The 288,358-nt window shown below is 37.8% G+C and overlaps 7 protein-coding genes and 1 long non-coding RNA gene across 10 annotated transcripts in view; 4 read left to right on the forward strand and 4 right to left on the reverse strand.

Moving 5' to 3' along the window:
* Window positions 1–26,359: 26,359 nt before the first annotated feature.
* Window positions 26,360–110,993, reverse strand: LOC114468638 (Na(+)/H(+) exchange regulatory cofactor NHE-RF2). The gene is made up of 6 exons (XM_028455655.1): window positions 110,407–110,993; window positions 106,301–106,561; window positions 50,925–51,140; window positions 33,513–33,666; window positions 29,806–29,924; window positions 26,360–29,709 (listed from the first exon to the last, which is right to left on the reverse strand). Exons 1-6 carry the CDS (start codon window positions 110,653–110,655, stop codon window positions 29,545–29,547), a joined length of 1,164 nt encoding a protein of 387 aa, XP_028311456.1. The 5' UTR covers window positions 110,656–110,993; the 3' UTR covers window positions 26,360–29,544.
* A 10,208-nt stretch (window positions 110,994–121,201) lies between these two features.
* On the reverse strand, window positions 121,202–127,701 carry LOC114468639 (somatostatin receptor type 5-like). The gene is made up of 4 exons (XM_028455656.1): window positions 127,491–127,701; window positions 123,411–124,117; window positions 122,993–123,337; window positions 121,202–122,599 (listed from the first exon to the last, which is right to left on the reverse strand). The coding sequence occupies exons 2-4, from the start codon at window positions 124,107–124,109 to the stop codon at window positions 122,525–122,527; spliced, it is 1,119 nt and encodes a 372-aa protein (XP_028311457.1). The 5' UTR covers window positions 124,110–124,117; window positions 127,491–127,701; the 3' UTR covers window positions 121,202–122,524.
* A 4,251-nt stretch (window positions 127,702–131,952) lies between these two features.
* LOC114468644 (myeloid-associated differentiation marker homolog) lies at window positions 131,953–133,858 on the reverse strand. Its single transcript, XM_028455662.1, has one exon. It carries the CDS (start codon window positions 133,707–133,709, stop codon window positions 132,858–132,860), a length of 852 nt encoding a protein of 283 aa, XP_028311463.1. The 5' UTR covers window positions 133,710–133,858; the 3' UTR covers window positions 131,953–132,857.
* A 3,928-nt stretch (window positions 133,859–137,786) lies between these two features.
* LOC114468643 (myeloid-associated differentiation marker homolog) lies at window positions 137,787–141,322 on the reverse strand. The gene is made up of 2 exons (XM_028455661.1): window positions 140,785–141,322; window positions 137,787–138,484 (listed from the first exon to the last, which is right to left on the reverse strand). The coding sequence occupies exons 1-2, from the start codon at window positions 141,049–141,051 to the stop codon at window positions 137,891–137,893; spliced, it is 861 nt and encodes a 286-aa protein (XP_028311462.1). The 5' UTR covers window positions 141,052–141,322; the 3' UTR covers window positions 137,787–137,890.
* Window positions 141,323–157,455: 16,133 nt separating this feature from the next.
* On the forward strand, window positions 157,456–166,087 carry LOC114468646 (cell death-inducing p53-target protein 1 homolog). Its single transcript, XM_028455667.1, has 5 exons — window positions 157,456–157,716; window positions 161,481–161,714; window positions 161,860–161,901; window positions 165,363–165,504; window positions 165,598–166,087. The coding sequence occupies exons 2-5, from the start codon at window positions 161,501–161,503 to the stop codon at window positions 165,701–165,703; spliced, it is 504 nt and encodes a 167-aa protein (XP_028311468.1). The 5' UTR covers window positions 157,456–157,716; window positions 161,481–161,500; the 3' UTR covers window positions 165,704–166,087.
* A 5,962-nt stretch (window positions 166,088–172,049) lies between these two features.
* LOC114468645 (lipopolysaccharide-induced tumor necrosis factor-alpha factor homolog) lies at window positions 172,050–180,625 on the forward strand. Of its 3 annotated transcripts, XM_028455663.1 has the most exons (7): window positions 172,050–172,252; window positions 175,575–175,734; window positions 175,899–175,970; window positions 176,581–176,652; window positions 178,022–178,054; window positions 178,929–179,058; window positions 179,137–180,625. In XM_028455663.1, the coding sequence occupies exons 2-7, from the start codon at window positions 175,590–175,592 to the stop codon at window positions 179,288–179,290; spliced, it is 606 nt and encodes a 201-aa protein (XP_028311464.1). In that variant the 5' UTR covers window positions 172,050–172,252; window positions 175,575–175,589; the 3' UTR covers window positions 179,291–180,625. The 3 variants fall into 3 exon arrangements, with proteins under 3 accessions (XP_028311464.1, XP_028311465.1, XP_028311467.1); XM_028455664.1 differs by lacking the exon at window positions 178,022–178,054; XM_028455666.1 differs by lacking the exon at window positions 176,581–176,652.
* Window positions 180,626–184,527: 3,902 nt separating this feature from the next.
* Window positions 184,528–241,995, forward strand: spag9a (sperm associated antigen 9a). The gene is given in 34 exon segments (XM_028455632.1): window positions 184,528–185,058; window positions 190,215–190,335; window positions 200,066–200,136; window positions 200,220–200,308; window positions 201,474–201,624; window positions 205,934–206,023; window positions 207,810–207,945; window positions 210,007–210,100; window positions 210,177–210,298; window positions 212,251–212,265; window positions 213,534–213,591; window positions 213,674–213,826; window positions 215,418–215,469; window positions 215,552–215,682; window positions 216,903–216,959; window positions 219,567–219,731; window positions 222,085–222,214; window positions 223,587–223,643; window positions 223,645–223,674; window positions 223,766–223,882; window positions 224,003–224,116; window positions 224,119–224,176; window positions 226,308–226,520; window positions 227,887–228,097; window positions 229,086–229,202; window positions 229,389–229,469; window positions 229,929–229,996; window positions 231,248–231,396; window positions 231,494–231,665; window positions 233,470–233,583; window positions 236,120–236,226; window positions 236,228–236,297; window positions 237,803–237,936; window positions 241,858–241,995. Coding segments are annotated over 33 exon segments (3,714 nt in total). The 5' UTR covers window positions 184,528–184,758; the 3' UTR covers window positions 237,904–237,936; window positions 241,858–241,995.
* Window positions 241,996–281,133: 39,138 nt separating this feature from the next.
* The window catches only part of LOC114468652 (uncharacterized), an 18,409-nt gene continuing 11,184 nt past the window's right edge, over window positions 281,134–288,358 (forward strand). The window contains exons 1-2 of the long non-coding RNA XR_003674660.1: window positions 281,134–281,252; window positions 283,385–283,387. This is a non-coding gene — a long non-coding RNA (uncharacterized LOC114468652). The remainder of the gene's footprint in view (window positions 281,253–283,384; window positions 283,388–288,358) is intronic.

Below are 288,358 nucleotides of genomic sequence, written 5' to 3' on the forward strand. Positions count from 1 at the left end.
TCAGTCATGTACCCCTTCAGACATTTAACCTAAAGCCATGTACCCTCTACTCCTGCACACTTAAAAACATAATAATGTAATGTCATATACAATGTAGCCCTACAGTGAATTTTACCTATCCTTTTGAGGAATAATAATAATAATAATAATAATAATAATAATAATAATAATAATAATAATAATAACTACAATATTTGCATTTCCTGAAGAAGATGCATGTTTTTGTCCCACCTTTTCATCTAAATATGAGGGCGCCGCAAATGGCGCCCTGGTGTGTTGATGAGTGTTCTTCAAATAAACTGTACCTGGCAAATAAAATCCTTTCTGATTCTGAGGTTGCAGGTGCATTAACCTAGCATCAGTATTGTTATTAGCATAGCAATAGTATTAGCGTAGCATTAACATTAGCCTAGTATTAGCATTAACCTAGCAATAGCAAAAACCTAGCAATTGCATTAACCTAGCATTAACATTATTGTTGCAATAGAATTAGCTTAGCATTAGCTTAACGTTAACATTGACCTAGCATTAGCCTAGCAATAACAATAACATAGCAGTAGCTTAACGTTAACATTGACCTAGCATTAGCCTAGCAATAACAATAACATTGCATTAGCATTAGCCTAGCATTAGCATTAGCATTAACTGCTGTATGTATCTTCTAGTTTCCAATTCATTGTTTTTTTTATTTTCATTCACGTACCCCCATGACAATTTGCGTACCCCACTTGCGTGAATGTACTTTAATGGTTGTTCACATACAAATTTGCCACACACACACACACACACACACACACACACACACACACACACACACACACACACACACACACACACACACACACACTATCACGAGTCTCTAAGAGAAGCTATTAAGAGCTTTACAACTTCCCCGCTCTTCTTCCCCTGCACCCTTTGGGTGTGTGTGTGTGTGTGTGTGTGTGTGTGTTTGTAACAAATTTGTATGTGAACAACCACGCCCCAGTATAAGCAGACGTCACACATACCACAAACGCTCACACACACACACACACAGACACACACACACACACTAATCTCCTAGCAACGCATACACTCCAGCTCGGTGTAATGACTGTGCCAGTAAGACACGTGACCACAGAACACGTCATTTTTCACCATTTACCTTTAGACAAACTGTGTTTTGTTGATGATGTGTTTCTATGTTGTCCTCACCAGGGTTTTTACGTGTTTGTTTAACAACTTGTGATTTGCAGTTTGATGTGGCACGCTTGACAACTGAACACAAAGAAAGATTCCGTAAATCTGTGTTTATATTATCACTGCTATGTAATTTGTGTTCGTGCACTGACCGACTCGTCATGTCATGTAAAGTTAAAATAACAGACTTTAAATATTGCATGAGGTGAAAGCAATGGATTACAAGTACTCACGTTACTGTAATTGAGTTGCTTCTATGTATTTTTTGAGTATATTTCTGAAGCAGTAATTTTACTTGTACTTAAGTGCATTGTAAAAGAAGTAAAGTGATTAATTACATTTCTACACCCAACCATTACTGAGCAAATCATATATTTTTAGTTTTAAAATGATCAACAGACATTGTGAAACTACAAAAAAAAAAAAAAAAAAAAACAGATAACAATCAAGTACATCACATATTAGATGACCACCCAGACGCCGCACCAAAACTGCTTTGAATGGAGGTTATTTTCTAAGTTTTAGAGTTCATACATTGAGCTATACGTAGAGCCTGGGCATTTTATTTTTTAAATTTTCTATTGAATTCATTGGTGGTGTTTTTATATTTATACAGATGCCTTTGTGGAAAATAAAATAGGTTCCAATTGTGCAAGATTTGGTCTCTTCCTTTTTAAGTTTATACATGAGATGTTTACTGTATGCAAGAGAACTGATTTATTACAACAACAACAAAAGATAATTGTAACTTTTACTCTGAGTACTATTTAATTGAGCTACTTTTTACTTGCACTTGAGTATTTTATGTATGACTTATTTGTACTTGTACAAGTAACAGTACTTCTACTTAAGTAGAACATATATATATATATATATATATATATATATATATATATATATATATATATATATATTCTATCTGGGTATTAGGGTGTGTGTGTGTATGTGTGTGTGTGTTTGTCATAGCGGACGATGAGCTGACTGATCATCTTTGACAGTCAGTCAGACGACTGTAAGTGACTTTAATCTGGGCCACACTGTCTGAGTAACAACAGTTTTGTTGTCATGGTGACTCTGATTTAATTATGCAACACTCAGTGGAAAAATGGTTTTGGAGAGAGAGAGAGAGAGATAGACAGAGAGAGAGAGACAGAGAGAGAGAGAGAGAGAGAGAGAGAGAGAGAGAGAGAGAGACAGAGAGAGAGAGCGAGAGAGACAGAGAGAGAGACAGAGAGAGAGAGACAGAGAGAGAGACAGAGAGAGAGAGATAGACAGAGAGAGAGAGACAGAGAGAGAGAGAGAGAGAGAGACAGAGAGAGAGAGCGAGAGAGACAGAGAGAGAGACAGAGAGAGAGAGAGAGAGAGAGAGACAGAGAGAGAGAGCGAGAGAGACAGAGAGAGAGAGAGAGAGAGAGAGAGAGAGAGAGAGAGAGAGAGAGATAGACAGAGAGAGAGAGAGGGGCTTGGATAAGCATCCTACTTGCAGTGCCAGCTGATCTGGAATTTATCTGTGCTGATCTTTTTTCATCTCATGAACCGGATATTTAACACTGACTGAAACTCATTGATACACACAGCAGCATGGCTTTTCTTCTCAAATGATAAATATTCTCATATGAAAGGCCTTTTCGGTAGATTAGTAAGTAAGTAAGAAATGTTGATGTATATAGCGCCTTTCACAGACAGATTCTGACACAATTCATGACATGATGATGTGTGCATGCATTCAAATAGGACAGAGGTGTAAACAGTACTAATATATTCTACACAAATTGTGGCACAATTCCTCAAAATGTATGAAGTTTAAAATCTAAAACAGCCAAAACATGAGAAATAGATGAGAAAAAGGCTTAAATCTGTGGTTAGTGTTGGACTCAACCCAGGAAAGCTTTCAGACGAGTCTGCTGACACAAATAAACAATGCATAATAAGGGGTATTCGTGATATGACAGAAGGGATGAGGGGTACATGGTGGGCCTGAGCAATATATCGAGATTCAAGATATATCGAGTTTACTATTTTGCTGATATGGAAAATTACAATATTGCCTATAATGATATATTTTAATTTTATAGCTTATTTTGTAATAAAATACTTGTTTAAGGAGTCGCTGCATTTACTGCTTCTCAGAACAGCATGAGTGTGTCCTAACCCAGACCTTCCTCTAAACAAGCAACACTACAGAACTTACTCACACATGCTGTCCCTTAGAGGCAGAGGTGTAAAGAGTACTGATATATAATATTCAAATAGAAAGTACTGTTACTTGATTGAAATTCTACTCAAGTAAAAGTAAAAGTACAAGTAAGTCATATATAAAATATTCAAGTACAAGTAAAAAGTATCTCAATTAGAAAATACTCAAAGTAAAAGTTAATAGTTTCCTTCACCCCCACATTTATTTTTGGTAATAAATCTTGCCACGGTTCCCTTGCATACAGTAAACATCTCATGTATAAACTTATAAAGGAAGAGACCAAATCTTGCACAATTGGAACTTCATTCATTTTCCACAAAGGCATCTGTAAAAAATAAAAGGTTAGCAAAAATGTACAATTATTAAAAACCGAATTGAATTCAGTGCCATGCCAAATGTACCATGTGAGAAACAACATTATACGTATTCAATAGAATTTTTTTAATATATTTTTGCACCATATCTTTCATTTGTACATTTTATTTCTGTAGTCTTGCTTCTTTTTTCTGCGTTTGTGTATAATTATTATTATTAGTGTTGTTTTTTAATAAGCTGGTCTTTGCCATTCTAATTACCCCGCTGTGATTATTAAAGTTTTTTCTGATTCTGATTCTGAACCAAACAAAGCAGCTGGGACTTGACAAAAATGGCCCGACTAAGAACATTTGGATTATGTTCAATGTGCCTTCATAAAGAGTTTATGAAGGGGCCATTAAACAGTAATAAAATAATTTGAATTTACTCAGTAACAGTTGGGTGTAGAAATGTAACAAATTACTTCACTTATTTTAAAACATACTTAGGTACAAGTAAAATTATTGATTTGGAAATATACTAATAAAAAAGTACAAGTACCCATAAAAGCAACTGTATTACAGTAACGTGAGTACTTTTGCCTCTAAAATAGAGTATGCACGTCTTTCCTCAACCAAAGAAACTAAAGTTTTGAGGCGTCTAATGGACACCAAGGCAAGAGAAAATGTGTTTCCATGCTTTCTACTAGTGTTTTGACCTTTTACAAATAGTGTTTGATGTCTATTCAATTGACGCTTTGACAAAATGGAAGCTGAGAAGTTTACCTTTCAGAGACTGGGGAATTTTTAGTCAACATAAAAGGCGTTTCCATTCAACCTGACAATTTCTAATCCCTCTCATCATGATGATCATCATCTCCACCCTAAATGTGCTGGGAATATTCCGCCCCTTCCTGGCCTTTTTTCCTCCTATCCATCCCCGATTCCATCCAGGGACATTTGAGGTCATAACTTCACTACACCTCATTCATGCTGGACCTTGTCCCTGGAAACCGCTCAAGAAGTCGCTCATAAGGACCAAGAACTTTCAGAGCTCAGATCTGCCAGTTAAGTCTCCCAATGAATCCACTTGACTTTGAGTGGCCGGCCCCTATTTTTTTTTTTTCCTACCCTCCCTCCCCCTCTCCCCGTCTCCATCTCCTCCACCTCTCTGGTATTTATGTGTTAGTGGTCGCCGTGGAGACAGCAGACACAAACACTGTGGCGGTAGACAGGAAGTGCAATGGAACCACAATGGCGTCACTGCGGCTCTGTGCTCGCTCTCCTCTCTCCCTTTTCCTTTCTGTCTGCTCCAGCCAGCTTAAACGCTATTATCCTTAGTGAGCTTTCTCTAGACCACACTGCTCTGCTTTTTCTTTCACATTTCTCCCAATATTAATAGCAGTGCTTTTTCAGCTCCATTTCCCTTCAACTTTTCTACCACATTAGCTGCTTTGGTGGAAAATGGCTGCGTTATTTGTAGCGTCTGGTATGCCGAGTGTTGGCTGATGTGACGAAAAGCTGTTCACCATCAACTTTTTTGAACGTTCGCCCTGACCTGTCTGCAGGGCGTCGACTGCCGAGAAGCTACACCCCTGCTTCAAAAGTGGGTCAAGAATGCAACTAAGTGAGTGTTTTTGAGTCACTGAGAGGCCCGACTTCAAACCTCCCCGTGATAGATTTGACGTTGTTCTGAAGGGGTTTAATCTGCATGCATGCTCCATTTGCACTTTGACAAATCTAAAGTGCATGAGCAAGAGCTTGATATAGCCAGGGCCGTGCCACAGGGAGAGGAGAGGAATGTGTGTGGTCCTATTGCAGACACTTACATCAGACAGGTATTAGACTACAGTGCACGGCCCTCCTGTTTTCCCCCCTCTGTCTTTTTACGCAACTCTAAATTTACTCCTCTGGAAAAACCCCTTAAGAACATACTGCCCTCTTTCACTCCAAATGCTAAAAATATCCCACCTTTTTCTTTCAATCCTCACTCTCCTGATTTGACTGCAGAGCTTCCCTTACGTGTTGCTGTCTGGGACTCAGCAACTGTCCCAAACACTTCTTAAACTTCCCTTTATGCTGCTTCTACAAGCTATTGACGGACATGCAGCTGATCATATCTCCACATACAGAGGAAGCCTGACAGGCCAGATTGACACAGGTTGAATGATTCAACCAAACAAAGACACGTAGCCGGCTATCTGCTAAAACAAATATATTTTCCTACATTTTGGCCTGTCATCTACATGAAAACGCAAAATAAGGTCATTAAAAACTGAGCTTTTGGAATACTCCGACCAAAATGAGGATTTGGTAAAACTCCGGTTTTGCGTTTGAGTGTGGGCACTGGTAACCAGAGTTTTGTGTTTCCAAACGTCACGGGAACTGTGCTGGAGGCATTGGTAGCGGTGCCCGGTTAAGGGTGCTTGGGTAGGCCTCTTCTCGGTCTGTGGTTGGCAGGGTGGCCCTGCTTGGGCAGTTGATGATGTCCTCTCTCGTTGTTGGGGCCGGGACCACCTCCCTGTGAACGTTGTTGTATCGTGGGGCAGTATCTGTTAGGTTGATTGGAGTCTCTAAATGGATCATAGGAGTGATTGTAAGTGGTTGTCTGTCTGTCTGTCTGTGTGTTGACCTGCAATGGACTGGCGCCCTGTCCAGACCCCCACGACCCTGAAAAAAAAGGAGCAAGCGGGTTCAAAAATGGATGGATGGATGGTAGGGGAGTCTAGAAGAGATCTGGTGATCTGTAAATTCTTTCTGTACAATTTGCACACAACTGGGCTTTCCATCCAGTATTTTTTAAAAAAAACTAAAATTAATGCCAACAAAACACAGCAACAACTTTTCCTCTGGTTCCTCAGTATGTGCATCAGTATTATGGGTATAAGGGGAACTCGTGAAATGAGAAAGGCTCCGTGCTGTTTGGAGTGCAATAAAAAAGCAATTAACTGCATTATTTTTTTTTTTGTGTGCAATATTATTCTGTAATTAATTAATCCCGAATAACACGATAAAGTCTGGGCCCTAAATTCAACACAAGACAAAAGTGAGACTGACTAAAGGCAGATCTTCTATCCATCGTTTTATCCATTCGTCAATAAGTGGCTATAAAACGTGATGGGAGGAGGATTGATGGTCCATCTGTGTGTTCGCCCTATGGTGGTCTGATAACTTGTCCAGTGTGTAACCTGCATTGGACCCTGTGAAAAATGGAATGGACTCAAGTTTCCTGTTATATAGGAGAGGAAAGCATGGACAGAATACAGATAGTTACACTGCATCCTGCCTTTTTGTACCTGTAACTCAAAATTTCAATTATTCAAAGATATAAATATGTCAAATTTTGTGAAACATAATAATAATAAGAATAATAAATCTTTATTTAAAATCCCCTGGGGTTTATATATCACCATAAAAAACAACACCGCAGTAAACAACGACAACAACAACAAAGAAAAAGATACAGAGCAATCCACAATGCACAGTGAATAACATACAGGCAAATTTGGCCTATGGTTCCACAGTCTGAAGGAAAATTTGAAAAAACTGCACACAGGGTTGGTTATAAACAGTAAATATGTCATTTTCTGACTTAGATGTTCTATAAATCTCTACATCTGGTTTCTTAAGACAGCAGAGCAGTTAGGTACCACAACTCTGACAAACTTATGGCTTGCACTGGAAGCTCTTGTAGCTTTCAGCAGCACATATTGCAGAGATTTAGAATTTTTTTTTTTCTTTGTCTGCACATGCTGTCAAAGGTCAACACTACAAGAAGACAGCAATGCATGTTTTGTTATTGTGACCATCACCAGCACTCCCTGAGGAAGGGTAAGAAATACTTTATTAAAGGAAGGGAAGGGAACAGGGAGGAGAGACTCAGGGAAGTAATTGTAAAGGGTGGGGAAGAGTTGATTATTTTAAAGTGAAAGTGAGAAGTGAAGGTGTAGTTGTCTATATTGTGTTGTGTAATCAAGCCAGTCTGGTGACAAGTGTAAAGCTTAGGTATAATGGTGGTGGCTGTGGACAGAGGAAAGGAGAGAGTGGTAGATCTATCCTGTCTCAGGGCGACGCCGAAAAGCTAGTCCATGCTTTTGTTTCCTCTCGACTGGATTATTGTAATTCTCTTTTAGCAGGCTGCCCGAGCAAGTCGCTTAAGACACTTCAGCTGGTTCAAAATGCTGCAGCACGTGTACTGACTACAACTAGGAGAAGAGATCACATTACTCCTGTATTAGCCTCTCTGCATTGGCTTCCCATAAAATATAGAATAGAATTCAAGATTCTTCTTCTCACTTATAAAGCCCTAAATGGACAGGCACCAGTCTATCTCAAGGAGCTTGTCGTGCCATACAATCCCCCCAGAACACTACGTTTACAAAATGCTGGACTACTCGTTGTTCCATTTGTCTCTAGAAGTAGTTTAGGAGGAAGAGCTTTCAGTTATCAGGCCCCACTTCTCTGGAACCATCTACCAACCACGGTTCAGGGGCAGACACCCTCTCTACCTTTAAGGTAAGGCTCAAAACATTCCTCTTTGGTAAAGCTTTTAGTTAGGAACCAGCTCATAGCTCATAGTTAAGATGCAATAGGCATAGACTGCCGGTGGGGGGGGTCTGGCATGCTCGGTTGGAGAGAGGTTGGAGAGGGCGTTAAGAGAGAGGTCATTTAGGTTAGAGAGAGACCGGAGAGGGTCCCATTCCTCTCTCTAACACTCCCTCTATGTCTGCTTCTTCCCTTGTGTGTTTGCTCCTGTACTCCTTCTGGCTTTTGTCTTGCAGGTCCGTGGGATCCTCAGTGTGGAGTTACAGAGTCTCAACAACTCTGTCTCCACCCTTTCCTCTGCACACACCCAACACAGCATAACGTGGATGGCTGTTCATCATAGGAATGGGATCCACACAAGGTTCCTGCTGCTTAACAGAAGGTTTTCCTTGCCGCCATGATGAATTCATGTTGGGTGTGGGATACATATGTATGTGTATATACGTATATATGCATATGTGTGTATCCATAAAATGAAGAGTCCGTCCTTAAGACTGCTCTACTGTAAAGTGTCTTGAGATACCATTGGTTATGATTTGGCGCTATACAAATAAAAGATTGATTGATTGATTGATTGATTGATTGATAGTATCTAAAACAGGTATTTGGGATCAACGTTTCTAAGGTTAAGCCCAGTACGACTTTTATCCCACAGCCCAAGGCGTGCCAGTGCATCCAAGACCAATGTATGAGCAAGAACCACCAATGTAAACCCAAGCGCCGCCCCGGGCATGAAGGTACAGCCAGGCCAGCAGAAAGAGCGGCCAACACCCCCCCCCTTAAACCAAGAGCCCTCCAGACGCCCCCCAAGCCAAGAGGCGGCCACAGGCCCCAACATACACACCCGAGAAAGCCCCACCGAGCCGAGGACCCAGCGCACCCCGCCACCAACCCCAACCCCCAACCCCAAGACCCCAGCAGAGGAGCCAAGGCCCACGCCCAGCAGAGATTTAGAATTTTGATTAAAGTATTGTGAAAAAGGATCCAAGAATTACAATGTGACTTTAAACTAATCTCCTCATAAAGCCTTTAAGTGAGATGATCTTTCACACCTTACAGTGGTGTAAAATGGACAAACTAGTTCTACTAAAGGCTTTTTGCAATTTCCATGGTCACTGAGTTTTGTCCTTAATGTTTGGAAGCAGAAAGAGGCACAAACTGCAAGATATCAGTAAATCTTTCTCTTTCTGATGTTAGTCAGGTATGAATACAGCAAAGTCTCTCAGATCTATGGACACAGGTCAGATAGTGGAGCCCAGAGTTCACAGTAAACATATGAATGCTGCTTTTAGTTGTTATGCTGCAAGGAAGTGGGACAAACTGCCAGCAGAGCTGAAGTCAGCATCACATGTGAACATTTTTAAATCAAAGTTAAAGCCCTTTGTTTCTCTACTGCGTATGATTGAGAGGGAGATTTTTGGTCATGTTGTTGATGTAATGTGTTTGTTGATGATTTTAATTGATTTTACTGATGATTTTAAATGTTCTTATTGATTTTAAACAGTTGAATGTTTTATCATGTAAAGCACATTGAGTTGCCTTGTGTATGAAATGCGCTATACAAATAAATTTGCCTTGCCTTGCCTTGCCTTTCTCTTTCACACACAAGCACGCACTCATTAAATCTCTTGTAACTGAAAGATTCCACCATTTATGGTAGAAAAAACCAAAACCAGAAAGGCTTTGCAGATGCAGTTTTTCCACGAAAACTTCATTTTACAAACAAAAATCTTAATGTGAACATCTATCCTATTTTTTTTAACCACAACATTTCAAAGCTCCAATAAAAAGTAGAGCAAGATGTGAGGCCACTCTGGCATGAGGACGAACCACTGGAAAAGCAAACACATAGTAGCATTACTATAAGTAAATTCAGTGTTGAGAAAATGCCATAGTACCAATTCTGCTTTTGGCAAAAACTGTGGAATATTTTAGTTAAACGACCTCAGTTGTTGGTTTTTACTGTAATGGAAGTTGGTCTGTCTACTGCACTTCTGTTACTAGTTTACAGTTTAAAGAAGGAGATGAAGCCACCAATCCTATATTCCTAACAGCAGAATTAAAGATGTTCTACTGTGACTTTAATGTTAGGCTGTAACCACAGCAGATTGCATGTTAATGAGGGTCCACAAATATGTAATTTTGGGAATGGGATTGAGGAGTTTTGATGATTAGCCACAGCATTCCTGATGTGGGTAATCACAGTATTCTCATCCTTCCATTGAGATTGTTATAAGATGTTCCCATGGTCAAAACCCAAATAATAATAATAATAATAATAATAATAATAATAATAAATTGTATTATTATGTTTGCCATATATTTTCCTTTGCATTTTAACTCATTCAAACCAATTTAAACATTCAAACTGCAAACTGTGCAGCTTCTCATTGATATAAATGCTTTGTACAGTAAAAAAAAAAAAGTTTGCTACTGCAATTTTTGAATTATGTTGATTGTTCGGCTAAAATAATTGTATTAATTTGTATTAGGAGAATATCAAAGGGCACATGCTTGTGTTTTGTTGCTAAGCCAATCCTGCTTAGAAATAATTTTGAAAACTAAGTTCAAGGATTGCAATGCAATTTCATGTGATGCCATGTTACGTGTCCGACGATCTCCACAATATAAATGAATGAATATAACTAGCATACGCATCCTTACATACGTTTTGTCTGGAAATCCATTTTTTATAGTTACTTATCATTAATTGTAGTTTCTCCATTTTTTTTGTTGCTACTTCTACTTTAGTTAAAGAAAACATGGAGAAGATGTTTGTCCATGAACTGATGAGACTAAAGCAGATCTTTAAGGGGGTATGCTACAAATCTACACGACCTCTTATCAAGCTAACTTTTGGGGTTTAATCAGTGTGTGCTGGACTACGAAGCTCGTTGGAGCTTCATCACTATGGCAATCAATGCTGAACAGCTAACCTGGTCGCGACCAGGTTTTGCTCTGGCTGGGATGTTAGCGTGTCCTTAAGCCCCGCCTCCTGACCAATCAGATCTCTTAGAAAACAACCTGCCCATTTTTAGACAATCCTGGTTGGTACAAATCTGACAGCTGAGTTTATATAGAAGATTATTAATTATAAATGCAATCCTTTCATTTACTGATGACATCCTTTAGGAAAGATATAGATTTATATCTGATGGACTGATATGTAGTCAGCTGATGAAGCCTGTGTGCGTGGACGGCTGAAGTCATTAATTCATTAACTAATTCATTCATTAATTCATTCATTCATTCATTCATTCATTCGCTGGGGCTGATATTATCAGCAGGAACATGCACAATGTGCTCTCATCTCAGTGTGTGTGATAGAGGTCTACCTGAATAGAAACACGTGTGTGCTGTAATAAAGTTTAACTGCAGAGCGCTGTCCGTTTACCATCCAATGGATTAATATAATAAATAATCTCACGTTTTTGTGCATTCACAGTCATCAGCTTCCTGCTTGTGTTCTCTCATTCCTGCCTTTTCTGTAATAACAGGTTGTCTTTGGTCTGAATTATGGATTTGAATTATTCATCATTTTAAACTTCAGCAACCTGGTCGGTACCAAGTTATGAAGTGGATCAGATCTGAGAAAGTATCAAAGCTCCGCCTCCTGCTGTGCGCTGCACTAACACTGTTACTCTTCACTGTCATTATAGATTTATATTAATTACATTTCTTTAAGATCATAAGCTGTTACTCCATTCATTGTAAAGACGCTCAGTCTGCCAGTTCTCTCCATTGATTGGTCAGACACTGCAATCTCCACCCCTTTCATGTGCACACACACGTAGCGAGGCTGTAATCACTTGGCTTAAATTAGTGTGTTGTGATCATAGGTGATCGACAGCTCCTGTCTGACAGGGAATGTTTGGTTAGTTGAAGCCAGCTAACGTAGATTAATCCCATCTAGATTGGTAACATAGGACCTAAAATATCTGAAAATGATGCAAATTCAATGATAAATTGATTCAGATATGCAAGAGTTTCTGTAATAGTGAAGTAACACTTCCATGACCACTGATCATTTAAAAAATGATTTCATGGCTTTCGTGTGCAACACATTTATCATGTAATAATAGTAGCAGAAATGTCAACATAACCGCTGCCCGTCTCAAACCAAGCCAATTCAGATTGATATTGAGAATAAATACTGTAACTAATGGAGATCTGACATGATTTTTCCTGGAAAGGATGAACCGTGGCGTACTACAGTAAACACGAAGTATTCCCCGTCCTAGTGTGGTTTTCAATGATGGAGAAAACCTCTGTGGCCAAATGTTGTTCCTCAGCTCAACTGCTGACATTATCTGGAGTGACACATTGCCAAGTGACTTCCTCCGTCTCATTATTATTGTGTAAACACACACACACACACACACACACACACACACACACACACACACACACACACACACACACACACACACACACACACACACACACACACACACACAATGCTTATTTGCTACATTACTCCCGATTCTGAACTTCTCCATCAAATTTCAATGCCTTTTCACTTTAAAGACATTTTCGACACTTATAAACCATTTTCACCACTTTTCCCATCTAATGTCACATATGTTGACCCATTATTGTCACTTTCAACCTCTTTTCACCATATTTCATGCTTATTTTTGCCAATTTAACCACATTCACAATTTGTCATTGCTCATTATTTGCCAGTTTAAACTATTGTTCCTACTTTTTAAAATACATTTCCCCAACTCTCCTCCCCCCATTTCTGCCACTTTTAAGCCAATATTGACACTTTGAACTCAGTTTTTGGCAATTCTAGTCAACAAATTTGATTCAATTTATGTGTTTTTAAAAATCTAATCTCACCACCTTTTCCACCATTTTTTTTAATCACTTTTAACCCATTTCATTTCTGATTAAAACAAGGATCTACATCTTTAAGATGACTTTGTAGCTTGGTGCAAATAATAATAAACTTCCTGCATAACAGTGGAGATTATTCAGATCAATAAATAAATGTGGTTATCACATATTCATAGAACAATGGACCATCATTTTGCTGACTTTATGGATGGACCCCAAAAATCTCTCCCCTTTATTCCCCCTTATAGATGACCCTGTCTCCACATGACTGTTCTTCAATGTTCATGTCTGTGTTCAACCACCTTCAGCTACAGTGGGGGTCCCTGGTCTCTGGAAGCTTTATTTTGAGGGTCGTGGGCTGAAAAGGTTGAGAACCTCTGCTATAAACTATACTGTATTGCCATTGCCATTGCCATGCAACTCATTTCTTTATCTCACGTGTTAACATCTTTTAGTGAAATAAGTTTGCAGGAAAACGGGTTTGGATTCCTGGGTAGAAACAAACTGGTAATTGATATAAAACAATGCCGGTTTAGTTTGCACTGACTTGTTGTGCCAACGCCTTGAATAAGGCATAAGCTAAATATACGCCTAATGACTCACGTCTTCGCAAGAATCATTATGACTCAGACAAACCGGACACAAAGTGTTTCAGTGCACTTTTAATAGATGAGAATACTTGGCCATTTGCGACACTAATTCAGTTATATTTGCATCAATGTGTAATGTGGGTGTGTTTGTGAGCACTTTAATACGTTTTGTATATTTATTTTATTCACTTTCCCAAATTCTTATTGCATGTCTTTTATTAATATTTATATTTATTACTAACTATGTGTTATGTAGATTTATTTTATATATTTGTGCTTACTTTCTAAAATATAGTTAATTTGCTGAAATTTAGTTGAAACCAATATGGTCCAATTTATAACCTTGGAAAGTCCTTTGTATAGATAATGTTTGTCAAACTCAAGGCCAGGGGGCCAAATCCAGCCCTTTGGATCATCCAATTTGGCCTGCAGGAGAAAGCAAAAATGACAGAAAAAACTCAACAATTATTGCAAGGGCTCACAGTTTTTCTGGTGCTTGTATTGTATGATGGCAGTCATTTATATATTTAAAAAACATAATAATAATCATTTTCCTCAAATTATGACATAACATTTCCCTTAATTAAATAGAATTTGGTCACAAAATCTAGCAAATTTAAAGTGAAGACCCTGTTGGGACTGATAATTGTCACTTACTGTCTGGATATTGTCGGTTTCTTACATATTATGTATTTTTTATACGTAAAAAAAATGTTGAATCTACTCGGTTTTCCCACAAAATTCTGTGGCGTTTTTGCTAATTTTTAGCCTTTTTCTGCAACTACACCAAACATGCAATATTTTAACCTTGTTTTTCCTTTTATAACACTCTTTTGCACGTCATATTTGTTGCTATTTATTTTTTAACATTTTTATTATTTTTGCACAATGTAAATTATGCAAATTTTTACCCTTGTTCTGCAAATACTCCAAACTTTTTCATATATATATTTTAACCTATGTTCATCACTTTTTCTTGCCATATTTTTGCTCCTTTTAATGCATTTTTTCTACATTACTCCCACTTCTACAACTTCTCCATCAAATTTCAATGCACATTTTTCAACTTTCAAAACATTTTCGGCACTTTTAAACCCTTTCCATCACTTTTCCCACCGAATGTTGCTTATGTTGACCCATTATTGTCACTTTTAACCTCTTTTCACCATATTTTATGCCTTTTTTTTCCCAATATAACCACATTTACAATTTGTCATGCCAATAATTACACTATATTGACACTTTGAACACTTTTTCTGCCAGTTTTTGGCCACTCTACTGTAATTTGCAACTTTTAACCAAAAAAAAAAAATCAAATTTCACCACCTTTTCCACCATTTTTGGTCATTTTTTAATCCATTTTTATTTCTGATTATGAGAATGTCCCTCATCTCCAATTAATCACTGTGGGAAAAAAAGCAGCCACATGCGAAAAAGGGTTTCTATAATTCAAAAACAGTTTGTCTTCAGATAATTGAGTTTTTATTGTTTTTTTATTCCTGAGAATATCCTGAAAGTGCATAAAAGACAGAAATGTCTCCCTATGTTTGATGCACATGGCCAGGTGAACTCCCAAACAATGTGGGCATCCAAAAATAAATATGTGGTAACATGTTAAGCTAAGGTGTGCCCAAACTGGGTGTGCCTCTGTGTGCTTCCATGACCCACAACCCATCCCCCCATCCATGTGAAGGGTGCTCATGGGAGAGAGTTTGTGCCAATGCCAACTTCCTTCTATTTGTAACTAAATTTCAGTTCTCCTCATTGTATTTCACATGCTATTTCTCTCTCCGTTTGTTTCTTTCTCAATTATGAAAGGATTCGAACAAATTATCCGATTTGTTCCCCTTCTCTTTTCCCCTGGCCGGCGCTCTTTGTTGCATATAGCTGTCCTTATTTGGCTTCTCTTTGACCGAGTGGGAGAGCCAGTATGAATGTGACTGTGTGTGTGTGTGTGTGTGTGTGTGTTTCCTCCTGACTGTGACTCACCACATGTCTGACTCAGAGCTCTAACAAAAACAAATGGTTGCCATGGCGACGCACCCCTCTCCCTCTCTCTGTCTGTTGTTCCTCTCTCCTCGCAGGCATCCCGGGCAGCCCTGGCACTGGGAAACACAAGTGAGTGACACGTTGGGTAGGATGGATGGTAGTGGTGAGTTGCATGTTGGATGCAAAACACTAAAACAGAGTAGAAGTACTGGTTGAAATGTGTGAAAATAAGTGTTATTAGGAGAGAAAAATGAACGTAGATGTCCAGCTGTTTGCAGGAGAGCAGAAAATCCATTTTGCAGGACAGACAATCATCTATAATCAGAGGTAGGTTGAAATGCCTCCATGGGCTGAGTCAGGCCCAACAGAAAGGGCCCACCTGGGGCTCTATTCTCAGCCAAAGTCCTCTCTTGCGTTTACCGCTCTGAAATTGCAGACTGCTTTGAAGCGCGCTCATCTTTTGATGTGCTGGCGTCAGTCCTGGGCTTCACAGTAACCTCCAGGGGAGGTTGATAATGTGCCCACGTGTGCCACAACATTTGGGAAAAGATCAAGTAGGCCACTGGATGCATCCTCATCTCCTGGCTAGGGTCCAATCCCCTCCTTCCTGGTGAGTGAGGGCTGAGTGTGTTGCCTCCTAGTGGACAGAAGATGTTGTGTTAACCTGTATTTATAAAGCACATTTAAAACAACCGGAGTTGACCAAAGTGCTGTACAGACTATAATGGTTAAGAACAATACAATGTACAGACACACAGAGACAATAGATTAAAACAAATTAAGATTTGCCATGTCTGTTTAACTCTGATTAAAAGCCATGTAAAATAGGTCAGTTTAAAAACCTCGGTTGATCCTGCAGAGTGGATATGCCAGGACAAGTTGTTCCAGAGCCCAGGTGCAGCCACCACAAGTGCTCAGTGTAACAGTCACTTCTGAGTGTATAACGCCATAAGGTGGCACCTCTTTTATTTAGTATGATCAATAAGTCACTCTTCTTCTTCATTTACTTCCTCTCTTACTTTTGGGCAATGGCTATCCGTACGGTTGCCGTATCAATATACCGACAATCTATCCGTACACAGGGCCTCTTTTTGGCCAGTTTAGGTCACGTGATAGGTCAGTCATTTAGTTTGTGTGACTAACCCTAACCCTAGCCCTAAAAAATGTTGCAATATTGGGTTATAACCTAACTCTAATCCTAAACTTAACCTTAACCCTAACCCTAAGACGCTATGCACTTGTACTTTGGTAACCATACCAATAGCACCGGGGGTTGTCCGTACTGTAATCGTACAAATAGACACTTCCTTACGTGGACATCGGCCGTGTGTACTCGGACCAATGTGCTTTTTTATTATCACAAGTGGTGAAGCTGGCATTTCTATTATGGAATAAATAATAACTGTGTGGAAATCTACAAGTCTTGCTCATTTTGCAATCCAGCAGCACATATCCACGGCAAGATCTATTTTGACATCTTCAACCCCAACAGACCCGCCGGCGGGGGCAGCTCCAGCTTCCGTGACTCTCACGGGTCGTAATGTTTTAAAGAATGAATGAAACCTCGCTGTAATCTTAAGAAACTCAGGTAAAACTATAGCCAACCCACATTCAGAACAAAAGACCACAGCACACACACACAAGGCCATTATGTTCAAAGAGGGAAAAGTCGATTACTCGCAAACTTAGCCTCAAACGTATATTTTATATATATGTACGAAAATGCATTTTAAACATTTTCAGATTATTTATATTGGGATGAGCAGGGCCCTCTGTGAAAATAAGAAGATTGTTAAGCACAGTTTTGCACTAAAACAAATATTCATGCTGCATCAGGCCTCAGCTACCACCCCTTTAAAACAGTGCTAATGGTACGACCCACATGTTTGCTGATGCACTGTGGATGTAACAAGGAGCGGGAGATACATAGCAGCAGCATGTTTTTCCTCAAGAAAGGAAAATTAGGCCAAAAACGCAAACAAAGAAAGGAGAGGGAGAGAAAGTGAAATCGGGGAAATCTGCTGCTTACTTAATTTTTCAGAGGTGAGCTTTAAAACACACATTTCTTTTCTTAGGCAATATATTATTTTGTTTTAAATAAACTATGTGCACTGTTGAAAATGTAAATGCTGGAACATTCCATTTGCATATCAAATCTTAATGGAAATACAATTATCAATATATAATAATAATAATAATAATTCTATATATATATATATATATACAGTATGTATATAAAAAAATTAATAAAAAATTATTAGAACAGATTTATAAAATGTAAGCAATGGATATTGGGCAGGGCTGAATCCCGGCTCATAGTGTTTGATATCACAAATTTCTACAGGCTCTGAACTTTAGAACGCAGTGTCAATCATTCTGCTTGGTCAAAGCTTTGCTGAACTAGACACATGCGAAATGGCACCAAAGAGTGGAACCAAAATTAAACAGGGCACCACGGAGTAATAAAAATCTGTTAGGGTTTATTTTGATCCTAATTGCAACATCTAGTGGTCAAACATAACTGATTGGAGTAAATTTGACTGACATTATTACAGATGTGGCAAAGTGGGCTTCTGCCTGAACCTTTTTGTACAAAAACGTGTATCTTTTGCCAAATGTTTATTATTATCACCAAACTTACTGCAGTCCGTTTATTAGTTCAATTATTTCTGCTTTTACAGCCTTCGATAATGATATTTGGCTTTATATTTGATGTAAATCACTAGTTTTGTTTTGGCGGGACTACAGATTTCTGTATTTAAAACATGATTTATTGTCACTCAGTATCAAATATTTCTAAAACTTCACACCATCTGTAACCACTAAGGGTCCTACTTCAATCTGAACAAATATTAGACATGTAGGTCATGTAGAAGCTTAGAAAAAAATTATTTGTTACGGGTATGTTCTGTCAGGTACTGGGGGGCTTAACCATTAAGAGTTTGAAAAAGAAATCTAAAATCTATTCTAAAAAAATCACTGAAAGCCATTGTCGTGAAGCCAGGACAGGGGAAATGTGGTCACATTTGCATGTGCCAGTGAGGAGACAGGCAGCTGTGTTCTTTATCAGCTGCAGGTGGTGCCAGAGCCTATGTTCCAAGCTGGAATAGAGTGAGTTACTTTAATCCAAACACTGTGTTAAAATGTTAATGTCTAAATGACTAAAAGGGGTAATACTGACTCTGAGGGGTTATACTGACTCTGAGGGGTTAGACTGACTCTGAGAGGTTATACTGACTCTGAGGGGTTATACTGACTCTGAGGGGGTTACTGACTCTGAGAGGTTATACTGACTCTGAGGGGTTATACTGACTCTGAGAGGTTATACTGACTCTGAGGGGTAATACTGACTCTGAGGGGTTATACTGACTCTGAGGGGTTATACTGACTCTGAGGGGTTAGACTGACTCTGAGAGGTTATACTGACTCTGAGGGGTTAGACTGACTCTGAGGGGTTATACTGACTCTGAGAGGTTATACTGACTCTGAGGGGTTAGACTGACTCTGAGAGGTTATACTGACTCTGAGGGGTTAGACTGACTCTGAGGGGTTATACTGACTCTGAGGGGTTATACTGACTCTGAGGGGGTTACTGACTCTGAGAGGTTATACTGACTCTGAGGGGTTATACTGACTCTGAGAGGTTATACTGACTCTGAGGGGTAATACTGACTCTGAGGGGTTATACTGACTCTGAGGGGTTATACTGACTCTGAGGGGTTAGACTGACTCTGAGAGGTTATACTGACTCTGAGGGGTTAGACTGACTCTGAGGGGTTATACTGACTCTGAGAGGTTATACTGACTCTGAGTGGTTATACTGACTCTGAGGGGTAATACTGACTCTGAGGGGTTATACTGACTCTGAGGGGTTATACTGACTCTGAGGGGTTATACTGACTCTGACTGACTTCCAATATACAAACCATACAAGACACAGTAATGACAATAACTACTTTGCCCGTACATCACATCACCAATTTAACCTATAGAGGCCCTCTGCTCTAAAATAGTTTACCATCCATATCCTCCTACTCAATCTTTAAAAAGCAGTTCAAAAACATCTTATCCATTCATGAATCCACCTACATCTTAAGTCTGTCACATTGCTAAACCAGAATAAAAACGTTCAGAAAAGATGACATTAAGTTTATAATAGGATACTCAGTAACAATCCAGGCTACTTGTTGGTGTCGTCGTTGTGGAGCATCTAGTGCAGAGTAGAAAACCATCATGTCCCTTATTTTAAATATGACTTTACAGGCAGACATAAATTATGTGTGTGGTTCTAGAAAGAAACATTAATAGAAAAAAAATGTGTATCTTGTGTTTACTTAAACGTTATGTGTTTTAAACAGCGGAGTGTCTATTTACACCTGACCCCCCATCCATTCTAATCCTGAAGGTCTTTAAAGGGGTCTATATCTCATTAAAATGGTTAAATAACACCTGTGTACATAATTATGTCTGATGAGTGCCTAATCTCTGAACAAAAAGCGGTGTGTTTAGGTTCTGTTCAAATGATTGTGCTTTCTTATATTAGTAACGTTAAGTGTTTTTGTAGGCTAATGTTAATGTGTATCCGTCATAAGCTATCTTAACTCCGCAAGCGTCTATTTATTTTTCTTAATATTATATCACAAATTGTGACAATATATGTGTTAATGTCCTTACGATAACAGCTGTTGGTGGTTCACGTTGATTTCATTTACTTCAGACAAATGGTCATTTTATGTGTGTTTATTGATCCGGTGGTTGAGCTAGCTACCGTCAGCGTTCACTTGTTGTCAGTAAACATCCTGTGCTTGTGGAAACAGGCTACGTTGAACGTGATACATTACATAGTGTAAGACGTGTTCATTTAAGATGTAGGTCTAGGATTTATGATATGGATTCTAATATTGTTTGTGTACATAAAGCCTATATTTATATAAATAGTGTTTCATTGAGATTTTGATATATATGAAAAAGAGAATGAAAAACATTTTTTTTTAATTATTTTTATGTTGTATTTTGTAGTATAGCCTACAAAATACATATTGTGTTTTTTTGTGATTCTGATATGAAATACATTATTATTATATTATTTGATCAAATATAATTTTGAGATTTAGTATTATTTATTTATATTGTTCCAATATATTTACATTATATTGTTGGCCGTTGACATTGAGTAACCTGAGTAAAACTGCCACGGAAGACCAACAAACTGATCGATTTTTCTAATTTATTCTTGCTGAATTTTTTGGCACAGTAGTGTATACGGTACAATCTCTGTATTTATCATATTTAAAGGAATTAATATGTCCAATCAAGATATTTTACATATTCTTAATTCATTATTTTTTCCCGATGTTTTTAGCTACACAGTATAGATATAATATGGCAGTATATATATGGTCAAAAGAGGAGAAAATATAAAAACAATATAAAATGATGTTAACAGTGTTTTCCACCCCAAGGTTAAATCTGAACATTGTTATCAACCTGTTTTTTTCTTCTATTTAGTCTGGGCTAGGAGTATAGTTTGGTATGCCCTCTGCTGGTCATATATTAAATTAAAATGTTTAATTGTTTCCAAATACAGATATTAATTGCAGTTATTGCCATAAAGATGTTTTAATGTTTTTAATGATGTTAAAATAAAGTTGGATGAATAGTGTTAAAGCTAGAATGCCCACTATAGTGGAGCAAAATGAGGCAATTTTATCTTGATAAAAATAATAACTAAAAAAAATAACACTATATATATAAATATAAATATATATATATATATATATATATATATATATATATATATATATATATATATATATATATATATATATATATATATATATATATATATATCTGCGCGTTAATTTCACGTATTTTTGACCTCGATGGCTTTCCATACTAGCAAAATGTGTTGCAAAACTCAAGCAGCGCAGATTCACACGAGAAAAGTAGTTTGTGCATCTGTAGCGGTAGATTCGAGAAGATGCAACCGGAGAGTTGTGGTTGCAAACGATCATTTACGCAAGTAATTAAAAAAAAAACATGTGAATAAATGTTGGATTACAAGTTTGCAGCTGTAACTTCTACAAGCTCTCACATCACATTTTACAACTTCACGTCACATTCTACAAGCTCTCAGATTTTGCAACATATCCACCTTCATATTTTTCTCCCCACATCAGTGATACCACTTGTAAAATTGTAGAACTGTAAAATGTCACTTCCATGAAGCTGTTGTGCTGGGGCTCTTTTGGTTTTGCTGCTGAAAATACATTTATGATCATGAACTGTGTCTTTCTTTATTTTGTCCACACATAATAAGCTAGTGGTCGTATATTGGTTTTTGTTGTTGTTGTTGTTGTTGTTGTTGTTGTTGTTGTGATATTGCCATATTCTTATCAGATTTAAGTAAATACTCGACTATGGATATGGAGATATTTATATTAATTGAATGATCCGAGATAAATAAAGGTTAATATAAGCTAGAGAGGCCGCACTGAGCATCTTTAATCCATCGTCTCCATAATACATCTCTCTGATGTAACTTCATTCATCGTGCCAACGTTGGTGAGATTTATATGTGCTATCATGGTCATATATGTTTTCATACGGCATTTAATTTGAACTAGATTTGTATTTGAGATTGTTTAGGATACAGTTATTTGATATTTATTTTGTGTGAATCTGTGCATTTGAATAAGAATAATCATTTAAAAAAATGTCAAAATATATACGTTTAAAAAAATAAACACAAATTTGACCAGTTACTAAACCAGGGGCATCAAATTCATTTTAAGGGCCACATACGACATAGTTTGACCTGAAGTGAGCCGGACCAGAAAAATACATGTTTTTGTGAAGGGAAAACTATAAATTTAAACAAAATCCTGAATGTTAATTCCTTGTCTTTGCAACAAATTTTTATCAAAATTTGCAATGTGATTTGCCAGAATTCTGTGGGACAATTTGCAAGAATTTTTCAAGTTTTTAAAAATATTTGCGATTTGATATGAATGTAAATGTAAACGATGTAGTAGCTACCGCAACCACCAACCGTATTTTATCTACAATTTATATGGTAATTTACAAAAAGTCCCTTTTTTGCAGTAAATTTTTACTTTGATCAAAATGTTCTTGTGGGCCGGACTAGACCAGGGGTCACCAACATTGTGCCCGCGGACACCAGGTAGCCCGCATAGACCATGTGAGGGCCCCTCAGCATTTACTTTCCAAGAAGGATTCCATCTCATAAAGATAAATACAGATGTAGTTGGTGCTTAATTAAGTATCTTTAAATCTTTATTTTCACTGAAACATTGTGACAAATGTTTGAAGTTTTTCAGATTTGGTGTATGGTCAGTGGCATGTTATGTATGATATGATATAAAATCAGTTTTTAGAAACACAAGGTAGATTTTTGTAAAATTGTTACATTTTACAGATGTGATGCCATCAGTTAAAAGTTAGTAGCAATAAAATAGGAAGATGATCATTTTCTATTAAATTTAATGAAACAATTGCATAAATTAAGTGTTTCATGTTGAAACTTAAACATTTCCCACCTTTTTAAGTTACTGCTAGCCTTCCTTATTATCATAGCCTCTAATTAAAATGAAAATGTGAACATTTAGTATTTAAGAAATTATTTAAACAACTGCTAGCCCTTCAGACTATGAAGTAGCTCACAGTTTCAGAAAGGTTGGTGACCCCTGGACTAGGTGCTATGGTGGGCCATGAGTTTGACATACGCGTACGAGCCATTTCAAGCGACCCCAAGGTTGAAAAACACTGCTTTACTGTGACAATGAAGCTCAGCGGCACAAACAGAGTGAGGCATGGAGAAGGCTTTAATCACAGGGAGAAGTTTAACATAAAGAACGGTAACACCGTCACACTTTATTGAAAAATGGAACCTGTGGTATATGCTGCGTGACTTTAGTGTAAATACAGACATGAGCCAAAAGGACAGAACATGTAGAGCAGGGGTGTCAAACTTATTTTAGTTCAGGGGCCAAATACAGACCAATTTCATCTCAAATGGGCCACAGATTATAGGTGGGAAAATGAGCATTTTTACCATTATTTTGCCCTAATTTGCACTTCCATATATACTAGTATTTAAAGTGTGTAAGGCACCTACAATATCAGAGCAAAAATAACTGATTTCGATCTTAACTTTCCTTGATTTTCTGACCAATTTTCATTTGGTTTGAGCAAATTTGGGGGGGAAATGTGAGGAAAATTGTAGGATTTTGCAAAATTTAGAGTACTTACTACTGCTGGGCAATATATTGAGATTAAAGATATATTATGTTTTCTATTTTGGCAATATTGAAAATTACAATAATGCCTATATCGATATTTTTTTAATTTTATATCTAATTTTGTTTAAAAAAAAGCCAAAACTGGCACATATTGTGCAGCTGTTTGTTAATAAATGTGCCTGAGTGGCATTTTGAATCAGCAAATTTAACCCAAATTGTCTTTCTGGTAAGACTTTATTTGAATTAAAAACGTATATTGCCATTTTAAGAAAAAAATATTAAGATATGAGTTTTGGTCCATATTGCCCAGCCCGAGGTGAAAAATGACTTCCATCATGTAATATAGGCGTGAGAAAACTGAGCCCTGTAAAAAGAATTGTACAGTTACATTAAATGTGTGTATTTGGAGGTACTAAGATATCTACAGCTGGATTAGTTGGTGATTTACACAGTGAGTCTGAAATTGTGAGCTTTAATGGGCCGGATTTGGTCCCCGGGCCTTGAGTTTGACACGTGATGTAGAGCGAACATTGCGTAAAAGCCAGACACTCATCCAGTCTCTCCAATGTAATACTTTACACTTACACACATGAACACACACTTCTTTTTTTGTGTGTGTTTGTACACACTAAGAGTTAGACAGGTGTCCCTGTGTGTGTGTGTGTGATAATCCACAGTGAGCTCCTTGGCTCCCACAGTCTCCTTCTCCATGATCCTCAGGAGCATCCCTGAGCTCACTGCATGGGTGGAGGAAGTGTTGGGGCGCGCCCTGCACCAGCTGCTGAGCTCAGCTTCACACAAACAGGAGAAAAACGAGGGGAAAAACATGTCCCGACCATTTTGTTTCAGTCTTGTGAATAAAAGACATGTTCTTTTTTGTTTAATATTCTTACTTGAGATTAAAAGTTGTGAAATAACTGTGCCTGATTGATAGCAGTTATGATAAACATAAACTAGAATAGATGATACAACAGCCAACAAGTAATTACAGTAATACTGACTTTTTAACAGCGTTAACAACAATTCCTTTCACAGTTGTACAGTCATCACCTAAACCAGGGGTCTGCAACCTTTACTCCCAAAGGAGCCATTTTGCCTAATCTCACCTGGATTAAAGTTCTTCCGGAGCCAAAAAAAAAAAAAAAAAACCTTCTTAATGAAGACAATTCACTGTATAAAATAATATACAGTTAAAATAATAATAAATAAATTTATGAATTCATGGATTTGAAGGGCTACAAAATATAACTTGAATTTGAGATCACATGATCATGTCGGTCAACACATGCTAATTTCCGGCAACATATCAAGCATGGATATAAAGTCGGCATGCTGACAGTTCAATAAATCTTTCCCTACACACATATAAAATCTGTATTTTCTTCCAGAATAGTCTTTTTGTTAGTTTAGTTATTTAGCAGGCATTTACAACTCAAGATTAGCCACAGGTACAAGGAAAGGTGAAGTAGGAAGGTGGACGACTTATTGCACAAATTGATTTATTTTTAGGTTATCAAATTGTTTTGTCATAATTTTATTTGAAGGTAATGTCATTAATCATCAATATCATCTGTAAGAAATAACAATGCATTATTGCGAAAGAGTCAAAGAGCCACATGAGGCTCCAGAGCCACAGGTTGCAGATCCCTGACCTATACTGTGTGCTCTCACATCAAAGAACATACAATTAGAGCTGGGCGATATATCGGGATTTAAGATGTATTGAGGTTTCTATTTTGGCGATATAGAGAATTACAATATCACCTGTATCAATATGTTTTTTAATTCTATAGCTTATTTTGTTTTAAAATAGTTGTTTTATGGCTTTCACTACTTCTCAGAACAGCAAGAAAAGCTCAGTTAGATGGTTTACTGAGTGTGTCCTAACACACTACAGAACTCACTCACATGTGCTGTCCCTTAGAGCAGTGTTTCTGCAATGGGAGTACATGTACCCCTAGAGAGAGAGAGAGAGAGTAATTTCATTTAATGCATTTATTTATTTCGATCATGTAAATGACAACTTAAAAACAGTTGAAAAACCAAATTAACATCAACAAATAACAACAAAAAGAGTATCTTGCATTTCCAAATTCTTAAGAAAGGAAAATTAACAAATGCATAAAAAAATATGAGGTTTTATATTGTTTTATTTTAAGTTAAAAATGATCATCATAACAATGATGATGATGGAAATGATGTTGATTAGAACATGAACTGATAATACAAGGATCAGTTTTGGTGCCACACCAGGCGGTAGATGACCGCAAATAATAAAAAATAGAAATAAATCTTTTTAGGATGCACTAAATACTGTTTCATTCCACTTATTTACAGAATTAGATTATTTATAATGTGTGTTATCACTAGTTTATTCCATCATTATGATCTATAGTTGTTTTGTCATAGTATTCTGAGCAAAATGTTGTAATTGCTTGGATTCAGGAATAAGAGAAAGGGGTACATTAGCCAAAAAATGTTTGAGAAACACTGTATTATAGCAGAAAAAGACAAAAGTGGCCCATATTGTGCAGCTGTTTGTTAATAAATGTGCATCAGCAAATTTAACCCAGAATTATTTTGCTGGTTAGACTTCATTTAAGATAAAATGATCAAGATTTATATGGTTTATCACCATTTTGAAAAAGAATATTTAGATATGAGTTTTGGTGCATATCGCCCAGCCCTACATATAAAACCATGAGTAAAGTGGCCTTCATACCACATCCGTTTCCATCATCAACCAGTAATACAGCAGCTCTCCATCACCACCACCACCATCTCCCTTATATTCAGGTGTGTTTCTGGGACATGAGGACATGATGACTGAAGGGATGCACACACAGAGCTCAGTTTGTGGGGAAACTTTGCCCTCTGCTGTACACTGTACACAGTGACACGTCTGTTCTTCAAACATCAAACTACACAAAACATCAGTGTTGGGGTCAATTACATTTTGATTACAGTGACTGGCATTTTTTCCCCAATTCCAATTAAATTTCCCCCCTGAAAGTCAACTACAATTACATTCTCAGTTATAAAAGTTCAATTACAAATGAACTAACTTTTATTTATATAGCGCTTAAAAACAGCCCACACGGGACCAAAGCGCTTCACTAATGATCTCATGTAGTTTGTATTTTACTGTACCGTGTATGATTGTCATTTATAGGCCTGTTGTGATGATTGTATGTGTACAATGTCGTTTTAGCATCTTTACGTTTACATTGTAGTGCATTGATTATAATATCTTATGTAAAAGCCCATTTAGAATTTAGCAATAGCTACTGTATAAACTCTAACCCACTAAAGCAAATTGACAATTTTTTAGTAAGTAAAGTAAATTATCTAAACAAAGACAACATATTTTTTCAATCATAATTACAATTCTAATTATACCATAATTGTAATTATTTATAATTTACACAATTACAATTATAATTGACCCCAATCCTGCTAAATATTAGCATTTCCTTCATTTGTGAAGCCTGAGAGAAAGATTAACGGCAAAGAGCAATTCACTTCTCACCAGGGTTGGGGCCAATTATAATTGTAATTGTGTAATTAGCAATTAATTACAATATGACATGGTTTTGATTGTAATTGTATTTGAAGACTATGTTGCTGTTGTAATTGAGTTCAGATATGACTTTGTAAATGTAAATGGCATTTTTTTTTTTTTTTTTTAAAAAACCCTGTAATTTACAATGTAATTAAACATAAACCTGTGGAACCCTGTTACAGTTCTAATAATTATTCAAATATATTTAATATCAACTTTTCCCACCACCTATCAGTTCTCTTGAGGATCAATTTACCGTTTAAATAGAAATCTAGGCGTATAGTGATAAAAAAGGCTCAGACGCCCAATCCAAAAATATTAATACCAATACTTTATTGGTTTATTGATTAGGAAGCCTAATAAGGTAACCAAGAGATGAAAAACTAATTAGAGGATAGATAATATCTTTTAGTGTATTTTAAAGCAGATTTACTGTAAGACATGGATCAAAACTGACCCGTTATCATAAGAGATGCTAACAGAAAGCTAATAAAAGTTGATGGTTACATTTTATAGGCATATTAATTATATAACAGAGGCTCAGTAATTGTGATTAATTGTAACTGAACTTTAGCAATTGAGAATGTAATTGTAATTGACTTACAGGGGAAAAATAAAAATAGTAATAAAATAAAATAGTTGTAATTTGAAAAAAGGCCGGTCAACGTAATCGTGATTGAGTTTAATTAACATGGATAATTGAAGACGTAATTGTAATTAAAAAATGTAATTGACCCCAACCCTGCTTCTCACTAAGTGTAACCTATCCCAGCTCCAATGTTGATAATCACTTCATTTCAATAGAACCACATGCACGCACACACGCATATGGGGGGTGGATCACTTCTAAATTCATGCACACTCGTCCATCACACGTGTACCTGCCTAACTTTCACTAAACTTACCTAATTTAAGTAGTGAGGTGTAGTGACAGGTGTGGCGTGAGTGAAGCTGCAGCGATTAGGTGCCCTTATCTATCGATCACCATCTGCGTGACATGTAAACACTTTACATGCATTTACACTTGCAGGCGTGTACATGCGTGCACGTCAGTAAGTGTGTGTGAGTGTTGACTGTTGTATCCTGTCCAATCACAGCGATGATCTGACTCAGAGCGTAACACTACAGTCACTACCACCCAATGGACGGGTGTCTTGACACAGACTGTAACAGAACTAAATGGTGGTCCGTTATACACTCAACACACACACACACACATACATACCTGCACACATGTACACGCCTGCACGTCGAAGCGCCTAATATTTTTTTCTGTGTTTACATGTCACATAAACGGTGATCGATATTGAAGGTCACCTGATCGCTATAGCTTCACTTACGCCACACCTGCATCTACGTGTGACTTTTTATGTTTATGCTTATTTATGTTTGTTAGGTGCACATCCAGGTGTGGCGTATGTGTGCATACACATTAAAGTGTATACACATTAAAAGTCTGCAAATGTGTTGACGCATCTACAAGCACACATGTGGGTGTGACTTGTGCATTGTGCCCGTGCACCCATTCTAAGTCTATGGAAATAGTAGATCAGAGGTGCAGGTGCTGGGTATGCGTTCGTATGCACATGAATTTAGAATGGATCCACTCCACACACATGCACACACGTCCTTTCTTCCACAGTGATGAACGGTAACAACTCTTTCACAGTGAACCACGGCCATCTTTGGCTTCCTTTGAACGTCAACGCTGTCAGTGTCCATTAAAATGCAGTCCATCCGATACTGTGTTTATAAAGTCCTTCATACATTTTAAATGTAACAATAGCTGCTGTGAGGTATCATTAGGGCGAAGCAGATCATAGTGGAGAATAACTCAGGGTTTGATTCTTGCAGATCGGCGATTTAAAGAAGTTTCAACAGTATTTAAGTGTGTAGAGACTTAAAAGTGACATAAATTGTAAAATATGTTCATCTTCTTTAGGTTTTTAGAAACATTCTTTCCCCCCCTAATGACTGGTCGTGTGTTGTTTGGGTGATTTTGTTTTACTCAGAAATCCTTCCCCAACACAATCTCCTCGACTCAGAGTCTCCTTCTTTGGTCTAAGCAAAGTTCTTGCAAAATGTCTCAAAAATTACTGAAGAGCTGGTATTTCTTAGTCCAGTCCATCTGTGGAGCCTTCCTCTTCTCTTTGGCGTTGACCTTCATCTTCTCCTCTGCGGCGGTAGCGCTCAGACTCAGGCCTATCTCAGTGAACGGGTCCATTCGTCCACAGCTATCGTCGTCTGCCAGCTGGGAACACACTGACACAGTGTTAGGATGAACACTGACTGCTGTGTAAAAGACCAAGAGGCAAACATAACAATGTGCATTTCTGAGCACGCCCACCTGTGTGCTGTTGCCCTGGCTGCTGATGTCAGAGCGTGTGGACCTGATGGACTGAGAACCAGAGCTGCCGTTGATCTGAGGGCTGGGAGAGCCGTTGGAAATGGATGGACCGTCATAATCTGTGTTAAAAAAACATAATCATTTTATTCCCATGTATGTTTCTAAAAATGGAAAATGCCAAAGCTGTATCCATGAAGAAAATTTTAAATAAAAGAAAAATATATATGGAGTGTGTTAAAGCTGCACTACCTGCTTTTTGAACCATGACAGAGAGGCATGGCTGAATTCCTGCCCCCCACTCTGATAATTCCTCCCAGTCTCCTCCTCTCACGGAAGTCCACGAGAGCTGAACGTGCACTACCGGTAAAACACGTCGCCACGCAAAAGGATGCACACAAAATATAGGACAATGGACGCGCAAGTGGCTGTTTTCCTTCTAGAAAGGTAATCTAATGTTCCAAAGTTAGTCCAAGACTGAAAACAAGTTTGCACCGTGCACACGCTTCACCAAATATCGCGGCAGCCAATGAGGAGGCTCCTTCGTGGGCTCTGCTCACCCCTCCTTTCTCTAAATCCTGTGATTGGAGCTGGAGGGGGTGACTGCCAAAACTTTGTCTTCCGGGGTTATATTAACTAAAATAAGGCACAAACAGCACGCAGACGTACATTTTTTCCCCAGAAATGATTACTTTAATGAAATACTATATGATGCTAATAAGAATTTTTTTTAAATTAAAAAAATAAATGGAGTACCCCAGCTTTAAGTCCCCTAGCTTCCAGGCTAGTTTTCCTGCCGAATCTGAACCAGTTTACCACTTGTTTGTTGATATTTGAAATACAGTTAGTTAACATTAACTGGTTCTCACAAGTTAAAAACATTAAATACATTGTATTTCACGTCATTTTGTACTTGTTATGATTACATTTTTAATTATTGATATTTAGAGATGTATCTTTATGTATATCCTATTGTTTAGTATCCGGATATATCGTATCGTGACATGTGAATCATGTCATCATTCCCATTCCTGACGGTTTCCCTCTTCCATTGCACACATCCCCATTTTAATCACAAGCAGTGATGTTCCAATACAAACATCAACCGGATAAAAACACTGCTAATTATATTAAACTTTGGACTCTGCCTTTTAATCAAAAATCACCTCACTCTCCTTTTATCGACACATCTGTTTCACTGACAATGACACTTTTTAATGTACGTTTAGTACATGATTTGATTTTAGACCACAAACTTGATGGTTTGTTTTTAACTGAAACCTGGCTGGGTACAGACGCACCAATTATTCTCACTGAAGCAACAACCTCGCCACCAAACCTGTTTTAGTCGATTCCTATTCTTCTTTTGAATTTCACGCTTTTATTTTTAACAGTCCTCCAATTTTATGTGTCACTGTTTATAGACCCCCAAAACCGTGCACTGTTTGTATTGATGAGTTTTTATAAATTATTAATAACATATTTGATAGGATTCTTTTAATCGGTGAATTTCATTTACATGTAGATAACCTTTTAGATTATTTTGCTAGGGAGTTTTTAAATATTCTTAATTTTATGGATTTAACCAAAATAATAACCAAGCACAACAATAATCCAAAAGTTTTCTTTATTAAACACTGATTTTAACATTTCACAGATCACCCTCTCTGAGTCTCTCTGTGAGCAGTTTGCAGACCACTTCAGAGCAAAGATTGACACAATCAGAATCGTAGCATGGTTTTTAACAGTGTCTATCTTTACCTGAGGAAACACTGGACAGTTTTGTCCTGGTTGATGCTGAGATGCTTGATAAAGTTTTCTCCACAGTCAAACCCACCACATGTCTTTTAGATCCAATCCTGACATCATTTTTTAAACCTTTTATGGATCTTCAAAGGAGGAACTTTGAAACATTGTAAACTGCTCTCTTCAGACGGGAACCTTCCCTTTAGCCTTTACAGCAGCAGTGGTGAGGCCCCTTCTGAAGATAAGCAATTTAGATTTTAAAGATTGGAATAATTACCGACCAATATCCAACTTACCATTTTTAACAACATTTTAGAAAAACTTGTTTTTATTCCATTGAACAACTTTTTAGCTGATTTTAATATTTTTGAGACGGCCCTCCTCAAGATTTTAAATGACATTAGGTATAACCTGGACTCAAAAGGACAGTATTGGTTCTACTGGACCTTAGTGCAGCTTTTGACACCGTAGACCACGCCATTCTTTCCATAAAATAACATGTGGTGTGCCTCAGGGATCAATTTTAGGCCCTGTTTTATTTCATCTATACTGTGTAAGCTCCCTCTTGGTGATGTCAGTGAACTTTCACAGTTATGCTGATGATATACAGCTGTATATATCTCCATGTTTCCTGATGACACCAGTCCAATGGATTCTCTTTTTAACTGTATTTTAAATATCAAATCCTGGATGGCAGAAAACTTTCTCCAGCTCAATCAGGACAAAATTGGTTTTAGTTCTCGGTCCTGAGGCCCAGAGAAAGAAACTTTTACCTAAACTTCAAACAGCATCTTAGATTACCTCTACACACGTTTAAAACCTGGGCATAATTTAAGACTCTGAGCTCACTTTTATTTCTCATATTAAAAATATAACTAAATTAGGTTTTTATCCTACATAGCCAGAGTCCGCCCCATTCTCTCTCAGGCCAACACGGAGACGCTAAGGCATGTTTTCACTAGTCGGATTGACTACTGTAATGCCCTGCTTTCTGGTCTTCCCAAAAAGAATATTTCAAGTTTACAAACTACTACAGAATTCAGGAACACACGTGTCCTGATGAAGACCAGGAGGCGGGAACACATTACACCCATTTTAAAATTGCTGCATTGGCTCCCCATGTGCTTCAGGATCGATTTTAAGGTTCTCTTATTGGTTTTTAAGTGTCTTAATGGTCTTGGCCCTTCTTATCTTTCAGAACTGCTTTTACCCTATGAGCCTTCTTGAACCCTGAAGTCCTTTGGTGCTGGCCTTTTAATAATCCCTATAGTCAGGACTCGCACACACGCTGAGGCGTTGTTCCAGTTTTACGGCCCCTGTCTGTGGAACAGTCAGCCTGACAACCTCAGGGCTACAAAGAACGTTCATGTTTTTAAGAACAGGATCAAGACCCACCTTTTCAAATTAGCTTTTAACTCTTATTTATTCATTTTAGGATTGTTATCTTTCATGTTTTTGATGTTTTTTTTTGTGGTTTTTGTAGTTTTAAGATTGTTATCTTTTATGTTGTTTGAGACTTCTATCCCAGTGTTTTCTTTGGGGCGAGCCCTCTGCACTGGGGGCTGTGATGGGCCGTGGCTGCAGTGGTGCTGTATTTCAGTGTTAGTGAACAGCTTTTGCTGTTTTGCGGGACTGGGGGCTCTTTTGTCAGCGCCCTGTTCCCACATTCTGTGTGGTGCAGATGGCTCCTTGTGATGTGTCCTTAACTGGATCTTCTGTGCCCAGACATGTGCCATTGTCCTTACTTTAACCTGTGTCTGTGTGCGGTGGACGGTGTTTGTGCAGGGTGGGTGTATTTTTTACTATGTAAAAGCGCTTTGAGTTTATACTTGTTGTATAAAAGGCACTTGTTTTGATAAATACAATTTTAAATATTGATTGATACTATATAGTGTCATCGATTCTGAATAATTCAGTTTTTTTCATTTCAAATAAGGTTGAGTTAGAAAACACATTGCTCTAACCTTTGACATGGCTCATAGAGGGGGACACTCCCGTCCTCTTGAAGTGCTCATCTGTTTCTGGATCCACCACCAACAGCCATGTCTCATCTCCTCCTTTCTTAATGAAGGCCACCACCTCTGCATGCCTCATGCCCTCAATGTTCACTCCATTTACCTATCAAACACACACACACACACACACAGGGTTTTCATTTTAGAGCTCACAATTATGTTTTTAGGTGATTTTGTTAAGCTTCTACAATAATCTCTCTGGAGCAGCGTTTCTCAACTTGTAATGTCCCATGTACTAGGGCTGGGTGATATGGACCAAAATTCATATTTCAATATCTTTTTTTCAAAATGGTGATATACAATATAATTTTTTCGATATTTTTTAACTGAAAGTCTGACCAGGAAGACAATTCTGGGTTAAATTTGCTGATGCAAAACGCCACATAGGCACATTATTAACAAACAGCTGCACAATATGTGCCACTTTAGGCTTTTTCTCCAATAAGCAGGGGTGAAAGTAATTCATAACAAGTACTTACGTTAATGTAATTGAGTTGGTTTTATGGGTTCTTGTACCTTTTTGAGTATATTTCTAAATCAGTAATTTTACTTGTACTTGGGAACATTTTAAAAATAATTAAAGTAATTAATTACATTTCTACATCCAACTGTTACTGAGTAAATTATAATAACATAATGTAGCTATACTTAGAACCTGAGAATTTTTAAATTTTGAATTCAATTCATTGGTGTTATTTTGTTGAAAAAATGTTTCTGGAAAATAAATGAAGTTCCAAATACTTTGAGTACTTTTTAATTGAGCTGCTTTTTACGTGTACTTGATTATTTTATGTATGAGTTTTATGTACTTGAGTACAATTTCAATCAAGTAACAGTACTTCTACTTAAGTAGGCTATAGCTGTACTTTTACACCACTGCCTCTAAGGGACAGCATGTGTGAGTAAGTTCTGTCGTGTGGCTTGTTTAGAGGAAGGTCTGGGTTAGGACACACTTAGAAAACTGAGCTTCCATATCAGCAAAATAGTAAACTCGATATATCTTGAATCTCGATATATTGCTCAGGCCCACCATGTACCCCTCATCATTTCTGTCATATCACGAATACCCCTTATTATGCATTGTTTATTTGTGTCAGCAGACTCGTCTGAAAGCTTTCCTGGGTTGAGTCCAACACTAACCACAGATTTAAGCCTTTTTCTCATGTATTTCTCATGTTTTGGCTGTTTTAGATTTTTAAACTTCATACATTTTGAGGAATTGTGCCATGATTTTGTTATCAATGGATGAGGACAATGTCTGTTTGCATTTAAGAAGTTGTCCTATAAAGTAATAAATTGGCAAGTAATAAAAATAAATATAACATATTATTACATTATATTTAAAAGTGCTTTTCAAGAGACTCAAAGACATTTTACAGGTTAAAAACAACAACAGTGAATACAGTGATGGAAACAAAGAAACATAAAACAGAAAGAAAGAACATCAGTAAAGAAAAGGCAGGAAACAGGCGTGTATGGTTCCCGTTGATCCCCTGGGATGTGTTCATGTAACCCTGAGGGTACACGTACCCCTGGTTGAGAACACCTGCTCTGGAGAGCCAGATTAACAGGTCGATAAACCCTCTGAATTCCCTGCATTGGTGCTAATAGTTAGCTCTGTTGCTAAAACACTAAGGCAGGGAGTTTTTTGGTTGTCAAGCAAGTGTTTTAGTGAAGTTTGATCCTTAAATAAAGTGTTTATAACAATCTGCCTCTGTAATGAATTAAATACATTTTCAGAGTAAACCATGCCTTGCTCTAAAGCACTAATGCTAATCTAAGCTAACTGAGACAGTTAGCTTAGATTAGCATCAGTGCTCCAGACACTAATAAAGATAAAATTAAAGAATAATGTATTATAATATTGTATTGGGTGTTTTAGGGACAGGCTGCTTGATAGTTGACACAATAAATACATGTACATTAAGTATTTTTAATACTTTTTATGTTTAAGTTACAGTATAGGCTATTAATGCATGCTAACCAGGGTTGGGGTCAATTGTTATTGACAATTAAATACAATTATGAATTATAATTGTATTTAATTGAGTTCAGATAATTGACTTAGTAATTGTAATTGGCATGGACATTCGATAAAAACTGTCAATAATAATTTATTTAAATGCAAAACTGGGGAACCATGTTACAGTTCTATGGCTTACACAAACAGTTAACAATTATTTAAAAAAAAAAAAATGTTTCTCACCATAATCGTAATTCAGTTGTAAATTAAAATGAATAATTAAAGATGCAATTGTAATTGCAATATGTAATTGACCCCAACTATGACGAACTATACTATAGCATTGCTAAATGTGTGCATTACATATTTTATCCAGCAGGAGGTGCCACACAACAACACACACAGACACACACATATATATATGTATATATATATATATATATATATACACACAGACATTCAACACTCACTATTGCATTGAATTATGAGATGAAAAAGTTTCATTTAGCTCTATGTTCACCTCTGAGTGTAGCAAGTTTTAATTTAAAATTAAACAATCTCTAAACATGTTTGCTTTTCAAAAGTCACTTTCCTGTAAAAACTAAATTAAAAAAAGAGAGAAAGAAAGGAAAAAGCTGGTTATTATGACATGTCTTTCTTTTTAAGGCTTTAGATGGACTTTCATGGCCTAATGATGCCGTCACACCAGGCCAGGTTAGTGTTGGGGCCCGATCAATTATGGATGGATCTCCTGGGCTCCGACTATACTGTGGGTGTCAGATGTCAAAGCCCTGAAAGAGAAAAAGTTGAAAAAAAACCCCCTCTGCCTTTGGTTAGGAGGTGCATTTAGAGGAGCAAATAGGTAGAAATAAAGCACATAATAATGTTTTCTTATGAGAGCAGAGATGGGCAACTTTGATATTAGTGGGGTCCACAAAAATGTGGTTGTTTGATCGAAAGGCCATGATATGATAATTCATGCTAACAGGAGGAAAAGTTTTTTTTGTGTACATTTTTACAGACATTTTGTGTGTTTTTAGTGCCATTTTGTGTATTCATTTCTACATTTGTTTGCTTTAGTTGTTGTTTTGTGTATTTTTGGTGTCGTTTTGTATATTCTTCTCCTATTTTGCGTGTTTTGTTGTCACTATTTTTGTTCTTGTTTGTGTCCTCTTGGTATTATTTTGTATATTTTTCAGTCATTTTGTGTGCTTTGAGTCATTTAGTGCAGTAGTTCTCATACTTTTTTGACCCAAGTACCCCCTTGCTCTTATTTCTGAATCCAAGTCCCCCCTTCGTCCGACGACAACATTTTGATCAGAATTCTATAAAAAAAGAAACCAAAAAAACAAAACAACAGTTTTATTTGTAATGCATTTTAGATTTGATGCCAAACCTCAAAGTGCTACAGGATTAAAACAATACAACACAACAAGACTGACAGTGTATTTTCTGTTCATGTTCTAATGAAGATCATTTTCATCATCATTATTATGATTATAATTTTTTGCTAAAAATAAGCATTAGAAAACCCCATATTTTTTATGTTTTCTTTGTTAATATTCCACTTTCTTTCTCTCTCAAGTACCCCCTGTAGTGCCATCGCACAACCCTAAGGATCAGTGACGTGCCGTGACCACTAGGGTTGGGTGGGCACGTTGCAAATCGAGACCACCAATGACAATTTCTTATGTTTCTGCTGGCAATTGGTAATTCAATTCAATTCAACTTTATTTGTATAAAACAATTTACAACAAAGTCATCTTGATGCGCTTATCAAAATATAAAATTCATAATAGGAAAGAAAAAACCCAACAAGATCCACATGAACAAGCATTTAGCCATCTAACAAAATCAACATCATAAACACCATTAAAGAAACAAAAACAATTATTATATATAGACCCCATACTCTCCCAACAAGATATACATCATGAAACGACAGCACATCTGTTGTTTGTGTTTCAAACACAGAAACACGGAGAAAATTACAACAACAACAACTCAGAACAGCCTCAGGGAGGAGCATCCACAGAGTCAATCCTTTACCATTCACTGTGAATAGTATGAAACACGTTCTGACCTTACCTTTGCTGAAGCTCTGGTAACTCAGGTGTTGGTCTTCAATCTTTTAAAAGCTGTTGTTTTTCCTCAAAACAAAGTTTCTCTATCGTCTCTAGCGCTGTCATCCTACCTGTAGTTTTATCCCGCCCACTAGCTAGAGAACGTAGCAGCAGCGGTCACGTGATATCAATTCACTAATGTACTGTGAACTTACGTATAGCATTTAGCATAGCACGGTTACGTCCAAAGGCAGCGTAGAGAGCTGCCTTTGTACGTAAATGGTTGTCATCTCGGGGAACTGACTGCACATGCGCAAACGCATTAAAACACGCTATGGGAACAGAGGCAGAGCAGCAATGTGCTTTTTGGAGGGGATGTGGCCTCCTCCTGCCTTACAGCGGAGTGAGACTGCAGCCGTTCCAGGAAATAGTGATGTTTAGTAATTTGGGCTATGAAAAGCACAAAATGCGGACACTTTCAGACTTATAGGGACTGTAAGCTATTGGAAATGGAAAAATGAATAATTTATAATTATATTATAATTAAAACAAATAATAATATAATAATATTCAATATTATTATATTAATATTATAATAAAAATCAAAATATCAATTCACCCTTGGGTAGGCACTGCCTACCTTGCCTACCCTGACTGCACGTCACTGCTAAGGATATACATAATAACATATGAGAAACACTGATTTAGTGCATATACTGTACATCGGGGCCGCACACAATTAGACTGAGGGCCACATGTGGCCCCCAGCCTGCGAGTTGCCTATGTCTGGAGTAGAGTGTAATGGAAGAAGTGAACATGTACTCCTTTTTACTTCCACAACAGCAATGATTGGTAAATCAACAGATTATCACAGTCTACACTCTGGGGGCCAATTAATAGCAACAAAGCGACTTCTTATTCCTCATGAGATAAATGCTCAGGGAAACCAATAAATAGTCCAACTCAAACAAGCCATTCAGATGAAAATATGAATTATAGCTTGTAAACATGCTTTCAGGGGAAAACACATGTTTGACCAACTGAGAGAATCTTTTTTTCTTTCCTAAAGATGAACACAAAAAGACATTTGTGAGCTAAGGGCAGCTCTCTTTCAATGCACAATATAAAACCCAGTGTAATAATAAAGCATTAGCTTTACATTAGAACTCCATTCACAGTGAATCAAAGCCTGTTGGAGTATATTAAAGAACTGTGTGTACTCTGAGAGCAGAGGTTTAGTTTTTATTTACAATAACATATTCATATGGCACCAACTAGGCCTCGACAATATTGAGTTTTCTATTTTAACGATATCGAAGATTACAATATCGTCTATATCGATTTATTTTATCGTTTGTTTTGTATTGAAATACTTGTTTTATGAGTTGCTGCTTTCACTGCTACTTTGAACAGCATGAAAAGCTGCAGAACTCACTCACACATGCTGTCCTTTATAGGAGATAAAGACAAAAGTGGCACATATTGTGCAGCTGTTTGTTAAAAAATGTGCCTGTGTGTCATTTTGCTTCAGGAAGTTCAACCTAGAATTGTCTTTCTAGTGAGACTTTATTGAGTTAAAAAAAAAAAAAAAAAATACACATATATATATATATATATATATATATATAGACTTCGGAATGTCACAATATTTTGCTGCAATTGATATAAAAAACGACTTCACATCTAAAGTAGGGATGTCCGATACAACTTTTTCACTAAAGATCCGATACCGATATTGCAACCTTGAGTATTGGCTGATACCGATATGGATCCGACACGATAACAGCACAAATCATACATACTTTTATTAATTATTTTGTAGTGTAGAATGTTAGAAAAGGCTCGATCAAGTGATGTTACTCAAACAGAGAACAATAGTCAACAACAAAACTGACCCATTTATTGTTAACCAATTGGTTACATACATTTAAACCTTCAACATAAAATCTGAACATGTCACAATAATTCCTGGAACTACACACAAGTGCTATCATGATGGAATAAACACTATTTTATTTTAAGGATATGCTTTTGTACAAAAACATTAACTGTGATAAACAACTGAACAAGCCATACTACACAGTTCATATACAGATTATTCTAAAAATAGAAAAAAAACAGCTGGACATATCACAGTGTGTTTTGATATGACACTAGTCTCTAACAATTACCAAATGTTTTTTTTATCACAGTTGACACAAAAAAAAAGAATTAGTGTTTAAATATGTTGTTGTTGAGCAGATAAGTAGTTATTAAAGTTAACAAAATTAAGTCGAGAGAACAAATAACATTACGTTTTACTATTAGTGGAGAAAAAAAGAGGTTAATACCGTACACCTGCCTGGTTAATGTTGGGTCACATGTGCATGGCAACAAGCAGATAGACAACACTGTGACACCTGTGATCCATCTGCCTGAGAGAGAACCTGGCATGTATGGGCTTGAACTACTGAAACCCAGAGGGAGCATTAGAGGAAGAGAGAGCCATAATTAAAAAAATAAATAAATAAACCAATCACAGGCAGGCACACATTAGTTTAGTTCTACATCTTGTTTAATTTGGGATACTCAAATCATTCAAGAATCATCTGGAAGCTGCATACAGTATGTAATAAAAAGCACTTTAAATGCACCCCTGTGGAGGACGCTACGTTTAACAAACTGTGATGTACAGTATGTGATAACTCAACGAAGTGCATCATTCAACTGGTTTGATGAAGTTAAAGGCATCTGATGGGACCATTTTTTATTCTAGTTTTAGATTTATTTGTGACAAGGGTGTTACGGCTGGTGCTTCCTGGCCTCTAAGCCTGCCCTGCCTCTTCTCTCCTAACACACCTGGCTCACATCAGTAATCAGGTAGGAGAGGGAGGAGGAGCTTATAAAGGGCTGAGAGGACCAGCAGCAGACATGTGGGGAGAGTTCTTCAGCTTCCTACTGGACATTTTTTGTAAGTTTGTTATTTGAGTTTGGACTGGAGATTTCTGGTAGTCCTGTTTTCGTGTTCCGTATGTTTTTGTAGTTTAGAGGGTGGACGCTGACACGACGGCCCTGTATAGGGTTGGCCCCATGTCCTCCCTACTTTTGTTTAGTTTGGCCAGGGTCTCCAGTCCTTTTTAGTTTGTTCTGTTGGTACTTTTATAATTTTGTTAATAAATACTTTTGATAATCGTTGTTTTCTGTGTGGCGTCTTGTTTATGTTGCGGCCCCTCAAGCCTTGACATGACATCCTAGAGGGGGTCGTAACAAGAGACAATGCACATTAATAGACCAATATGTAAATGTACCAGATAGTAGCCACGGACTAGTTTCTATCTGTAGTCCCTGGCATGTTCATGTAGTGCACAACAGAAATTACATTTAAAAAAACAAACCTACAAAAAAAAAAACAAACCTACATTTAAAAAAACAAAAAACCTCAAAAAAACAAACCTACATAAAAAACAAAAAAAAAACCTACATTAAAAAAACCCAAAAAAAACAAATCTACATAAAGAAACAAAAAACAAACCTACATTAAAAAAAAAACAAACCTACATTTAAAGGGGACATATCATGCTAAATCCACTTTTTTTGCCCTTAAATGCATTTTGATGTATATTTAGATTGTTTAGAAGCACAGAAAAGTTCAAATTAATCTCTTCAGGTGCTCCGTAGATATCTTTATATTCTGTTTTGGTCATATTTTTCAATCTGTTTCGATTTTTCGATTCTCTATTACGTTTTTTGAACAATAACGTCAGCGGAACTGCCAAATTAGGACATGGACTCCAGGCCCAACACTTAGAGCAATCCGCCATTTTTATTTCTCGCTTTTATTTTGTAGTCCAAGCTCAAGGATGCCGAAGTTACGAGAGGAGAAATCAAAATGTTGGGTTGTTGGATGTAGTAACCCACACGCTTCATTACACCGTCTCCCAGCATCAGAACCTTTTCAAAGTGCCTGGTTGAGTTTTATTTTCCACGGAAATGTACCCACATCTGTGGGTAAGGTCATTTTTGTGTGTGTGAAGCACTTCAAGGATGACTGCTTCTGCAACCTCCACCAGTATAAAGAAGGATTTGCCGAAAGACTTTGTCTGATTGAGGGTTCAATTCCTTCTATCTTTGGAGATGACAAACAGAGCACTTTGGTAAGCTGTAAATAACGCTAAAAAGTGTGATGATAAGACGTCCCTGTCATTGTTTTGTTAGCATTAGCAGTTCCACCATCTTCATATGTTAGCGCTGTGTGCTCGTTTTAGATCCTTGATGATATGGCCTACGTGATTTAATTTAAGTCTAAAGTTTTCATTAGTCATGTCATTTTGCCGTTTTTGTCTCAGAAAAGACTGTATTAAAATGCATTTCGTGACGTTAGCTTGGCGCTAGCGTTTGCGCGGCGCTTGTGTTAGCTCACTTGTTAGGGTTCTGCAGGTTCATCATCTTCATTTTCATCTCGCTCCGCTGGGTCCGACTCTGGCTCGAACATGTAAGGCTGGATGGACAAGTCTTCTGTTGTTGACATTTTGTAAATAACGTGTGAATAAACATTTTCTGCGTCGCTACATAGCCATATCTCTTCTATCAAACTACAAAAATGGCCGAGCAGGGTGGGGTTGAACCTGGAGAGGGGGCGGGGTATGAAGTGTCTCATTTGCATTTAAAGAGGCCACACCAAAACCAGTTGCTCTCAGAAGCACATCAGAAAAGGGTAGAAAAGGGGTCTGGGGAGCTACAATAATGAGGAATTCAGACCCAAGCATTGCAGTTCCACTTTATATAGACCATAACTGTATGATTTATATGTAAAAAGGAAGGATTTAAAACCATGATATGTCCCCTTTAAAAAAACAAAACAAACAAAAAAAAAAAACAGACAACACCAAAATCAGACAGCATGGACAATAAATTACAAAGGCTAGACCAGACATAAAGTGACCATTACAGCTTAAGTGCATAAGGCAGATGATAAAATGCTTTAGTGCTAAAGTTCAAACGTGCTAATATTTTGAAACTGCACTTCACCCTTAGCCTGGTTGGTTAATGCTAAAAATATTGCACATCACCCTTGGCCTGGTTAGATGTTAGTTTAAGTGCTACAGTAATATTATTGCACATAGCCCTATGGTTAGCATAATTAGATGTGTTAATGTATATTATTATTGCGTCGAGAGAGAGAAAAAACCTAAAAAAACCTATGTACAGTATGTAATATTGCACAAAATATGCATACATAGCTGTATGTAAGTATGTATGCATAGATATATTTATTTATGATAAGGCATGGTCACAAAGACTTTCCTGCTTTAAAGTTTAAAGTCTTCCTTGTTCAGCTGAAGGCATGTGTTGGTCTGTAGTTTGGGGCGACCATGGCTCAGTGGTAGAGTCCAATAAATGAAGGGTTGTGGGATCAAATCTCAAGTCATTGTCCTTGTGTCCTTACGCAAGGCACACCATGGCAGCCTCACCTATGTCAGTCTGCCCTTGGGCAGCTGTGGCTACAATAGTAGCTTACCACCAGTGAAAGAATAATGCACATCAATGTAAAGCCTTTGAGTGTTTATGAAAAAGTGTTATATATAATCCAAAGCATTATAATTATGTAGTAAGATGCTAATAGTAGCATCAAAAGGCTGTGCCCAACTGTATTTTCAATATTAATATATTTCCTGGTATGTGCAATGTCAAAATCCCTCCACTGAAATGTTACTGGTTTTCTAACAAATAACGTCATAATAAGAAATAATGTTGAGTCACCCTAATCAATCTCTATACACAACACAACATGCACAACAGTAGCATCACATTATACTTTCAGCACAACCAAAATAGTTGACTCCTGCTGACTCTCCCCCATTCCTTCTATTGTCCCACCCTAACTCCCTCTTCCCTGTTCCTTTCCCCTTCATCAAGGTATTAGTGACAACATTAAATTATTCAGCTTTAGACCTATCCTCTAAAGGGAAATCATGCAATGGGTTGCATATTGCTTTAACCAACATTCATTGAGGTGGATTCACTAAGAGCTGTAATAAAAGGTGGTAAACCAGTTGCGTCCCTAAATCCTTTGGTGACGCAGTTTCCTCTCTTGCTGCGAGGAATTCACTAAGACTGCAGCAAAGACTAGCACATGTGCAGAAGTGGTGGAGACCACCCTATTTAAGTGAGCGTTTTGCTCGTTCAATGTGGAGACGTGAGTGCACAGAAGCACAAAATGACATTTGAGGATACAGATGCACTTCTGTCTGCTGCACAAACATTTACTAATGTAAAAAAAATGTTTTTGTTTCCTATTGATCTGTTGAAGCCATTGATCTGAGTTACTACAGCAACACAGTCAGTCAACCAGTCAGCACCATTTGAAAATGATCTACTGACCATCACCCAGCAAATCTGACCTCCTGAGTAGCGCTGTGTCACCACACTCTCATATGTGAACATTGTGCCATTATCACTGCATAAATTACGCATCTAATCAGCTGATTCTGGCCTGATGCTCCTTCTATCAATGCGATGCCAGAGTTTGACGGTCAAAACATCACTGAAGCGGTGCGTCCATAGCGCACGCAGCATCCTCTCTCTACCGCAGCCACACCGGACTCCACACACGCACCGCCACAGGTGTGCAGATTTTTCTCTCCCTCACACACACTTTACTCTGCATTTTCTCATTCAGTGGGTGGTAATATTGACTATTGTTTTATTTAAATTCCTTTCTTATAATAGAAATATTAACTGGAGCATTTTTTTCCATCTCCACTGTGTTTTATGTCAACATTTGCTGAAACTCATCTCTGCGTGTGTGTTTGCACCTACTTGCCAGTCGTACTATTTTCCTCTACAAAAACAATCACCGCGAACAGTTCCAGATTTAATGAATTGCATTCCGCCCACTGCATTCATTTATTTGCATTTTCCTCTCCCATTTTTTTGTGCTCCTTATGATATCGACCTACTTTACATATTCATCAGAGGGAAACGCACTAAATGAGTTAAGGACGCATTATGACGCACAGAAGACGCGCAGTCCTGATTTCCTGGGGTTTGTACTCCTTATTAGCGTGACGTTATTAGTGACGTTTGCACATGTTTTAATATCCCTAAACCTTTAGTGAATCTGCCCCATTGAGTGATGGTTGGCAATACTCAATAATGGTTGAGTTAAAAAAAATAACTGTAAAAAAAAAAGCCCATTAGGAACATTGTTTGTGTTTCAGACACCAAGGGCCTGTACTATGTAGCTGGATAATTATATCCTGGATTTATCTCCGGTAACATGCTTCACCTAACCAAACATTCTCTGTCAGAGAGCACCTGTCCTACGAAGCAGGATATCAACACGTTCACTCAAGCGAAGGAATTTCAGACTGCAGACTGAAAGGGGGCAGGGATTGCAGTGTCAGACCAATCACAATTGCGGAGAGTATAGAGCAACTTACGTCACAATTGAGGAATAATTCTTTAGAAATATGAATAATTAAAATCCATCATTCAGACCAAAAACAACACTGTTGCTGCAGAAAAAGCAGAAAGGAAGAAACGCAGGAAGGAAGCTGCTGACACAGTTAATGCATAAAAGTGTAAGAATATACAATAATAATCCATGGGATGATAAACGAACAGCGCTCTGATCAGTTTCTCTTTATTACATCACAGACGTGTTTCTATTCAGTGTAGTATGTTCCTGCTGATGTGACTGTGTCACTATAGCGTATGAATGATTTACTTCATTAGTCCATAATACACAGAGTGTCTCTCCACAGGCTTCATCAGTGACTGTAGATCAGTCCATCAGATATAAATCTAGATCTTTCCTAAAATATGTCATCAGCAGTGTTGGAACGTTACTTTAAAAAAGTAATTAGTTATAGTTACTCACTACTTGTTCTAAAAACTAACTGAGTTATTAACTGAATTACTCTATAATAAAAGTAACTCATTACCAAGGAAAGTAACTATTTGTGTTACTGTTAAAAAAAAAGAAGATGCTACAGTATATGTTAAATAATTCAGATTTTTAGATGCGTGTGTTGTTGTGAGGTGCTTCATTAAATTTGAGTTGCTTACAACGGATGTGGACAAAGTCTTCTCTCCTGGATATAATGAACACTTCACAAGTACGTTCTTGTTTTTAACCACAATTAATTTAAAATAGTGTTTGTATCGTCACCTTAAAAATAACAACTTTTCATCAGACTGCTCCACACTCACCATCTCTGCTGCTTCATCAAATCTGTAGTGTGTGTGTGTGTGTGTGTGTGTGCTGGCACAGAGTAAAAATACTAGCTCTGATTGGCTACATGAAACATGACGCCGCCTTAGCCAATCATAATCTCTCACCTTGTTTCTAACCCACCTCCTCACTACAGCTGAGTAAGAAGCCGGGGATGCTTTCAGAAAACAGTTTATTCAATCACTGCATGTAACCCACCGCATTTAGCGTTGAGTAACGATAACGGCGTTGTAACGGCACAAAAAGTAATTAGTTAGATAACCTCGTTACTGAAAAAAAAAACACTGTTACATAACGCCGTTACTTTAAACGTCGTTATTCCAAACACTGGTCATCAGTAAATGAATGGATTTCATTTATCCATTAATAATCTTCCTTTCCTAAACACAACTGTCAGATCTGCACCAACCAGGATCTAATAACAATGGGCAGGTCGTTTTACAAGAGAACTGATTGGTCAGGAGGCGGGACTTTAGTACTCGCTCAGATCTGATCCACTTCCTAACCTGGTCTTGACCATAGATGTTCAGCCTAAGTTACCATGGTGATTTAGCATGAATGTAGTGTGTGAGTGAGTGTTGGTGGTGGTCGGAGGTCCCGATGGTTCAATATGGCAGCCTCGCTTCCGTCAGCCGGCCCCAGGGCAGCTGTGGCTACAATAGTAGCTTACCACTACTAAGTGTGGAGTGAAAGAATGATGCCTTCATTCTGTAAAGCGCTTTGAGTGTCTATGATAAAGTGTCATATAAAATCCAATGCATTATTATTAGCGCAGTAAGAAGTTAACCAGTGTCACAATACAGGACACACTGAATAAATCCAGGAAGTTAGTGCAATAAAAGGAAAACCAGCTTTGTAGTACAGGCCTTTAATGTTGAATATTTGTGATGCTAAGAGTTAATGATTTTATTTTGGTGTAAAAGTTTATCAAACCAAAGACATTTTGTCAAAAACCTAAAACTTCTTTTCTAGAACAGCGATTCTCAACTGGTGGGTCGGGACCCAAACGTGGGTCGCAGACCTGTACTGGGTGGGTCGCGGACAGCTGGTAAAAAACAATAAATGTATACTTAATATCTCTCATGTTGGACTTGTCTTTTATTTTGAAAGAAACTTTTCTTTTGACAGGCATGCTGTGAAATGCATGTTACACAGGAAAATATATGTGTTTTCAACAGCTATTTAAAAAAAAAAAAAAATTGGTTGGTAGAATTCTAAAAAAAAACTGGGTCACGATTTAATGACTGTGGTAAAATGTGGGTCCCAGGGTGAGACCAGTTGAGAACCCCTGTTCTAGAATATCTGACTCTTCGCCCAATCAAAAGAAGCTGGAATATAAAGTATATTGTTTGTATGTGTTGTGTATGGGGTTAAGTGCTTAACACACTTGTGTCTGATCCCGTTGACAAACTAACAAGTGAGTGTGAAGCACAGGCCTTTGAAGAGCACAGAGAGCCCTGCGTGTGGTTCTATTGAACGCAGCCTGACTGATGAAGCGTTCACTAGTGTCAGTGCTTCAGCCAAACATTAGCAGAAAGCTGAGCTCTCACCATGCTCTTTACAAGCTCTGCTGCTGATACACTGGAGCGTAATGGGGCGTAGTGGGAAAAAAAAAACAACGTAGGGAGACGGAAGGAGATCTGTCATGGTTGTTCACCTCTTACAAGCTGATGACAGATAGAACAAGTGCTGCCTAAATGCATGGCCTGAGATAGCCAGGAACACTCAACATTCACAAACATGACCAAGCTCACATTACTGAATGGAAGCACATTGAATTTATTAAACAGAGCAGTGTTTCTCAACTGATTGGACTTTGGGACGCAAAATCAAATGTAAGATTGAGCTGCTATCCAAATCAAGGAAAACAATTCAATTATCACAAACAGCACATTGTAAATATGGTGCACTCAGACAGTTCTATATTCAAGTACCTCCTTTTGTCGGACCAAAATTTTGCTCAGAATACTGTGAAAAAACTACTATACAGCAAAATGATGGAATTAATTCACATTTTAAAGGACCTCATTTTGTAAAAAAGTGGAAATAATAGTTTGTGTCATTTCATGAACATGAACTGTATTTTCAGTTCATGTTCAAATCAAGATAATTTCTATCATCATCTTCATCAGAATCAGAATCAGAATCAACTTTATTGGCCAGGGGTGAATGAATACACACGAGGAATGTCTTTTGGTGACCTGTGCTCTCTCAGGTAGTATAACATTAAATAATAACAATCAACTAGAATAAAGAAAAATAAATAAAATAAATAAAAAAAAATTAAAAAAAAGAAGTATAAACATGAATATAAGAGTAGTTAGACTAATATGTGCAAACTAAATAAAAATAACAAGATAATAATAATAGTAATAATAATAATAATAATGAAATAAAATAAAAATACAATAATAATAATAAGATAATAGTGCAGTAGTGCATTGATGAGTAGTGCAGGTGAACATTTAAATGAAAAAATTATGTCCATGAACATTTCGCAGTGACAGGTTGTTCCAGGGTTGATATGTTTAGTTCCAGGTTATTTCACAGTAACAGAAACAGGTCTAATATTCATTATTATGAATATAATCTTTAACTAAAAATCAATAATATAAAACCCCATATTTTTAATGCTTTCATTTGTTAATTTCTCTCTGAAGTACCCCCTAGCCGGGGTTGAGGCCATTTATAATTGTAATCACGTAATTGATCTTTAATTACAATCATGACATAATTATAACTGTAACTGTAACTGAAAACAATCTGTTGCTGTTGTAATCATAATCAAATTGTAATTGAGTCCTAATAATTGACTTCATAATTTTAATTGGCATGGAAATTCTATAAAAACTGTCAATTACAATGCAATTAAATCCAAATCTGGGGAACCATGTTACAGTTTGATGCCTTACACATACTTAGTTAATAATTATTAAAATATGTTTCATATATAGTTTCTCCACTACCTGTCACTTCTCTTAAGGATCATTTTACCATTGAAAACAAAATGTAAATCTTGGGGTACACTGACAGAAAAAAGGCTCAGACGCCTGCACCAAAAATATTTATACCAATATTTTAATTGATAAGGAAGCCAAACGAGTTAACGTAAAGATGAGAAACAAATTAGAGGATAGATATTTTTTTTAGTGTATTTTATGCTGATTTAAGACATGGGTCAAAACTGACCCGTTATCATTAGAGATGCTAACAGAAAGCTAACACAAAAGGAAGGTTACGTTTTATGGGCTTATTCATTAAAGGATCAGGAATTGTGATTAATTGTAACTAAACTTTAGTAATTGAGAATGTAATTGAAATTGACTTTCAAGGGAAAAATAATAATTGTAATTTAAATCATAATTGGAAAAAATGCCGGACATTGTAATTGTAATTGAGTTGTAATTGCACATTGATAATGAAAGATGTAATTGTAATTGAAAAATGTACTAACACTCACTCACTACATTCATACGAGGCAATGTGGGTAAAGTGCCTTGCCCAAGGACACAATGACTTGGCTAGAGTGGGATTCAAACCCCCAACCCTTCGGTTATTGGACGACCCACTCTACCACTGAGCCACAATCGCCCCTAATTGGCCCCTAATTGACCCCAACCCTGACCCCAGGCGTTATGACCCCATGTGGGGTCATTTGAAATGTCTAGTAATAATAAAATTTAAAAAAAAAAAAAAATAATTAAAATCATGCTTTTTAATTTAGATTTTTTTTTAAAAAACTGTATGTTCTTTTTTTTATTCATCTATGTTGCACAATTGAAAAATATCACAGAAGTAGAAGAGTATTTTTCTTTTTCAAATTAAAACACCACACACACTCTCAAACAACTGTATTCTATACTTTCACTTTCTCAAATATAAATCTAGTTAAAATAAAATGTAGTATAAAAATGAATATTGTCACTTTGTGCATTCATTCTGGCATCTCTGTATTTGTAACACATTTTAACAAACAGGGTCAAAAAACTAATTTTATAGGCAAAAAGTAATTTGTGATATAAAACAGAGGAGTCAGGACAAGAAAAAAAGTTGGGAACCACTGCTCTAGGGGTACACGTACCCCCATTTGAGAAATACTAGACAAGATATCATATGACAATATTAATATTTGGTTTGTTCGTCACAGAAGGACCAATAAAAACTGCACAGTAGGATCTATGATGTTTTTCTGTTTATTCTCCAGTGTGTGTGTGTGTGTGTGTGTGTGTGTGTGTGTGTGATCAACAGCCTGTGAAGTCAAAGGCCATGGGAATGAGACAAAAAACAGTTTTCTATGATGGTTATCTTTCCGCTACATTTATCATTATCATCAAAGGAGTTCATTACACTCCCATAATCCTTGTTACTGATTTCCCGATTCCTTTAAAGAGCTCAGTAAATCACATTTGACCTACAACATGGTTCATAACACTAGCTGTTTTTAATTGGTCTTATTCCATTTGTGAGATTGAGAGAAAAAAACATGAGGAAAAGCAGATACAACAGAAAAAGTCATTTGCCTTTAAAGCTTGTAAAGCTCTGATCACTGATCACAGATGGAAACACAGAGCCGAGCGCCACCTTTTGAACATTCATGTCAGCGTGTAAAATGATGACCAATGTGAACATTAATACAGGAATGGGAAATGTATCACAGTCTTTTCAAAGCAATAGGGAGAAATGTGTGTGGGCTCATTCCCTTTGGTTTAGAACGCTTCATCACCTATTAGCATTAAAAAAAAACGTAAAATGAATGTTTATTTTTTCTTAAATCCTTTCAGTGACAAAAACTACATTAATAAAAAAAAACCCTAGTTTCGTCACACGGGACGTCAAATAGTGCTGATGACTAAATTCTGACTAAAGGTAAGTTGCGTTTTAGTCAAAAGACTATGACTAAAACTAAAAAAATAAAAAATAACAATGCAAAAATAAAAACTCCAAAAGTCTTGCTATTGATTAGCTACAAGCTAACTGCTACTTCTGCTACAAAAGCTAGGACGTTTATCATATGCTGAGTCATGAAAACATGACTAGAAGTTCATTGGGCTGGACTTTGTTTCCAAACATCGTCATGAAAACCTCTACGCAGACATAGAAACAGAAAAATCTCGACCTACCTCAATGAGCCGGTCTTGTGGTCGGAGTCCAGCGTTATCTGCGGGCGATCCAGGGTCGAGGGAGCGGATGTACTGTCCGGGTCGGGACCGTTCACTGTGGAGGTTGAAGCCATAGCCGGTGTCAGATCTCACCAGGTGGCACAGACGTGGAACCAGCTCGGACGGGTCAACCTGTGGCCGGGACTGGCACTGTGCTTCAGCCTGAGCAAGAGCCTCCTGTGGGGGGTTGAAGTAATAATTATTTATATTAGGAAACTACATTTTATGAGTGGAAAGTTCAAGCACAGATAGTATTGATAACAACTTCAGGGTTGTTACCAGGAACATTTCACAGTGTAGGGGGGTGGGGGGCAAATTTTGTGAAATAAAGCTAAAGTTCTTTTTTTTTAATCTTTGTTACTGCTTTACTTTAAAGCAAACAGTTATTTGTTGAATTGGTGAAGGTGATGATAAATACAAACACTGAATAGACAAGAAATACAATTTTATTCAAAAGACTGATTCGAAGGCGCGCTTTTCAAATTTCCAGTCATTATTTTTTATATTTTTCTATTGTTTAGGGTTAGAAAGCAGAAGATGCACACAGTAGAGATTTAATCAGGCCCAAATCTGTCTGACCCGAACAAAGCCGATGTCTCTGTAAAGAGTAACTAAACCCCAAACCCACTCTTTTCTACTGAATACATATGGATTTGGGTATTAAGTAGTGCTGTTTATTAATCCTAGTCCCACTCTTCACATTTTAGTAAAAGTATTTTAATTTTACGTATTTAGTTGTAAAATGTCAGCGTTACTGGCCACTAAGGGTTGGAATAATTTGAGGAAAAGTTTTTTTCAACAATTTGAGATTAAAGTGACTGCTATATCACGTGATATAAGAACTGGAAAACAGAGCTCTGCAAATATTGTTGATTTCAATTCAATTTTTGCATTTGGAGGTGTAGCCCTGATAAATAAATATGTATATATGTGAATAATATCTAAAATATTATTATATATTGATGATCATATTTATATAGGATTGACAGTATTATTTATACTTATACAGATTTATATTTATTAAATATAATAATAAACAAGTTGTATAAAGTATGTAAGTTCTAAGTTCAGTTGGGTGGTTTGGACGAGGATTCTCCGTTGCTAAAACTAATTTTTTTAAGCGTGTGACGTCCCTTCCTCCACTCTACTCACGCGAGTTTACGTTCAGCCAATCACGTAGCTCGGTCACCTATTTGCAAGCAGCTGTGTTTGTTCCCTGTCAGAGAGTGAGGGACACACACACGAAGCTGCTGCAACAGCCTTCACCACCTCAGGGATAAGAGCCATTTAATCCTGCTGCGCTTGAGGTTTAAAAAGGAATTGGCCAGGTTTCCCTGGTATGGGTACCAACTGATGGTGAGCTTGAAAGATTACTGCCCAGAACTGAAGGATCCAGTCCACAACTCAAGTGATCTGGTAGGAGGTTGTTGCAGCCTTGTTCTTCCCCCCTCATTCACACTGCTTTCGGACATGTGGAAGCGTATTAGGAGCGAACTAAAAGCTGTTGGCTTTTATGGACTATGTTGAGACGGTAGAAACTCTCTATCTAGTGGTGAGATACCACTGGCTACTTGGATGAACTCGTGGAAGGTTCCAAACATTGGATGTGGAACCACATTGGCACCATACTCATAGGAAAAAAAACTCAAGCCTGAGTGCACTTAAATACTGCAGCTGTAAATATTGTGTGTAAATGTTGGTTTTGTTGGGTCTGTAAATATTGTCAATATATATATATTATGAACTAAACTACTGTGTAATATTGCCTTATTTATTGTCCATTCCCTCCTTGAGTTGAATTTATCTTCTGAAATCTAGTCCGATACTACTAAACGTCTAAAATAAAATTACTACTGGTAATTAAAATCACACCACATATTACGACGTAAATGTTACATAAATGTGGTGAGCTAGCTAGGAGGGGTTGGTACAGTATTTAACGCACAATAATTTTTTTTTCCAAACATTCAAACTCAACCAGTTTCACAATGGACGTTTTTGAATCCCTTGAGATTAAGATATCTAACGCTGTTCTCATTAGTGGTGTCTCTGATGCTGATGATGAGGAAGTAGCAGAGTTCTTAGAACGTTATGGTGCTGTTAAACGTGTAGTTACAATAGACTCACCGGGCTCCGAATACCATAATATGTGGGTTGCAGAGTATGCCTCTGGTGCAGCTATGATGGCGTTAAATCCATTATTGCCGTTTGTTTTATCCACGCGTGAAGGAAATATTGGCAACATTAAAAATTTATCTGAAATTTACATGATGGATGCAGGAAGTTTAACAACTAAAACTTATTTAGATGATCTTAAACACGTAGCTAAAATGAGTGGAAAGAATTATGCTGAGGTGTTGACTCAGGTGATGGCCCAAATCAGCGAGTCCCTTTCTGAGCTTCATCCTGGAAACCCTGAAAGAGTTGAAGAATCTGATAACAAAGGAAGTTCAGAGTTACCTGAAATGGCTGCTGCTTCAACATCATCACAATCCACTGAGCCCACTGTAAGACCAAAAGTGCAAAGGTTCTCCAATCCTATCACCACTGCTGATATAAATCCACCAGAAATCCAACGCTATGTGGTAGAACATATTGTCAAAAGTGAGGATGCAGCAATTCACCCACGTTCATCTCACCGTCTGCGCACCTTTTCTGGAAAACTTCCACGGTTGCTGCATGAAGTTGACTATGATACATGGCGCTGTGGGGTGGATCAGATTCTAACTGAGTCAAATCTTTCTGAAATTCAGCAGTCCCGACTTATCCTGGATAGTTTACTGCCCCCTGCTGCGGATATAGTAAGACACTTAGGTCTCAACCAGTCTGCCAAAAGTCTCGTTGAACAGCTAGATTCTGCATATGGTACAGTGCAGGATGGGGAGGAGCTGTATGTGAAATTTATGGACACCTATCAAGACAGAGATGAAAAACCATCAATCTATCTTCAGCGACTACAAGTAGCATTAAGCCTTGCACTGAAAAGGGGGGGAATTCTAGAACGTGATTTGTCCAAGCATTTGTTAAATCAATTTTGCCGGGGTTGCTGGGATAATACTTTAATTTCAGAACTCCAGCTTAAACAAAAGAAACACAATCCTCCAGTATTTGCTGAGCTGTTGTTACTTCTTAGAACCGAAGAAGATAGAGAAGCTGTCAAAAGTCAGCGAATGAAACAGCACTTGGGCTCCACAAAACAAAAAGTTACTGCTCAAGCTCAATGTGCATATGCAGAAAATGAGAAGGGGATGTGTGCGTCATTTTCTACGCTGACCAAACAGCTGACTCAGCAAATGGCTGCTATGCAGAAGCAGCTAGATGCTCTAACTGCCAGTCACTTATATGGTCAACCCTCCAATCCGCCAAGCATGACTCAAACCACGACTTCGCGTGGGAAATCAACGGCTATGAGCACTTCAAGTCCAAAATCTGGGTTTTGTTTTCGCTGTGGGGAAGATGGCCATATTAAACCACAATGTGACAATGAGCCAAACTCTGCATTAGTGAGTTTAAAACGCAAGCAATTCAATGAGAAGAAACAAAGATGGCAAAGACAAAATACTAAATTCAAACAGTTAAACTAACTTCAGTTCCTGTTGAGGGACAAACTGGAACTGCATCGGACCTACACAGTCCCGCTATATCAAAAGAGACTGTTTGCAATGCCGAGTTAGGCTACTCCAGGCCTGAGGTACCAGCCAAGTTGCCTCAAGGTTTGGTGGGGTCAAAATGCTCAGCTGAAGTTGAAATTTTGGGTTTTAACTGTCATTGCCTTTTAGACACTGGATCCCAAGTAACAACTATACCTGTGTCTTTTTATAATCATTATCTTCAAGACCAACCAATCCATCATCTGAATGATCTTTTACAAGTTGAGGGAGCTGCAGGTCACGCTGTCCCTTACCTAGGTTATATTGAAATTACAATAAAGTTTCCAAAAGATTTTGTAGGAAATGCTATTGATATTTCTACTTTGGCCCTGGTAGTTCCAGATTCACGCCCTGACTCGTCCTCTACTGTGCTGATTGGAATGAATACGCTTGAACCCTTGTATGAGCAATATCAGAGCAGTGATCATTCAACATTCCAGCCCTGCACACATGGTTATCGAGCTGTGTTAAAAACATTGCAACTGACACATCAACAGGAAGACACTGGCGAGGGTTGGGTGGTGAGACTACTTAGTAAAGTCCCTGTGCAACCCTTGAGGGTTCAACAAAAAATCTCCCACACACACTGAGTCAGTCTGTTGTGTTACACCATCCTGCTTCAGCACTACCGGGCGGATTATGTGTCAAGAGTTGCTTAATTACACTCCCGGCTCGTAGCCCTTATAAAGTTCCAGTGGTCATAACCAATGATTCAGAACATGATGCTTTTATTTCACCATTTAGTGTGATAGCAGAACTTGAAACTTATCAATGCATTCTATCTGAACATAGTGTGAAAAACTCTAACATGGAGAAGTCTCGAGACACCGTGAACTTCAATTTTGGTGATTCTCCAATACCGCCTGAGTGGAAGGAGAGGGTCACCCAGAAACTGAATGCCATGCCTGAGGTTTTCTCTCAACATGATCTTGACTTTGGATGTACTAGCCAAGTCAAACATTCTATTGATTTACATGATCGTACGCCATTCAAACAACGTGCCCGGCCGATCCATCCTCAAGATATCGAAGCTGTACGTCAACATCTCCGTGAGCTTCTGGAGGCTGGGGTCATAAAGGAATCCAACTCTCCATTCTCATCTCCAATTGTAGTGGTGAGAAAGAAAAATGGCGATGTGAGGCTGTGTATCGACTATCGTAAACTGAATCTCCAAACAATAAAGGATGCTTATCCTTTACCCAGTTTAGAAGAGTCTTTTTCAGCCCTCACTGGTTCAAGATGGTTCTCGGTGCTCGATCTCAAATCTGGCTATTATCAAATTGAGATGAAGGAAGCCGATAAGCCAAAAACTGCTTTTGTTACCCCCCTAGGGTTCTGGGAATTTAACAGAATGCCTCAAGGGGTGACAAATGCGCCCAGTACTTTCCAGCGCTTAATGGAGAGATGTATGGGAGATCTTCATCTGCAAGAAGTCTTGGTGTTTATCGACGACCTCATCATCTTCTCAGATTCTCTGGAGGAGCATGAAAGAAGATTGCTCAGAGTACTAGATCGTTTAAAGACTTATGGTTTAAAACTTTCATCTGAAAAATGCAAATTTTTCCAAACTTCTGTCCGGTATCTCGGTCACATCGTGTCAGAAAGAGGAGTTGAAACAGATCCAGAAAAGATCGATGCCATTAAATCCTGGCCAATTCCACAAAAACTTAAAGAACTTCGGTCTTTTTTGGGGTTTGCTGGATATTATCGTCGTTTTATTGAAGATTATTCCAAGATTGCTAAACCATTAAACGATTTAACCAGAGGATATTCACCTGCATGCAAGTCAAAGACATCTGGGACCAAAAAACCAAGTTACAGCCCAAATCAGCCATTTGGGGAACGATGGAGTCCCAGTTGCCAGGTTGCATTTGAAACTCTGATAGAGAGACTTACCACTGCTCCAGTCCTGGGGTTTGCTGATCGATCCCAATCGTACATTCTCCACACAGATGCTAGTGTGACTGGATTAGGAGCTGCTTTATACCAAGAGCAAGAAGGAAAGCTGCGAGTTATAGCTTATGCTAGCCGTGGGCTGTCGCAAAGTGAGAGCCGATATCCAGCCCATAAACTTGAATTTCTGGCCCTAAAATGGAGTGTGGTTGAAAAATTTCAAGATTATTTGTATGGCGCAGAGTTTACAGTGGTTACTGACAGCAACCCGCTGACCTACATTCTTACTTCTGCTAAATTGGATGCTGCAGGATATCGCTGGTTGGCGGCTTTATCAACGTTTTCTTTCAGGCTACAGTACCGAGCTGGAAAACAGAATGTTGATGCTGACGCGCTCTCTCGGCGCCCTCATGCATGTTCCAGAGACGTACCAACTGAAGATCATGAGATCATTGAAGAGTTCATTTCCCATCACACAGCTGACACGGAGATGATCCCAGAAGATGTTGTGGATGCAATCTGCAAAAGTCACCTAGTTAGAGCTCTCAAGCCGGCGGATCCCAGCCAGATTGGTATCACCCTTGTTGAGTCCCTGACAATCGAAGCGGATGCCATTCCAGAGAATTACAGCTGTGAAGAGAATCCATTGCTGCCAGTCGTTCCTCCTCTCAATATTAAAGAAAAGCAATACGCTGATCCTTGTATCCGAGAGGTAATGCATCAGCTTAAGACGGGAGAAAAAGTCCCACCAACTGCAAGAGCTGAGTTGCCTGAACTTCCATTCTTACTTAGAGAATGGTCCAAACTGGATATAGTGGATGGAGTTTTGTATCGGCGAAGGAGGGAAAATGAAAGCACCTCGTATCAAGTCGTCCTTCCAGCAGAACTTCGGCCAGTTGTCCTGAAAAGTCTCCACGACGACATGGGCCATATGGGGATTGAACGTACACTCGACCTTGTCCGTACAAGATTTTATTGGCCCAAAATGGCTCTGCACGTGGAGCAGAAAGTTCAAACCTGTGGACGATGTGTGCGCCGAAAAGCTTTGCCAGAGAGAGCTGCCCCACTGGTAAACATCTCAACTTCACGACCACTTGAACTATTGTGTATGGATTTTTTAAGCCTTGAACCCGATTCCAGCAATACTCGAGACATCTTAGTCCTAACCGATCATTTTACCAAGTTCGCCCTTGCTTTCCCTACACCTAACCAAAAAGCAACAACAGTGGCTAAGTGTTTGTGGGAAAATTTTATCATCTACTACGGAATTCCGGAGCGAATTCACACTGATCAAGGACGAGACTTTGAATCAAAATTAATAAAAGAACTGTGTGAAGTTGCTGGCATTCAGAAGAGTCGTACTTCCCCTTACCATCCAAGAGGGAATCCAGTGGAGCGATTTAATAGGACCTTGCTGAGTATGTTGGGGACTCTAGAAAATAAACAAAAGTCACAATGGAAACAATATGTCAAACCATTGGTTCATGCCTACAATTGCACCAAGAATGAGGTTACAGGTTTTACTCCCTATGAACTCATGTTTGGCAGAACACCTCGGTTACCTGTTGACCTAGCATGTGGTCTGCCACTGCATGAAATCCAGCACAAAACTCACACTCAGTATGTGCAAGCTCTAAGATCCAGACTCAAAGACAGTTTTGACATTGCTGCTAAAAATGCTTCACACTCTGCAGAACGCAATAAAACCCATTTTGACAAACGTGTAGTGACATCAGCATTGGAAGCTGGAGATCGTGTTCTGGTCAGAAATGTTCGACTCCGAGGGAAGCATAAATTGTCAGACAAGTGGGAACAAGACATTTATGTTGTGCTTTATCAAGTAGGTGAGCTTCCTGTGTATAAAGTAAAACCAGAAACCGGGGACGGACCAGTCCGTACTCTACACAGGGATCTTCTCCTTCCTTGCAGGATTCTTCCGGTCAGTGCTGAAAACCTGCCCCCTGAAGAAAAAGACTTGGTCCGCAGACCAATAACTCGACAGCTAACTTCTAATTCTGACTCTTTTACTGACCATCTGATGGAAGAAGAAGATGCTGAAAGTGTGGTTTCCTTAAACATCAACCCACCGACAAGGTATTTCACGGTTGAAAGAATTGGAGACGTGTCTGTACCTAGTCCCAATGACCACACTAAGAATATTGAGCAAACTGAATTAAGTTCCCCTCTCAATGAAGCTCCAGCATCCATGGAGGAAATGAGGGATGAACGCACCGAATCGGAAGAGGCACTAGCCGAAGCCCCGTTGAGTCAGTCCATTGAAGAAGACCCACTAAAAGAATCCACCCCCCTAAACACTAACCCTGTGTCACCTGAGGACAACACCCTCAATTTAGTGGAGGATCCTATTCGACGCTCTAATCGTCGTAGAGCCCCACCTGTGAGGTTTCAGTACGCTACCGCGGGTAATCCCTTAATAAATGTAGTCCAGACATTACTGCATAGTTTGTCTGATGCGTTAAATATTCTCAATGTTGGAAATCATACCGTTCCATCTGTACATGAGGATTAGTTAACATGCGACGGGACGTGCATGGTTTAAGGCGGGGAGGGTGTAGCCCTGATAAATAAATATGTATATATGTGAATAATATCTAAAATATTATTATATATTGATGATCATATTTATATAGGATTGACAGTATTATTTATACTTATACAGATTTATATTTATTAAATATAATAATAAACAAGTTGTATAAAGTATGTAAGTTCTAAGTTCAGTTGGGTGGTTTGGACGAGGATTCTCCGTTGCTAAAACTAATTTTTTTAAGCGTGTGACGTCCCTTCCTCCACTCTACTCACGCGAGTTTACGTTCAGCCAATCACGTAGCTCGGTCACCTATTTGCAAGCAGCTGTGTTTGTTCCCTGTCAGAGAGTGAGGGACACACACACGAAGCTGCTGCAACAGCCTTCACCACCTCAGGGATAAGAGCCATTTAATCCTGCTGCGCTTGAGGTTTAAAAAGGAATTGGCCAGGTTTCCCTGGTATGGGTACCAACTGATGGTGAGCTTGAAAGATTACTGCCCAGAACTGAAGGATCCAGTCCACAACTCAAGTGATCTGGTAGGAGGTTGTTGCAGCCTTGTTCTTCCCCCCTCATTCACACTGCTTTCGGACATGTGGAAGCGTATTAGGAGCGAACTAAAAGCTGTTGGCTTTTATGGACTATGTTGAGACGGTAGAAACTCTCTATCTAGTGGTGAGATACCACTGGCTACTTGGATGAACTCGTGGAAGGTTCCAAACATTGGATGTGGAACCACATTGGCACCATACTCATAGGAAAAAAAAACTCAAGCCTGAGTGCACTTAAATACTGCAGCTGTAAATATTGTGTGTAAATGTTGGTTTTGTTGGGTCTGTAAATATTGTCAATATATATATATTATGAACTAAACTACTGTGTAATATTGCCTTATTTATTGTCCATTCCCTCCTTGAGTTGAATTTATCTTCTGAAATCTAGTCCGATACTACTAAACGTCTAAAATAAAATTACTACTGGTAATTAAAATCACACCACATATTACGACGTAAATGTTACAGAGGGATGATATATGAATTAGTTGGTCATTTACAAAATGTTCCGTGTTTTTTCTATCATTTTTACTTTCTCGAGCGGGGTGAATTTTGATGCTCTTAACGGCCAGATTTGGCCCCCGGGTCTTGTTTGACACATGACACGCTTTATGAGATAAAAGACCTCTTGTGAGAGGCCGTGAGGGTCCAACCACCAACTGTCTTGTTCTTTATTCCTTTTAAGTGAAAAGTGCTTTACAAATAAAGTTTTGTTGCTTGCACTTGTGCTGTGTGTGCGCATCATCACCCTAGCATGTGTCTGTGACTGAGCGGGAGATGAATTCAAAGTGAAGCGTGGCAGGACATCAGCGCAAATGGCAAAATTATTACCAATTTTTGTGTAATTTAGAGTAAATTTGTGAAATTCTTTGTGAGAATGAAAAATGACTGCATTCATGTGATATAAACAAAGGCAAAATGCAAGCCCCTAAAAATATTGTGGAGTTTCATTAAATTGGTGAATTTGTGATATTTACAACTGGATTATTTAGTGATTTACACAATAATTCATGTTTTCTCTGTAATTTTTACTTTCTCCTGCGGGCTGAATTGGATGCGAGTCTAAAGGGCCGGATTTGGCCCCCGGGCCTTGAGTTTGACATACGTATGTGCAATAACCCCTTCAGTGCCACTTACTTCAGATGAAATAGGTATAAATTGTTGACAAAATATGCATTAACAGTTTTTATAAAATTACGTCTTATTTGGGAGCGACGAGTCAAAATAAGAAGATGCAGAAGCCAGGCTGTAAGGCTTTATTACCCTAATGTAACATTGACAAAACAATGCAGCAAGTCTAAAATTTCAGTTGGAAAATGTATTTCTGATTGGACTTCGCAGCACATTTTCTTTAGTCGTGAAATAAATCTGTTCCATTTCCACTTTGTGTGAGTGAGAACATTAATTAAATCTGTATAATTATGCCTCGAGCCCTATGGTGCCGTCCCATAGACTTCCCTCCTACACACTCAGAAAAGAATGACATTGTGAGAGATGGCTCTTCTCTAACTCTGAGCTGTTATTACTGCTATTAGGAGTGAGCACTAATGGACGGCTAAGGTAGGTGTTTAGTGACCTGCAGGGGAACACGGTACTGTAGTCACACTAAGGACAAAAACCCTATTATGTCATTGGAAATGTCTGTTGTGAAGCTCACACCTCAGTCCACATTTGTGTCTGCAGCATGTGGGCATCGTCTCACATGTGCACATTGTAAGATTTAACACTAGCATTGTGGTAAAAATAACATCATCTTTTAGGATTTCAGTGATTGCTAAACAGCAAGACAAAGAAACAGTGAACATTTATAAATCCCGTTAGATTCAAATTTCGTGACTGGAAAAGAAGTGTTGGGTTGGGCAATAGGAGTGGATCTTCCATAGGGAGGAGAAAAATATTTAGATGTGGGAGGGACTGAAATTTAGATGCAGAGAGACAGTTAAGCATTTCAGAATACCAGGGGAAAATATTACAATCAAACAGAATGACTGTGAGTGAATAATAACCAAAATAACAAACAAGATGACAGACGTTTCCAGTAAGAGATGATGACGCAGACGTTGGCCGTGCAATTCCTAAAACATAAACATGGAGCTCCACATCTGGGAGTCATTATGTTGCAGAAATGCAAGTGTTTGTTAATCTGACCTCAGACTGCCACATGGTGCCTGTCTTCACCCCACCAATCACCCTTTGGGGCCTACGCTCTTTAACCTCATGTCTTTGACATACATGCATCTGAACACTTTAGTATGTATGATTCTTTTGAAATATGAAAAAATACCTAACTAGTCTTTTACTATGGTCTACTGCTGGTGGTCATTCATATACATTAATGTATATAAGTGCCGCCTTCATCCTATAGACCCTTAAAGAAATAGAAACGGTCGCTGAGTGCGCCCAGCCAATAGGCTTCAACTTCCTGTTTTTGAGTCTGACAATCAAAGTGAATGTGGAACAGTGCACGGAAACAAGGCCGCGCATCACAACAGCAAACAGGTAAATACGATTTTGGCTCTTACCTGACCCATAGACCTATATTAATGCTACCCTATGCAACCTTGTTATGTTCCGCGATGCGCGTGCAAAAAAGTAGAGGTGTGGCTTCTGGTAGATTGGCAGAGGCAGTGGGAGGAAGTGGAGCTGTAGAGGGCGGGACATCGAGATGTTTCTCAGAAACTACAAATAGCAGCTTTAAGTTTAGGGCTATAGAAACACAAGCAATTGTTCAATGCGCTGAGCCGTTAAAAAACGCCCACATGTGTGACGGGGAAACAATTTTTCAATATAACCTCGAATTTAGCCAGGAAGTGGAGGCAGTAGCGGTTAGGGTTAGGGTTAGTGAAAAAGGAAGGTAAGTATTGCAGAGTTCGCCAAATTTGCCAGAAAAGTAGAGGTGGTAGTTGTTAGGATTAGTGGAAAGGTTCATGTCCAGGTATTGGCTCCGGGGGATCGATAGGGCGTATTTTGTAGGGGGCGTGGTTTGTAGCGGCTGCAGCTAGACCCTTCCTCAGTATACCTGCCCTGACCAAGGCCATGTTGGATGAAACAGTAGGCATTTTTAATGTTTCTATAGCCCTAACCTTAAGAAAGGTGTTTTAGGATTGCCTTCGAGTGTCTCAGAAATAGGGGGGGCAGTATTTTTATAAATTTTTATACTGCTGATTTGATTCTAACATCTAACAGTTTCATGTCTCAGATGTTAGTTCTACCTCAGGTGTGTATAGTTTTCAGTGAAATGGTCCCAAACTTTTGAGACTTTAGGTTGGTTCTTCTTCTTCACAATGTAAATGGTGAAGCGACACCGTGCCCAACAATTCATGTATGGCAGTGGTTCCCGAACTGCAGTATGTGTACCCCTAGGGGTACAGGAGCACATTGCAGGGGGTACTCAGAAACATTTAACAATTCATTTAAAAATGATTGGGAAATGTTTCTTTTTAGGCATTTTTTTGTGACAAATTTACCACAAACTAACAGTACTATTATTGCTCAATAAAATACTATATTTTTTTGTAATTTATCAAACCAGCATTATTTTATGCTGTAGAGGCCATTTTATCACACTTCTGACAATAGGAGACAATAATTAGCTAGATTTTACAAATTAAACCCTATTTACTTACTATTGACGTAATCACATGAAAGTGAATGGTATTTAAAAAATAAATAAAATCCACTTTCAATTCCACTCATTGTTTTGAATTTTTAGATTAAGCCTCAGGGGACAAATGTTGGAGACACAGTTAGGAGTTTAAGCGAGCTGAAAAAAGTATATGAAATTATGAAGGGGTACTTGAGTTATGAAGGGGGTACACATGATTTAACAATAATCCAAAGGGGGTACATGGGGCAAAAAAGATTGATGTATGGTACTGCAAAAAAAATGCATTTTATCATGAATTAACGACATTAAACAATTTTTGGAGTCAACGTTATAATTATGTTACTAATCATTTTTGTATTACTGTATATGTTACACACATTGTGGTTAGTGCAAATCTCGAAACGGTCTATATATTTAATTTTTTTTTGTATTTTGCCACCCCCCGGCAAGAATCTCAAACTCCGCCTATGAGTGTGTGGGCCAAAGAAGCTGAAAGAAATTGAGGTTTGGCCTCCGTGTTTGTTTGAATTGTACATCATGAAGTTTGGTTAAATTTATTTTACAAGAAAGGAAAAAAAATCCTCTTTCTTACCAAACTCCCCTGACACCAAGAGAGATTTTACATTTCAGTTACGGATGCGTTTTTCAAACAGACACAGGAGGTAGAGCTGGGAAAGTCAAGACTCATCCTTTTGCAGGAACATGTGTGTGACTGCAGCACGACTCGAAAACATGCTCATATGGAAAACCCTGCTGTATAATGAGATCCGTAAGGAGACGAAATGGAATATTTCACGCCCACTGTAGAGCGATACTCAGCTGTGCTCCACACACTGATCCCAATGTCCTTCCTCTCTGTGGCACTCACAGAGGATGTGAGGTCAAAGGGACAAAAGGCCACGAAACGCATTTCATTCATTTCCTGCTACAGTTCGCTTTTGTTTGGTTCACTTTTCCGCACATGCGTGGGGGACAATACTGCAGGACTTGTACTGCAGATTGTGGTGGATTATTTTAAAGTACACAGAAAAATTTCAATACTGATTTATTTCATGTATGGACATATATGGCTATATGGACTCTTTTCTATATCTTTTTTTTTTCCAAATTTTTTCTATTTATTTAGCACTTTAGAGTAGCCATTAAAGGAAAAAAGGAAGAACATAAAAAACATCTATTCGGATGTATGAATATACAACAACAAAAAAGTAATAATAATAATAATAATAATAATAGCATGTGCATGGGAGAGGTAGACGCCAATAGGCTCATAAACTAAATAGCTGATAAAATAGGATAAGGATATAATATAATAGTGCCTGATCAAATATCCTAATCCTATTATATCCTTAATCGGATAAGGATATTTGATCAGGCACCCGTGTGGGCAGCTGCAGCAACTGCTTGACTGATGGAAGGACCCCGCATATATATCATATGAGTGTTTCAATTGTCTTTCATAATCAATGTGCTTGAAAAAAAAGTATATTGGCCTCAAATATCCGCTTCCGAAATCGGCTTTAGATATCAGCCTTCGGCTGAATTTAAAAAAAAACAAATGGGTATCTGCTTTGGCCTGTGAAAATCAATACATTTTGTTTTATAATTCCAGCCAACAGTGTCACTATTAAAGCACAAACATGGGAAACACTAGTGAATCATTCGTTGACATCTGCTGTTTGTGTTTCAAGTAGCCATGTAGACTTTTTTGGAAGGTCACGTGACGTTAAATCAGGGGTTCTCAACTCGTCTCACCCTGGGACCCACATTTTGCCATGGTCATCAAATCGCGACCCACTTTTTTTCTTTTTTTTTTTTAAATTCCACTAACCACATTTTGTTTTTTTTTTCAAGGATAGCTGTTGAAAATGAGCATATCTAATCTTTTTAAAAACATAAATCTATATATTTTGCTGTGCAACATGCTTTTCACAGCATACCTGTCATAAAAAAAGGCCCTTTCAAAATAAAAGAAAAGTCCATACATTAAGTATTTCTTTTTTTTGTCCAGCTTTCCGCGACCCACCCAGTACAGGCCCGCGACCCACTTTTGGGTCCTGACCCACTAGTTGAGAATCCCTGCGTTAAATAACAGGTCAGGTGTCATTTGTGGTCAAACTTCCTGATCTATGTTAAAGTCGTCAATCACTGCACACAGATATTAATGACAAAGTTATTATCCCACAACATATTTAGGAGATACTGTACTTCTGATGTGAAATTCTATTAATTCATTGTTTCTTTCCAACACCAATAATTGTTAAAATGTATTTGTACACCGACCTCATCAGTATCTTACGGAGCCCTGGAGGTGACATGGATGAGAAGAAATAAACTTAAAGCACTACATACTTATTTTGACGTCAGACTTATTTTGAGTAGTACATGATTATGACATTTCAAACATAGCCAGAGATTATCTCCCATGGCCACTCTCTCCACACACCAGGATGTCCTTCAGCTCCTTTCCTTTCCATTAAGCTCTTCTCATCTACTTTCTTCTTTCTGTATATTTCCCACAATGCAGCATTACAAGGTTCACTGTTTCTCTCGTGCTGCATGTGTCACATCCTCCTTGAAGTAAATAATTCCAGAACGCATTTTTCCATATTTTCAGCATTGTGCTCACAGTGTAGGTCGCCTGTTTGGTCAGCGTGACAATAAATCCCAAAGCAGAGGTCGGCTCCAGTAGCTGCAGTACAGTATGATAACATACAGTAACAGTTATCGAGCAAGGTCTTTACATGTAGTGACTTCAACATGTTTTGGTTCAGCAACTTTACTGGAACTACATGTATGGAATCAGAACAGTATCATAATGAATGAACTCTTTTTTCACGAATGCACATGCTTTGTTTTGCAGTTGTATTTCAGATTCACAAATGCACACGATCTGTTTCGCAAATATATATTTTATGCAAACTTGTAATATAAATTCTGAAATGCACACGCTCTACTTCACAAATATTATTTTTTTGGCACACTTGTAATATAAATCCACAGATAATGCAAATTGCTGAATGTGCATTTACAAACTGCTTCTGTGCTGTGAACATTAGTGAGAGAAATCTGTGTGGTGAATTTTGAGACTGCCCTGATGTCGCGGGTCAACAAACGTCACCATTGGCTGATAAAAGTGATTGACAGATTCATCAGCCAATCAGGTGTGTTTGCTTTCAGCCAATCACATGGCTTCTTACATTTTCTCCACACTCTTGCTTGAACACTGCGCATGCGCACACATATCAGTAGCTCTGCAATTGCATTTTTTCCAATTACAATTCAAATAATTATTTTCCACATGAAAGTTAATTACAATTATGTTCTTAATTACTAAAGTAATAAATAATCACAATTACTGAGTCTTTAGGAGTCTATTCACCCGTCTGGAATTAAGCGCTGTTTTGCACGCCTGCAGTTACGCACTTCTCTCCTACGCGTATTCTCCGGTCCAGGCTGCTGACACGCCCACCGTGCGTAAGGAGACCAAAAGCTTGTATGTGTGAATGAAGGCGGGCTGAAGGAAAGGAGGCGGTGATTTTTTTTGGGCTGTCTAGAAATCACGAAACATGGAGTTTTCCCAAAGCTTGTAAATGTCATTGAAATCAATGAAAATGATGAAGTTCACTTTTAATTTGAAATGCCTTCATTGATAAACAATATAACAGGTTGATTGAATCAGATTATTGATCAGATTATTTCAGTGTGACTGAGGCTGCATTCTGTCCAAGTCACAGTTAAAATCTCTCTCCTTGATCATGATCATCATGATCATCATGATCATCATCATCATCGTCATCATGGATGTGGGATGTGGGAACAGTTTGTGTTCCATCCTCATCTGCATATGACAGCTTGTTTCACTCTGTAGTGGATCAAACTTTACGTTGGACATAGTATGAAAATAATTGAATCACTGTGACCAACGTGGGCAGAAGTCTGCGTCTGTCAGAGTTTTTATTAATCGCGCAGCAGCAGCTGAGTGATCACAGGTGCTGCTGCACGAAGCACGAGTCACTGGGGGCTTCCACTGGATACGTCTCCGCTGCGCCACGGCACCAATCCGGTTTTTCCTCACTGTCCGCCGTCCGGTAATCCCCACCGGTTGCGTTTTGAGTGCACCGCAGTGCACTCCGGTTGAACGACTGTGATGTCACGAGACAGAGCAGTTCTCACGATATTTATATAATCGGGCGACAACACAGTTAAATGTGTGTTATAAACGCAACAATAAACAGATAAACAGGTCAGTGTTCCTAACGAAGGAGAACAAGAAGGTTGGACTCTGGATTTGTCATAGACACATTTTTTATCAACAGCCAACAGAGAAGAGATAAAACTGCACCAGTAAAACATGAACTAAATCAAAGTTGCTGCAGTTTACAGTGCAGTTACAGTATGAGAGGAAACAATATCGTGAATGTGATTTTGTTTTTACACATTATGACATTTTGGTAATGTAGTTACTTGAAATATAATCTGAAGGGTTTTATTTTGAAAAGTAACCCGAAATTTTATTGCGGAATACGTGCTTAATTTCCTGTTTAGCTTCATTTGCTCTGTGCTGATTGATGCGTCGTGCTTCGGTGTCCACCAGAAATAGAAACCCTGCGTGTATCTGGACGGAGGGCCCCGGACTACCGCATCTGGGAAGGGGCAGACACGCACTGCAGCGGACCTGGTGGAAATTAACACAGAGACTAAAGTGGAAACCTATCATCCAGTGGAAATTGGGGGTCAGTGTGGCTTCAAATGTGACTTAGTCCATATTTCTAGTACAACATAATGTTTCACCTTATCGGGGCGCTGCACTTATTGCAGGGTTAGAGGAGCGTAAGAGGAAAAGGACTTACGCACACCGGAAAATGCGCGTAAAGCCAGATGTGAATGGGAACACCCACATTTCAGGGCTGCTCCACCCACAGTGCGTAACTGGGATGAAGGCGTGCAGCGACTGACTTAAGTACAGGGGGAGAATCGCACGCAGTCAAAAACAGCGCCGCTACGCGGCTTTTTGAACTCATGCACATGGGAGAATAGAGCCCTTAATGAAAAACCCCATAAAAAGTAACCTTCCTCTTGTGTTAGCATCTCATGATAAATGGTCAGTTAGACCCATGTCTTAAATCAGCTGTAAAATACACAATAATATGATCTATCATCTAATGGTATTCATTTTTTGGTGTGGGCGTCTGAGCCTGTTTTCTGTCAATTTTAAAAGGCAAGGCAAGGCAAATTTATTTATATAGCGCATTTCATACTCAAGGCAACTCAATGTGCTTTACATGATAAAACATTCAATTGTTTAAAATCAATAAGAACATTTAAATCAATAAGAACAATTAAAATCATCAGTAAAATCAATTAAAATCATCAGTAAAATCAATTAAAATCATCAGTAAAATCATCATTACATCAACAACATGACAAAAAATCTCTCTCTCAATCATATGCAGTAGAGAAAAAAAGTGCCTTTAACTTTGATTTAAAAATGTTCACATTGGATGCTGACTTCAGCTCCGCTGGCAGTTTGTTCCACTTCTTTGCAGCATAACAACTAAAAGCAGCATCACCATGTTTACTGTGAGCTCTGGGCTCCACTATCTGATCTGTGTCCATAGATCTGAGAGACCTGCTGGGTTCATACCTGACTAACATGTCACTGATGTATTCTGGACCAAACCCATTCACAGATTTATACACCAGCAGCAAAACTTTAAAGTCTATTCTGAGGCTGACTGGGAGCCAGTGTAAAGACTTTAAAACTGGAGTAATGTGCTCTGACCTCTTTGTTCTGGTTAAGACCCGAGCTGCAGCGTTCTGAACCAGCTGTAGCTGTTTGATGCTCTTTTGGGGGATTCCTGTCAGAAGACCATTACAATAGTCCAGTCTGCTGGAGATAAAAGCATGGACCAGTTTCTCCTGATCTTTCTGAGTCATTAAAGCTTTCACTCTGGAGATGTTCTTTAGGTGGTAGAAGGCTGTTTTTGTGATAGATTTGATCTGACTGCTGAATGTAAGATCTGAGTCAATCAGAACACCAAGGTTTTTGACTTGGTCTTTAGCTTTTAAAGATCGAGACTCAAGATAATTGCTGACAGCAGTCTTCTTTTCCTTGTTACCAAAGACAATCACCTCCGTCTTGTCATGGTTTAGTTGAAGGAAGTTTTCACTCATCCAGCAGTTTACTTTTTCTAAACAGTCACACAACACCTCAATGGGACCATGGTCATCTGGGTTCAGTGATAGATATAGTTGTGTGTCATCTGCATAGCTCTGATAATCAACCTTACAGTTCTGTAAAATTTGTCCTAAAGGAAGCATGTAAAGGTTAAACAGAAGGGGTTCAAGAACAGATCCCTGAGGAACCCCACAGGACATTGGTAATCTGTCAGATTCAAAGTTTCCAATGCTTACAAAATAGCTTCGCTCCTCCAAGTATGACTTAAACCATTGCATTACTTTTCCATTTAGTCCAACCCATGTTTGCAATCTGTGCAACAAAATTGTATGATCTACAGTGTCAAATGCAGCACTTAGATCCAACAGAATGAGAACAGATACTTTTCCTGAATCAGTGTTCAACCTTATGTCATTGATCACTTTGATAAGAGCAGTTTCAGTGCTGTGATGAGAACGAAAACCTGACTGAAATTTATCAAATATTTTGTTGAATGTTAAGAATTGACTCAGTTGGTTGAAGACCACATTCTCAATGATCTTGGCCATGAATGGAAGGTTGCTGATTGGTCTATAGTTAGCCAGTATAGAGGCATCCAGTGTTCTCTTTTTTAACAGCGGTTTCACAGCAGCTACTTTCAGGGATTTTGGTACGGTGCCTGATTGGAATGAGCAGTTAATTATCTGACACAAATCAGTGACAATTGACTTTACAACAGTTTTAAAGAAGTTTGAGGGTATTGTGTCAAGGCAACACGTTGATGGATTCAGCTGCTGAACAGTCTCCTCTATTGTTTTTGGGTTCACTGTAATAAACTCTAACATTGTAATTGACTCATCCCTCAGTGGTTGAAGCTGTTCAAGCTTTTTGTGATTTTGCTGGTTTGTTCTGATGTTTGACCTTATTGATTGTATTTTTTCATTGAAATATACAGCAAATTCATTGCATTTTCCAGCTGACAGTAATTCAGGGGCTATCTGATCTGGGGGGGTTGTGAGCTTTTCAATTACAGAAAACAACGTGCGAGAGTTGTTGACATTTTTGGCAATAATTTCAGAAAAGTATTGCTGCCTTGCTTTGAACAAGCCATCATTGAATTTTCGCAGACTTATTTTGTACAGTTCTAGATGAATTTGGAGTTTTGTTGATCTCCATTTACGCTCAGCTCTTCTACAGTCAGATTTCAAATTCTGCATTATCTCAGTCCTCCTCCAAGGTGTTTTCTGTGTGTTTGGTTTTCTCTTAGTTTTGATTGGAGCCACCACATCTATGACATTACAGACGTTTCTATTATAAAAGGTAAACTTATCTTGAAGAGAAGTGACAGGTAGTGGGAAAACCTGATATGAAACATATTTTAATAATTATTAACTATGTATGTGTAAGCCATAGAACTGTAACATGGCTCCACAGGTTTGTGTTTAATATAATTATATTTTTTATTTTATAGAATTTTCATGCCAATTACAATTACAAAGTAAATTGTCTGAACTCAATTACAATTCTAATTACATCATAACTGTAAGTAATTATCAATCACACGATTACATTTATTATTGACACCAACCCTGATTAGAAATATGGATAAATATGAATACCTGCAAAACCAAACCTATTCGAAATAAATGATTTCATGGACATTTCTATTTTTCATGTTAAAATTAGGAATGCACCGAAATGAAAATTTGTGGTCGAAGCCGAATAAAATATAAACGCTTGGCCGAACACCGAATATTGAATGTGGTTAAGTTTTTCACTATTTTTTTAATAGTGCATAAATAGCCTAGAATAAATTTTTAGACATGTTTTTTTAAAAATGGAAAAGTTTATTGAATATTCTGACATTTTTTAAATATTCCAGTAATAAAATTAATAAAAAGCACAACAATTTTTTTCATTTATATTAGCCCTTCAAATAAAACAAAATATGCATTCCAAAAAAAACTATAGTGCATTAAAGACATTAAACACTTTTCTGACTCTAAATTAACCACTGCACGTTGATTTATAACTTACTAAACCGAAGGCCGAATGTGTTTTTTTTGCAATCTTTGGCTGAATATTCGGTGCATCCCTAGTTAAAATAAAACCATTTGTACACAATACATAAAACTTCTATTAAACCGGTACATTTCCCCCCCTCTGATCTAGATGATGAATTTCTTTTTAGCAGCATTACTTACATTGTGTTTGGAACATGTATTGCATTCAAATGACAGTTTGAGGTTTGCTTGACAAAGGACACAAAAAGCACATCTCTTTAATGTGTTTGTGGGGATACAGCCACACACACACACACACACACACGTGTGTTTATTTCCTTGTATGAAAGCAGCTGCAGGCCCTGACTGGGGCAGGTGATGAAACCAGATCGCAGCTTGTTGAATAATTGAGCGCTGGCCTACTGCCATGAATAGATCTTGACCGCTGTTAACCAGTTCACAGCCAAGCATCATTGCCTGGTTTGTCTTTCATAGCAGGTCAATACCAACTTAATGTAATTGCTTTTAAAAATTAGTAATAAGTGTAAATGTGGAATTACAGCTTATTTAAGGACAAAAACAGATTTTTTTCTTTTTTAATAAAAGCAGAAATAAAAGCTAAACTCTGTCTGGTATCAGAATGATCAGTTACCATCTGTATTGAGCAGCTAGACCCTGTGTTGTTGATATAGAGCAGGGGTCACCAATTCAACACGGTGCCCGTGGGCACCAGGTATCCCGCATGGACCATGTGAGCGGCCCTTAGGAGTTCTAGTCACCAATGAGTTCCATCTAAAATCTGATTTACTTTCCAGATAAAAAGATCAATACATATGATAGATGTAGCTAGTATACTATTTAGTAAAGTTAAATACTGCATCACCTGATAAAGTTTTAGCATTAAATAACCATCTTTAAATGTTTATTGCGTAACTTGCAGATCTGGTGTATGTGTATGGTCAGTGGTATGTTGTATATAATATGATATAAAATAAAAACACAGGGTGGATTTTATTCAAATATGACATAATTGTTACATTTTACAAATGTTACGTTACATGTTGTAAGATTAGTTAAGTCATTTGTTAGATTTATTTAATAAATGGTCTAATAAATGTAGTGAAAATAAAATAATTGCATAAATCAGAAGAAATAAAATGTTGCATGTTGAAACATTTCCTACCTTTTACTACTAGCCTAACTTGTTATCTTACCCTCTATGTAAAGCGAAACCGTGAACATTTAGTATTTAAGAAGTTCAAAGTAGTAGCCCTTTGAACTATTCAGTACCTATGAAGTAGCTCAGTTCAATTTTAATTCAACTTTATTTGTACTAGTACAGCGCCTGTTGGAAGTATGCATTCATGTGGGTGCATAAGTACAGTTGTCAATTATGGCCAAATGAGTATGGGTTTGAAGGTTGGATGTACAAAGAGGTGTACATACTCTGTACTCTGTAGTGTTACAAAGGGGTTTATTTGTGGGTGCAAAGTAAAATAATGTGTGCGATTTCCCTGGTTTAATTTTATGGGACATGTGCATGACAATTGTGTTTGTTGTCATTTTGTGTACTTTTTGTATAAATATTGTTTAGATTTTAGTTTTATTTTACTCATTTAGTATATTTTTATTATAAATACTGTGTGTGTGTGTGTGTGTGCCAGCCATCTCCTCCGTGCTTTATCTATCACGCGCACGCGTGTCTTGCACATAATCCGTCGCAGGTTGTTAAGCGAGACACGGTAACTACGGTACGCTAGTTAAGTCAACTATTCATCAGCATGTATGTCTATGCTGTACAACCCCTCGACTAACAGAGAAAGTTTGTCACACCAGTGTCACCACTGGATAAGTTTGTGTAGAGCCCTGACAAATAATAAATATGTTGATAGGGATATAATATTAATAGTGAAAATAGTAATAGTAATAAAAGTAATGTTGTAATGATATTAATGTTAATAATTGCAATAACAAAATAATATAATAATGCACTAAAAACAATATTAATAATATCCATTCATCCATCCATTTTCAAACCCACTTGCTCCTGTCTCACAGGGTCGTGGGGGTCTGCCGGTGCCAATCTACGGCTCTCATTGGGCGCTGGGCGGGGGTACACCCTGGACAGGGCGCCAGTATATTAATAATAAACAATATTAAATAATTATAAGGTAATATAATGATAATATAGCAATGCTAATAATACAATGAGAACACCAGTAACTATAATAAAAAATATTAATAATGAAAAAGAACATAATGGTAATTATAAGAATAGCAATAACTTTAATACAATAGTAGTAAAATTATACAATAACAATAACAAAATAATATAATGAAAATCCAGTAACTATCAAACAATAACAACATGAAATAATAAAGTAATAGCAATAATAATAATACAATGAGAATACCAGTAACTATAAGATAAAAGAATAATACAAAAAAAAGAATAATATAAGAATAGCAATAACAATAATACGGTAGTAGTATGATTAGATGGAGATAATATAATACTGTGTGTGTGTGTGCCTCCATTTCCTCCATGCGTTATCTCTTACACACGCGTCATGCACAAAATGTGTGTGTGTCTACCTCTATCTCCTCCATGCGTTATCTCTCTCACACGTGCGTTTTGACCGTTTTGCTACACCAAATTACTCCAAAATAACAGATGCACACACTTGGGGTATTTGGAAGCCGTCGACTAAGTTTCAGGTTGGGGAGATATTTGCTCCACACAGACATTTCTGTCTTTTATAGATAGATAGCACAAATTACAATTGGAAAGCGCTGATGTTTAAATAAAATGTATTATTATTATTATTATTATTATTTGTAGTGTCAGTTTTGGTTGAGATAAGATCAGTCTGTTAGTACACTGTTTAAGGTAGTGTGGCTTTGTTTGTTGTTTCTACATTAAGTGAGTGATCTTCATTCAATCTGCTTGGCCTGAGAATGGTGAAACTTGTCTGCGTTGCATTAAAAATAGGCATGAATGACACTAATAATAGCATTAAACATTAAATTTTAGGCTGAATTTTACTTGGCAGTCAAACATGTTTGAAACGCCTGGCATTGTTTTATAACTTTCCACAACATAGTTGTCCTTGAGGTTTTTGCCATTCTAAAGCTGAACCCCCAATGTTGTCATAGTTACAGCTCAGTATGGAAATAAATTTACTCGAGTCTCCGGCTTGTTTTCTAGCTTGGCTTTCATGAGAAATAACATAAGAGTTCAAAATATCTTGAAACAATAACTTGAGTAATAAACTTCCAGTGAAGTTAATAAACTTTTATACACATTCCTGCAGCGGCTACCATTTAAAGACTTGAATTTTCCAACTCTGGCTTTTATGGAAATTACCTTTTATGGAGGAAATTTCTCCTTCACTGTTCTATTGTAACTGTAAGACTTTTTACCAACTCATGGCTAGTAAACTAGATTTACTTGGATTTTCCTGAAAGGTGTTTTTTCTCTCAAGGCAAGGGAAATTTATTTGTATAGAGCATTTCCTACACAAGGCAACTCAATGTGCTTTAACATGATAAAACATTCAACAGCTTAAAATCAATAAGAACATTGAAAATCATCTGTAAAATCAATTAAAATCATCAACAAACACATTACATCAACAACATGACCCAAAATCTCTCTCTCAATCATAAGCAGTAGAGAAAAAGAGTGCCTTTAACTTTGACTTAAAAATGTTCACATTGGATGCTGACAGTAATTCAGGAGCTATCTGATCTGGGGTGGTTGTGAGCTTTTCAATTACAGAAAACAATGTGCGAGAGTTGTTGACATTTTTGGCAATAAAAAATGTCAACAGTCAGAATAACTGAGGCAGCTTCTTGAATAAAAGGTACGATGTTCTCCAAGTTGTCTATACAATATTTACTGGTTTCAACAGAGAACCTCGCAAAATAAAAGCCATCTTGGCATTGTGTTTGTGTTTGCAGATGACACTGTCATGATGCTTGCATCATGCTAACTGCCAGCAGGACTCACAAGCTAATCCCTACTTTGTGTTTCTTATGTCTCTACAAGTGTTGTTTACAAGTGAGGGAAAGAAGGATTGGGAAATTGGTAACAGGCTGGGTTTAAGCAGCTGCAGTGGTGCAAGTAATTCTGAACGGGTCAACCTACGTACCATCACTTGTAGTCCTTAACTTTGGGTTATACCTCAGAAAATGAGACAAGAGAAATTCACAAAAGATTTAAGCCTTAAGAGTAGCCTTGCCCCCAATTTCCACCGGATCCGTAACTGCTCCGAAACTGCTGCGGAACCGCAACGCAGCTAATAGGTTTCCATTAAAGTGCTCTCGAGCAAATAAGCAGCCCTTCTGTTTTTGCCGGACGCCAAGCTGTGCTGCAACAATTTAACAAACATAAGCCAGTGCGGGAAAGGAAGTCGTGCTCAGATATAGAATAAAATATCCAGATTATTGTCAAAATAAAAGACTCCGTGTTTAAAGCAGATTGTAATTCCATCCATTTAAATGGCCGACCCGCAAACGTTTTGCCCGATCTGAGCACTTTTGTAAAACAGATGGGAGAAGCAGTATTAAAGTTAAAACTCTGCCTCCCTTCCACACTCCTTCTCCCATTCCCTGGCAGAGAAAAACAGTGACCTTCCTGGGCCTCCAGCGGGCCCATTTCGGACTCTAGCCAAAAACCAAACACATATTCGAACTCAGGGGAATAAACCCTGTCTGCTGCTTTCACATTTTTGACAAAATTAGCACTTTTTTTGGGCCGGAAATTGTGCCTTTTGGCTATAGCGGGCGCAGTTCGGACTCTACCCAAAAACCAAGCACACTTGGCGGTTCCAGATCTTTCCGCTTACATCACGTTTGGCCCAATCTAAGCACTTTTAGGTATTGCACTTGTCCATGGTTAAATTATAATATTCTCCAAAAAAGGGGAAAATCTACAGGGCAGGACCGAGTGAATTTCCTTCTGCTCCTCTCCAAGGACACAATGAACTGTTTGTATGGCTTTGTGTGTCTCTTTGTATTCACTACAACTCGCTATATCGCACGATTACGCATGAATTAGCGAGATCTCCCAAGTCCCTGCTGCAACAGATACGCAGCAAAAACGGAGGCGGTGGGTATTGAAGAACTGCAGATTCCACTGCAGTCACACATCCAGTGGAAACCCGGTGTAAGGATGAGTTGATGTTTTCAGAATCAGGAAGAGCCATCGATGTTGAGGAGGTTTAGTTAGGTTTCCCATTTTGACGAGGATCAGCCAACTGTAAAAAATAATAACAAAAAATCCCTCTTTGCCCAGGACTGGCTAGAAGAAGTGGAAAGTGAGTGAGATGTATGGGCCTTCTTGCTTTTAATACTGGCATCAGGTGGAGGTGTAAAACCTCTAATTAATCATCTCTGTTGGGCAGTAACTTAATTAAGTACTCAGTAGAACCCCAATAATAGAGGTTAAAGCTTGGCTCACCCATAATATTCTTACCACCAGCACCGCATGCTTAAAACCTTAACTGATCAGCAATGGTTTATCTTGCTACTCTAACTACAAACAAACAGCCGCACACATGACATTTGCCGCAAAGAGTTTCCGTAGCAACAGCAGAGGACCTAGTGGAGCTTGTTCCATCTGTCAGCAATATCTATTGGAAAATCAGTAACTTTCCATAAAACAAGGTGAAAGAATCATACAATGAACAGACATATGTGTGTGTTTAGGTTTTTTTTAACTGAAATGCACATCTTTAAGGAAAACACCCATATTAAAACGATTTGGAAACACTTTTCCAAACCATTTCTCAGCTCTTTCTTGCTATAACATCTTAAACTCGGCCTTCACTTTAAATCTTGCTCAATCACATACACAGTAAGAGAGAGAGCATGTGAGGATAGTTCACAGTAAGTAACGAAGGGTGTGAGAAGAAAAATAGAGAAGAATGACTGGAGAGCGCCAGAGGAGAGACTTGAAGCTTGTAAAGAAAAGAATACGGTGAACTGGGGACTTGGTGAGATAAAGAGAAACAGAGATGGGAGATGATGCACAGGAAATGGAGGACAGGAAGAGAGGCAGAGGTACGGAGAGCAGAGGGAATCTGAGAATGTGAAGAGTGGCGTGAGAATCAGATAATCTCTTTCTTTTTTCTTGCATAGAGTTTTTCTTTAGGGACTAATTATTTGGGGATAGTTTTTGGCTTTACTTCTACAAACCAGATCATTTCTGTCTACAAAGTTCCTGCAGTTCTGTTCAACAGTCCACAATCATGTCCACCACCTGGGCTTTGCATGGATTTGATAGCAGTTGAAGATTTACAGTTTCTTTAACATGCAATTCGCTAAATATTTGGACAGCTATTGTCAGCAGCTCATCTTCAAGGAACGATGAGACGACAATATCACATGAGGAGAGTAAATAGAAAACAGAAGCCAGCAAATCAATGCAGTAAGTTGGGATTGCGTGCTCACTAAACACTCCCACACAGACATGTTTTACTTTCTCTAGCAAATTAGGAACAGTTTGCCCGAGATGTTAATAAAGTGTTTAAATGTTAGCTCTTTTGATGAGGTTGTCTGAGATTTATGGCTGGAGCCAGAGGACGGGCCCCTGTCATTTATTTATAACATTCACTCTTGTCACCAGGGGCCTCATTTATAAATGCTGAGTACGTAAAAAAAGAGAGCGTACGCCACATATAAGCAACGTTTGGCGAGATAATGTGCGCACCTCCACGGCAGCTCTGATCCTACCATACGCACAAAATCATGAGAAATGGGAAACTCCGCCCCCAACAGGAGAAGGATGAAATTAATGCAGCTCTGTGAAATTGAAATAATCGAACATTGCACATTTCACAATACATATCATATATGAAGGATATATTTGGAAAAAAATGAAGGAGGAAAAAATTATACTGACGCCCCAGGGAGTGAGTGATGTGCGCACATCTACAAATACAGTGTTTTATTATTAATAATAATTGTAATTTAATATCACATGTTCACTGCACAAAACTGCTGATCAATTGGCTGCACCACCTGTAGCTGTTATAAAAAGGAACACACGCACAACGCATAAAAACGCACAGTGATTTATCAGGCACTGCTGGAGGACGAGGTGGAGGCTGTGGAGCCCCCGGCCTCACTCACCAGTAAACACCCTGGGACTGATGAAAAATATTGTTTCACTTGAAAATATTGTGAACTACGTATAGTTCCAAAGGTGTTTTACTACTTGGTAATTTTTATTATTTCAAACAAGGAAATACAATATAATATAATATACATATAGTGCATCTGTGTCCCCCTCAACCTCCGTTATAACACAGAGGGGTTCCCTGATGAGCTCCACTGCTCTTTCCTCCACCTGCTGAACAGATGTTCTTCCTATAGACAGTGATCCACATTTTCTCCTCCACTTCTATGTCTGATCATTTGAGCAAGGTGTTTCCTCACGTGCAACAACGTTCGAGTTGATTGTGATTTAAAACAGGCATGGGATGAGTGTACCTCCTCGTTTATAAGTCTTAGAGTTGGTTTATGTACACACATGCTGGTTTTTAGCGTACGCCAGCTGAAGTGTGCTTAGCTAGGCACACATTTATAAATGAGGTCCCAGGACAGGACAGCGCTCTGCTGATGAGGCATCGTAAAAAACCCCAAAAAAACCATCACAAATTACAATGAGTCACTTCCATGATCAAATAAATAAATACATGTTTTTGAACTGTGGTAGGAAAGTGTGGGCAGAACATGGAAACTTTGCACATGGAAACCAAGGCAGTGATGGTGTCCATTGTTCCTACAGTAAGGAAAATATGTGGTGTGGGACTCGATTAAAAAAAAAACAGAAATCTAATTAATAACAGACTTTGTAATTAATTAATCCTGATTAATCTAAATTATTCATAACAATATTTGACACAAAAAGCAACGTTATTCATTTTAAATGGATTTTGGTATATGACTGAATTAATGAAAACAATAAATATTATTTTGAGTGCTAACATAATGCGTAATATGAATAAAGAATAGTGTGATTGCATTGTTCACAAAGCACAAACTTAAATTTCAGTAAGCTATATTAAGGGTTTTCAGGATTTTTTGTAGGCTTTCTAAAAGAAATTTTGTTTTTCTGTATTAAAGTAAAAAATAAAAAAAACATCACTCCAGCAGTACAGAACATACCAGAGAGCAAAATAGTTAGAATATCTGTGGCATGAAACTTAAAATTAACCTCAATGAAAGCAACGAGTTCTCCAACGGTTCTCCCGTATGTTCATCAGTATTATGGGTATATGGAAACGCATGAAATGAGAAAGGGATTAACGCAATAAAGTTCTAGAAAAAAAAAAAAAAATATATATATATATATATATATATTTTTATTTTTTTTATTTTTTTTTAAATGCATTTAAAAAGTATTAATTAAAATATTTTTTGGGGATTTAAGATAATCATATTAATGTTAATTTAGGTTTTTTTGTTTTTGTTTTTCAAATCTATGTTAAAGCTGATATCCGGAGTTTCTGAGAGGACGTCTCGATGTCCCGCCCTCAACAGCTCCACTTCCTCCCATTACCTCTGCCAATCTACCAGAAGCCACGCCTCTACTTTTCAGCACGCGTATCGCGGAACATAACAAGGTTGCATCGGGTAGCATTGATATAGGTCTATGGGTCCGGAAAGAGTTAAAATAATTTTTACCTGTTTGCTGTTGTGACGCGCGGCCTTGTTTTGTGCACAGTTCCACATTCACTTTGATTGACAGACTCAAAAACAGGAAGTTGAAGCCTATTGGCTGGGCGCAGTCGGCAATCGTTTCTATTTGTATTGGGGTCTATAGGAAAAAGGAGGGATTTTATACATTAATGTATATGAATAACCACCGGCAGTAGACCATAGTAAAAGACTAGTTAGGTATTTTTTCGCATTTCAAAAGAATCATACATAAACTTAGCATTCTCAGAAACTCCAGATATGAGCTTTAAGCTCTGTTTTTGTTAATAATGAGTAATATTTTGGCTCTGACTAACAGAAGATACGAACCACTTTGCTTTAGAGCTTGCTGTATCATCATAACAAAGTCATAGATGCTCCCCCAAAGCTACAGCTAATGTTAGCATAGATTACCCCAACATCTGAAAACAAGGCCTCAAATATACATTTTCACTACCATCTAGGAAGCCACCTTTGTTTATTCGTTGTTATGAATGACACTGATGAGAGTTGTAATTATTTTCCTTTAAACACAAAGACATTTTATTGGATTATATAACTATAGTGCATGCTAACTGGCTGCTAGCCTCTGGTTGAGAGTGAAAATATGCAAACAGTATTTGTGTCAAAATGAAGCTGCATTTCAGTGGGGAATTCCTTTCATAGACAGAGCTTCTCTTCTATTGTTTCATGACAGAAACTAGGCAGGGCAGATAATGACAAGAACGGCTTATCACAAGGTTATGACTCCGTTTGAGTTGTTCCAAGGCCTTAAAATCAGATGTTTTCGCAATAATCATTACAAGGGCTAAAACATTACTAGATATTCAGGAAGACTTTAGCCAAAGGGCAATTTTTCTGAATAAAACAAATGTGTTAAATGTTTCTCATGAAAGTGTATAATGTAAGCCTTGAATTCAATGCCCCAGTGTTTAACAACTTGCTGTGAGCATTTATCATTATTCTTATACCAAGGAGTATTTTTTTTCGTGCCTGCCTTTCATTTCTAAGCAAGCAAACAAAAGAATGTTTGTGTCCAAAAAATTCCCGAGGCTCCACCATTAAGGTGCCTGTAAAGCTGCAAAGATGAAACTGCAATGAGCAGTAACAGTTCTTTAAGTGCCAACATAAACTACACTGTAGGGCTGGGCAAAAAAATTATTTAATCGATTTATCAAATTTGTTGATAAAAATGATATTTATTTAGCAAATTTGAGTGAAAAAAAAAAATAATAATAAATTTTTTCAAAATATTATTTTTTTCTGACTTTTTTGCGTTCCATCCTTGTGGGTTACCGTAGCGCGATGTGAGCCAGCCCCCTCTTTGTTTACATTTGTTTACCCTTTGAGTAGGCTGAGATGCTAAGGGAAGTTTATTATCATTTTTTTTAATTGTAATGTTATAGGTTATAAAACATGTAGTTATCTGATTTCTTAATCAGATAATTTAAGCTACTGTGAAGTAGCTGTCGCTCTTTTGCTTAAACCTGGGTTAAAGCTTGTAATTGTTGAATGACAGAGCCTCATTTACTTTTTATTTTGGGATTGTTCTATGCACTTTAACTCTTGAGGACAATCACTACAATAAAGTTGCACTTTTGACAATATATCTGATGTCTGCAGTCATTTTTAAGTGCATTGAAGAAAAAAATTTAATGATGTTTTTTTTTTGGCAAAATCGCCCAGCCCTACTGCACTGTCATTAAGTAGAGGAAATATCCCAATGCATCTGAGTCATTAATAAAATAAACACATGCATTAGCTTTGATCCCCAGATGGCAATGGGTCAGATAAATGCCTTGTTGTGAAGAGCCAGTGGGTGAAGGCTAGGCTTGGGCAATATATTGAGACTTCTATTTTGGCAATAATATATTTTTATTTTATAGCTTCTTTTGTATTTTTACCCTTTTTTGCAACTACACCAAACTTGCCATATTTAAACCTATTTTTTTCACTTTTTCTTGCCATATATTTGCACCTTTTAATGCATTTTTGACACTTCTCAATCAAATTCCAATGTATTTTCTGCACATTCTTTCCACTTCCATTACTTTTCACACCTAATGTCGCATATGTTGACCCATTATTGTCACTTTTAACCTTTATTACCATATTTCATGCTTATATTTGCCAATTTAATCACATTCATGATTTGTCATGCTCATTATTGCCAGTTTAAACCAATTGATCCTACATCTTTCTGCTGCTTTTAAGCCAATATTGACACTTTGAGCCCTTTTTTAAAATTTTTCTGTCCATTTTTGGCCACTTTCATTTGCAACTTTTAACCAATTTCTGGGGTTTTTAAAATCCCATTTCACCACCTTTATAGAATTGTATTTCTAAAAAGACTTGATTGGGTTAGAAATATTGAGATGTATACCGCCATTTTGAGAAAAAATATCGAGATATGAATTTTGCTCGATTTTGCCCAGCCCTAGTGAAGGCATGACTTTATAAAAATGTTCTGATTTTAAATGTTTTAGTTGAAAAAAATTAAAGACTGTATGTATTTTAAAAAGAATAAAGTTGCTACAAGTTTATTGCTGCTGTCTGTGCAGTGTGGGAGGTAGCATTAGTTTTTTTTAAATCCTTAAAATATTTTTCTATTCTTTTGGTTGTTTTAGTTCACATTTAGCCAGAAAACATGTTTTTCTTTCTCAACTAATTCCCATTGCTCCTAATACCTCTGTGTTTTTCCAACAGGATGTGTCAGCAGTCGATTGGTGGTGGCAGTTGGTGACGTAATGTCCTTGGGTGTGTGTGTGTGTGTTTGTGTGTGTGTGTGTGTGTGTGTGTGTGTGCATGTTATCAGCATTAGACAGATATCACTCGTCCCTCGGAAAGTGTTAATTTCTGTGTGCATGTGTTTTTGGTTGTTTTTTGCCTGTTTTACATGTGTAGTCACTTATGCAAAGGTGAAAGTAACAGATTACAAGTACTCACTCGCTGTAATTGAGTTGCTTTTAAGGGTACTTGTACTTTTTTGAGCATATTTATAAATCAGTAATTTTACATGTACTTAAGTGCGTTTTAAAAGAAATAAAAAAGTAATTTGTTACATTTCTACACTCAACCATTACTGAGTAAATTATAATTTTTGTTTTAAAATGATCAACGGACATTGTGAAACTACAAAAAATTAAATGACCAGACAACAATTAAATGCATCACATCATAGCCGACCAATCAGATTAAACATAACGCACAGCACCAAAACTGCATTGAATAGAGGTTATTTTCTCAGTTCATAAATGTAGCTATACTTTGTGCATACGAATGTTTTTATTTTGTATTTAATTAATTGGTGTTATGTTATTTAAAAAAAAAAAAAAAAAAAAAAAATATATATATATATATATATATATATATACATATATGTTATACAAATGCCTTTGTGGAGAATAAATTAAGTTTCATATGTGCTCTTGCACATATGGAAACTTGGTCTATTCCTTTTAAAGACTAAACATGAGACGTTTACTGTATGCAAGGGAACCATGGCAAGATTTATTACCAAAAATAAATGTGGGAGGTGAAAGTAATAGTATCTTTTACTTTGAGGACCATTATTTTGGACTAATAGGACTAACTTGTACTTGTACTTGAGTACAGTGCGATACAAGGTACAATACTTCGACTTCACTAGGATATATCAGTACTTTTAACACCTCTGCTTGTATGTCAAAGGTCAGTTTTGCAAATCTAAAACACAAATTGATGTTGAAAAATGTAATACCTCTTCAGTGAATTCCGTTTTTTTTAAACAATCGTTCCACAAATGAGACATTTGATCACCTTTGGCAAAACTTTTCACATTTTCAGTTTGAAAAAATATCCCCACTGAGGGGATAAACAATGCTATGATGCATTAGTTGTATGCTTGTACATGTGTGTAGTTTATACACTGAGGGCCCCACAGTGGTAAAGATACTATCTCTGTGACATCAGTGAGAACAACCGTCACTTTGATGGAAGAGACCTCATCGCTCTGGCCAGTCCAAACATCTCTGTTTACATTAGGAAACATTTGTCTTTCCCAGTATTCAAAGCACAATGAATCAATGACAGGGTCCACATCACCTCCCCCCTCTCATTTCAACAAATAAATGCAAAACCCATAGGATAAGTTTGAGCTTCTTGCCACGGGGGTGGGGGTCTGGGCAAAAGAAACAATAGAAATAAATATATAGACCATCTCGAAATTTACACCAACCAAAACGTGTGTAACAAATACAATTATGCAAAAATGATTTGTAACATGATTTATAATGCTGACTACAAAAATTTGCGCCGACGCGTCATAAGGTCCACCGTCCTGAATACGGGTCAAAATGTATGTTCTCACTCATTCACACAAGTAACATATACCGTTTGAAAGCTTAGAATCTTCCATTTTTAACCATATAAACCATTCTACGACAACCATCACAGCAAACAGTCATTTATATTGTCAAAAAAAAACCGATGACATAAACTAGCCAGCTCTCCTCACCCTTAAGGCAATGCCATGTCTTACTGAATCCATATATTCCATCAAAAGGGGTCTCAAAATATTCCTAAGAGATTAAAAAATCCAATGAATCCCAGCAATTAGTCCAAAACACAGTAAAACAAAAACAATATGTAATGTCGTATTTATAAGAAGAAAGCAGCTCCGTCCTGATTTCTTTTTACTTTTTTTTTTTTTTTTAGCTCTGTGGGGCTGACTGTGTCATTGAAAATCCTCATTTTTACATTAATGCTGTATATCCACGATAAAATCAGGCTGGCGGCTGCTTTCTGCTTCATTTTTGCTGCAGTACCACACATTAACTGCTGGACGCAGTGTCACTTCACCTTTTACATTGTGAAGAAGAATTGCGCAACAGAAGAAGAACCAAGTCACATTACTTGAGCGCCTAATAATGACTTGTATTTTTAAAGGGGACATATCATGCTAAATCCACTTTTTTAGCCCTTAAATGCATTTTGTTGTATATTTAGAGTGCTTAGAAGTACAGAAAAAATCAAATTAGTCTCTTCAGGTGCTCCGTTGATATCTTTATATTCTGTTTTGCTCATATTTTTCAATCTGTTTCGATTTTTCTATTCTCTATTACGTTTTTTGAACTATTACATCACAGTATTTGCAGCGGAACTGCCAAATTAGTACATCAACTCCAGGTCCAACACTTCGAGCAATCTGCCATTTTTATTTCTCGCTTTTATTTTGTAGTCCAAGGATGCCGAAGTTACGAGAGGATAAGTCAAAATGTTTGGTTGTTGGATGTAGTAACCCACACGCTTCATTACACAGTCTCCCAGCATCAGAACCTTTTCAAAGTGCCTGGTTGAGTTTTATTTTTTACAGAAATGCGCGGTGCTTGTGTTAGCTCACTTGTTAGGGTTCTGCAGGTTCATCATCTTCATTTTCATCTCGCTCCGCTGGGTCCAACTCTGGCTCGAACATGTAAGGCTGGATGAACAAGTATTCTGTTGTTGACATTTTGTAAATAACCTCTGAATAAAAAAGTTTATGCGTTGCTACATAGCCGTATCTCTTCTATCAAACTACAAAAATGGCCGAGCAGGGTGGAGTTGAACTTGAAGAGGGGGCGGGGTATGAAGTGTCTCATTTGCATTTAAAGAGACAGCACCAAAACGAGTTGCTCTCAGAAGCACATCAGAAAAGGGGTAGAAAAGGGGTCTGTGGAGCTATAATAATGAGGAATTCAGACCCAAGCATTGCAGTTCCGCAATGCTCTCCCTGCTCCCCGCAATCTCTGCATATGATAAAGACATGCTAAATTACTCAAGCACCTTTTAAATTCCCTGGGGACCCATGCACATCTACATCCACAATGACGCAAAAGACAAGATGGGTTCAATTAAAATAGTGCTGGATGTCTGACGTGAGCCAGGCAGAGCAGGACCCTTGGGACATTCAGAAACAAACAGCTGTGTGTAATACTGCAAGGTTGGATGTGTGGGAATGTGTGCAACTGTGAGCTCAGCCGACACAGACGAAGCCTGTGATGAAACACATCATGAGTAGTTAAAGAGTGCAAACAAAGTGTGGATCTGCACAGATGTGATAACCAGCCTCACAGATATGATACATCTGTTTGTAACACAATCATCATATTACACACTGTTTTATGACATTCCACTTCTTAGCACTAAGCTGCTGCACATTTCCATGTTTTTCTGTCTTACTCTTTGTTGGCAGTGAGTTTGTGTGGGCAGAATATTGATGGATCATCACCCGGCAGATCGTTGATAGTGTGAGCAAGTGATGTTTAAAAAGATCACATGACGAAAAGTCAAGAAGTGGCTGAGAAATATGTGTGACCTTCATCTTAGTAGGTGAAGGACAGAGACACTAAATTAGCACTCTCAATGTAACAGCATTGGTATTCAAAGCGTGAGTGGTTGAGGAATCCGTGTACCCTACGTTCTTTGGTTATTCCGGTTTATAACCATATCAAAATAACAAATAAACAGTGTGGTTATTTTGTTTGATTGATTTAACAGAAACAGAAATACAGAAAAATAAAAAAAAACCAGACAAGCAGCGTTTTTCTGTTTTGAAATTAAATCTTTTGTTTGTGTATTTAAGGGAAAACTATGGATTAGAGCTTCATGTTTTAAGCTCACCACACAAAGGGGACCCACAGACGGGGGCAGACTTTTTCTCTGATGCGCTTGATAAAAATTATTGTGTAGCATGTTGTCCACCTCACACCAATGGTAAAGAGGCGTAATAAGCCTTTTCACACTCTGGAACTGCGCATGCGCGACCTGGGGGGCGGGGGGTCATAGGTCGAGAGGGATATAAATGAAAAAATAAGCTTGTTCACTCTGTTGATATTTCCAGCATTTATAATTTAATTCCAGAGATCTTTAGTGTTTTAATACTGTTTGTATTATTCATATTACACATATTCAGACTCGAGGAAGGGACCTGGGTTTTCTGCTGATGCCACTTTCGGCCGATCCGAGCACTTTTAAAAACTGATGGGAACAGCTCAGCAGCAATATGGAAGCAAAGGCAGTCCTCTTGTTTCCACACAGGTGACCCTTGGTGCACAAAAACACAGACTACCTGGGTCTCCAGCAGGCGGAATTAGGACTCTACCCGGGAATGATGCACATATCTGAGCACTTTTGTGAAACCGAGGAGAAACAGTATCAAAGCGACAGACCTCCTCTGCTTCCACACTCCTTCTCCCAAGCTTTTAACTTGTGATTGTTGTATTTTCTTGTTGTATAAACATTATGTATTATTATTATTATTATTATTGATGGGACAAGCGAGATTGTGAAAGTGTGAAAAGGACAGTATGAGTTCTCACTTTAAAAAGGTAAATTTACGAGGTCCACCATTCACTAACCAGGTTTATGATTATTTTCATTAAGCTATTATTTTATTTCAATTTACAAATTTAAAGTAAGTGCACAAGATGAACCAGTAGATAAGTGAAACTGCACTTAGAAAAAGCTTCTAACTCAGCATTTCTGCCTTGGAGACCGAAACCAGGTTTCCACAAAAAATCATTGAAGGAATTAACGCTCAGACGGGAAAGGTCATTTAAATCTCTGTCAGACTTGTTGCCTAGACCATCAGCTAAGGTGAGTTTATACCTCTTGATCTTTGACCTCATGCACGAGAAATAAACCAGAGCGAGATTTTTGAGCGTGTGAAAAGGCTTATTTGACGTTTTGTTAAATAATTATTGATGCTGGAAGTCTGAATTTGTGAATATCTGCCAACTTTACCAAACAGTGTTACGGTCCAAAAAGTATCCAAATAAACTGGTAATCGACTGTGAGGCTGGTGTGTGGAACAATATATGTTAGAACTTCTACTATTTGACACCCGGACGTTGGTCACAAGAAATGAGGAGCACCAGTAGATTCATTACACCACCTCTGGTTCCTTTAATCACATATCATGTGCATGTTTTACATAACATCGATTTTTTTGTTTTGGTTTTAAAACGGAGTAACCAAAGAACAAAGGGTACATGGATTTAGGGGCGATGAGGTCTCACCAGATGTAAGCCAAAAGAATTATTATAATAAATGTCATCAGACCAAAACACATTTATGGTATAATGTTGATATTCAGACCATCAAAGTTATGTTCAAAGCATACAATAACAATACCAGGTGATATTCAAAAGTTTCTCATTTATCAACAAGAAGGTTATAATCTCAGAGGTCAGATTAATTTAAAATAACAACAACAAAAGTTTCAGCTTATCTGCGTGTGGTGTTAATTCATCAATTTACAGAATATTGCCCCCAAAATAATCCTGACAAATAACACATTTTCAAATGTATTGAACTAATGGAACATGTAACATCATAGTAAATAAAAATTCACAAATGCAATTAAACTGTTTACCTTCATAAAAAACAAATGCAAAAGTGCAGGAGTCAAAAATACAGGTAATTATAACCAAATATTGTTTGCAATCTGTGTCAAAAAAATTACAAAACACTGACGACGCCGTGAATCCAGGACAAAGATGGCTTTCATACAGTATATTTTGGGGGGTTTTCTTTTTTGATGACTCAGCCTGTGTGGATGCACTGGCACGCAAACGTTTGTGATCCTTGTCACAAATGTATCCATATTTCTCAGCTAATGAAAGTTTGGCCATGATTCCACTCCACTTCACATTTCAACAGAAATCATTATTTTTGCACTTTAGTTCCACGTTACATTTTGTTCCCAGTCCATATGTAATTTAGTCTAATAACTTAATGTTATTTAAATGTCTGCGACATTTTTAGGCTTCTCATTATTACTGTCTTTGTGTGTCAGCGTTTTGTTTAGTGTTAATGATCTTCATTGTCAATGAAGAAAAGTTTTGAAGAAGATCGGTATGAAATTGAAAATGTCCTCCTGTTTGTCGCTCCCCACCTGTCATGTCTCCATTCCCCACCAGGGGAGCGCACCCACACATAGAGAAGCACTTTCTTAGCCTGACACTAATGCTATTGTACACATCCTCAAATACCTTCTTCTGTAGGACCTACACGTCCCAACCTCCCATTTGTTGCACACAGAAAGTCCTGTGTAGGTGATCACACAGGCTGTGAGGTCACATTGGAAGTGACAGGCATCTTTTTCTCATCATCCTCCTGAGAAAATTCACATGGGTCCATGAAGGACCAGAGATGTGACTCCCACTGAGCCAGAGTGCTGAGATTATCCCATTTTCAGCTGTGAGATAAAGGTAAAAGATTATGCTTTTTGGGCTGCTTTTGACTAAATTGAACAATCCTTTACCAAAAAAAAGTACAAAGAGATACAGTATATATTTCTTTCTTCATGAATAAATACAATTTCAAATAAAAAAAAAATGGGTAGACATTTTTAACTAGGGATAAAAGATGCTTTTTGATGGTTGCCTATCAGAGGTGTAAAGCGTACTCAAGTAGAAGTACTGTAACTAGTTTGAAATTGTACTTAAGTACAAGTAAGTCACATATAAAATACTCAAGTACAAGTAAAAAGTAGCTCAATTAAACAGTACTCAAAGTAAAAGTTACTAGTTATTTTCACCCTCCATGTTTTTTAATTTTTTGTTAATAAATCTTGCCACGGTTCCCTTGCATACAGTAAACATCTCATGTATAAACTTAAAAAGGAAGAGACAAAATCTTGCACAATTGGAACTTAATTCATTTTCCACAAAGGCATCTGTATAAAATAAAAGGTTTGACAAAATGTACAATTATTTTTTAAATAAAAAAACACCAATGCTGTTTTGGCGCTGTGCATTACGTTCAATCTGATTGGTCGGCTATGATGTGATGCATTTAATTGTTGTCTGGTCATTTCATTTTTTGTAGTTTCACAATGTCAGTTGATCATTTTAAAACAAAAGGTAATGATTTAGCAATGGTTGGGTGTAGAAATGTAATGAATGACTTCACTTCTTTTAAAACATGCTTAAGTACAAGTAAAATTACTGATTTAAAAAAAATACTCAAGTACCCATGAAAGCAACTCAATTACAGTAATGTGAGTACTTGTAATTCGTTACTTTCACCTCTGTTGCCTATACATAAACACAATATGTCCACACAACAACATCAAAGAAGAAAGTGGATGTATCATATTTCCCCCTCACACATTCTCTTTATCCTCAGTTTTATTTTTTCTTTTGGCTAGCCTCCGAGCTAATTTTAGCCTCTCTGGTCCACTGAGATGTTCAGGGACCATTTGTCAACAACACTGATAGAAAACAGGGACTGTGGTAAATTGTGGTTGTTCAGGACAGAGACTGGGATGTTAAAAACCACCACAGGGTTAAATAGTACAAACCATGTGCATTCATGTGATGATCCACAAATATGAACAACATAATAATAATAATAATATAAATAATAATAATAATAATAATAATAATAATAATAATAATAATAATAATATAAATAATAATAATAATAATATAAATAATAATAATATAAATAATAATAATAATAATAATAATAATAATAATAATAATAATAATAATAATAATAATAATAATAAGGTGTGAGCATCGGTTTTGGTTAACGCTTAGATGGATGAGTTAGTGTTACTTTGTGTTTTTTCAACCCTGACTTAAAGACCCGACCCTTAAACCCTGAGGTCACTCTCAGTGATTTTCCCACTATGGTTTCTTTCACTCAGACAACTCCACACTCCTTTCCCATATTTTTAATACAGATAACTTTTCCATCTGACTTTGTTTCTATTTGTCATTCTGGACAATACTTGCAGAACTTCTTTGTCCACGATTGTTCTTTTGAGTTTGTCTTGTTGCTCAGTTGTTGCTGACTTTCAGTGTTTCCTTATATAAGACAGCGGCATCCCATAGTAACTGCTCACCAACATACATTTAATCAGACAGAAGACTGAATTAAATGCACTTTGTTGAATCCTCACTAATCAAACATATCTGCATTGGATTCTTGACCGTGTAAGAGGTCAGACTGCAGACCACCTCCACAAACATCCCCCTCTGTGATGACTTCACCAGATGTTCATGTTCCTGTGTGTGTGTGTGTGTGTGTTTGTGCTTGTCAAGGCCCAACTAATCCCTAACAGGACACAGACGTGCAGGGACGTCTGACCTGCACTGGAACTACAACTGTTTTATCTGTCAACCACAAACTTAAAAACATTAAAGGCCTATGTTACAAAGCGAGATTACCGCTTATCGCACAAACTTCCAGGATTTAATCAGTGTGTGCTGGACTGTGAAGCTCGCTAACGTCTTACAGAGATAAATCACCATGGTAACTTAGGCTGAACGACTAGCCTGGTCGGGACCAGGTTTTGTTCTGGCTAGGATCTGAGCGAGTGCTAAAGTCCCGCCTCCTGACCAATCGGTTCTCTTAGAAAGCGAGCTGTCCAATAAAAGGTGATGTGTGAACACGTGAGAGAATAATTAGACATCAATCCAATCCTTTAGGAAAGATAAAGATTATATTTTGGAATGTTTGGTTAGTTGAAGCACGTTAACGGAGATTAATCCAGGATATAATTATCTAGATTCGTAGCAAAGGGCCTAAAGGCATGACTCATTATTGCTATTTTGATTAAAAAACAATAAAAAAAATTTAAAAAAAACCACACATACCTGTTCTATTTCATCACCTAAATATATTCCTGCTGATGTTTTATGGCATGTGGTCACATTTGTAGTAATTATACACATCTTTCTTCGATGCAGTGTCATCATAGTCATACATAAAGAATAAGTCTCTTCATTTTGATGCTTCCTGTTTTTATATCGATGCGTGTGTGACATTAGCCACATTCACCCATTGCACACATTTAGACTACAATAGTGACAAGGACTCATCATACATCGGCAGCAGCTCAGATTTAAAGGGGCCATATGTAGAATTATTGTGAATTTTCAACTTTTAAACATGTCTGAAAAACCTAAAATCAAAATTCAAGTTTTAAGAAACATGTCCTTAGCTGTCATGCTACATGTGATTTTTTTTAGATTACATAGTTATATATACATTACTAAATACTGCCGGTCCGGCCAACCTGTAGTACCTTTTTTCCGCCAGTTGGGCGAGTATAAGAGTATTTACAGTAGAGCTGTCCCTGAACTAGGTCATCTCGGGCGTGAACTCATTTTTCTCAGCCTGTGCTGGGAGCAGGGTTACTTACTGGTTCACTTGGAGGTGAAATACTTGAAGATGTCATCTTCTGAAATAACTATACACTTGTATTCGTCCCATTGACGCCTTGAGAGCTTGAGAGCGGAGGATTCTTCTTCTTCTTTTTAATTTCTGGCAGACTAGACGCCTCAAAGGCGTATTGCCTCTTGATGGTGGCAGAAAATGCTTGCAAATTCTACATATGGCCTCTTTAAGTGTCTGGCTCAAGGACACTACAGCACATGAACTAGGGTAGCCTTGGATTAAAGCACATATAGGAATGTACTAATTCATGAAAACTCCAATTTTGCCAGGAAATGGAATTTGGCAGTTTTTTCATACATGATGTCGCCTTGTTTAAAAATTACATAGAGCTCATGTTTTCCTTCTTAGGTATGAAGAAAAGTGTAAATATACATTCTGATGGTAACTTGATGCAATTGTCAAAACTTGTGCTGTCTAGAGATTTAAAATATTGTGCGATTAATTAATCATGCTCTGTTATTAATTAATTTATTTTTTAATCGCACCTAAACGCCCTCAACTTGAGGTATTTTTATTTAAATTACATTATTGTGGCAGATCAAAACACTGATATATAACAAAGTGGCTTTATAAAGTAATGTATTGTTTGTTTTTAACAAACTAGTCATAGACATTTACATTCCTCTGTATTTGAGACTATAGTCCAAAGGGCTACGTGTCGTATTGATGTGTAGTTTTGTCATTCTCCAAATAATAGCAAATACAAGTGAAATAAAACGTCATATATAGTGCTATAAGTTAGCAGTAGTAACAGTAACAGTAAGATCACTTTTCTGACACCGAACTTATTGCTTCACTTCAAGATGATAATATTTATCCAGTGAGTTTTGTTCATTTGTCAGGCACGGCATGCTTGCAGCATGTAGCAGTTAGCTCTGTCTGAGTGTCCGTGCTAGCTGTACATGCTAGCTGTCCGTGCTTACTGTCCGTGCTAGTTGTCTGTGCTAGCTGTCCGTGCTAGCTGTCTGTGCTAGCTGTCTGTGCTAGCTGTCCGTGCTTGCTGTCTGTGCTAGCTGTCTGTGCTAGCTGTCTGTGCTAGCTGTCCGTGCTAGCTAACAGCTAGTTGCTACATTGAGGTGGTAGTGAAGGCTGCAAAACTCCAGTGATAAGGCAATGTTTCTTGCACAATTTGCGCACAACTAGGCTTGTGTTTTCCATCCGGTGTTTTTAAAAACCAAAATTAACGCAAACGAAGCCGAGCAGCTCAGCAATCTCCCGTCTTGTACTGTAGTCTGTGCATCAGTATTATGGGTATTCCCTGGAACTCTTGAAATAAGAATGGTTCCGTGCTGTTTGGTGTGTTAAAAAAATATGATTAACAATGTAAATTCACAAAATGACTCTACAAAATGGCAACTAAATAATACCAAAAATTACTCCAAAAATACACAAAATGACTAAAACCACCCAAAACAACTAAAATACAAAGAATGACAGAAAAATCGACAAAACAACAATAAAAATTCACAAAATGACACAAAAAACAACAAAAATACAAAAAACAGCAACAAAAACCCACAACATTATTTAAAATTCTGGCATGAATGTTGATAATGTGGCCCCCGTTGCCTAATCTCTAATGTATCGTAGTTTGTCTTAGAATTCTGATGTCCCTGAACACACAGTGCAGAAGGTTTCATACATCAGTTAACACACAAACACACAACAAATGAGTGTGACCAAGGACACGAGTGAAGATAATTCACTTTGTGAATCAGTGTGATCATTTCAGAGGTTGTTTGATTCAAATAATTACCTACAAAGTGTCCAGGAGTGATCATGGCTCCAGCCTCAGCTGTAACTAATCAGCTCATGGTCCTCACATGTATGTATATAAGCTGTGTTTCTGCCAGTTTGTCTGTGTTCCTCCTTGTGTTGACCGTCTGATAGAGTTCTCTCAGTGTTCCTGGCTGCTTTCGCTGTGTACTCACTTTAGATTCAATAAACTAAATTACTCTGCTCTCCCTTGACCTCACAGTTATAATTTGCATCACTGGTTTGACTACTTTTTTTTAAAACAAATGTCTTTCCTGTTTCTACCTTGTTTGCTATATGCAATGCATGATTTATTATTGCAATTAAATAACAACGTATTTTATTGGGTGATTGAGACCGTCACCAGCCCTCCCTAAGGATGGCTAAGAAACACCTTATTAAAGGGAGGATATAAAAAGAGAGGGCAGTGGTAAACCTAAGTGAGTGGGAAGGGAACAGGGAAGAGGGAGTTAGGATGGAACAAAGGAAGTGGCGCAGAAGCGTTGACTATTTTAGTGCAATGTGACGTTATAGTTGTGGATATTGTGTTAAGTAATCAGTTAAGCCAGTCTGGTGGCAAGTGTGGTGAAATTGAAGTGGGTGAGACAGCACCCAGAATAAGTATAATCAAAATTATTACTTTTTTTTAAGTCAGCATGACTTTATTAGAAGCTTATTTACAGCATTATAGCTGTGCTGTAAATGTCCTACTGAAATACTAGTCACACTAAGTCTAATGCCAAAATGAGTATATCATGTGTTCACATTAGATAGTATGAAATGAGTGAGTACGTAAGAAATACCTGAATGTATATTATATGGGGACGTTTGAGGTATGCACGGTGAGCACACTAGTCATACTCAACCGCCCTGTGATGCACAGCAAGTGGAAAGTAAAATTGTCTTGGGACCAGCTTCAAGCTAAAAATCAAATCCTGTTTTCAAAACAAAAGCATCACTTCTTGTCTTCCATCAGTTTTTAACGCTTTTGTAAATAGGGCTCTTGTTTTGAAGTTAACCGGCAGTTTTGTCAGTAGCACAATAGAGGGTCTCTGAAAATCTCAGAAATATCAGCATGAAATGTTTCTGTGAATTTTATGGATCAAATGACCACATGTTGATATTCTATTTAGTCACTTTTTTGCTTAAAATGTTTTCAGAACTTTCAAAAGTGGAGAATTAACAGATATTTAGCCTTTTTAGGTTTTTGTCGTTGTAGGTTCCAAATGCAACATCTTAATAAACTTGGTAGTATACTTAAGTGGGAATGGTCACTCATCATACTAATAGTATATAGTAGCCAGTATATACTCATTTAGTTTGTAGTATGTTGGTATGCATTTTCAAACACAGCCTACATGTGAGGTCAAACAAAAGGCCTCAGTGGGAAAGTGACATCAAAACCTTTTATGTTAGTCTAGTGGTAATGATACACCCACATCACACATCTCAGAGAGTGTGTGTGTAAGTTGTGAACAAGGACAGGGTCAGATTATTGACACCTCAGATGTGCACTGATGTAGGTGATACATGTTGTTGTTGGAGTCCTTGAAGCGTCTATTCCTTTAACTGAGAGCAGCACAGGCACTATTATCTCCACTGTCGTTGTGTCTAAGAGCCAGAAACTGAGCAGATGCCACATAAGACAACTTTTTATGAAACTTGTGGAGGAATGTGAAAACAGGTCGTCTCGTATTATTACTATGGGAGATTGCCTTCTATTTTAATCCAAACACTAATGGGTTTTACACAACGTAATGAACTGCTATATAAATGCCAAATAAAGATTGGGTTTGGATTTATTTTGGCTTGGATTTATTTATTAATCTCAAACATTAAAACAATATAAAGCAATCATTGTATACTAAAAGAGCCTCAGCAATGTTTGAGAAGGGACAGAAAGAAGTTAAACACTTATCTAAACCTGTCCCTACTTTCAAGCTATTTCACAAAAAAGAAAAAAAATCTGACATTCAAGCCATATATCTATATAGAGGTGAAAGTAATGGATTACAAGTACTCAAGATACTTTATTTATTTCAATAAGTGTCATACTTACAGGAAAGGTGGTGGAGTTGCTTCCATCTTTAAGTCAATATTTCAGTGCAAAGAAATAACATTTGGTGATTTTATCTCCTTTGAATATATGTCATTCTTACTGAAGGGTGATTCAAGAGTTCTGTTTTTAGTCGTTTATAGATCCCCAAAATATTCTGGCGAATTCATGGATGAGTTTGCTGAACTGCTGTCAGTTGTATGCACTGAATACAACTTTTTAATAATAACAGGTGACTTCCATATTTATGTAAATGGACTAAATGGACTAGATTTATATAGCGCTTTATCACCACACTGAAGCAGTCGCAAAGCGCTTTACATATCAGCTCATTCACCCAATCACTCTCACATTCACACACCAATGGGACAGGACTGCCATGCAAGGTGCTAGTCAACCACTGGGAGCAACTTAGGGTTCAGTGTCTTGCCCAAGGACACTTCAACACATAGTCGGGTACTGGGATCGAACCCCCAACCTCTCGATCAGAAGACGACCCACTACCACCTGAGCCACAGTCACCCCTGTATGTAGACAATAACATGGACAATACTGCCAAAGAACTGTATGCTTTAATGGACACTTTTGGTCTTATACAACATGTGACTGGTCCGACACACACTCAAGGTCACACTTGGGATCTGGTTATCTCTAAAGGTGTTGATATCTCTGCTGTTGATGTAACAGACTTAGCTCTATCTGATCATTTCTGTGTCTGTGTTAGAGACTGTAACATCTGTCCCCCCTACTTCTGTGTGTTTAAAGAAAAGGTAGATAAATGACAACACGTGCAGAGTTTATGGAAGCCATAGCAATGACACCAACATTAAGTGCTGAGACAGTTGATGATCTTTTGGATGAGTTCAATACAAAAGTCTGTAATGTCATAGATGTGGTGGCTCCAATCAAAACGAAGAGAAAACCAATCACACAGAAAACACCTTGGAGGAGGACTGAGATAATGCAGAATTTGAAATCTGACTGTAGAAGAGCTGAGCATAAATGGAGATCAACAAAACTCCAAATTCATCTAGAGCGATACAAAATAAGTCTACAGAACTTCAATGATGGCTTGTTCAAAGCGAGCCAGCAATATTTTTCTGAAATTGTTGCTAAAAATGTCAACAACTCTTGCATGTTGTTTTCTGTAATTGAAAAGCTTGAACCTTCTGAGGGATGAGTCAACTACAATGTTAGAGTTTATTACAGTGAACCCAAAAACAATAGAGGAACCTGTTCAGCAGCTGAATCCATCGATGTGCTGCCTTGACACAATACCTTCAAACTTTATTAAAATTGTTGTAAAGTCAATTGTCACTGATTTGTGTCAGATAATTAACTGCTCATTCCAATCAGGCAGTCAAAGCTGCTGTGAAACCTCTGTTAAAAAAAAGAGAACACTGGATGCTTCTATAGTGGCACCAATCAGCAACCTTCCATTCAGTCAGGTTTTCGTTCTCATCACAGCACAGAAACTGCTCTTATCAAAGTGATCAATGACATAAGGTTGAACACTGATTCAGAAAAATTATCTGTTCTCATTCTATTGGATCTAAGTGCTGCATTTGACACTGTAGATCATACAATTGTGTTGCAAACATGGGTTGGACTAAATGGAAAAGTAATGCAATAGTTTAAGTCATACTTGGAGGACCGACGTTATTTTGTAGGCATTGGAAACTTTGAATCTGACAGATTACCAATGTCCTGTGGGATTCCTCAGGGCTCAGGGCTCAGATGCTTCCTTTAGGACAAATTTTACAGAACTGTAAGGTTGATTATCAGAGCTACGCAGATGAAACACAACTATATCTATCACTGAACCCAGTGTTTTTTGCTTCAGTATTTATCTGGTTTTGTTCACTGTTCCAATGCTTCTTGAGATCTTGGTACAAAAACATTTTGTGTGATTGCCTTGTGATCTATTAAGACACCGCGAAATGTTCGAAATGAAGAACTCCATCTGTTTTACAATTTCCAAACCACATAACTTATCTAAATTAAGTAAACAGTCCATTCCTGTCAAACCAACAGTTAAGTCATCATTGACTTCTTTTGTTAGCTGCTGCAGAGAAACTAAGGAAAGTGAAATGAAGATATCTTAACTAGTTATGTGTGTAACGTGGGAAGGTTAAAAAAAAACAACTAAGTGCAATCTTTTTGCGACGTCAATGCATGTTTTTCTTTTTGCACAAAATAGAAGTATTTTTTCTTTTGCTTCATGAAAATAATAAAATGCCTTCAATTAAAGAAATAAATATCCTGTGTGTTGAATGTTTGTACTCTTCTCATCTAAAGAAGTTAATATTAAAAATGTGACAAACTCTTTGACTTCATTAAGAGTCAATGTGGGATTCGTGAAGCTACCGAGGAAAAAAGGATAGAATGCACCTTTACTGGAATCGGTAGTTGAACAATACACTGAGGTGTGTAGTTATAAATGTATGTATATATATATATATATATATATATATATATTTAGACTTAACCAATTTTACTATGGTATTCATGTAGCACAGACATGGGAAGCTGAGGCCACGTGTGTAAATACACAAAGTGACAGCAAAAATACACAAGAAATTACTCCAAAAAACACAATTACTAAAATCACCAAAAACAACCAAGATATAAAATCTACCAAGAAATACGCAAAATGACACCAAAAACACACAAAACAAAAACAGAAAACACAAATACTCATGTAATTGTATCGCCTTAACCAATTAGATTTGAATCCATGAGGCAGTTTGACTGTAAAAGAACAATGTCTGCTGTGGAAATACTTTAAGGTTAGTGAAAAATTAACAATTCTCAGGCAAATTGCTGCTTGGCAACTGCAAAAAAGTCCAGAAAAACATCAAGTCCATATCAATGGTTTTTAGGCAGTGGGGTGAAACAGGAATATTATCTAATTAATCTGTTTTTGCATCAATAGGCTGTGTTCCTGAAACCGTCCTGGATGGACGGAGTTGGGTTTTTCCTTTTAGTCTTACATGAAGGTAAACATTTATTCCCACAGTCTAGATCTCGGGTGTGAAGCCTCAGAACACCAAGTTCAGACAACTTAAAAAACACATTTAATCTAGAAAATGGATTATACTCCAGAGAACTACATGAGTTTTACATAAAACAACTCAAACTTTGCCACAGCTGTCAGTTTCCCATGTGTTGCTAACTTGTTACAGCCAGAAAAATGTCCCGCAGTTTAAAAACCGTCACTTGCATGAAAGTTTAAAGTCAACAAAGAAAGAGTACATTTAACTCTACCAAAGCATAACAAATATACTCAGTTCAGGATCAAACAGTCTCTGCAGCTTTAAAGCTCATGTCAGCATCCATGACTAGATAAAAAGGAATTGACACAGATGTGGGATGTGGACGAAGATTAAAAACTGGAGCAGGTGGGTCATTCCCAGCTTAACTAAAGTCAATAAAATATGGATAAAAGTAAAATGTTGTGGAAAGATTTTAGAAACTAGCATAAAAACCAGACTAACTCTCTGCTGTGGAGAAGTAAACATTGGAGGAATGCAACCAAAACAAAACCCGGTGGATGAGTGACCATAAAACACAAGAGAAATACAAGCAGTGTCGGATTCCCTGGAAAATACAACCACATGCACTGCTCACGAACCCACAAATCAGAGGATTTATTGGACCGACATGAGTGAATAAAGAGACCCTTTAACCTGTTTCTGCTCCATGGCCCTCATTTATCAACCGTTCATAGGTTCAAATCTCAGCGTACGACCATATTCACACAAGCTACGGAATTTATCAATTCTGACGTGAGCACGTGCTATGATCAGATCTCACTGATATCTGAAAGAAAGACTCAAAATAAAGTATTAAATAAGTCTTAACTCAGCTGTCATTTAACCATAAGCAGACACACATTCAGAACAGATCAAACTGATTATTAAAACAAATAAACTAAATAAAACATTTTAAAAAGCCCACGTTATTTCTGCCACGTTTATGGTTTTCCTTCCACTGAATATCTAATAAACTCTGCTACCGAGCAGGATCGCATTCATGCTTTTACATGTAAACAGTTCCATAAACTTTTACAAATGTGCTGCAGTATTTAAAGGAGCATACAGTATATAGGGCAGGATTTGTATAAAAATAAACATACATTTTAAGTCTTGAATGCTAATGGTTGATGAAGCTCTCACAACCAAACAGCCGTGAACAGATTGTGTGATACATTTTGTACTGCTGTTCTGGGCACAAACTTCTGTAGACGCAGGGCTTGAGACTGCGACCAAAATGGTTGCAAATGCGATAATTTTTTTCAGTGTGTGCAAGTGAAAATTTTATCTGGTCGGATCCGTGCGAGTGCGTATGGGTGGCCTTGTTTTGGACGGAGCGGCTGAGCGCTCTGTCATGTCCCACAGAGTGCACGTCTCTCTCTCTCTCGCTCTGCGCTGTGGGTGAGGAGACGGTGCACGCTCATGCAACTTGGCTGTGGGTAATGCAACAACGAATGAGTCGAGTATAAACACCAATGTGCTCCTTTGGAGTGCGCGCGGTATGCGAACGGAGCCAGGCGTAACGAGCCCTTCACTGAGAGCTCGCTCACATTGAGGGCAACGTGCCGAGCTCAGCGATAGATCGTACACGCTCATCAGAATCAGCATGAAGAGGCCAGAACTAATGGACTACGATACCAGGCCAGATGTTCAGCTGTGGTTCTCCCAGAGCAGGGGTTTGCAACCTGTGGCTCTGGGGCCTCATGTGGCTCTTTGACTCTTTTGCAATGGCTCCCTATAGCTTTTTAAAAAAACCTATTGAAATAGCTATTTTTTTTTTACAGAGGCTATTAATGATTAATGACAAATAAAATCAAAATATAACAATTTGTTAACCTAAAATAAATCACATTGTGCAATGACTCAGCACCTTCCTACTTCACCTCCTGCAACATCTACAGATCATCAACGTTCCTGCACCTGTGGCTAATCTTAAGTTTTAAATCCCTGGTAAATAACTAAACCAACGAAAACACTATTCTGGAAGACAGTAGAGATTTTCATCACTGTTATTCCTGTTACTATGTCCTCCATCTCCCTCCTTGATTTTCATCGTTCAGTTTGTAAACAGGATGTGACATACACTGTGTTGGTGGAGCCACTCAGCTGTTACACATCTGTTTGTTTTCATATTTTTTTTAATCTTTGTTTAGCTATGGTTAACCAGAAGAAATATGAGCACGCCACGCAAGCATACACGAATCACAATTCACATGGAAAGTCTCAAGTCAAAGAAATGTTTAGATTCTTTTTTAAATTTACTTCTTGAAGGATTTAAACTGACCACAAACTAGCTGATGGACTTTATTTCTTCCCAAACACTAAAAAACATGTGTATTTATCAGTGACTTCTGTGTGATTTTCCATCTTTTCGAGTGTTTACGTCATGTGACAGGACAGAACACAATTTTTTTTTTTTTTTAAAAAAACACATTATTGGTGCTTTAATCCGAAGCAGAAACTTCAGCTTTTCCCTTCCTGCTGCGTGCTGAGGCCCCCGACTTCCTGAAACATCTCTACAACAAAATGATTAAGGCGACAGCAGCTGTCTCTGCTCTCTGTGCTAATTCATCTCTTTCCTTGAAGTTTGTTCCTCAGTATTTCTTCTCAGTCGCCCTTTCATTCAAACTGACAAAACTTTTCTGACTTTTAGGAAAACTTCAGTTACAGTTAAACATCTTCATAATAGTCTCATTACATCTCATAATGACTCAACCCTAAAATGTTCAGATCGGATTTAAAAAAATTTAAATGATTAATTTGCCTGGAACAGTTTTACAAGAAACAAAATACATGGATTTCAATATTTGACTCTAACAAAGATGAATGTCCAGAATAACTTGTGCAGCCCTTACGAATCTGGAACGTTAACGTCAAGAAGAAGAAAATAATCTCACTGTTTAATCAGTTTGAAACGGATTTTTTTTGTTTTTTTCTTTCGTGTGAAAAGAAAAGTTTTTAGTATTTCCAAACATTTTGTTAAAAAAAAAAAAAAAAACGAAACAAACAAGAGTTCATATAGCAAATGAGCATGAATTAGAAGCCAGTCCAGCACATGTGTTAATGCACAAGGACTGAGAGCTACAACACACATTCATAGTCATAAACAAAACAATATTAAAGGGAATGTGAAGAAACGCACTACAAAAACCTGACTCAGATGGGATCGAATGTAAACACTGCAGTGCAATCAACAACTTTCCCTCACATTTTGTTTATTAGTAATACATTAAACACATCTTAGTTTATATACCGTTGTAGTACAGGTACGTTACTGGTCCTGGATAGCCACTGTCCTGCTTGTTTTAAATAACTTCCTCATTCAATAAAACTCAGCAGGATGGATATTTTACAAGATTAATCTCTATATCAGAGTGACAGGACATCTAAGCATGCATGACCGTGTCACTCCACGACCAGAAATAAGGAGTAATGGAGTCAAATTAAACCTTCCAGTAGTATAAACCAGGGGGTGTGGAGGATGCTAATGGGACTAGACTGCTGTCAGTATCCATCTGCCTGCTTGGATTATTCAATCACAATATTCGTACATTAAAGTGGTTTAACATACAAAAAGCAAAGCACATTCAAACTTACTAGTAATAAGTGCTTGTTTTCCATGTACTTTATCATTGTTATTCTGTGGATGTTTGGTGGTTCACCACACTTAGTCCGATTGTACCGACCAGGGTAACCCAGAGTACAAAATACTCATGTCAGTTACGTTATGTTCGGCTTCTTCATAAGTTTAATGGCACGTTCACACCAAATGCGTCAAAAGCGTCAGGTTTTCATACACAATATATAGTGGACGCGCTTCTAGGAGTGTCGAGTGGTCCCGCAGCAACTCCTGTGCGGCGCATTTTGAAGCTTTGTGTACATTTGGAGATTTCAAGCGTTTGATGAGCATCCCGTGCCTCCAACGCAGCCAACGCTAGAGTTGGGATTGTTGAACTTTTGGATGAAATCGTGGCGCGTCGACCAATCAGGTGCTTTCTCCAACAGTGACGTAGTGACGTATTTCTTGACAGGACTGTAGGACCTTGTCACAAAGCGTCTTCGACCCTCGGTGACAAGTGTCTGATTCAATGAGCACAAGCATCCAACAAGGGGCGTTAGGCGTGATTTTGACGCCCAAAAAGCTTCTGGTGTGAATGCAGAATAACGGTCATTTATTAAATCATACAAATAAATGAACAATTACCCATTTCAACCTATCGGAGCAGTGACATCATACTGATTCCGAGGGTACTCTGACTCTGAGGGTTTCATCTTATTCATCCTCATTTACATTTTCTTTGGGAAATGCAGTTAGTCTGGTTTGTTCTGAACTCCAACTATGAAAACAATCTGCCACAGCAGTAATCTGATTACCTGACAGACAAGGTCACTTCATCTTTGCCTGGCAGCCAAACAAACAAAGACTATTGTTTGGCTCTTTCACGCGACTACTACATCAAACCATTCACACAGTTATGTTCACTCCTGGAGTCTTTTTAAGTTTAAAGGTTATTAATTAATCTGGATTAAACTACACATTCCTACCTATCGGAACACTGACTCTGAGGGGTTATTCTGACTCTTAGGGGTTATTCTGACTGAGGGTTTCAGCTTCTACATCCTCACTTGCATTTTATTTGTGAAAAGCAGTTGGTCTGGTTTGTTCTGAACTCCAACTCTAAAAACAATCTGCCATAGCAGTAATCTGATTACCTGACAGACAAGGTCACTATATCTTTGCTTGGCAGCCTAACAGACAAAGACTAGTTGTTTGGCTTTTTTGTTGTTCATTGTCACGACTGTTACATCAAACCATTCATAAAGTAATCTGTTTTAAAACAGTTTGGTGATGCTCTTCCTGCTGCGCTTTATTTAACCTGGAGTTATTCAGACAAAGAGAGAAAGAGAGATTGAAGAATTTCCTGAACACACACACACACACACACACACACACAGCAACATGGCTGGTTGGAGAAATGGAGGCTGAGTGCTGCTCACATATTGGCAGACGTAAGTGGAAACACATGTTGTGTGAACAGAGTAGGAGTCGACTGGTCTCTCTCTGACATAGACGTCACTAAACCAGATCTGATCTTTGCATTTCAGGAAAAACAAACGCCTTTAGTGTTGATAGAAAACCTGCCGACAGAAGGAAGTTTAAACATGTGAGGCTTCTTAAACCTAAAGGCATTAAAACCGTATTAATGTCATCTGTTTGCATTCACCACTTCATGATTCCTTTGGATTTCCTGTTCTGAGAAGTCACCACAATGTCCACGACCAAATTTATCACTTCACCAAAGGTCCCGCCCTCTAACCCCCTCATGTCCTCTTTGACCTGCTAAACTACATCTGGAATGCTTTCAGATGACTCTGTTATTCACACACACACACACACACACACACACACACGCAAGGCTGCAGAGCTTACACAGCATCTAAATAGAAATCCATAACTGGCGAAGCATGGAGACCAGTCTGGGGTTGAAACTGGTCCGAGCTGATAAGATTCTGTTCAAAGATGTGACTCTCTAGCCATCTGTTCACTAACACATTCAATATTTCAAATTCTCTTCTTGCGAGACGGACATTTCCAGTTAGGCTTTGCTGAGTGACTGACAGAGCTGGTATTTTCAGGCTTTAGAACACAAAAATATGTAAATATTGGAATAAAAGGCAAGTTTACACTAAAAATCTACATAATGAATCCAATCAAAGTTATTGTAAGTGCAGATATTTATTGATCAAGTCTAAATTATGATGGGCCTCAAGGCTGGGGTCAATTATAAATGTAATTGTGTAATTGATAATTAATTACAATTATGATGTAATTGTAATGAACAGAATATGTTGCTGTTGTAATCATAATAGAATTGTAATCAGGGTTGGGGTCAATTACATTTTTCAGTTACAACTACATTTTAAATTACCCATGTTAAATTACAATTAAATCACAATTACAGTGACCTGCATCTTTTCCAATCACAATTATTTTTTATCCTCTTAAAGTCAATTACAATTACGTTAATCACAAATACATAGCCTTTAATAATAATAAATAAAAGTTAACCTTCCTTTTGTGTTAGCTTTCTGTTAGCATCTCTTATGACAACGGGTCCTAAATAAGCTGTAAAATGCACTAAAACAAATATTTATCATCTAATTTATTTCTAATCTGATCTCTGAATGTCTCTTGTCACTCTGTCTGTTAGCAGGATAATTTGAAAAGCTATGAATGAATTTGGATGACATTTTCAGGAAAATCGATAAATGGGCCAAAGAACAGGTGATTAAATGTTGGTGATGTTCTGGCTGCTACCAAAAGAAAAAAAAAATATATATATATATATATATCCATTCATTTTCCCATCTTGTTGATGTCATAGGTTCTCTCAGAACACGTTTCGCTGATGTCATCAGTGTTCCAATAGACCCCTTAATGACCCACAAAAACAGGAAACACTGCTGGCTAAGACTGGGGGCTAGTAATGTTACAGCTTTAGAATGTCGTCTTGTTGCGTGTTTGGGTGCCAGAACAGGACGAATAACGTTGGGCTCAGAATAAACAAAGACAAGTGTGGTTTATTGGCTCCAGGCTAAGCCCCGCCCAACAAAATATGTCATAATGTTTACAAACAGTCAAAAGGTCTATTAGAAAAAGAACAAAAATCTAACTGGCCCTCATGGAGCATGATTTGTAACAAGATTGCAATATACTAATAACTATTTGACAATTAATAACATCATTATTTTAGTGTATATAAAATCAATGTAGGTCTACAACATAGGGTGGAAATGATCTGCTTGGCGGAGGTCTGCTCTCTCCGAGTGCTTTTCTAGTTTATTAAAGGCTCAGTAATTGTGATTAATTGAATTTGAACTTTAGTAATTGAGAATGCAATTGTATTTGACTTTCAGGGGAAAAATATTGCTTGTCATTTTAATTGTAATTGGAAAAAAATACTGGTCACTGTAATCATAATTGAGTTGCAACATGAACATTGATAATTGAAGAAGTAATTCTAATTGAAAAATGTAATTGACCTCAACCCTGATAGGCCAATTGTGTTTTTGGTCTAAAATAAACACATTTTTAACTTTAGTTTTAGTCACAATAGCACAGTGTAGCTCACATGACTTTTAGAGCGGTAAACACTGACCTTCTTAGCAGCCTTTGACAGAGACCTTCTGCTGGGTTTCTGCACCGAGCCGTTCTCACGCTTCTTGATGGGCGACGTCGGGGTCGACGACGGCAGCTTGGAGGAAGAAGCTGCGGGGGAGGAAGATGAAGACAGCTCTGTGCCGAGGACGGCCATTTCCTCTGTTGCTGTGAGGCGTAAACTACGCAGGGCCTCGTACGTCTCGTTGTCAACCACCAGCAATCGGGTCTCATTCTCCAGCGCTTTGATGCGTTGCACCACCTGAGTGATGAAACAAACAGAAATACATGTTGTGTTTCAGAAAGCAGCAAAATAACACGAAACATCTCCAAATTCAATGGATGCGCATACTTTTGTTTTTCATTATATTGATATTTTTGGTAACAATTTACTTGAAGTTTTATACACAAGACTGATATTATGCTGTCATTAGCATGAACAATAAATACATAAGTATAAATACATTTGATTTAAAAGCGCCTTTCAAAACACACAAGGACACAATACAATGGAGTCATAAAAGCAATGAAACAGGAGTAACCGAATAAAACAGAGCACTAGAGGTGTCCCTATCGGATATCGGTCCGATATGAGACAGAAAACGAATAACTGATTTTATCGGACTGCATCTAAAATCACTGATATAAGCTCTCTGATAAAAAAAAAATTTCCACTCCAGCACTTCTATCCATAGGTGACTGTGGTTCACACTCCAACAAAGTAACCTACTGTTGCTGACTATTGTTCTCTGTTTGACTAACATCACTTCATCAAGCCTTTTCTAACATCCCACACTACAAAATACGTAATAAAAATATGTATGATTTATGCTGATATCGGAACACTATCGGTATCGGCCAATACGCAAGGCTGCAATCTCGGTATCATATCGGAAGTGAAAAAGTTGTATCGGGACATCCCTACAGAGTAAGGCATTGACATGGTGAGTGCGTTACTAGGTGGTGTAGGACACCAAGAAAAGGTTAGTTATAAGTTTTGATTTGAAGAGTGGCAGAGAGTCTATGGTACGGAGGTCAGAGGGGAGAGAGAAATCCGTGTATCATTCGTTGATTCGTTTTTCATTATGTAACAAAATCATGAAAAACAAAAAAAACACTCATTATTTGATATTTGTTTACAAAACCAAAATGAAAAAACAAAAAACGCCTTGTTTTTCAAATCTAAGCTCTTTTACTTCGGTACAGAAAACGAAAAACGGAAAACAAACATCTTTATTAATTTTCTCCATTACCGATTTTCCAGAGTACGTGACCCGGAAGTGTACTCTCATCCGACGCTAACGGCTATGCTAACGACAGTTCGGCATGACAAGATCGCTGCTTCCAGCTGTGCATCCAAAACGTGTCCTTTTTGCTTTAGCTGGTGTTGGGCACAGAACCTCCTCACGGACATTTAGGAGGATTTAGAGACTCCTAAGTGTTGCAGAGCTAAAGATATCTCCGAATGTGTAAAGCTTCACTTCCGAGTCACGTACTTTGGCAAATCGGTAATGGAGAAAACAAATAAAGGTGTTCGTTTTCAGTTTTCCATTTTCTGTACCGAAGCAAAAGAGCTTGAATTTGAAAAACAAGGCGTTTTCCGTTTTTTTCATATTGGTTTTGGAAACAAATATCAAATAATGAGTGTTTTTTTTTTGTTTTTCATTTTTGTTACATAATGAAAAACGAATGAACGAATAATACACGGATTGAGAGAGTTCTAGAGCTGGGTAGCAGAGCGTCTGAATGCTCTGTGCCCCATGGTGATGAGTTTGACCAGTAGGACAGAGAGCTGGAGAGTGGAGGCAGGAGTGGCGATGTGGAGGAGGTCAGATATGTACGGAGGGGCCAGGTTATGAAGTGCTTTGGATGTAAGGAGTAGATTTTTTGTTTTATGGGAAGAGGAAGAGGATTAGTGACAATTTTGATGAAGAAAATTATTTGAAACAAATCAAGAATAAAGTTTACATTTTTAGAATAAAGTTGAAATATAATGTAGAGATTAAAGTGGAAAAGACCACATTAAAGTGGAAATTTCAAAAATAAACTCAAAATACAATATTGTGATAAAAGTCGAAGGTTTGCTGATCAGGTCAAATCTACAGAAGCTGACGAGGGCCAATTCACCATATGACAACAGTCTCAATCCAAACTGGCCCTTATCTGTTTCCATAGCTCCTCAATAGCCACAGAATGCTCCACCTCCTCTAAACGGGGCTGGTTTTTCCTTCTGAACGCATGAAAATTTTGAAAATATCTCTTCAAAGTCCTCAAAGACATTACAACGCTGTGTTTTTATAGACATGATGAATTGGCCCTCGCCATCTTCCGTAGATTTGACTTCATTAGCAGACTTTCGACTTTTACACAATATTGTATTTGGAGTTCATTACATTACAGTTCAACTTTATTTTTGATCTGCCCAAAATTATTTTCTCAATTAAAATTAATAACAAACTCCCGAGTTAGGTTAACGCAGAATACAAAAAAAGTAAGCGCCCGCTACGAGCTGTTCTGAGAAGTAAAAGCAGTAACTCTTAAAACTAGTATTTTGATACCAAATAAGCTATTATATATAATAGAAAACTCGATACATCTTGAATCTCGATATATCGCCCAGCCCTAACTCCTAAATGATAAAACAGCCTAAATAAAAACATAAATGTGTATATGAAGCACATGTGTTTATTTAATATACTTACAGTTTATATACAAGTCAACACGTTGCATATTTACTGTTTATTTCACATTGCTTGTCTTTAAGTTAGACATTAACATTTTATTATTTTCTTATAATTTTTCATGCTCACTCATGTGGTTCTCTGATATTCACTAATGACTTATTAGACACATTTATTACAGACTTTACATCATTTAACACTTTTTTAAAGCAGTTTATATTTGTGGAGCTTGTGATTGGATGATTTTTCATGGTGACTTACGTGGTTCCTTCCCCCGTGGTAGACGTTAAAATCTCAGTTATTAATCTAACAGAACGTGTAACTGTGTCCCATCCTGCTGCTCTTTAGGAAGATAAACTCACTGTCACATTTTACAACATATTTACACCAGTTCTTTGTTTTTTTCACCAGAACGTCTTCATTCATCATCTCTGTTCTGAGTTGTTTCCGGGTTTGTTGCCGCTGTCAGCACTAATCTCACGAGAACTGTCACTCAGGCCATTTCAGGTGGTAGTTCTCACGAGGCTAGTGACGGCGTTCAGTTTAGTAAGGCATCTTTTAATTATTACATTAAAATACGGGATATTTACGGGAAAATACTAATACGGGAAGATGGCGGGAAAGAGGGGAAAAATACGGGAGTTTCTCGGCCAAAACGGGATATTTGACAGGTATGGGTGTCACTGGTAAGAAAGACCCTATTTTTTGTTTACAGAAAGCACTATTGGAGATACTTATTTGTTTACGTTGGTATGTTGACACTTATTTACAGAAATGTTGCACTAAAATTGTGTCACTGTTCATTGGACACTTTTTCAATTTATTGTCTTTCGGAGATATAAAATAAAAATTGTATTTTTTCACTTAATCTTTTTTTCTTTTTCTTGTTATGCCATAGATTATCATTTCTGACCAATACATCGATAATCGCAGTATCGTCATATCGTGAGATAATCGTTATGGTGAGCTTTGTATCGCGTATCGTATCGTGAGGTACCCAGAGGTTCCCACCCTAATACAATATTAATCTTGATCATTTTATTTAAATGAAGTCTGATCAGAAAGACTATCCTGGGTTAAGTATGCTGACGCAAAATACTACACAGGCACACACAAACAGATGTGCCATTTTTGGCCTTTTCACCTGTACGGGACAGCATGTGTGAGTGAGATCTGCAGTGTGGCTTGTTTAGGGGAAGGTCTGGGTTCGTGCACGCTCAGAAATCCATCTAACTGAGCTTTTCATGCTGTTTGGAGTAGTTTGAGAAGTAGTGACTCGTAAAACAAGTGTTTTAAAAATAAAATAAGCTCTAAAAATACATGAGGTATGACACACACACACACACACACACACGCACACACGCACACACACACACACACACACACACACACACACACACACACACACACACACACACGTGCTTGCCTGATGGTGCGTCTCCCTCTCCACGTTGACACCGTTCACCGCCACCACCCTGTCCCCGGCTTTCATCCCGGACTCTTCTGCCGGAGACCCGGCCTCCACTTTGCGGATGAACTGTCCAGTTTTCCCCTTCTCACCGTGAAGGTGAAATCCATAGCCTCCGGTTCCTTTAGTCATGACACAAAGCCTCGGTCTCCGCTCGTTGGCCATTCTCCTGTGCGCGTTCCAAGCCTCCTGCTCAGCTGAGTTCATCTAAAGTTCAATACCAACCAACCACTGCGCAGCGATGGGACCAGTAGAAGATAAAACTACTCACATATCAGCCCAAAGCTGTCACGCACACCAACCAAACCAAACAATAATTCCAGAGAGAGAATACAGATCGATCAGTCCACCGCTTCAGGTCTGTTGTGTCCGTACTGGTCCAGGTCCGTCACATCGCGCGCGCACTTTTACGCACGTCCCGCAGCATCGTTAGGAACAGGATGATGTCAAACCCACACAGTGTTTATCTAGAACCACACACTGCACACTACAGGCGAACACTTTTAGTTCGCACTTGGCGCAGGAGTTTAGCGCCGTGTGCGCACAAGCACCGCCTCTTTCAGACAGACAGACTGACTGACTGACACAGACAGACAGACAGACTGAGTACCTGTTGAAGCTCTCACAGCTTCAGGGCCTGAACTGATGATATAATATAACACAACACTGCCCCCGTGTGGTGATAAGGTGTATGTCCAAAATCTTTCAGAGGTTCCCAACTAACCCAATTACAATTGTAACTGTGCAGTTGATAATTCATTACAATTATGACCAAGTCATTAATTCAATTCAACTTTATTTATACAGCACAAATTACAAAAAAGTCATCTAAAAACGCTTAACAAAATATTGAGTCCATAGTAAGAAAAAGAACCCAACAAGCATTTAGCGACAGTGGAAACTAAAAACTCTCTTTTTTATTGGAAGAAATCTCCAGCGGAACCAGGTTCAGAGGTGGCAGCCATCTGCGTTGACTGGTTGGGGTTAGAGAACAGAAGGACAAACAGGATAGGATAGAGAGATAGTCCATCAGAGTGTCCCAGACTAGATGAGCCATGAAGCACAGACCAGGAACTGTCAGCTTCAGCATCAAGACACCTGAAAAAAATATCAAACAAAATGAAGCATGAATAATATGGGGATTTTAAAATGTGTATTTTTGGTTTAAAACTAATAATTGTCAGGTTCTAGTTTAGTTTTATGTGTAGTCCTTGTGGTCCTCTTTTAGTTTTACTGAGTCTTTGTTTTTTCTGTTTTCAAGTATGACCTCTTGTGTTAACTCTTGTCTCTATGTTTCCAGGTCTTTCTGCTGAGGGGTATTCCATAAAGGAAGGTTTACAAACTCTGAGTCTATCCATAAACTCTGGGTCAACATACCCCGCGATGGGAAACTCTGGGTATCTGATTTCATTACAGCTGGTATGAAGTGGGTTAATCAACCCTGAGTATGTAAACCTTGGGTTACTGACGTGCACGAGCGCGATAAAAAGCCATCATCAATGGATCAGAGATGACTCGAGCTGCCATGACAACCAAATGGAAGAGAGTGATTTATTCACCCTAATAAGTGAAAAATAAGCCGGTGTTTGAGGAATATGAGCCTGTTCTAAAGGTGCGTTCAGTCTTCAGTGACTATAGTGGCTTAAATCACCCGTAATTAGTCACACTTTTTGGTCGCTTCATCACTTTATTGCTTCAGTGACGTGACGAGCGGTGAATAATATGAATAAAATGTGTCTGAGGAGACGTGGCAGCAGCATAGGATGGCTACATAGAGAGCCCTCCTGTTACACTGGATATTAAGACAGTAAATGCTGCTTGATATCAAATCAATTATATTGATTTTTAATGTAATATTGTCACCAGAGTCATCTCAGCGTAGTAAATGCCATAAAAAAAAACTGAAGCGGGACGCGAACCCGTGACCCATCGCTTCCAAGAGCAGCGTCACAATTCACTGCACCATCATAACTTCAAAGATGCATGATCTACAGATTTAACTGTATAACAATATAAAACAATAATCTTGCCTTAAAAGTGGATTCATTTAAATGATCATCTTCTCCTTTATATTATCCACAGGTTTGTATTCAGGGAACTTTACTACAGACGTCAGTAGATGTTTTAATGCAGATCAACCTCTCAGTGACTTTCACTTAATGATCTGTATCCACAATGTTAGAAAGAAAACTACCGTTTGCACACAAAAAAAAAGTAAAGCAACACAACTACTACTACTGTGGTGTGTGATGTTACTAATGTGTTTCAGAGAAGAGAGTTAAGGTTCATTAAAGTGTTCAGAAACGGTGTTCAGGTGGGCGGAGCCAGGTAAAAACCTAGGGTTTCTTCGATAAAACCTGCCAACGACCAGGTTTAGTTCACGGACAATGTTGCCATGGTAACATACTCAGAGAAGAACATACCTCACGTTTAGGAATGGGATACTCAGACTTTCCCTCATTTCAGCCTGAACATACTCAGAGTTTGAACATAACCCGCTTTATGGAATACCCCTCTGGTGTCTCCACCTCCCAGGGATGTCATTGTGTTTGGGTTGAGAGTGATTAGCTGCCTCATGTTTCCACCCAGGTGTGGCCCGTTCCCAATCAGACCTACTGCACTATTTGGCTGAGGGTTTGGACACGGAATGATTGCTGATTAGTCATCAATGTTATCCTCCTCGTGTCCTGCTGTGTTTTGTTCCCCGGTTTTTTTTCGTGCTGCGTTTTTGGATTTTGTTATTAAAAATGGACAACTATCCCTGCCTGCTGCGTCCATCTGTCTCTGCATTTGGGTCTACATCCACAAACCGTGATAATAATCATAAAATCGATGATGAAAATTATCTTAATTAGAACATGAACTGAAAATGCAAAGGTCAGTCTAAAGATCATTATATCATTTTCGAGGGCTATAGTGACACAAGAAAAAGGCTCATATGCTCACACTAAAAATATTAATAGCGATATTTTCATCAATTAGAAAGCCAAACAAGGTAACGAAGAGATGAAAAACAAATTGCATCATAGATAATATTAATATTTTTAGTGTATTTTACAACTAATTTAAGACATGAGTCAAAACTGACCCCTTATCATAAGATGCTAACAGAAAGCTAACACAAGAGGAAGGTTACATCAGTATTATTTCACACTTCATAGAGCTGTCTTTAATTTCATCCCTCTCCTGTTGGGGTCGGAGTTTCCCGTTTCTCCTGATTTTGTACGTACGACATGATCAGAGCTGGCGTGGAGGTGCCAAGTTTGCTTTATATAAATCCCAAAAGTTGCTTACAAGTGGCGTATGTTTTTTTTTGCACTTGAATTCATTGTTCATGTCTCTCAGAGAGTCTAAGTGAAAGCATTCATTTGATTGGTTGCAAATGCAGCACACAAAGGTCACGGGAAGGTCAAGGAGGAACAGTCCATTACATTTGAGATGTTGGCAATTTTAAGTGTTGGCAAATACAAATGCGGTATTTAGTTGGATACACCAACATTTACATGGAGACAGGTTTATTTGACAAGAAAAGAAAAATCTTTTATAAACAAAGAAAAAAGGAAACTTTTCACGAGGCCCCAGGTAATGGTCTACCTATGTCATGTGGTCAAACCAACTATGGTGACACAGCAGCTTCAGGAAATACAATTCTCAACATATCAGCCAGAGAGTGACACTTCAGAAGATACTGACCCCATAAGATCGCCTCAATCCAAAGACTAATGATATTGCAGATCTACTGAACAATCTTCACTTCCCTCAAGGCAGATCTCAGACATTTTCAGACATGTATGCAAGTATTTACATAAGGTATTAAAAAATAAAGCCAGTACAGTAGTCCCTTGCTACAGTATATTGCGGTTCACCATTCGCGGCCTTGGTGTTTCGCAGATTTTTTTTTACAGTGCAATTTTGGATGCATTCTTTACAGCGTATGAACTGCATCGGACTGTGGCAGTTTTCGAATGCCTACATTCTTGCAATTTCAGAAAAACTCCTGGATGAAGCATTTTGCTTTTTCTGTGAGAATTTTGAGGAGGTTGCACTTTGTGAAGAGTTTTTGCAGCTTGCGGTGCAGGAGCTGGCTGATATCCTGTGTCAGGATGACCTTAATGTAACCCAGAAGAACACAGCTTATGAAAGTGTTTTAAGGTGGGTAAACCACATGCTGGAGGAATGACAGAGAGCCATTGCTACTCTGTTATCAAAGGTACAACTAGGGCTGATGGACAAAAGTTACATCACGGACAATGTGCTTAAAAATGATGTGGTAAAAACAAACCCTGAGTTCCACCTCTTGGTCCTTAGTATCCTTCAAGTCTTGTGTAAACCTTCTTTATTCAACTCTGACCGTGGGATCAACAACATCTTGTTTTGCCGTCTCTTACTGATGTTTAGATTAAATTCTATGACCATAGATTCGTTTGAATACAGCATTAACAGCTGGCTCAAAGTTCACACTAATGGCAATCTGGCAGATCCTTTACTTCCCTCAAGTTTCCACGGCACTGTTTTCCTTAGTGAATACCTCTGCATTGTGGGTGGACATTTCAGTTGATCGTTCACCTTTAACAGAGTGAAGAAGTTTAACCTAGCCACACACACTTGGCAGGAGGTGTCACCAATGCATGAGTCACGTTAGGCTGAGTGTTATCGTGCTAAAGGGATGCATCTACTCTATGGGAGGCTGGAATAGTGGTGATAACCCACTCAGAACTGCTGAATGCTACCATCCTGGCATCAACCACTGGATCTTCATTGCATAAATGAATGAAGGGCGGGGCGACGCCATGCTGCACCACACTGAACAATAAGATTTACATATTTAAGTACGGAGTGTTACAACACAGACACCAACCAGTGGACACGGAGCACTCACATGGGAACACCTCGGTATGGACACATGGAGAATGTGATATCTCGTAAAAATACAGCATTAAACATGTATTTAGACAATGATTCTATTGTCATTTGTATGGATTTAAAATCATATTAAAGAAGTTCAGTGGAATAGTTTGAAAGGGAAGTAGCTGAAGATAAAAAGCTGAAAGGAAGCGCCTTGGCCCGACCTTTGATGTACACATGTGTAAACCAATACAAATGTGATTATCAACACTACAGACATAAAGCAGGCATGTATGCACAGCGAATGGATCCATGCATTGCTGATAGACATACATGCACAACAGGACCAATATCCGAGACGGTCCGTCTACGAGAATCAATACTTAAAGATATATGTCTCAGTGTTTACATTAAATAAGACAGCTGGGGCCATCTAAGGGAAACATGCAGCGGTAAGTCCATGTTTAATCTTCATTACACCTTTAGCCAAAGGGCTTTGAACAAATACTGAGGGCAAACATATTTAAGCTGAGGACAAAGAAAGGAATAACTGTGTCTGTAGTCTGATTATTCTTAATGTGGAACTTCCCACAGACACAGGCTTTAAGAAAAATATTCAATAAAAGGTTTCACAGCTTTGTTGTATTTGTTTGAATCATTTTACATCTGGAAGAAAAAACCCAAACCATATTCTCTTCATTAATTTAACATCCTGTAAATGCTCCTCACGCAATTACAAACTCACAGCACCATTTCACTGAAATCAGAATCAGAATTACAAAAAATGTTATTTATCCCTGTGGGGTAATTAGAAAGGCAAAAAGCAAAATTAAAAAAACAATAATACTAATAATAATAAATGAAAGCAAGGAATCTCTGTGTGTACGTGGTTCTGTGCCTCAAAGATCTCTGGTGTTCAGGGACAGACAGAGCTCATACTCGCTACATAGCTGCAGCTTGGTTCGATGCTGTGTGACGTGGGATTTCTTTGGACTGAAATAGTCCATTCAATGAATAATTTCATTAAAGAAAATTGTCCTTTGCCGGAGCCTTTAGTCATGTGGCGCAGTACAGCTCATCACTGCACACTGTAGTCACGTGTGTGCACACAAAATGACAACAGAAATGCACAAAAATATACAAAATGACTGCACAAACACACAAAATTACAACACAAACTGATGAACTAACTGTAAATATACACAAACAGGCATCAAAAACACACAAAATGACTCCATAACACATACATTACAAAAAAATACACCAAACGACAACACAAATATGAAAATGAGTAAAAACTAAATATTCATAAAAAAAAATACACAAAATGACAACAGAAATGCACAAAACTACACCAAAAAAGCTCCAAAAATATACAAAATGACTCTAGAACAATAATTATACAAAATATGCACAAAAAGTCAACAGAAAGATACAAAAACACACATAATGATTCCAATAAACACAAATTACAGGAAAAAGTTTAAAAAAAAAACTAAACAACAAAGACATTTATGTCCCATAGAATTAAACCGGGGAAATTGCACAGGCTATTTTATTTTGCACCCACAAATATAGCCCTATACAACACTACAGAGTACAGAGTATGTACACCTCTTTGTACATCCAACCTTCAAACACATACTCATTTGGCCATAATTGACAACTCTACTTAAGCTCCCACTATATGAATACATATTTCTGACGGGCACTGTACTAGTTATTATAAAAGAAAAGGAACCATTACAAATCCACTAACAGTTATAATGGCTATGGAGCTCTTCAGTGTGATGTATTCGTGCTGTCCAGTGACGTGCAGTCAGGGTAGGCAAGGTATTTGTTTTAATTATAATATATTTATAAATGATTTATTTTTCCATTTCCAATAGCCTACAGTACCTATAAGTTTGAAAGTGTCAGCATTTTGTGCTTTTCATAGCCCAAATTACTAAACAGTGCTATTTCCTGGTATGGCAGAGACGCTGCACAGTCTCACTCTGCTGTAAGGCAGGAGGAGGAGCCAGGAGGAGGCCACACCCCCTCCCAAAAGCACATTGCTGCTCTGCCTCTGTTCCCATAGTGTTATGTTTTTGCACAGGCAGGCACAGAAGTCAAACTAGCCAGCCCCACCAGCTGACGGTAGCAATTCCCTAATCAGTTAATCATCCAGATGATCATGTTCCATGCTTCACATTGGAAGCATGGAAGATGATGGCGCTGTATTTAAACCACCGCAAACACGCCAACTTCCGGACACTGCTGTCTGCAAAACGCCTTGCAACCCACCCCCACCCCAGCTCCTCCTCTTCTGTCTATTTAAACACATGGCAATGGCTCAACTAGTCTGGGACACTCTGATGTTCTATCTCTCTATCCTGTTCTGTTGGTCCTTCTGTCCACTAACCCCAACCAGTCAAAGCAGACGCCTGCCACCTCTGAACCTGGTTCTAATGAAGATTTCTTTCTGCTAAAGGGAGTCATTTCTTCCCACTGTCCCTAATGCTTGTTAATGTGGATTAGTTGGGTTTTCCTTTGTCTTACAATTTTTTTTTTTAATATCGTGACAGCGCGTGGAGATGGCTTTGTCGTAATTTGCACTATATAAAGTTGAATTGAATTGAAGATACTAACGTCTGTGTTTCTGTTCAAGGGGGTCCTGCGACCGCTCTCTCTGTTTATGCCTCTTCATGTAACTCATGGAAAAGTGAATGGGAGCTCCTTTTGCTTCAGGCTTTCCACACAGCTGTTGGAAAGGGTAGAGAGGTCCCAGAACAGAGCCTTACCACCAAATCTAAAATGCATGCCAAATAAAGCTATTTGACTAAAGTGATCCTGACTGAAATTAGATGGCAGCAGAATTCCTTGAAAGAGAAGGTCAGTTTTTAATTTGGTTTGCATTATGTTGTAGGTCTAAATTACTGGGGGAAATATATAATTATCCATATATAGAAACGGACAGAAGCATCCCACTTCACCTCTCTTTGCAGAAAATGGAAAAAGCACCATGGAAGTAACTCTCTGATTGAAGCTTTGCTGCAGAAAACATCCTCTCTTTTTAACCCCTCTGTGGAAAAATAACATTTGTAATAAAAATAACATGAATAATGTACAAACATATTAAAAGTGGTTATCAGTGCATTCTTTTCTCCCTGCTGAAATTGGCAACAATTACACAACACTGGACGTAAGATGAAGATGTGTCTTTTGTTAAATTTCTAATTTTCTCTTTTCTTTTTTTTTTTTTTTAAAAAAAGACACGTACTCTGGATTTTTATACTTAAACAACACAGGCAATTTTTCAAAGTATGGCAGTCATGCTTCGGTTTTATTCATTATGCATATTTTTCCAAGATTAAAATGCAAGAAAGATAAAGAAAACAGAGAAGGTTCATCATGACTACGGGCCAGAAGAAGACATAATAAAATGTTCTTAACTAAATTAGCATCATATATAAAAAGAAATCAGTGAATTGGGTGTTAGGGTTTTTCAAAGCTGGTTTGTTTAAAAAGGTCAAATCTGAACAATAATGGTCTTAACAAATAACTATTTCATTTTATCTCTTGTAATCTTTTCAGGCCTTTTCAGTCCGCTGCTCACACACTCACGTACAGACACACATTAAACTGTATGACCAACTCAGTCACTAAAGTCTCCAACTGTCATCCCTGGAGTTGAAGTGGATGGAACAAAAAAGACGTGACTGCAAACACAAAGTTGTCCTGGATGTTCTTTCGACCCCTACAGCACGCCACTAAAACAGGTTGACCGTAAACATGCTGGGAATAAGGGCTGAGCTGCAAAGTGCACTGAAGGTTATAACTGCAGATTACACACCAGTATTCTACTCACAAAATAACATCAAAAACATACAAAATGACTTCAAAAACATATGTTACCATAAAATATACAAAAGACCAACAAAATACATAAAATGACAACAAAAGCACACAGTGACAACACAAATAAACAACATTAAAACAAAAGCATACAAAACAATTACAAAATGACACATAAATACCAGAAAAATTCAAAAAAAATAATACAAAATAACAATAAAGAATACACAAAATGACAACAAAAATTTTAATCAGACTATCACAAATTTGTGGCCCCTCTGTAATAGAAGTTGCCTTTTTCTTTCCTAAAATTAACATTATTCATTTACCTTTCATCCCAGTCTCCTGATTCTGTTTTTCCCACCTGAATTTTATTGCCAAATCATAAACTTAGAATGTACTTTTAAACACAAAGTAAAGCATGATAACAATGACCAAACTTCAGTAAATCCTAAAAACTTATCACTGCTGTATTTTTTAGTATGAAATGTCATTTTTAGAAAGCAGCACAGTGCTGTAGACCAGTGGTTCTAAACTTTTCAGGCCGTGACCCTCCAAAATAAAGGTTCCAGAGACCGGGGACCCCCACTGTACCTGAAGGTGGTAAAACACAGACATGAACATTGAAGAACAGTCATTTGGAGACAGGGTCATCTATAAGGGGGAATAAAGGGGAGATCATTTTGGGGTCCATCCATAAAGTCAGAAAAATGATGGTCCATTGTTCTATGAATCTGTGAAAACCACATTTATTTATTGATCTGAATATTATCCACTGTTATCCAGGAAGTTATTATTTGTGTCGTAGTACATAGTCACTTTAAAGATATAAATCCTTGTTTTAATCAGAAATAAAATGGTTCATTGTGACCAAAAATGGTGGAAAAGGTGGTGAAATGAGATTTTAAAAACCACAGAAATTGGTTAAAAGTTGCAAATTAGTGGCCAAAAATGGAAAGAAAAGTGGTAAAAAAAAAAAAAAAAAAAAAGGGTCTAAAGTGTCAATATTGGCTTAAAAGTGGCAGAAAAGGGGGGAGGGGGTTTGGCGTAATGCAATTTAAAAAGCAGGAACAATTAGCTTATACTGGCAAATAATAGGGATGACAAATCGTGAATGCGGTTCAATTGACAAAAATAAGCATGAAATATGGTGAAAAGAGGTTGAAAAGTGACAATAATGGCTAAACGTATGCAACATTAGGTGTGAAAAGTGATGGAAAGGGTTTATAAGAAAATATAAATAAATAAAATATATTGAAAGTGGAAAACATTTGCAGAAAAAACATTGACATTTGGAATTTAAAAAATTTGGGCGTAATGTAGCAAAAAAGCATTAAAAGTAGCAAAAACGGGCTAAAATTGTTCAGAAAATATTCTTAGTTATACTTGAAGGCATTCAGCAACCCCCTCCTAGTGTCTTGCAACCCAAAATGGCATCCTGACCCCAAGATTGAGAACCCCTGCTGTAGTTGCCTCATAGCAGGAGGTTCCTGGAGGTGATAATTGGTCTTTCTGTGTGGAGTTAGCATGTTCTTTTCATGTTTGCGCTCCAATTTCCTCCCATCACCAAAAACTAAAACTAAAACATTCCCCTGGGATGAACTGGTGGCATCCACTGGGTGTACCCTCGCCTAGCGCTCGATGAGAGCTGGAGATAAGCACGAGCAACCCTTGTGACCTTGAACAGGAGTAAATATGTCAGAAGATGAATGAAAAAATGTCATTTTTAGACTACTCGAGCTTGTGTACAGTAAAGAAAAGCAGAAGTTTCATCAATCAGGCCCACATGGAACCTGCTCCAAGATCAAATTGGTTAATATCATCACTGACTCTTGCAGATACAGTAAATGTTTGGATGCAGCAGGAATTCTCTTGTTTCTATTCCATTAACCCAAATTGGTTGAGTCAAATGGTTTCCATCTATAGAGGTTTTGTCATATTGACAAGGATTTGTTTTCATCGAGTATTGTGGCCCTTTTTCTCATCTCAAGATCATGAATAAAAGTCTAAATTTAATGTAAAATATTTTCATGCAGGCGCATCATCCAAATACAAGACAAAATGGATCTGTAGGGTTGACATGAAATACTTTATTGTTGACTTGAATCAAAACTGATAAATACAATACCTTGACGTATATATGAAAAACTGTTCCTTTTTATTCATTGTGCATATTTTTCCAAGATTAAAATGCAAGAAAGATAAAGAAAACAGAGAAGGTTCATCATGACTTCAGGCCAGAAGAAGACATAATGTACACATTACAGATGTTTGCATCTTCCATGGTTGGCTTTCAAGTGTTGTTTATTCATTGTTCTCATGTATTCCTCACAGAGGAATCATGTTGTTTGAACAAGAAGACAAAGACCTGGAAAAGGTGCACAGCGTTCTCTAAATCAGACGTTATGATCCAAGCACATACACCACTTTGTCCTTTGAAAGTTGGAAAAATAGGGGAACATGCCTTTTAGAAAATGAAAATGTTAACTCTGTTACTCATAACACTGACGTTTAAATATGAGAAAAGAAACAAAGAACCTGAAATCCTAAATAACTGCAGTCCTTTGTCAACAGAACATTTCAGGTTAATCAAAGGTACATTTTCAAAATAAAAGTTGAGGAATGTCTCAGAACAGCATGTTAATGGGGAGATAACATGTTTCCTCAAGTTGCCATGGTAGCATAAAGTAAAGGGCTCATCAAATCATTTGATATTTTAAGTGCATTTTATTAATGGTTTGAGAGCTTATTGGCTTTATTGAATAATTGTTCAATGCTGAATATTGTGCCAATGTAAGTCTAGTTATCCAAATTATCAATTTTCTGACAGCGAAGACAGTATTAATGGCAAGCCACTCTCTTAAATATACTCACAGAAATTTGATTTGCAAAATTTGGTTAAAACTACAATAAAAACTTGCCGTACGGACAACCCCCGGTGCTATTGGTACGGTTACCGAAGTACACGTTTTAGGGTTAGGGGTTAGGATTAGGTTTAGGGTTAGGGTAAGGTTTAGTCTTAGTCACGGGACCTAAACTGACCAATGACTGACTTATCACGTGACGTAAACTGGCCAAATAGCGGCGCTGCGTACTGATAGAATGTCGGTATATTGATACGGCAACCGTACATATGCCAAACTTTAATTCAAACCACATTTTTGAAAATGTACAGCCTTTCAAAAAATGTAATGATTTTTCCCAGAAAACTAGCCATCAATCTGAACCACAAAAACAAATACCAAATAAAATACAGACATTTAAAAACCAATGATGTAGGGTTTATGAAAGACTTTCTTTAGTTGATGTGCGGAGAAGACGTTTGAATAGGGTTCATAAAAAAGCCTTGAAGAGATTGGCCCCGGTTTTGTTTAATTCCAAGAAGCTCCAGCAATCACTGGCCGTTGGCAACAGTTTTTGAGGTGAAAGGTTCATTTTCAGTGGTCGTGACGACCTCCATCTGAAAAGTCTGGAATAGAAAAAACAAGTAGATAACAAGCAATGACAGAAAACAACTCATCTACACTATTATTCACATCATTTGCAGAAAAAAGGTTGCTGGTCGGATGCGGACACAGTGTTTATTTGGTTATTTTGGGTTTTGGAGAACAAACCGGTCTGGAATATGGAGGTGAACAAGCTTTCAGCATGTGTACCTCAGTAAATCTGCTGCTGTTCAGTGCTCTGTGTTATGTATCATGCTGATAGTCGTATTCATAACATAGCAGAGCCTCCTCTGACAGAGACCTTGGTGAATGCTATCAGTGTATATGGTATCTGGCCTGCTTAGGGTAGTCTGACCAGAACTGACAAGGAGAGAATCCAGGTCAGTTGGCTGTGTTAGTGTGCAGACATGTGTTACCTTGGGAGAAGAGTGTCTTTGTCCCATCGGGGTTGTAGTGCTGACACTGTTGGTCTTGGAGAAGCAGAGGGCCTTTTGGAAGCTCTGTTTGAAGTTCTCGGACAGGAAGCCGTAGAGGACGGGGTTGGCACAGGAGTTGACGTACGTGAGGATGACCAAGGAAAAGTAGATAGTGGCGTTAGTTTTGCTCTCGGGGATGATGTGAACCAGGTTGACGATGTTCGTGGTGAAGAATGGCAACCAGCACAGGACAAACACCAATACAATGATCATCACCATGCGCGTGACCTTGCACTCCGACTTTCTACGCTTTGTCACGCCGGCACGTACACCCGCTGACCTCACCTGTAAGCAAAATTATTTGTTTATGATCCTTTAGGACAAAACTAGACAAAAAGAGACTGTTGTTATCTTTTACCTTAATTACAATAAGCAGGTAGCAGAGAGATATGACAACCAGAGGTCCAAAAAAGCCGAGGATGGCAGTGTAGAGAATAAAGACAATGGACCACAAGTCATTGGGCTCAGGCCAGCTTATGTTGCAGGTGTTAAAGTCTTCCTGTACATGTGAGTAGATGGTGACAGGCAGTACAATCAGAAAGGACACGACCCACACCAAAGCACTGCAGACCTTGGCCACCCGTGGCTTCCTCCATTTAGCACTGCTAAGCGGATAAACCACCGCAAAGAAGCGGTCGATGCTCATCAGCGTCAGACAAAAGATGGAGGCAAACTGACTCATGCCATCCGCTGTCATGCACAGTTTGCAGAAGAAGTCCCCATACGGCCAGTAGGAAAGCACACTATTAGTCCCCAGAAAGGGAATCCCAAGGATGTAGAGTTCATCAGCTACTGCTAGGTTTAGGATGTACATGTTAGTCACCGTCTTCATTTTGGCGTAGCGCACTACAACGTAGATGGCCAGTGTGTTGCCTAGAAAACCCACCATGAAGACAATAGAGTAGATGACAGCCGTGACCTCACTGAAGAGCACTGGTGTGGAAACGGCCGTTCTGTTGGAGGTGGTGGTGGGGGGGGAGTGAGGGGAAGACGTGCTGTCATTCTCAGACATCCAGATGGTGCCATTCATAGTGAGGGAGGTGGTGTTGATGTCCATTAAAAAAGCTGTTTGGAGGAAAAACAATTATGTCACGATAAACATCAACACAGGCAAATAAAGATGAAATCATGATTAATGATAGTATAGGGCAGCAAAACAACTTCATAGTTCACTTCAACCACTGTAAATAAGTCAACAAGAGATGAGTTTGGTTACTGTGACTTATGAGTTTACAAAGTATCATACGTGGAAGACCATTGCCCCCCTAGTGTTCAAAGGTTTTTATAACAGTTTTCCTAAATTCCTTTGAGAAAAATACAACTCTTAATAAAATGTACATGATATAGAAATATTTTAAGTGCCAAAACACAGTGACTTTACAAAATATATATGAATTCATTTATTGTTCTTTTAAAACTATAAGTTATTTTTTGGTGCTCGAGTCATGTGACTTGGTTCTTCTTCTGTTGCACAATTCTTCTTCATAATGTAAATGGTGAAACAACACTGTGCCCAGTAGTTCACATATGGTACTGCAGAAAAAATGAAACAGAAAGCGGCTGCCGACCAGATTTTATCATGAATTTACAACATTAATCTGAAAATTAGGATTTTCTAACAACACGGTCAGCCTTTTTTTTTTTTTTTTCAGCAGTTTCACAGTGTTTTGGACTAAATGCTGGGATTCATTGGATTTTTGAATGTCCTTGAAAGATTTTGTGACCACTTTTGATGGAATATATGGATTCAGGAAGACATAGCATTGCTTTAAAGGTGAGGAGAGCTGGCTTGTTAATGCCACTATTTTTCCTTCAAGTTTGACAAAATAATTGACTGTGTTTGCTGTGATGGTTGTGTCTTAGAAAGTTTTACATGGTTAAAAACAGAAGATTCTAAACTTTCAAGCGGTATATGTTACTTGTGATAAGCTGCTGTATTTGAGAGGCATTTAATCCTATAAGAGAGTGAATGAGTGAGAACATGCATTATGACCTGTAATCTGGACGGTGGACGTCATAAAACGATGTATTGACGTAAATAAATTCTTGTTGTCAACATTATCAATTATGTTACTAATCATTTTTGCATTATTGTATATGTTACACACATTGCGGTTGGTGCAAATCTCGAGACGGCCTATATATTTAATATTATTAAATATTAAGAATCTGAAACTCTGCCTATGACTATGAGGTGCAAAGTCTCAATCACCTTTCTGAAATGATAAGCAGATTAAATGATGACGTCCTTTATCAAGTTTCTGCTTAGAAATTGAAGCTCAATATAAATTCAGGCCTATAATATAAGAAAGGGAGAATTTGATAGGAGGGAAAAAGACAAAAAAGTAGAGCACCTTGCAGGGTTATTGTTTCACTAATTATTTGAAGGTTACCATAAAGTAAAGCTGTTGAAAATGTGAATTCTATACCCTTATTTTTAACTACTATAATTTCTTTAAAGTCAAGATCCTGTGCTCACTTGTTCCATCCTAAACCCACATGTTTGTATTCACCACTTTTAAAAGCAGGTGAATCTGCCTATGCAAGTAAAGATCTAGTGTAAATGAGCCATACCATCATCCTGGCATCCAGGTCACCATCACACTCCACCACCTGTCCCCTCAGGGTAAAGCCTCTATCCACGTCTGTGTTTACTTATACACTTACAAGCCTCATAAACCTGCACCATTCATTCCGGTTAGAACTGGTATCAACGTGAGGACTCATCACTTTCCAATTATCCCAGTTTAGATGATTTGGACTGATGCCATGATCTTCCAGAATTATTTTTGCACAAGGGTGTAATAAATAATGGGGCGGTCATAATAGAATTTAATTAAAAATATATGTTTTTGCTCTGGTTGCATCAAATTATGGCTTTGTCCACCCAGATGTAAGCCCACTGAATGCTCATTTTAAGAAAATATTTTAAAGGACCATCAGAAACTTACCTATAACACAAATATCACCAGTGATTTACATTTGAAATTACGACAAACAAATGACAAAATAATATCTTTGAAAAGTTATGTTTGAACCCTGCAGGGTCGACCCTAGACACTGCCAGTTATGGACAGTTACTGTATTCTATTATAAACCAAATTAATGACATTTTACCCTCTATGAAAATGATGGCCAAATCAACGAAACGATTATTATTATTATTATTATTATTATTATTATTATTATTATTATTATTATTATTATTATTATTATTAATATATATAAACCAAATAAATCAAATGACAACTCAATACAGTTTATGAAATATCACTTTAATAATTCAGCTATTTTAAATAGCATTAAGAGTGCCCTTGCGTAGCCTCTATTAGCATTAAACATTTTATTAATCCTTAATTTACGAAGCTAAAAGTATCCAATAGGTGGCGCTGTTAATGATTAACTGATGACACAGGTGGAAATAATAATAACGACTATATTAATATGATCACATCATTTGGCAGGTGTCCCCACCTGAGGCTGCAAAAAAAAAAAAAAAAAAACTGTTGCACAAATAAATGGTTTGACGCAAAGATTCAGTGAAGCGCGTTTTAAAAACACGGGAGTGACGCGCGACCCGCAGCCTCGTGTTGATCCAACAAACACGCGCACGTTGTGGCTGCCTCTGACATTTCAGTCCATTCAAGAGTGACGTCATTCTTGGCTCACAAAAAATAATGGAATTAATAAAAATCCAACAAAATACCAAAACGCTCATTTTATAAACAAATATGACAACTAGTCTCTGTTTAAATTTATTTTTTTACTGGTACCTTTGATCCCTCAATTCCTCCGTGATTTAGAATAATCTTTATTTTATTTTATTTTATTTCTTCTTTTGCCTTGTCTGCATGAATAATATTTATTTTAAAGGCAAATTAATTCATTTAATATGCAAAATTACTCACATTTTTTTTCAAAGTGTGTGGAATGATTACTATTGTTTGTTAATGGTTTGGGATTTTGTAATTCAATGAATAACAGAGAAATAAGTCCACAAGTCTTTTCAAGCATAGAAGGTAAAACAATTTAATTTGAATATGACACAAGAGCCTGTTTTTTCTTTTTCCTTTGCAAAGCCTAGGAGCTAAATAATAATAAATATACTAAATAATGTGCTCTTCCTCTGTTTCTTGATGGACTTATATAATTTGTAAGCTATTTGATGTTTTCCACGACATTTTGTAGCAGTAACTTGCATTTATTTATTCATTTTTTTCAATTGATTTGTAAACAGTGTGTAGATGTTGGCTAAAGAAGATTAAAAAAAAATAATTAAATTAAAATTAAAAAAAAATTAAAATAAAAAATTTGTAGTTTTTTTTTCATTTTTTATGGATGCGTGTGTTGACTGATGGATGGATGGATGGATGCATGCATGCATAGGATGGATGGATGCGTGCATAGGATGGATGGATGCATGCGTGCATTCTCTTACCTGCTCTCTGTGCGCCTCTCCACTATCCAGTAAAGTGATGTGCGTCTCCACTTGTGTCTGAGCAGCGTTTGGAAACGTCTTCCTCCTCTTCTCTTTCCTCACCTCCAGTCTGGCTGATTTTCATCTTCACCCATTTGTCATTTTGCCCAAATCTAAACAGGCGAACACATTTCCTCACTACTTGACATCCTCAATATTTTCCTGTCAACTTTTCAATGGGTAATGTTGGTTTGGGGATGCACTGACTGAGTATTTATATGTGGATAAACGTCATCACTCCTCTGAAGGAAGACACGCCCCCTCCTCACCTCACATTAAGGAGGACTAACACACATTCTTCAAAAGGAAAAGCTTTAAGAAGTACAAAAATATGGAATAAGATGAATGAAACCAATAAATTAATAAGCTTTTAAGAAAATATAACAAGGAATTTATATAGGCTGTTTGTCAAAAAATGTAATTGTTTTTTCATTAATACTTCATTGTAGTGTCTAATAATACATGTGTAAACTACCTGCTCCACACTGTGAAGGTCAGAACATGAACAAAGAATTACAGTCATACCAAACTAAAGCAGGATTAGCAAATATGAGTTTTAACCACAAGAAATATGTTTTTCAAAATTCCAACTCATTGAGACATTATAAAAGACTTTGTTTCTCAAAAAACAAGAAAAAACAACCATATAGTCATTAGCAAGAACAGAAGAAATAAAATAAAAATTAAAAAAAAAGTGGTTGGATATAATGAGCTGTCGTGTGTTTCTTTTAAGTTCTGAACAATATTTAAATCATTATTTTTATTTGGATATTTAGACTTTTCAACATTTCTATTTTAAGGCTCTTTTTTATGTAAACAATTACATTTACCACTTTATAAATACAATTTACATACAGTATATATATATATATATATATATATATATATATATATATATATATATATATATATATATATATATATGTATTTATTTATTACGTCTATTTCCATTTGTACTCATGTTTAACTTGACTTGTTTTTTGTTTAAAGAAAAATCTCTTTTTGCAGTTATTACCTTGTTCATTGTGTTTCTGCTCAGTATAGATCAGAGTTGGAAGTGTATTTGAAGGAATCTCTTATGCAAATAAATTATTATTGGCTTATTGAAAATTATCATTTATGAATACATTATAAAATCAGGCATTAACCTTTTGTTGTATTTATTTATCTTGAGTTAGAGTGGCTTTACATACATTTTATTTTACCCTAAAGGTTAAAGTGGTTCATTAGAGTTAATGTCATTTAAAGGGTTTGACACTGAGGAGCATTCAGACAGTAAACTATGGCCATCATTTTCATAGAGGGTAAAATGTCATTAATTTGGTTTATAATAGAATACAGTAACTGTCCATAACTGGCAGTGTCTAGGGTCGACCCTGCAGGGTTCAAACATAACTTTTCAAAGATATTATTTTGTCATTTGTCGTAATTTCAAATGTAAATCACTGGTGATATTTGTGTTATAGGTAAGTTTCTTATGGTCCTTTAAATTATTTTCTTAAAATAAGCACTCAGTGGGCTTACATCTGGGTGGACAAAGCCATAATTTGATGCAACCAGAGCAAAAAACATATATTTTTAGTTAAATTCTATTATGACCACCCCATTATTTATTACACCCTTGTGCAAAAATAATTCTGGCAGATCATGGCATCAATCCAAATCATCTAAACTGGGATAATTGGAAAGTGATGAGTTCTCACGTTGAAACCAGTTCTAACCGGAATGAATGGTGCAGGTTTATGAGGCTTGTAAGTGTATAAGTAAACACAGACGTGGATAGAGGCTTTACCCTGAGGGGACAGGTGGTGGAGTGTGATGGTGACCTGGATGCCAGGATGATGGTATGGCTCATTTACACTAGATCTTTACTTGCATAGGCAGATTCACCTGCTTTTAAAAGTGGTGAATACAAACATGTGGGTTTAGGATGGAACAAGTGAGCACAGGATCTTGACTTTAAAGAAACTGTTAACTGGATTTCAAGAGTGAAGTCTTAAAATCCTTCTGCAAAAGCCTCGTGCTTTTTTCAGACAAAAAAAAGCAATTTATTTTAAGGGTATAGCATTCACATTATCTACTGCTTTCTTTATAGGCAGTGGCTATCTGTACGGTTGCCGTATCAATAATCCGACATTCTATTCGTACGCAGCGCCCCTATTTGGCCAATTTGGGTCACGTGACTAATACTAAACCTAACCGTAAACCTAAAAATTGTTGCAATATTGGATTATAACCTAACCCTAAACCTAAACCTAAATCTAAGATATTACTTACTTGCCCTTTGGTAACCGTACCAATAGCACCAGGAGTTGTCCGTACAGCAACCGTACAAATAGACACTTTCTTTCTTTATTGCAGCCTTCAAATATTTAGTGAAACAATTACCCTGCAGGGTGCACTTCTCTTTGTGTTTTTTTCTAACACACACAGTGATGTTATGTTATGCACACTTCAGGAGATCACAGCTTGAGGTCTGAGATCAATCAAGATGACGAATGCAAGGACAGACAAAACCTTTGTCATTCATTCATTCAGCAACATAGGATAGATGAGCTCTGATATTTCTATTTTTTATGTATTTAGGTAGATTTTTTTTGTATATTTAATTTCATATGTGATGTTTTTCTGTTTATGTTTTTATTAAGGCATAAAGAACTTTAAAGGTCCAGTATTATGCTATTTTTCACCCATCTCCAATTGTTCTATGAACCCCAACAACATAGTATATGAGGTTTATTTTCCCAAAGTCACCTGTTTTCCAGAGTTTTAGCCCTCTGAAAAGTCACTTCAGAGCACTCCTAAAAACAGACTGTTTTTTGGGCCTTTGTGCGTATGCAAAAGTAGGCGTACACACACACACGCTGTTTATCACAGCAGCAGCAACAGTAAATCATTAACAGTCTTCCTTGTCCTCCTCACCTCTTCTGACCACAGAAACAGTATCAGTTACAAACACGTCAGATCATCCCATAAAGGAGATACGAGGCGGTATAACAGCTCTTTGGTTTATCTATATACTGGATTATCTGTATACTGAACGTAAAGATATTAACTGTAATATCAACCTGACTTTGCTGTTTGATGTTTGTTTTAGCTGTGAAGTAGTTTGAGACTGAGGAGCTCACATTCTTATAGGGAAGGAGGAGCCAAGATTGTCAGGAGGAGGAGTTTCCACCTTATGATGTATTATTGGGGAAAAATCCAACTCGCCCTTTTGGAGCTGACTTTTAACAAAATGTGGAATAACAAGGGAGAGAGGAAACGTATATCATAAATGTATAACACTGTAGCAAAACCATTATTAAGTGATTTTTACATAATAATGCCCCTTTGACTTTGCACCTTTTCAGTTTAGGAATTTATATTTCAAATTTTGCTGCAACATAATAAAATTTTGATGACTTTGTTGAAGCTGAATAACTAAGGAACATCCACCCTGAGCTGAGTGACAGCATCACTACCCTTTATTCCAGAGTGAGCTGTCACTTCTGTCACACTGTGCGCTATTATCTAAGTGTGCTCGATCCCTCTGACAGACAGAAATGCTACATTCCCATGTTTCAGTCACTCTCAGTGACGCATGTTCGCTCTCAAAGATTGATCTTCTTGAAGACATTGTCCACCTCGTGCACCAGAGTGACGTATTTCTGATTCAAAGGAACTAAAATAAGATATAGGGTAAATGTAGTGATCTTTTAAAGCAGTGATTGAAGAAAAGAGTGTGTAATGCATGAAATGTCAAAGATAAGACTCTCAAACTGGTTGGTCATCAAAACATTTGCTTTTCTTAAAGATTCTCTAAAGTCAAGAGAAGCCAGAGGTCAGATTTTGAATTTTGTTTTAATCAACATAGGCCCATTAAATGCACTGCTCATTATATTATGCAGATATTAAAAGACGTTGATAATACAAATTAGTTTGATAACTGTTTAGTAATGCAGGCTCTTTTAGTTGTTCTCAGAATTACATCATGGCAATAGTGAGCGTGCTCCCTGAAGGCTTCTCAGGGACTTTTAAAGAACCATTAAATTGACTATAACATGCACAAGTCAATGTCTGTTATTCTAATAAATAAATACATAAAAATGTCTTTTGGCTTTTACAGGTTGTTTTAATTGATGTGCCAGTAATAGTCAAAATTTGCTAAATGCGTGTACAAAGCTAAAGAAGCTAGTGCTTAAAGGCTACCTGAAGTGAAAATGTGTAAAAAAAAAAAAAAACCAGGAAGTAGCGCGCTCAATACCGCACTCTTACCGAGGTAGCCGTAATTAAAAAATTAATGTTTTGACTGTTTTGTTACACCACATTATTCCAAAATAACTGATACACACGCTTGGAAGCCGTTGACTAAGTTTCGAACTCACACCGCGTCGGGGAGATATTCACTCCACACACGCGTGCACAGACACACACACACACAGACTTTCCTTGTATTTATAGATAGATAAACAGTATCAACATGAAAACTCAGAGCGCGCAAACGTTTAGAGGCCCCCAGTCACCAGCAGGTGGTGCTGAAGAACGAGCCAAACATCCACATTGTGCTCCAAAACTTGTTCTGAATACTGTATCCACAATACCTATCGGATCATCTCCAAAATCAGACTCCTTCTTCTTTTTGACATTGTCTATCAGCTCACCAAATTTAATTTAAATCTGTTGATGCATTTTTGAAACATTCTTGCTCCAAACTTCTTCTGGATACTGTATCTACAGTACCTTTTGGTTCATCTCCAAAATCAAACTTGTTCTTTCTTTTGACATTGTCTATTATATCCCCAGATTCCAGTTTTTGCTAACAAACATCCACATTAAATGACAAATTGATGGACAAATGCTGGTGAAAACATTAGCTCCTTGGCAGAGGTCAGAAAAAACACTTATAATCATGTACAACTTGTACACCTGACAAGGATAGATACTGAAAGTTATGTTGGAGCACTTGGACTGTTTAATCACTTTTATTTATTTATTTTTTTTTAAATTTTTTTTTTGTTTAATCACTTTTAGAATCTAAAGTTCTATGGTTATTTTATATTGATTGTGAAACCGCCTTCAATCAGTAACTGAATATTTATTTGCAGATCATATTGTTTGTAGACATCTGTATATACATGTTATTTGTATAATTTCTGTCATTTACAATGATGACGATTGGGGTACATAAAAAAGTAGATTTTTTTTTTTCAAAAACTCTTCCAAAGAGACCCTGAGGACAGTATATAAAACCAACAGAGACACATTTCTAACCTTTGACTTCACACCAAGTCAATCACAAAATACCAGTTTCGTTCTTCTTTTGTATTCAGTTTGATGATCAACAGCTCACTCGGTTTTGACACAGAAGACAATCCGTATCGAGTAGATGGTATCCAGGATGTACACAATACAGTTGAGTATTGTCATTATGGAGACCACTACCAGTTTATCCCACGTACAGAGATGGCCACAGGTATTTGGCCTGGTATTGTTGTGAAAGGTGTACAGCGGCCAGATCACCATAGCAGTCACATACATCACTGACGCCAACGCGTTATAGGCAATCACCGGTATCTCAAAGGAGAAGGGAAAGTACGTCGTCAGCTGTCCGAGTGTCAGCAGAATTATGAGGATGGCAAAGATGAAGCACAGGGAGTACACGGCCACGCACCACTGCAGCGGTGACGAGGACGAGTACTGACCGCTCTCCAGGGACATGAAGACAAGGCAGGCGATGAAGGTCTCCAACATCTTCATGATGCCAGGCACTGTTGAGAGGAACCCAATTGTCTCTTTGGGACGTAGGCGCGTTAGGACCACTTCTGCCACATAGACAGCGAAACAAACCCAGGACACCACCGAGGCCCCGATCTGTCGGTGGCACGTGTCACAGGTGAAGAAAATAGGATAGATGACGGATGCAGACAGGCACATGAGGCCTGCCAGCATGGCGAACGCTGCAGTGAAGTCATCCCAAGCAAACGGTAACTTGGTGCTGATGGTGGTGAACTCCAGAATGAGAATGAGCAGGGTGAAGAAGAAGCAGAAACACCAAGTGAACATGCACCACGCCCAGTATGGAGATACGACATATCCCACTGTAGCCACCAGGCTAAAGCACAGACACGTCGTGATAGTCACTATCATTCTGAGGATACTCACAGGCTGGGTGAGGCACCTAAAATCCAGGCTTACCATGGCTGAACAGGATCAAGTAGTTTGACTTATAAAAAGAACTTCTCAGTTTGGTTTTCCAAGTCAGTTTTTTGTATCCAGTTTATCACAGAGGCGCATCAGACAATCCATGTGGACAGAAGCCTCCATTAGGTTCACACTGAAACTCAGTGGTGGTAGTGAACATGAAATGAAATTGTCTAGGGCGTATCTGTGCTGTTTATAGCCTCTTTTTACTCAACTGATTGGACACTGCTGGGTCTTATCTTGTTTGACTCACTGCCCACTGGACTCTGTTCCTCTAGTGGGCGGAGGTCTAAAATACCTAGGGACATGGTTTTTGTGTTTTGTATTGATTATTTCATTCATTTCTATTGGTTTAGATTAGTGTTTCTCAATGCGGTTTTGATTTTTTTATTTCCAGTTAAAAAGACAATCATAACAATGATGATAGAAATGATCTTGGTTAGAACATGAACAGTCTTGGTCCCACACAAGGTGTGAGATGATGGGAAATGATAAATAAATCTATTCACAGGGCACAAAATACTGTTTCATTCCACTCATTTACAAAGTTTACAGTTAGATCCTTTAAAATGTGTTATAATTTATTAATTCCATCATTTGCTCTATAGTTGATTTTACATTATTAATTATTACAAATGTTGTAGTCAGACAATGGGGGAACTTGGATTCAAGTATCAGAGAAAGGGGGTACATGAGCCAAAAAAGTTTGAGAACCACTGGTTTAGACAACTTCGGTTTATACTTTTTTGACAAAACATTTACAGTACAAAATTTGATAGGATATAATTGTGGTATAACTGATTCCTGTCTCATGTTGTTGGAACTTGTTTCCAAAGATCATTTTAGGCACACTGAAAATTTAAGTCAGTTTTAATCCTTGATAGCTCATCAGATTTTTAATAGTTAAAGTCTATATTAACAATATACAGTCATTCTTTTCAAAATGTCTTGAATAGGAATCAAAATAAACACAAATACGTTTTTATGCTCTTTCGAATTTCTTCTTTCAAATGAAATGAATGACAACAACAAAATCTATTATGATATTTTTTTGTATTATATAATTTTCAATTATATTTATGTAATATATAAACCTATTATTAATATTACTAGTACAGTGTTCATCTGAAGTATGTATTCATATAGTGGGAGCTTAAGTAGAGTTGTCAATTATGACCAAATGAGTATGTGTTTGAAAGTTGGATGTACAAAGAGGTGTACATACTCTGTACTCTGTAGTGTTATAAAGGACTATATCTGTGGGTGCAAAGTAAAATAGTGTGTGTGATTTCCCTGGTTTAATTCTATGGGACATGAACATGATAAATGTGTTTGTTGTTCTCATTTTTGTGTTTTTTTCACTTGGTGTATTTTTCTGTAATGTATGTTTTTTGGAGTCATTATGTGTATTTTCACCACCTCCATGAAGACATTACCTGCTGCACACACACACATATATATATATATCCTATTTATCCTTTATTCTCTATCCTTTATTTATCCCTTCCTTTATATTTATCATCATTATTATTATTATTGTTGCTGGCTTGTTTCTTTGTTTTTTTTTGTTTTGTGCACCGACTACCAAGTCAAATTCCTTGTACTGTCCTAAAAACTGTACTTGGCCATTAAAACATTTCTGATTCTGATTTTTGTATCTTTCTGTTGTGTTTTTTTGCATTGTTTGTATAGTTATTGTTTTTTTTTTGCCATTGTAGTGCATTTCTGTTGTCATTTTGTGTATAAATATCTAGTTTTGTGTATTTTGAGTCATTTTCATATTTTTGTTGCTTGGTGTATTTTTCTGTAATGTGTGTTTTTTGGAGTCATTTTGTATGATTTTGTGCATTTATGTTGTAGTTTTGTGTACTTTTTGTATAAATATTGTTTGGTTTTCTTTTTTATTTTACTCATTTAGTATATTTTTATTATAAATACTGTGTGTGTGTGTGTGTGTGTGTGTGTGTGTGTGTGTGTGTGTGTGTGTGTGTGTGTGTGTGTGTGTGTGTGTGTGTGTGTGTGTGTGTGTGCACCTCCATCTCCTCCAAAGTTGAAACTCTCTCTAAATGGCTCTGTGTGCGTTCAGCATGTACATCCCAGTGTAGTGAAAAATAATCCTACGCGTGAAAGCCTCTTAATAGCATTGTAAATATTTACACGTATATATGCAATATATTGCTACCTTAAATTTTCCGACAATGATACAACCAGGTCTCTTTTTTTATCTATCAACAACCTGTGTGGCTCCACGATGATTATCGTTTATTCTTATATTATTCTATGTGTTAAGATGCTAGCAGCTATAATGTGTAACACACACCCACACACGGCTGATGCGCGTGCGTGTGAGAGTGTCGGTGTAGTGTAGAATAGCCCGCGGGGTAGTGCGCATGCGCCTGTAGGAGGCTTTCACGCGTAGGATTATTTTTCACTACACACGCACGCACATCAGCCGTGTGTGTGTGTGTGTGTGTGTGTGTTTCACCACAGCCGCCGCCCCGGAGGAAGTGGAGTCCCTGACCCGCGATTTAAAGGAAGTTTGGGATCACGGGATTAATTTTAAATAACAATGAAATATTAAGTAACCATGAAATATTAATAAAAATAACTTTTAGCAGTACAAAAACGTTTTTAATATTAACCATCTTTTTTTACACAGTGACGTCATGAACCTGGAACAGGAAGTAGCGCGCTCAAGACTGCGCTCATTACCGAGAGTGCCGTAATCTTAAAATTAACGTTTTGAACATTTTGCTACACCAAATGACTTCAAAATAATGGATGCACACACTATCTGGAAGCCATTGACAAAGTTTCATGTCGGGGAGATATTCGCTCCACAAACACACACACATACACGCACGCAGACCTTTGCTGCTTTATAGATAGATTATTAATACAATACTGTTATTGAGGGATGTGATGCTCAAGAATGAACCAAATCTAGTTTATTAACATGAACAATGAGAACTGAGTGGTTGAAAAACCCTGGTCTAACTTCCCACTCTTCGATTCAACTTCTTCTCATTTTACTTCCTGTTTCTGCCATAGACTGTAAAAAAAAAAAAGGTTCTGCTTTTCACATCAATGTCGTAAAACTAGCAACTCGTTAGACAAAATTGGTTTCTGACTATATGCGGATTATTGCATCAGGACCCATGAAACACTATTACGTGGGTTATTAGGCCTCATCTGCAGAGAATGAAATGTATCTGTCTTTATTCTTAATATGCTTGAAAATAAAAGCAAGATATAAGAACAAAATAAACTATTTGTAGTTAATTTAGGTTGTGTTGTTGCTCTTAACCCTATATAATGCCAAACGCATCTTATTTGATACATGAGTTTTGAAACTCTACTGTTTTACATGATCAATGTGATGTTTTTTGTTCTTCTTCAAAACCCCAATGTATGCGATTATATACATGCAATACAAGGATAATCAACCATGGGGCTGTAACAAGTTCAGCAAAGCCTTTTCCACCAACTCTACTAGATTATCAATTATGGGAAAAGATGCACAGGTGGTTTTAAAGGAAGACATTCACATATTTACTGAAAATCAAATAGGAAGTTACTGGGATGATGCACTGCTGTATTGGTTTATATTCCATAATCTCTGTTTCAATAAAACCATGTTCAAAATGACATATCAGATTTGATACAGCAGGTCTATGAGATCACGTAACTCATGTAATCAGTCAATTGTAATTTTATTGTATGTCGTGCATTTCACATATTGTCAAACAACATAAAGTGTTTTTTTTTTTTTTCAAGTAAACTAAAAATATGTTTAAATTGCATAATTTGGTAAACAACATGGGAAACAAACAGTGTTCACAATGGTTATATTGGCATGTGCACCTGCCATTGTATAGCACAGTTAGTGGAACACGGCTCATTTAATGGTTTGCACACGTTGACACACCTTTTTAAACAGAGCGGAAAAAAGAACCAGTGATTAATGATTAAACATGTTGTTGATCTAACGTTTATTAACGTGTAACTATTGTAGCCTCTGATCAAGGGATTAACATACAAAGCAGCAAAGATAAACAGGCACATACAATGGTATCAGACTCAACAGTTTATTCATAATAATCATTAAGAAAGCACCATAAACTTTGATTAGTAAAGCTTTAAGTAGGCCTGGGAAACACAAGGTTTGGTTTTGAAACTCATGTCCTCGCAACAAAGAACACCAACCTGAAAGAGTAAACTGTATCCACGATGTACGCTATGAGATTCAAACAGGTCATGAGAGAAATCACTATCAACATATCCCATGCACACGCACCTTTGAAATTAATGCAATGGTTGGGTTTTGGGTTGTTTTTGAAACTGTACAGTGGCCAAATGACCACGACAGTGATGTACATCAGCACAGCCAACAAGTTGCAGCAAGTCAGAACTTTATCGAACGGTGCAGGGAAGAGAGTCAGCAGGCGGCAGATGGTGAAGAGGATGACCAGGATGGCAAAAATGAAACAGATGGAGTACACGGCAACGCACCACTGGAGCCCGGCATATTGAGTGTAGTCATTGTAGTCTAAACAGATGAAGATAATGCACGCCACAAAAACCTCCAGAACCTTAAGGAGACCTGGAACAGTGGAGAGAAATCCACTGATCTCCCCCGATCGGGCCCGGATCAAACCAACCTCAACGGCATACAGGATGAAGGCTATCCAGGAAGTAACAGAAGCACCGATTTGCCTGCTGCACAATGAGCAGACGTAAAACCTGGAGTAGATGATGGATGTTGTTAGCATCTGTTGGAAGAAAAGGACTCAAGTTAGTGTGAAATGGCTAGTTCTACTTTACGGTAAAATATAAAGCAGAAACACTATGGACTCTATTCTCCCATGCGTGCTATTCTCCCCCTGTATTTAAGTTAGTCACTGCGCGCCTTCATCCCAGTTACGCACTTTGGGTGGAGCAGCCCTGAAATGTGGGCATTCCCATTCAAATCTGGCTTTATGCGCATTCTCCGGGGTGCGTAAGTCCTTTTCCTCTTACGTGCTTCTAACCCTGGAATTAATGCAGCGCCCTGATAAGGTGAAACATTATATTGCACTAGAAATATGGACTTGGTTACATTTGAAGCCACACGGACTCATAATATTGTAGAAGAGACTACCGGAAGGAATTTACCCAAATTCTGACATGCTGTCACAGGGGTGGAGGGAGTCACACAAGCACACCAAGGGATTGACCATCAGCGTTACTAATATGTTCACATTTACCAGTTCTAGACTAGACAAAATGTGTTACATTTCATTATACTTTACCCGTGCGTTGCATAGCTTATCAGCTGTGTGTGTGTGTGTGTGTGTGTGTGTGTGTGTGTGTGTGCGTGTGTGTGTGTGTGTGTGTGTGCTGCAGCTCGTTACAAACTCTGACAGATGTCAAATTGATTAAACTATTTTAACACTGTGCACAATGCAAAACCACAGTTTGATCACACTACAGAGTAAATAAGTGAAACATTAAAGACAGCTGATGATGATGATGATGATGATGATGATGAAGAAGCGCTAATCAAGGAGAGAGATTTTAACTGTGACTCGGACAGAATGCGGCCGATCCTCAGTGTAATGATGTGATCAAATCAACCCGTTACATTGTTTATCAATGAAGGCGTTTCACCTCCTTTCCATCAGACCGCCTTCATTCACACATACGCGCCTTTTGGCTCCTTACGCATGGTGGGCGTGTCAGTACCCTGGACCGGAGATTAGAATACACGTAGGAGAGAAGCGCGTAACTGCACTGGTGAAAGTAACAGATTACAAGTACTCATGTTACTGTAATTGAGTTGCTTTATGGGATATTTCTAAAGAAATTATTTAACGTGTACTTAAGTACATTTTAAAAGAAGTAATTTGCTACATATGTACCAGGATTGGGGTCAATTATAATTACAGTTATGACGTAATTATAATTGTTATTGTATTTGAAAAAAATCTGTTGATGTTGTAGTCATAATTTTGTTCAGATAATTGACGTTGTAATCGGTATGGTAATCCTATAAAAGCTGTTAGTGATTATTTTTTTTATTTCCGTTTCATAGCACATTGAAAATAATCTATATGTATTTAGTCGTACCATTTCTGATCAACGTCTAGTTTCTATGGTTCTGTGGTTTCTACCTATTATGTTGTTACCCACATCATGGCACATTCGGCATGTTTTATAGTTCATAAATGTATCTATACTTAGAGCCTGAGAATGTTTTTTTTTTTTAAATTTTGAATTGAATTCAATGGTGTTATTTTATTTAAAAAATAATTGTACATTGTGACAAACATTTTTAATTAATTAATTACTATTTAATTAAGCTACTTTTTTACTTTTAAGTATCTTATGTATGACTTACTTGTACTTAAGTACACATTCAATCAAGTAACAGTACTTTTACTTGAGAAGGATATATCGGTACTATTTAAACCTCTGCAACTATAACATTTTGTAGAGTGGTCAATAATTACTGTCATGTTCATGTCTGAATTTAAAGCAATTTAAACATAAATACATAGATTTTTATCTTCTCTGTTCAAGGGGAAAAAGATGCAAATCTATGTATAGACTCATGTATGTGTGGACAAATGAATGTATAGTGGATTACATGAATTATATAATTATATACATATATATCAGTGAATTATGTCTGTTTTTATTGTGTAAATAGGTGTATATTATAAGATTATTGTAGGTATAGTACTAGATATTAAAAGGGGTAGGATCATAAGTTTATACTTCCTACTCTTTTTCCAACATGTACAGGTTTCACTTGCAGGATTTTGTAACCATTTATTCTCACTTTGCTTTGTTTGATTTTTTTTTTAATTTACTACTATTATTATTATTATTATTATTATTATTATTATTATTATTATTATTATTATTATTTATTTATTTATTTTCATTGAGGTAAATACACAAATCAAACATCTCCCTTCACAAAAAGAATCCTGAAGATTTACTAGACTATTTAAAATTAGCAGTTAGTCATTATGTCTTTTTTCAAATTCTGTGGAATAAACATGAACGTTTGAATAAAAGTACGCACCATTAATGTGGACAACATAGCAAATGCTGTCATGAAATCACTCCAAGAAATCGGCAGCTTTTCACCAATATGGCTGAATTCCATCAAGAGGATTATGACGGTGACACAAAAGCAGAAGCACCAGGTGAACATGCTCCATGTCCAGAAGGATCCGGGTTGGTAGCCCGCCGCTGCCACCAGACTGAAGGAGATGCAGGTGAAAATCACCTCGAGGATTCGGACGATGCCCACTGGTGATATCAGTGTCCTGAAGTCCAGTGTGACCATGATGCCAGCTGTAATCCTGCACTGGCCCAATCTTACTACAGATTAGAAATACCTGCTTAATCCTCAATTTTAAACTAACTGCTTGTCCTAAAGTGTGAACGTGCCTCATGTGGCCTCTCCCATGCCCCAACTGATGAAGTGCATGGTAGCTTTGCAAAGAAACACCTGCGTAGGCGTGCACCCTTTCGTTTACGTCCATCTTCTTATCAGGAGAAGAGGAAGGTTGGTTAATAAATACAGTGGGGCATTGTAACAGCAGTTAGCCATTACAGGAACTACATCCTGTGGCACAAGATTTAATTTTCAAGCCTTGATGAAGAAGTACAATATCACAGCTTACAAAGACACGCCTTAAGGTGCAGTCCGCCACTCTCAGATCCCTCCCTCCACGCTGCTCTCTTGTCGTTCCTCCAAACTTTCCAAAGTCCCTCCCTCAGAGGAGCTAACAAGCTAACGTTAGCCCAACAGCAACATCACAGTAATATAACAGACTCTGTTAAAAGCATACTACTGCAGCACTTCTCTCTCTCTCTCTGTGCCACACCTCAGCAGCAGCAACAACTCAGTGTCACTTACAGTTGACTTGGTCTGTGTTTCGACTACCAGGGCAGTTGTTCCCACTGCATCGTAAGACATTTCCTCTGTGCATTCGCTCATCATTCTTTTAATGTCTATTGGCATTCTAGACAAACTGTCCGCATCTATGTTCTGTTTGCCAAGGCGATATCTTATTGTAAAATTGAAGTCAGCCAACTCTGCTACCCATCTACTCCCCGTGGCATTTAACTTAGCAGTAGATAGCACATAAGTTAAAGGGTTGTTGTCACTAAAAACTGTGAAAAAGGGAGCATAGTATAAGTAGTCACGGAATTTCTAGGTAATTGCCCACTTAAGAGCTAGGAATTCTAATTTCCCTGAATGAAGGTGGTAGTTTTTTTCTGATGCTGTAAGTGTTCTAGATCCATATGCAATGACACGCAGCTTTCCATTTTGTTTCTGATAAAGCACGGCTCCCAGCTCCCAGCATCTGTATGAAGTACAAAGGGCTGGGAAAAGTCTGGAAATGCCAAGATGGGAGGTTGAACTAAACAGTCAATGAGTTGCTCCAGGACTTGTTGATGTACGTCGGACAACTCTATCGGCATGCGAGAGGGAACCACTTTTGTATTCCCTGTTTTGCATGACTTTTTTTCTTCCATTTTAGTACCACTTATTCCCTTAGTAAGTTCATAAAGGGGGCTGGCGATGCGAGAAAAGTCCTTGATGTATTGACAGTAGTAGCTTAACAGTCCCATGATCTGTCTTACTTCACTCACTGTATTTGGTTGTTTTTGTTTCAATACTCTAATAGCAGCAGTGTCAGTGGGGTCCATTTTGTTTCCTTCTGCTGATACAATTGTTCCAAGGTAGCGGATTTCAGTTTTGAATAACTCACATTTATTTGGATTTAGTTTTATTCCATACTGTCTGAGTCTCTGTAATACTTCTCTTACATCATTGACATGGTTTTCAAACGTTTTACTGAACACAAGTGTGTCATCCAAATATGGGACACATTTCTTGTCTTTCAGGCCCTCTAAACACTACGTTGGAAGGCTGCTGGAGCATTCATTAGTCCAAATGGGATCCTAGCCCATTCATATAGGCCCCAAGGTGTCACGAAGGCTGTCAGGTGTTTGCTGTTTTTTTCCATGTATCCCTGATAATAAGCCTTTCCCTGGTCTAACAGTGAAAACATGGTGTTTCCTCCAAGGCCATCCATGATATCCTGGACTCTTGGGATGGGCTGTCTATCGGGATGAGTCTTGAGATTTAGCTCTCGATAGTCTATACACAACCGTAGGGAACCACATTTCTTTCTGACACAAACAATCGGTGAAGCATAAGATGAATGAGACTTCTCTATCCACCCCTGTGTGATCAAATCCTTCAAATAGTCTTTCATTTCCTCATATAATGGTTTGAGGACTGACATGTAGGTTCGTACAACAGGCTTAGGGTCTTTCAATGAAATGTTCAACTGAAGCCTGTCTATGCTACCAATATCACTATCTGATCGGGAGAAAGAATTTGACTCTTCCCTTAGCCTCTCACGTACAACCTGCTTCTGATTTTCATCTAAATGGTCAAGGTTGACGGGGGATCCCAAAGGTCTGTACTCTGTTCCTGTTCTTCAGTGTGCTGAATCTGAATGTTATTTACATCAACAGGTGGGTGTGCCTTCTCAAACGTGCTAAGTGGACACAGATATTACTGATTGGGCTGTGCCAATAACTACTCCACCTGTTAAAGTGATGTTGTGGTCAGTGGGGTTCCGTACACTAAGTATGTTTGGTCGTGCACCCTTCCTCACCTGAACCAGTGTGTCACAAAAGTCAAGTCCCTTTGGCCACTGTGGATCGTCATCAGGCTCAAAGACTAATGTAGTATCCTCCTTAAACGGTTTCATCTGTATACTACATTTAACTTGGACAGCAGTGTGGCTTGGAATATCAACTCTCTGACAGACTGTCCTCACTAAGTATTGACTTGTCCTCTTCACACTCACTGCTTTAATGAATGCCTTAGCTGTTGTCTTTTTTAAATTTGGAAAAGTCATCTTCACTGTTCTGATCAGTTTCTCTCCCTCTCCATCCCTTGATTTCAAACTGTTCATAACAACTCGTTCAATGACATTGAAGCCGATGATGGGGCGGGACTGCTGACTACCCCTCATGACGAGTATGGGGACATGAAGCTCCTCAGAACCACCCCACGTATGGCATCTCTGTTCCATTAGCAGCCTCAATCTGCAGGGGATCATCAGAGTCCACTATCTCTGCTATGTCTCTCAGTCTGATGTCAGGGAAATTGCAAGTCTTCCAAACCTCATCAATAGCTGATACCTGCGAGCCCGTATCCCGAGTACTTGAGTTTTCTTCCCCAGTAAGTAGCAGTTGAGGAGACATTTTTTTTCCCACAAGATCTGTCACTCTACAATCCTTTTTTGTCAAAGTGTTTCTCTTCTTGTCTGTCAATATTTTGCATGAATGGTTTTGTTCTGATTTTGGTTGAGGCCGTGTGTGTGGTTTACAGTGTTCTTTATGGTTTGGCCAGTGACTACACTGACATTCTCTGGAGCAGTAAAGTTCTGTTTTACACACTGAACATTGTTTGAATTTCTTATATTTCTCCTCTACTCCGCAGCTGCTGCAGTTTGGGACACTTTGGCCCATCGGGCTATTCCCTGTCCCTCGAGGGCACCCGGTTTTCATTTAAAGGGGTCTCTCTTACAGTTCTTAACAGTCCTCTAGTCCCTCTGCAACCTGCACGGAAGTGCTCGCTACTTCCACACCTATAGCAATGCTCGCAGTATTCCTCTCCTCTCTGTTGACATCCAAAACACTTTGGTCGGGGGCGTAGTTGGGGGTATTTCTGTGGTGCAAACCTCTGTTGAAACTGAGCTGTTCCTGTCATTAAGCGTGGGCCACCAGCAGTGCAGTATTCCTGCACTGGTCCAGCTGGATGACAGAAAGCTGTGGCAGTGTCTTTATTCCAGGCTGCAAAGTTTGGCTGAGCGTGAACCAGAAGGTTGCCAGGAGGGTTTACTGTATGGTTGGCTCCACCATAACTCATCTCTTTCCCTACTGGATATGGCTGTGGTGCGATTTCTGTCTTATGAATGGCCTCCTTGATATGCGATATTTCTGCCTTGAGGTCCATCAACAGCATTATATCTGCTTTGATTTCTTTTAAATCTGACAAGACATCCGGGGGAAACATGGGGTTGAATTGTCTAGTTGTACCTTTCTGGTCTTCACTTGCAATGTTGGACTGAACAGCGTGGACCCCAGTGTGTCGCTGTGATGTAGTCTGTTTTTTTTAATCTTGTCTCTCTTTTTCATTCGCACAGGCCATATTTAATCTACCAAAAGTAACTCATCTGAGGTGCTTGGATCTAGTAGGTAGGGCTGCAGGTCTGTTTTGATATTGTCATTTTGTAAGCCTGTAAGCACTGTATGCATGAACATGCTCTGCACCAGTGCAGGGTCATACTTTAAACTAGACTCAGCCTCCTGTGATGCAAACAATATTTTCTGTCTCAAATCCATAGCTCTAATAAAGAAGTTCTGCGGTGTATCTTTATTATTTTGGACTTCGGTGTTGAGTTGATTGTATAGCTCGGTCGCGCTTCTCTCTTGGTAGTGTGAGCGAAGAATCCTTCTAAGAGTAGGCAGAGACAGATCACTTTTACCTTCAAGGTAGCTCCGCAGCTGCAGGCCTGGCACAATGGAGCTGATGACAGTGTCCACAATTTCAGACTCAGGGTAGTTTTCTTTTAGTCCGTTTTCAATTTGACGAGCCAAACTGGAGAAAGTTAGTCTGTCTTTTTGGCCAGGTTCACCAATCTGACCGGAAATCATGTAATCTTTTCGCCACTGTGGACTGTTTGCATGGTCAGGTGATGTGTGAATTGGCACTGCTTCATTGACATTAGCAGCCTTTTTGGTTTTGTTTACTTGTTCCTGCATTTCAATTTCCTTTTGAAGTACCATACATTTCAGCTGCTCAGGTTCTTTCCTTAATTTTTCCTGCTCCTCATCAGTTCTTGTTTTTTCTGTTGTCATTTTTTCATGTCTCTTGTAACAGTTGTATATTGTCCATTAAACTCAACAATTCTGCTATGCCTTCATCTTCAAGTTCACTTAGCTAATCACGTTCAACATGATTAGTGATCATGAAAACTAGAGCATTGCGAGTTTTTCCCAGAATATTTGTTCCTGATATTCCAAGAAAGTCGCTTATTTCTGTTAACTGGCATGTGGTAAGTTGAAACAGGGAACTGTAAATCCTCCCTCTCTGTATTCATCTTCGCAGAAAAAACTTTGAGATAGTACAATACCAGTGGTGATGCTGCTCCTTCGTGGCCGTTCTTCACCTTTTTTTTTTTTTTTTTTTTTGGGATGATTGATATGGGGTGTCTTCCTCTGTTGTGGTATATCAGCCACACTTCAGTCAATCCCAGCGGTGCCTCCAAATGTAAACTCCCTGAAAAAGGGGTATTTGAGTCATAAAGAATTAGACATGATGCGTTCCTCAGTTCAGTCTGTGTATTGGCTGAGGAGGAAGCGGAAGCGCCTTGTTGTGCATTACTCAGTTTGATTGCTCCCCCTGCTGGTATCTCCTGCTTACTGCCTCAACATCTTACAATAGTTTTCACATAAACTGCCTAAAAACACAACTTAACACGTCTGTAACTGACTGTAGATATTGTAACAGGTTAAAATATCTTAAACCATTTCTAGCCATCACACATGTACACACCCTCGCAAACATCTGGCAGATCATTAATGAAAAGTGAAAATAATCACACCAGTGGTTTTATTCAACACAACCTCCAGGGTGTGATATTGCTTTTGGGGCTGTCACTTTAACACTTTAATTGTGATTTATTAATTACAGGAAAATATTACGCACAAAAAAAAAATAACAGTAATCGCTTTTGTTCTTTGCACTTCAAACAGCGTGGATCCTTTCTTATTACATGAGTTTACAATATACCATTAAATAATGAAGCACTGGCCATAATGATAGAACCTGAGGAGAAGTCGTTGTGCTTTGGGCTCATTGATATTAGTTTTTTTTTTAAAACACCGCGTGGAAAACTAAAGCCCAGTTGTGTGCAAATTGCGCAAGAAAGAGTTTGTCAATCACCAGAGCTCTTCCTCCTCCATCGGAGCTTTTCCACCTCAATGCTAAACATGTAGCAGCTAGCACAGACAGCGGTCCTTCGGATGCTACACTAGACCAAGCAGACAGTGTCTCCAGTCAACACTGTACAAGAAGACAGTGTTCAGAGCCAAAATGAATCCACGAGTGACAAATGAATAAAGTCAGTGGATAAATGATTGTAGTGAACAGTTGGTCTCTCTCAGTGGTAGAGGATGTGGGTGGGGCTACTACTACCAGAAGTGATTGCTTGAAGTCATTTCAGCACTTTATTTTGTGATGAACAATGCTATTTTTAATGTGCTAAATTATAGCACTGTGATTGATGGGTCTGTTTTATTTATTTTACATTATCTGAAGGAGAGAAAAAGCAACAAGTTCAGTGTTCAATTATATTGTATTGCTCAGAAAAGTGTTCTTACTGTTCATGATGTGCTAACTTATAGCACTACATATGGACCTGATGTTTTATTTCATTTGTATTTTCTATTATTTGGAGATTGACTAAAGTACACATAAATATTCCCCCTGATGTCAGGGGGAGCCATTGGGACTAGACTCTAGCTGGGTTTCCATCAGTGGTGGGCCGTCAGGGCCAGCAAGGCCTTTTCTGCTGGCCTAAACATCATCAGAAAATAAATTTCATTTTAATATATTTTTTTCATAAATATGTATTAAATTATTCCTCATAGTCTTTTCTCTTCATTTCATAGCTTTCCTCTTGGTTGCGCTGCTTCCAGGATTGTATATTTATCTTATAGCTTTCATCCAATCATATTTGAGCTGTCAGTGTTGCCAGGCTCCAAGAAATCTTCCCGAGGCCTTCAGAATTAACAGTGGGGGCGCCTGCACACTTAAATGAACTGAAACAGACAGCTTGTGATAACCAATCAGATTTCGAGTTGGCGACATCAGGGCCAGCTAGCAGGTATCACGTTGAACGTGGCACGTTCACGTCCTCTGATTGGATGCACACTAGTGAGAGGCAGCGCTATGCAAAGTAGAGTGCCATCGGTTAAACAAATGGAAGCTAGCAACTCGAACGAGCTAAAATGTTAATTAGCGTAATTTTTGGTGTTTTTTTTCAACCCACAATGGCTGAAGGAGGAGAAGAGATTGATCTGGTCGCTGATATACATGCAACGCCATTTTCAAGACGGACCTTACAAGAAAAACTTGATATTGTGAGGATAGGTCATCCAACCGTCGCGCTAGCTAACCTGTCCCAGCGGGGAAAAGGGTTTGTGCGCCACTTTCAAAGCAGCAACTACAAGCGGTATCCCTGGCTCACAGGTTCAGAGAAGAACTGCAAATTGTACTGCTGGGAATGCCTGCTGTTTGCAACAGATCGATTTGGTGTTTGGAGCCACACTGGGTTTGCAAACTTGAGTTGTTTAAGCAAGGCAGCAACGAGACACCAAATCACGGCTGGGCACTTACAAGCCATGGTGCATTTAAAAACATTTGGGGACAACCGAGTGGATCTACAGCTCAATGAACAAGTGCGCAGGGAAACGGAGCTCCACAAAGAAAAGGTGAAGAAAAATAGGGAAATATTGAAAAGACTGATAGATTGTGTCATGTTTTTGGGTAAACAGGAATTTTCATTTAGGGGACACGATGAAAGCGATGAGTCCACAAACAGAGGCATCTACGTGGAGCTTCTTTCTTTTCTCGCTGAAAACAATACAGACTTGCACTACCACCTGTCCACTAACAGAGTGTTGACTGGGACATCAAGCAAAATACAAAACGACCAGAGATCAAAATGGAGATTAAAAAAGCACCCTTTGTCGCTGTTATGGTGGACGAGACGACAGATGTTGGTAATGTAGCACAGCTCGCACTCGTCCTGCGTTACGTGACGGACACAGGTGTCAAGGAGCGTTTTGTCAAATCTGAAGATGTTACTACTGGCAAGCGAGCTGATGACATTGCTGCTCAAATTTTACGTTTCTTTGAGGAATATGAATGTTCTTCCGACAAAGTTGTGGCACAGTGTTATGATGGCGCAGCGGTCATGGCATCTGGACTAAATGGGGTGCAGGCTAATGTTAAGGAGCAGGCACCAATGGCTCTTTTTATTCACTGCTATGCACATTGACTAAATTTAGTACTGACTCAAGGGGCCTCAAAGCTTAAAGAATGCAAGGTCTTTTTTGCCAACCTCAATGGCCTTGCTGCATTTTTCTCTAGATCCCCCAAGTGCACCCAACTACTGGATGACATTTGCATGCGGCGTCTTCCTCACGTTGCACCAACGCGGTGGCAATATGCATCAAGATTGGTCAATGCAGTCTATGAGAAGAGAGCTGCACTAAATAAGTTGTTTGACCACATACTGGAACACCATGATGAGTATGATGAGGACACTGTGCTTTGTGCTGATGGATTTAACGCATGTCTGGATGATTTTGAATTTTGTTGCTTGACACATTTAATGGGATTTTTGAGCATGCTGATGTGCTTTTTGGAATACTACAGAAAAAATTATTTGGATGTACAATTCTGTCAAGACAGAGCCCATAATGGGTACCTGGTGCACGTGTGACTTCAGTGAAGTAGTTGTACTCGACTATGTTTGTTTCTGTATAAATGTATGGTTTCGAGAGCCATGGTGTCACAATGATGGTATTAAGAGGTGGATTCATTCAGTGTAGGACATCATTGAAAGCCTAGGTGTGAAATGCACGGCTCGCCACTGGTTTCCATTACCCTTGGAAATGCGCAAACTCTAAATAACACAATAAAAACTGGTAATGGAAGCACCTGAATTTTGAAAAAAAAATACTATCAATATCGCTAAAAAGTTTTGACGCTTTCATGAGTAGGAATTTCAGACATTCTGATATTGTCGCAAAAGCGCCATGGAAACATTTTTTCTGCAAAATAAAAACAATTTGTTAATGCAAGCAAGGCAATTGAAAGATACTAATGTTTACATAAATGAACATCGAACAAAAAAAACAAAAACAAAAATGGGGACATTGCACGAGAAGCAAGAATGTTAAGAAGGCAGAAAAAAAATCATAGCAGCATGGACTCGAAATGGAAATGTTTGGGTGAAAGTACAAGAAGGGTCGAATGCCAAGATGATAAGGGATGAAAAAGAGCTACAAAAACTTATAGTAGGATAATGAAGTATGACTGACATAAATTGGTGTTAAAAAAAACAATACAAACACAAAGTTATGGATTGACCATATATAAAATGGATACAAACTACATGGATGTAGATTTGGATGATAAAATATATGATGTAGATAAAGGCACCAACAAAGATACATTAATTCCTGCCAATAAATGTGAGTATTATACCAATAAACAATTTAACAATGAAATAATGACAAATGGTACACTATCTATAATCCATTTTAACAGCAGAAGTACAGTATAAGCTGCAACTTATCACAAATAAAAGATTACTTAAAAGATTTCAGAGAGAGTTTTAGTATAATTGCGGTATCAGAAACATGGCTAAGAATAGGGGATATGAGGGAACTGCAGATAGATGGATACGAATTGCATTGTCAACAGAATTTACATAAAATGTGGAGAGGTAGCTTTGTATGTTAAATCAGTTCTGAAACGTAATCTGGTTTGTAATATGACAACTGTTGTTGACAACATAATGGAAATCACTGTGGAAATTGTTAATGAAAAGGCTAAAAATGCTCTTATTAGTTGTGTCTATAGCTCTCCAGGATCCTATGTAGAGGCATTCACAGATACATTGACAGAACTGTTTGACAGAGGTCATAAGATAGTGTTTTTATGTGGAGACTTTAACATCGATCTTGGAAATCCAGGTGGACTGAACACATCAACTGAGTTTATAAATTCAATGCCAGTGTTGTGCTAGTTACTGAAAAAAAGTAACTAGTTACCATTACTAGTTACTTCATTCACAAGGTAACTCAGTTACTATTTTGATTACTTACACCAAAAAGTAATGCGTTACTGGAAAAAGTAACATTTGAGTTACTTAGAATTAAAGAATGTATTATTTATTTTGGGTCATTTGTGTCCATACAGCTTAATATTAGTGCTGTAATAATATAATAATCCACTGTTGATCAACTGCTATAAAACAACCATAAATGACGTGCATATAAAGCACAAAACAGCTGCTCCAAAATTAGAACAGTAAATTTTTCAGCCATAGCACAGTAATGTAAAGTAAGCTGTGCATATTCCAGGAGCACATTCTGCTGTTGAAAATGCTTATAAAAATAAATGTGGAAAAACTAATTCACAACATTTTTCTCAGCTACACAATGCTAAACATATCAGGCTAATGAGCTGCTGTTAGCAGTGACTCAGCAGCAGCGACAGGCTGCATATTTACAACAACATACCATGCAATAGTTTGGCTGACCTGTCCCTGGATAACAGCCACAGCTGATGCATCTTTTGGAGACAAAAATAACTAGAACTGCAAGCAGTTATGAAAGGGGGCCAAGTCTTCCCGCGCAACTTGGCCCCCAGGTTTTGCGGAGCCCGTGGAAGTACGTCACGACGGGTGACGGGCTCGGGGCGAGTCGTCAGGACACAGGACAACATGCCATTTGCTGTGAACAGGTGGATATGAAGCTTTGGAAGTTATGATTTAAAGAGTGAAAGTTACAGGCCAAGATGTGTTTGCACCCATTATAGCGCCACAGAGTGGTGCACTTTTTGGTATGAGTGATCTGTGTGCTCTTCTATAGTTAACCTGTAAATTTCACATTCCTCAACATAATACTTAAGCTGAAATAAGGGTTTGTTTATTTATATGTTATGTAGTAATAAGCCACACCCACTTTGACCAATCGCGAATAAATTTGAGATATGGCCTCAGGAGGCACCCAAGATCATACACACCAAATTTGGTAAAAATTGGTCTTGCCATTTAAAAGATAAAAATATTCCATTATTGCAGCGCCCCCTAGTGGTGTAGTTTATTAAAATGTTGCTTATACCCTTACAGTCACATGCCAACCATCCATCCATCCATCCATTTTCTTACCCGCTTATTCCCGTTTTTAACAGGGTCGCGGGGGTCTGCCGGTGCCAATCTCCGGCTCTCATAGGGCGCTTGGCGGGGGTACACCCTGGACAGGGCGCCAGTCCATCACAGGGCAACACAGACACAGACAACTCTCACTCTCTCATTCACTCCTATGGGCAATTTAGAGACTCCAATCAACCTTACAGTCATGTTTTTGGATTGTGGGAGGAAGCCGGAGTACCCGGAGGAAACCCACGCAGCACGGGGAGAACATGCAAACTCCACACAGAAAGGACCCAAGTGTCCACCCCAGGGCTTGAACCCAGGACCTTCTTGCTGTGAGGCGGACGTGCTAACCACTAAGCCACCGTGCGCCCTACATGCCAACCACATATCTCAGATTTGGTTTTGTTAGCATTTATTTTGACCGAGATATGCAACAGTTATGCATTTTAATAGTTAGCTAGAAAAATTTACTCAGTAATGATTCGCGCATATTTTGAGCCAACAAAATTGTTTTATCAACTTTAGATCAGGTCTAACTGAAGATGCTACGAGCCAAGTTTCACGCTGATTGGACAAAACCCCAAAGAGGAATTTGAAAAAGTATCTTTTTTATATGTCGTGACTTACAAAGAACAATGTGCTGTGGGAGTGGGCGTGGCCTATGTCAGATGATGAAACTCTTTGTAAGGAACATGTGGATATGAAACTTATGAAGATGTGAATTAAATTGTTAAAGTTAGAGGCAAAAATGTTTTTTGAAATTATAGCGCCACCTAGTGGCGCAATTTTTGGTATGGGTGGTCTGTGTGGTCTTCTGTATCTACCCTCTAAATGTCACAGCCCTCAACATAATGATTCAGCTGAAATAAATGTTTGTTTATTTATATGTTCTGATGTAATGAGCCACGCCCATTTTGACCAATCGCGAATAACTTTGAGATATCGCCTCAGGAGGGACCCAAGATCATACCCTCCAAATGTGGTAAAAATTGGACACGCTATTTAAGAGAAATAAATATTCATTATTTGTAGCGCCCCCTAGTGGTCTACATCATTCAAATTTGGCGCATTTCCTCACAGTCACATGCCAACTAAGGATCTCAGATTTGGTGTTGTTAGCATTTATTTTGATCGAGATATGCGCCAGTTCGCATATTTATTGCTAGCTAGAAAAATTTACTCGTTAATAATTTGCGCATAATTTACCCGAACAAACTCATTTAGTTAACTGTATATTACGTCCAACTGAAGACTCTACGTGCCAAGTTTCACGCTGATTGGACAAAACCCCAAGGAGGATTTCGAAAAAGTAGGTTTTTCAGTTTTTGCGATTTTGCTCTGAGAAAAGTTTAGGCGGAAATGGGCGTGGCCTAGCCCAGGTGATTCAGTGCTATTCAAGGAATCTGTGGATATGAAGGTTTTAAATTTGCAACAAACGGTGTGGGAGATATTGGCCAAAACGCGTTGACCTTTGTTATAGCGCCACCTGCGGGCGGACATATGTGAATTTTTGCGACCAAGGTCCCCTGGGGGTTTTGGACCCAACCACCAAAGGGCATCGCCCTACCTTGCACAGTTTAGCCTGCAGCACCACTTTTATCCAAGGAAAAATAATAAAAACCCTTGCGATTACAACAGGGTTCCTAGCACCCTGGCCCCGCGGGCTTGGTCCCCCTAATAAGCATATTTCCACTCTGAGAAGCTCGTCCTGCTCCCGCATTGACTCACCATGATTGGCGCAATTGATGTAAACAGAGACACGCTGACAATGCTTCTTCTTCTACTGTTTTACTGTGTTTGGCACGGCATCCCGCAAAAATATGTAGCGCCACTGTAAACAGGAAGAACACTACAGCTAGCAAAGTAACGGACAAACGCACCATATTGTAATGGTAACGGCATTTATTTCTTTAGAAAAATATTGCGTTACAGTACTAGTTACTGTCAAAAGTGATGTTGGGGCGGTTACTGCCCAACACTGTTCAATGTATAGTTTGTGTCTGTTTCCAATGATAGTTAAACCAACAAGAATCACATCACACAGTGCTACTGTTATTGATAACATTTTCACAAATGCAACAGCTGGAAAAGTAGAGAGTGGAATCTTGATATCTGATATACAGTAAGTGATCATTTACCTGTCTTTTTATTTTACCAAAATGATCAATGTAATATAAAGAAAATCCCCTGAGAAAAAAATAATAAGGAACAGATCAGAAAAATCCATGGAGGCACTTATAGAGGATATAAAGAAACATACCTGGGATAATGTGTCTGTACATGATGTAAATAAAGCCTACAATTCATTCATGGCAATAATACAAAATTTGTATGAAAACAAATTGCAAACTTAAAAGCATTACCAGAAAAACACCATTGATAAACCATGAATGACTAAAGGATTCCTAAATGCTTGCAATAAGAAAAACTATTTATAGAGATCTTTTTTTAAAATCAAGGTCAAAGGAAGCAGAGGACAGGTATAAGAAAAATAAAAATAAATTAGTTTGGATTATAAGAAGACATGAAACAGAATACTATGGTGATCTCCTTAGCAAAAATAGAAATTATATGAAGGCAACGTGGGGAATAATAAATACTGTAATTAAAAATGTTAAAGTTAAAACAACTTTCCCAAATTATTTTGTGAAAGAAGATTTTGACATATATGATAAAACTACAATAGTCAATGAATGTAATGAATATTATGTAAATATAGGCCCTAAGCTTGCAGCAAACATAGCGAAAATAATAGCAAACAGTGCAGGTGAAAACCCAATAATGGATAATGTGAATAGTATTTTTCTTGATAAAGTAGAGAAAGAAGAAATACTTAATATTGTAAAAGGTTGTGCAAAAAAAGGATCCACCGACTGTTTGGATATGGACATGATATATCACTCACAACTGGAATATTTCCTGAAAATATGAAAACAGCCAAAGTTATTCCACTGTATAAAAAAGGAGATAAACATTTATTCTCCAACTACAGACCAGTATCCTTGTTACCACAATTTTCAAAAATTCTAGAAAAAATAATTGTAGCCAGGTATTAGTCAAAGGTATTGAGTGACAAGAGATTATGGTATGTTTATTTAATTACAGTATATATTTGGCTCCATTTGTTTGGGCTGTATTCCATCTTTGTGAGGTAATTTTTAGGCTCTGGACATGCAAAGTTTACACTAAAGTGATTTCTAGCTCTGTTTGGAGAAGATGTTTATTCAGCCTGGTTCTCAATGTGTGCAGTGATTTCGAGACTTATAAGGATGTACTTAAGGGTGGAGATGGTTATATAAACAAGATACCAGATGTATCATGTTTATATGCTCTGTATCTGCTGGTACCAGACTGACAGAATTTGGCCCCAACTATACAATAGTCTATTGCCAAGACAGTAGATGAATTATTTGGTGTATGAGCTAATATTAAAAGATTAATACCATCTGTTAATCCACGTATCTGTATATGCCCTGCCTTCCCCCGACAGCCTCAGAGTTTGCATCGATCAACCGTGATTCTCAACAAGTCTACCATTTCTATTAACCAGTTCAGGACCCTGATTATATAATAAATGTCATATTATTTGCAACTCAGTTGTCCTGAAGACTCCTTCTACACCACCTTTTTATCATCACCATCCACACCACAAGATACAACAACTTCAATGATACCGTTCATAAATTATGTCATAAAATTGTCCACCGTTACCGGAGCGACCACAGTCAGATGTGTGTCACTGGAGCGCTGGGAATGATGACATCACTGTGGATGAGCCTTTTGATGGTTTTGATCACCGTCTTGCATTTTAATAGTGGACGGTAAGTTACATCTGTAAGTTACACTGTCTCAAAGTGTCTTAAATGTGTGTTTCTATCTGGGTCATGCTTTATCTACCTTGCCAATTTCTGTCTTAAAACAAATTATTCAAAACTTAACATGTTTTTTTAAACATAAGGCAGTGGTTCCCAAACTTTTCTCAGTCCCGTACCCCGTCAGACATTTAACCTGAAGTCATGTACCCCCCCCCCTCCATATACAGCCCTACAGTGAATTTTACCTATCCTGTTCAGGAATAATATATAATAATAATAATAATAATCATAATAATAAGAGCTAGAATATTTGCATTTGCTGAAGAAAATGCAGGTACTGCATTAGTTTATCATTGGCATTAGCAGTAGCCTAGCAATAGCACTAACCAAGCATTGGCCTCACATCAACATTAGCATAGCAAATGCATTAGCCTAGCATTAACATTAGCCTAGCATTAATATTGACCTAGTTTTAGCTTTAACAGAGCATTATCATAAGCCTAGCAAAAACATTAGCCTAGCAATAGCATTTACCTAAACATAGCAATAGAACCATCTTAGCATTAGCCTAGCATTAACATTGACCTAGCTGTAGCTTTAACTTAGCATTAACCAAGTGATAGCATTAGCCTAACATTAAAATTAACCTAGCATTAATAATAACCTAGCATTAGCATTGCAATAACATCAACATTAATCTAACATTAATATTAACATAGCAATAGAATTATCTTAGCACTAGCCAAGTATTAACATTAACCTAGCATTTATAATAACCTAGCATTAGCATTGCAATAACATCAACATTAATCTAGCATTAACATAAACCTAGCATTAGCATTTACCTAGCATTAGCCTAGCAATAACATTAGCATTAAGCTAGCTTTAACATTAACTGCTCTATTTATATTCCAGTTTCCAATGTTGTCAGTGTTTTTAATATTCATTCACGTACCCCCTATGTCAATTTGCGTACCCCTGGGGTTACTCGTACCCCACTTTGGGAAACTAGGTACTAGGGGTTTGTGTTCAACACCAATGCAACTGCATAATCATCATGGATAACAAATTCATACTTGTTACAATATTTGACGATACATACCCTTTAATTATCCTCAAAACAGAAATCTGACATCCATGAAAAAACTACTAAACCTCCCACTTTTCTATAGTAATACATACTTCTTACAGGCACTGCACTAGTTATAATAAAGGCCATAATGTTTGTGTGATTAAAGTGCAAGTACACCCTAAAACCACTTTTTTTCTGCTGAATACATATATAATTAGGTATGAAGTATTGTAGTTTATTGATCCTAGTCCCACTGAAGTAACTAGTAACTTTTACTTTGAGTACTATTTCATTGAGCTAATTTTTACTTGTACTTGAGTATTTTATGTATGACTTACTTGTACTTGAGTACAATTTCAATCAAGTAACAGTACTTTTACTTGAGTAGGATATACAGTATCAGCACTCTCTACACCTCTGGTCACTGGTGGAGGGAAGCTACATTCAGTGCCACAGCTATTCTAAGCCCTAGTATAGTCTGTTGAACCCAAATACGTCGTACTTGAATTGTGGTGATCTAGGATTTAAACTGCAACATTCTTGGTGAGCTGCTCAATTTCTAACCTTGGTTAGTTACAGAGGGGGAGTGTTTTTCTGTTTTACTCTCACATGGTTCTCATTAAGTGGGAAAAAAAAAGAAGAAAAAAAAGTATGCACAGGAAATCCACAGGGGCTGGTGCTTACAGGAAATCTGTGCGAGCAATGGAAAAAAGATAGTGGAGAAAAAAAAAAAAAACCACAAAAAGCGGTTGTTAGTTTTTTCTTCTGCGTTGCAATGATGGCATTGTTTCATATTGGCTGATAACTAGTCACACATGTTCATGGCTGTGTTTTTCCCATCCTGTGCCCTTCAGTTTGACTTTATTGCTCAACTTTTAAACAAGCATGTTGTTTCCTCCGACCCACCCAGTCCCATGACATGATAGGAGTAGAGCAGTGAGCGAGGAAGGAAAGGCGTTTCATATTGAAAGTGAAGCCAGTTTCTAACTCAAGAGTGTCACATTTTGATGCCCATTGCTTCATCACACACAGGATAGAGCATCTGGAGGACGTACAATCCCTGGACTCTATAGGTATGTTCAAACTATTTTTATTTGTCGTTTCTGTTCTGTTATGAGTGTATGTTTATAGTAAGAAAAAGTGCAAGTTATTCAAATATGTGTGTCTGTGGCTCACTTTGTCCTGCTTTTAATCATGTAAAGCACATTGAGTTGCTTTGTTTATGGAATGGACTGTACAAGAAACTGTGCCTTAGTTGAATTGATTTACGGTTGACGAAAAGGAAGCTTTACAGTGCCCCACTCAAATCATCATATACGTTAAGCTGAATTTACATTATAAAAAGATAACTTTAATGATAGAGAAAAACATTTATAATCATGTCGCAGATATCTGTAATGTCCAAAGTGTAAATGTGTTGCTCAATACTATTCCTACAATTCCTACAAGAAAATGTTTTTTGCCGAGTGTAGCAACAAATTGTTTCCAGGGGTTGTCTGCGGTTACGCAATTGTTATACTCAGCTCCAGCTCAAACTGTACGACTCAATTGCAGAGTCCGACGCAGTGCATGCCCGCCTTTACACATTTGACTTTTTATAGAACATGTTAAACTCCTAAAAAGAATCAAGTTATCAAAATCCAGTAAAAAAAAAAACAACTATTTGCAAATAGATTTGCTTAAAAATGAAACCAAAATCAACTGTAGCCTACAACTCTTTTGCACCTTTTACATAACATCCACTTTATCTAAATAAAGGCAAGATATTAAGGCACATGTGTCAAACTCTAGCACTTCATAAAGTCATCTCCTTCCACTGGGCCTTTGGTATTGAGCTCAAGTTCCTAAAGTACAAGTTTTCAACAAAGGTGTAAAGAGTAGTGAGAGATCCTACTCATGTAGAAGTACTGTTACTTGATTGAAATTGTACTCGAGTACAAGTACAAGAAAGTCATACATAAAATACACAAACATAATAAAATTTTTGTTTTTAATTTATCATCTGAATCAGTGTTTCCCAAACTGTTCATAGTCATACCCCTTCAGACCTTGAACCTGAACCCATGTACCCCCCACTCTTCCACACTTAAAAAACATAACAATGTAATGTGATACATAATGTAGCCCTACTATCTTGTTGAGGAATAATATATAACTTGACAATTTCCGCGGAAATCGTGGGAGGTTGCCGGTTTGAAAGGTGGAAATCCATAAAAAAATGGCCAAATAGTTAAAGTTCTAAGTTTCAGGTGTTTAGCCTTGCATTAGCATTAGCCTTGCGTTAGCATTAGCATTGCGTTAGCATTGCGTTAGCATTGACATTGCATTAGCATTAGCATTGCATTAGCATTGGCATTGCAATAGCATTAACATTGCGTTGGCATTGGTGTAGTATTGGCATTAGCATTAGCCTTAGCATTGCGTTAGCATTTGCATTGCGTTAGCATTAACATTAGCATCGCGCTAGCAATAGCATTGTGCTAGCCATAGCATTGCGCTAGCATTAACATTGTGCTAGCATTAGCATTGCGCTAGCATTAGCATTGTGCTAGCATTAGCATTATGCTAGCATTAGCATTGTGCTAGCATTAGCATTGCGCTAGCATTATCATTGTGTTAGTATTAGCATTGTATTAGCATTGTTCTAACATTAGCATTGTGCTAATATTAGTATTGCGCTAGCATTAGCACTGCGCTAATATCAGCATTACACTAACATTGCGTTAGCATTGCTTTAACATTAGCCTAGCATTAGCATTCACCTAGCATTAGTCAAGCAATTGCATTAGCCTAGCATTAACATTAACTGCTCTATTTATATTCTAGTTTCCAATGTCATTGTTTTTAATTTCCATTCATGCACCCCGTATGACAATTTGCATAGTGTACTCGTACCCCACTTTGGGAACATAGGATTTAAGGATACGGGGCGCCGCCCTTGTGGCGACCCACAGTTCTTCTGCTCCAGTCCTCCCATCTCATATGTGCTTGTTTTTGGGCTGTCTTTTGTCAGATTGTCTTTTCATGTTTCTTGGACGGGATGTAATGAAATGCAAATTTCCCCTTGTGAAACGGATAAAGCATATCTCATCTCATCTGACAAGTAAAAAGTAGCTCAATTAAAATAGTACTCAAAGTCATTAGGTACTTTAACCCCCCACGTTTATTTTTGGTAATAAACCTTGGCACGGTTCCCTTACCAAATCTTGCATTATTGGAACTTCATTTATTTTCCACAAAGACATCTGTGTAAAATAAAACGTTTGTCACATTGCGCAATTATCTTTCAAATAAAATAACCAATAAATACCAATAAATTCAATTAATAATAAATTAAATATCTCAGGCTCTAAGTATAGATACATTTATGAACTCTAAAACAGTGCCATGTGGGTAACGACATAATGGGTAGAAACCCCAACCTGAAGCATAAAAAGTGGCTGAGTGTTGATCAGAAAGGGCGCGACTAACAACATATGGATTATGTTCAATGTGGACCATTAAACGGAAGTTAAGAAAAAATAATCGCAAAAAATATTGGTTGGGTGTAGAAATGTAATGTTTTTACTTTACTTATTTTAAAACGTACTTAAGTACAAGTACAATTACTGATGTAGGAATATACTCCAAAAAAGTGCAAGTACCCATGAAAGCAACTCAATTACAGTATTGTGAGTACTTGTAATCAATTACCTTCACCTCTGGTTTTCAAAGTCATGCTTATGAATATCTGATTCTTCTGCGTCTTTTGTTGGAGACTTTTTCATATTTAGAATGTAAATGTGAAATCAGGAATCATTTCAAGGCCACAAATTACCGGCACTTTTCTTCTATTGAAAGGTCAACACCTTCCTTATTGTTTTAACACAACTTGTGAAACTGCACAAAGGTTTCATGGAGGCAATGCAACATGTTTGCAGAACTGTTACCCACAAAGTGGTGTTTGATGCAAACGAGTGTATTATCGCAGTTTGTCTAAGAAGGAAATTCTGACTTACCAGACAAGTTAATATTATCAAACGACAAAGACGGGTTAAGTAACTTTACAAATCCTTTGAAATCCTTTTTTGACAAGGTTAGGTATGTTTTACCTACATTTACAAATAAAGACCGTATAAGTTAAAAGGTTTACTATTAGGTTGGAGAATATTTACTGTAACACAGTGTTTCTCAAATTGGGGTACACAACGGCACTACAGGGGGTACGAGAGAGAGTGAAAAATGTACAAATAAAAGTGTCAGTCTTGGTTTAACCCCAGGCGTGAGATCACCAGAAATGATAAAAAAAAAACTATTGCAATAAATCTATTCAGGAGCCATTAAATCATTGTTATTCAACCTTGGGGTCAGGACCTCCTGGAGTAATGTAAAAAGATTTTTGAATTTTTTTAATGATTCTTGATGATGATTTTTTTTTTTTTTTTTTTTATGAAAACATCACCCAATCTTAAACAACTGTAATTCTTTACTTTGATACTAAAATGTCTTTGGGGTCGCCAGAAATTCTTGATATCAAAATGGGGTCATGATCCAACAAAAGGATGGGAACCACTGCACTAAATACTGTTTCTCTTTAAAATGTGTGCTATCACTCGTTCAATCCATCATTATTTTCTATAGTTGTTTTCAAATAGTTTTCTAAGCATCAGACAAAGGCTTGGATTCAGGAATAAGAGAAAGTTGGTACTTGAGGAAAAAAATGTTTGAGAAATGCCGTAATGTGTTTGGAAGAAGTTGATCACTTTAAGAAGATAAAAAAAAACCTGTCACCACAAAAAATAAATAAATAAATAAATTTGATATTTAAATATGAATAACATTGAAGCCATATTCTCAGACCCTTGAAGGTATTTGAAGATGGAAAAAGGATCTGCACCAGATGACTCTGCTCCACCCTATCCTGGACCCCCGATGAACTATGGAGGGCCAATGCCTCAGCAAGGGGGCTACCCTCAGCAAGGGGGCTACCCTCAGCAAGGGGGATACCCTCAGCAAGGGGGATACCCTCAGCCAGGGGGCTACCCTCAGCCAGGCTTCTCCACTGGTCCTCCTCCAGCTGGTTACCAGGGAGGTCAGTATCTGGGCAGATGTTTTTATAATATTTCCAACAAGCACCTATTGTACAATAAAATAAGTCCTGTAGTCTGATTTATGGGAAATATGTTATCTCATTTATTTATTTTTTTAAATCTAAAAAAATGTGCTTTATTTTTCAGTTGCCACTCATCCTCCAGTCCAAGCTCCAATCACAACCACAGGTGAGCCTGTTAATAAAAACTGAGTTTGCCTTCTGCAAATACCGTGCTGCATGCATGCATGAGTGGCTGCAAAACCACACTGACCAAGTGTTTGTAGGCTGTGATGTGAAAAACATCCTCTGCAATGGTTAGCTGAACTCTGAAGAATAGGTCTTGTTGTTGCCTCTGAGCACAACAAACAACCATTGTTTGTGCTCGATCACATTTCCAATGCATTCTTTAGCTAGTCCTACATGTTAATTTACCTTGTGATCACCTTCCAGTGAAGGTTTTTGATCATTCGTTAGGTTTTCAGTGATTGATAGATTGAGAACAGTTTGTTTGTTTATTTGAGCAACATAAAAAACAAATTTTCTGTACAAAACACAACACGTATATAAAGGAGAAATGTGCTCAAAAGGAGTGAGTAGAAGTTCAAGGAACTTATAGGTGCCTACCCCTCCTTCACAAAATAACATTTTGAACTTCACATTTGGTTTTTCATTATGTAAGAATACTATACAAACACATACTGTACAGTGCATATACATACATTTTTTTTTTATCATTTATGTTCATTTGTAACAAAAGTAATGGGGAAAAAAACCCAGAATATTTTCTTTATCTTTTATAATCGTTCGAAACAAAAAGTAATGGAAAAAAAGAAACCAAACTATTTTCTTTTTTATTGTTTGTGTTCATTTGTAACAAAAAAACAGAATCTTCTTCTTCTTCTTCTTCTTCTTCTTCTTCTTCTTCTTCTTCTTCTTCTTCTTCTTCTTATTATTATTATTATTATTATTATTATTTATTTATTTTATTTTATTTTTTTTTATCATTTATCGTCATTCAAAACAGAAAGTAATGGAAAAAAGAAGAACAAAAAAAACATTTTCTTTTTTTATTGTTTGCGTTCATTTGTAACAAAAGATAATGGAAAAAATAAATCAGAATATTTCGTTTTTTATCGTTTATGTAACAGTTCTAACAGACTAAAATGTACTAATGCCAAAAACACACTCAGCTGTGACTAAAAGTCCCCTTATTTTGAAATGTCATACATGTGAAATCAAATCATCTTGCATAACAATGAAGAGGCCATTCACAAAGGCATCTTCAATCAAGCTAGGGATGTTCGATATTAGCTTTTCACTGATATCCGATATGCCAATATTGTCCAACAGTAAATTTCCGATATTAACCAATATCGATATATATAATGTGACCTAAAAATGAGAGGGTGTATGAACTCCATGGAAATAACAGGTTAAGCCCACGTTTAATGTGATGACCAGTGGATATAAAATAAGAATACTTATTACATTTTATTAATGGCAAAAGTGCCTTAAATGTTTTAAGTGTTTTCTTAAACAACAGCACATATGGATGTATTTTATAGGTTGTGGTGGGTTGCAAACTAGTTTTCACTGGTTCTCAGGCATTGTTCCCATGGGCTAGATCTGTTAGTTGTCTAATTTGAAAGGGATTTTTAATGAGCTATCTCCAATCCACCCTAACAATAAGTAACAATAATTTAGTCCTTACATTTTTAATCAAATCACATTTTTTACCAATATTTTCCCAACTGAAAGATGATCAGAAATAAGTTGAAGTCGAGCTAATTGAAAGAAAACTTTCAGGATCAACATGTGGTATTTTAATTGAAATGAGAAAAAGAGTTGGTTTTTAAAGGTGGGATAATAAGTCCTGAACCTAGACCAGATGAGGACAACTACTTTAAAGTTTAAAGTAACAGATTATCAGGGCCTACAAGACAGACATAAAAAAAAAATACAAAAATAAACCTTTTAATCCCCATTTTGACATGATTTAATCATGTAAACCCAAAGACATACTGTACTAATATGCCAAGAACTTGAGAGTTCTGGGTATTCTTACAAACAGAGGTACAACATTCTTGACCCATTGCACATCATATACATCTCAGTGTACGGTTAACACTGCTGATTTCTTGAACAACGCTTTGATCAGAGGAGGGACAGGTGGCGCTCTTCTTTTTTTCATGGACAGTGGTTTCACCTTCAGTTCCATCTCATCAATAACCAGTTCTTCTTTCATCTGATCAACTGAATCCAAGGGCTCACAGTCAGCAGAGACACTCATTAGCTGTGTTTCCATTACAGATTTTTGCAAAACAAAAGCAATGTTTCTTAATGTTGACTAAGTATAATTGCGCTTTGAACTTTTTTCCATTGAAGGTTGTTTGGGGAGGAGCCTCGTAACTCCTGTGAAATCTCATCTCGTACGAAACTTTGCTGCAGAAAGACGGACGCTCCAAACCTCCTTATGACACTCCGTATTCCTTTGTTGTTTCACGTTTAATGTGACAGTAATCATTTTTAAGTATAATGCTAAGAAATGATCCGGTTTCCTCTTCTGTTTACACGTACCGCTCCATGTTTTCTCGGAGAGAAGTGGTCATGTGACCAGTTACATCACGTTCTGTGAAGTGAATATGTGGAAAAAGTGTTTCCATGGTATCACCTTCGCTGGTTGTCTATGTGCTTCCGTGACCGTTGGATGCCGATTTTGTCGCGGGGGAGGAGGGCGAGTAGATTTGCACAGCAAATGTAAACAAAGCTCTCAGCTGTTACGGGACGCAGGAGGGTCAAATGTCATCGGCTGTAGCGATCCTTTAAAACTTTTTTAGTTGATTTTATTCTGTGAACCTTTGAATTTCATATCACCATTTTTATCATTTCCTAGTCACTGTGTTTTTGGCACCTAAAATATTTGAATATTATGTAAATTATAATAAAAATGTTATTTTCTGAAATGAATTTGGGAAAACTTAAATTAAAACTTTTGATCACGAGGGGGGGGCACTCTGCTTATGTGTTCTCCTTTGTCTTCTTCAGCACTGATTTGGATCTCAGAAGTTTCATGTCTTCTTTGCGAACTGAAGAGATTGGACCACTGATATACACTTTCTTCTGCAAACAGCTCAATTTCCCCCTGGGATAAATAAAGTATTTCTGATTCTGATTACCAACAAACGAGTGAAATTTTGCTTCAACAGCACAAACTGCTCCTTCCTGAGATCATTATTCCAAAATGAATCGCAAAATTCTTCACATTTGGGTATTGTACCTCCACAATGTGCAAGATTTTATCAGCCAGGTCTGATACCATGTCATTTGGTCAGAAAAGAACTTTCACAGTTTTGTAGAAAATCTTCTGAGCATTTTTCACAGTCGCATCTCCAATGACAGCGCCTGAGGGTCCCTCTTTGTCTTACCATGTAGTTTCTGTTCGATGCGTCTTGTGAGTTGGAGTCGAAGCTGCTCTTAATTGTATCTGAATCTGAATTATATGCATTTAAGATTGTATTTAATATTTTTCTCTTAGTTTTGTTATGATGACATTTCAGCTAATCAAATGTAGCTTATTGTACAGGATTGGTAGAAAATAAGCCTTTTGTCATGAGATGATGAAAATGTTGTGTGTTTATTATCCTACAGTGACTCAGATCCTAGCACCTGTACTCCGGGACACCCCGGGACATGCACAGTGCGCCCACTGTGGGAAGACGGTGGTCACCCTAACGGAGCACACAACCGGCCTGTTGACCTGGGCTGTCTGCGCTGGCCTCGCCTTTTTTGGGTACAAACAAATCTACATTTGAATCTGTGACGGTCTAGCACCAAGGAAAAGAAAAGTGTGAAAATATTCCAATCATTCTGTTTCCTTTTTCAGGTGTTTCCTGTGCTGCTTCATCCCGTTCTGTGTTGATTCTTGTAAAGACGTGGAGCATCGCTGTCCATCCTGCCATAATATTATCTCCATATATAAGCGAATGTGAAACCGTCCTCACTGCAGGAAAATGCTAGTTTCATCTGCATCTTTTGATTAGCTATTCCAGGGGTCCCCAATTCTGGTCCTCAAGGGCCAATATCCAGCATGTTTTAGATGTTTCCCTCTTCCAACACACCTGATTAAAATGAACAGGATCGTTATCAGGCTTCTGCAGAGCTTGATGATGAGTTCATCATTTGAATCAGGTGTGTTGGAAGAGGGAAACATCTACAACATGCTGGATAGTGGCTCTTGAGGACCAGGATTGGGGACTCCTGAGCTTATCTATTGGCCATTGTGTGTGCAACATTTCTTTGCACCGAAACCTTAAAAAAAATGTCTTTTTTCTTTCTTTTTCTGTCATTTCAATAAAAACAGCTACAAAAGTTAATCAACGGGCTGAAATGTGTGCCACAATTTCCGGACTATAAGCCGCTACTTTTTTCCCCAACGGTTTAAACAATGACGCGGCTAATTTGTGGAGTTTGTTTAGAAGCAATGTCGTCCGTATTCTGACTCCGGACTCGATGTGATTGCTCTGCGGTACTTCACGCTAAGAAGAATGGACGAAGTTGTGTATAAGTCTGGTTCCAGTAAAAAGTGTCCATCAAAAGCTGTAAATTGACTGATACATAGACATGGAGCAGTGAGGAGGAGACTTAATGTGGAGATGTAAACTCATCATTTGAAACTCATCAGAATACACAGAATTCTCCATTAAAGCAAAGCAAACGGGAGTCGAACAGCCCGCCTACCTGCCCGTTCTGATTTGCCGAGTCATCTGAAGGGCACCCTCATCAGCCAATAGAGTATAGAGTAAAGTATAAACGTATTAGTCCCGCCTCTTTTCCTAAATTACAGTAACAGATAATACATTTTCTGTCAGGTTCTTTTTAGTTTTACGTGTCTGTAGCCCTTGTGGTCCTCTTCTTGTTCAATTCAATTCAACTTTATTTGTATAGCGCAATTTACAACAAAGTCATCTCAATGCGCTTATCAAAATATTAAATTCATAATAAGAAAGAAAAATCCCCACAAGATCCACATGAACAAGAATTTAGAAAGAAACAACTCCCTTTTAACAAGAAGAACTCTCCAGCAGAACCAGGTTCAGAGGTGGCAGCCATCTGCGTCGACTGGTTGGGGTTAGTGAACAGAAGGACCAACAGAACAGGATAGAGAGATAGAACATCAGAGTGTCCCAGACTAGTTGACCCATGAACCACAGATCAGGAACTGCCATCATCAGCTTCACGACACCTGAAACAGCAGAGAGAGAAGGGCGAGGAGAAGGCACTGACTGCAGAAAAACATGATACAGTATTATCAAGTCAGCCTGTCTTGGCCTTTTGGCCTCACTCCTAGTGGACTAGTCAACACTGATTATAAAGGTGACAAATCTCTTCCTGTTTATTGGTAAACTAACAGCGACTCCAAGGTCTGTAAATGCGACCGTTCACAGACGAGCCCATGTCCGCTCTAGTGGTTACGTTATGTTAAGATCCAGTCCTGTTTATGCAGACTGTAAATCATAACCAGCTACATCAGATTTTGAATCTCTTCCCGTTTACTGATGATTGTTCTGTAAGTTTTTGTTGGCTCTGTTTAGTTTTTCATTATAGTTATGTCATGTGTTACCCTCCTCCTGTCCTGTTGCGTTTTGTAGCCGACTCCCTGGATTCCTTGTGCTTTTTTTGGATTTGAGTTTTTGTAAAGTTTTTGATTATTAAAATGGAGTCTTATTTTGAACATTACGCCTCCCTGATTCTCTCTCTGCGCTTGGGTCATCCTCAACCCTGACACGTGACATTTTCAGCATCCTTTGTCTGCACATGTTGTTGAAGGTCCACACTACATGAAGTGCAATCTTTTTACGACAGCAAAATTCATGTTTTGTTATTGTAATTAAATAAATGAATTTATTTTATTGCATAATTGTTACCATCACCAGCACTCCCTAAGGAAGGGTAAGAAACACTTTATTAGAGGGAGGATATAAAAAGAGAGGGCAGTTGAGGGATATTATTTGCGCACTCACAAACACATGCTTACACTTAAGATGACATACAACTTTGAAACACTGCGTCTCTTACACACTGTTGCATATCACATGGGTCACTGAAGCAGGTTAGGTCAAAGGGTGGGGGTCCAACAAACGAGAAGGGCCGGAGAAGAAAAAGCCGGAAGCATCCCGGAGGTCGGCTTCTTTTGGCTTCTGGAAACCATCGCGAAGGAACGCAATTGAGCCTGCGCTGAATGGTCACTTGTAAAATGTGTTTGTAATAAATAGTGTCAACTCTATTCATGGACTTCAGTTTTATTCTGTGATGTGCCGTGAGCACTAGGGTTGGTTAGGCAGCGCGTTACAAGTCGAGGCCACCAATATCAACACCAATGACAATTTCATATGTTTCTGCTGGCAATTGTTAATCTAACAAAATCAACGTTGTAAAAAACCATTAAAGAAACATAAACATTTATTCAATACCAGCCTCCATACTCTCCCAACAAGATATATCAACAACAACACAGAACAGCCTCAGTAAGGCGCATCCACAAAGCCAATCCTACCATTCACTGTAGAAAATACGAACAATTTTCTGACCTTACCTTTGCTGAAGGTCTGGTAACTCAGGTGTTGGTCTCCCATCTTTTACAAACTGTTGTTTTTCCTCAAAAGAAAGTTTATTTATCGTCTCTAGCGCTGTCATCCTGACTGTAGTGTTATCCCGCCCACAAGCTAGAGAATGTAGCAGCGGCCACGTTGTATCAATTCACTAATGCACTGTGAACTTACGTATAGCATTTAGCATAGCACGGATATGTACAAAGGCAGCGTAGAAAGCTGCCTTTGTACGTAAATGATTTTCATCTTGGGGACCTGATTGCACATGCGCAAACACATAAAAACACGCTATGGGAACAGAGGCACAGCAGCAATGTGCTTTTGAGAAGGGGTGTGGCCTCCTCCTGCCTTACAGTGGAGTGAGAATAGCGATGTTTAGTCATATGGTCTATGAAAAGCACAACATGCTGACACTTTCAAACTTATAGGTACTGTAGTGGTCGAGACCGGTCTTGGTCTCGAGACCAAATTTTAAAGGTCTCGTCTTGGACTCGGAAGCATTTTGACTCGGTTTTGTCTCGGACTCGGGCTGCCCGGACTTGGGATTTTCCCTCAAGACCGTTCGAGACCAGCACTAATTCCTGCTATATTTTAAACTTTTTTATAATGTGATAATAACAAGAAAAAGAACGGGATAAAACAATCCTTTATTCGTTCTTTACTCCACCCAGGAATCCACCCTTTAATGACCGCAACCTTCCTTAATGTGACTGTGTGTGTGTGTGTGTGTGTGTGTGTGTGTGTGTGTGTGTGTGTGGGTGTGGGTGTGGGTGTTTGTGTGGCTATGGTTTCAGTTTGGACCGCGGAGCAGAAGAGAGATAGAAACTAATCACCAGTAAAAATCCCAATAAAACTCTGCACACAATCACCATGAATAAATAGTTGCTCCCTGGTAAAGACAGTAGCTCTAACAACAGGTATAATGATAAACTGGTAATATTACAGCCTGTGAATGCAATGCGGGGATGCATTTACTCCGCCTCTGGGTCCTAGTGCTGTGTGTGTTTAATAAGTCTGTGTGTGTCTGTGTGAAAGTCTGCATGTTTATGCCTCTGTCCATCCACTCTTTTTATTATATCCATGTCTTTTAAGGCTTTTATTCAGTAGCAGTAGTAGTTTTAATATTTTAGTTCATTTTTTGCAGGCACTTTTTTTCACCGTCAAATGTATTTAAAAGAAACTAAACTTAAAGAGAGAATATTATTTAACCGTCGAACCTTGTCATAATTTTAGATATTTATATATTTTTTTTAATTAAAAAAATGTTTATGGTCTTGGTCTTGACTCGGTCTCGCTCCCGGAAGTCTTGGTCTTGTCTTGGTCTCGGTGCATTCTGGTCTCGGATAGTGTGATCTTGAACACAACACTACTGTAGGCTATCGGAAATTGAAAAATAAACAATTTATAATTATATTACAATTAAAATAAATGATCAAAATATCAATTCACCCTTGGGTAGGCACTGCCTACCTTGCCTACCCTGACTGCACGTTACTAATTTTATTATTAGTGTAAGTCCTCCTATAGCATGTGTAGACCTTTGGGACCGGACCAGAGCCACAAGTAAGGGAAAACCCAACAGCAGTGTTACATCTCGGTGAGGGGTAAGGGAATGGGGAAGAGGGAGTTAGGGGGGTAAAATGGAAGGGGTGGGGAGAGCCGACTGTTTTAAGATGGAAGTGCAATGTGATAAATAAATAAATAGCTTTATTGATCCCGCAGTGGGGATATTTACTGTCATGACAGCTCACATCAGATAAAGCGCAGTTAAAAAAAGACAACAGAAGGCAACACACAGAAAAACCCAAAAGAGAAACCAGAGAAAATATTGCAATGAAGATAAATAAGCAATACAGAAACATAAGCTATATATAAATTAAAAAATATATATTTGCAGGCGGGAGCAAGGAGAAATATTTTTTACAGACAGTACAATGCCCTAGACTGTGTTATTGTACAGTCTGACAGCGGTGATGTTCTAGTTCTGCATATTGTGGTTATTGTGTTGTGTAATCAGTTCAGCCAGTCTGGTGACAAATGTGGAGAAATTGAAGCGGGTGACACAGCACCCAGCTGGTGACCGTGGTGGCCATGAACAGAGGGAAGGAGTGAGTGGTAATACCTAAAACTGGTATTTGGGATCAACGTGTCTAAGGTGAAACCCAGTACGAGCTCATCCCATAGCCCAAGGCCAGTGCATCCATGACCAATGTTTGTGCAAGAACCACTTCTCTAAACCCAAGCTCCGACCCGGGCTCGAAGGTGCAGTCAGGCCGGCAGCAATAACTGGAGCTAAGGAGCACACCCCCTCCCCCCTTCCCAGAAGCTCTAGAGACCCCAGGTCGAGAGGCAGCCACAGCCCCCACACACCCGAGAAAGCCCCAAGGAGCCAAAGACCCAGCGTACCCCTACAATGTGATAATTAACTAACATCCCTCTCTCCTTAAGGTCACACAAAAGCCTTTCTGCCACCATTCATTGTGTAATTTTAGCCAGGAATACTGATCAACCAGTCAATAGACCCTCTCGACACAGGTGTTCTACACCTCAATCACTTTGGACACACCCACACCACTCAGGTGATCCTCATTTCAATAATTGTGAGACTTGGCAACAATTAGATTGACCGCCATTGAATTTTAGACCATTACATTTAACAGGCGTGGTATGTAATGGCAAAAAGTAGCTTAAATGAGCAAAAATGTGGCAAACAATAGTGAAAAAGGGCAAAAAAGTGGAACAAAATTAGGCAAAATGTAGGGAAAACAAACAAGTGGTATTTATTGGCCAAAATGTAGCTTATTTGGATGAAGAGTGTCAAAAAACGGTTAAAGAATTGACAAAAGTTGGATAAAAGTGTCAAAAAGAACTTGCAAAAATTGACAAAAAATTAGGAAAATGGGATCTTGGCAAAAGGAAGTGCAAGTCAATTTTTTTGGAAAAGGGAGGAAAATGGAACAAAGGAAGTTGCAAAAGGAAATAGGTGATTAAAAAGTTTCTCCCTTTTAAGGTTTTCTGGGGAAATAATAATTAAAATTAAGACATAAAGAACCACATGTTGAGTACCACTGACTTAATAACAGCATTATCATGGTTTTAGTAAATTAATTTAATAAACTAAATTGTGAGTCGACGGTTGCCCTACCCTTAACACCGTCACTTTAAAAATCGCTGCTCCACTGTCTGAACAGGTCATGTGATCAACCTCCAGGAAAGTGCCCTCATCTTTTATTTTGAAAATACTATAATTCCAAAAGACCTTTCCCTCCTGATACACATACTCTAATCATACATAAAACAAAATGGGCACAGACAAAACCAAAAATACATAACTTTGAAAACGAGTTACGTACATTTTTCATACTATAAACTATGTTAAAAACAAAAAAAAGCTGTACCATTCATTCTGTAAACACTTGAAACCTGAAAAACACAAAACGTTTTCCTGCTATTTGTTATATTTATATCCATTTTTTTCTTTCCTTTTATTCTGAATTATTGTGCATTATCTTGTTTCTCTCATCTGTCTTCTGTGTAGATGTGGATTTTTTTTTATCAATAATGTAATGTCATATGACATATGGTGCACTTTATTTAATATGTTGTAAATGCTAATTTGTGTTCAATAAAAATAAAATAATACTAATTTAAAAAAAAAAAAAAAAACCCTGCTTGTCTATAATAAAGCCTTTTTCTGCGCCATGTTTTCCTAAATGGCAAAGGAAGGAGGCGGGGCCTGAATGTCCCTTTATCACAGAGCGGTGTCAGGTTACAGTTAGCGCTGCTGTGGCTATAGTCTATAGATATATATCTATATAGATATATATCTATTGCTGTAGCTGCAGCTAGCAGGACCTCGCTGTGGTTTTTCCAAGTTTCAACCCTGGGATTTGCTTTATTTCCGGGAGAAAAGCAGCGTCTACACTGATAGTACGTTTCTCCTTCGTGTTTGTATGTGTTTAGCAGGAGTTGTTGGATCAGGTTTGTTTTCATTTTCACTAGTTGAGTTGGCCTTAGATTAAAGTGGATGGATGGATGGATGCATGGATGGATGGGTGGACACTTGTGTTTTGCTGTTGTTTTTAGCATGTATATGTAGACCCTCTATCAATGCAGAGGATGGGCTCATTTAATTACTGTTTATTTATAGCCTCACACAACATGGTCTGCTGTAGTTCCATCTATAAGGACGAGACTTGCCATTAAATGACTGGAAAATCATTTAATATACAGTTCTGAGCTATAAATTGTAAAGACATTTAGGTTATAATTAGAGCTGGGCGATTTTACCTAAAACAAACAAAAAAAAAAAAAAAGATTGAGTTTCGATTCGATTTTCAATTTTTTTTCTTTCTTCAGTGCACTTAAAAATGACTGCAGATATCAGCAACTTTATTGCTGTGATTGTCCTCAAGAGTTAAAATGCATAGAACAATCCCAGAATTAAAAGTAAATGAGGCTCAGTCGTTCAACAATTTCAAGCTTTAACCCAGATTTAAGCAAAAGTGCAACAGTCAGCAACTTCACAGTAGATTAAATGATCTGATTAAGAAATCAGATAACTACATATTTTACAACATATAAAATTACAATTAAAAAAATAATAAACTCAACATATAGCTACTCAAAGGGTAAACACATGCTACGGTAACCCACAAGGACGGAACGCAAAAAAGTCAGAAAAAACTGTGGTGGGAAAAAAATAATTAAAAAATAAGAAATTTGAATTTGCAAAATAAAAATAGTTTTTTATCTACAAATTCGATAAATCGATTAATTAAATGTTTTTTGTCCAGCCCTAGTTGTAATTAAGAAATTATTTCTATCTCTCGTCAAAAATCACATACAGATACCTGTCAAGGTATCCTAGTCTAGGGGTAGGGCTGCACGGTTATGGCCAAAATGATAATCACGATTATTTTTTATCAATATTGTAATCACATTTATAATCATAATTATTTATCATGTTTGAAAAAAAAAAGGTTTTTATTACACTACTTTTAAACCACCAATATTTGTACAGTTTACAGTGCAACATGAAGCTTTAAATAAGAATTATTCTAAACAAATAAATGAAAAAATGTACCCCAGAATTTAAAACGTACCAAAGGCAAATGCAATAAATATATGATTACAGAGTGCAGAGCCCATATTTTAAATGTGAATATTGCTGATGATCAGATTAATTTAATCGTGGCAACCAAAATTGTGATGACGATTAAAATGTGATTAATTGTGCAGCCGTAAGTAGGGGTGGGACGACACAGAGTTCACGATACGATATGTTCACCAGGGGTCTCCAACCTTTTTTTTAGGATGTTACTTTCAAAAAAAAATAAAAGAAGTTGGGCGCTACTTCTACTCCCCTTATTTAAGTTTTGTTTTTGCAGTGTATATTAGCACATTATAATATTATTATATGCTTACCTTTAATGAGATTTCTGGCACTGCATGCTGTTGATAGGGCATTGTAATCCGATATGTATCCCAAGAGGTTCACTCTGATTCAGTCATCCAGGTGTGCATCAGTGAGACAAGTTCGGAACTTGGACTTGATTAGGTCTTGTAACTTTGCTCTGATCAGTCCATGAAAAACAGGCAGATTTAGACAGAAACCGTTGTATTGATCTGTTGACGCCATTGATCTGAGTTATTACAACAACACAGTCTGTCAATCAGTCTGAGTAGCGCTGTGTCACCACACTCTCATATGTGGACATTGTGCCATCACTGCATAAATTACGCATCAGATCAGCTGATTCTGGCCTGATGCTCGTTCCATCAACGCAACACCAGAGTTTGAGCTACTTAGCTGCGCCCGATGCTGCCTGTATGCATCCTCCGCTTGGTAACTGTAATCACCGTCCAATATAGACAGTGAGCTTCAACTGCTAGCGTGTAGCGGCACATGAAGCTGCTCGTCATGTTTAGAACTTGCAACAGATCATTCTATTCTACATGCACACGCACGAATATTGTCTGGTTGAAACCTGGTCGGGATTAAAGAGACATGGGCTTCATTTGGGGGTTCGGGCCGTGTTCTCTCAGGTCTTCTTTTTTTGGCCCCATTAAATCTCTGCTGTGTGCATCCTCTGCTTTGTAACCCATAATTACCATCCAATATAAGCAGTGTGCTTCATAATCTAAACAAAAACAATCAACTAAATAAAACAATAGAAACATAAAATTAATGTGTGCATGTGGGAAGGCGTGCCCATAACAGTCCCAATATCACTGCAGGTCCCACACATAGACTGTAAAAAGAATGGACGGGACGAGCTCCCCGGTGGAGTGAAGCTTGAATTTTTAGAGCTCCCCCTGCTGACTAGCTGCAGTATAGGTCATAAACCCCGCCTCCTCAATGATAACAGATGGGATGTGGGTCAAACTGTAAAGTTTTTTCCAAACCTAAACTCTGCTGTGATCACGAGTTATTATCACCCTAAGTTGTGTTCAAGTGCTCATTTTTCTTTGAAATTTGTTTTAAACAATTTATTTGAAGTTGAAAAATGAGATTTTATGTCATATGACGATGATTGACAGCCACGGGTCTCGCGTAGCACATTTGTAAAAACAGTGGAGAATCCCTTTTAGAGAGTGCAGTATGTGTTTAAAATGTAGTACATAAGCCCTACCTGCCCCCTGGTGCAGTGTTTCCTTACCTTTCTTGTCCCATGTCGCCCTTTAAACCTTTGTGTCATACCACAAGATGGTTCCTAACCCATGTTTATTCTTTCATTATTTGCATACCAACAGCCCCACATACTGTCATAACTCCTCCTTCCAGAGCAACTGAAACAAGGGCCATTTATTTATGTGTAATATAAGCATATATGGCTTCCCTCTTTGCCAATTCATTGTTGGCAGTGGCTATCTTACGTAGCAACCCTATTTGGCCAGTTTAGGTCACGTGTTAAGGTCAGTCATTGGTCAGTTTAGGTCTCATGTTAAGGTCAGTCATTGGCCAGTATAGGTCGCGTGTTAAGGTCAATCATTGGTCAGTTTAGGTCGCATGTTAAAGTCAGTCATTGGCCAGTATAGGTCGCGTGACTAAGACTAAACCTTACCCTAAACCTAACCCTTAAAATTGTTGCAATATAGGGTTATAACCTAACCCTAATCCTGTTGTAAAAATAGTAGGACAAAGTGTTTACTTCTCTCTTTAGCTATTTTATTAGTATGGGATGATCCTAGAATTATGTTGGACTTCATTTTTTTACTATAATTCTGTTTCCTATTATCCACCTCCCAGCTATAATCTGTGAAGATGGAAAAACCAAATCCTGCACATGAATCTGCTCCACCTTACCCCGACCCACCTATGGTTTATGGTGGCCCGGTGCCTGGACCAGGGATGTACTCTCAGCCTGGGCCTTACCCAGGAGCCACCCCTCCTCCTGGATACCAAGAAGGTCAGTGTCCACTGTTTGTAGCACTTGTTTATATGAGTATTTGATGAAATAACTGAGCTGGTCCTAATTATATGATTTTTTGAATAGTGTAAACCATTTCTGAAATATAAAGTTACTTGTTATTGTAAAACAACAACAACAATGCACCAATGTTCCTGTTGCAGTGCCTCCACCAGGGATGTACCCTCATCCAGGATTTACTGCTGGACCACCACCTCATGCTGGATACCAAGGAGGTTTGTTTGTTTTTTACACCCTGTTTTATAGTGATCTGAGATCTCACTCCACAGTTTGGAGTGAGATCTAATGTTTTTGATTTTTTTTTTTTTTTTTTTTTAAACAATGTGTCAGTAATTAGATTTTTAACAACCCTTCAAAGGGTAAAACCTAAACTCCCAATTGTAACATCTGTTTTGTTGTTTTTTATTTTGTATATTGTATTATTTTGTTTGTACATTTGTATATTCTTCTATACTATTATTATTTTTACTCTATTCTTTAAGGGCTTAATGAAGAACTTGGGAATGTTATTTCATAATGTGCATGTTGTACACATTATGATAATTTAAAAATCCTTAAATCCTGATGTACTCTTGGCTCCTCCTACTGGTTTAAAAGAGTCATTGCAGAATCTGTTGATATCTGAAAAACACAATTGCTTGAATATTTACATGACTAGTTCCTTTAATTGGAATGTTTTATTACTTTAACATGCAAGCATCCATGGACCATGTAGTGTTGAATTAAACGTCTGCACTTTGAACAAAACTACGATGAAATACTTGATTGTGACTTTGATGACAAAGGACAACATTTATTTCATGTTATGTTTTCATTCTATTACAGTACCACAGCCTGGAATGTACCCACAACCAGGTTACTCACCTGGACCACCACCTCCTGCTGGATACCAGGGAGGTCAGTGTTTATATTGTATGGGGTGCTGAATGTAAAAACCTCATAGCTAACACATTTTGAACATTTAGCTCATTTTATTTTTTCATTTGAGACAAATTCATGTGAAACAGCATGTTCTATATCATTGTTAAAATCTAAATGTAAAGGTTAAATCTAAATGTAAATTCTAAATTTAAATGTTAAATGTAAATGTAAGTTTAAATGTAAATCTAAATTTTAAATCCAAATGTTAAATCAGTCACCAAGTGTAAAGCTAAATGTTTAGAAATTATACAAAGTGGACAGGTTGGCGCCTGTCGATCACAAGGCCCCACCCACACTCCAACCTCCATGGTCTTCTGTATCCTTGGTGTCTTCATCACTGGCCAAAGTGCAGCATGCTGGTACTTTCAGGGAATCTACGTCAGTTAAACTGTGTGAGGGCAGTTGTCCACACATTCCCTCGGCTGATGTGTAGCCTGTACACCAGTCATTACCACTCTTTCCAGTTCGTCAGTTCGCCCCTCTTCTCACTCACTGAGCCGCAGTCGGTGGTGTGGGCGGGGCCTCGTGATTGACAGGCGCTGACCTGCCCACTTTGCATAATTTCTGAACATTTAGCTTTACACTTGGCGACCGATTTAACATTTAGATTTAACGTTTAGATTTAGATACAAATATTACATTTAGATTTTACATTGAGATTTAGATATGAATTTAACATTTAGATTTAGATATAAATACAAAATTTAGATTTAACATTTAAGATTTAAATTTTAACATTTAGATTTAGATATAAATTGAACATTTAACATTCAGATTTAGATATAAATATTGTTGTTTGATCCACAGATTAATTTGTCACCTTGATGAGAGTACGAACATTAGTGTCATGAGCCTGACTAAAGTTAAACTCAGTGCCATACGGTACCAGTCTGAACTGTGGAGACACTTTAATTCAGAATGATTTAATTCAGAATAACTAATTCTGAATTTAAAAAAAAATGATGTATGTGGCCGTTGTAAATTGTGGTGCTTTCCTTTTTCTTTTCTTTTTTTTTCTGGACAAAGTGTCTGCAATAAAGATTGATGATAACATTTAGATTTAGATTTAACATTTGAATTTACATTTAAGATTCATTTTTCATGTTTACACATTTTTAACAATTGTATGGAACATGCTGCTTTACATGAATTTCTGTCTGAAATGAAAGAAAAATTAGCTACATGTGAGGAAAGTGAGTTGAAAATATTTTTACATTCGTCACCCCATAATATTGTGCTGCCAGTTTCATCTTCTATACAACTCCAATATGCTGTAGCTACCATGCATTGCATATTTATGGGATTGGGTTTGTGTGTGTTTTTTAACAACACATATTTGTTTCAGGTGCTTGTTTTGTTCCTGTTCAGGTCCAACCAGGTAAAACGATCTAAATAAAAACACTGTAGATGTAGATTAGCTCCAAACTGAATCTGGTACAATGCATCAGGTGATAACATTTATGTCTAATATTGTGCATTGACCGGGGTTGGGGTCAATTATAATTGTAATTGTGTAATTGATAATTAATTACAATTATGACATTTAAAATTATAATCATATTTGAAAAAAATCTGTTGCTGTTGTAATCGTTGTAATTGGCATTTACAATTTAACTAAACGTATACCTGTGTTATTATTAAAATGTGTTTCATGTCAACTTTTCCCACTACCAGTCAGTTCCCTTAAGGATAATTTTATGATTTAAAAAAAAAAAAAAAATCGAGGGGTACACTGACAGAATAAAGGCTCAGAAGACCACACCAAAAATATTAATACCAATATTTTCATTGATTAGGAAGCCTAACAAGGTAACCAAGAGATAAGAAACAAATTAGATGATAAATTATATTTTTTGTGTATTTTACAGCTGATTTTAAACGGTTATCATAAGAGATGCTAACAGAAAGCTAACACAAGAGGGCGGTTACATTTTATGGGCTTATTTATTAAAGGCTCAGTAACTGTGATGAATTGTAATTGAACTTTAGTAATTGAGAATGCAATTGTATTTGGTTCAGGAGGATTATAATATTAGTAATTGTAATTGTAAAAAATGTAGGTCCCCGTAATCATAATTGAATTGTAATTGAACATGGATAATTGAAGACATAATTGTAATTGAAAAATGTAATTGACCCCAACCCTGGCATTGACCATAAATAAAGAAATAAAATAAACAATAAAAAAACACTGCACCACTTTTGGATTTTGTTTAATTGTTGTTTTTCTTCTGACACATACTGTACGGCAGTGGCTTGTATTCTACGAGACCTTCCAGGAAACATGGTGTGTCCCTACTGTCAGCAGACGGTCCTCACCAACACAACGACCACTCCTGGAATCCTGACCTGGTTTGCATGCCTTGCCCTCGCTATCGTCGGGTAAAAGTTTTTTGTGTTTTTTGTGTAGTAACAGTAAAAACACATCTCACCTAAATGACACAAGGTTTCCTTCCACAGGTGTTTCTTTTGCTGCTGGATTCCGTTCCTAATCGATTCCTGCCTAGACGTGGAGCATCGTTGTCCAACATGCCAAAGAGTTATTCATATTTACAGGCGAAATGAGTCTTATGCTTATGGAAGGAGAGGCGTTGTCACTACTGCATATGTGTAGTCCTCCACTAAATCCAAATATGCCTCAGCATTATGAGCTGCATCTTCAGTGTAGAATTGTATACACATTTGTTTCTAGGTTTTGTTATAACCCTGCAAATGAAGCTGCAGTGTTCATCTTGGCTTAGCCCTCTGTATTATTTTTACTATTATTGTTATCACAAGACACTTTATGTTGGTCAATACTAATCTGCCTCACTTTGACAAGTTTACAGTTTTTCTCGATTAATGAGACACTACGTTCCATTCACTGCACACAGGCACCAACTGACTGCACACCATTCTCATAAACAGGAGTCTTGAACACAATTCATGGTTTGCACAGTTTCCAAAACTCTTTGTGCAAAAGACTTAACACATTGTTTTGCTCATTTGAAAACACCTTTCAGACACTAAGAGGCAGAATTTGGACACTTTTCAAATTTTTGGAAACAACAGGTCAGAAATTGAGTGTTGTGTTAGTTCAGGCAAGCACTGAAGTTAAGCTAGCACAGCACCATCAGCTATCAGTCGCTGTTAACAACTGACAGCATCATCCCCTAATTCAGTTCAACATCCAGCTAATCATGTTCCACGGTTCCCATTGGTGAGCTACCCTGGATTTCCGCCATAACTGCTCCGCTGCGTTGGTGCAGCGCCATCTGCTGTCCAGCAATCCCCACTGCCTCCGATTTCGCTCAGTGTCTGTTACAGCAAGGACTCGGGAGATCCCGCAAATTAACGTGTAATCGCGCAATACATACGTGTGATTCAACCATGGATAAATACAATATTTACATGTTAAATCCCATTTTTAAAGTGCTTGGATCCAACCATGGTATCAACGAAAAGGTCTGGTCCCCTGAGTCCGAATATGTGCTTGATTTTTGGAGAGAGGTTGAATTGCGCTTGCTGGAGGTCCCGGAAGGTCTGTCTTTTATTTTGAAAATAATACAAATATTTTATTCTGTGTCTATGCAGTACTTCCTGTCCTGCATGGGCATATTTTTATTAACTTGTGCAGCACAGCTCCAGCATCCAGCAAAAATAGAAGTGCTGCATATTTGCAGCAGAGGGCAGCAGCATGACTCAGCAGTTACGGTGCTGCGCTGGGGCAGATTTGCATGCGGTGGAAATTGACACATTGACTTGAATGGAAACCTATCAGCTGCGTTTGTGTTTCGGCGCAGTTACGGTGCAGTTACGGATCCAGTGGAAATCCAGGGTTTGTCAGGGCATTGTATTTAAACCACTACACACGCCTACTTCTGTACGCTTCATCAGCAAATGCCTCGCAACCCACTCCCCACCCCAGCTCCTCCTCTTTTGTGTAATTAAACAGTGTCTCCTGTTGCCATCCAAACGTCTGTGTTTCTGTTCCAAGGGGTCATGCTGACCGCTCTCTCTGCTCATGCCTTTCGATGTAGCTCACGGAAGAGCGAGGGGGAGCTTCCTTTGCTTCTGGCTTTTCATGCAGCTGTATGGAATGGCAGAGGTCGGGTCCCAGAACAGAGCCTTACCACCTAATCTAAACTGCATGCTAATGAATAATTTGACGAGAGTGATCGTGACTGAAATGAAAACACTGTTGCTAATTAATTGCTGACTATAAAACCTGCTGGGAAACAGCATTAGCATTAGCTGTTCAAAATGGATGTTGGGGAAGCAAGAGGTCATGTTGGAAGAATAAGAAATGGACGACCCAGACCATGGCCAGAATCCAGACCTGCCCATGCACCTGGTCCAGAACCCGACCCGGCCCCCGCACCAAGATAAAGACCAATGCCAAGACCTAGACGGGCACAAAGTCCGACGCAAAAAATGTAATCCAGATGACATTTGGTCAACTCTTTGATGATGTGCTGATTCATGGAATTCCAATGAATGGAGGTGGAAGGTAGCCATACATTTGGGAAAATCTCTTGTAGTCAATGGTCTTGGCATGTGATGATGTTTCTGTTGATACCTGTCAGAGCTGGATCAGGCACACTAGGTCCTGTGTCCTCACCACGCTGAAAGAATCAGTGCATAACAATTAGCATACTGTACTGTGTATAATACATAATACTGTATTATTTTTTTAATACTTCATGTGAACACACACTGAGAGTGTTTTGTATTTAGCTGTACAGTGTTACTTTTGACTCAAGTGCACAGTGCTTTGCAAACTGTGTCCTAATAAAGAAAATAGTGTGCAGTGTCTCGGTAAATGTGCGCTATTTTTCAGGAACGTCTTATCAATTGAGAAAAACTGTAATAAAACAAATAGATATGACGTGTCATTGTTTTCTGTATTTTAATGTCAGATCTTATTGTCTTCAAATATATCACCTAATATTGTCTGCTGATGCTCTTTGCTTTATTCTGTCACATTACCATTTCAAACATATTGTACTTAGTTAAAAGACGTATTTATATAGAGTGTTTAAAGGATTTATATAGTAGTAATTACATTATTTTTGGTCTTACAGTATTGGTATGATGACTAACTTGACTCATTTTGACCAAGAAACGTTTTTTCAACAAAAGGGTAAAAAAAGAAAAATGCTTCTTATTAAATTTGAGAGAAGGGTTTACCCAAACTACTGCAGAGGAGTGATACTATATTAACTTATTTGTTCGTTATTTTTAATTCTATATTTATTTACTTATTCAATCATTTCTAATTTACAGATATGAGCGACAGCCGGGACACAATAAACAATATTGACGTCGATAGCATGATAACGTGACGTCATCACGTGATATGGGCAACAACTCAGCTGTTGAGTGGTAGCTTCATGAACGCTCGGACATTTGGGTTGTAACGTTATGACAAATTAATGAATAGGTTTTTACTTCAATTCAGTCATGTATTTTCATTATTTATTACAACTAATTTGTTTTACGCAGAATACTGTTATTTGGCCAGAGTATGAAATGTGAAAATGACATATGATATACGTATAAACCAATCAAGGAATTTATGAAAATTAAAGATTTTCTTATTTTATTTTAGTGCAGAGGTTCCCAAACAGGGGTACAAATTGCAGGGGGTACTCAGAAAGATTTAACAATTAATCTAAAAATAATCTGGAAATGTTCCTAGTTCCTTATTAAGCTATTCTTTGAACAAATTCATCACAAACTAACAGCACTGTTGCTCAATAAAATAATACATTTTCTTGTCATTTAACGAAGCAGGATTATTTTATGCCGTAGGGGCCATTTATCACACTTCTGACAATAGAAGAAAATAACAAGCTACATTTTTACAAAGGAGACTGTGTTTATTTGCTATTGAGGTAATTACATAAAAGTTGTAGTTTAGCTAAATTCTACTTTGAATTCCACTAGTTGTTTTGAATTTGTAGAGTCTACCTTCGGGAACCAATGTTTGACGCACATTTAGGGGTTTAAGAGAGCCCGCTGTTCCACAAATGAAAATGCATATGAAACTAGAAAATCAATCAAAGAGACAGACCTCCGCCAGGTTCAACTCAGGTTCAGCTAACACGCTCCAGCCACGCTAACATGGTAAACTCACGATTACCATGACTACCTGTCAACATTGAGCTGTGTTACTATGACGATGATCTGTTTACATATATATATATATATATAAATATATATACGTATATTATTTTGGTAGTCAGAACATCATCCAAATTTAATCACCTGATCCTTGTCTCATTTATCAATTTTCCTGAAAATTTCATCCAAATCCGTTCATCATTTCTATATATTTTATCTTGGTAGCCGGAAAATCAGCAATTATTCTAAAAATATTATCATAAAATTCATAACTTTTTAAGTTATTTTGCTAACAGACAGACAGACAGACAGACAAACAGACAGACAAACAGACAGACTGACTGAGGGTAAAACATACCCTTACCCCTCTGCACTTCACTCTTGGCGGAGGTACTTATTAATTGAGAGGATTATGATATGAAGAGGTATTCATAATTAAACTCAATATAGAAAAGATGAACATTTGGAAAAAACTTTGATTAATGATTATAAATTTTATTTATTAATATTATGAGACTAATGAGGCCAGATATTGAGTTATTGTTGTTTTCATTTGTTTTGGTGTTATTACTATTGAATTTTTGGTTCTGCTTACATATAAAATCCTTAACTGCATTCCAGAATAATAACATATATGGGCAGTGGATAAAACAAAAGTAAAATGTTTTTAGCTTCATTTAAACTAAAAGTGCATTTATGACTCTTATCAGTATATTTGGAAATGAACGTGTTACAGGGATAAATGTTATGTAACATTTTCAAATGTGTTTCCCTTATTTTCTCATACACTAAATGGAAAGGGGCATAACCAAGGTTTTTTTTTTTTACTTTTTATTTTCCAAATGTGAATTGGAGTCTTGTGAATGTCAGTGTGAGTGGTCGTGTGTCTGTCTGTGTGGTACCCTGCCCAGGGTGTACCACTGCCTAATGCCCATTGAGAACTGGAGAACCCCCGGGACCCTGAAAAGAAACAAGCGGGTCAGAAAATAGATAGATGGATGTTTTAGTGCCAAGGTTCCCAAAGTGGGGTACGCAAATGACCTTTGTCATGGGGGTACATGAATAAAAAAGTTAAAATTGGAAACTATAATATAAATTGACCAGTAGTCAATATTAATAATAATAATAATAATTATTATTATTATTTTATGTTGTTCCTCAACAGGATAGGTAAAATTCGGAGACACATTTCCCTGTAGGGCTACATTGTGTCACATCAGTAGTTCACAACTTTTTTAGGTCATGACCTCATTTTGATATCACAAATTGTTGGCGTCCCCAGAGAATTTTTTCTTTCTATCTATAATTAGCTTTTTGATAATGTTTGTTTGTTGATAGGGTTACTGTACAAAGTGACAATTTGCACCAGCTTAGATATTTTTTAGATTGCATTTTCTTTTAACTACATTTATATTTTAGAAAGTTAAAGTATATAAAAAAAAAAGCTGTTTAAGCTTGTTTTGTGTGTGATGTTATAATTTGAAAAACAATAATAATGAAAACATTATAAAGATACATTTTTAATCATTTTTTTAAAAATTTTTTTCTAAATGTATTATTATTACTAGACATTTTAGGGGACCCAATTTGAATTCCAGGCGACTTCACATGGGGTCACGACCCCATGGTTGAAAAAAATTTACATTATTGTGTTTTGTAAGTGTGCAGCAGTAGGGGTAAGATTGGGAAACACTGTTAAAGTGTATATGCTTGGGGGAGTGCTCTCTACGTTAATGGATAATAGAAAAACTGAGCATTGGAAGAGGCTGTGAACGCATCACGGGACAAGCGAGGAAAATAATAGGAAGGACTCCACGTAGCTGGTTCCATCCGTCCACTGTGTCCCCCGTCCCCGATGAGTCCTCAGCGTTAAACCAAACTGTGCTTAGTTCAGAGGACGGTGGTGTCCACTGTGGTGGGGTAGGGTGGAACCAACCCGCATACCGGCTCCGTTTGCTCAGAGGAAAAGGGCCCGAAATGGAGCTGGACGACGGAGTGGTGTACCAGGACGACCCGGGGACGTCCGCGATGATGTCTGAGCGGGTGTCGGGCCTGGCCAGCTCCATCTACCGGGAGTTCGAGCGGCTCATCGGTCGCTACGACGAGGACGTGGTGAAGGAGCTGATGCCGCTGGTGGTGGCCGTGCTGGAGAACCTGGACTCGGTGTTCGCCGAGAACCAGGAGCACGAAGTGGAGCTGGAGCTGCTGAAGGAGGACAACGAGCAGCTCATCACCCAGTATGAGCGGGAGAAGGCTCTGAGGAAGCAGGCGGAGGAGGTGAGGGTCAGCGGGATGGACCCACAGCCGGCTTTAGCTGCTTCAGACACGGGTCACTGTCACACGTGTGCTGGAGGCTTCAGTGTAGCAGAGTTATCGTTGCAGATGTAAACAAAGCAGAGTTATCATTTTAGAAATAAACAGAGTTATCAATGAAGATGTAAAGAAAGCAGAGTTATCAATGTAGATGTAAACAAAGCAGAGTTATCAATGTAGATGTAAACAAAGCAGAGTTATCAATGTAGATGTAAACAAAGCAGAGTTATCATTTTAGAAATAAACAGAGTTATCAATGAAGATGTAAACAAAGCAGAGTTATCAATGTAGATGTAAACAAAGCAGAATTAGCTCTGTAGATGTCAACAAAGCAGAGTTGTCATTGTGCTTAATTATTAAAGTTCAATTACAATTCATCACATTTCGTAAGCCTGAAATAAATAACCTAATAAAAGTTAACCTTCCTTTTGTGTTAGCTTTCTGTTAGCATCTCTAATAATTATACTGGGTCTTAAATCAGCATTATAATACATTAAGAACAAATATATGTCATCTAATTTATTTCCCATCTATTGGTTACATTGTTAGGCTTCGTATAAATTAAAAATAAAGTTAGAAATAAAGTTTTTGGCCTGGATGTATGAGCCTTTTTTGTGTCACTATACTCCTAGATTTATTTATTTATTTTTTTTGATGTGGGAATTTTGGGAAAGCTTGATATGAAACATATTTTAATAATTAACTACATATGTGTATAACTGTACACAGAACTGTAACTCGCCAGTTTAATGTTAAATTTTAATTGAGTTTTTAATTGAATTTTCATGGCAATTACAATTACAAAGTCAATTATCTAAACTAATATTACGACAACAGATTTTTTAGAATTACTTTTACAAATACTCTATAATTGTGATTAATTATCAATTATAGCTGACCCCATCACTGACACACATACTGTATTTATTTAGCAGAGCGTGTGTTGCATCAGATTGTTAAGTCATGGTTGAGTCTCCTGGGATGCTTATTGGGTAAACAGCAGGTGTAGTGACTCAGCACTTCTCTGCTCCACTTTTCAGCTCTAAATGTAGTTTTTATAGAAACTACAACCTCTGACTAGCTTGGTCAATTAATGACAGGCTGTATTTTATTATTATGCAGGTGCATGAAAGTTGGGCTAGCTCTAAATAGGGCTGGGTGAGGTGGACTAAAACTCAATATTTTTTCTCAAATTGTGGATATACAATACAAAAATCAATAATTTAATTAAATTAAATGTGTTGATACAAAATGCCACACAGGCACATTTATTATTATTATTGTGTGGCATTTTTCATTGGCAAATTTAACCTTGAATTGTCTTTCTGGTCAGACTTTATTGAGTTAAAAATATCGTAAATTATATTGTACTGTATATCGCCATTTTGAGAAAGAATATTGAGATATGAATTCTGGTCCATATCGCCCAGCACTATGATGTACTGTTTAAAGTATAGAGATAAAACATCAGCCACAACCAGAGAATGTGCTGCTAGCAACCATCCAATGACAGTTAATCAATAAGATCATCAATATTTTTGATATTGTTGTGTACACTACCTGTAATGTGGTAATAAATGGCACATCTGTTTGCTTCTGTATTCATAGACTGATGCAGTATAAAGAGAAAACCACATAAAGATTTTAGTTTTGTTGCTCAGACAGGAAATGCACAAAAAAGGAAACTGGGAGGAAATGCAGTTTGGGAATTTCCATTTTCATTTTAGACTAGCAACAATCCTCAAATAGGACTCAGGAGAAGCTGACAGTAATAGTAGCACATGTTAAAATAATGTATTAAGTTACATTTAAGAACACATATCCAAATGTGCTTTTTCTAGATTAATTTACTATTTTTAATAATTAATTTGTAATGGAGATAATAGATCAAGGTCTTTTTCTCTGTGTTTATATAACTTTTTTGTTGTTGATTTGTTTGTGCAGCATTTTTAATCTCATTGCTGGTTATCTGTAATTACACATTTACACTATATATATATATATATATATATATATATATATATATATATATATATATATATATTATTTATTTTTTTTTTTTAATTAATCAAAGTTGGGACATTCAGGCTGTGCTCCTGTGGTTTTATTCAGTTTCACTCATTTTAGAGTTACTTTTCATTTACAAAAATCCTTTTGATAACATAAAATGATAATAGTAACCAGAAGTATGGACTCGAGTCACAAATTTGATGACTTTAGACTCGACTTGATGAAATCACAAAGGACCTGCAACTCGACTTAGACTTGACAACATAACGACTCGTGACTTAACTCAGACTTTATTGACTCACGAAGACTTGACTTCTTACCCTTCCATTGACAAAATATTTTATAAAATGCATTTATTATTAATGATCAAACCTCTGAGAGACAGCACTGCCAAGTGTTGGCAAACATGACTTTGATTGACAGGTCCATCTTTATACAACTTGACAGCCAATCAGGAAGCAGCTGAAAACATCAAGCTAGGCTGAGACGTGCGCGCACTAGCAGAAAAAAATTCTAACTTTTGGATTAATAGATTATATTGTGATGAATAACTGATTTAAAAAAAAAAAAAAAATGCCTGGTTCTACTTCCCCTTGTGATGATTACACCAAAATATCTTGTTTTTTTATTCTATTAAAGGTGCAGTCCGCAACTTTCAGATCCCTCCCTCCCCACTGCTCTCTTGCCCTGCCTCCAAACATTCCAAAGTCCCTCCCTCAGAGGAGCTAACAAGCTAACGTTAGTCTGACAACAACATCACAGTAATATAACATGCTCTGTTAAAGGCATATTATTGCAGTGCTTCTCTCTCTCTCTGTGCCACACCTCAGCAGTAACAACACAGTGTCACTTACAGCAGCCCACGCGGAAGCTGCTGCGCGCACATGAACAACACATGCACTACAGAGTTCTAGTGTAACAATTACAAATAAAACTTAATGTAAATCAAGCAGCAGTAATGACCTTTCAAACAGAAAAGTCACCAATTCCATCTTCTACTCCTCCAGACCATACACTGTAAAAAAGACGGCACTCTAGCTCCGGGAAAGGGGCGGGGCCTGTGAGCAACAGCTGTCAAACACAATCCTGGCTCTGATTGGTTCTTTGTGCTCGGTCACGGTGCATCAGTAGCAGCAGAAAAGACTCAATGAGCCTGTTTTTTCACATAAACTACTAGTTTGATGTAAATCTGTCCTTACATAGTGACTGCTTTAGTAAATATGACAAAAAGTTACTTTTATAAGAGTTACAGACTGCACCTTTAATGATTAAATCATCAGTTTGATCTGGTTAAAATTATAGGAAATGACAGAGATATTTATCAACCATAACTTTTTGTAACTCATTATCAGATATAAAATAAACAATATTCAGCAGCAGTGGTTTATATTAAACTGTAAAAATACTTATCTGTGCTTTTCGTGTGCTTTTATTTTTTTTTTTTTAAGAAAATCATTTATTTATAAGTGAGGAAATAAATGCCAAAATTGCCCGCATAATATTTTCATAATTTCAGACCCTGCTGTTTGTTTCATGTCAGATTTGTTTGTTTTATCTCAGGTGTGCACTGATATATTATTTACAAAATGCATTTATTTAATGTCTATATTTGCACATTAAATAGTTTAATTGAAGTTTTTTATTTTTTTTTTCACATTCTTTTTAAATATTAAAAATTACGTATAAAATAATAAAACATTTTTTTTAATAATTTTTGTCTGGTCCATATTTTAAATAGGTTAAAAGAATAAATGAATCAATAAATATCGACATTGCCCAGCCCTACTTCCCAGTACGATTATTGTTTGTTTGGTTAACAGAGGAACTGTGAACATTTGAAAATCTAAAAACATGCTGGATTGATTTGTTTATAAAAACATTATGTCAGATTATATCACTATTATTAGACAAATATGTTCACGTAATTCATTGTTTATATCAGTTGAATAAACCTGCTCTGTAAAATGGGACTAGCTGTGGTACAGATCTATCGAGATTCAAGATATATCAACATTTCTATTTTGGAGATATAGAAAATTACAATATTGCCTAGATATTAGGGATGTCCTGATACAACTTTTTCACTTCCGATACGATACAGATATTGCAGCCTTGATTATTGACCGATACCGATATCGATCCGTTATGATAACAGCATGAATCCTATGTACTTTTAATACTCATTTTGTAGTGTGGAATATTAGAAAAGGCTTGATTATTAAAAAAAAAAGACCCATTTATTATAAATCAATAGATTACATATAATTAACCTTTTAGAATAAGAATATTATATGATTGAATAAAATAAATTAAAATTAAATAGAAGATATTGGAAAACATAAATCCAAAAAAACAATATTTATTATATCGGAAATTTTAGATGCAGTCCGATAAAATTCGATATTTGTTTCCTGCTGATATCAGACCGATATCAGATATCAATATCGGATCGGGACACCCCGAATATATGTATATATAATAGCTTATTTTGTATCAAAATACTTGTTTTAGGAGTTGCTGCTTTCACTACTTCTCAGAACAGCATTAAAAGCACAGTTAGATAGATTATTGAGTGCATTCTAACCCAGACCTTCCCCTAAACAAGCCACACTACTAACTCACTCACACGTGCTGTCCCTTAGAGGAGAAATAGCCATAAGTGGCACATATTGTGCAGCTGTTTGTTAATAAATGTGCCTGTGTAGCATTTTTCATGAGGAAATTTAACCCAGAATTGTCTTTATGGTCAGACTTTATTTGAATTAAAAATATTGATATATTCATATTGTATATTGCCCATTATGAAAATAAAAACATTGAGATTTGAGTTTTGGTCCATATCGCCCTACAAGTCATGAGTACATTATGTACTCATGACTTGTTAAGTCTTTTTACGTGACTTGAGACTAATGAGATTTGAGAAGCAGTGATTTTTTCCAACTCTGATAATAATAACATCAAAAAGTAGTTTCTTCTTCTCAGGAGGTAAAGTTGTGCTATCATTAGCACATTCCACATTTAGATACAGCCTGTTTCATTGTTCTGCACTTCAAACTGCATCAAGTTATGAACACAATGGTGAAACTGACCCTGTGTGTGTGCGTGTGTAGAAGTTTATAGAGTTTGAAGACACCCATGAACAGGAGAAAAAGGACCTGCAGAACCACGTGAACAGGATGGAGTCTCACTCTCGGCAGCTAGAGCTGAAGATCAAGAACTACGCAGACCAGAGTGAGCATTCACACACACACACACACACACACACACACACACACACACACACACACACACACACACACACACACACACACACACACACACACACACACACACACACACACACACACACACACACACACACACACACACACACACAGGTCCACAAGGGTGTGTCACAATGGCACAACTGTAACCAGGGTTGGGGTCAATTACATTTTTCAGTTAAAATTACGATTTAAATTACCCATGTTCAGTTACAGTTCAATTACGATTACAATGACCAGCATTTTTTCCAATTCCAATTAAATTCCAATTATGTTTTATCCTCAGAAAGTCAATTATAATCACGAAAGTTCGATTTCAATTAATCACAATTACTGAGCCTGAAATAAATAACCTAATAAAAGTTAGCCTTCCTCTTGTGTTAGCTTTCTGTTAGCATATCTATTGATAACATATCCAAATCAGCTAAAATACACTAAAAACAAATCTATCATCTAATTTATTTCCTATCAATTGGTTACCTTGTTACGCGTTCTAATCAATGAAAATATAGGTTTTAATATTTTTGGTGTGAGCGTCTGAGCCTTTTTTATGTCAGCGTACCCCTAGATTTATTATCTCCGCCACTAAGTGTGGAAGGGGGATATCGGTTTGAGCTCCTCCGTCCGAGTTAAAGGGGACAACTTTTCTCAGAAACCGTTTAAGACAGGATAACCAAATTTGGTGCGCGGTTTCAGGGTATCAATACCTTGATGGAGTTCGAAAATGAGAAGCGTGCAATTATTTTTATAATAATATAATATTGCCCTCCGTTTTTCTTTACTCTGTTCGAGGTATCTTCAAAGGGGACAGCTTTTCTGAGAAAGATAGTTAGTCATTTTATATTCTGATGTGATAATATTTTCTTATGTATACATCTACGTAATTTGTTAGATTTAGGACATTTAGGAAAAGGTTGTGAGTTATAATGACAACCAATCTGGTGGGGGATGTTGATGACTGTCTTCTTGTTTTTAAATGGTAAAATAGGGGAAAGCTTCATTAAAACATTTTAATAATTGTTTATTACACATGTGTGGAACTGTACATAGAACTGTAATATGATTCTCCAGTTTTGCGCTAATTTATAATTGACAATTTTCATAGAATTTTCATGGCAATTCCAATTACAAAGTCAGTTATCTGAACTCAATTACAATTTCATTACGATAAAAACAGCAACAGTTTTATAATTGCACCACAATTGTAATTAATGATCAATTACGCAATTTAATTTATAATGGACCCCAACCCTGAAATGCCTCCTCTGTAGGAAGTGTTACTGTTGTCATATGTTTTGTTTCAGTGTGTACGGTACATGTTAGTCTGCACTTACTTCATCTTCTTTACACACACACACACACACACACACACACACACACACACACACACACACACACACACACACACACACACACACACACACACACACACACACACACACACACAGTCACCCTTCCCTCTCTGAGTGGGTAAGTGTAATGGGATTAAAGGATTTCCGTTATTCCCATCCTCATAATGCAACACTGCCGTGCCCCCAATCTTCAGAAAGAATTGGCTCCGTTTTCTATTCTTTACTCGTCATAATCTAACCTGATTAGAGCCCCGTAAAATCAATTACATTTTTTTTCTCCAAATTCTGTATGTTCCACATTAATTTTTAAAATTTCATTTTTTGTTTTTTTTTTTACATTTTTTCAGAAAATCTTAATTTTTAACTCCTGTGAGGAAACAAAATAAATAATAATAGAAAAAGAAAACCATAATTAAACAAAATTGTCTGTAAATGGACTAAAAATGGTAAATGGACTTGATTTATATAGCGCTTTATCACCACACTGAAGCAGTCTCAAAGCGCTTTACATATCAGCTCATTCACCCAATCACTCTCACATTCACACACCAGTGGGACAGGACTGCCATGCAAGGCGCGAGTCGACCACTGGGAGCAACTTAGGGTTCAGTGTCTTGCCCAAGGACACTTCGACACATAGTCAGGTACTGGGATCGAACCCCCAACCTCTCGATCAGAGGACGACCCTCTACCACCTGAGCCACGGTCGCCCGTAAAAAAAAATGTAAATAATAATAATGCGTAAGCTCCAAATAAAAGGTAGATCTAAGTTATACTGACATGGATTATTCTGAGTGCTCCTTTTCAATTATTATAAAATGTCATATTAAGATGTATGCAGCATTAATGTCACCCCCTTTCCCCTCAGGGATCAATAGTTTACTGAATCTAAGCTTAAGTTTTGATTAATATAAAATATCCTAATTTTAATTATCCTGATGACATCATTCCAGACCGTAATGATTAGACAAAAAGATAAATGGACACATTGTGTTTTGATCCATTTTTGGTCCCTCTCTTTAAGAAGGGGGATCGGAGGGTGTGCTCCAACTACAGAGGAGCACACTCCTCAGCCACCCCGGTAAGGTCTACTCCAGGGTGCTGCAGAGGAGGATCCGGCCGATAGTCGAACCTCGGATTCAGGAGGAACAATGCGGTTTTCGTCCCTGTCGCGGCACACTGGACCAGTTCTATACCCTTCATCAGGTGTTCGAGGGTTTGTGGGAGTTCACCCAACCAGTCCACATGTGCTTTGTGGATCTGGAGAAGGCGTTCGACCGTGTCCCTCGTGGCCCCGGACCCCATACTCCCAGTATGGGGTCCGGGGCCCTTTGCTAATGGCTGTCCGTTCCCTGTATGACCACAGCAGGAGTCTGGTTCGCATTGCCGGCAGTAAGTCAGACCTGTTTCCAGTGCATGTTGGTCTCCACCAGGGCTGCCCTTTGTCACCTGTTCTGTTCATTACTTTAAAGGACAGAATTTCTAGGTGCAGCCAGGGACCGGAGGGGGTCCGATTTGGGAACCTCAGGATCTCATCTCTGCTGTTTGCAGATGATGTTGTTTTGTTGGCTTCAACAAATCAGGACCTTCAGCGTGCACTGTGACGGTTTGCAGCCGTGTGTGAAGCGGCCGGGATGAGGATCAGCACCTCCAAATCTGAGGCCATGGTTCTCCACGCTTCGAGATAGGGTGAGAAGCTCAGTCTCCCGGGAGGAGCTCAGAGTAGAGTCGCTGCTCCTTTACGTCGAAAGGAGCCAGCTGAGGTGGCTCGGGCACCTGTTTCGGATGCCTCCTGGTTGTCTCCCTCGGGAGATGTTTCAGGAATGTCCTATTGGGAAGAGGCCTCGTGGAAGGCCCAGGACACGCTGGAGGGACTATGTCTCTGAGCTGGCCTGGTGTCGCCTAGGGGTCCTCCCAGAACGGCTGGAGGAGGTGTGCATGGATCGGGAGGTCTGGGCATCTTTGCCTCCACGACCCGTCCCCGGATAAAGCGGAAGAAAAAGGATGGATGGATGTATCGTCAGTTTAAATTCAAATATCACATCCCAGAAGCTCACCTCATAAAGATTGCGAGTGAATGAAGCGACGAAGTGTATGCACAAACGATCCGAAAAGATTGGGCACTGACAGATGCTTCCACATGTAGAGATGGGAGGGGGGTGGGGGGTGCACTGAATGAGCGGTCCCCAGAAACATTTCCCCATAACAAACGTCCTTTGCCTCACGATGACGACGTTTCATTCACATTCTAATAATTTGCTCGTTCAACAGTGGATTGTGTTGTCTTTGAAAACACACAGTAACTTGTTGTTTCAGGATATTCTGGATATTACATGTAAACTCGTATCTAAATGTATAATGATACTTGTCAGTTATGACAAGGTTGATTTTTACTTCTACACACACTGTGTGACACATTACACAGGCTCTATAAACTCATTACCACTCCCATTTTCTAGTAAATCATTCATTTTTTTCACCTGTTTTCATTTAAAAGTCAAGTCCAAAGTTACTGTACACCAGGGGTTCCCAAACTTTCCACAGTCTTGTACCACTTCAGATATTTACCCTGAAGTCATGCACCCCCTACCACTGCACACTTAAAAAAAACAATGAAAAGGAGGGTTTTTCAACCTTGGGGTCGTGACCCCATGTGGGGTTAACTGGAATTCAAACGGGGGTCCCTTGAAAGTTCTAATAATTTTTACTAATAAAAAAAACTAACTATTAAAATCCCATGTTTTTAGTATTATACTTTTTCAAATTACACCACACACAAAATCTTATCTGTATTCTATACTTTCACTTTCTGAAATATGAATCTAGTTGAAATAAAGTGGCATATAAAATCTAATCTTGACAACAATCAAAAACTAATTCTCGAAAGAAAGAAAGAAAAAATAGTCTCTGGAGACCCCATAAATTTGTGATAATAAATGGGGGTCACGACCCAAAAAATATAGGAACCACTGATGTAATGTCACATGCAATTTAATGAAATTTGTCTCTGAATTTTACCTGTCCTGTTGAGGAAAAATATAATAATAATCAATTTTATATAGCGCTTTATCATAGACAGTCGCTTTACAGAATTAAGGCATTATTCTTTCACTCCACACTTAGTGGTGGTAAACTACTGTTGTAGCCACAGCTGCCCTGGGGCAGACTGACGGAAGCGAGGCTGCCATAGTCCGCCATCGGCCCCTCCGACCACCACAACACTCACTCACACACTACATTCATACTTAGCAATGTGGGTGGGACACAATGACAGATACCACTGGGGTGACAGGAATTCTCAGTGGTCTCCATCCACCTACTAACCAGGCCCAGACCTGCTTACCCCACTTTGGGAACCCAGGCTGTACACAACAAACTGAAATTTAGACAGACACTATCAATATTCTCTTATTTAATGCCTAATGAATGGAAGAAAGTTTAACGCACCATACTGGTTATAATGAAAGATGTCTCTGTCACAGACAGTCACTGTGTGTTTACTTATTGGGCAGCTGTGGCTACAAAAGTAACTTACCACCATTGTGTGGAGGGAAAGAATAATGTAATGTGCACTTTGAGTGTCTATAAAAAGGTCTATATAAAATCATTTTTTAAGTATTTATTAGCTGTCATCATAACAGTGTCTGTTATTAAAATCCACATGGTATAGAACAAACATGTGCAATAAAGGCTATATAAAATCCAATGCATTATTATTATTATAGTTTTCTTTTTCTTTTTTCAATGCATTATTATTATTATTATTATTATTATTATTATTATTATTATTGGAATATTTCTCTTTTATAATTTCTTTATTTGCATCACCAGACTTATTTACTTAACATTTTTGTATAAACTTTTAGGCTCCAACTAAATAAATAGTTACGTTAATGAACAACATTAAATATAAATAAAATAATAAATAAATAAAAAATAGATTTGAAAATGCACATTTAAATAACTATGATCGATTAATTATTGGTTAATGGTTGATTTAAAAAAAAAAAGTATAGCCTAAAGGTGTGTTTGTTATTGTTCATATAGTCCTGCTGTATGAGCATGAAATGGTACATGGCCGCTAAAGATGAAAAAGTAATGATCCATCTTAGGAGAGAGGCCGTGCTGTCGCTGTAATAAACAACTCTAACACAGTTTTTACTGCATAATAAGCGTATTGAAAAGGTTAAATAAATGATATGTTAATCAACACACCTGTGGATACACTAACTGGATGTAGTGATTTTGCAAGTTAGCATTTTAGCATTTTGGCCTGCTGATCAATAACCAATAATCATTATTTCCATCACAACAATGATCCAAAAAGTGAGATTCCCATTGAGTAATCCTTGTATCCTCACTATATCCAGACGCCACACACAGGAAATAAAAGGAGGCCATTATGGCCCTTATTTGACACTTCGTTTTTGGTTGGATGTCGGATAGATTTCAGGCAAATTATTTATTTTGTTTTGGAAAAAAAAACAAAACAACAGATTAACAGTGGTTTTCATTCTTGTGGCTGTAACTGAAGGTTTCCACTGGATACGTCTCCGCTGCGCCACGACACCGATCCGGTTTTTCTCCGCCGTTCGGTAATCCACACCGGTTGCGTTTTGAGTGCACCACAGTGCACTCCGGTTGAACGACTGTGACGTCACAAGACAGAGCAGTTCTCACGATATTTATATAATCGTGCAAGAACGCAGGTAAAGGTATGAGTTATAAACACAACAATAAACAGATAAACAGGTCAGTGTTCCTAACGAAGGAGAACAAGAAGGTTGGACTCTGGATTTGTCATAGACACAGTTTTTATCAACAGCCAACAGAGAAGAGATAAAACTGCACCAGTAAAACATGAACTAAATCAAAGCTGCTGCAGTTTACAGTGCAGTTACAGTATGAGAGGAAACAATATTGTGGATGTGATTTTTATTTTTACACATTATGACATTTTGGTAATGTAGTTACTATAATCTGAAGTGTTTTATTTTGAAAAGTAACCCAATATTTTATTGCGGAATACGTGCTTAATTTCCTGTTTAGCTTCATTTGCTCTGTGCTGATTGATGCGTCGTGCTGCGGTGTCCACCAGAAATAGAAACCCTGCGTATATCTGGCAAAAGGCCCCGAAATACCGCATCTGGGAAGTAGCAGACACACACTGCAGCGGACCCAGTGGAAAAAACACATAGACTAAATGAAAAATGTATCAGCTCCGGTGGCGCGGTGGAGGCGTAACGCAGCAGAGCTGCATCTAGTGGAAATTTTGGGTAACTCCATGCGGGGTCGTCTGCAATTTAAATGGGTTTACCTGAAATGTCTGGTAATTGATTAAAGAAATAATTAATTATTAAAACATGTAGTTTTTTTATTTTAAATATTGTTTTTTTCAAAATTAAAAACAACACAATCTTAAACAACTGTATTGTATACTTTCACTTTCTCAAACATAATCTAGTTCAAGTAAAATGCACTATAAAATATCTGAGCTGGTGCAATTTGTCACTAATCCTGACGGCTCTGTGTTTGTAACACAGTATAATAAATGATCAAAAACTACTTCTAAAAAAATATATATATATATATAGTTGGGGTTGTCAGAAATTTGTGATATGAAAATGGAGTCACGATTAAAAATATATATATATATATATATATATATATATATATATATATATATATATATGAGACTTTTTAAATGGTGATTTTTCAGGTTTTCTAAAATTCAGTCACTACAGATCTGACTGTGTCTGAGCCATTGCTCGTTTCATCACATTTGATGATGGTATTCATTCAGACTGGAAAGACATCATCACTCATCACCAAGATGCTTTAGCTGCTTTAATTGATTATATCTAAGCTGTGTGTGTGCGTTCACTCCCTGCTAGAGCAGCTCACTGTGTGGCTTAGCATAAACCTGATGTTCTAATAGGGGATGAGGAAGAGTTCATGTCACATCATAAGTCGGCGCGACATCGAAGCTCATTTAAAGTCAGATTATTATTACTACCTCTACAAACTCCATTCAGGCAAAGACAAGGCACACACTTTCACAGGTTAATGTTTACACTAATCATGGTTTTATTCCTGATCATTTCTAATAAATCACTATTTAACATTTTATAACATTAGTTTTGGTGTAAATTCCAAATATATTAATTTACATATTGAAATGCCCAAGCTAATGTTCTACTACAGTATTTGTCAATGTAATGTCAATCAAATTTTTTACCTTTTATTTATTTACTTATTCAGATTATGTGAATGACAACTTAAAAACTGAAATGAATTAACAACAAGAAATAACAACAAAACAGTGTTTTGCATCTTCAAATTGTTACGCTTCTCAGTTTTACATGAATGAAAAGGAGTAGGAAGAAGCAAAAACTTATCTAATGGCGCATTCACACCAAACGCATCCAAAGCATCAGCAGCATCAGGTTTACATAGACAATATATGATGGACGTGCTTCTAGGAACGTCGAGAGGTCCTGCTGCGCGATTTGAAGCATTGAAGCTTTTCACACGGCGGTCGCTGTGCGTTTTTTGAGATTTCAAGCTTTTGACATGCGTCCAATGCCTCCAACGCGGCCGACGCTAGAGTTGGGATTGTTGAACTGTTGGGGCTTATCGCGGCACGTCGACCAATCAGGAGCTTTCCCGACTGTGACAAATTCAGAATAATGATAAAAAAAAAACACTAACCGGAGACGATGGACAGGCGCTCATCTGCTGGAATAGAGCACATGTAGTTGGTGTCCTGGTAGGTGATGCAAGCACTGATGCAGGTCAGCAGGTGGTCAAACTGGGCACGGGAGAGACGGAAGTAGCGCTGAAAGCATCTCTCGTCCGACCGCAGCTCTGCTGAATCCAGAAACGGCACCGAGGAGCAAATAAAGCCCCACCTCTTATCATCTCGATAATGTAGAGCCGATGAACGGGAGTCGGCGACGACGTGTTCAGCAAGGAACTCTAAACTTTATTCTTCATTCACCCACACTTCTCTATAACCCTCTGACATCACAGTGCAAACACCGAGTCACATCAAAATACATCTGATTAGAAACACAGCCTTCTGAACACAATAATGTTCCCCACCACTTCAGTCACTGGGTGAATTATGAACGTAACTGATCGCCACAATATCATTGTACGGTTTTAATGGACTAACTAACTTTAATCCACTAACTCCCACCGTAAAGGGTGTGTTTAACTGGTGAAAAGTGTGTCACTCAAGCTCGGACATCGGATTGCTGTCTTTTAACAGTTTTATTTACATTCACCCTAACTATTATTAGCACAGTAACCGTGTCGTTTCCCAGCCAGGTAATCAACTGTAACGACATAAAACAAACACACCCACAACATTAACAACACGGACATATTATCGACTGTATAAACTGCACACATGAACATTTAAGTAGTTAACACAGGTTTAACATCTACACGTTAACTCACCAGCTCAGCTTCACCAGTCAAAACAGCGACATCCGTACAAATGAAATCCGACAGGTAAACACATACGCGGGTAACACACATCACGCCCTATATTTTCGTAGATTAATCCGCCCCAAATAAAATACAGAATAATGCGATAATTCCATAACATAATACAGGGTGTTTGGTTGGCGATAAATCAAAACAAATAAATTATACACCAACATGTGAAAAATAGGAGAACTCCACACAATCATCCATTGTATGAACACCACCGGCAACAGAGAAGCCCCTCCCCTAAACATGCTCAACGCACTTTCTTCCCAACTTGTTTGGATGCGCGTCCAGAGCGTCTTCAACGCTGATGACAAGCGTCTGATTCACTGAACACGATCGTCCAATTACGGGCGTGAGGCACGATTTTGACACCAACGCCTTTGGTGTGAACGTACCATAATCCTACTCCTTTAACTTAAACGTTAACGTCTCAATTTACTAACAATTTGAAAACTATAATGTGAATGAACAATCAATGCAATGTAATACACACAGAAACCATGCAATAATAGTTTTTTGTATTAGCCATACCTCCTTTTCAAATTATCTACCATATCCCGCAACTTTTTTACTCCAAATAACAAGCGAGCATTTTGTTCTAATTATTTATCAACATACCTCTGAAGAATCATTTTAATTATTATTATTATTATTTAATTATTTTAAAGTTTTGGTTTTTCAGGTATGTGTATTAATTAATTTGTCTGTTAAATCTTTGGACATGTTTTTCGTACTTTGAGTTCATTATTAAGGCTTTTTTTTTGAGGTTGTGTGATTTTAATGATATTTTATTGCGTATTTGTTTTGTGCTCATTCCCGTTACCTGAGGAGTGTCCTTTGTTTCAGTCGGCAGGTTAGAAGAACGAGAGGTGGAGCTGAAGAAGGAATTCAACTCCCTCCACCAGCGACACACGGAGGTCAGGGAGGACAATTGTCATCGGTCTTTTGGAATCACGAAACATGCCAAGTCACCTTTGTGTATTTGTTTTCACTCATACAGATGATCCACAATTACATGGAACACGTGGAGAGGATCAAAATGCAGCAAATCAGCGAAACCTCAGAATCGAGCTCGGTTGCTCGCATTAGGTAAGAAAACTGAGAACTTGCCAAATTAGTGGTATTATTAGAGGACATGGAGACCTCACCTCATAGCTTACAAAATCAGAAAGTCAGCTACTGCAGCACACCTTCAAATGTCTGATGGAGCATCAACACCTGAATCAATGCTACTTTAGCTTCAGCAGCATCTGGTTGCAAATGAGTAAACATCAGAATACTGTTTAAATAATGTCTGATCAACATTGTTATTTATTTTGTGTGATTCGACTCCACTTAGGATGTGAAAAAAATTACAAAAAAATTACAAATCTCATCAATACCAGTGATTAGAGGGATTAGTTACCTTTGTGTAAAGAATGATAACTGAAAACAAATAAAAGACAAACAGGAGTTGAGAGTCTGAGTAACATGACAACAACCTGCAACTAGTCTATTTGCATTTCCTGAAGAAAAAAAAAGTGAGGCCCGCTTAGCATTAGCATTAGCATTAGCTGAGCAATAGCACTAGCAATAGCTTAAAATAGCATTAGCCTAGCATTAACAATAGGCAAGGCAAATTTATTTGTATAGCACATTTCATACACAAGGCAACTCAATGTGCTTAACATGATAAAACATTCAACAGCTTAAAATCAATAAGAACATTTAAAATCATCAGTAAAATCAATTAAAATCATCAACAACAATAAACTAATATTACCATTAATCTAACATTAGCACTAACCTAGAATTAGCATTAACTTGGCATTAGCCAAGCAATAACATTAACCTAGCAATAGCTTAACATTAGCAATAAGGTTGAAATGTGTTGAATCTATTATCTGAACATTAGCAATAACATTAGCCTAATATTGGCATTAACTTAGCGTTTGCATTAACCTAGCATTAGCCGAGCAATAGCATTAGCCTAACATTAGAACTAACCTAGCATTAGCATCGCCTATCGATAGAATTTAACCTAGTATTAGCCTAGCAATAACATTAGCATAGTATTAGCACTAACTTCGCATTAGCCAAGCACTGGCATTAACCTAGCAATAGCTTAATATTAGCAATACGGTTGAAAGCCCCACTCTAGCTTCACCAGCTGTCCACTCTAACAATGGAATCTGAGCTGACCATTAATCATTCAATTTCTTGTTTCATTACATCAGTGTTCAATGATATTAATTAGGAACTATTATCCCTTTAGGAGAGAGCGGCCTCTTTCATTAGGGGTTTTCCCATCATCCGGTGGGGCTTCTCTGCTCATTGCAGACCCTCAGACCCGAGCACAGACCCCGGGAACCGAAGGCTGGAGGTTTAATGACTCTTCTCACACACGCTCCAACACCAGCCTCAAGGTGTGTGTGTGTGTGTGTGTGTGTGTTCAGAATCCCATTGGAATTTCTGCTGTGTGATATCTACAGTGGGGCAAAAAAGTATTTGGCAGTCACCAATTGTGCAAGTTGAAAAGATGTTTGTAATTTTCATCATAGATACACTTCAACTTTGACAGACAGAATGTGAAAAGAAATCCAAGAAATCAAATTGTTTGATCTTTAAAGAATGTATTTGTATAAAGTGCAGAAAATAAATATTTGGTCAATAACAAAAGTTCATCTCAATACTTTGTAATGTAACCTTGGTTGGCAATGACAGGGGTCAAATGTTTCCTGTAGGTCTTCACCAGGTTTGCTCACACTAACACTGTAGCTCATATTTTGGCCCATTCCTCCATGCAGATCTTCTCTAGAGCTGTGATGTTTTGGGGCTGTCGCTAGGCAACGCGGACTTTCAATGCTCTCCACAGATTTTTTATTGGGTTGAGGTCTGGAGAATGGCTAGGCCACTCCAGGACCTTTAAATGCTTCTTACGGAGTCAGTCTTTCACTGCCTGGGCGATGTGTTTGGGATCATTGTCAGGTTTAATTTTTAGTGCTCTGACTGATGGAAGGAGGTTTTTGACCAAAATCATGGCCCCATTCATCCTTTCCTTAACACAGATCAGTCGTCCTGTCCCCTTTAAAGAAAAAAACAGCCGCAAAGCATAATGTTTCCACCCCCGTGCTTTACAGTGGTTATGGTGTTCTTTGGATGCAACTCAGCATTCTTCCCCCTCCAAACATGGCAATCCTCCTCTGGATCATCCAGATGGTCACTGATAAACTTTAGACGGGCCTAGACATGTGCTGGCTTAATCAGGAGGACCTGGGCGCTGCAGGATTTTAATCCATGACAATGTAGTGTGTTACTAATAGTAACCTTTGTTATTATGGTTCCTGCTCTCCTCATGTATTTGACCAGTCCCCCCCCCCCCCCCCCCCACCACCGTGTAGTTCTGGGCTCATTCTTTACCGTTTTCAAGATATTTTGTACCCCACGAGGTGAGATCTTACATGGAGTTTGAGGTAGGGGGACATTGTCAGTGATCTTGTTTTGTTTTTCACAAGAATATTTCCTGAAGAAAATATGTGAGGATGCAGGTGCTGGCCCGCATCATTGAACACTGCATTAGCATTAGCTTAGCATTAGCCTAGCATTAGCAGTAGGTAGCATTAACTAACATTAGCATTAGCTTAGCATTAATATTAACCTAACATTAACTAACATTAAGATTAGCTAACATTAAACTAGCATTAGCCTAGCATTAACATTAGCATTTACTAGCATTAATGTAACAATAGCATTAGCTTAGCATTAACATTAGCCATCAAACAGCAGAATATTTTAAAAGTTGAATGGATTAAATCCATTGAAAAATGGTTGAACAGCTGAAATTAAAAGTTGAAACCATTAAATCTTAAAACTCTGAAATTTTCAATTCTTTAAAGATCATACAATTGATCTCCTGGATTTTTATTTCACATTCTGTCTCACAGTTAAAGTGTAGCTATGATGAAAATGACAGACCTCTCTCGTCTTCTTAAGTGGGACAGTTTACAAAATCGGTGGCTGCTAAATACTTTTTTGCTCCACTGTAAATGATGTAAAGCTTGGTAACTCATACTGTTAGGTCAACAATTCACAGACAAAGCAAAAACCTTTATTTGTTTAGATTATGGGCAAAATGTCAATGTTGTGTTTTAATGTGTTTGGGTTCAAATGGCAAATATTCATCAGATGCCTTCTACTGTTGAAGCCTATTACGATCATTGCTCTCAAATGTTGTTTTTTAAAGTGTTATGAGTGATTTTTTTTTAAATCCCAGTTCGTTTGTTAGTGTTTCTGTTTATCCTACTGAAGGGAAAGCTTCTAGCAGTTTTCTCTCTGCATCCCGTGTGCATATAAAGAGGCTTTGATGAGGCTCGAGTGTGTGTCTGCGTATTCTAGCAGCCATTGGACGAGGCCACCTGTGTTTGGGCTCCTCCTCAAGCATTCATGAAAATGCAAACTTGGTGGTGCAGCAGTCAGAGGTCTTTGATTGGGTCTCATGATTATGTATCAAGGCAACACTTTAACTTTTATGTACAAAATTGGGACTTAAGTGTTTTATTTTACTAAAAATCTCCAGGAGAAAATTGCCTCGAATATCTGAAATTGTAATATTAAAACAATAAGATATTTGTCACAAATAAACACATCAGTTGTTGTTTAACAGCAACAAGTATCACTCGCTATGTTATTATTTGTATTTGTGGCAGTTGAAACCTGAAGGGTGAGTGTGTTATCTCGTATTTGTTAAGTTTTTGTCAAATCTGGGACATAAGCTTTAACGGTGCAATGCATTATGGGATTGATGCTGCTGGATGGCTCACAGCCAGTCATTGAGGGAAGAAAAACAGCCAAGCTGTGATGAGAGAGAGTCTTATGTAATTAGAGCCACAGGGCAGAGATTGTTGGTCCCTAACCATGAATGCCTTTGATAAGCCAAGGTTTTTTCTAGTAAAATAGATGATTCTGATTCTGATTTAATAATGGAATTGTCTTTTAATCATGTTTCACATCATTAATGTGGCTTGTATATTTTTGCATTTTAGGTATTGAAGTGACGGCGAGTACAACCACTGTTCTTAAAGGAGCATAGGGCAGGATTTTTGAAATAATAAACATTCATTTTATGTCTTTTAATGCTAATGGGTGATGAAACGTTAAAGACTGTGTGATGCATTTTGTTCTGCAATTCTGGGCCAGAATTTAATGCGTAGTTTTGCAGACGTGGGGTCAAATGATGCTGATAAGCGTTCTCGACGGCTTGGAGAGGCGCCCACTCTGCCGGAAATAATAATAATAATAATAATAATAATAATAATAATAATAATAATAATAATAATAAACTTTATTTATATAGCACTTTTCAAAACACGTGTTAAGAAGTGCTTTCCAAAGGCAGCTATACATTATACATTCAGATATTTATATCTGAGTCCGACCTGAAACCGACAGTTAAAACCTTATTTTTCCCTCATACAAATGACATATTTACATTTGTTTTAGTGGTAATCACTGCTTTTATTAACAAGCAACTGTTAATGTCAACATCAAATCAATGGGGTAACAAGCGAACGTTTAACACAAACAGGGTGCTGTGCGCGCAATAGAAAGAACGCTGCACACGATGCCACATGTGACCAAACCCACCCACCTGTTCTAAATATATCAAGATTCAAGATGTATCAAGTTTTCTATCATGGCGATATAGAAAACTAGAATATCACCTATTAAAAAAAAAAAAAAATAAATATATTTATATATATATATATTTTTTTTTTTTTGTTGTTGCTTATTTTCTATCAAAATACCTGTTTTATGAGTTGCTGATTTTGCTACTTCTCAGAACAACATGAAAAGCACAGATATATGGATCACTGATTGTGTCTTAACTCAGACCTTCACCTTAACAAGTCACACTACAGAACTTACTCACACGTGCTGTCCCTTACAGGAGAAAAAGCTAAAAGTGGCTCATATTATGTAGCTGTTTGTTAATAAATGAGTCTTTGTGGCATTTTGCATCAGCAAATTTAACCCAGAATTGTCTTTCTGGTCAGACTTCATTTGAAATAAAATTATTGCGATTTATATCCTATATCACCATTTTGAGAAAAATATCGAGATACGAGTTTTGGACCATATCACCCTGTCCTAGTAACCACCCTGTACCTGCAGTAAACAGTCACGTGATTGGCGAGTAAATAAATAACCGTGTCACAGTATCAGCTGCTTGGCTGGTGACTGTAGTTACACTAACGGACGTCTTTTCACAGTCTTATTTCTTGATCCTGCCCTATGCTTCTGTAAGTGACTCATTGTTTGAGGTTTTTTTTTTTTGTGTCAAAAGATTATTCAGAAACTACAACTCTTGCAAAATGATTAAAAACTATAGTATTTGTGAATATATACAGTATATGGAAACTGGCTTGATTTCCTGATAGTGAATGAAACAAAAGATCAAGTGAAGGATTTTAAAGTGAAAGCTTGTCCGGGATGGACCTTTGTGCTTCTGAATTCTGCATCTTTTTCAGTCCAGGAGGACTTTAGGATGTGATATGATTTGAGTATCACATGTGACTGACTCATGCAGACTATACACACACACACACACACACACTGACATCTTTCTGTTGACTTTGCATTCACCTACCTAACAGAACCGCTCTCTTCAGAGTATATGCTTCATTTTTTGATCCGCTTCTGCACATGTGAGCTTCATTCTTACTCTCCCCCTTCAAGCAGTTGGACTTTGCCGACCCCCCAAAGGAAAGGGAGGGTAAGAATGCACAGGAATCAACATGGGGGAATTCATTGGCAGACGACTGCAAGGTAGTTGGTCGGCTGCTGCAGCACTGTGTGTATGTGTGTGTGTGTGTGTGTGCGTGTTAGGGGTGAGTATTGGCAAAGATGTTGCAATACGATGCGTATCACGATACTTGGGTCATGGTACGATTTCGCGATATATCGTGATATTCTAACCAGTTAAAGCTAGGGTAGGCGATTTCCTCCAGATACACTTTTTAAGTCTTTGGTTGAGACTGTCCTGACAGAAATTAAGATTTGATGTGCTCTGAAAAAGGAACGAAGAAAATCCATCAACTGTAGCAGCTGTAAACCTGTAATAACTTCGACCAATGGAAAAAAACAAACCGTTTTTTTTAACCAATCACGTCTCTCCATCTCCCTGCTCGTTCTCGATCCCTCAGGAGTTTTTGGTCACGTTTTTGACATATATAAAGATAAAGTTTATTGTTTACTTACTACTGAATGAGACATGAGACAAAAAGTTTCTTCTTCTTCTCTACTTCTCCAGCTGCGCTGCCCGTGCACGTGAGTGAGACGGAACACAGAGGGGAGAGGCAAGGGGGGTAAAGGCGGAGCCATCAGGGAGGCTACATTCAAAATCATGCTAGCTTTTGAACATTGCCTACCCTACCTTTAATATCAAAATTAAACTTCGAGATGAAAAATGAAGTTGCTGTATATGTTCATCAGACGATATTGATCATTCAGAGGACAAATTGAGTCAAAACTATTTGCTTCAAAACATCCTAATACAGTGTTCCACACTGCTATCATAAAATAAAGTGCAACAAGTTTCTTTTCACGGAAACTACTGTGTAGAAGTCTCAAAGTAACCATGACAACATAATGACGGCATTGTAACAGCTGTAAGTGAGAACATTAAGGATAAATCACCCTGAGTTACTGATAATGCACAAAAATAGGAAAAAAAATAATTGATCCTGTTGTATCAGTTTAAACAGTAATCTAAACAAATTATATGAAAATAAAATGCCTGTGCAGACATAAATATTGCAGGCATTACACACTGTCATAAATAATCATTGCAACACATTGAAGGCATTGTAAACACCACTGAAATATTACACAAATACACAAAAATATTAATTAAATTTTAAATTTTTTTTTATTAATCAACTTTTTAAATAAAAAAATCGATTTAAAATTGGCACCCAAAATATTGTGATATATCGTGAAATTTTTTCACACCCCTAGTGTGTGTGTGCGTGTGTGTCCACGTGTCGTTGTGCTGCGCTGGGCCACATGTAACCATGCTGTGACTAAATTAAGACAATGACATGATTAATGTTTATGATTAAAGTCACTCACTGCTTGGTTACATCTGGCATGCGACTTATTTAGTCTTTCTGTTAAACTGCATGACTAACATTAAACTTTTCTTTGCATTTCCACCTGCTTTGCTTAAATCACTGCACACTAACACAACGTTTTCATTTCTAGTCAGCTTGTAGCTGTAGTTGTTAAACGCCGGACAAGATTTTCAGTAGATGTGTGTAGTTGTGTTGTGCGATTTTTTGTGTTCATCTGGTTCTTGTTGTTGTTGTTTTTTCTTTTTTTTTTATACAGTTTAGTGAAATCTGTGGTGGATGTGTAGTGCCATGTAGGTTACAAATGTAGGTTACAAATAATATCAGTTTATTGATTCAAAGCTGATAATCAGGCAGTATCATCAATGGGACTGTGTTCCCATTTTCCAATGGTTGCTGTGGTGTTCTCTTTTTTAAGAACATGTTTTTTTTGTGATCCATGTTAGTAACGGTTGCTTAAATATTTACATTTTCAATTTAAGGATGAGTTGTCAGATTTCACTGGTTCCAAATCAGCCACAAAGATGTCCACCACCACTTCCGACTTGGAGAGAGAGGATGGGAACAGTAGGAGCACAGAAGTCCAGGCTGCACCAGGGACCAGATCCATATCAGTGGGTACGAGCAAAAATATTGAATTTATTTGAATTGCTTTAGCCTAAAAAAATAAAATGTTATAAAACACATATTTGAAGTTTTTAAAAAATATTTTTTTTTTAATTGAATTTAATTTTTTTTAAAATATTCTTATCTTTTTTTTTTTTGCCACATACAGCACAAAGACAGAGACAGTTACAGAAAAGAAGAAAAAAAAATGCTGACAGGTTACCATAAACAGTATAGTACAAACATTATACATTATATTAATACTGTGTGTGTGTGTGTATTATATTAATCGTATTGTGCCATTCGTGGTTGAGGGGAGGAGACAATAACAAGTGACTAGACAAGTACGTGGGAGAAAGGAATGATATATATATATATACACACTACTGGTCAAAAGTTTTAGAACACCACACTTTTTCCAGTTTTTTACTGAAAATTATTCCGTTTGTTGTGTCGCTGCACTCTGAAATGAAAGCATAGAACAAATAAGCAAATTGAGTTGAAAAAGAAATCATTGGAATCAATTTATAGACCAACATGTATTCTAAACGTTTGACTCATCAGAGTAGCCACCGTTGGCAGATATAACAGCTGAACACACTTGTGGCATTCATTCAAGGAAAGTTGGATCACCTGTAGGAATTATTGCACCAGATTTTAAGGCTGATTCAACCTTCATTTGCTGCAGAACAGCTTTAAATTGTTAACCCACTTCATGTTCCCTGAAAAAGGACTATTTGTTTCATTCTGAAATATACATTATTTTTTAGTTTTGGATAACCAAAGCCCTTTTTTAAAAGCTGTGAAGGTGAAACAGTCTCGACTATTTCATCTTGTGCATCTGTTTACAGAAATGGCGTTTAGTCCAGTGGTTTGAACGGTACCTCACAGTCCCCTCTAGTGGCTGATCTAATTCTTAGATTGCCATCTTTTTGTCTTATAAATGCCTCCAAGGTAGGAGGGGGAGATTTATAGATGATTCAGGCATGTTTAAAAATTCTAAAGTTGTTAAAACTCAAAAGATGATATTTCTCTAAAATTTGACAAAGGTGAGAAGAATTGGGGTTTTTGGCAAAAACTTTGATGGCTTGTTTATACAACTGTTCTACGGGTTTTAGTGCAGTGTTGTTAGCAAATGCCAGTAAAACGGTACTCAGTGTGAGAAAGGATCATACAATGAAAGTATGATTTAGCAGCAGTAGTGAAAATAAAGGGCCTGGTTTGTTTAAAGTTTTGGAGGTTACATTTTATAGGGTAACAACCTTTTTTATATGTTTCTTGAAGGTTAGATCAGAGTCCAGTATGATTCCCGGGTACATGAACTGAGACAGCAATTCAAGTACCTCTCCATCTATAGCAAACTGTGAGATTGTTTTGTGATACTGGTCCTTTTGTAAATGTCATGCTATTAGCCTTTTTGGTATTGAGCACAAGACAACAGTTGTCTTTAAGCCAGTGCATGAGGATGAGGCCATGTCAATTCTCAGACCATGAGTAAAAATAACTCCGTCATCTGCATACATTTGAATATTAAAATTGGGACAAACATCTGGCAGATTGTTAATGCACAATGAAAATAATAAGGGCCCAGGGACTGATCCCTGTGGGACACCTACAGGACAAGGAAGGTAAGGGGACTTAACACCGTCAACAATTACACACTGTGTTCTGTTTGATAAATATGACTTAGCATGTGCAAACGAGAAAAAAAAAAAAAAAAAAGATAAATATGACTTAAACTACTAAAGAGCATCATCCGAAAAATAAAAATATGTATATATATCTACACATACGTACACATAGAAATAAATATTAGCACACAATTGAGATAAGAGAGGGGAGAAAAGGAAAAAAAATGTAAGAAAGACCGACAGCTAGGAGAATTGAGGGGGCCAGGCCAGAACCTGACAAACACTAGGGGGGTTAAGGGGGACCCCGCCCACAGGCTTCCCTCCTCTATACCTTATTTTCCTTTGCCTTTTCTAATAATTTTTACTAAGTTGTATTTTCAATAATTTATTTATGTATGTTACTTATGTTTCAATAATTGACTTCCTTGTTTGTCTTTTGCAGGTTTGCCTGAAAAAGAGGACAGTTCAGACGTGCAGGACATCATTGAGTCGACCCCCGAGCTGGACATGGATCTCATTGGATTCAAACCATGCAGGTATTTCACACAGCTGGGACTCAGGCCCAGTTTGACAAGTTAAACATTACTCAGTGATATTTTACCCTCCCACCAGCACTCCCACCAAAGGCATCGAAAACATGGCGTTTGACCGTAACACAGAGTCCCTGTTTGAGGAGCTCTCCTCTGCAGGCTCTGGACTCATCGGGGATGTGGACGAAGGCGCAGATCTGCTGGGTGAGCACAACTAATACCCTCTTTACAACAATACTGCACTAAAACTGGCTTTTAAACATCTAAATCAAGTAGTATGATCACTCTACCACAATAATAAGTTTGGGAAATTATGCAAATCGCCCATTTATATATAATATTGATTTTTTTTATTGATAATCAAGTAACTGCAAGTATGTTTGTTATAAAAAAAAAAGAATTCAAAATAATTTGTATTGGTACAAAATATCTATAAATGTAGACCAGTGCTTCTCAAAGTTTTTGCTGACTTGCCACTAGAGGGAAATTAAAAAAAAAATGCCTTGATTATGGGTGTGGCTCCCAGAGTAGTTAAGACACGCCCAGCCACAGTAGTCCCGCCTCCACAGCGCTGCACATTTCCACATGGAGCCGTCAATCGATGCTCACTGAGGGCTGTGAGACGAGGAGACCTAGTCCCTCCCCCCATCTTTTAAAGAAGGGGCGGTGCCAACAGTGATGGTTAGTGACATCACTGATCTAATCTCAGCCAATAGCAAAATTCAATTGTAATAGCAGTGATCAACCCATAGTGGGCAGTCACTCTGACATTTTACTACTAAAAACACTACATTTAAATACTTTGACTAAAATGCGAATAGTAGTACTAGGATCAATAAACTATATTACTATATACCTAATCATTTATGTATTCAGCAGAAAAACACTTATCGGTACTTAGATTGTTATTGTTATTACGTGCAATTCTTTTTCTATGCAGGAGATTAGTTTATTCTAGTTTTTGATTTTTGATTTGTTATGAAACATGATATAACTTGTTCCTTTAGTTCAATAAATTAGAAAAAGCGTTGTTAATCAGGTTTATAGAATAGAATAATTTTATTGTCATCAATGAAATTAAACTTGCCTATCCGAACAACATTCAACTACACTTCAAATATTCAAGCCAAACAGACACAATCATCTTAAAAAACAACATAAGGTTTGATAAAAGTCTGTCGGAATAAAATGTTAAGTATATAAGTGCATTGTGTGTGAAATATTAAAAAAGAGACAGTATTTAATTTTCCATATATTAGAAGTGATGCTGGTGTCTATGGTGTGTGTTGATTATTTAGAGAGTGGATGGCTTTTATTTGGGGTAATGGATGCAAGTGATGCTTGAAAGTTCACCTTTGATCAAAGTGGGAAACACCCCAAAAAAATTGAGAACTACTGATGTAGCCTGACGTTTATAATAAAATGTAATGCAACTGTATTAGTTGACAGTTGTCAGTATACAGGAATAAACAAAGGTTATCATTAGTGTTTCATCTTGAATTGGCTGTTTTCTGAGTGTTGCTGTAAAGGAGTTTGGGCTGTGGTTGATCTGTTCATATAAACATTGGGTTTTCTCACACCTGCTTTGGTCCTGGTGCTACAGTGTTTCCTACCACCATGCTGACATCACCTGTCTCTCTCTCCTGTTTCTCATTCTCTGTCTTTTCCCCCATATTCCCAGTGGAGTACTCTGGTGTGTATGACCTCAAACCTTTCCATATGGCAGCATCCCAGTTATATCACCTTTTTTCCTTATCTTTTCCAGTATCTGGCATACAGTAGGTTTAGCTATGCACAGTGTGAGACTTTTCACCAGCTGCAACAACAATTGGTGCATGATGTTGAAGTTCAAATCCTCCTGTGTTGCCCTGATTGTTCTTTTTACAGCTTTTGTGGATCGTACTCGTTTTTTTTTTTTTGCCCTCCTGCTTTTCTTCCTATATTGGTTCCACGACTGCAGTGGTCAGATGTGATAAGCCTCGGACATTTGAGCCAGTGTCTTGGTTTTGCTTGTGGAGTCGGCAGCTACATTTTCAGCTGTGGCTCCTTCATTTTGGTCGTTTTTTCACTGTCTCAAAATGAAAGCCCATCTCACTCACTCTCACTCTCTCTCTCTCTTTCCCCTAATACTTGACTGGAATTGCATGGTATCTCAGACCTTAGTTTGATTGGTAAGACCTCACCGACCTTATCCATACGTCTCCTGTCTGTCATGATGTGACTTTGTGTTGTGTAGTTCCTACTATAAAGTCTATAGTAACAAATCTTCCAAATGGAGATTTGTTTTCATAGAGTATGTGTTGTCGTGCTACGGAAGCGGATTAGGGCCAATTTTGATGGAGAAAATAGTTTTGGGCAAATCAAAAATAAAGTTGAAATGTTTACAATAAACTAAAAGTGTCGAGAATTAAGTTGAAATATCATGTTGAGATTAAAGTTGAAAAGATGTGATCAAAGTCGAAATGTCAAAAATAAAGTCGAAATGTCGAGATCAATGCGAAATGTTGAGATCAAAGTCGAAATGTCGAGATCAAAGCAAAATGCAGAGATCGAAGTCGAAATGTAGAGATTAAAGTTGAAAAGACTAGATCAATGTTGAATATGTCAAAATAAAGTTGAAATGTTGAGATTAAAGTCGAAAAGACAAGATTAAAGACGAAATTTCGAAAATGAAATAAAAAATACATCGTGATAAAACTCGAAGGTTTGCTAATAAAGTCAAATCTACGGAAGCTGACAAGGGCCCATTTACTATATGACAACAAAAAACAGATTGTGGCCATCTACAAAATGCCGTGTATTGATGAATGCCTTAAACTATACTTCAAAGTTGGGTTTAATAACAAAGAGATTCTTTCTCTTTTACCTCATAAACATGGTGTTGTAATCTCTTTAAAGACTAAAGACATATTGCAAAAAACTTAATCTGCTTAGAAGCAAAAACTAGTCAAGTTTGGAAGAGTTGGAGCTTTCAGTCCGTCTGTGGCAATTGAGGAACTGCGGAAACAGATTAGATTCAAATTAAAAATTTTATTTTCAAAATTTCAACTTTGATTAATTTTTTTAGACTTTAATCTCGACATTATATTTCAACTTTATTCTCAAAATTCCATCTTAAATCTCAAAATTTCATCTTAAATCTCAAAATTTCATCTTAAATCTCAACATTTCGACTTTAATCTGGACATTTTGTTTCAACATTATTCTTCAAATTTAAATTTTAATCTCGACATTTTGACTTTAACCTTGATTCGCCCAAAATTATTTTCTCCATCAAAATTGGCCCTAATCCACTTCTGTATAGTGCCTTGCCGGTTTGATAGTCAAAATACCCATAATTCACACATACTGTAAATAGAGGACAAAGTAGACATTTCTCCTATTCTGTCTTGTTTTTTGTTCTTTTTGCGGTGACTTTAAGTTGTATTTCTGTGTTCAGGGATGGGTCGAGAGGTGGAAAATCTAATTCATGAGAATTCCCAGTTAATGGAAACAAAGTAAGTTCAATAATCACCACTTTTTTGTATCCCTCCCCCCCAGGTAAAGTGTATACTGTGTATTTGTGGGATTTCTTTCCAGGAATGCATTGAACGTGGTTAATAAGGACTTGATACTCAAGGTTGACGAGTTAACCTGTGAGAAGGAGATGCTGCAGGGAGAGCTGGAGGCCTTGATGTTGGCCAAAACCAAGCTAGAGGACAAAAGCAAGGAGCTGGAGGAGGAACTCAAGAAGTAAGAGACACTGACTCACAGCCTTCGTAGCACAAAGGTCATCAAACCTGTAGATTCAATGCTAACTTATGAATGTTAACTTACTTTATATTCAGTTTTTTAAAAAAAGGAAAACTGTTTATTACTTTATGTTGATATTGTAAAAGACTTGAGATGACTAGTTATTTACTCGTATTTGTATTACTCGTACTATTATTAACATTAGCATCAGCATTAACCTATCAATAACATTAACCGAGCAATAGCAATAACCTGGCATTAGCAATAACCTAGCAATAGCGTTTACCTAGCTTTAGCATTAACCTAGCAATAGCACTAACCTAGCAATAACATTATCCTAGCAATAACCTACCATGAACATTAACCTAGCAATAGCATTAACCTAGCAATAACATTATCCTAGCATTAGCAATAACCTAGCATGCGCATTAACCTAGCATTAGCCTAGCAATAGCGTTAACCTAGCTTTAGCATTAACCTAGCAATAGCACTAACCTAGCAATAACATTATCCTAGCAATAACCTAGCATGAACATTAACCTAGCAATAGCATTAACCTAGCCATAACATTATCCTAGCATTAGCAATAACCTAGCATGCGCATTAACCTAGCATTAGCCTAGCAATATCATTAGCCTAGCATTAGCATTAGCCCAGCATTAAAGCTGCGGTATGTAGAATAATGAGGTGCTCCACGCTCCCCCTCCCCTCCTGAATGCTCCCCACCGGTCTTCTTGTGCACGTGCTCACTGTGGAACTCTTTGTGACTGTTTTCTCCATAGAGACTAGTAATAAATGTAGGAACTTTATTTTGTGTTTTTGGAGAATTTTTTGATGTTTTAGACATGAAAGCGTGTATTACTCACTGCTGTGAGGACAGTAGAGGCTCAGTAGAGACACACTCAGTTCACACTGCAGATTGATTGGGTCTGTTTTTCCACCATAGATCATTTTTAATAAGCTTATGTATCCCGTCTGTTCTCACTCTCTCTCTCTGACTCAGGGCGGACTGCGCTGACTGAAAGCAGATCGCGTGCAGTCCGCCACATACTGAGTCAGAGGAACCTCCGCGGAGTCCGTTCCTCCTGAACCCGTTTGTGCCTTTATTCTGTTGCTGCTCCACTCCGGTCTTCCATTTTCCTCTTGCTTTACCGTGTAACCGCTGTTCCAAAAGCCGCGTTAGAGACTTCTGCTTGAACATATAGCCATGCGACTCTCCCTACTCTCAGATCCAGAGTGCACAATGACTTTTGACGAGCAGCTTGAGCAGCCAATAGTAATGCTTAAAACAACTCATGGGATTGCTCTGTTGGTAGAAAGATCTCTGATTGGCTGAAGTCCAGCTTCATGCTTCTGTATTTCTAAAGCTCATTTTCACTTTGGATTGCAATATGCAATACAAATAAGAATTATACATTTTTGACCAAATAAAACAAAACAAAAAAAAACTTACAAACTGCAGCTTTAATAATAACCTAGCGTTATGTCCATTCCTTCCTCACTACTTAAAAACTGAATAATTTCTTTGACGTTTTGTCTCGAAATCTTATCACAGGTTGAATTAAAGTTGCAATCGTATCTTTTTTTTCAGAGTACGGGTGGAGGTGGAGGAGGCGAAACAGAAAAGTAAAGACGAAGAGGATGTGAGTTTCTTGCTCTGCCAGTTTCCATCAACATGTCGACTGTTCTTCACCAATAATAACAGGTGTATTTCTGTTTGCTAAGAGCAACATACCCACTGCCCAGAGGAAACGCTTCACTAGGGTGGAGATGGCCCGGGTTCTGATGGAGAGGAACCAGTACAAAGAGCGGCTGATGGAGCTGCAGGAGGCCGTGAGGTGGACGGAGATGATCAGGTAATCGGAGGCCAGAAGGAGGTGGAGTTAAACCCATATGCGGAGTTGGCTGGGGGGGCAGGGGAAGCATTGCCCCTTCCTCTTAGTGGTCAAATGTTTTCATTACAGTTTTCTCAAATTCATTCATTCAAAAAAAATATATATAATTCTTGATAAAATTGATAAGATACAAATATTTTAAAAACACATTAACTGTACAAAATATATATGAATTAATTTGTTCCTTTAAAAATACTAGTATAAGTTTTCAGTGAAATGGACCCAAACTTGTGAGACTTTAGGTTGGTTCTTCTTCATAATGTAAATGGTGAAGCGACACTGCACCCAGCAGTTCATGTATGGTACTGCAGCAAAAATGAATCCGGCCTGTATTTATTATGAATTTACAACATTAAACGACGCGTCAACGCACATTTTTGTAGTCAACATTATCAATTATGTTACTAATCATTAGGAATGTCGTGATACAACTTTTTCATTTCCGATATGATACCGATATTTCAGCCTTGCATATCACCAATACCGATATTAATCCGATATCAGCACAAATCATATATTTAAAAAAAAAAAAATATATATATATATATATATATATATTGTTTTTTTTATTTAATAAAAAACTAATAATTACTTATTTTGTAGTGTGGAATGTTAGAAAAGGCTTGATCATCTGATCTTACTCAAACAGAGAACAATAGTCAGCAACAGTAGGTATAAGAAAAACTGACCCATTTATTATTAACCAATTGATTACATAAATTTTAACTTTCAATATAATATCTACAGTATTCTACAATTGAATAAAATAAATTAAAAAAAATGAATTGGGGGAAAAAAATAAAAAATATCAGTAAAACTGGAAATTTCAATCCGATATTCGTTTTCAGGCTAATATCGGATATTCGATATTGGATCGGGACACCCTACTGATCATTTTTGCATTATTGTATATGTTACACACATTGTGGTTGGCGTGAATCTCGACACGATCTATATATTTAATTCTATTTTTTCTGGCTAGAATCTCAAACTCCGCCTCTGGTTAAACGGCGACCTGCAATCAGGTTCATATCATATGTAGATATCAGAATAACAAAAAAATAAAAAATGAAATATCACTATTAATATTTAAGATTGTGATGAAATACTGGAGTACGGTCATTAGTCTTAGAATGTAATGTTGTTATGTTTAACCTCAAACATCTAATTATTTCTTTCAGAGCCTCCAGGGAAAATCCAGCTCTCACAGAGAAGAAGAAGTCCAGCATCTGGCAGTTGTGAGTCTTCCTAAACTTACCACATTCACATACTGCTAGTTGTTCTTCAACAAGGAGTTTAAGTTTCTTTCTAAGTCATCTCCTGACGTATCCTCTCAAATACTCTTTTTTCTCACCTTTTCTGGAATGTGCCAATGAATTGGCAGCATTAGGTAAAGATGAGCCTTTCCCTGCCAATCCTTCCTTCATCATTCCCTCGATACAGACATGCTCCTCTGTTCAAAAATGCTGGACATTGATGTGACGTGTATAGTGAAGTGATTCTGATAATGTTGCTCAGACGTAACACTGTGTGTTTCCTCCTGGATGTTTACCTACTCACAGAGACATGGAATGAAAACATTTTGTGTCAACATTTATATGTTGTCATCTTTTCCTTCCCAGTAATCAATAGGAAACTTAAAGGGGACATATTATGCAAAGAACCCCAACAACATAGTATTTGAGGTTTATTTTCCCAAACTTGCCCGTTTTCCAGCGTTTTAGCCTCTGAAAAGTGACTTTCTGAGCAGTTCTGAAATCGGGCCATTTTGGGGTCAGCTTATGCATATTCATGAGTGGGCGTGTCTATAGACGCTGTCTCGCTCTTTTATGAGGGGATCAGTGATCATAAAAGCGATTTTATCTTTACTATCCACACACTGTTGTTATCGTTTTCAGCCAAAAAACTGCACATTACAGTAAAACACTGTAAGTGAGTCCCTCTCAGCGCTTAGGGTCTCACAGCAGGAGCAACAGTCATTCAAACTCTCACCATAATGTTAAGCTGCTAAGTCACTTTCTCCTCCTCCTCTGCTCTTCTAACAACAGAAATATAAGTAAGGTGATAATCATTTGTTTTGTCCAACCGTTGCGTCGCATTGCATCACAAACATGTCAGATGAGCGATACGAGGCAATTGAACAGGTTCGCCAATGCGCCGAACCACAAGAGCGGAGTACACCGCCGCATAAACAACTAGTGCTTACACTACAGTGTACGTTCAATGTGGAGGCAGCAGGAAAGTTCTGTATTTAGTTTTTCCGGTAGCCATCACTCCTTTGCTAGCGAGACAAATAATGGCAGACTTTCGCAAAAGTTTTCATCAAGTTGGGGGTGGAGTCTATGGGTGGAGTTACCAGCGGAGGGGAGGCTATTTTCTTTCCTGATTTGACTTGTGACGTCACAAATCTGGAAAATTTTAAACAGAGCAATTTTCTCTGTGTTGTATGACTTACACAGACCACAAAAAATGATTGGATGGTTTTATTTCACATTTTGTGTGCCGGTGGACACTCCAGCTACCTCATATGTAATCAAAATAACTGCAAAAGTGGAGTTTTCTTAATATGTCTCCTTTAAGGATAATTTCACTTGGATTAATCAAATCCAAATGAGATAGAATTTTAATTAGTCACTTGACATTTGATTTCTTTCTTTCTTTCTTTCTTTCTTTCTTTCTTTCTTTCTTTCTTTCTTTCTTTCTTTCTTATCAATATCAAACGCTAGTAACACAATTTATTCGATTTTATACTGAAAAAAAAATCGAAGCTTTTAAAACGTATTTTTTTTATTTAACATTTTTAGGTTTTTATGTTTAATTAATACCTATATTTGACCCCAAGTTTGGGATTAAATATAATCGTAATTGCGTACTTGGTAATTAATTACAATTATGACGTAATTATAATTGTACTCTTAATTGGAAAAAAATATGTTGCTAATCATCATTGTATTGCTGATAATTGACTTTATAATTGTAATTGGCATGAACACTAAAAACATCTGTCATTTCCAATTTCATGAACGCAAATTGGGGAACCATGTTATATCTTGATTCTTTACACATAAGTTAACAGTTAATATCTAAATGTCAAGTGTACCTGTCAATTGTTTTGAGGATCATTTTACCATTTAAAAAAAATGAAATCGAGGGGTTACTGACAGAAAACAGCCCAACAAGGTAACCATGAGATGAGTTTAGTCATTGAGAGCATCTTTCAGGGGAAAATAATAATTTTAAAGTTAATTGTGGAAAAAATCCAAGTCAATGTAATCGTAAATGAGTCGTAAATGAACATAGATAATTGAAGACGTAATTGTAATTTAAAAATGTATTTGACCCCAACCCTGGTAAAATCTAATAAAAAGTAAAAGTGTTATTTTATCAAATAATAGAAAAAATGTATATATATACAAAATACAGATAAAACCAGCATTTGTCGCAGGCAGCAAAAACTATGTAAAGTAAGCGGTGTCAAAAAAAGGACTATTTTACTTATTTTTACTGTTTTGATGATGAATTTTGTATTTATCGCTTTTCTTTCTTCATGCCTTATTTCTGTATGTTTTTAATTCTACTGAAACAGTTGAATTTAACGACTAAGAAGGCTTCATCTAAGCTTACAGTATGCTGTGGTGATTCTGGTCTTCTTTGACAGGGTATTGTGTTTGAATGGTTTCACTGAATAACCTAAAAAACACATTAAACCACTTCACTCTGGGTTTAGCTGTAATTCCCAGCATGCTTTATGGTCACAGTAGATTCCTGATGGTGACCTCCCTGCCTTGCTTCTTCCCTGCACATGTCTCCGCTCTGTTTCCCCTCTGTGACATTGCCAACCACAGCTTCAGCAGACTGTTTAGCTCCTCCTCCAGCACCCAGCCCATGAAGAAGGTGGATTCTCAGTCTAACGTGAAATACAACGCCCCAGGCGGACTGGTGAAGAGGAGCAGCACGTTCTCCCAGTTTCCCACTGAGAAGTCGAAGACATTCGACTTTCTCATGGAAGAGTGAGTAATGGAGTAGAACACTATCACTGACATTAGTAACACTGTCACTATCACTGCGGGATTTTTACCCAATAAAAAGTAATTATCATTCAAATATGACAATACATGACAAATTACAGTTGTGTTCTTTTATTTTCACCAATGCCATGCCTAACAAAATAATAATAATAAAAAAAAAAAAAACAACAAAACTGTAAACTTGGTCTTTGCTCCACCCATTTCTGGGGCATTTGAGGCTTCCCCGGTGAAGACATAGGGTGTGTCCGAATATTCCCATCTATTTTATTTCCTATCCAATTTTCCTTCACCCCCTGAAGTGTTTAAGTGGCGGCCATGATAAGGAGCATTTCAATTCCCTAAAAGCTAAGGAAAGGAGGCCCGACGCTTCCTTTATAACCTCCTTTAGCCTAGGAAACACTGATGCATCCTTTACCAAAGGAGCCCAGGGCTGCATCCGAATAGTCATTCCTATCTCCTTTCCTATCAACTGTTCTTTAATCCCCAGAAGTGTTTAAGTGGTGGCCATGATAAAAGAGCTTTCAAATTTTCTGAGGAATGGAGGCGTGGCCGTTAGATTATTACGTCACCTAGTGGAAGTGCGTCTGAAGATCAAAACACACATGATCATCTTTTCCTAACTCCTCTCCTAACACCTTTCCTTAACCCTGTGACGTCATCCACAGGGTTATGGAAAAGTGGATAGGATAGAAGATAGGAGGGACACAGCCCAGATAATGCTGACCCACAATTCCTTGGGGCGACAACATTTAAAGGGATCCGCTCATCCGAGTGTTCCCGGAAACTTGCAATGACTGAAAAGGGACACAGATAATGTAAGTTACCAATGCAATAATATGCCTTGAACAACTGAATAATCAAAACCCATATTCGAACTATGACTGTTATGCGGATTTTGTAAAACAAACACAGTAAAGTCAACTTTTTGTGCAGCCTATTCTCAGTTTGCACAGGGGAAAGTGTTATAAATGCGCTTTTAGTCCATTTTTGGAAATTAGTAGTTTTTTCACCACGGCAGACGTCACTAACCTTCACCGCGTTGGATTAGGAAGTCTCCTAACTCCTTTCCTTAATAATAATAATGGCTTAGATTTTTTTCAAGGAGACTCAAAGCGCATACAGGAATTATTATTCATTCACACCAGTCACTCACACAGTCATACTGGTGGTGGTAAGCTACAATGTAGCCAAAGCTGCCCTGGGGCATACTGACAGAAGCGTGGCTGCCATTTTGCACCTACAACCTCTCTGACCACTACCAACATTCATGCACAATTCATACCCATTCATACTTGGCAATGTGGATAAAAATGATCATTTTTATCACCGTGAGAATTTTCTTGGAAATCACCACTTAGTGATTAGTTCAGAACTACTTTTACCAATTTTATTTTTTAGTTGCAGTCAGTATATACAGTGCAGTAATAATAGGACACTGTTTCTATTGCCGGGTGAAAATCACCCAAACATGTAAACATGTGCCTGTAGGAAAACTTTTTTTAAAATTACTCATTACATTTTTTATTTATTTATTTTTTTACATTTTGACACAACACAACACACAATCTTAAACAACTACAGTATTCTATTTCTCAAATATAAATGTAATTCAGATAAAATGCATCATAAAAATATAATCCGAGTTGGTGCATCTTGTCACTTTGTTCACTAATCTTAGCTACTTTATATTCGTAACACGGTATAACAAACCTAATTCTAGAAGAATAAATGTCAAAGTGTCTTTGGGGTTGCCAGAAATTTGTGATATCAAAATTTGGTCATGATTAGGGCCTGAACGATTTTGGAAAAGAATGTACGTAATTGCGATTTTTTTTCCCTCAATATTTCAATTTTTTCAAGGGCCTTTGTCATGTATTTTCAATTAACACAAGCAATAAATAAGTCTTTTTCATAATAAACAATTTCAGATTTATTTTAAACTTCAGTAAATATGAAATATAAATTTTAAAGCACAGATTACAACAATAAAGCAAACAAATATGTGGCTTTACCTCTTCAACAAAGAAAGACTGCACTTCTTGTAGTGTAGACCTTTGACAGCATGTGCAGACAAAGAAAAAATAAAAAAATGCAGCCTTGGTGATTAGAATATCATGTTTTATGATATTGCGATAACATCACAAATGTAATTAATCATTCTGTCTTAGTCACAATCCAAAAAAGGGTTGAGAACCACTGGACTAGGGGAACATCCACACCTTCTAAAACATCAGAGAAGATGCTGAAGCCACCCCAGGAACCCAAAATTATTTCATTGAAATGCCTTTATTAATGCTTGTGTATATATAACAATATAATCTTTATGTTTTTGTAGTAAAGAACAATGCAGCTCACCGTCACGTAAAGAGCAGAAGCGAGCCCAGTACAGACAGGTGAAAGCTCACATGCTGAAGGAGGACGGACGAGTCACCTCACATGGCTGGAGCCTTCCCAGCAGATCCAAGGTACCACAACCTCACACATTATTACATCATTTAGTTTTTATAATGGAACGTGGAATCAAGTCCACTTCCAAAAACTGTGTCTTTCATAAAAGAAGTTCAAGATAAATTGCACAAAAAAACCCAATCATAAGTATTGTTATTATAGTAGGTAATAAATGCATGAGATGAAATGAATAGCTTCCAAATGGTAGATGAGTATTAATTGTTAACCTACTAGAGCTGCTCAATTATAGACAAAATAATAATCACAATTATTTTTGTCATAATTGAAATCACGATTATTCAAACGATTATTCGTCAACCAAAAAGTTTATTTTAATTTTTTGTATAAAACAATGTCAAATAAATTCTTTAAAACATGAATAAAATCTTTCAAACACTAAAATGAAGAATGTTCACTTTTGCACAAAACAAAACACTTCTTGCACGTCTTTGCTCCATACCAGAGAATTTGACTTGCGATGCTTGTTTACCAGCGTTTTTGCTGCGTTTTCTCCTTGCCATGTTTCAAGACCACTAGCAACAACTTTCCTCATGTTAGCCTGCAGCTAGCTTTAGCTTTGAGAGGGGCGGGGCGGAGGGGAGGACCTTGCATGTGTGTGGATTAAACAGCTCAAAGTTAGCATTAATAACATGTGTGTGCCAAGCTTATTTATTTGTAGATGTCCAAAATAGTGGAAGTTTTTCTTATATAGCAAATAAAACATATGTAAAAAGAAAACAAACAAAAAAAAAAACGCTATTATTATTATTTTTTTTTTTAATCAATTGTTATTTCTCTAGTTGTTGGGTGTAATGAGGGATGTCCCGATACAACTTTTTCACTTCCGATACGATACCAATATTGCAGCCTTGCGTATTGGACGATACCGATATCGATCCGATACGATATCAGCACAAATCGTACATACTTTTATTACTTATTTGTCGTGTGGAATGTTTAGAAAAGCTTGATTATTAAAAAAACAGACCCATTACATATAATTAACCTTTTAGAATAAGAATATTATATGACTGAATAAAAGAAAGTAAAACATAAAATAGAAGATATTGAAAAAACAAATAAAAAAACAATATATCAGCGATTTTAGATGCACGCTGATAAAATCTGATATTCCTTTTCTGGCTGATATCGGACCGATATCCAATATCAGTATCGGATTGCGACACCCCTAGGTGTAATAATCAAAATCGTAATCTACCTACTTTTATTATTTCTATCTTTGTGAAACTTACAGGCTTGATTTTATTATTTTAACCTTAATTTTGGCGTAAACTGCATTATATGAACAAGTTAAAATGATTAATTGAAATGAATATGAACTTTGACTTTTTACCGTTTCTGACACTGTGCTGTGTTTGAATCTCCCAGGTGACAAATGGACAGGTGGAAAACAAAATCAACTTGCCTGTGCCAGTTTACTTGAGGACCTCTAGATCAGAAGGATGCTTCCATGAAGGTGGAAAAAAATCATCACCTTTTATTAAACCTGTTGCTTTTATTTTGGCGAGTTGTTGCATGTATTGATGTGGTGTTTCTGTGTTCTTCAGCTGTGGTGTGCTGCAGGGGTCAATCTGTGTGGAGGGAGGTCTTTCTTTCAGTCTGAGATCACTAAGCAGACCAAGGGCTCTCAGAGCAGCCTGGACCAACTGGAGCAGGACAGTAAGGTGAGAGGTGATTGGATAGAATCTAGATGTATGGTTCCTAACCCTTCACATTGAAAAAGTAACTTAAAAACGCACTGTTTGAATGGTAGTGGCTGATTTATTTGGTGCTGTTGCTTTAAGGATCACGAGAAAGAGCTGATGGTTCAGGACGAGATGTCCAGCAGGGTGTGGGTGTGTACCAGCACTCACTCCTCCACTAAGGTCATGGTGCTGGATGCTTGTCAACCCTCTGAACCTGCCTCGATAGCTTCTACGCCTGCAACACCCACGTCGTCTGCATTGCCAGTGTGTCAGGTGGTAGAATGGCTTGTTTTGTATTATTTGTTGATTTATTTATTATATATATCTATCTATATATATATATATATATATATATATATATATATATATCATACTATCTAACAAAAATAATCGTTTATCCCAGCCCCTATTAGATATTGTTTCATCCCTAGTATTATGGGTATACCAGGAACTCTGTGTGGTTTGGAGTGCAAAAAAAAGCCATTAACTGCAATATTTTATTTTAGTGTGTTATTTTTTGTAATTAATTAAATACAATATTATTTAATCTCTTGATAAACTATTCAAAATGATGCAATTTAACTGAAAATAAATCTTGAATGAAATAAATACAGAATTAATACAAATGAAGAAGAAACCTATTAATTTTAATTATGGGTCTATAGTAAACAATTCAAAACTGCATAATAGTTCTTTTTCTTTTTAAAAGTGCAACTGAAAATGTATTTTGTGCCTTAACAATTGGACTTTTACTGTATTTACGTCAAATATTTGTTTAGACCAGCAGAGGGCGCTGGTAAACCAGTAGTCGGTTGGCATGCAGTTATTCCACCAGTGAAGAAGAGAAGCTATGCTAGCAGACAGAGTTAATAGAAAAACCTGACTTTTACAGATATTCACGTAATATTACAGATATTCTTTTGGTGCTAAAGGAGTAAAGAATCATTTATGAGCATGTTTAACAGTAAATGGCGGCCAGAAAGAAAATAGTAGCAGATTCCGCCCGTCACGTCCGCTTCTGGAAGGATTAATATATAGCGCCCTCTGCTGGTTAAAAGAAGTACTGTGATTCAATTTTCAGAGCATCGATGTGAACCGTGGTACCTATGAATCGATTTTTAACTGCCTTACGATTAATCGTTACATCTCTAACAACAACTTAAAGTAATACAGGCACATTTTTCTTAAACTCAAAATTCCAAATGCTAATAGAGAAAGTACTTTTCCAACAAAAAATAAGAGAGAGAAATTGGAAAATTTACAAATAAATATGGGGTTAAAATTATAATTATTATAATGATGATGTAAATGATCTTTTGAACATGAACTGAAAATACAAGGTCAGTCTTGGTCCCACACTAGGGTGATATGACACCAAATGATAAAAACTATAGAAATAAATCTATTCAGGAGCCACAAAATACTGTTTTATTCAACTCTTACAAAATCTGATTATTTAAACTGTTATCTCTCATTCATTCCATCATTATGATTTATATTAAAGTTTGCAAACCACAGGTGTAGAGCAACTTCTCACCATGACTCAGGAAATGAGCAAAGCTTTTTTTGTTCATATTTTAACTCATTCAGTGCCAGCCATTTTCAGATTTTCTACCAGCTGTTTTTGAGCATTTTGACTGATTTTAAAGACCCACAGAATATTTTCTTCTATGACTATCTGAAATCTGACACCAGATTCTGAAAGATTGAAGCCTCTACTTTCATCAAAAAAAAATTGTTTCTGGCTCGTTTTGTTCTTTTTGTAATCTGTAATCTTTGTAACAAGTTTTACACAAATCTTCAGTTTCAGAGCAAAAAGCTGAGAAAAAAGCCTTTTTCTAACTTTAAAGCTATTTTTTTTGTTTTCGTGACAACTCTAACATCTGAACATTGTTTCCTTATATAAAACAAAAAAAAAAAAAAAAAAAACACCGAGACAGTTACTCAAAGCTACATAACAGTTAGAGCCCACATCATTGAGACTATGATTGGGAAATGTGAAGCTAGGAGTGATATTTGAATCAACACAGGCCAAAACGTTGGTGCAGTACTGACAGAGGAGCTAATGAATGGAAAGGTCAAAGTATGTAAAGGCCCTAAGACAAAAGCTTTCAAAAATGTTATGTTTGAGAAATAATAATTTAAAAAAAAACAGATTGATTCTGTATTTGTGAAGCAAAACACTGCCACACTCTCCAATTTTTGCAGCCAAACAAATATTTTTTACACATTTGTTACTCTTCATTGGGAATTTACTTTTCATTTTTATATCGTGATGCAAGTATTTTGAATTGTCAGCCCTATACTATTGTATTTTTTTTTTTTTTTATCATATCATGAGTTAACTATTTTGCCACACCCCTAATATATATATCATATCTTTTCCATTTGGGTTTGTTTCCAGGAGTTTCAGATTCCGACTATCCATCCAGTGAGGTGTCCCAGGACTGTGAGGTGGGCCAAGGTGATGGTGTGTCACTGGCTGATAGTGTGGCCAGTGTAGGCTCCACAGGTAGTGATGGTGCTTCAGCAGCAGAGGGCACTACAGCTGTTCCACAGACAGCCAGCACAGGTGTTAGCGACCAACCGGCAGAGTACAGTGGAATCTCTGGCTCAGGTAACCAATCAGGGTTCAACTTCTGAGACATTTGTGCAAACCTTTTTATAACAAACCTGTGGCCACGGTTGCATGATGTTTTTTAATTTCGGAATTAGTTATTTCGAAATAAATCATTCGGAATTAAAATGTTCTGCTTCGTGTTTGAGGTTTACATGAAAAATCAGTTTATCCGGCTTTATTTATTCCGCTTTAGGTCTGAGGGTTTGGAAGGCTCTGATTGGACAGGGGGTGTGACATATTCACAATGGGGAAAAACACACCACAAACCTTTTTGTCGGCTATAACACAGAAGACCACATTAGAACTGTTTTCACTTTTATTTTGATTGTAGTTTTGAAGCAACAGCTGGACAATAATATATAGTTTCAGTTTGGACCACGGAGCAGTAGAGAGATAGGAACTAATCACCAGTAAAAAGCCCAGTAAAACTCTGGAAAACAATGACCAGTAATAAATATTTGCTCCCTAGTAAAGATAGTACCTCTAACAACAGGTACAATGATAAACTGGTGATATTACAGCCTGTGACTGCAGTACTGGGACGCATTTACTCCGCCTCTGGGTCCTAGTGCCAGCCGTGTGGTGAAGCCTCTTCTGTTTACCACGTTTGCTGAGGTCCGTGTGAAAGTCTGCATGTTTATGCTTTTGTCCATCCGCTCTTTTCATTATATCCATGTCTTTTAAGGCTCTTATAAATGAGAAAGTGTCTATTTGTATGGTTGCCCTACAGACAACCCTCGGTGCTATTGGTACGGTTACCGAAGTACACGTACGTAGCATCTTAGGGTTAGGTTTAGAATTAGGGTTAGGTTATAACCCAATATCGCAACAATTTTTAGAGTTAGGGTTAGGTTTAGTCTTAGTCACGTGACCTAAACTGGCCAAATAGGGGCGCTGCGTATGGATAGAATGTCGGTATATTGATAGGGCAAACGTACGGATAGCCACTGCCATAAATAAATAGTCTCAGCTCGAGTCCGGCCGGCCATTTTGGATTATGTCGTCATCGCGTTAATTGAAAGACCCGAATCGACTTAAAGCGGAATTAAGCAAGTTAAGTGTTTACAAGAAAGAGGAATTATTTAATCTGGAATTAAAATCAGAATAATCCAGCCACTTAATTTGGATTTAAGTTTAAATCAGAATTAAATTAGCATTAGGAATTAAGTGTTTTAAGTGTTTTATTCTGCTTTAAAGAGGAATTAAAGCTCTAATGTAATCGTGGCCACTGATGCACTTTCCTAAAAATCATGAATTTCCATAATATTCTTTGTCTTTTCCCCTAATTCCTGGTCCTTTTCCTCTCCGTCTTATTGTTTCTCATGGAATCCTCTCTAAACTCGTGTTCAAATGTTCACCCCAGTGGAGCTTTCCAGAGAAATCAGTCCAGCAGAGGACGGTGTTCCAACAGCAGAAGAGGCAACAGAAGCCACGGAGGCTGGGACTGGAGTGGGTGAGGACGGAGAGGAGGATCAGGGAGAAGATCCCATCCAGCCTGGGATCTACACAGAGCATGTGTTCACAGATCCTCTAGGGATGGAGCCCAGTGATTCCTCTGCTGCTGAAAGTCCAGGGTGAGGAACATCATTAACATCCTGCTGCTGAAGGGAGATTAGGATCATGTGCAAGATATCAGTGAATCAAAATAAAGAAGAACATTAAAGGGCACAATTATGGAATATAATGAATGTATTATTGTAATTTTTGAGAATGAATAAACATGTATAAAACATAAAACATGTATAGCTCACGTGAAAATATTGCGTTACATTTAGTGTCAGCCTGTGACGATAAATGCAGACATGGTGGAGGAAAAAATAGAATAAATACACATCATAAATTCTACAATTGTTCCAAGCAGGGTTGGGGTAAATTACATATTTCAATAACAATTAGGTCTTCAATTATCCATGTTCAATTATGATTATGCTGACTGGCATTTTTTCTAATTATAATAAAAATAAAAATTACAATTATTATTTTTCCCCTGAAATTCAATTACAATTATGTTCTCAATTACTAAAGTTCAAATTGAATTAAACAGAATCACTAAGTATGACATAAATAACCCCATAAAAAGGGTCTAAATTTGTTGCCTTTTTTTTCCTTGCTTCTGAAATTTGGGTGTTTTTCACATTTTTCTCATTTGTCATGCCTTTCTGGATTTTTACCCCAGTTTAAGTGTGTTCATCATATTTAACTAGTTTTTAAGTTCTTATTATAGTCTTATCTCAAATCTCAAATCTATTTTTATGTCTTAATATAGAATTATCTCAGAAGGATGTTTTTTTTTATGTATTTATCCACAATTTTTCTATTTTTATGCTACTATATATACTTATAGCCTCATCTGACAATTTTTATAGAATTTCCATGAAAATTACAAAGTGAACTCAATTACAAATTAACTATGAATACAACAGCAACAGATTGTTCCAAATACAAATAAATTAAAATGATGTCATAATTGTAATTAATTATCAATTGTGTAATTTCCCCAACTCTTGTTCCGGGTGCTGCCACGTTTTTTAGTGTGTTTAAATGACTTTTATCTGCATTCAGGGTTTCCACTCAGGACTGTGTAACGTCATTGCCAGAAAGCTGTGACCATCCAGAGAGTGAAGTCCGTAAGATGAGCAGCGCTCTCCCCACCATGTGGCTGGGAGCTCAGAATGGATGGTGAGGACAACAACATCCACTAGATAGAGCTGTTTCATTAAAACGAAGAGAAAACACAGGTTTACCTTTTTCAGATTTCAGATCAGGCAATAGAGCTGATGTAGCTTTGTCAATCGGATCATAATGAATTTGATATAAACATATAAATTAGAACTGATGTTCAGTTTTCTATCATTTATGTCCAAGTCTTTATGTTCATTCGTCTGTGGCTCGATGGAGGAAGTGTCTGCACGCTATCAAGCTAAAGGAGTCCATCCTCGGCATCGTGTGAGTATAGAATCACTCCCTAACACACACACCATTGTGTGAGTATAGAATCACTCCCTAACACACACACCATTGTGTGAGTATAGAATCACTCCTAACACACACACCATTGTGTGAGTATAGAATCACTCCCTAACACACACACCATTGTGTGAGTATAGAATCACTCCCTAACACACACACCATTGTGTGAGTATAGAATCACTCCCTAACACACACACCATTGTGTGAGTATAGAATCACTCCCTAACACACACACCATTGTGTGAGTATAGAATCACTCCCTAACACACACACCATTGTGTGAGTATAGAATCACTCCCTAACACACACACCATTGTGTGAGTATAGAATCACTCCCTAACACACACACAATTGTGTGAGTATTGAATCACTCACTAACACACACACCACATCCACACCATCGTGTGTTAGAAATGTTGTTCTCGTTTCTTCCAGGCATGTTAAAGGGAGAGTCCTGGTGGCTTTGGCTGACGGGACATTAGCAATATTTCACAGAGGCATTGGTGAGTTTCCTCGCATTAGAAAAAATTACTAAAATATTTGACTTTCCTAAAGAAAATGCAAGTGAGAATGCAGGTGCTGGCCTGCGTCGAACACTGCATTAGCATTAGCTTAACATTAACCTAGCATTAGCATTAACCTAGCATTTACATTAGCATAGCATTAACATCAGCTAGCATTAGAATTAACCTAGTTAGCATTAACCATTAGCATTAACCTAGTACGTAAAGTAAGTAATGTTTATTTATATAGCACCTTTCACAGACAGACAGGACACTTCAAATCATAGACCGGGATCAAACCCCCAACCTCTCGATCAGAGGACGATTCTCTGCCACCTGAGTCACGGTCGTCCCAATTATATTAGTATTAGCTAGCTTTAGCCTAGCATTAGCATTAACTGACATGAACATTAGCTAGCATTAACATTAGTCTAGTATTAACATTACCCAGCATTAGCCTAGCATTGACCTTTGCCTAGCAATAGCATTAAGCTAGTATTAGCCAAGCATTAGCCTAGTAATAGCTTACTTAGCATCAGCCTAACATTAGCATATCAGTAGCATTAACCTAGCACTAACTTGGCATTGGCCTAGCATTAGCATATCAGTAGAATTAACCTAGCACTGGATTAGCATTTGCCTAGCATTAGCACTAACCTAGTATTTCCCTAGCATTAGCATTAATTAGCACTAGCATTAGCCTAACATTAGCTGGCATTAGCATTATCTAGCATTATCATTAGCCTACCAATAGCATTAGCCTATCATTATCATTATCATTAGCCTACCATTAGCTAGCATTAGCTTAGAATTAGCGTTAGCCTAGCTAATCTAATCCAATCTAAGTAAAGTTTTTTAAGAAGCCGAAGAAATGTTGAAAAAGGTTGAAAAAGGTTGAAGGTATGAGCTAAAAATGAACAGAGCGCTGAACATATTAAAGGTTGAATGGTGAAATTCAGATGAAGATGAGGATGTTCAGGATGAAGAGGTTAAAAGTTGAGAAGGCTGACATTTCCAATTGAAGGTGAATGGGAACAAAAAATGCATAAACAATAATTCAGACATTGTTAAATTTACAAAAGCAATAGCATAATGGTCGGGAATTTTCTTAATGTTGACAGTTTATCATTTAAAATCCGACAAATGCATTTACATGCATACTCACTAATTAGACTAGTCACCTGTATTTGATCACTTCAACTATTCCTGTTTGAATGTACAGTTAAACAGATTGTTCTCTATTTGTTTTAGATGGTCAGTGGGATTTAACCAACTACCACCTGCTGGATCTGGGACGGCCTCATCACTCCATCCGCTGTATGACGGTGGTCCATGACAGGGTGTGGTGTGGCTACAGAAACAAGATCTACGTGGTCCAGCCCAAAGCCATGAGGATAGAGGTGAGAGTGGGAGACCGTTCACACTCACTCATTGGTTTCATTTACAGCCAATAGTTAAAGTTTGATACGCTGCTGCCGCCCTGTTTCCATCCAACAGAAGTCATTTGACGCCCACCCTCGTAAGGAGAGCCAGGTACGGCAGCTGGCCTGGGTGGGAGACGGTATCTGGGTGTCCATCCGACTGGATTCCACACTGCGCCTGTTTCACGCACACACACACCAGCATCTGCAGGACGTGGACATCGAGCCTTACGTCAGCAAGATGCTGGGTATGAAAAGATGCGTCAGATTAGCCCAGCGCTTCCTGTCAGTGCCTGATCCTTTCACGTACCTGATCATTTCAGATAATTTAAACCCAAACACTTCTACATCCAGAACAGTTTGTGTACCATTTAAAAGTTAAAAATAATTAGTTATTGCATTCTAAACCTGCTGCCAAGGTTATTAAGAAATTATGTTTTGAGTGAATTTTGGATTATTTGGTTCCTATTTAATTTTTTTGGTTTGTTTTTTGATTGTCAATGTTGTTTATTGTGTTTTGATCCGTTTTGTATATTTTGTTAATGCAAATAATAACATAATCTCTTTTTTTTTTTTACTACTTTATTTACATCAAATACATCAATTCACAATAATTTAAATCTCTATCTTTGGTGTTAGTCTGCAGATATGATCTTAGAGTTTAGTTGGATAAATGAAAATGTTATAAAAATGGACTCGTCAGGTGCATCATTTCAGTTTTTAATATATTATTATCTACGCGTTTAATTATTTTCTATCCGTTATTACTTGAGTATCTTTGTATTTAACTAAAATATTACTTTGTTGCTGCTGGTACACAGACAAATCCATCTTGACAAGCATGTCATTTGGTTTTTTTAAATTACAGAGGCCAAAATGTTTCTTATTATTCTTTTATTTATACGGGCCCAAATGACTGGTCAACTAATTCATAAACATCTGTTCAATGTGATGCTGCAGTAGTTACACAAATCAGTACATGAAGCATTTGTGCCACTAGGGGGAGCTGGTACCCTACAATAGAGCACTCGTCATACATGGTTATTTGTTTTTTGTCTTTTTTTTTTTATTTATCCACAATTCAAAACACCACAAAAACAGTTACTGTACATATTTACATATGTACTATTAAAATATTTAACAAACATTGACAGGATCTCTGTCGTAAAGATTGTGAGTGACGGAAGTGAAGAAGTGCACGCACAGGTGTTGAAACGGTCTGAGATTAGCAGGCAGTAACTTTTTTTGGATCGTGACCCTATTTTGATAACAAGAATTTTTGGTGGCCCCAAAGACATTTTTTTGTCTAGAATTAATTTTTAGAATTAGTTTGAGCTCAGATATATTTTTTTTTATTTTACTACATTTTAGTCTAACTAGATTAATATTTGACAAAGTTAACGTGTAAATAGGGGTTCTAAACTGGTCTCACCCTGGTACCCACATTTTGTCAAGGTCATTAAATTGCGAATTCAACCAACCAAATTAAGTTTTTCAAAAATAGCTGTGGAGAACACACACATATGTAATTTTTTTAAACATAAATCTATATATTTCTCTGTGCAACACACATTTCACAGCATGCCTGTCAAAAGAAAAGTGTATTTCAAAATAAGACATGTCCAATATGAGAGATATTAAGTCTTTATTTATTTTTGACCAGCTGTCTGCGACCCGCCGAGTACAGGTTTGTGCCCCGCTTTTGGGTCCCGACCCACCAGTTGAGAATTGCTGGTATAGAATACAGTTGTTTAAGATTGTGTTGTTTTAATTAAAAAAATAAATAAATAATATTCATCTTAATATTTCATTTTTAAAGAAATTCTGGGGGACCACATTTAAACACCAAGCGACTACACATGAGGTCCCGACCCCAAGGTTTAAAAACACTGGATTAGAGTCTTTTAGGGGAATTAATCTCTAAGAATGATTCTGGTGTGTGTTCTTTTAGAATGAAACACATGTAATAATGTGTGTGTGTGTGTGTGTGTGTGTGTGTGTGTGTGTGTGTGTGTGTGTGTGCGTGTGTGTGCGCATGTGTGTGTGTTGTAGGTACTGGTAAACTGGGCTTCTCCTTTGTGAGGATCACAGCTCTGGTGGTCTCCTGCAACAGGCTGTGGGTGGGCACAGGAAACGGCGTCATCATCTCTATCCCACTATTTGAAGGTATCACGTGTCATCAGAAGCATTCACAGATTGAGCTCCACATGTGTAGCTTAGCATCAGCCAATGTGTGTGTGCGTGTGTGTGTGCGCACGTGCGCTAGAATCAAGGACACAACCGCTTACACAACCTCAGGTGTTCAAGTGTGACCAGCCTGTGCTGCAGGGATAATTGAGTACCATTCAATAAAAGATGATGGGGTTGCCATGGAAACAGGTTTTTCATTTACCGTATGACCCTAATAATACTTTAGAGAGGTTTATGCTTTAAAGTATGTGTCAAACTCAAGGCCCGCGGGCCAAATTCAGCCCTTTAGACAAGTGTTCCTCAAAAAGGGTTACGGTATCCCTAGGGGTGCACAATGGTACAACGGGGTTGTATAATGTTTATTTTAGTGTAAAATCATAATCATACTAAGTATTACCAGCAACTCACAAAACGTCATTAAAAACACACACAGTAAGAGAAAAATACATACCATTATCAGCAACACACAAAACAACAACATAGACACACTAAATGAGAGAAAAACACACAAGATCACTACAAAATACACAAAAATAACAGGGAAACATAAAAAACAACAAAACGACGCCAAAAACACACACACTGAGATAGAGTAAATTAAATAATACCCACAACACACAAAAATGAGAACAAAACACACAAATAAGAGAAAAATAGACTGAATAATAAAAAGAACAGACAAACCACAACAAAATGACACAAAAAACACACAAAATGATGATGGAAATGAATTGAAATTACAAGGGTCAGTCAGTCTTGGTCCCACATCAGGAGCGAAATGACAGGAATTATAAAACTATAGATATAAATCTATTCAGGAGGCACTAAATACTGTTTCATTCACTTATTTACAAATGAGATTAATTAGAAATGTATGTTGTCACTCATTCATTCCATCATTATGCTCTATAGTTGTTTTTTCACAGAATTCTGAGTAAAAAGTAGTAATCTGACATAAGGGGGTGCTTCCTGAAAAGATTTATTACTATAGTTTTTATCATTTCTTGTAGGGATGTAATTAATCGTAAGGCAGTTAAAAATTGATTCATAGGTATCAAGGTTCACATCGATACTGTGAAAATTGAATCGCAGTACTTTTTTTAAATAGCAGAGGGTGCTATATATTTAACCTTCTCTTGTCCAAAAGTGTAGACAGCGGGATGAATCTGCTACTACTGGTGTTTCTGGCCGCCTTACTCTTAAACATATTCATAAATGATGCCTTACCCTTTTGGCACTGGAAGAATATCTGTAATATTATGTGAATATCTGTAAAAGTCACGTTTTTCCATTAGCTCTGTCTGCTAGCGCATACCATCTCTTCTTCACTGCAAGAATATCTGCATGGCAACGACCACTGGGTTACCAGCACCCTCTGCTGGTCCAAACAAATATCTGACGTAAATACAGTGCACTTTTTTTTTCAAGTCCAATTGTTAACGCACAAAATATATTTACAGTTGCACTTTTAAAAAGAAAAATAACTATTATTCAGTTTTGCATTGTTTACTATAGAACCAGAATTTAAATTAATAGGCTTCTTCTTCATTTGTATTATTCTTTTATTTATTTCATTCAAGATTTATTTTTAGTTAAATTGCATTGTTTTGAATAGTTTATCAAGGGATACTTTTGACAATGAAAAATAAAAGGAAAATAGTACAGTATTCTCAAATCGTATCGGGAGTTGAGTGAATTCTTGCATCCCTAATTTCTGGTGATCTCACACCTGGAGTGGGACCAAGATTGACCCTTTATTTATAGATTTTCCTCTCTCTCTCTCTCTTTTCGCTCTCCTCTCTCTCTCTCTCCCTCTCTCTCTCTCTCTCTCTCTCCTCTCTCTCTCTCTCTCCCTCTCTCTCCCTCCCTCTCTCTCTCTCTCTCGCTCCCTCTCGCTCTCTCTCGCGCGCTCTCGCTCTCTCTCTCCCCTGCTCTCTCTCTCTCTCTCTCCCCTGCTCTCTCTCTCTCTCTCTCTCTCTCTCCCTCTCTCCCTCTCTCTCTCTCCTCTCTCCTCTCTCTCCTCTCTCCTCTCTCTCTCTCGCTCTCTCCGCTCTCTCGTCTCTCTCTCAAGTACCCCGTAGTGCCATCGCATGCCCCTTGGTGACACGTACCCCCATTGAGAAACAATTGTTGAGCATTTAAGTTTGGTCCACAGGTGAAAGTAAAAAAACAAAAAAAGGTATCATTGTTTTAAATTATAAAATAATTTAGTTGTTGATATCTCAAGCAATTTTTAAATCCACATTATCCATGTTTTTATCACATGACAGTCATTTTTAATCTGAAATTTATGAAAAAAACAATTTTTTTTTAAAAAAATTCTGCAAACTTCTTCAGATTACCTGGAAGTGCAAAATAGGGCACATTAATGTTGAAATTCCTCTTTTTCCTGCCTAAAACCTTTACAGCCATGATTTCATTAAACAGTGTAAGCACCACGTTGTCCTTCCTGTCTTTAGTTTTTTATCTGCTCTGTGGGAACGTCTCGTCTGTCTTATTTTTTTCATTTCAGCAAACAGGTCTGGTGCGTGGCGTCAAACCGCCCGGGCGGCGCCGTGCGAGTCTTTCGGAGATGACGGCTCGGACTGGTGCGCGCCGAGCAGCGTGGTGCCGTACTGGCTCCATGGCTCATGCTCAGCTGTGTTTCCATGGTCACCGAGATGCAGTCAAGTTTTTTGTGACCGTTCCAGGTAAGGAAACACGTCACTGTCAACTGCACACATACAACATGTTAAAGTGTGTTACAAATACAGAGTAGCCAGGATTAGTGCACAAAGTGCAGAAGTCAAAATGTAGTAATAAAGTTTGAAAATTAAATTAAAGTTGAAAAAGACATTAAAGTCCAAATTTTAGATTCAATTTTGAAAAAGCGAGATAAAGTTGAAAGGACAAGATTAACCAAGTGACAATATTAAGTTGAAAGGACGAAATAAAGTAGAAATGACTAGATTAAAGTTGAAAAGACAGATTAAAGTCAAAGGAGGAATTAAAGTAAAAAAAAGTCAAAATGTCGTGAATAAAGTAGAAATGACTAGATTAAAGTTAAAATGACGTGATTAAATTGAATGACGAGATTAAAGTCGAAAAGATGAGATTAAAGTCAGAAAAACAAGATTAAAGTTGAAATGATGAGAATAAAGTCCAAATATCGTGAATAAAGTAGAAACACATTGAAGTTCAAAAACGATATTAAGACAAGATTAAAGTCGAAATGATAAGATTCAAGTTGAAATGGCAAGATTAAAGTTGTAAAAACGAGATTAAAGTCAAATGTTTAGAATAAAGTCAAAAACACGGTATTGAAGTGGAAAACGAGATTTAAGTCATAATTTTGAAAATGAACTCAAAATACAATATTGTGATAAAAGTCGAAGGTTTGGTAATGAAGTCAAATCTACGGAAGCTGACGAGGACCAATTCATCATATGACAACAGATCATGACCGTCTACAAAATGTCGTGTATCAATGAATGTGTTAAACTTTACTTCAAAGTTGTGTTTAATAACAAAGAGATTCTTTCTTTTTCATCCCATAAACACAGCGTTATAATCTCTTTAAAGACTTTGAAGATATATTCACAAAAACTGCGTCTGTTCAGAAGGAAAAACCAGTGACGTTATGAAGATGTGGAGCATTCAGTCCATCTGTGGCTATTGAGGAGCTACGGAAACAGATTAGGGTCAGTTTAGATGGAGACTGTGGGCTATATGGTGAATTGGCCTTAGTGTAATAGCAAACCTTTGACTTTTGTCATGATATTGTATTTTGTGTTTTTTTTCAAATTTTGAGTTTAATCTCAACATTATAGTTCAACTTTATTCTTCATTTGCCTAGAATAATTTTCTCCATCTAAATTGTCCCTAATCTGCTTTCTGTAACAAAGTAAGAAGGGGGCATCACCTCAGATATTTTTTATCTGAATGTTGAAATTTGAACCAGATTTATGTTTGACAAAGTTTAAGTATAGGATACAGTTATTTGATCTTTATTGTGTGTGATATGTATTTGAAAAAAATAATTCCAAAAATGTAAAAAAAAAAAAAGGTTTTCCAATTAATAGACATTCAGGCGACGATTCCAGTGACCCCACATGGGGTCCTGACCCCTTTGATGGGAACCCCTGGCTTAGTGTGTTTTACATGAAAGACAGAGACATGTGTGATTCCTCTGCGTTGTTTGACTGGTGTGTCATAGGTCAGGCTATGCCCCCCCTGGTTGTGCTGACTCAGGCTCTGATGATCCTCCCTCTGAGTCCTCAGACACCACAGCAGAACCCAGAACCTTCCTGGTCATGAGCGGAGGAGAGGGCTACATCGACTTCAGAATCGGTGAGCAAAGCTACCGACTAAGGGTGTAACAATACTGTATATATATATTAGACCGATGAATCCATTCATTCCGACGATCCAACTACATCTATCTGTGCTCGGCAAGTTGGCCTTCCTGATGACATTATTTGATTTTTAATCGTTTAAAAGGTAATTGTATGTTTTTTTTAAACTAACTTCTGTTAATCCAGTGAGTCCCAGTAAAGGATGTGTTTAACTGGTGAAACAGTGTCTCACTCAAGCTCAGACATCCAATAGCTGTCTGTTATAAGTTTTATTCACAGAAGCATTCACATATTCAATTCAATTCAATTATATTTATATGGTGCAAATTACAGTACAACAATAGTAATCTCAAAGCGCTATCAAATATAAAATTCTTAAGAGAAAATAAGTAAATAAATGAAATTAAATGTTTACTTGTTTGTTTATGTCCATAATTAATGTATAGAATCTAGATAACCTCACCTATTTCACTCACACTGGTTGAATTATTATTTTGGATAAAAAGTAACTAAATCGATTTCCTGTCACTGGATCGTTTGGGATCGAATCGTTTTAAATGAGCAATATTATTTTCAAATCGAATCGGCAACGACAACACCGCTACTATGAATCCGATATGCTTCATGTGTATAAAACGAGGAGTTTTTGTTTTTTTTACAGCGAGTAGGAAAAACAAAACACAGATCAGTAAAGTAGAACACAGATACCTCGACTATTCCTTTTATTCTGAAGGACGACAGTAGAATGAAGCGACCCAACATCTCTGTGGCTGAAACGGAAGCAGCACATGACGAATTAACGGCATTCAGGACGGCCTTCCCGACAGGCAACACAGACGGCCGCCAAATGCACCCCCCTATTAATTTTTTTATTTTTTTAAATATTAATTTAAAAAGGTATAATAAACGTGAACACACCCTTAAAATCACTGTACATGTTTTCTCTTCATTGAATATTACTGTGTATATATATATATATATATATATATATATATATATATATATATATACAGCGCAGTAGAATGTCATCATGGAGGTGGTGGAGGGGGGGGTTCAGTGGGTGACTGGGTGTGTTCATGTGGATGGTGGCAGAGGGAAAGCTGTTTTTGTGTCTGGAGGTTCTGGTCCTGATGGACCGAAACCTCTACCAGAGAGGAGAGATTGAAACAGTTTATGACCGGGGTGGGAGGAGTCAGCCACAATCTTTCCTGCACGCCTAGAATCCTGGAGGCGTACAGGTCCTGGAGGGAGGGCAGATTGCAGCCGATGATCTTCTCTCTGCATAGTGGATGATACGCTCTAGTCTGGCCTTGTCCTTAGCCATAGCTGCAGCGTACCAGATGGTGATGGAGGAGCAGAGGATGGACTGGATGATGGAGCTGTAGAAGTTCACCATCATCTTTGTTGGCAGACTGAACTCTTCAGCTGCCGCAGGAAGTACATCCTCTGCTGAGCTTTTTGATGAGGGAGCTGATGTTCAGCTCCCACTTGAGGTCCTGGGTGATGATGGTCCCCAAGGAAGCAGAAGTACTCCACAGAGCTCACTGTACAGTCTCCCAGGGTGAGGGGGTGAGGGGGCTGGGTTCTTCCTGAAGTCTGCTATCATCTCCATTGTCTTTAAAGCGTTGAGCTCCAGGTTGTTCTGGCTGCACCAGGACACCAGCCGGTCTGTCTCCCACCTGTAGTCAGACTCGTCTCCATCAGAGATGAGTCCGATGATGGTCGTGTCGTCTGCAAACTTCAGGAGTTTGACCGACTGGTGAGAGGAGGTGCAGCTGTTGGTGTACAGGAGAAGAGCAGAGGAGAAAGAACACAGCCCTGAGGAGATCCAGTGCTGATGGTCCGGGGAGCAGAGATGGTTTTTCCCAGCTTCACGAGCTGCTTCCTGTCAGACAGGAAGTCTGTGATCCACCTGCAGGTGGAGTCTGGCACATTCAGCTGGGAAAGCTTGTCCTGAAGGAGAGCTGGGATTATTGTGTTGAAAGCAGAGCTGAAGTCCACAAACAGGATTCTGGCGTAGGAGCCTGGGGAGTGTGTGTGTGCGTGTGCGTGAGATAGGAACTTGTCACCGGTAAAAGAAAGAGCCCAGTAAAACTCTGGAAAACTCCCACCAGGAATAAATATTATCTCCCTGGTAAAGATAGTAGCTATAACAACAGGTAAAATGATAAACTGGTGATATTACAGCCTGTGAATGCAATACGGGGACGCATTTACTCTGCCTCTGGGTCCTAGTGCCTGTCGGTCGGTGAAGCCTGTTTCGTTTACTGAGGTCCTTGTGTGTTTAATAAGTCTATGTCTCCATGTGAAAGTCTGCACATTTATGCCTCTGTCCATCCACTCTTTTCATTATATCCATGTCTTTTAATGCTTTTATTAAATAGTGTCGGCTGTAGTCGGGCCGCCGCCATCTTGGATTATGTCGTCACCAGCAGCGCGTCATCGCGCAAGTCACGCAAACACAGAATGACCCAAATAACTGTAAAGAGGTCTTATATTAGTCTAATATCTTTTTAAAGTGTTGTGTTTTTTTTTGTGGCTTTAGACCCCATTACATTTATGTATATAATATGTTCCCACAATATAAACAGGTTCACAATATAACTATTTTTTTAGTTTCTGTTTCCATTGTATCCAGAATAATAATAATCTTTCTCAACAAGAACTATTGATTGATTTGTCTCATGACTGTTCCAGGGTTTGAGTTACAGTTGGCACCTTTGTAATTGAATATCCTAGTTACATTAGAGCAACCAAATTAAACTGTATCAATTAAGTGAAATAATAAAAATGGCCTGTGTAAAGGCGTTTTCAAACCAAAAAAATATCTTGTGAACTCTGTGACCTGTTGACCTGCATAACTCAAAGAATCGGAACTGAGAATCGTTTAGAACAGGAATCAAAGTTGTTTTGGAATCGCATTGTTTTGTCTTGATATTTACAAAAAATAATAATAATGTCTTCACACTGTGTATAGACCTATAACCGCCCCCTGTTGTTAAGATGTTCCAGTTAAGCATTTATTACTTAAAAACCTTTTTTTTTTAAATGTTTTTTGCCGGCCATTATACTGTTTTGAATGTTCCAATAAGTATTATTACTTGAAAACATTGAGGGGTCTATTTCTCCCGTCTGGACTTAAGCATTTTTTTGCGCGCCCTACAGTACGTGCTTCTCTCCTATGCATATTCTCCAATCCAGGCTGCTGACACGCCCAATCAATGGCCTAAGTAGTAGTTTGTAGTTTGTGAATGAAGGCGAGATGAAGCTGAAAGGAGGCGGTGAGTGATGTCATTGTTGTTGGCTGTCTCGACATCCACAGAACATGAAGTTTTCCCAACGCTTGTAAATGTCATTGAAATCCATTGAAAATGATTATAAGTTCACTTTTAATTTGAAACGCCTTCATTGATAAACAATGTAACAAAACTGTGACTTACATTGGACATAGTATGAAAATAGTTGAATCACTGTGACCAGCATGGACAGAAGTTTGCGTCTGTCAGAGTTTTAATTAATCACGCATCAGCAGCAGCTGAGTGATCACAGATGCTGCTGTGCGACGCACGAGTCAGTGTGGCTTCAAATGTAACTAAGTCCATATTTCTAGTGCAATATAATGTTTCACTTATCGGGGGCGCTGCACTTATTCCAAGGGTTAGAAGCGCAAGAGGAAAAGGACTTACGCACACCGGAGAATGCACGTAAAGCCAGATTTGAATGGGAACACCCACATTTCAGGGCTGCTCCACCCACAGTGCGTAACTGGGATGAAGGTGTGCAACGACTGACTTAAGTACAGGGGGAGAATCGACCCCCAAGTGATTTTGCTGAAGGCATTCATGTCATATACACTGTAGTTTATAATTCACTGCACTGTTACGTGACCCTTCCTCCTCTTCCTCTTCCTCCCCAGGTGATGAAGGTGGTGAACTAGAAGACTTACCCGAGTCGTCAGACATCCAGCAGTCAGCTCCCACCAAGGCCGAACGCAGCCACCTCATCGTCTGGCAGGTGGCCACTACCCGCGATTGAAAAGCATCACAGACTGTAACTGGACATCCACCTCCACCTCTTCCTCCCAGCATGCACTTCACCATGTTTTTAATTTCACATCACAGATTGTTCCTAATGCCTCTTTTTAGGGAAAAAAACCAGTTCAAAAACTGGAAAGATATCAATATTTTCCATGTTTTGTATGTTTAATTTTGTACGAATAGAATTCAGTATTATGATGTTGATGAAAGGCTCCGGGATCAAATCTATGAAATTCACATACATGTTTAATTATGAAGAATAAGGGACATGTTTTTATTTCTATTAGTTTTTAAAGCATTTTAAAATATGACTTTGAATTGATTCTGCCTTTTTATGTTTGCATCGTCAGGGTTTCATCGGTAATCTTTTTATGGATTGATTTCACTGATGTGGTTTCAGAGAATCTACAGGTGAAAAACACATGAAGGATTTCATTGGTTCTTGTTAGCAGTGATAGCATGGCGGAGCGTTTCCTAGAAAATCAGCTGTTTGATCCATTCTTTTTGTCTAATTATACTCAAGCAGTGCAGATATAAGTTCCTGTGTGTGTGTGTGTGCGCGTGTGCGTGCGTGCGTGTGCGGGTGCATGCGTGTGCGTGTGTAGCCTAAAACCTTTGTCTCAAACATGAAGGAAATCCTGCTGTGTCATCACCAGTGCTTCCTGTTTATTGGCACTTTATTACATGTGAGATGTTTGTAATTCAACTGAAATAAGCATTTTACTTTGAAATCAGATGATCCCCCGTAAGCAAAGCATCCAATAGGAAGCACCATAACCCAAGTGTGTGTGTGTATATGTGTGTAATCAGGGAGTCACTGAACAATATTTTTACACAGCACTAAACAGTCTCTTGTTTGCTTAGTCATTGTTTTTTTGTTTTTGTTTCTGCAGCTGATTATTGAAGCTCTGAGATCCTTTAATGTCTTTTATTTTGGCAACAACTTTATTTTCTTATCAATTGTGCATCGCTGATAAGATATGTGTTTGAAAACTGACCCTAACCCCATAACAGGATACAAATATTAGACATATGTTTTATTGAAGTTTTTTTTTTTTTTTTTTTTAAATATCTGACACATTAATGCAGGGGTGTCAAACTCATTTTAGTTCAGGGGCCAAATACGGAGCAGTTTGATCTCAATTGGGCCACAGATTTTATGCAAGAAAACGAGTAATTTCAACATTATTGTGCCCTATAGTTTACATTTCTCTGTATACATAAAATACAAAATATGTAAGAAACCAACAATATCCAAGCTATGTGTTAGATATCAGATTCACTTTTAATCTCCTACGTTTTGTGACCAATTTCTATTTAATTAAGGGAAATGTTATGTAATAATTTGAGGAAATTTAAGGGATTTTGTAAGAATTTTGCATTTTTTTTCAACAGTTTAAGATTAAAAATGTCTGTTCTCATGTGATATAAGCACTGGGAGTGTTAAGTTTCATTTACACAATGATTCATGTTTTCTCCAAATTTTTTGACTTCCTACTGCGGGCTAAAATGCATTCTCCAAAGGGCCGGATTTAGCCCCCGGGCCATGAGTTTGACACCTCACCTTACCTCATGGATTCACCTCACACGAGGTGAATCCATGTTTTGTTGCTGCCATTCCAGTATTTATTTGCTTTGTTTTTTGGAGCCAAACGTGGTTCAGAATGTAACTTTTTACATGAACAAAATATCATAGGAGGCTATTGTGAACAGAATAGTTCACCGAGTTTACATGATTGTTAATAATGGTTGAATAAACATCATTTACTGTAACTGTGGGAACATTTTGAAGAAAAATCACAAACACTAAACAGGTGCACGTAATTAGATAGGCTGCTTTTATTTATCGATATGATATATGATACAATATATATATAGATATATATATATTTTTTTTAAGCTCATATCAAGAATATATGAGGAGAAAGTAAAATAATAATAGTACTTTAATTATGAGATAGTACCTCATACTTATACTTCAGTGTCTCGTAATTATATCTTAGCTCATAATTATGACTTAGTATCTTTCAATTGTGAGACAGTATCAATTATATCTTGGTATCTCACCAGGTAACTGTTTATTATTTTTATTTTTTATTTGTATTAAATCCTTCATTATTTGTACGTCTTTAAAAATTTGTTAATTAAATTAGAAAAATAGGCAGAAAAAATAATAATATACTGTACATGAAAGCAATGAGAAAGTTTTAGCATATTTAATCCCAACCCACTTTGACATTACAATTTAATACAATATGATAGATTACTACAAAACATGATAACAATACAGATTATATAATCAGACTGCATTGGCTGCAATAAAAATGAAGCTGAATAAGTGGTAAGAAATTAAACTAATAAACTCTTTGACAGCTAAAAACTATGTATGCTCGCTCCCTCAGGGATGAGATATGGAACATTTATGTTCAACAACAATATGTTACTTATTACCACTGGGTGGTGCTGTAGGTTCAATAAATTAAAAAAAAAAAAAAACAACTATGGATTTGAAGCAGTTTTACACTGGAAAATATGTACAAGTAATGCATTCAAGACATTCAGATATTTAGCTTCACACACACACACACACACACACACACACACACACACCACACACACACACACACACACACACACACACACACACACACACACACACACACGCAGTTTACATGACCAAGAGAAAATCCAGTCCAGTCAGGGAGAACATGCAAATGCAGCTCAGGGGAAAATTTGGGGGGAAAAAAACCTTCATATTAGTTTATCATTAAATGGCCCAACATCTGCCTATATAAAAATGAATAAATGTATACAGTATACATATATATATATATATATATATATATATATATATATATATATATATATATATATATATATATATATATATATATATATATATATATATATAAGTATATTAATAGTTCTATTGCAATAAAGATAACTTGATATATATGTTTTAGCAAGTCATCATCATCATCATTCGCTATGAATTGTAAAAATAGGAACTCAACAATATTCACTGATGTTCATGACACATGATGGAAACAGAGAAGAAACAAAAACCAATGAGCTGCTCTCTCTCTCTCTCTCTCTCTCTCTCTCTCTCTCTCTCCCACTGCATCCATCATATTACATCACAGTGTAAATCCCACCTCCACTAAACCATGTGGGGGCTGACAGCCTAGCAGTCCTGCTCCCACATACTGAGAGGCTAGTGACGTCACAGCATGCGTAGAAGCTCAGACGGGGATTCTGCTGCTGCTGCTGCTGCTGCTGCTAATGCTAATGCTAATGCTGCATTACAGCTGAAAGGCTCTGAGCCTTGAAACCATCACAACTTTAGGTTACAAGAGCATAAAAACAGGAGACAGGACTGTGTGCTATGGAAGGCTAACCATTTTTATTCTGACTATTAGAAACAACCTGACAGTGTGGGTTAGGTAGGGTGACCATATTTTGATTTCCAAAAAGAGGACATTTGGGCCGACCTTGGCATAGCACACTCAAAGTACTCAATGTTTTTATTTTAATCTATCTTGTAATGACAAAATACAATATAATAAACAAATAAAGTGTCTATTTGTACGGTTGCCGTACGGACAACCCCCAGTGCTATTGGTATGGTTACCAAAGTACACGTACGTAGCATTAGGGTTAGGTTATAACCCAATATCGCAACAATTTTTAGGGTTAGGGTTAGGTTTATGGTATGGTTTAACCTTAGCCACGTAACATAAACTGGCTAACGTGATAGGCCAATGACTGACCTATCACGTGACCTAAACTGGCGAAATAGGGGCGCTGCGTATGGATAGAATGTCGGTATATTGATATGGCAACCGTACGAATAGCCATCGCCATAAATACATTATTTGTAATTCTCCAAAAGTTTTAAAAATTAATTTCTGTCTTTTTTTAACAAAGACATAAAAAAAAATCTGAAATCAGAGGCAACTCCAGTCAATGACTTTTATTGTGTATTATAGCAATCTGTCTGTTCAAAAATCTCATCTCAAGCTTCTTAAAATCTCTTAATCATTAAAACAATGAGAAATTAAAACAATAACATGAAACTCAAAGGCTTACAGAACAGTAAATAGTCATTAAATATCAAGAAATAACAGTTTCAATCTTTTATCTGGCAAGTGACTGCTTTTGGTCATTTCCGTACACATTACATTTGGCACCAGTCCTGTGCCTATAGGTGAGCTTAAGAACCATGTGGTCTTCACACAGCCAATCAGGAGACATTACTCTACATCACAGATCACATGATTGGGACATTTAACCAATCAGCAGAGACCTGGGAGGAACTCCAACTTCCTGTTTTCTCTGAAATGGTCATGTGGCTCAACTTACTTTACATTCATGAATGAAACATCTAAAGTAACCATGGTGCGTTGATGAAACGTACACCTTTTTTTTAGTTGTAGTAGATGAGGAAATATGTTTTGTTTATGGACAACTTTGTGAAATGAGTGAAATTACTGCAGGAAAAATGTTGGCGCCATATTTGGTCATACGCCTGGTTCACCTAAAAATAAGTTAGTTTGGTGTGACTGAAGCATCTAGCAGGTACTTAGCACAATTTATTTACAAAAAAAGGTCATAAAACTCAGACTATTTTAACCATTTTTTTAAAATTCTAATTTATTAATTTATCACACATAAAAAACAATATTTAAGGTACAAGGAGGGAACGAAGGCTCCTCCCCTTTCAATAATCACAAACGATTTAAAATAAAGCCTAATAGACCAACACATATAAAATAAAATAATGTATCATATATGAGGAAAACTAATATATTAAAAGACAAATGAAAATATTGAACAAAAGATATATATATATATATATATATATATATATATATATCCTGAAAATTTCATCCAAAGCCATTCATAACTTTTCAAGTTATCTTGCTAACAGAATGACATCGGCTCCTCTGCCTGATAGAAAATGCAAGCAGTCTACAGTGGAGGTGCTTTATGTCCAGTGACGTGCCGTGACCACTAGGGTTGGGTAGGCACATTGCAAATCGAGACCACCAATGACAATTTCTTATGTTTCTGCTGTCAAGTGTTAATTCAATTCAATGCGCTTATCAAAATATAAAATTCATAATAAGAAAGAAAAAACCCAACAAGATCCACATGAACAAGCATTTAGCCATGAAACAAAATCAACATCATAAACACCATTAAAGAAACAAACAATTATTTAATATAGCCTCCATACTCTCCAACAAGATATATCTCATGACACGACAGCACATCCCTTGTTTGTGTTGGAAACTCAGAACAGCCTCAGTGAGGAGCATCCACAAAGCCAATCCTTCTTTTTGTTCCATTCACTATAGAAAGTATGACACATTTTCTGACCTTACATTTGCTGAAGCTCTGGTAACTCAGGTGTTGGTCTCCCATCTTTTAAAAGCTGTTGTTTTTCCTCAAAACAAAGTTTCTCTATCGTCTCTAGCGCTGTCATCCTACCTGTAGTGTTATCCCGCCCACTAGCGAGAGAACGTAGCAGCAGTGGTCACGTGGCATCTATTCACTAATGTACTGTGAACTTACGTATAGCATTTAGCATAGCGCAGTTACGTGCAAAGGCAGCTCTCTACACTGCCTTTGTACGTAAATGGTTGTCATCTTGGGGACCTGACTGCGCATGCGCAAACACGTAAAATCACGCAATGGGAATGGAGGCAGAGGAGGAACGTGCCTTTGGGAGGGGGTGTGGCCTCCCTCTGCCTTACAGCGGAGTGGAAAAAAAAAAAAAAAAGTGTGCAGCTGTTCCAGGAAATAGCGCTGTTTAGTAATTTGGGCTATGAAACGCACAAAATGCTGACACTTTCAAACTTATAGGTACTGTAGGCTATTGGAAATGGAAAAATAAATAATTTATAATTATATTATAATTAAAACAAATAATCAAAATATCAATTCACCCTAGGGTAGGCACTGCCTACCTTGCCTACCCTGACGGCACATCACTGTTTATGTCTACAGTGGAGGTGCTTTAGGAGAGTTACACTTAGAACAATGGTATGATGAGCAGCCAACCTCTACCGTACCCCCATGAAGTCTAATTGGTGTTACCTGCAAAAAACCTGTAAAAAATATACAGGTTCCTTTGACCTTATTTATGCTTTTCTTACATTTTCTGTTTACACTTCTTGGATTGTTTTACCATTTATGGCAAGGACCCAAATATGGTAACTACAATAAAATAAATTTTCTACATGAAAATGAAAGTTGTTTTTTTTTTTTTTTATTACCTGTTATATCATCCAATAACACTGTATGGTTAAAAAAAGAAATGTAAAAGTATTTCAATGAGTGCCCTATAAAGGGTTAAATCCACCGCTATTTGGTCTCTTTTACTCTCTCACTTTTTTCTTGGACTGCTTCTCTTTCTCTTTTCCTCGTGTGTGATGATTTCATCAAAACAAAGTGGTATCTTTAATGATTCCATCACGTGTGAGTAAACTGTAAGTACATGATAATGTAAAGAGTAACTCCTTAGCTTTCAGAAACTGGGGAATTTTCTCAGATTGAGCAAATATTTGTAAGTTGTGGCCGCTTCTCGATGACAACGCCACCTAGTATTTTAAGAGAGGCTAGGAACTCTTAGAATAATTTAAACAAGGCAAGCAGTGTAATCAACCAAAGATACAGTTTAACAGGTCTAATAATTAATTTATTGCAAAAATCTAAAATAACACCGTGGGTGATGATGCCAGCAAAAAAAGGTTTAAGACATTAAAAGTTCATCCCAAAGGGTGAGGAAGAGGGATGGCTGGCGGAGCTTGATTGTAGTCCCGTTCCTCTACTTTCTCTATGGCGGAGCACACGGGGGCAGAGATACTCTGCCCGCCTGCTGTGATCGGCGTCGTACTCTGGCTTCACCACTTCACAGCCTCGCTGCTGCTTCGGAGACTGCGCCGCTGCCGTTGCTTCGGGGGCTGTTGCTGCCGCTGCTTCGGGGGCTGTTGCTGCCGCTGCCGCTGCTGCCGCTGCTGCTGCTGCCGTTGCTTCGGGGGCTGCCGCTGTTGCTGCTGCCGTTGCTTCAGAGGCTGCTGCTGCTGCTGCTACTCCTGCCGTGTTCCTTTTCCTTCTCTCACAAAACCAACCGGTGCCTTCCCGTTACCCGCTCCTCTCCGTTCCGTAGACCGCTTCCTCTCCGTTCCGTAGACCGCTTCTAGCCGTCCAGCCAATTGTCCGCCCCAGCCTTTATGCTCGTTGGATCAAAGCCGATTGAAAAACAGTCTGCCACAGGTGTGAGGGTCCAAGTGATTAAAACAGGAAATAACAAGCGCAGCAATGCACAACAGTAAAAACACTTCAAAATAAAAGCACACACACACAAACAAGCAAATTAGTTGTGCAAAATACTGGATGCCCATTTATCATCCTGTGACATATTAGCGGAGGTACAGACTTTTAAATGAAGAAAGTGTCTATTTGTAAGGTTGCTGTACGGACAACCCCGGTGCTATTTGTACGGTTACCGAATTACACGTACGTAGCGTCTTAGGGTTAGGGTTCGGTTTAGGTTGAGTTATAACCCAATAACGCAACAATTTTTGGGGTTAGGGTTAGGTTTAGTCTTAGTCCCCAGACAGCCCGGACAAGACATGAAAAGAAGTACGTACTGTAGGCTCATGGGAGTCGTACAGATGACAGGGTTGTGACGCGTAAGTGCTACTGCCATTTATTTAAACTAGATTTATATTTGAGAAAGTGAAAGTACAGAATACAGTTGTTTAACATTGTGCATTGTTTTCATTTAAAAAATAATAATATATATTTATTCAAATTAAACGTTCAATATATTTTTATTCAGTAAATAATTTTATTAATTACTAGACATTTCAGGCGACCACCATTTCAATTCTAGGTGACCCCACATGGGGTAGTGACCCCAAGGTTGAAAAACACTGATTTAGTCCTATTGAGTTCATTCATTCATTGCAGGTTGGTTTTACTCATTATTTCTTTATTTTCTGATCCAAGGCATGAGTTTAAAAGTAATAAATACTTGACATTTCTAAATAACTTATTCTCACTTTTTATCTAATGTGTCTGGCGGCCTCCACAATTTTACAAAAGTCAAACACTGAACTTGTGTTTTGTTCTGTCAGTGAATACAGAAATCTATTTGTCGTTAAAATGGAGAAGGGCCTCGTTTGTGTTGTTCTCATTCACTTGATCACACATTTGTTTTCGTCGCATATTTGAGACAATTTGAGACGCGTAAGTCTCTGCCTGCGTCTCCAAGGTTGGAACAAATCAATGCTAAGGAGAACACAGCTGAATGCAGACCATCAATGTTGTTCAACGGTCAGGTTTTCTTTAATTTGAAGGGAAAGAAACACAGACTATCGTGGCCTCATCAATGCTGTAACACATTTATTACAATCAGGGGTTCTCAAACTTTTTTGTCTCAAGTACCCACTTTTTCGTATTTCTGAATCCAAGTTTTGCTTCCAAAAATATTTAAAAACAACTATACAGTAGATCATAACGATGGAATGAACGAGTGATAACACACATTTTAAAGAATCTTATTTTGTAAATACTGTGGAAAGAAACAGTATTTAGTGCAGTGGTTCCCAATCTTTTTTTGGATTTACTGCATTCTAGTTTAAATAGATTTACAATGTAAAAATATAGAAATACAGTTCAGTCAGTATCACTTTAGTCAAATGATTATTAGCATGCACTTTAGATTGGATGGTAAGGCTCTGTTCTGGGACCTCTCTACCCTTCCAGCAGCTGTGTGGAAAGCCCGAAGCGAAGGGAGCTCCCCGTCGCTCATCCATGAGCTCCATGGAGAGGCATAAGCAGAGAGAGCGGTCAGCAGGACCCCCTGGAACAGAGGCACAGATATTAGATTGCAACAGGAGACACTGTTTAATTAGATTCCGAGGTGTTTGCAGACGACGAGTGCGGAAGTAAGCATGTTGCAGTGGTTTAAATACTAAAGCCTGGTATATGCTTCTGCGTTAGGACCTACGGCGTCAACGTGACACAGAGGTTGGCCAACTGTAGTTCTGCGTCGAGGGAACGCATTGCTATACGATTGGACGCCCTGCCGCTAGGGGGTTGTGGCTATGTTTTGTTACAACAGAGCATTAAAAAGACCTTGTTTATCTTCCGGTCACAGAAAACAATGTTTTATGTTTTTAAAGCATGTCAAAATGTAATTTATTTCTGTATTTATTACTCTACCTAACCATGTGTGTTTTGTTAGACACAAACATTGAAACAACGGTTTCAAAATGTCCACTTTATTTTTCATTATAAACATATGCAACACGTAACCAAAGTACAAAAGTGTATTAAGCGCACTGTCGACCGCTGCAGTCGACAGTCACGCCGGGGGCGAGGGAGCCCAGACCCCGCCGTAGAGTGGAGAGGGAGCAGCGAGGTAACCTGGTCCACGGCCCACTTGAAAAGTTGCTTTAAACAAAACGTCATGTCTCCTCCTCTATCAGCCTCCACAGCATGTTGGTTATTGTTTACTGTTATCAAACACAAACACACTGTTGGTACAGAGATGAGGCAGTAGTAGCGATAATAACAGTAAACACACACCTTTCCTCTGTTATTGACTCCGTTTGGCGGTGCTTCACGTGCTGCAGCCATGAAAGGAAATAATAAAACTCTGGCAGTTTTAATCCGTCTCGATTCTCTCTTCGACTCAATCCACTGTAGAAACAACTCTCGTATCGTTCCACAAAAAGTTGAAACACGGCGGTGTGACTGGAAAAGGCAGTGATCGGGGCTGAGGTTTGGAGCTGACCAATCACAGCGCTAATGTTCCATGTCGCCTCAAAGCGCAGTCAGGATTTTTGAGAGGTGCGCGTGGTTACAGGGAGGGGGTCTACGTCTAGAGCGCTATGTGCGACTACGGTGTCAATTTTACGCAGAACCATATATCAGGCTTAACTCTAACCAATGGGAAGCATGGAACATGATCAGCTGGATGATTAACTAATTAGTGGATGGATGCTTTCAGTTGTTAACAGCTACTGACAGATGAAGGGGCTGGGCGAGCTTGACTTCTGTGCCTGCCTGAACTAACGCGATGCTCAATTTGTGTGAAGCTTTAATTCATTCTTATATTTTTAAAGAATAATAATGAAAACATTTATCTATTTACATTTTTCAGGAATTTTAGGCGACCCCACATGGGTCCCGACCCCAAGGTTGAAAAACTCCTGAAATAGATGTATTTATATAGTTTTTATGATTTCCAGTCATTCACAACTAGTGTGGGACCAAGACTTACACTTTATTGTTAATTTCCACTCTCTCTCTCTCTCTCTCTCTCTCAAATACCTCCTGGGGTGCCATTCCATACCCCTTGGGGTACACGTACCCCCATTTGAGAAACACTGCATTACATGATGCCAACATAACAGCAGAGTTCTTCCACTCATGAACAAACCAGCGACCAGGTTTGAATGTATCAGGATGTGAAGTTGAATATTATCTTTGCCCTAAACTCACCTTTCTGTATTCTGTCATCAATAATGCTTGTAAAGAAAAGAATGGCAGCTTTGTGGGCCTCAGTGCCAGTCGACCCTGAGCGGGATAAAGAGGTGTGCATACAGCAAGAAGGATAGATGAATGCAACGTGTCTCAGCTCAGAACATGGTGTCCACCTGTAATGTGTGATTGAAAAGGTGTTGTGGGTTGCAGTGAGAGCGTCGTTGGCCTTCCAAGGTTTGTTCCCAGTGCATTGATCCAACACAGCGACGCATGAAGCAGTCTGGAGGTGAGAGCTCAACACAACTGTAGTGGGATACACTTTAGCATCAAAGCCATTCCACATATTTATGTATGTGTTACACAAAAGATGAATTCAATAATATAATTCCAGCAAGTTTATTTTGTCTACTTTTTGAATAATATGTTTAGATTTCATTTTTTCAGACTTTTTTTCAGGAAATTTACTTTGATCACCTGACATGTTTCAACTGTCAACTGCCAGCCTTCTTCAGAGGCATCTGCTGATTGCTTCTAATGTTTTCTTGACTTCCACGTAATAATTCCAGCAAGTTCATTTTGTCTTCTTTTTGAATAACATGTTATGGTTTCATTTACTCAGACAACTTTATTTCAGGAAATTTACTTTGATCACCTGACATGTTTCAACTGTCAGTCTTCTTCAGAGGCGTCTGTTTGATGTCTTCTTGACATCCGCGTAGTAGTTTCCGCAAGTTAATTTTGTCTTTTATTTATTAAAGAAATTTACTTTGATCTCCATGTTTCGACTGTCAACTGCAAATTTTCTTCAGAGGCGTCTGCTGATCGTTTTGATGTTGTTTTGACTGCTGCGTAGTAATTTCAGCAAGTAAATTTTGTCTTCTTTTTGAATAATATGTTGTGGTTTCATTTATTAAAGGTCCAGTATTATGCTATTTTTCATCCATCTCCTTTTGTTCTAAGAACCCCAACAACATTTTCCCAAACTTGTCTGTTTTCTGGAGTTTTAGCCTCTGAAAAGTCATCTTAATGACGCTTCTAAAACCGGGCTGTTTTAGGGCCTTTATGCATATGTATGAGTGGGCGTGTCTGTAGACACTAACTCCACACAACAGCTTTTTTACTATAGCAATTTTCTTTTGCTATGCACTCACTCTTGTTAAAACTGCACATTACAGTAAAACACATGGCTATTTTAAGCAGCTATTGTGACTGTGAATCTGACAAGGCTGCTATGTCACTTTCTTGTCATCCTCACCACTATTGATTAAAAAATTGTCCATTCAAGACTATGGACGAGTCCACTGTTTTGTCCAGCCGCTGTGTCGCATTGGATCACAAACACGTCAGATCAAGTCAAAGGTGATACAAGGCTATATAAAGGTAACTGCTCCCTGGGCCCTACTCTGTGGCTGCCCACTGCTCCTCAGGGAGGGGTTAAATACAGATAAAACATTTTGTGTATGTAGCTTTACATATCAGACAATAAAGTATAATATAAATTCTATTTTAAACCGCAGTGTTTGTTTTACCTGTGAACTAGTTTGAGAGGAAATAGCTGATATCTTATAGTGGAGGAGGAGCCTGGATTGTCAGGAGGAGGAGTTTCCTTCATGTGACATCAGGAGGGAAGAAACAACTTTTTCAACTTTGGCCCTCTGAATCAGGCTAAAGGAATGTATTATCAGTATAGCAAAACCATGATAAAGTGAATTTTTCATAATACTGCCCCTTTGAAGAAATTTACTTTGATCTCCTGACATGTTTCGACTGTCAACTGCCAGTCTTCTTCAGAGCCGTCTGCTGATCATTTTGATGTTTTCTTGACTTCCGCAAAATAATTCCACAAATGAATGTTGTCTTCTTTTTTAATAAATGTTAAGATTTCATTTATTCGGGCAACTTTTTTTTCAGGAAATTTTCTTTGATCTCCTGAATCCTGACATTTTTCCACTGTCAACTGACAGTCTTCTACAGAGGCATCTACTGATTGCTTTCATGTTTTCGCGTAATAATAATTAATTTTCTCAGGAGATCAAAGTAAATGTCCTGAAAAAATGTTGTTTGAATAAATGAAACCTTAACAGATTAATGTAATTGATTATTTTAACATGAAAGTGTTTCTCTTATTTTTTTTTAATAATGAGATGATATCAATGACCCATCCACGTTCATGCAAACATTGAATCACATCTCAGTGGACAACATTGTTTTTATAAAATTCAATATAAATCTAAGTAATCTTGCAAAATTCAACAGATTACATTTTGTGAAAGGAAGGAGCTTTATTGCTTATTAACAAAACAAATTAGTTTAATAAATTAGAATGAGCAGATGTGCATTTGTGTGTGTTTCTACGTAGTTTTCTGTCTGCCTGAGTGAGATCAGCACCCAGCAGAGCCTGACAGGCGGTCTTAGGCAGCATGGCTATGTGAGGAACATTATCTGCTCTCCCAGTTCCTTTATTTTTTTTTTCATCCCCTCTCTCTCTCTGAGGCTGCTTACTTTCCATTAGTGACGTGGATGAACTGCTGTTATCTCTGGCTCTGCTCTCCCTCGGTGTGCTGCGCCTATTTGTTTGCCTCCGCATGCAGCAGCAACTGGATGATCTATGTCATATGAGTCACTGTTTTTCTATTAAATGCCATGATTCATAGTGTGGCAGTACTTTTTAACGCTCCACTGAGACACTTCAGGCTTTCAAGTAATCTGACATTAGCTTTTCTTCCCCTCACACCGAACTCCTCACGCAGTTACCAAACAACAATTTCATTACTGTACTAGAGTAGTTTTGTAATACTTTATTTGAAGGAGTATACATACATAAGCCTGACATCACTATTACTATTATTATTATTATTATTATTATTATGACATGATGCCTGTCATTAGCATGAATAAGGTGACATGACGGCTGTCATTAAGTGTTGTTCACTATATTTTGACATCTTTGGATCTTTGGCATTTCTATGGGAGAGGCTTAGGGTTAGGGTCTGAAGAAGCAAGCGCTAGTCAACATGCTAACATGGAGGAGAAGCTAGCGCTAGTCAACTTGCTAACATGGAGGAGAAGCTAGTGCTAGTCAACATGCTAACGTGGAGGAAAAGCTAGTACTAGTCAACGTGCTAACATGGAGGTAAAGCTAGTGCTAGTCAACGTGCTACCATGGTGGAGAAGCTAGAGCTAGTCAACATGCTAACATGGAGGAAAAGCTAGTACTAGTCAACGTGCTAACATGGAGGTAAAGCTAGTGCTTGTCAACGTGCTAACATGGTGGAGAAGCTAGAGCTAGTCAACGTGCTAACATGGAGGTGAAACTAGTGCTAGTCAATGTGCTAACATGGAGGAGAAGCTAGCGCTAGTCAGCGTGCTAACATGGAGGATGAGCTAGTGCTAGTCAACGTGCTAACATGGTGGAGAAGCTAGAGCTAGTCAACATGCTAACATGAAGGAGAAGCTAGAGCTAGTCAATGTGCTAACATGGAGGTGAAGCTAGTGCTAGTCAACGTGCTAACATGGAGGGGAAGCTAGCGCTCGTCAATGTGCTTACATGGAGGGGAAGCGTGCTAAAGTGGAGGTGAAGCTAGGGCTAGTCAACGTGCTAACATGGAGATGAAGCTAGCGCTAGTCAATGTGCTAAGATGGAGGAGAATCTAGAGCTAGTAATTGTGCTTACAAGGAGGGGAAGATAGCATTAGTTAACATGCTAACATGGAGGTGAAGCTAGCACTAGTCAACGTGCTAACATGGAGGAGAAGCTAGCGCTAGTCAATGTGATAACATAAAGGTGACACTAGTGTTAATTTGCTTTTTTTTAAACATTTTATTTACAAATTGTATCTATAATGAGTGGTACATTATCCAGGTGTTCATAAAGTGTAACAGATTTAATGTATTTCTATGTACCAGTATTCTACAAGTTCTTAAAAAAAAATAAAAAACACTTTTCTGGTTTCAAAACCCTGTCTTATTATTTTATTTATTTTTTTTTAACTTAAGTGCATTTAGTAGCATGTACTTTTTTACTTTTACTCAAGTGAGGGAGCAAATTCAATACTTTTTTTTCTTTTAGCAGAGTAAAAAAAAAGTCTACAACAAAGCAGTTTGTTTTGCATGCGTAACATGTAACTTAAAGTTGTGGTAACACCAATTAAAAGTTAACTGTATTTTGAACGAGTCGAGGCATGAGATGAAAAATTGATTTAATGTCTTCACAGACCAACATCTTCCAAGCTTAATTTCCCACGTCCGCATTGAAGCATCATCACCTCTATTAGGAAACAGACCATCATCTACTGCAGCTATTGTCACCTCCAATAACAGTCAGTGAAGAAGTGGCTCATATTAACACCAGAGGATTTGCTGTGAAATGAAAATCTCTTGTCAAATGCTATTTGCCTCCAGAGCAGATATATATGCTGATGCTGTTGAGTGTGACGGAATAATGAAGCTGGTGATTCACATAGACCAGCAATGGGAGGCAGGGTTGAGGTCAATTACATTTTTCAGTTACAATTATGTTTTAAATTACCCATGTTCAATTACAGTTCAATTACAATTACAGTGACTAACAATTTTCCTAATTAGAATTAAATGACAATTATGTTTCATCCTCAGAAAGTCAATTAGAATTATGTTCATAATTACTAAAGTTCAATTAAAATTAATCACAATTACTGAGCCTGAAATAAATAACCTAATAAAAAGTTAGCCTTCCTCTTGTGTGAGCTTTCTGTTAGCATCTCTTAAGATAACAGGTCCTAAATCAGCTGTAAAATACACTAAATACAAATATCTATCATCTAATTTCTTTCCAATCTATTGTTACCTTGTTAGGCTTCCAAAGCAATGAAAATATAGGTTTTAATATTTTTTGTGTGGACGTCTGAGCTTTTTTTGTGTCAGTATACCCTTAGATATATATATTTTTAAATGTAAAATGTGGGAAAGCTTGATATGAAACACATTTTAATTATTGTTTAGTACAACTGTACATAAAACTGTAACATGGTTCCCTAGTTTTGCATCAAATGATAATTGACAATTTTTATAGAATTTTCATGGCAATTACAATTACAATATCAGTTAAAGCTGCAAGCCGCATCGCAGGGTCCTAACAAGTCCGAATTTGCTGCTATTTGGTTGAATAACAGCTGAGATATTGCATTTAAAATATTTTAGCATTAGCCTAGCATTAACAATAACCTTATAGCAATAACAATATCATTAACATAGCATTAACATTAGCCTATCATTACCTAGCAATGGCATTAACCTAATATTAGCATTTGCTTTACAATAGCATTAACCAAGCATTAGCTTAGCAATAGCATTAACCTTGCATTGGCATTACAATATTATTGTTGTAGCATTAGCCTAGCAATAGCATTATTGTAGCATTTATCTAGCATTAACATTAGTCTAGCATTAACATTAACCTAGCATGAACATTAACCTAACATTTTCATTAGCCTAACATTAACACTGGCCTAGCAATAACATTAACCTAGCATTAGCATTAGCCTTGCATTAACATTAACCTAGCATGAACATTAACCTAGCATTAGCATTATCCTAACATTATTGGCCTAGCAATAACATTAACCTAGCATTAGCATTAGCCTTGCATTAACATTAACCTAGCATGAGCATTAACCTAGCATGAGCATTATCCTAACATTATTGGCCTAGCAATAACACTAACCTAGCATTAGCCTAACCATAGCATTAACCTAGCATTAGCCTAGCAATAGCATTAATATAACACTAGCATTAGCTTAGTATTAGCGTTAACTTAATTGTTCTAAGCTCCATCCCTCCCCTCATCTCCTGATTGTTTTCCTCCTCCATCTCTCCAGGTGACTTCATCCACGTTACCCCACTGTGAGCTCTCACTGGATTCAGCTTTTGATCTGTCTCCTGGGGTTCCACCTGTGCGTCAGGCTCATCTAAAGATACCTGTAGGGAGACCTGGGAAAATATTGACATCTTCCATCATCAGCAGCAACAAAACACGACATTTTCCTGTGGGGTGTGCATGTGGGAGTCCTTGAAGTACATGGTCTAATGTAAAAGCCCTGGTGAATAAATAATTGTTTCCTTCACCATTTTTGTTTGTCTGTTAGCAGGATTACGTCAAAAGTACTTCACAAACGTTGACAAAATTTTAACCAAAGATAGACCTCAGGACACTGGTTCGCAACCCTTTTTGGATCGTGCCCCAATTTGATATTCAAATTTCTGGCGACCCCAATATATAAGTCAAATATATAAGAACAAGATTAATTGAATTAATTTAAACATTTAAAAATCCATATCTCTTGTCAATGGCAAAATTAAAAAAATAATATAATGGTTTTCATGACTGATTTTTATGAAATTTGACTCAGTCATGTTGGATTGGTTCCTAAATTACCTCACTGACTTTCATCCAGATCAGATTCAAACTGTGCATTTCACTTTCATTTGCTCTAAACCCAGTCATCTTGTCCATCTTGTGTGAATTGGAGACACTGCGTGCTCATAGTATGTTGCAGTTAGCACTGTCCAAGTGTCTGCACTAGCTGTCCGTGCTAGCTGCTACATGTTTAGCATTGAGGTGGTAGAGGGGGCTGCAAAGCTCTGGTGATCGGCAAACTCTTTCTTGGAGTGCAAAAAAAAAAGCGACTAACAAGTGCTCTGATACGTGCAACATTCCCAGGTAGAGTCTGTACTCCGCCCGCTGGAGACCCAGGTAGTCAGTGTTTTTGTCCACCAGAGGGGTATTCCATAGAGCGGGTTATGTTCAAACTCTGAGTATGTTCAGGCTGAAATGAGGGAAACTCTGAGTATCCCATTCCTAAACGTCAGGTATGCTCTTCTCTGAGTATGTTACCATGGCAACATTGTCCGTGAACTAAACCTGGTCGCTGGCAGGTTTTATCAAAGAAACCCTGGGTCTCTACCTGGCTCCGCCCACCTGAACACCGTTTCTGAACACTTTAATGAACCTCAACTCTCTTCTCTGAAACATATTAGTCACATCACACACCACAGACGTGTTCACGTCATTACTAATGTTGTGTTGCTTTACTTTTTTTTTGTGTGTGCAAACGGTAGTTTTCTTTATAACATTGTGGATACAGATCATTAAGTGAAAGTCACTGAGAGGTTGATCTGCATTAAAACATCTACTGACGTCTGTAGTAAAGTTCTCTGAATACAAACCTGTGGATAATGTAAAGGAGGAGACGATAATTTAAATGAATCCACTTTTAAGGCTCGATTATTGTTTTATATTGTTATACAGTTAAATCTGTAGATCATGCATCTTTGAAGATATGATGGTGCAGTGAATTGTGACGCGGCTCTTGGAAGTGAAGGGTCGCGGGTTCACGTCCCGCTTCAGTGGTTTTTTTATGACATTTTTTAGGACGTCAAGATGACTCTGGCGACAATATTACATTAAAAATCAATATAAATCATGCAATATCAAGCGGCATTTACTGTCTTAATATCCAGTGTAACAGGAGGGCTCTCTATGTAGCCATCCTATGCTGCTGACACGTCTCCTCAGACACATTTTATTCATATTATTCACCGCTCGTCATGTCACTGAAGCAATAAAGTGATGAAGTGACCAAAAAGTGTGACTAATTACGGGTGATTTAAGCCACTATAGTCAATGAAGACTGAACGCACCTTTAGAACAGGCTCATATTCCTCAAACACCGGCTTATTTCACCCATTATGGTGAATAAATCACTATTTTCCGGGTGGTTGTCATGGCAGCTCATGTCATCTTCGATCCATTGACGATGGCTTTTTATCGCGCGTGTGCACGTAAGTATCCCAAGGTTTACATACTCATGGTTGATTGACACTTCATACCAGCTGTAATGGAATCCAATACCCAGAGTTTCCCATCACGGGGTATGTTGACCCAGAGTTTATGGATAGACTCAGAGTTTGTTAACCTTCCTTTATGGAATACCCCTCAGGCGTAACCTGTGTGATGGGGTCTGCCCTTTTCTCCATACTGCTGCTGAACTGCTCCCATTGGTTTTTAAAAGTGCTTGGATCAGCCTAAAGTGGCATCAGCGGAAAACCCTGGTCCCCCCTCGAGTCCAAATATGTGTAACACTAATAATATAAACACCAAAGGTCTCTGGACTCAAATTACAAACGCTGTTAGGTTGGAAATATCAACAGTGAACGAGCTTGTTGACGTTTTTATCCCTCTTGACTAGTGGATGAACGACTTCATAATTTTAAAGGTCGACTGTGCATGAGTCGACGTCGACTAATCGATGACGTCGACTAATCAATGACGTCACCAAGAGCCGAAGCTTTGCCGAGCGCTGGTGTTGTGTCAAAATCTGTGACCCGAAAAAATCTGTGACAGCATGTGGCGACAGTTCCAACCCCTGCGGCTTCTCTGCGGACATTTACTCCCCCTTAAACATGCTTGTAATTCTTCTCCAGTCTGTATCTACTTTTTTCACCAAAGCCAGTGTTGTGCCAAAATTTGTGACCCGAAAAAATCTGTGACTGCTGTGGTTTCTCGGCGGTAGAGAAGAAGAGTACTAAAGCTCTTCGTAGCTATTAAGCAGCTATTTACTCCCCCTTAAACATGACGCTCCGGCACAACAGCGGTCTTCCCCCGCTAACAGAGCCTCCGTCCTGCGCTGCTGTTTTCCAGATCTGCTTAATACACAGTCATGTTACCACTACAGCTAACGTTAGCATGAATATTAGCCGTAGTATCTGCCTACCAGCTGCAGTTTGAGCACAAACCAGGAAGGAGTGAGAAATGCTTGATGTTGTGCTGCCTTGTGGTGCAGGGGTACTAAGACCATGGTTTGCTGTGTTGCGCCGCCATCTTGGGCTAAAGTCAGGTACTGCGACTTGTCTATGTCACGTGGACAGAGTCGTGAGACAACATTAAAATCGACTAGTTGACTAGTCTGTTCAACCCCTACTCTCGACCTGTGACCTCTTAGGTCGTGCGTGTGCAGTTCCAGAGTATTAAAAGACTTATTGATTAGCAATCAGTGGGGAATGTAGATCAGGCTTGATTAGTCCAGGTGTGGCTACGTAACTAATCAAGCCTCTGCCTTTATATTGTTGTGGGTGGAACTGAAAGAACAACAGCTAACTTGTTTAAACTGTCGATGAACAACAAAAACCCACTAATATCTGACTTTTGTGTGACATTGAAACCCTTACCTGAGTGCCTGAGAACCAGAACTGCCACAGAGCCTTTAAATCCATCCTCCACATTCACATTCTTCACAGACTTCACATCACACCAGAGATGTGTATATGTATATATATATATATATATATATATATGCTTCTCACATAATCATCCTGCTCTCCAAACTGTCATCCTTACCTCGAGGCCGAAGGCAGGGGGAGGCACGAGCCCCCAGCTACACCTGCGACTCAACATGAACTTTGAGTTGCCTCAAAAAACTTGTCATATAGTTTCTGCTTCAGGCGCCTTCAGGACAGTAAAGTATGGGAAGTAAATCACAGTAAAACCAGTTTGTGTTCTTACAGTGTTAAAGACCCCTTTCCCCATGACTCGTATGCAGGAAAAAAGTTCCATTAACACAGTATGTAATCCAACATTTCTGTGTACGCATGGAGCTTAGAGGATAAATATGAATGTGTTTGTGCGGTGAAAAAACAAGAATGACTTTAATGTTCACATTCCTCAGAGCTCACACCATGATGTGATTACTGAGCATTGCCTGTTGACAAACCCATCATAAATCTCTGACAGGGAGATGTAGACCAGAGGTTCTCAACCTTGGGGTCAGGACCCCATTTGGGGTCGCCAGACGCCTTCAAGAATCTAAGAATATTTTTCTGAACAATTTGAACCCATTTTTACCCTTTTTCTGCAAATACACCAAACTTGCCATATTTAAACCTATTTTCATCACTTTCATGCCATATTTCAATGCCTTTTTTGCACATTTTCGACACTTATAAACCCTTTCCACCACTTTTCCCACCTAATATCACATATGTTGACCCATCATTTCTAACTTCTTTCCACCATATTTCATGCTTTTTTTTGCCAAATTAACCGTATTCACGAGTTGTCATGCTCATTATTTGCCAGTTTAAACTAAAAACTAACTTTTTAAATGATTTTACCCAAACCCTCTCACTTCCCCCATTTATGCCACTTTTAAGCCAATATGGAGACTTTGAACCCTTTTTATCACTTTTTCTGTCAGTTTTTGCCCACTCTAAATTGCATTTTAACCAATTTCTGTTTTTTAAATTCCCATTTCACCACCTTTTCCACCATTTTTTGTCAACTTTTAACCCAATTTATTTTTGATTAAAACAAGGATTTAGATCTTTAAGATGACTACAAACGGTGGCACTAATAATAATGATAAATTTCTTAAATCAAAGTGGATATTTTTCAGATCAATAAATAAATGTAGTTATCACAGATTCATAGAACAATGGACCATCATGTTGCTGACTTCATAAATGGGCACCAAAAATCTCTCCCCTTTATTCCCCCTTATAGATGACCCTGTCTCCACATGACTGTTCATCAAAGTTCATGTCTGTGTTCAACCACCTTCAGCTAGAGTGGGGGTCCCTGGTCTCTGGAAGCTTTATTTTGGGGGTCGTGGGCTGAAAGGTTTGATAATCACAGACATATACAACCAGAAAAACTGAGCGGCCAATTAATGAATTACTGTAAGAGCATCACATGTCCGTTGGTGGGATGATTTTTCATTTTTACTCATTATTAAAACTTTCTGATAAAAGTTGCACAAACTGGAAGTTAATGAAACAGAATGACTAAAACCTCGTCTTTGCTTCCACGACTTACCTCAATATTGGTCTGCAACTACATGTGGCAGTGGGCAATAAATCTTAAACATATTTATAAACGTATGCCAAAGTACGTACAGTTGTCATGCAGGAGGCCACTAGGGGGCAGTAGAGGACTGTTTTAGTTTACCATTTGTGTTTACGTTCTTTGTTTACCTCAATGGGTCAGATGACCAGTCCATAGCAGAGCCAAACGCAGGCTAAGATAAACAAGCCAGAAACTGTTGAACAAACTTTTTTTTTTTTTTTTTTCGCAAAAAGCTCAATCTCGCTTAATCTTTTAGCTGGGAATAGCTCAATCAAACCATCAGCAACCTTAAAAGATTTAAAGCAAGTAGATGATAGACTTGTTTTTGAAGAAGCCTTACATACAAAGTGGATGATCACATCACAGAATGCTATGTTGCTAGTGCAACCTCCTAATTATTGCATGCGTGTATACCTAAATATTGTGATTATTATAATGACTGTTTAAAGCTACTGCACACAGGTGGAGCCTATGGTCATGTCTGTGTTAGAAACAAACAGAGATACCAATAATTTAACTGCTTAGTCAACACAAATTCAGCCTTCCTATGCTCTATTATCTCAGGATAGTCAATTGGGTCGCACACGTATTTCCCCCTCTCCCTCCCTCCTGTGCTTTGTTACCTCACCACACCGTTTGTGTGTTTGCTGTGGAAACGGTCAGAGTTGGGTTCCCATGACAACCTCCTTTCAGTATAGAGACAATAAGTGTCAGGGAAAATAAAAATGAGTAGGAAACAGTGAGAGATAAATAAACACTCAATGTGGCAAGAAGCAATTTAAACAGACAGATGCACATTTTAACTTGAATGACTTGAACGATTCGTTTTTAGCAACAATTCCATTTAAATCACGATTCACTGTTGCGGGTTTGATTCAAGGACAATATTGGATAATTTAGAACAAATACTGTATATAGCAAAAATAATAATGTAACCAGTGTGGCTGTGACATAAATACCTGAATACTCGACAGTACAGGTGAGGTTTCACAGATTTCTGCTGTTTCTTGTAAGGGAATCGTTTATAGATTTATTATGGACACAAACAAACAAGTAACAACATTCAATGGGAAATGTATTCATGTTTTATTTAAATAAAATCTAATCAACACTTCAGTTTAAATTAACAGAATGTTAACCTTTTCTACTATCATTTTTAATACTCAATACGTGTTAGGTTAGGTATATTAGGTATACCTGGTTCTCCTGCTTGTTTTTTATACATCAAAACTAGTGATAGACCAATACATCGGCCGGCCGATATTTTTGCGGTTTTTACGTGTATTGGCTTCGTCAGATGCGGGCTGCTGCGTTCACCGATTTGCATTATTTAATATTTGTTAAATATTTCTTACTTGTTGTCGTTCTACCTCATCTTTGTTAATTTCAATACATTTTCCTTTTTTTAAAATTGAGACTCGTACCATTTGTTATCATCATTGTGAAATTTTTATGATGTAAATTGAGGGAGCAAAAGCAGTATCGGCTCCAAATGTCGGCCCAAGAAAATCAGCAGTCAGTATCTATCATCGGCTAAGGCCGATGGAAAAAAAATTGATATCGGCATCGGCCCTAAAAAATCCATATCTGTCGATCCCTAATCAAAATAATACAATATTAATATAAAAAATGATGTGCAACCAAGATCTGTTTAGATTAAATGAGAAGTGGTTGAACCTGATACTTTTTTGTTTTAACTTGATGGTTATCATGAAGCTTCTGCAGAGCTAATGCTAACGAGCTAACGCTAAACACAGTGAGCGACTCCTTTAGAATATCTCAGTCAGTGGTAAACCGAAGTGTTTATACACACTGGACCCAAAGATGGTTTGGTACATTTCTTGCTTGCCAGCTTCTTTGTTTTGTTTGTTATCTGCTGACTCGTGACGTCACAGACAGTAAAGTTTTTATATTAAACGATCAACATGCCGAGCACAGATTGATGTAGTTGGATCATAGGAAATCGATTAATCGACCTCGTGGATGAATCGGTACACCCTTAACTCATTAACTGCCAGCCATTTCCAGAGCAGCCAACCCCATATTGCCAGGTGTTTTAGATGACTTTCACTGATCTTTCAAAAACCACAGAATATTGTGTGCTATGACTATGTACACATAGAAACCACCTAAAGAAAGATTAGACTCTCCTCTTTCAATAGGAAAAAATAAATAAAAATGTGCATCTTTTTCCGTTCTTTCGTTATCAGCTGTATACCATAGGCTAGTTTCACCAAAAACAGCTGTTTCTGACCAAAAAAACAACGTATCAAACAGAACAGTGATTTTTTACTTTAGTGACACCTCAAACATCTGAACAGTGGTTTCCTTCTATAAAACAGCACAAACAACAGTGAGAAAGGGTTTTTGATGGCAAAATAATAAAATAAAAATAAAATAATTTTTACCTGCAACCAGTAGCTCTGTCAGGGGGTTAGCATCCTTAGCATGCTTGTCAGCGGCTTTTTTAGGTGGAACACCTGTCTTCTTCCTTGATACTCCTACTCCACCACGATCACCATCATCTCCTCCAACACTCTTACTATGAGAACCACCGCTAACCAAAACCTGTTCAAGTGTCAGTTGCCTGTATTTGTACTCATTTGATTTTCCGCGTTTCACCATTTTCTCTCGATCTTCTCGACCTGGAATATGGATGAGTAGGAAGTAGCCGCGGTTTCTACATCTGCGACCCATGATCGGGCATCCAAAGAGCACTATTGCCACCTGCTGGCTGAATAAAATATTGTCTACAAGTAAGGTCTTTACATGAAAGTCGCTTAAGGCTTTACTGCACCCGTTCCCACTGAAAAACATAATTATATCTATAATCTATAGACGTCATTGGCAGCTAGTCAACGTTAATAAAAACCTCTATTAAAATACATTGATATTTTTTGTTTAAACCAAATTAATTGTTCACACGAGATGAAATCCATTCAGATCTAAGTTTATTATTTGGAAGGTATCCAATCAAAACTACTCTTGTTGCGTAGAAGGAGGTAAGTGATCCAATATAGACATTAGACGGCTCATGTGGTCTCACCAGTCTTCATTTTGTTGGATAGAAATATTCTTCGTAGTTTTTGTCTACTACATTTCTTTTTAAGTGACGATAACTAGACTATAATTAATTGAAAAACAATAATGTGAATGAAAACTATATCTTACTATATTGATATTTTCATTAACTAATACAAACAAAATTCTAATTTCATCACATGGGATGAAAACCAATCAGAAGTAAAGTGATCAGGTTGATCAATGGGTATTGAATGTTTTTTTTTTTTTTTTAAATGCATAAACTCTTATTAATTATATTTTAGTCAACTATAACAAATTTAATTACAATTCTAATGTTATGTAATTGACTTAATAGACTGAAATAGTCCGGATGACCAAATTATGACTTAGACTGAGTTGCATTTTTGTCCATAACTAAAACTAAATTAAAATGTGAACACTGCTTCGTACTGAAGTTATAAAAACATTAATTAAAAACATGGCTGCAAAACCTGTCACAAACACACATCCATCTGTGTGTAATCCATCACGCTCTCGTTCACACTGAAGATGACTTGTTGCGTGTTGTTCCGTGCGTCACATCCAGCTCAGCGCTGCAGGACTTCCACAAGTGTTGCTGTGCTTGTGCCACTAGAATTTCCTCCATTACTCATTACTGAGGGAAGGTGTAATTCACCCTTTGCTCACTGGTCATTTACTGCTGACATAAGCAGTTGCCTCAGTGAAAGTGTGACCATGGCTCAGTAATAGAAACGGCAACAAACAAAAACGAGCTCATAGTGTGTACATTCTAATGGCCCGCTGACCACACTCACACAGCACTCCTCTATAGACCCCTAAAAGTGTGTTTTGTATTTTCTTTTTTTTAAAGTTAAAGGTAAAATGTGTAAAAAAAAAAAAATAAAGGAAAAATATTTATAAAAAACTAATTAAAATACAATTTTTCAATCAAACTAACAATAAACCAGTGTATTTTTTTCTTTTATTTGGATCTCCATTAGCTTTGGCTAGAGCCATTGCAACTCTTCCTAGAGTCCACACCCATTATAATTGTCGTGTTAGTGCAGTATTCAATTACATATAACTAGGGTTGGTTATCGGTTGAGTTTTATTCAATACCAATGCCTACTCTGTATTTTTTAACGGCTCCGGTTCTTAAACGGTGCTGAAACTGGTACTTAAAAAAAAAAAAATGAAACATACACCCTATTTCAGGGCCAAATTGAACACAATATTACCTTAAATAATATATAAACAAGAAACATATGGAAATAATATAAACAAAAATATTTAAATAATATCAAATAAAACAATATTGTAATAAACTATATAGTACTGGAGATGAATATTGTTATGATGTTATTTTTCAATAGTCATTAATAGCCTTTGTAGAAAAAAAACAAAAACAAAACATTTCTATATTTTTTGTAAAGCTATAGGGAGCCATTGCAAAAGAGTCAAAGAACCACATGTGGCTCCTGAGCCGCAGGTTGCAGTAAACCCCTGAGCTAGCCAATCTGTTGCATGTAAATGCAAAACTGTGCCTTCTAAATCTGAAATGACGCACCGAAATGTTTCTTCTTATTCGGTCTGGTTACGACCATTTACGTCGGAACTGGTGAAATATTGGTACCACGTTTAGGTACCCAACCCTACATATAACACGTCACTCAACAGAGCAATGCAAACAACAACTAAAGCAATTTACACCTAGTTTCAAATAACGGTTCCTCCAACATGTGGCTTTCTAACACCAGATAATTGGTTATTTAGCAATATACATTTACAATACAGTATATCAATATACATTTACAGCTTTTTTATCAATATACATTTACAGCTTTTTATCAATATACATTTACATTTACAAATCACATAAAACTAATCAAACTTACCCTAATTAATTGTATTAAAGGTCCACTATGATGCTTTTTTTCACCCATCTCCATTTGTTCTAAGAACTCCAACAACATAGTATTTGAGGTTTTTTTTTCTCAAACATGCCTGTTTTCTGGAGTTTTAGCCTCTCAAAAGTCACTTTCAGAGCAATTCTCAAAACAGGCTGATTAACGGCCTACTTATGCATATTCATAAATAGACGTGTCTATAAACTCTGACTACACACACAACAGCGATCACTAGCGATTATCCTTAGCTATACACACACTCGTTATTGTTTTCAACCAAAAAATTGCACATTACAGTAAAACACATGGCTATTTAAGCAGCTATTGTGATTTTGAGTCAGAAAAGTGTGTGCGCGTTGCTGCAGAACCAGAGCAGCAGCAAAAGCTCCTCCTTTCCGCACACAAACACAACCAGACTCTCTCCTCTTTGCTCTTCGTCGTCCGTCACAGCGTAAAAGTTGGAAACCGTCCAATTCCACAACCGAGTTCGTTGTTAGCGCTGTGAGCCACGAATCCGTAAACATCCCCATTGTTTCCTCCTCAGTTCACAAGCGATGTCGGGTCATGCTGCATAGGCTGGTGTAGCATTAGCATGGAGTGCAAACAGCTGATGTACTGTATGTGAACAATGGCCGTGGCTCCAAGCAGTGAATCCCAACACGATCCGCAGCAGAAATAGTAGTGCAGTTTGGGGCGTCCAGTAGTGCAGTTTGTATTTACATATATGGCAATCAAGAATAATATATATTCTATATTAAATAACAGTGTTTGTTTTAGCTGTTAGATAGTTGGAGAGGGAGGAGCTCACATTCTAGGAGGTGTGTACTATGTCCATGGTAGGAGCAGAGAAGATTGTCAGGAAGAGGACTTTCCGTAGGTGACGTCACCTGCTGGGCGAAATCCAACTTGCCCGTTTTAGGCTGACTTTTTACAAATTGTGGAATAACAAGGGAGTCAGGAAACACAACTTTTTCAACCTCTATAATGGTTTTGTTACAGTGATACTTCCTTCAGCCTCATTCAAAGTTATTTTTTCATCATTCCTCCCCTTTAAGTATTATACCTCATTAGGCACTTATTGCTGTTTTGTTAACACGTTTTCTTTCAGTAGTTTTTTAATCTAAATCAAATTATTTATTGGCATACTGGATTTTGTAATTCTGTCACTATGTCTGTGTGTGTGTGTGTGTGTGTGTGTGTGTGTGTGTGTGTGTGTGTGTGCGTGCGACAGTGTAGAAGAAGAAGAAGAAGAACAGCCAAACACTGCTGACAGATTTATCTGACAGGTCACATGAGGATGCAAAACACAATATGGTAAATAAATGAGTGTTTATTGCATATAAGGTTTAAAAATAAAATTAACTTCTCTCTTTATAACCAAAACTTAAAAAACGACCTTTATTATGCATTATAATAATCTGTCCTTGAAAAACCTCATGTACACAAAAAAACAAGTGGCATTTTTTGGGCAAAAGTTAATTTATTGGGATGGAAATTGGCTAAAAAATTTAAGAATGGACAAAAACTGGATAAGCCTCAAAAAGAACTTGCAAAAAATATGAAAAAAGGGACATTTATTGGCAAAAGGAGCTCAAATCAGAACACATTGAAAAGGAGCAAAAATTGAACGGAGGAAGTTGCAAAATGGCAAAGGAAAAAATTAAAAAGGGGTTATAAAGTTTCCCCCGTTTAAAGTTTTCTGTGGGAATAATGAAATTAATTAAGACATAAAGAGCCACATGTTGAGTGTCACTGACTTAGGTGTTCACTGATAATGTAGTGGGCTGGTCTGGATAGAAAATGCCAGGGCTGAATTTTTGTCCCAGTCCACCTCTGATGGTCACCCTAAGGTAAACTGCATCAGCAAGGTGTCTAATATCAGACTTTGTAGAGAGAAGCTCCGAGAAGTGGTGTTCAAACTTGCTTAGTTCAAAGAAAAAATGGATGTTGTGACGATTGACTTCCTTTGGAAACCTGAGATTATCCAGCACCTCCATCAGATCAAAGGTCTGATCAGAAGTAATATCCATTAACCTCTATGTGACTCAACTATACACAGAACATTGGACGTGAGGAGCGGAGAATGTCAGCAGGCGCTTTGAAATACTGAGTGAGCGTCTGAAATACTTGGCAGTAGCAGAGGGTGTTTAGTAAATGTGTTAGCAGTGAAGCATGGTGGAGGTTCTATTAAGGTTTTTTGGCTGCAATTCTGCAATTAGTTTGAGATTTAGTCAAAGGTGAAAGTGATGGATTACAACTACTGACTTTACTGTAATTCAGTTGCTTTTATGGGTATATGTACTTTTTAAAATATATTTCTGAATCAGTCATTTTGCTTTTACATCAGTGCATTTTATAAGAAGTAATTTATTACGTTTCTACAGCCAACCATAACTGAATAAATTATTATATTTTGTGATTATTTCTTTATTCCTTTTCATAGGCATGTTGAACATAATCCTTCTTTCTGATCAACACCCAGTCACTTTCTTTAGTTCAGGTTGGTGTTTCTACCTATGTTGTTGTTACCCACATGGCACATTTAGCATGGCACTGTTTTAGAGTTCATAAATGTAGCTATACTTAGAGCGCCATGTATCAAACTCAAGGCTCGGTGGCCAAACCGGCCCTTTAGAGCATCAAATTCAACCCACTCGAGAAAGTAAAAATGATTCAGTTGTAGATATCTCAGCACCTCCAAATGCAAAAAATAAATTAAAATGCATAATATTTGCAGAGTTCAGTTTTCTTTTCAAATTTTGAATTTGAATTCAGAAAAACAAAAAACAGAACAAACAACTCTCAAGCCAAAAAAGTGTACAGGTTGAAGTAAAAGATTATACACACCTACCTCATCACAAAAAAAGACAAAAAAAGCTCTTGAAATACTGTATAAAATATAATAATAATTAGGAAACTAATGATACTAGTTTTACAATATTAGTTTTCCAGTTCTCATATCATGTGACAGCAGTCATTTTTAATCTTAAATTGTTTAAAGAACTCTTAATTTTTCCAAAGTTGTCCAAATCTTCCTCAAATTATTTCACTAAAATTCTCCAAAATCAAGGAAATTTAAGTGAAGTTCCTGCAGGGACTGATATACTCACAAACTTTATCATTTATATGTGAAAGAGCAAACCACGGAACATTAATGTTTAGTTTGCTCTTTTTCCCACAAATAATCTGTGGCCCATAAGCTCAAACTGGTCCGTATTTGGCCCCTGAACTAGAATTAGTTTGACACCCCTGACTTATAGCCTCAGAATTTTATTAAGATTTGGTCTTTTCGATTTTAAGTTTATTCTTGCGATATTTACTTTATGCAACTTAACCATGGCAATATTTATTACCAAAAATAAATGTTTAAGGTGAAAGTAACTAGTAACTTTTACTTTGAGTACTATTTAATTAAGCTACTTTTTACTTGTACTTGAGTATTTTATGTATCACTTTCTTGTACTTGAGTACAAATTCAATCAAGTAACAGTACTTCTACTTGAGAAGGAAATATCAGTACTCTTTACACCTCTGGATTTAGTTGCCCTTAAAACTGTTAGCTGGTTTCCATTACCCTTGGAAAAAAGCTAAATTTCCAATAAAAACTGGAAATGGAAACACCTGAATTAAAAAAAAAAAAACTAACTGCTAAAAGATTTTGACGCTTTCATGATGAGATTTCTCAGACGTTTCGATATTGAAATGTGTCACAAAAGCGCCATGAAAACACTTTTTGCGCAAACACATCACAGAACATGACATTTCTGGACACATGACTGCTTTTCTCCGAGAAAATATGATGTGGTACGTGTGAACAAAAGAGGAGACCGGGACATTTCTTAGCATTATATAGACATGAAACAACAAAGGAATAAAGTGTGTTATTAAGAAGTCTAGCGGAATGAGATTTTACGAGAGTTACGAGGCTCTAGCCCAAAGCAATGTTCAATGGAAACACACTCAAAGCGCATTTATTCTGTGTCGACATTTCAAAATATCACTTTTATTTTGCGAAAATACCGCGAGTGTTATGATCTAGCATTACTTTGAAGATTAAGAAGTTGTTTGCTTTAACTGAGTACATTTTTTGCTGCCTACAGAAGGCACAAGGAGTCAACATTGATAAACACCACATGACCCAGTTCTTTCTTATTTGTTTCCACCTAAAGACTGAACTTGTCTTTACAGTCACAACGTTGAGATACAATCAGTCTGAACTGTTGACATATAAAGCTTCCCTTCGGGGACGTGGGCCTACATTTCACGGGTGTCATACTAAATGAATTCCTGCTCTCTCTTTCTTCAGCATGTCAGTCTCCTCCTCGCTCAAACGTGTTTGAAATACACCCAGATGAATCAGGACTTCTTGGCTTTTTACTGGACGCTGCACACAGAAGACGTAGAGCGGGCCAGGGCTGGATTAGATTTACTAATGTTTCTGCCAAGGTTGAGCGTGGCTGCCTGACCTGTGGGACGGCGTGCAAGGACATCTGTCTCCTTCATGACAGCTTGAGGTGAAGAACCAGTACATCTTCGCTGAGGTGGAGGAGCGGCACCTCGGAGTATGAGCATCTGTTTTATGAGACGTAGAGCCTTGGTATTTACGAGAGGGCAGGGTGCACCAATGGGATTGCAGCAGGAGATGGATTCATGATAAATTGGAAATCGAGACACCGACAAAAAAAGCAGGTTTTTAGGGTACTTGATGCTGTAAATATTAAAGTAGAGTAGTAGTCTATGGGATTCATGGCAAACAATTTGCAAATCTTGAATACTTGAAACTCAATAAAGGACATACTTTCTGCCTCACAACAAAAAGGTTCTAGGTTCAAGCCTTTGGGTTCTTTCTGTGTGGAGTTTGCATGTTCTCCCCGTGCTTGCATGGGTTTTCTCCGGTTTCCTCCCACAATCCAAAAACATGACTGTTAGGTTGAATCGAGTCTCTAAATTGACCGTAGGAGTGAATGTGCGTGTGAGCAGTTGTTTGCGACAGACTGCCGCCCTGTCCAGTGTGTACCCCCGCCTAACGCCCAATGAGAGCTTGAGATAGGCACCAGCAGACCCACACAACCCTGAAAAAATGAACAAGCGCATCAGAAAATGGATGAATGGATGTTTTACTGGTCACATGTATCATTCTGTAGAGCCTTAAAGGGGAAGTGCACCACTTTAACGAGTGGATATATTTTGATTAATTGGTAATAAAGCATTCATGTTTTAATGTTGGTTTTGAGGTTTTTCTTTTATTAATCAGAGCAAAAGTCAGAGTCTTTCAAAAGGCGCAATTTCTAATCTCGTGAACCACCATTTTTTGTGTGACGTCAACGGCTGATGAACCAACACAATCTCACCCTGACACAAAAACAATATTAGCTGTGTTTTCAGTGCAGTTTTTTTCAAAATATAAGCGATCAGGGCCGGTTGTAGGCAGGCATATATGAGAGGGCAGTCAGAAATGTTAAGGGGGAATCAGTACACACATGCTCCAGCACTTTGTTTTCGCTGTGCTTATAGTAACAGTTTTCTTCATTAAAATGGATTGTTAGCTACTGTATGTGTCCAACCCCAACCTAGAGAAGTGGATTGCACTAGTCAGGCCTCTACCTTCAGACCTGTCCAACTTGGGTGTCCCACCTGAAGACTAAGCTCCTACTGGTATAGCTCTTAAGGTCACTGAGGCACGCAAGTTCCCTGACCACAATAAGGTGGCGATCCATCAAGGGTGGAAACTGAAAAATAAAAATAAAATAAATAAAATATCCTTCATTCAGATTTTATCAACCAACAACATAACATACATCTTAACTTACTGGATGGACTGATTCTCAAATCAATTTTAACCTAAAGTAAGACTTCACACACTATGATCAATATTTACAAAACTGAAAGATCGTCTAATAAATATAAAAAATAAAAAAAAAATAAAAAAACTTCTCAAACTCATTAAAAAACAACAAATACAAAAGAGAACATTTTACCTTTCTTTCTTTTTTTTTTTTTGTTAGCAACCGGAAAGTAAAAGAAATCTCTTTTCTCCACTCTACAGGAGCACTACACTTTTTAAAAGCTCTGAAAAATGGATGCATTGCACAGCATTATTTTTCTCTTTGTGAGCTGCTGGAAGCTGGAGTGAAAAATAAGCAAGCTGGTTTAGTAAAAACTGCTGTGATTAAATGACACAAAGCAGTGCAAAGCAGTTGTGACCAAAGCTTTAAATTAACTTTTTAGATCAGCAGCCAGCATGGCCAGTAGATTCTTAAAGTTACCAGCCAACCGGATTTTCCACCAGCAAAAATAAACTATATTATGAGTGCCACAGAATAGATTTAAACGTTCATGTTTCTTTGAATAGTTTTTTTTTAGTTGATTCCAGAAATACATTAAAATGGTAGAAATATAAATATTTAATTTAAAAACAATGTTGTGACATTGCCTAAAAGGTGCAATATGGAATTGTGGGTGTGTTGGAGAAGTGGAACTTTTATAACTTAATAAACAAACTAAACTCAGATGAAAATTGAATCCCTGGAACACTGTTTGAAGTTAGAAAGAATAGAAGTAATCAGTACTAAGAATTACATGTACTGTCGAGAAAAAAATATTTTACTAACATGCATGCTCTTCAAATGTAAACAAATCCCACTCCCCACAAACTGTAAAGTGCACATTTAAAGGTCAACAAATGGTGGAACACCAGCCACTCACGACCCAACATCCATTTAGTAATAAAACTCCTCGATTTCTTCTTCTTGTCAGATCCTCTTTCATCTTCATTTTCCCCTGTGTCAGCAGCAACCTTCCTTTTTTGCAGTTCAGTTTTGCAGTCCGCGCTGAAACCTGACACCACCCTGTCCGGCTACTTCTTGGCTCATTTGCATACTTACAGTGATTGGATGTTTACTAAGGGCTGGGGGAGGTGTGTCTATGTGCTCTCACAGCGGAGGGACAGAGAGATGAGAGGAATATGATACTATATCGTCTTTGTGTCTCATTTTTTTAAAGGTATTTATTTGAGGGGGCACTGCCCCCTCTTGCCCCTGCGTAGAGCCGGCCTTGTAAGCGATACTTCTAAATATTGACAAAGTATAATTACGCTTTGAATGTGTTATCATTGAAATAATTTTGGGCAGGAGCTTCTTAACTCCCATGAAATCTTATCCTGCAAGACTTTGCTGCAGGAAGATGGACGTTTAAAACCTTCTTATAACACTCTGCATTCCTTTGTTGTTTGCTGTCTAATAATTTTAATGTATAATACTAAGAAATGTCCTGGTCTTCTTCTGGCCACATGTACCATGCCATGTTTTCTCGGAGAGAAGTGGTCACGTGACTAGGTACATCACATTCTGTGAGGTGTAATTGCGGAAAAAGTCTTTCCATAGCGCTTTTGCAATACATTTCAATATTAAAATGTCTGAAAAACCTCCTCATGAAAGCGTATAAACTTTTTAACAATATTTGATTTCAGGTTTTTAAATTGATATTGCTTTTTGTGCATTTCCAAGGATAATGGAAACACAGCCAGTGTCACTTTTGAATTTTTACGTGTTGTGCGACACAAATTTCAACCTTTGTTTCGATTGGAAGTTCTTCATTCAGGGTTTGGGTTATGGTAAAATGTATCACTTTGCAATCCCCACCAGGAAGTGCTACAACATTTTGTGATGGCAGCTCGAGCAAAAAGTCACAAGTAAATTGTGTCCTGCAGCACTTGATATATGAGAAAATCATGTTGCCATGCCAGCAAAATTTACCATTTTGTGTCAGTGTCACAAACTTCTTGAGACTGGGCTCACGGACAATGTAACAACCATAACAACATGGCCAGCAACATGCACACCTCAACAGGTGCAAAGAAAATAGGGATGTACCGAAATGAAAATTTGAGGCCGAAGCCAAAGCCGAATAAAATATAAACGCTTAGCCGATCACCGAATATCAAATATCGAATGCGGTTGTTTTCACTATTTTTTTTAATAGTGCATTTATAGCCTAAAATCAATTTGTGGACATGTTTTTTTAAAGAAAGTAAATGTTTATTGAATATTCTGACATTTTTTAAATATTCCAGTAGCATAAAAAGCAACAAAGTTTTTCATTTATATTAGCCCTTAAAATAAAACAAAACATGCATTCCAAAAAAAAAAAAAAACTAGAGTGCATTTAGCCTCATTTAGAGGGCCAAAGTTGGAAAAACTTTTGTTTCCTCCCTCCCTTGTTATTCCACATTTTGTAAAAAGTCGTCTCCAAACGGGCGAGTTGTATTTTGCCCACGTTGGTAGGTGACGTCACCTAACATGCCTTCTAGAATATGAGCTCCTCCCTCTCCAACTATCTAACAGCTAAAACAACACTGCGGTTTAATATAGAATATATATTATACTTCACTGCCATATATGTAAATGCAAACTGCACTACTGGATGCCCAAACTGCACTAGTTTTTCTGCTGTCGATCGTGTTGGTAGTCACTGCTTGGAGCCACGGCCATTGTTCACATACATCAGCTGTTTGCGCTCCATGCTAATGCTACACCAGTCTATGCAGTGACACCCGGTGTAGTTTAAGGAGGAAACGATGGGGATGTTTACGGATTTGTGGCTCACAGCGCTAACAACGGACTCGGTTGTGGAATTGGACGGCTTCCAATTTTTACGCGGTGACGGACGACGGAGAGCGGGAAGCGGAAATGAGAGAGTCTGGCTGTGTTTGTGTGCAGAAAGGAGGAGCTGCTGTTGTTGCTGCTGCTGCTGCTCTGCTCACAGCAACGTGCACACACTTTTCTGACTCTAAATCACTGCACGTTGTTTGATTCCGTCACAAGCTACTATTCGGCCTTGCTTTTAACTCACTCCACCGAAGGCCGAATGTGGCTTGTTTTTTGCAATATTCGGCCAAATATGTTTGGTGCATCCCTAAAAGAAAAAAATAGTTGTTAAATGAGTGTTTCGCAAATTCACTTTACCGGCCATGTGTACTTCGAGTTCCATGGCGTAGCTTAGCTAAGCAAACACAGCAAATAGCAGCTGGACGCTAACAACCTTAAACAGCTAACAAGCAGCTGGCTCAGGTCCTTGTTTGCTGGCTTTCTGCTTAATGCCACTTCAGCAGATTCAGGAGTGTTGGAGCAGGAAGACATTGAAAAGCTGTTGATTACTAGAGCCCTCGAGGGCCTGGGTTTGAACACCCCTGACATGATAATATCTCGACCTGCAGCTGTCTGTGAGGACTTGGTAACTGAAATGACTGAAAGCTATTTGTCATTGTTTGTGTTAGTCAGAGGGCTGTGATGGACTGTTGAGCTTTACAGGTTACACCCTGTTTAGAGTTCAGTATTAGCTGATGATAAACTAGTTCCTCTAAACAAGTCTGGGTACTGTGGGAAGAAAAGAAAGACTAATTTTTTTGTTAATCTAACTAAAGAATACTGTACTCATGGGTAAATAGTTTTTTTTGTGCTAGTTGCTCAGGTGGTAAACCTGGTTGTCCTAAAGCAATGCAGTGTTCAGACTTCCCAGTTTCACTAAATTCGTGACAATGACACAAAATGGACTTTGATACATTTTTCGTGCATGGCAACACAATTTCCTCATATTTTACGGGCTGCAGTGAATGATATTTTTTTGTATTTTTTATACGTGTTGCACGTCATGAAATGACTTCTTTCTGGTGGGGATTGCAAAACGATGCATTATGATGGGATTTATCAACCATAACCCAAAACCTACATAAAGTGTTGTAATAAAATGCAATTTAAAGAAATGAATTCCAATCAAAACACATTGAATTGTGGAAATCGTGGTGACACGTAGGAAAAGTGAAACTATTGAGATTGTGTTGGATCAGAAGTTTACTCCCATTGGAGACCTGGCACTTCAGACTGATACTGCTGGTGCTGACCATAATAATAATGCAGTAGTTTTTCTCATGTACTTTAAAAAAAAAGTTTGGATAAAGAAACACTCAGAAGTAAAACTGTATTTTAATTTATTTTTTGTTTTCTCTTGTGGAATTGAAGGTGTTTAACATTTGTGTTTAACTGGCCAGCAGAATGGCATCAAACGCAAGTATCAAATTATTTATGAACATATTAGCATTCAGCTGGCCAAACTGTGAGTGTTGTTTTTTGCTTTGTTTCTGGGCAATTGGTGCATGGTCATTATGTTACTACAGCACGCCTTGCTGTGTAAACTTGCTTTGTTAAATTCTGTCAACACAACAGTGTTTCTTTAGGGAAATGGAAGTTAACTGGAATAGTGTCTTATTATATTATATTATATTCAAGCTTCTCAATTTAATAGAAATTGGAAAGAGCCAGACTGTGGCGGGGTTCGATTTTCGTTCAAAAAGAAGAACCACGACCATCCATATGGCAAGTCGACTTTCATTTATTTTTCCAAAAATGGTGCCGGTGCTCAATATTTACAGTGGAACACAAATATTCACATCAAGAGAAAGAAAAAAAAACACAACCTGGTCCCAGCTCTACTTCCAGCTGAGACGCTTTCAGAAATGTCCAGGTACATTGCTCCCACATGCACCTCCAGAGAAAGACTGCCCTCTATGCAGCTTCCTACACTGCTTTTAACAGGTTAGCCCCTCCCATGGGTGTGGTTTAAATTAAACCAAAAACAATTATTAAGGAATACAAACAAAAACAATATTCACATCCTTTTCAAATGATAACTGATTTTCTAATAAACAAATGCATTTTTCAAATCACATCCTAAATTAATCCCCATATAAATGCAAAAACAATTAAGACAAAATAACCCCTGATCACATGATCTCCCACCCTGCGCTACTGCCTTACATAATCCCTTAGTTAACTCCGCCCCGTTTTGTCCGTCAGCTGCTCAGAGACGTCATGTCACCGGTAAGAGTTTCTGGGTGTGTGTGTGTGAGAATGTGTGAACGTTTGTGCAGCAGGTGAAGCCTAGAACAGTCAAGTGTGCACCCCTGGCTGACTCTAGCAACAGTTGGGGAAGAAGGAGATTAGTTAAATGCATGATGTGTGCTCCGTCACACAGAAGGATATGGTTTTAGAATGCATTCATCATGTTTGTAAGTCAAAAGGTCACTGTCAGGCTGAGGCCTACAATGCAAAGTGTATGAAAAGTGATCCTCTTGTTTGGAATTATGTGCATGTTTAGGAAAATACTGCAAGTATGTCTTCATTCAAAATACGCACAATCCAATAAGGAGTTAAGATTGTGGAACCACCCAATATTAACAGCGAGTGAGCACAACAAGTCAGCGTGAAATGTGGCAAAAATAAAACTGGCTTAACACGGCTTGTAAAATAAATAGCAGTTAGATAAAGAACTCATTTACAATGGTACATTTTACAGTAATCCAAAGTTATAATCAGTATCAAATATTAGTTTGAAACTCTGGTTGGTGTTTTCTAATGAGGTGTGCCTATTGACTTTTGGAATATATGTGTACACATGGATCATCTAAACGTACAAATCTACTGACAAAGCGAATAAATGCAGCCGCAGGTAGACGGAGTCGCTGATGGCAGGTAAACAAACCGACTCCGACACAAACTGGTCTGGCACTAGTGTGTTAAGCAGCTTTGCAGTGCAGAGAATCTGACCACTCACGTCCTGGAGGAGCAGACCAGAGTGGCTTTGCTGGGGTATGAATAGCAGGGCTAATCACTGCTGGGCCCTGGGAACCTGAAGGCCAGGAGCTTCTGTGTGTCACATTCAACAAGACATTAGTCCATGCAAGAAGTTTGACCCATGGCGGGAGAAGGATTGAGGTCAGCTTCATGCTCTCTGCTAGCCAAGCTAGCTCCAGCTTATCCAAGGGGAATAAGAAGCCCTGTGAGTTATTTTAGTGAGAGAGCTAACACTCACCTTTTGACTGACTAAACAGCAGTCACGCCCGTGGCTTCTCCCTCATGCTGGATTAGTTTCACCAATTTGGCTTTTCACTCTATTTTTCAAACGTGTCTCAGCTCTGACTTGAATTAAAATGACTACAGGTTTACACTCAGAGTAAAAAATGTCTTTATACAATAATCACAAATATTCAGTAGTGTTTATTTTAAAGGGATCCTCCACAACTGTGGCCTAAAACCTTTGAAATCTACTTATTAGAAGATCTATTTCTAACAAAACACATTATTTTGCACCATATTTGTTTTATTAACTCTCAAAAATGGAACAACTTTACAGTTTTTTGAGCCTGTGTTCAGCCATCTTGAAATCACGTGATTGATGATGTCACATGGCCCCAGTGCCTGTAAACATCCCATTGTTTCCTATTGGAGTGACACATTTAGCAGCTTCTTTCAGTCAAAATGACAACTTGTGCTGCTTTTGGTTGTTCTAAAAAAAAGGAAAAGTTAAAGATGTCAATGTAACCCTCTTTTATGTACCAAAAGAGGATAAAAACAGTTGCGACTGCAGGGGGTGACAGTTCCAACTCTGAAGTTTGGTATTATAAAATGAAGCAGAGAAGAAGAGCTCTCCCTAAAACAGCGTGCTGACACGCTCTAATGGCTGAAGTTAGCGAGTAATCACATACAGTTGAAGATGCAAAAACCCTGAGGATAGAAGTCCTTTAGTGTGGGAGCCAACTAAACCATTAGCCGTGCACTGTTTAAAGGAGAGTAAAGGATGCTGAGGAGAGCACTTCTTCTCTGCTTCATTGTCTCCTACCAAACCGCAGAGTTTGAACTGTCACCCCCATGCAATCCCATATTTTTTTCGGGTCACAAATGTTTTTATCCTCTTTTGGTAAACAAAAAAGGGTTCCATCAAAATCTTTAACTTTTCCTATTTGTTTAGAGCAACCACAAGAAGCACAAGTGGTCATTTTGACTAAAAAAGCTGCTAAATGTGTCACTCCAACAGAAAACAATGGGATGTTTACAGTCAGTGGGGCTGTGTGATATCATCAATCACATGGTTTCAAGATGGCTTAAACGGTAAAGTAGTCCTGTTTTTAAAAGTTAATGAATACATTTCAAAGGTTTTAGGCCAGACTTGTAAAAACGGTGGAGGATCCCTTTAAAGTCACACCGCAGACTTTTTGACCTAAAGAGTTGACCCATATGAGTTATTTTAAATGATTCCTCAGGCCAATATACAGCCCTTGTCAGTATCAATGCTCCGAGTAGGGCTTCTCTCTTGAAATACCGACCATGTAAGCTTGGAGAGACGGACCGTCTGGAGAACGTTTCACTTTACGGCAGTCACGTGACCACAGGCTCGGAGAAACTTATTGGGCTAAGGCTTTTGCTACTATTTTTCCATCTGTTCGACTCCTGGTCATTGCCAAGGCAAGCAAAACGAAACTTAAACTGCTTAAGAGGAGGCAGACACCGCCGAGACCCGGCCCCCTCCGCCGACCTGCCTTCCGCCGGACACCACCCCGCGCACGCCGGGTCGCCCGTCCCCCCCGACCCCGGCCGCCAATCCGAAGTTACAGGTCAACTACTGTCTGCATACACAATAGACAAAAGACAAGGCAGGCTGGCCCGACTGACTGTTGATTTTTGCGACAGTGTTGCGGCGCTTGTGGTCACGAGGTGCGCTTGATGTAAAAGTTACAGGTCTAGCGCCCCTAGTGGACAAAAGTTACACAGTGTGCCTTTAACAGAAAACTAACCCCCAATTTCCACTGGATGCGGCTCCGCTTTATTATGTCTCCACCGCGCCACTGGAGCCGATAGGTTTTTACTTTAGTCTACATGCTAATGTCCACTGGGTCCGCTGCGGTGCGTGTCTGTCAGTTCGGTGCCTTTTGCCGGATATACACAGGGCTTCTATTTCTGGCGAACACCGGAGCACGACACATCAATCAACACAGTGTAAATGAAGCTAAACAGGAAGTAAGGCACGTACTCCACAATAAAATTTCCGGTTACTTTTCAAAATAAAACACCTCAAATTATATTTCAAGTAATTTACATTACGAAAACATTATAATGTGTAAAAACTAAATCACAGTCGCTGTATTGTTTCCTCTCATACTGTAACTGCACTGTAAACTGCAGTCACTTTGATTTAGTTCATGTTTTACTGGTGCAGTTTTATCTCTTCTCTGTTGGCTGTTGATAAAAACTGTGTCTATGACAAATCCAGAGTCCAACCTTCTTGTACTCCTTCGTTAGGAACACTGACCTGTTTATCTGTTTATTGTTGCGTTTATAACACACATTTTAACATTTAATCACACATTATATAAATATCATGAGAACTGCTCTGTCTCGTGACGTCATAGTCGTCCAACCGGAGTGCACTGTGGCGCACTCAAAACGTAACCGGTGGGGATTACCAGATGGCGGATAGCGGGAAAAACTGGATCGGTGCCGTGGCGCAGCGGAGATGTATCCAGTGGAAGCCCACAGTTACACAACCCAATAATTATTTTTATTCAATTTGTTTCAAATCATTTAAGAAGAAAACAACCTTCTTTTAACTGCACACTACATTGGGAATTATACTGTTTTCTCTGGTCAACATAGTAGTTTTGCTATTCAATGATCTGGTTTTGGGGGTTCTGTTTTAAAGATAGATAGATAGATAGATAGATAGATAGATAGATAGATAGATAGATAGATAGATAGATAGATAGATAGATAGATAGATAGATAGATAGATAAGGAAAGGAAAGGAAATTAAAAGTATTCTTCTGCTATATAAATGCAAAAAGGCAGTTTAAAAATGCATCCAAACACATCGGTGTTATGCTACTTTGATAAATATATTTTTTTTAGCTGGGAATTTTTCTTCTTACAGTTTCTGTTTACATTACATTAAACGATCTGGTGTTGGAGGTAAGTATAATCTTTAAAGGTCGACAAAGTGAAGCGTTCCTTTTAATTAACTGCTACTGGATGTCAATACTCTGTGTGAGGGGACCAATGAACAGCAGTGCTCTGTCCCAGTAGGATGGAGTAATCCTAACATACCTGCTGACCTTCAGCGATTTGCTAACAAATTAAAACCTCTTGGTTTTGATGGAGTCCTGCCACAGGACACAAGGACATCTGTGGTTCGACCTCTGCCATCTCACTATCTATAAATATTTAATCCATATCGACCTTACTTGTCAATATTTCTGATACGCACTGATAGGCTGTTATAATTTATAAAAGCTGCACATTTTACTGGTCACGATGCAGTAAAGGAGAGCTTTAAGCTTTGCACGAAACAAATTTTTTAAACCCATGCACAAACAAGTTTAGAGATTTAAAAACTGAATATCTGCTGAGTCCTTCTGTTCTGTTAACAGATTAGGAAAGGTATAATCTTAGTCATTGTCTGAAGGAAATTGAAAGTTGAACAGATTTAGCCAGGATTGTAGGCTAGGTCACTTTTCCAATATTGTGTTTCCGGATTAAATTTGTATGTCAACATTAACCTTCATTTAAATGCAATTTCCAGATTCACAAAAAAGAGTTTTTATGGAAACGTTTGCATGTTGTGTTGTTTTACTTTTCCAGCCATCATGTGTGCACACAAATTTGGTAATTGATTTGCTTTTATGGGTGGGTACTTGTACATTTTGAGTATATTTTTAAATGATTTTAGTCATGTTATTTGTACTTAAGCATGTTTTAAAAGAAGTAAAGTAATTAATTACATTTCTACACCCAACTGTTACTGAGTAAATCATTTTTTTTTGGTTGAAACTACAAAAAAAAAAAAAAAGTAAATGACCAGACAACAATCAAATGCATCATATCATAGCCGACCAATCAGATTAAACATAATGCACGGCACCAAGACTGCATTGAATGGAGGTTATTTTCTCAGTTTTAGAGTTCATAAACGTAGCTTAACATAGTTTAAATAATTGTACATTTTAACAAAGGTTTTTTTGTATACAGATGCCTTTGTCAAAAATAAATTAATTCCAATTGTGCAAGATTTGGTCTCTTCCTTTTTAAGGATGTTTACTGTATGCAAGGTAACCGTAGCAAGATTTATTATTTATTATTTAATGGAGCTACTTTTTACTTGTACTAGAGTATTTTATGCAGGATTTACTTGTACTTCAAAAGTACTTCAGTCAAGTAACAGTACTTCTTCTTGAGTAGGATACATCAGTAATTTTTATACCTCTGCAGAATTGGACACACCTCAAACGAGAAAATCTTGTATCATGTTTTACTCTTTATGAGCCACATTTCTGAGCACAGAAGATAATAAATGTGAGAATGAAAAGCATGCACCACTGCATGTTAAAAACACCTTAAACATGTTATGTAAAAAACTAAACTTATGTTGAATGGTCCAGATTGTGTCCTGCATTATGTTTATTTCTTCAAGTATAGAAGACATTCCCCATTGTAACAACCTACCATTGATGCAGAAAAAACCATGCATTGCTTAGATCCTGCTGGTTCCTCCTCCCTCATGCACCTCATCCAATATACGTAATCGCTGATTTTCACGGACCTCTCAAAGGAGGTCAATATCTAAAGAGCACAGAGTATTGTTCTGGTAGGTACCTGCATGAAATCAACCATAAACACGCTCGCTCTGCTCACTACACTCCGTCAGTATTATTTTCTTTTACAGCGTACATAACTCTTGCCTCCACCCCTCACACCCTGAAGTGTCAGCACAGCGTGTGCTTTATGATGGCCTCAGGGGACGGCCAAAGATTAGATGGGCATGCCTTAATACCTTCAAGGTCACTGTGTTGCCTCTGTATTGTGCTGGAATGAGCATCTGAATGTGAGATATACAAATACTCCCTTTTAATTACCCAAACATAGCTCACAGCATGGATGGTGCTTGAGCTTTTGGCCTCTGCTGCTACACGCAATAGAAACATCCAGGAACGTATCCCCCAAGTGTTTAGAAATGGGTCGTACTGGGGGGAGTAGCGTTTACCAGCTTCTGTGCTGTGGGATTTATATTTCACCCGTCTAAAAGTGCCCTCGCTTCATGCTTTATGGGACTAATATGAATCACAGCTGAAGTGCAGCGAGCACGATGAGTGTGATGTGATTTACATCCACAGGTTCACCTACAGAAATCACCTCCAGCTGCTGCAGGTTCCTGTTGGACGTCCAGAAAGTACATTGACTTTGGACCCTATAGATATTATGTAACTAATATTTTATTAAAGGTCCAGTATTATGCTATTTTTCACCCATCTCCATTTGTTCTAAGAACCCCAACAACATGATATTTGAGGTTAATTTTCACAAACTCGTCTGTTTTCTGGAGTTTTAGCCTTCTGAAAAGTCACTTTCGGAGTGCTTCTAAAAACAGGCCATTTTTTGGCCCTTCATGCATATGCATGAGCGGGCGTAAACACACACGCTACTTCAGGCGCTGCTCCAGTGTGTGTTTATCACAGCAGCAGTAGTAAATCATGAACAGTCTCCCTTCTCCTCCTTACTTGTCTGACCACATGAATAGTCCATTTAAGATGATAGTCCATTATTTTGTCCAAGTCGCATTGGGTCACAAACGAGTCAGATCATCCCATAAAAGCGATACGAGGTGGTTTTACGGCTACTAAAAATCAAACTGATTGTGACCGCTCATGCAGCGCCGCAGGGAAGTAAACTATCAGCTGAGTCAGCAATTTCAAACACTCACATGAGCTTCTACATCACTTTCTTTTCATCCACATCTCTTCTGGTCACAGGAATAGACCTTTTTCAAAACAACCGGAAGTAGCGCCTCCTGGTGCCTAGTCACTTCCGGGTCTAAGAGAAAATAGCTCTTGTTTTTTCAACAGCGTTGCTCAACTTGCCAGCTATTTCGCTCGCTGATGCAGAGGCAATCGCAGCGCCGAATACCCAAACCAACAAACTTGATAAGGGATATAAGTTCTTCCATGAAGAATATATCCACAGCTATCAAGTTCAACACATTGGTGCTGTATCACGTCCTGCAAATGTAATGGTTATATTTGACTAAAATTATCTAACCCATATGACAAATATATACAATTTACCATGACACTTTTTTCTTGCCCCACAAGAGCAACCAGGAACAGAACAAAAACAACCGCGCCAAGACTGAGCCATTTTTGTCACTGTCTAAAGCTAAAGCTATAGCCACAGGAAGTTGTTGCGCACCACTTCCGGTTTAAAATGTGGAAGTGTGAAAAAGGTTTATAGTCCATTTAAGACGACAGTCGATTGTTTTGTCCAACCGCTGTGTCACATTGAGTCACAAACACATCAGATCATCCTATATAGGCAATACAAGGCGGTATAATGGTTACTAAAAATGGAACTGATTGTGAGCGCTCTGGTTTATCTATATACTGGATTATCTACTGAACGTAAAGATAATAACTGTAATATTAACTCATATCAACCTGCTGTCGCAGTGTTTGTTTTACCTGAGAGGTAGTTTGAGAGGGAGGAGCTCACATTCTTATAGTGTAGGAGGAGCCAGGTGTGTTGGGGGAGAAGTTTCCACGTTGTGACGTCAAACCGCGAGAAAAATCCAACTCACCCGTTGGGAGCTGACTTTTTACAAAATGTGGAATAGCAAGGGAGGGAGGGAACAGAACTTGTTCATCTTTGGCCCTGAATGAGGCTAAAGGAATGTATATTACTGTAGCAAAACTGTTATAAAGTGATTTTTTTCATAATACTGCCCATTTAAATAACAATGGAAGAAACAATAATTGTTTTTTTTCTAGTTTTACCAATAATAATATCTATGATTTCCCTTGTTTAGGGATGTCAATAGTCAAGTCTCTTTCTGTACTTTAAGGGCAAACCCTTGAACCAAAATAAAGATGAATGTTGCTAAGAGAATCCAAGACATAGATTGGTCCTAATTTGTTCTTTACTCTTGATTTATCACTGTGAAAATAACCAGGTCGGGTTGTGTCTGTCATGTTCATGTCTTGTCTTGTTCGTCTTTTCTAGTCTCAGCCTCCTGCCACAGTCAGTTACTTGCCTGAGCACCTGATTATGTTTTCCTCTGATTCCGTCCCCTACTATTTAGTCTGCCCTGCTCACACACACTGTCAGTCTGTCTTGTCATGTCGTCCAAGCCACCGTCAGGTCCTCAGTTTCCAGCGGTCCAAGGATTGGAGATCTTGCCTGGAACTGTGCCTCAATCCTGTGTGGAATACAGGACTTATCAAAAGTATATTTCATTCAACTTTAACTTTGGACATACTTACTCTGGACATGCATACATCTTGTGACATTTTGATATTGCAATATTGTCGCACGGTATATCGTCCCACTTTTACTTTAAAACAAATGGTGTTGCAGTGAAGAAGTTCTCCTGTGAACACAATAAACTGTATCCATTAGGGCTCTTATAGCTGCAGTATGTAATTTTTTTTGGATTCATGTGGTCAAAAATCCATAATCACCATTGAGCGTATTGTAATTCAGTATTCTCAGATGACACTGGACTTTTGCTCCTTCTCTTGGCTTTATTATTGAGCTTTAGGAATCTAGGAGCATTACGCAACTTTTCAGCAAACCAGAGGTTCACGCCCATTGTAGTGAAGTACAATGACGGACGTTCCAGCAGAAGTCCCCATCGTGGCATTAGGCACAACGGTTACATGGCAAAGAAAGCAGAAAAAGGAAGACCCATGTGGAGAAGCAACAGTTTAAAGGACCAAACAAACTTGGGAGAAAACGACCCCGCGGAGGTCCGCTGCGCGTTCACAAGGATACCGGTAAGGGGCCATAGGTTTCAAAACAGGGAAGGGAGTGTTTCTTTACAAGTCTCAAAATTCTACATACTGCAGCTTTAACCCAAATAAGTAAATTGGATGTACTGAAAACTTTTAATGAATCTGCCACGCTAAACATATGCCCCACTTTTTTTTTCTTTCTTTTTAATCTCTATTAAAATAAACTATTTAAATCAAAGAAAGGTTTACCTGTATTTCTTTGACATTTATTGCTAAACCAAAAGAGAAAAAAGGGCGTTTATTGAACAGCATTGATTTACAGTCACATGAATTAGCAAATACGTGGTACGCAATGGCACTACAGGGGGTACGAGAAAGAGAGAGAGAGAGATGTTGGTCCCACCCCAGGCGTGAAATGACCGGAAATTATAAAAACTATAGAAATAAATATATTCAGGAGCCACTAA

Source organism: Gouania willdenowi, chromosome 8, assembly GCF_900634775.1.
Source record: "Gouania willdenowi chromosome 8, fGouWil2.1, whole genome shotgun sequence".
Classification (NCBI taxonomy): Eukaryota; Metazoa; Chordata; class Actinopteri; order Blenniiformes; family Gobiesocidae; genus Gouania; species Gouania willdenowi.

Excerpts from the sequence above, each read along its gene's own strand:
- LOC114468643 (XM_028455661.1), bottom strand. The coding sequence starts at position 141,051 with ATGGTCACACTGGACTTCAGGACACTGATATCACCAGTGGGCATCGTC. Across the intron at positions 138,485-140,784 it reads CTATGTTGTCCACATTAATG|ATGCTAACAACATCCATCAT; the intron begins GTGCGTACTTTT and ends TTCTTCCAACAG.
- LOC114468638 (XM_028455655.1), bottom strand. The coding sequence starts at position 110,655 with ATGAACTCAGCTGAGCAGGAGGCTTGGAACGCGCACAGGAGAATGGCC. Across the intron at positions 33,667-50,924 it reads CACAAGACCGGCTCATTGAG|GTAAATGGAGTGAACATTGA; the intron begins GTAGGTCGAGAT and ends TGTGTTTGATAG. Across the intron at positions 29,710-29,805 it reads GCCAGGGCAACAGCACACAG|CTGGCAGACGACGATAGCTG; the intron begins GTGGGCGTGCTC and ends GTGTGTTCCCAG.
- LOC114468644 (XM_028455662.1), bottom strand. The coding sequence starts at position 133,709 with ATGGTAAGCCTGGATTTTAGGTGCCTCACCCAGCCTGTGAGTATCCTC.
- LOC114468639 (XM_028455656.1), bottom strand. The coding sequence starts at position 124,109 with ATGGACATCAACACCACCTCCCTCACTATGAATGGCACCATCTGGATG. Across the intron at positions 123,338-123,410 it reads ACCTGCTTATTGTAATTAAG|GTGAGGTCAGCGGGTGTACG; the intron begins GTAAAAGATAAC and ends TTTTGCTTACAG. Across the intron at positions 122,600-122,992 it reads AAAGACACTCTTCTCCCAAG|ACTTTTCAGATGGAGGTCGT; the intron begins GTAACACATGTC and ends TTTCTATTCCAG.
- LOC114468645 (XM_028455663.1), top strand. The coding sequence starts at position 175,590 with ATGGAAAAACCAAATCCTGCACATGAATCTGCTCCACCTTACCCCGAC. Across the intron at positions 175,971-176,580 it reads TCATGCTGGATACCAAGGAG|TACCACAGCCTGGAATGTAC; the intron begins GTTTGTTTGTTT and ends ATTCTATTACAG. Across the intron at positions 179,059-179,136 it reads CTTGCCCTCGCTATCGTCGG|GTGTTTCTTTTGCTGCTGGA; the intron begins GTAAAAGTTTTT and ends TTCCTTCCACAG.
- LOC114468646 (XM_028455667.1), top strand. The coding sequence starts at position 161,501 with ATGGAAAAAGGATCTGCACCAGATGACTCTGCTCCACCCTATCCTGGA. Across the intron at positions 161,715-161,859 it reads TCCAGCTGGTTACCAGGGAG|TTGCCACTCATCCTCCAGTC; the intron begins GTCAGTATCTGG and ends TTTATTTTTCAG. Across the intron at positions 161,902-165,362 it reads AGCTCCAATCACAACCACAG|TGACTCAGATCCTAGCACCT; the intron begins GTGAGCCTGTTA and ends ATTATCCTACAG.